Raw genomic sequence first — 288,358 nt, 5'->3', positions numbered from 1 at the left:
AAATTGAGACCAACCATTGGTGAAGTCAATGTCTTTAATATGAGGAAGAAAAAGTGCTTTCGTTGATTGAAGTATAAACTTCTTTCGCTGTTAGCATCTTTGCTGTTCTACTGTTGGAAGTCCTGTCTCACTCTTCTAGTAAAACCACTAAACTGATTTTAACATATCAACTTCCTTCATCTGATGCAAATATATTTATACACATATATATTAAAATTCAAGTATTTTTTCTTTTCCACTTTAGATTAAAATAATTCTCTATTTTTAACAGACTGAAGTAGTTCCTTTCTGTCCCTTTTGGTTAATCATGGACTATATTTTTTAGGTTAAGAATGAAGGCCGTAGATATGCATAGTGCATTGTATACAGTGTTAAATTTCTGAAACATTTTTAATAAGCTGTTCATATTAGGGAAGAAGTGCTGCACACTTCATAGTTCAAAGTGTTTTGTAGATTCTTACCAAAAGATAAACCAGAAAATAAGAAACAGATACTGAGCATTAGAGTGAGTTGATAAATATCTCTTCAATTAATATAAAAAGTATGTATCATATTCTTTTCATCCTAGCTGTGTGATGCTAAATTTGCTACATTTGAAGTTGTGGGTTCCTCCTTACAAAAGCAACCCTCTAGGCTTTGGTGCTCATTTTTGTTTACATTTGGCAAATAGTGTCTTCCTGCTTTTAGGAAAGGAAGGCTTAAGGAGGCTTATGACCACCTACACATCAAATAGTTGCTACAGACATCTTCCTTCTTAAATACAAGTTAGATATGTATGTAATAATTAGAAAGTTGAACTAAAATGGTCAGAACAAAATACAGGAGACCAGACCAATCGACTCTTACCTATTTGAAAGCTCTCTTGAAGTGTTTGTGAAATCAAAACTACAGCTGAATTACCACTTCCTTCCCATAAAACTATGTTGGCTATAAAAGCTTGGCTTACCTCCAACAGAGGATGTTTAGTGGACCAGTCCCAGAAAAACATAGTGAGCAAGCTCTGAACTTCATTCTCAAAGAATCCTGAAAGCCAGAGAGCAACCAAATGAGACCTCTTAAAGCTTAAAATGATTTTAAATGTGTATAGATTTATATAAACATTTAATTTGCAATCATACATATAAGCATTATATAGGAGTAATTTCTTATAAAGTTTGATAACTCTATGCTGAAAATATGTTAAAACTTTTAATTAATTCTTTGATCTTCTGCTCTTAAGTTCAATTCACCCTTTAAATATCTCACAGCTAGTAGGTACTTTCTAAGCCAAGACCTAAAATTTATCTATGTAGGTCTCTTGGGTCTCCATGGACAAATGTTCTAGAAGAAGGAAAACAAATGAAATCAGACATTGTTGCAGACCAGTGAGCCAACTAAGTCTAAGAAAGAAGGCTGCTACCAGACTTTTACTTTTCCTTTAAACAATAAGATTGCCATCATTCAAACTTTGCACATTTAATTTTAATTTAAAAATTAAACCAGGAAAGTATGCCTGTGGTAGTTGCAGGCATTTCTATTAGTCCTGACAGAAAAAAGAGGTCTAAGAAAATCTGAATAAATGAAAAAACTCAGTCAAACATGAATCTAAGAAGCTCTGAGCCTAGTGGCAGAAGAATTCCAGAAAGATCAGTAGCAACATCTAAAATCTTTTTATTCTCAATCAACAAGTTCATCCTACACCAATTTAATGAATTCTAAAACCTACAGTTATTTGGATTCAGTCCTAAGATGAAAAACTATCATGCAAACAAAGTGTTTTTCTCATTAATCTCATAGAAGAATATCAAACATAGCAGTCTAAAATGGACTACTTCCAATCCATCTGGAGTGATCAGACCATGGGAAGGATTTCAGTAATACAGTGAAGACCAGAAATTAAAGCTGTATCAAAAAACATAGTCATATCAGAGGAGGAAGGAAGCCTCCTTCCTCCATACCTTTCCTGTCCACCCACTTCCTTACCCCATGACCTCAAATAATCCCCAAATCTGGGAAACATTAGTAGAGCTTCTCCAGCTGACCTCATCCCCATCCCAACTGTCCCCAGTAGGTGAAGAAAGTGTCTGAGATAGCAAATGCCAAGGTTTGGTAAGAAGGGTAATATTCATTTTCATCACAGAGATATTCTATATGAAATAAAGAGACCATTGATGGAGTCCTGTATAAATGTCTTAAAAGCATAGAACAATATCCTGGGTGAGGAAGTGATAAATAATAAGGCATTCTGACCACACCTGTTACTCGTTAAGAGACAGAAGCCTCTTGGACACCATTAATACTTTCAGCATCTGCCAGAGGAAATAGAGGGCTTTGTAAAAGACAAGATGTTTTTGGAAGGTGGCAGTAGGACTGAGCAGATGTGTGTCTATTCATTGATTATACTACAGTGAAATTTAATGAATAGAGGTTTAATAATTAAAACTCAGGCATAAACAACATACATCAAATACAACTTATCTAAGAAACTGAAGAGATTCAATTCAACTCAGAGAGACTTGGTTCCAGTACCCACTCTGCAATTAACACTGTAATTAAAAGTTCTTTCCTAACCATTGGGACAGCCTTCAGAGTTTCTATAAAAATGAGAATTCTTATAGATAGTTTTCAGAATTTTGGATTAAGGGGAAAAATTAACACTATAAACAGAAGTCAGTCCTTCCTTCACGAGATGATAGAGAAGTAAGTTGCTTGAAGGATTTATAGTAGTGACATGGATGGCCTTGGGCACTTTTGCAAGGCTCACAGTCTAAGGGGCAAAAGCAGCAGCTCAAGGACAAGCCCCCACATTTCCTCAGACCTAACAAGCTGCTCCAGGAATGGTCTCACAGTGCTTAGAAATGGGTGGAAAGGAATCAGCAAAACTATAGACCACTGGAAACACAGAAAATTGTATTTTTTTCTATTCTTACCTCTCTCTATCAGCAATGACTGCTATTTCCAAAATAAAGCACTGCACTGGGTAAAAAACCCACAAAACTGGGGTTCTTCCATCATCATAAATCTGCACCTACAGAATCCAGCTCTAACCCTGGTTTGAGTGTGAAAAAAAGGAAAATCAGTATTGAAGTGAATTAATTTCTTCATTAGAAAATCATTTGGTTTGAGTCTTCAGAGTCCAAGTTTCTGGGAGAAAATTAGGAGGAGCTTTATTCTTTAGAACTACTAAGAAATAATTTAAACCAATACTACTCAGCTACTATCTTGCTCTGGATACATCTCTAGTGGCTTTGCAGTGTGACTGACTTATTTCCAGAATCTGGCTGGACACTGAGGGGAAATGATTTGATAACTACTGAACTTTTTTTATTAAGATCAAGTGTTCTCTCATGGTACTTACCCCTCTCTTGGTGATCTGATTTTTTTTTCCCTATCTCAAAAGCTAAGCTTGAAGTATAACTCTTGAATACAGCTTTGCTATTTCAAATAGCAACCACAAGATAGCAGAATAACTTAATTTGAGCTCCATCTGGTTAGGTAATAGATTCTAAAACTGATTAAAGCAAATCAGGAAACATGTGAGGAATATGATTATGATGCAGTCCTGGGCAATATAAATTATATAAAATAAACTATTTTAAAAATAATTCTAGGAATTGAATGTATAAATATATTATTTCTAATAATCAAAAAGGAATATTATATAAAACTTTATAAATTACACAAAGTGAATACTTATTAATATAATCATGGTCATTAATATTAGAACCTCACTTTCAAGTCATTACAGATGAAAATGATACATATGTACATATGTAAATCTGTGTGTTTCTAAATGATTCCCAGCCCTTATTATTTTGAATATGTCTTTAAAATTTGTAGTTTAATTATAGAATGAACATTTTTAAAAAGGAAGAGAATATTGTGTTAAGGTTTTTTTTTTATTAACTACTTCAGCAATAAAATATTCTCTAAGAATATTTAAATAGAATAAAATATCTCATCTTAATAGTCATGGATGATTCTTCACAAAACTGTACTATAAACATGTCTCAAGAATCCTAGCCAGTCCCTGGAGATTCACAGAGCTTCCTTCACATCTCTCCAAGAGCAGAGCCTGAGAAAACAGATGGGTCTTCCTCTGTGCCCCTGAGGCCAGCAGTCCCAGCCTCTGGGAATAGTCAAGGGAAGAGTTTCAGGGCCAAGGGCCCCTCTCAAAAAATCTCCTCTTCCTTTTACCCAGATTCAAAGTGAGACTATAATTCATGATCGCTGGATATGTTGCCTCTCAATAAGTTACTTAATATCCCACCAGGATCAGTATAAAAGAAGAAAATGAAAAGATATATGTGGGGAAGGAGGCAAACCACTTATGGGACACATTTGTTAGCAGAAATCAAATACTTTATAAGATATATTGGTGCTCTATGCTATAATTAGGGAATGAAGTAAAATAAGTATCAAATCAAACAGTTTAGCCTTGGTTGATGCTAATAAAGGAGAGACACTAAACTGTAAGTATGCCTGTAAAAATGAATGCTTAATAACCACAGTTGGAGATAAAAGTATAAAAAAGGCACATTCTGGTGGGAAATAATGCAAAATATTTCTTAGTCTAAAGATTTTTGAAAATGATTTTTGAGAATCAGTAAATCTCAACACATTTATTAGGAACAAAGTAATAATTCAATAAATAAACGTAGGAATGACTATACTCATCTTCATTTCTATTTCTGTCTCCAAAAAGAGCTGATTTCCCCAAAATTAAACAAGAAGAGTTACAGAATCACAGTTGGGAGTGAGGCACCAAAAGATCTCATTCTGTTTTTAGTATTACATTTTATGAATACGTTATTCCTCAGATATACACTGACACAAATTGTCTTCAATTTTCAACTCATAATTATGAAAATTGATAAATATCATGATTATTCAAATATTTATAACAACTGTCTTCCTTCATAACTCTCCTTTCCTTTCCTACACAAATCGAGCATGAGAGATGAAATTAGTTTCTCTTAAGCATATATCTTTTCTTCACAACATAGAAAAAGATGAAAAATCGCTGAAAAAAATGTTGGGCCTCTTTGTCCTTGATTCCTCTCCTAAAGCCATATTATATTTTCAGCTAAAATCTGATGAACCTCAAATTTTATCTCCATGTCAGACTGTTCTACTGACACCTATATTTCTATGTTTACCTGCCTCATGCACACCTCAGCCTAGATGGTCTAGATACTCCAGAACACTAAGGAGCAAATGAATTTATGTTCTTACCAAAGCATTTCCTTTTCTTCATTAATTCCTTTACCATTTACTGACATGCATTGGGTTCTTTATTCTCATACTCTCTGCCATTGCTTTAATTTAGGACTTAATCTCTCTTGCTTAGGATACTGCAACAACTTTTCAAATTACCTTGCTGCTTCCAATATTGAATCTTTTTAATTTTCTACCAAAGAACTTTCTGAAAAATAAATCCAAAGAAGTTCTCCATCTACTTAAAACTCTTAATGGTTCCCCTCTAGGAGAAAGCCAAAACTTCTTAGGATTGCATACAAAGCCTTGAAGTTAAGGCTTCACATCTAACCCCTTCCCTTTCCACTCCTTACCTTTTTAATGTATTAATCACCTTGTGTTTTAGGAATTCAGAAATACATGTAGTTTTCCAGTAAGTTCCAATAAGCCTCTAGGTCACTGCCCAAACTCTACATGCTCTTTAGGTATAAATACCATCTTAAGACTTCTGGGTAAACTCTTCCTTCAGGTACTTTAACATCTAGATCTCTAAAGATTTCTTGCTCTGTAATATTTTTCTAAAGTTACCCACTCAGATTTAATTGCTCTGTCCTTTGTGTAGATTGTATCTAGAAAAGAATTCTAATATGTATGTATAACATTTTATTTTAAAATAAAATAAAATGAGAATGTCTTAGAATGTCTTTAGAATGTCTTCTCTACTAGACTTTGAAATCTTTATAACAGAGAAACATGTTCTTTTTTACCCTTGTATTCACAAAGCTATAGAGAATGTCTGGTGTGAAAGAAGCATTACAAATTAAATTTAAAAGTAGTTAAGAATGGAATTAAAATTATATAAATGTTAAAGTTATTTAAGTATTATATTGAAGTTATATAAATGAATATAAATTATATAAATGCTTTATAAATTTCAATAAAAAACATGAACACCTGAGTGGATAAAGTAGTCCTTGGCAGGTTTTAGGCCAGAAAGTGAAAAAGGTCTTAGATTTTCAAGGGAACTCTAAGTACTCTTCCCTTAACTTTATAGGAGCAAGACCAAACTGCTTTTAAGTTTTGAAGGGCTAGATGTATTTCCTATGATGGGAACTGTGTCTTCATTTTCTTACTGGGTTGTTGATATTTTTAACAATTTGTAGGAGGTAATCTTTATGTTTGGGGACAATTACTTCTTTGTTCATAATATTAAATGTAAATATTTTTCCCAGTTTCTCTTGTAACTTTGCCTTCTGGTGGTTTTTTGGTTTTTTGTTTTTTGGGTTTTTTTTGTTTTGTTTTTGTTTTGTTTTTGTTTTTTGTTTTTTGTTTTTTTGAAATCTTCATTGTAAAATAAAACACACACATTACTCAATCAAATTGAATTTTTAAAATTATATAATTTTATATAAATTTATAAATGTTATAAAATTATATATATTTTTAAGTCATCATTCTAGATACAAATATCTAAGGGTTACAAATACAAATACATGATGTTCAATACTTAAGGATCTAAGGGAAGTCCCAAGATGTGTATGTAAATAAAAATATAGCAAGATAGGAAGCAATATTGCTGCAGGAAATTGGGAACAGAAGTTTTTTTTTTTTCTAAGAAAACAGGACTAGAAAAATCTCATAGGGAAGAGAAAATGAATATGAGAATTAAGAGAATCATGAAGCCAAAATCTAGACTGAAGTGCACAGGCTTTAATTAGAATAAATCAGGATCCTCAAAGCTTTGTAAGCATGAAAGTGAATGTTCAGACCAAGGCTTCAAAATGATTAATTTGATAGAAGTAAGAGAATTTGAATCAATGCAAGCTGGATACAGAGAGGCCATTTAGAGAATTATAGTAATATTCCAGACAAACTCTTCTGAAGGACTTGGTATTTGAATCTCAGAAATGGAGTTGCAGGTGGAAAAGCAAAGAAGTGGTAATATACTTAGGATGTTTGCAAGATAGAATCAATGAAACATAGCAAATGATTTCATTCAGGGCCTAAGAGATACCCAAGAATGATTACAAGTCTTAAGTCAAAAAAAATAAAAGCATAGTGGTACCATTAATAGAAGGGGAATACATGAAGAAGAACTTTGAAAGGGAAGATTACTTCTGTTTCTGTCACATACTTGGAGACAGTGGTTCACCAAGAAGGGGATGTTCAGTAAGCAACTGAAAAGCTATCTAAAAATTCAGAGAAAGATTGTTCCTGAAAGTAAATATTTGTTCCTTCATCTAAGGAAGATATTTAAAGACACAAGAATGAGTAATAAATAAATAAATAAATAAATAAATAAATAAATAAATAAAATTAAAATTAAAAAATTAAAAAAAAAAGAATGAGTACTAATAAGAAGGGATAAAATGTAGGAAAAGAAGAGGTTGAGAAGGAAGGTTGGGGACAACTTACATACAGAAAACTAGAGGAAGAAAAGAACCCAAAAAATCAGAAAACAAGAAAACAATCATGACATCAGGATCATTGAAATGGAGGAAAAGCAAAGTATAAATATAAAGAAACTATTGACAAGACTTAATGACATTGAGGTTGAGGTATTAAAGTTGTGCTATCCACTAGGATAGCCTTTAGCAAACTAGACCTATTTACATTTAGATTAAATTAAATTTAAATGTAGTTTCTCAGTTACATTAGTCACATTTCAAGTGTTTGACACCCTATGTGGCAAGTGGCTTCCATAAGAAAAAAAATTAGTGTAAATATAGAACAAACCTATCATGGCAGAAAGTTCTTTTAGACACTCCTAGGTTGAGGAATAGAAAGACTGGAAAAAAAGTCTAAATGGAAGTGGTCTTTGAAGGCATTTAAGGGCATTGGCTTTATAGTTAGATCAGTTAATTCCTCCCTGTTCCATTTACTATCTATGTATCCTTCCATAAATCACTTAATCTCTTTATACCCAGTTTCTAGCACATACCCCCAGAGTTTTTTTCTAAGGGACCATATAGTACTATGCATGTATTTTACCACAATTCCTGGACCACAGTAAGTCCTCAATAAGGCAGAAATAATAACAGCAGCATCAATAGTAGAATGAAGAAGGGATGGAAGCCTGACTGCTAAAGATTACAAAAAATATAGGTGGTCTAATATATGGCTGCAGCAGACCTAGACCAGACCTTAATAAGACAGAAGGTAGTAGGAAGAAAGATTATGCAAGTAACAGTTTAGGAGGAGTTCTTTAAAAATAAGTGCCCTAGAGGATGCATGAGCATAAGGAATGGTATAGAGAAAACATGAAGAGGAAACAGGAAGAAAGCTGAAAGGATGTGTTAGCATTGATCTATACTTTCTAATTGTCGAAGGAGTCATTGTCAGAGATAATCTCACATAGCAGTGTAGAGATTAACTAAAGGAACTTTTATTGGGGAAGGGGAAGAGGAAATCAAAATAGAAGCAGAAGGGGATCCCTGGGTGGCGCAGCGGTTTAGCGCCTGCCTTTGGCCCAGGGTGCGATCCTGGAGACCCGGGATCGAATCCCACGTCAGGCTCCCGGTGCATGGAGCCTGCTTCTCCCTCTGCCTGTGTCTCTGCGCCTCTCTCTCTCTCTCTGTGTGTGTAACTATCATAAATAAATAAAAATTTAAAAAAAATAGAAGCAGAAGGTGTTTCCCTTCCTGTTATTGGAGCAAGGGTTGGTTTTATTTCTAAAATCCAAGTTCATTGATAGTTGCTGCGTGAGGTCCTATTTTGAAAAAGATTATGAAGCTGTATCTAAAACTCATTGGGGAAGAGTGCATGAATAAAGAGCACTTTTGCATGGACACAGAAATGTCACCTGAAAGTTAACACTGCATGTGAACTGGGTATAATTGGTTTCAGGAGGCTAAATTGTCATAACCAGAAAGAACGGTCCTTGACTTTTCTACCCCTGAAGGTCTCCTGCTTCTGGGACACATGGAGTAGAAGAGCTTAGATTCTGCCCCTGGAGAACTGTACTCTAGAGTCTCATGTCCATGTAACCAACAGGCCATGCCCTATTCCTTCCTTCACCAAACACAAAGTTTCCCAAGTGCTCATTCCCCACCCTTTTAGATGAGACCTTCCCAATGGTCACAATGCAAAATTAATCCCCATTTGCTCTCCAAGTCTCCCTGAGACACCTCTAGCCTCCACCTTGGTGAATGTTAACATTCTTTCCACATACCATTCACAGCCACTTGAACCTTGAAAGACAGAGAGTTACAGGCCCTATATGCTAATTCATTTTTATATGAACTTTGAGTATCTACCAATCATCAGCCAATGTATTTGGCATTGGTGATAAAATGAATAAGATTTCAATCTTATTGACTTTAGTCAATTAAGGTCTTGCACATAGTAGGCACACAATGATTTCTTTAGTGTGTACATAGATTAAGAAAAATAATGAAGGTTTTAACTATATAAAAGGGATATTAATTTCAGTCAGTATGCACTCTTTCACATATGTTATACTTAAAAACTTCCTAGAATGACAGTGACTATGCTCATTATTAAATATGTCAGAATAACTTAGTTATAAGATAGATGTATTTGATTAGATAAAAATGTATGAATTTTGCAGATTCCCTTAATATTTTTAGTCATAGTCCAGTAGCCTCCATACTTGAAAAAAAAAAAAAAGAATATTGCTCATGCCTTATTTCCCAATCAATTAAAATCCCAGTATAGTTGTTCATGTCCTATCCCCTTCTTGACATCCCAAACAAAAATACTGAATTTTGGAAGAGATGCAAATTCCTGGATTAGGTCAAGTTTTGCCAAAAATATAGTGGCCAGACATTACCACATGTTTAGCTGTTCACCTTTAATATTTTTCTGCCTTAAATTGAATCATTTATGACAAGTTTACAGAGAATTCAGAGAAATATGGGAGAATCTGTTTAAATGATCCTGTTCAGTAGAAAAAAGAACTGGAATGAGACCTTTTCTCCTTTTACCCGAAGTATGGCTAATCCTTAAGGTTTTATTCTCCATGATCAAATGACTTTGAAAAATTAAAGAGTTTGGGAAGTGAAACAAGGAGTGTTTAAGCTAAAACAGAGACCTCTCAGAAGTTCACTGAGCCATTCCAAAAAAACAGGGCAATGTGAAGTTGAAAGAAGTCTTACTCTTTAAATCTCAGTGTGTTGTACAGGAGCTATGAGGCTATTGGAGCCCAATAGAGTCTTTCATTTCTTACTGAAGCAAAATGTTTCTATGTAGATATAAGAGGTCTATAAATCAACCCAGCCTTCCAAATCAGTGCCTCAACTCTCTCTCTCTCTCTCTGTTTATATACACTAAGCATATACTTCCTGTGACCACTTCAAAAGAAATATAACTTTCTTAAATATTATTTAAGTGCAGCTCCATGGCTGTGAAAGAGAGAAAGTATAACTGACTTTGAATCTTTTACTACACGGGTGGAGAAAGAAGGAAGGAGTGATTGAAATGTTACGCTGACCAGTCTAGGAAATGGGTAATAACTTGTGATTAAATGCAGATGTTAACCTGAAAAATTCAGTCAATCACAGATATTAAACATGCCTGGAAGCTATAAAAAAGCAGAGAGTAAGCCAATGAATAACCTTTCATTGAAGTACTGTAGTGACACACAATTCACACTGGAAAAAAAAAGGTCTAAATTTAAATTACTTCAACTTTTCCATCTTGTATGAATGTTTATGTACAAATGAACAGACCATTACATGGACTAGTAACTAGGGAACACTGGCAAATTGAATAAATCAAAATCAGAATAGAAAGAACCATGAATGGCAGGTGTATAAGTAACACTTGGAAAGGAACAAGCTAAAAAAAAAAAAAAAAAAAAAAAAGGAAAGGAACAAGCTGAAAAATATTCCATTTGAATAAACGTAAACCACACTAGAAACATTATAGATAGGTTTAAAATTCAGAATACCTATTATAGCTAAAGATAGTACAATAGTATAAAAAGCATATTATAATTTGCAATAAGTGACATTTCATACCTAATGAACTAGGCATTTCGTAGCTAATGCTCCCCAGCCTAGCACTGGACTTGGCACATAATTGACACTCAATAAATGTTAGTTCTGATTTATTGTTAGTAGTGTTCCTCAAAATAAAAATCCACATGTTATAATAATAAGAGAATTTCAAATAGAAGTCAAATAAGTAAGCATAATTGTAATTATTTTATACACACACACACACACATACATATTACCAGCAGCCACCACTGTTTGCCATGTCTAGTACCAACCTAATATTGTTGAAAAGCACCTATATTTCAATTGGAGCTCCAATGAGTCTCTCATTCATCATTTCCAGCTGCTGATTTATCACTTTTAGCAGCAAGTTCTTCAAAGCTTAATTTTAAATGCAGTCAGGAGTTTGGTGATAGAATAGAATAATCTCAGGTTATCAAGTGGCTTTTTTGAAAACATAACTAAACTTTCCTACCGTATTTGCTTTCCAAAGCAGCTTTAAAGATGCACTCTATAGCAAAATGTAGGAATGTCCTATATCCATACAACAACAACAAAAAATATGTCCTGAGAGTCACAATGATGGTCAAATTCCATTAGGAATATTGGGAGAGATTGCATAGTTTTGAATAGTAAACAAGCAAAATTAAAGATTTGGATGTTAAAGAAACCACAACCACGGAGACTGAAAACTAAATTTTGGTGCCACTCATCCAATTGTTCATGTTTTTCTCCACCAGATTAAAGGATTGACACAGTGTTGTTGGTCTATAGGGAGAGTTTTGTTGAAAGACAAAGGGAAAGGATTAGGGTTAAGGTCAGGGTTAGGATGGAATTCGTGAAAAAACAAACAACTGACTGACCACGTAACCCAATATAGAAAATAGCCAGGAGGAGGTTTGTAAATGGAATAAAATGGAGTGAAAGGGTAAGAGTCTTGAGGAACAAGAGCAGTGGCTGTGTATGAGTATGTAGAGTATGTCAGGTCAGATTCTCTTACCATGAACCATGTGAAGCATGAACCACTAATCTACAGAGTCTTTCTGTGGTAGAAAGGGAGAGATAGAGAATATGAAAGTTGAAAAATCACCTCAAGTTTCATAGATACAGTCCTTAATAGTAATCAAAGAGGAAAATTCCAATGAATGTTGCAAATACAGATTCCATCAAATGTCATTTCTTGCCCATATTAGTTTTCATAGAATCCCACATTTTAATAGAAGAGTATATCACAAGACAACTGCTCTACAAAGCAGAGGTGAAAAACAGCTGGAAAACTAATCCCACAGGAAATGCCCTGTGTTGAACTGGGAAAATATGAATACCAGAGAGCAAAGATAGCCATCATCACAACTGGAGCCATTGTACAAATGTTGAAGTTTTATTTTTTTTTAAAGACTTTATTTATTTATTCATGAGAGACACAGAGAGAGAGAGGCAGAGACACAGTCAGAGGAAGAAGCAGGGAGCCTGACATGGGACTCGATCCCAAGTCTCCAGGATCACGCCCTGGGCCAAAGGCAGGTGCTCAACTGCTGAGCCACCCAGGAGTCCCTCAAATGTTGAAGTTTTATTTTCTCACTTGGGGATATATATCCATAAACATGGAAATATAAGTAAATATGTTCAATTAGAGAGAGACTATTTTCATATTTTTCTTCCTTTTTATTCCCCTCACGAATGCTCCAAAATGAAAATAGAATTAAACTTATCTTCTGTAATCCAATTTAAGTTTAAAATATGATTGGATATATCCAAGAATGAAATAATGAGCATATTTTAGGCTAAAAACAGTCTGTAATCTCTTAAGAATTTAGTGAAATGCATCTCTCATCAATTGTGGTTTACCCAAGCATCTTTGCCTGAAGATCTTTCTGATGAGGTGAGTCATTTTGTTTATTACCAACAGGCATTTTCAAAAGAACCACTTTTCTTGATTCATTAGTATTCTGTCTTGGTCACAAGATATATCTCTATGTTCCTTCAATTTACAAAATTTTGTGGAGCTTATTTTTAATCTTGAGATTTCTTTACCTGAAAGCAATGATTTGAAGGAATGCACTTGGATGCACCATAGCATAATTAAGATAATACCAATGAAATAGTCTGTAAATATGTGCAAACTAGACTACAAACTCAGCAGATACTTGTACACCACAAATGCTTTTCATTCAGGAAAATAAACATCATTAAAGCCAGGAAAAATTAATCACTTATAATTCTAGTCTCTACAAGGGCGCCTGATTCATAAAGGAGGTCAATAAAGATTCATTGACCAACAGAGTGAATAGGTGAATGACTGAAAAATAACTTAGGATTTAAAAGTGGATTCAGTTGAAGGATTAAAATGCATACATCATTTAATTTGATTTACTCGAGAACAGGGGGTGGGGTACAGTGAAGGTGCTAGATGATGATTTGTGGTCTTGTCCAAGACTACTAACTCAGGAGAAGATACAAAGTAAAACTCAAAACATTCAATTATGTTTCTACATGTCTTTTTAAAAACTTTTTATTTTGAAATAATTGTAGACTCACAAGCAGGTATAAGATAATACACAGGGATTCTGTGGACCCTTTACCTAGTGTCCTCCAGTGGTTACATCTTGTATAACTATAATACAAAACTTATGACCAAGAAAGTAACACTAATACTACTCATCAACCTTATAAATCTATGCACTTATAAAATTACGTACTGATTTGTATGTGTATGTGTATCTAGTTCCATGCAGTTTTATCACATATGTAGATTTATGTGATCTACTTAGATGTCTTTTATTATTTTAAATTCAGTTTTGTTTTATTTCAAAGAAATTTCTGCCAGAGAGTAGGTGAAGTGGGCCTTAAATGGAAATCAGGGAATCTACTACAGGACCTAGAAATATGAGTAAACCTAAAAGAAAAAATTAGGCTAGACTGTATGCAGCAGTATAAATTGAGGGAAATTCACACAGGAAGAAAATTTTGTGCCTAGAATTACATACATACATAAGAAGCTAGTAAGGGTCACATGAAGGAATCAAGTAAACGGCAGAGTACAAAAGAGAATAGGCACAAAAATCTACTATGAAAAAGGTGAAAGAGATAGGAACATATTCAGATGTTAATCAACATGGGAAGATATTCACGGAAAGATTGTAGGACAATGAAAAATATATATACATATATATGTGTGTTTTATTTATGTTTTCCAAGCTCATCATCTTCCTTATCCTTTTTTTTTTTTATTATTTATGATAGTCACACACAGAGAGAGGCAGAGACACAGGCAGAGGGAGAAGCTGGCTCTACGCACCAGGAGCCCAACGCACCAGGAGCCCAACGCACCAGGAGCCCAACGCACCAGGAGCCCAACGCGGGACTTGATCCCAGGTCTCCAGGATCACGCGCTGGGTCAAAGGCAGGCGCCAAACCGCTGCGCCACCCAGAGATCACCTCATCTTCCTTATCCTAATAGTCCCTACTAATTTCACACCACGTTCATTATTATTAAAGACTTAGCAAAACCAGTGAGCATATTAAAATAATTAAGCATGGCATTTCATAACTATTCAAGGTATGAGTTCTATCTTTTTAAAGTTATTCGGGGATCCCTGGGTGGCGCAGCGGTTTAGTGCCTGCCTTTGGCCCAGGGTGCGATCCTGGAGATCCAGGATCAAGTCCCACGTCAGGCTCCCTGCATGGAGCCTGCTTCTCTCTCTGCCTGTGTCTCTGCCTCTCTCTCTCTCTCTCTATGTCTATCATGAATAAATAAATAAAATCTTGAAAAAATAAAGTTATTCTTTCACACACATGCCCACACATACATACACACAAATTTGGAACTGACATCTACTTCTATAGGTAGAACAATAAACATATCATGTGTCAATGTCCTAAAATTACTGATGTCTTTTTTTAAGTTTTTATTTTAATTCCAGCTAATTAACATAGTATTACATTGATTTCGGGTATACAATATAGTGATTCAGTACTTCCCTAGATCATCTTGTGCTCATCATGGCAAGTGTACTCCTTAATCCCCATCACCTGTTTAACCAAATCACCAACCCCCTCCCCTCTGGTAACTAAACATCAGTTTGTTCTCTATAATTAAAAATATCTCCTCTCTCTCTCTCTCTCTCTCATTATTTTCCTTTTGCTTGTTTTGTTTCTTAAACACCACCTTTGAGTAAAATCATATGGTATGTCTTTATCTAACTTTACTTAAAATTATAATCTCTAGCTCCATCCATATCATTGCAAATGGCAAGAGTTTATTCTTTTTATGACTGAATAATAATAATAATAAATAATTTATGACTAATAATACATATTATGTATAATAATATACATAATATATTGTGTATATATAGCACATCTTTATCCATTCATCAGTTGATGGACATTTGAGCTGCTTGCATAGCTTGACTACTGTAAATCATGCTGCCATAAACATAGGAGTACATGTATCCCTTTGAATTAGTGTTTTTGTAGTTTTGAGTAATACCCAGTAGAGCAATTGCTGGATAATAAGGTAGTTCTATTTTAACTTTTTGAGGAAATGTTTTACTGTTTTCCACAGTGGCTGCACCAGTTTGCATTCCCAAGAGTGCATGAATGTTTCTTTTTCTCCACATCCTTGCCAACCCTTGTTATTTCTTGTGTTGTTGATTTTAGCCGTTCTGAAAGATATCTTATTGTAGTTTTGATTTGCATTTCCTTGATGATAAGTGATGATGAGCATCTTTTCATGTGTCTGTTGACTATCTATAGATCTTCTTTGGAGAAATGTTTGTTCATGTCCTCCACCCATTTTTAATTGGATTATTTGTTTTTTGGGGTGTTGAGTTTTGTAACTTCTTTATATATTTTATAACATATTTCTTTATCAAATATGTTATTTGCAAATATTTTCCCCCATTCCTTAGTTTTCCTTTTAGTTTTGTTGTTTCCTTCTCTCTGAAGAAGCTTTTTTAAATTTTTTTTTTTTTTTTTTTTTTTTTTTTTTATTTATGATAGTCACAGAGAGAGAGAGAGGCACAGAGACACAGGCAGAGGGAGAAGCAGGCTCCATGCACCGGGAGCCCGATGTGGGATTCGATCCCGGGTCTCCAGGATCGCGCCCTGGGCCAAAGGCAGGCGCCAAACCGCTGCGCCACCCAGGGATCCCTGAAGAAGCTTTTTATTTTGATGTAGTCCTAATAGCTTATTTTTGCTTTTATTTCCCCGGCCTCAGAAGACACATCCAGAAAGATGTTAGTATGGACAATGTCAAGAAGTTACTGTCTTGAATTCTAAAATTTTTATGCTTTCAGGTCTTTGATCCATTTTGAATTTGTTCTTGTATATGGTATAATAAATTTGTCCAGTTTCATTCTTCTGCATGTTGCTGTCCAGTTTTTCCAGCACCATTTGCTGAAGAGACTGTCTTTTTCCCATTGGCTATTCTTTCCTGCTTTGTCAAAGATTAACTGACCATGTAATTGTGGGTTCATTTCTGGATTTTCTATTCTATTCTATTCTATTCTATTCTATTCTATTCTATTCATCTATACATCTGTTTTTGTGCCAGTACTATACTATTTTACTAAGTCTTATTAGTCTCTCTTTATTTTCACATGCTCCAGAGGTAATAACGACCCCCCCACACCCCACCAGAATAGGCTACAAGAATTGGAAAAAGGGTATGTGATAGAAAAACACTCCAAAATACACTTGTTCCTTATACTATCATTGAATGTAAATATTAGTGATATCTCCTTATATTTTGGGCGCTTGAAGCCATGCCATTCCCTAGAATTTTTGTAATGTTTAGATATTCTGACTTCCTCTTCAATCTTGCATACTTGCTGTATAAGAACTTTGATATTCCTTCCTGGAAATTCTGTTCACTTTCTGCCCTTACCCAATCTTTCATGGCAACCGATATAAAGCATTTATTAACATTTTATCAATTTCTGCATTTTTTCTTTAAATTTCTTTCCCCTTTTTAAAATAGCTCTATCAACTCATACTTCTGATCTCCAACCATATTTATAATTAACTATTCACATTCTTGAGGGATTAAGCATACAAATTCTTTGGAAGCTAGTACATAGTGCTCTCTTTATATTCCTAATTGAGCTATGAATAAAGAATTCTTATAAAAACAAGATTTGGCCCTGAGTTTAAAAGAAACCAAGATAGACAAAATGGTATTCAAAGAGTGAGTCACTAATTATAGTAATAATAATAATATATTGATATTCTGTTAATAATTTTGGCTCTCCTGATCCTACACACAAAGGAATTACACCTATGTATGTATAGCATTAAACTTTGAACAGATAAGAAAAAGGGAGGGAAATTGACACTAAAAGAAGATGCCATTCAGATAATATAGGAGAAATCAAAGCAAATCATAAAAATTGATTTAAAAAGTATACTGGAAAAAAAAAGTATACTGGACTCCTGATGTGTTTTTATGGTTTAAGACAGGTGAATCTAGAATAAAATGGTTTGTAGCAAAGTTTAATTAAACACTAAAACAGTCTGGTGGTTAAGTAAGCATGGAAGAAGGTGAAAAGATCTTACATGCTCTTGCCCAAATTTCATTAAACCTATGAAGCAAAGATTAGAAAAGGCTTTAAATGACATCCATTAGCCTGATAAAGTAGTCAGAATGTCTGCTGAAACCCAGAGCAATAAAGAGGGGAAAATTTTTAATTAAAAAATGTCAGAATAACAAAAAAAATGTCAGAACTCCAATCCTATTTTCTACATGGACTTAAAATTTAATTCACATCAGGCAGAAATTTTGTTAAATAAACTGGCCCATAATCAGAAAAAGTTCCCGGGGATCTAATATAGATAAATTTAAATCTACCTTTAAAAATGTTTGTACAGCCCTCGGTGCCAGCACTATGGAATCAGTTGGGGTTGAAGATGTAGCTGACTGCTAATGACTGCATTCCAGGCAAACATGGGGAGGGATAGGGGATCTGTTGGCTCAATAACAAAATTTTGCAGTCAAAGGACAAAAAGTAATTTAAAAAATCAGAAGCTTCAAATAAGTAATTTTAAAATGTTCTAAGAAATGAAAAGTAGAAGCAATTTTTTTTCATAGTAATAAGAGAATGCGAGAAAAAGACTAGTTAGAAAATAGACTATATAGAGTGGAATGGGTAGAAAAAAGGAAATATATTTTGTATCGGGAGTCCCCAACCCTGCTTTCAGGCTTAGTAACTCACCTGAAGGATCCACAGGACTTGGAAAAACTGTTATACTCACGGTTATAATTTGTTATAGCAAAAAGTTACAGATTAAAATGAGCAAAAGAAAAGGTACATGGGATGAAGTCCAGGAGAAACCAGATTCAAGTTTCCTGGTGTCCCCTCTCAGTGCACACAGATGCATTTAGTTATGCCAAGAGCAATGTGTAATAACACATGTGAAGTATCACTCAGGGAAGTTCACCTGAGCCTTCTTTCTAGGGGTTTTACTGAAGGTCAATCACATAGGCATGCAACACCTGTAGACTCATCTCAGCTCTTAGACCTCAGCCCATCAGAGCCAAAACAGAAGTTCACCATTCCTTATGACACTAATAAAGTTGCTTTTTTCAGACTAGAATGTTGTGATGCCCTGATCGTAACATGCTTCTTCCCTTTCCTCAGCTTCAAATGTAAATTCATCACTGGGCTCACTTCTAATAATCTCAGTGTTTCCTGCCTCGGGCTTCGCAACACCAGCCTTACAAAATAGTGTTTGCTTAGGCGGTAACTTAGACTTTACCTGATTTTTGATTACGACAGCGATGGCTATAGCTATAAGGTATAATTTTACTGTCTTATTTAAATTTTATGAATTTGAATGTTTTTTACACTAACTTTCCCCAATAAAGTCCACTATGAAACCAAAAAAAAAAAAAATCACATTTGTTAGTATAAACTCTCTGATCAAATTGGTACTGTATGGCCTAACACTCCAAGCATACAAAAAATGCTCTTATCAGGAAGAATAGGACTCAGAGCTCCACTTTTAGGAACTCTTCAAGGGCCATTTTTGAAAACTGGCCATTCGTGGAAATATGAAGGGTTTGAGCAACTCATACCTGAAGAGTTAACCCTTTCCTGCAAAGATAAAATTTAAAAATATCAGTGATTTAGAATGGACACAAAGCAAATATAAATGAATACATTGAAAAACCGATTCAAGGAAATCACCCCAATTTAGTACAAAGTGACAAAGATAAATGTAAAGGCATGAAAGATAGAATAGGAAGGTCCAGTGGCCCACTAGGAAGGGTTGCATTAGGAAGAAATAGAATGAAAGGCTTTTATTCAAAAATATGTGGAATCTCAGGGCACCTGGGTGGCTTAGTTGGTTAAGTCACTGCCTTCAGCTCAGGTCATGATCCCAGGGTCCTGGGATGGAGCCCTGTGTCATAGGGCTCCCTGCTCAGCAGGGAATCTGTTTCTCCCTCTCCCTCTAACCCTCTGCCCACCTGTACACACTCACACTTTTTCTCTCTCTCAAATAAATAATAAATAATTTTCTAAAAAATGTGGAATCTTGAAGGAACACACCAAATCATCAGCTGGATTAGAAAATCAAGTCCATATCCAGACCCACCTAAATGCACCTGCAGACTATCAAATAAAAACCTTTAAACTCATCCCAAAAAATGAGATTCATTATCCTAGAAAGCAAGATAAAAAAATAATTATAAGACATATTTTTCAGCAGTGAATATCAGCTAAGGATAGAATTTTAGAGAAGCAGTAATTTTATCTTAAAAGCTACCTGTTGGTAGCTTTCACTATTGGTAGCTTTTAAGAATTTCCCAGTCTGAGAATTTATTTATCCATTCAGTGACTCAGGTTACTCACTTATAAGATGAAAGTAAAAAACAATAATGCTTACTTTATAAAATAAAATCTGGACATTTTCAAATATACATAGGTAAAGAGCTTATGTTTGGTAGGCCTTTGTTAAAATAAACACTAAAATAGGTGATTTAACAAGAAGGAAATTGAAACCAGAAGGAAAAAAAATGCAAGGAATTAAGGCTTTTTTGTTTGTTGGTAAATATGAAACTATTGGCTATAAAATATGTTAATAATGAAATGTGAGGCAATGTTAAAACATCTTGGAATTAAAATATCAGATAACTATAGTATAAGATAAATCAGAATAAATAGTTCTGAGATACTTGTATTATACAGATAGTATATAAAAGGGAGGAGGGGTAAAGATTCAGTTAAATATACAAATTAAAATTTATGATAAGCCACTATTTCAAATATTAAATGAAATGGATAAGCTACAAACCAGTAGATGACAGGAAAAGAAAGAAATTCTATCAATCAAAATTAAAACAAAAAAGGAACAAACTAAGGGGAAAAGAGGAGGGGAAGAAGTGTTCTACAATTACACAGTTGAATTAATTGTATTGAAAATATCCAAATAAATAAGTATCCATACAAATATTCAAAAAGGCAGTAATTTCAGACTATGAATTATATCCTCTAAAAATAGAATATCAAATGATTACAAATAAAATCTAGTTATATGCTGCTACTGAGTAAGTTTACATGACCCAGTTTGCACAAGACCATTATGAATTTCACCTATCATGCTGCCATATTAGGCCATCTCCTTTAGTCTCAAAAGTCCTGGTTCAGATGATAAATTGCACACTAAAAACATTATACAGTGTAAGTTGAAAATAAGTAGACAAAATAATAAACTGGACAAATATTTACCAAAATAATGCTGATATAAAAATACTGATAACAAAATGAAATTGAAGATAAAAATCACTAATAACCATGGAGGAACAGCTCATAAAACTAAAAGGAACAATTCACCAAGTATATTAACAATCATATAGTTGTAAGCCTTCTACAACATTGTTCTAATATAATAGATATTATATTATATCTATAATTTATAGATAATTATAAATTATAAATTATAGATAATTATATAGATATATAGATATATAGGTAATTATATAGATATATATCTATATATAGATAATTATAAATTATAATATATATAATTTATAATTATAATTATATTATAATAGATAAAACAAAAACTGACAGAAGTACAACCAAAATGGACAGGGTCGTAATAATGGTGGGAGTTTGTAATACCCTTCTGAAAAACTAGTGGATAAATCAGAGGAAATACCAAGAGAATTTGGACAAGAAAATTAACAATCTTGATTTTTACATAAAATAAACATTATTTTTTTCTTTTTTTTTAAATAAACATTATTAAGTGTACTTGGAATGTTTACAGAAATCACCCTTGTATTACCATAAATGTCCTTCCCAATTTTGCTCTCTTGAGGCTGCTTGTGCCTCCAGTTCTGTCCATCCCAAACCCCACCTGGCTGTGCCAAAAGCTGAAGAAGGAAACACTTTGATATATCTGTAGTCTATTTGTGGTTGGAAAGCTCTATTTGATAAATCCCAAAGAATCAATTCTACATCATTTGTGTTCTCTGCCCAATATGCAACTAAGTCAGAAAGCACCAATGCAATGTATATGTATATAAAGTCACGTGAACAAAATGCATCAAAAAGAAAACTGCAGTGGAAATTGTGAAATGTTTAAACTGAATAATGATAGAAATCTGTTTTGAAATTCATATGATGGGATTAATATATCAAGAAATAACTATTGTCTTAATGTGTTTTTTAAAATATAAAATTTTAAATAAATGAATTACACATAAAAGAGCTAGAAAAAGAAGTAAATGAGGAAGACAGTGATAAAGATGAGAGCAGAAATTAATAATATAAAAAGCAGCTGAACAAAAGAATAGTAATGATTATAAAACAAAAGCAGATCTCTGAAAAGACTAATAAACTACAAAAACATGTAAAAGAGCAACCAGAAATGGGACACACACACACACATATACACACATTCTTATGTGTGTATGGATTAAGGTTCTTCTTTATCCTTTGAAAGGAGAAGGTTCGATAAATTGTGGTACATTAATAGGATGGAATAATATGCAGAAAACTAAATAAATGGATTAGACCTGTAAATATCATGAGTAGATCGTCATAACATAACATAATGAAAAGAAAAAATTGCAGTGTTATCTATGATATGGTATTAAGTAAATATAAAAAAACATAAAACTATTGTTTATCAATATATATATATGCAGTAAAAGTATAATCACACAGATTGATTAGATTGACTAGATTGACATCTAATTCATGATAATATTTTCCCTGGAGACAGGAGAGACAGAGAGAAGAAAGGGGATTTCAGAGTAGGAAAATGGAGCTTCCACTTATTTATAGTGTTCTGTTTCTTTTGTTTTAAAAACCTGAGGCAATTAGGACAAATCTCTTTTTTTGTTGTTGCTTTTCTTTTACATTATGTATGGGAGCTCAGTTTGTAAGGTATTAGGTTTCCTGTCTAGGATTCAAATACTTCTCCATTAACTATTCTGGTAAGGAAATATTACTAGAAACATGGGAACCAGATATATTTCTGAGATAAATATGGTGATCTTGAGTATCTCCAATATTCCCTACACTGAATTTGCAGGTTCTCATCAATCTCCTACAGCAGTGGTTCTCAATTCTATTAGACCCAATGTTCCACTGTCTTTTAAACAGACAATTGTGTAATGTGACTCTAAAATAAAATTGTTAAAAAACATAGCCTACCTTTGTGCAGTTTTTGTAAATCAATGTAAAACTTAACTGTAAACTGAGGAATAAATAAAAAATAATTTAAAATGAAACGATATATTTAAATACGTAAATGCTCAGGCACTATTATACCTAAAGAGATAAGGAAGTATTCAGTTACTTAAATCAATTAAGTTATAAAATAGATTGATGTACATGCACACAATATAATTGCAAATGTTATGCAATACCATCTAATAACATAAGCGGTGTTATTTTTTTAAGATTTATTTATTTATTTATTTATTTATTTATTTATTTATTTATTCATGAGAGACACAGAGAGAGACAGAGAGAGGCAGAGACACAGGCAGAGGAAGGAGCAGGCTCCATGCAGGGAGCCCGACATGGGACTCGATACCAGGTCTCCAGGATCACGTCTTGGGCTGAAGTGGGCGCTAAACCACTGAGCCACCGGGGCTGCCTAGTAGTGTTATTTTCTAAAATGAATAATATTTCTTGGTAAAGTCCTGAACAAAATATTAGACAATCTTCTCTCAATGTATACAGCATTGACATTCTTGGGAAATTGGGTGTATACTGTAAACTCCGAGTTCTAAGCATAGATCAGCAGTTCTCACATGTTAATATGCAACAGAAGTCTTGATAAAACACAGATTTCTTGTTTCCATCCCTGAAAGTTTTATTCGTTAGGTCTAGAGTGGGGCCCAAAAATATGCATTAAATCAAGTTATCAGATAATACTGGTGCTGTTGGTCTGGAGGCCAGACTTCCAGAACTGCAACTTAGAAAATTTTTAATGTGCTTTTTCACATACATGGAATGCTTTATAGAACATTTGAAAGACATGTGTAATCATTTTCTCTTTGGTATGACTGCCCCACTAGTATCACTGGCATCCAGTCACTAAATGCCAGGGTAGTTAGCCTTCTCACATAATAGTTCAGGGTTCCAAGCACAAGTCTTTAAAGAGAGAGCACACAGAAGCTATCAATCTCCTTTTTGAAACTCATTAATTCCACATTAGTGCCCTAGTCAGTATATTTTAAACTATCTCAAACCTTTGTAGCCTCTCTGTGATTCTGATTTAGAGAATTGAGACACATGGCATTAACCTAAAGTATGAATATTTTGTATCCCTTTGTATCAGAGCTGCTTCTTTCTTTTTCTTTTCTTTTCTTTTCTTTTTTTTTCATCTAGAAGAATTCAGCTGAATCACGCATGTGGTTCACAAAAACAAACATAGGAAAAACAATTGGCAATTTTAAATCAGTTAGATGTTCAGAGAATTGTCTGTTCTTTGAACAAAGAAAAATCTTTGGTTTTTTACTGTTTATCTTTAATCATGTTCTACGCAATCCCAAGTATGAGCTCATCACTCGTGAATACAAAACTATGATGTAAATCTTCTTAGTTTCGGGGGAATCTTGTGAACTAACCAATATATTAATAATTTTATGAAAAATGGAATGTTAAAACATATCTACTTTTTTTGGTGAAACAGCAGATAAATTTTTAAGCCAAACCCAAATGAGGCACTTTCCAGAAAGTCACAAACTGTAATTATAATTTTATAATGGAATTTTATCTGTGCCAATTGGAGCTTGGAAGGAAATGGTGTCAAGTTACTTGTCTCTTTGTGCAGATCATGTTACAATGCTTCTAAAAAACTAATCCAATATTCAGTGTGTGTTGTACAGTAACATCTATAGTGAGAAACAGGGAAGAAAGGCTGAGCTGGTAAAATGTAATGTCCTGTTTCATGAGGTCAGCCAACAGGAATTGTAACAGCTAATATACTAGACAGTGGGAATGCAGTAAAGGGTTTTTTCTCTTCTTTCCCAGGAGAAAAAATAAATACAAAGGCAGTCGTTTTGAAATCTAGAAAAATCACAGCTGGTAACCCAAAATAAACCATCCTTAATCCTCAGATTCTGTCATTTGATCTATGATCTCCTTGAAAGTACAGCTAAAGTAGTACATTAACTTTATAAGGGGTGGCATTCTGATCTGCACCAGGGGATCCCAATTAGAAGTAACTTGCTATTTGGATTAAGATTACTGTACATCTTTAAAGTTTAATATCACTTATAACTATTTAATATAAATGATTCCTATCCATATACATCCTCTTTCAACAACTTGAATTTTATCATTATCTTCACCTTATCAAATAAACCTTTGTAAAGCATAACCTGGATGCTTCCCTGAATTATAGATTTCACTCCTTTACATGCCCAGCACATATGTGGCAGTTCACTTTTTTCGCCCTACTTAAAAAGGTTCCACTTCAACTCATCGTCTTGCCTGATGAAGTGGGAATGAGATGTATGTAGACTTTTTCAAAATCATTGCACAATCAACCAACTTTTCTTCAAAGCTATGTCAACTGCTCTTGTTGCCTTATTCCTATTTGGAAGCAAAAGGATAACAAAGAAAATGAGGGACCAAAAGACACGTATGTCCAGGCTTTCGTATTACTAACAGCCTCGTAATAACTGATCAGGCATTTTATTCATAGGAATGTCGGCCATATAGTGAATAAGTGTGTCCAGTGATTGTGGCCTCAATCAAGTGAAATTGACAAGGTAAAGAGCAAATAGTAGAACTAAACCATCTTCACTGCCATCCTGTACCTGTTCTGAGCAACATCTGAAAATTCTTTTTAGCATTCCTATATATTTTACCAGTTAAATGAACATCATTAAAAGTCTGCCTCTTCTAAAGTATTGATGGAAGCTTACAGACAACATTATAAACTTGTTTTAATAAAATATTCTTTTTGTAATAGTAGTATAAAATTATTTGGCACTTTCTGCATACCAGGCACTGTTCTAAGTATTTCACATACCCAAATGCATTTGAGCCTTACCACATCCTGTGAGGTAAACACAGTTACACACTCATGTTCATGTTATGGTACAGATGAAAGAACTGAAGTACATAGAGGCCAAGTAACTTACCCACGCTTACAAAAGCAGTAAACAGCAGGGTTCGAACTCAGGAAGTATTGATTCCAGGTTTATGCTCCCAACTACTAAGGTATGCTGCCTATCTGGCCACCAGAGGTCAGCTTCCCTGAAGGAATCAATATCAACTAAGGTGTGGTACTTCCGCAAGGGAAAGCAGAGGAGGGTTTCTGGGGAGTACCATGTGTTTTTAGCATCATAGTTCTATACATAAGGAGAACACTGGTAACAAATGAAAGAACACAAATATCCCGTGATTGAGAGATTTCTTATGCGTAGCTTTTCTGGGGTTTGTTTGTACTAGAAAGAAGCATAAAAGATTCCCCAGCCTGGGTGGCTCAGCAGTTTAGCGCCGCCTTCGGCCCAGGGCGTGATCCTGAAGACTGAGGATCGAGTCCCATGTTGGGCTTCCTGCATGGAGCCTGCTTTGCTTCTCCCTCTGCCTGTGTCTCTGTCTCTCTCTCTGTCTCTCATGAATAAATAAATAAAATCTTAAAAAAAAAAAAAGATTCCCCCAGAGTATTAAAGACTTAAAGGCATTATGGGGTGCCCATGTATAAGAGGACTAGAGCTATACATATCATTATTCTGCTGCTCATGAAGTTAATTCTCCAAACTGCATTAAACATCTGTTATGTATAAGACTAGACTAACAGAGGGGTACAAAGATGAGTGCTGTTTGGAGGCTGGAATGAATGAGCCTTGTTATCAAACCCACCTTGTAGAGCAATGGTTCTTAAACTTTGCCACATATTATAACTCCCTAGGAAGTTCCAATGAAAAATTTCAATGACCCAAACCAGTAAATTAAGAATCTCTAAGGTAGGATCCAGACATGGAGATTTTTTAATACTCCCCGATGATTCCAGTGTGAAACCAAGGTTGAGAATACTGAGAACTACTGCTGTAGGGAATCTACTGTGTCAGGACCTAAATGCCTTTAGTAACAGAGTCTCTCTTGCCTTTACATTTTCTTTTTTCTTTTCCTTTCCTCAACAGATAGATAATAGGCTGTAGTTTCCTTCTTGTATTTTATTTAACCCATTTAGAGTGCCTTTATCTGGAGCACTTCTTTGCTTCTAACTCAAAATAGGCAGCAGGGGGAATGGTATGGGAGTGGGGGTGGTCATTGCTATGTGCTTTATAGTTCAGAAGCTGAGAAATTCAATGGGAAGCAGTGTAGTATTGTGAAAATCCCTAGGCTCTAAAGAGATACATCTCATCTTACATCTCAGTTCTTCTGCTACATATTATGACCTCAGAGAAGTCGCTTTTAACTCTTGTGGTCTTGCTTTCCCTTTTTGTAAAAAGGGATGATGCCTGTTTGTGAGAGCTGAGCTACATATTTATGTAAAGTGCCTGGTCTAGAGTAGGTACTCAATGAATATCATCTTCTACTCTAACATTATTATCTTGCTAATTAGAATAAATTCTGACCCTTGTTGAGGCCTTCTTTGCTAGGTTCTTCTTCCAACAGTCATGTTGTGTGATGAAGCCCAAGGGCTATTTTCCTCCATTTAGACAGAAATCTTTGAAGCTCTCTATTTCCTTTAACAGCAATTTCCCACACTTGCCGGCTGAAGTCACATCTTGGCTTCATACTAACAGTTTTCAATTCTTCAGATTCTTTTGTCTCTTTTTTTTCCTCTCATCCTCAGACTTCCACTTTAAAAGTGGTCTTTGCTCTGAAGATCTTTCCATATACTTCCTTCCTGTTAGTTTTCTCTTCCCTGTGCTGAATCTCACTTTATCCTCTTACCATGCTTTCAAATACATAAAATGGACACTAAACCTCTTTATTCCACCTTTTTACTTCAGCTTTTACTTTTAAGATTAAGGCTATAAACCCAATGAATATTTCATGTAGAACACTTCTCATCCTTTATTTGCCAAGGTAGATGTAATAACCAGCAAAAAAGCCGTAATAAAATAAACTCAATAAAGATAAATTATAACATATTAAGAGACCCAAATTTATGACTGCTTGGTGAGTCAGAATGTTCTAGAAGATTTGTAAGCTCCCTTTTAATCTGACATTTCTTAATCTCTTTTCTCAGTGCTGGTTAGTATCATTCTTTGCACCTAACCTTTGCTGGCTTCCTTTTTTAAAAAATAAATGAGCATTTCTTATTCTTTATTCTAAGGACTATCCTTTCACTTTTATAGATTGTAGAATAGACTGAGAGTGGTGATTCACTGTGTCTTTCTTAGAGTTTTCTAAATATCATAGCCTTGGCCCCAGAGCTGCTTCATTTCATTTCCTATTTTGCCCACAAGTCTAGACTAAGAATAGCTGAAAAAATCCCTATTACACATGGCTTCCTTTCAATTCATAGAGCAGAGTCCCATTTGGGAAGTTTGACTTAAACCTGTTGCCTTCCTCTTTTCACCAACCCAGTCATTCACTAAGGAGATGCCAAATGGGATTTGTGAGTGTTGTGGGTGCCAGACAGAAAGCAATGAGCTCATATTCTCTCTTTTAAAGAAAGCCACATCAAACTACCTAATGCTATCTGGGTCATCCTTCTTCTACTTTCTAATTTAACCATCTTTTCCTGTTTTCTCTATGTTTTAATGTAGTTTGCAACCTTTCTCTGACTATTTATATCTCTGCTTCTTATCCATTGGTGTTTCTGCTAAGTTAGCTTTTCATCATAGGCTGTGAGTTAACATCTTGTAGATGATTATTTTCAAGTAATCTTTCTGTGTTATCCATCCTATAACCTAAAAATTCAAAAATCTTCTGAATTTTACTCCATGCTTTTTGGTCTTTTTCTCTTCCACTGGAAGACTGAAACATGTACATCACATCTTACTTTCCATGTATCTCCCTATCTATCTCCATATAATACACAGACACATATATATGAGGGAGAAGGGACTGAGGGAGCCTAAAAGCAGACTATCTTTGATGGAATGCCTGTTGCCATTGATAGTTGTGAACCTTTCAATACGTGGTAGTTCTGTCAGTGTTCCTTAAACTCTTAAAAACTGTATTTCTTCACTAGTGGGTAATTTAAATTACTCTTAGTAAAGTCTGGGTAATATTGGTAAGGTATAATTTCTAAGACCCAGAGATTAATTTCCCAAGATTACCAGTCCTCCCCAGAGATTTTATAAGAAACACTACCCCTAAGACACACCTTTTGCTAAATGTATTTTTTATATCCTTGTACCACCACATTTTAAAGTAATAAAGATACATACAATTTAAATATTCTATAATTCAGGCTTTTCACTAAATGCACTATATTTGTAAGTATAAATTTGGATTAACTTCACATTAAAGAAATGAATGGGAAATGTTATATGACTATGATGATTACTATTGAAATATAATCATATAAATATTCCTCCATCCCATTGGAATTAGCCGAAGTACTATTTTTAATGTATGTACTTCCTGTTCTCATAGACTCTACATGTTTAAATAATTTAAATAAAAACAAATGTTTTTTGTATAGTCACAAAAATTTGACTCAGCATTCTCATGACAATAATGCCATTTTATACATTTTTAATCTTTCATTTCTACTAACCTGACTCATGATTTTACTAACAAGTTTTAAAGTTATTTTGATAGATTTTTATTACTATTGGTGAAACTAAGCCATAAATTTTATTTTGCATATACAATATTTATTTCTTAAGTAACATTCAAGTATATATTAAAATATGATAATGCCTGTGAACCCTATGGAGTTGGAGACCATTTATTCTCTTTCAAAGTTCAGTATGTACAATTCCAAGAGGACGCAAATTAAAGTAACTATTGGCCACTAATATTAATGAAGAGATTAGTTCTAGATACTATAACTAATAGTAGTGTCTCTGCCTCTCTCTCTCTGTGTGTCTCTATGAATAAATAAATAAAAATCTTAAAAAAAAAAAAAGAATTACACTAGTGTTTCACTGAGATGTTACTCTTGTTGAGATGTTACTCTTGTTACTCACTGAGATGTTACTTTGGCCTTATTTTTCACTCTGCAAACTCAAACCTGGTAGGTCAAAGTATCTACATTCCAGGAAGATGACAAAGTAAGCTGTTACATAAATTCGTGGACCATGATTTAATAATAAAATAGTTCTTTTAGATTCTTTCATTGTCACAATCACTGGCAGAACCAATGTGGTATAGAAATTTTTAAACTTAGAGTCAAATGTTTTATTTCAAAGAAATTTGGGAGTAAGTGTCAAGTAACTAAACTATTCATATCCTTTGACTTAGTGTTTTTCTCTTAAGGCCCTATTTTTAAGTATTAAAATATTAGGTAATATTAAAACTAAGCTCTTTGCACAAGGATAGCCATTGGCATACTATTTATATTATAAACATCTGCAAAAATTCAACTGGTATGGCAAAATATTATGTCGTCCTAAAATGTGATATAAGGCCTAAAATCAAGGTCCAATATTATGTACTTCCTTGACATCTGGTGAAACCAGGAGGACCTCAAATGGTCACACAGCAAGTTTCCCTTCCCACTCTGCTCCCACAGATAAGGTGTCCTCCCTGAGCAACCCTCTTCATTAAGGAAACCAAGGCCAGTTCTTGCTTAGCCCTGAGCAGTGAGTTTCAGTTCCTTGCCAGCCAATAGAATTATTCAAACAAGCCAGCCACTCCTGCAGAAACCAGAAGGCAACCTACCCTCTTAATACTACAATGCCTGTTTCGCATAGCTCCTGGTTGTTCATTCCGTTCTTGAGTGAAACCCTCATATGGCCTTGTGAGATGCAGTGTCCTCTTCCATCAGGCTGTGAGTTTAAATGACTAATAAACATTGTCAGTCTCATCTCTCCAGTGTTATCTTTGTTCAGCCATCCCCATAACCCTAGCTTGGAAATCTCTCCTTTACCAGGGGATGAATAGGAGGGGATCAAAACAAAATTTACATGCATGAAGAATTTTTAGTTACGGGGAAAAGAACAAGTTATAATAATATCTGGGAATGCAACACCAAAAATGTGCACAAAATACAAACCCAACTTCATTATTTAAAAAAATCTTTTTAAAGGACTAGAAGGAAACAACTAACATGTTAATAGTATTTTCCTTTCTATAGTGAAATTCTGTTTTTTTCTACTAGTTTTATTTATCAATTATCTAACATTCAACATATAAAACATTTTAAATTAAGTAGTCCTATTTTTCCTTAACTACAAAAACTTGAACAAATGGTTAAACTTTCTTTATTCCCATTTTGTCCTCCAAGAAGGGGTATAATAGCACCTTCCAGAGTCATTACTAGACTCACTTCAAAATATTTTGAGATATTTTGACTCAGCTTTCATTTTGTAAATTCTAATGTATAATAGATAAAGATTTCTACCTAGATTATGTTAGATAACAAAAGGTATTTTTGTTGTTAATTATCATAGTAATAAGCCAAGTTCTTTCCTTTAGAAACAAATTTGAGTTGTTAAGTACACAGAGACAATTTCTGGTCTTTAGGCTCTGCTAGCTCTACAAAATATCCCATAGTTAAGTGAGTTGAATTCAGCTTTCCTCTCCTCTCCCACCTATTAAATTTTATCCTCTAGATGTCCAAGGCCTCCAGATCTCTCTCAGACAAACCACAAAGAGCCTCTCTCAATGATGTGGTTATTTTTTCTCCCTCTTCGTTCCCATTCCTTAACAAAATGTAAATTTTTTTCAAGTCTCAGTATATTCTCCTTTCTGCTTTTTAGGTAACAGTCAGAAAACTGTCTAAACCATCTTCATAGTGGGTTAAAATCTGTCAGTGGTTTATCTATCTCTGCAGGATATATGTATTTCAATAATGCCTTCTTACAACCTTAACCCAAAGAACAGACTCAAATGGGAGTAACTTATTTTATTCTAAAATGTCAGTCTATTATGTTCCTGATTACCTAATGTGAGGGATATATGGCACCAAAGTGATCAATGCAGCAAATAATTAAAGGTATCACAAAACTCCTATCCTGTTCATGGCCAAGGAATTACAAAGCCTCTCCAGGAGAAAAATCAGGATAAAAGTCTGAAAGAAAGGGTGTGTCCAGGATTGGCCCACAACCTGCCTGAGGCTGACTGTAGTAAGAGGCCAAAGTGGTCAGACTTCTTAAATTATTACTATAAGTTATGTTTGCTGAGTAAATTTAGGAAAACAGACTGGGGAGGAGAGCCAAAAACAAAAACCTTCTGTGTGAATTTAGTCCTATACAAAACTATACCCTTATAAATAAATGTAATTTATATTCTCATTTTCATTTTTACTTGTTATGATGCCTTCATCTTGATGGTTGTTTGAAAGCCACATTTTTCAGGGAAGTTGCAATTGCTTCAGAACTCGAGCATCCACTGTGATTACACACTGCAGGGTCGAAAGCTGAAGCACTGAAAGCCCTTTTGAATGTTATGGGCAATGCTATTTCTCCCTTTTGTGACCAGAATTCAGGTGCTTGTATTCTGCCATAATTATTACTTGACATTTAGAATGGGCTGGGTTTATTTTTTTAAACTACTGATCATCAAAAGACTGCGTCAATGATAATTTTGAACATCTTAGGAGGCCTGTTTCCATCTAAACTGTTTGATCTTCTGTAATTATAGGTTAATACTCTATTTTGAAAGGCCTTGGCAACTATCATTCAAGGCATTCACAGATGTACGTGATGCATCATACAGGACAGCTCAGTTCTGGAAGAGCAAGGCTAATAATGATAGATAGTAAGTCAGAATATGGCTTGATTGATAATAAGATGTAGAGTAAAATTAAGTGAGTCAGGAGAAACAAACAACTTCTGGAAACTGTTCTGAAGTAAGCTACCACTAAACCACTAAGCTGTTTCTTTGACTTAAAAATAAAAATAAATGAATAAATAAACTTAAAAAATAAAAAGACGTCTCAGATCTGAGGGAAGTACCTGCTATCAGATATCAATTCTTTTCTGATTTTCTCTCCTGAATGGATGTTTGCTTTCATCCAGAGCTTAGAAATTATTTCCTTTCTATCTGGCATTATTGCTGTGGGCTGGGAACAGAGTCTCTTTCCCACCTAGACATCACCTACTATAACTTATGTAGGCAAAGAATCCAGTGGTATTTTTTTAAATTTTTTTTATTTATTTATGATAGTCACAGAGAGAGAGAGAGAAAGAGAGAGAGGCAGAGACATAGGCAGAGGGAGAAGCAGGCTCCATGCACCGGGAGCCCGACGTGGGATTCGATCCCGGGTCTCCAGGATCGCGCCCTGGGCCAAAGGCAGGCGCCAAACCGCTGCACCACCCAGGGATCCCTCCAGTGGTATTTTAAAGAATATTTTGTCTGTGGACACCTGGGTGGCTCAGCGGTTAGGCATCTGCCTTCAGCCCAGGACATGATCCTGGGGTCCCGGATTGGGTCCCGCATCAGGATCCCTGCAAGGAGTCTGCTCCCTCTGCCTGTATCTCTCTCTGTGCTTCTCATGAATAAATAAATAAAATCTTTAAAAAAAAGAATATTTTGTCTGATTTTCTTTTGTAAAATATTAAGGAAAATATCTAAAAATCCACAGAAACAATTTTGAAGGCATGCAAATATTTAATTCTATGACTTAAAAACAGCTCCAAGGAACAAGGCCAACCTCAAGATAACCTATATAATCTGATTAAGAGGGACCAGTCGTTCTCCTGACCCTTCATTTTCTTGTTCAAAACCCCAAACTCACCACTTTGCTCTCCACAAAAAGGCTTTCTACAGTTGTGTCCCAAATATTAGTGACATACGTTTTATCAGCAGGTGTTTTGAGGATAATTTCATAGTAGGTACCACTGAGTTGGACTTTCAACTTAAAATAGAAGCTTAGAAAGAAGGAGAGAGTCCTGGATAAGGAAAATTATTGGGTCCCTATGGGTAAAAGAGATTTACTTTATTATTAACTTTGAAAAAATATCAATATCTTTTGTACAAGTTCAGAAATACACATTAAACCACACACAGAGGCAAACATTCTTGACATTAATTCAAGAGATATTTCTTCTTCACCAAGATCATTTCTATTGGATCATATCAGCCTCTAATTATGAACTCACATTAGAATCTAGCTCTAAGCACAACACGTATTAAGGCACAAATACCTGTTACTTTTTCTCAGTCTCAGAAACTGGGACTAAATGTTAAAATTTTATCAGAGCCAGAAATAAGTCAACTTAGACTCATGCATTAACAAACCTTAACCAATTAATTTGAATATTTTTCCTTTTCTTTTCCCCCTTCATTTTCTTAGATCTGCAATGGCTTTAGAATTTGGTTTTGCTTCATCCGGTATATGCAGGTGCATCTATCTGAGTATTTCCTGAGGAAGCAACTGATAACGTCCTTTTGCTACAACATCAGTTGTTAAATATTCTTATAAAGATTATCAGTACTGCCATATATTTTTGAGGCATACAAGCCCTAGAGACACTTTAAGTCTCTATACACATGAATTTATTAGTTTCTCTTAAATTACTTAAATTCTAATTTATTCAGATGACAGAGCAACTAACTAAATCTAGAGGAAATGCCATCAATAGAACCACATGTAAAATTTGAGTATTAATTGCAAGTCTAAACTTTACACAAATCTCAAAAAATAACTCTAGCTCATGCTCATTATGGAAATCCTACATTTTTCTCACACCTCTGCACTTTGAGTTATCTTTAAGACTGAACATGGAAGTACTCAAATACCAGAGGCATGACTCTTTCATGTTATTTATGGCCTGACCGGGGCAGGAAGTATCAAAAACCTCATGAGGATTCCCTTTCTTGTGTTATTTTCAGCATCATGTTTCATGTTTTTAGAAGCCAACATAGTTTGAAGGTTGTTCTCAATGAACCTGAATCTTTTTTAAAAGCAAATCCTAACAGTCTTCATGGTTGTATTCTTTAAATTTTGTAAAAGCTAGGAGGAATATATCCCAGAAAGCTATTCCCTGACCTGCAATCTAGAGTCAATAAAAAGCAAGAGGTTCCCATATATTTAAAAGGTTTAATCTAAATCTTACTCAAAATAATCACAGTTATCTTATGTATGAATAATCCCAAGGACCCAAGTTGGATACCTAGCATACAACTCAATATCCTAATCACTGTTCCTGTCTGGCTAATAGCATGTTTCCTTGATTTCATTAAAAATAGCAAGTCATAAAGTTTCTAGTGAATAGAAGCTATGAAAGAGTAGAACCAAGTTTTACTATCCAAAATCATAAAGGCACAACAATAACTTAGCAAAAGAATAAGATAGAGTAATTCTAACCAAGACCACCACTAACATATATCTCCCCCTCCGGAGGGTTGTAATGAAAAAGGCATGTCTACCAGGAAAGACACATTGGTAAAAAGATGCCCTGCCTATAAGAAAGGCATTTTCATCCTAAGAAACATGATGTGGTGGGTATAATACAGTATTCTGTAGAATTCTACCCCAACCACCATCTTTAATACTACCTTCATACCCAACTACATAACCATAAAGCAGGATTTGCCTTTTATATGGAGCCCCGACTATTGTCATGGTTCACATACCCAGAATCTAAAACAAGTCAGCAAGTGCTGGATTTAAAAATTTGAGTCATTTTAAGTCTTCCATTTTATGTTTATTAGGAGGTAGAAACTCTAAAGTTGCTTTCTATTGGTCAGATCAGCATACTCTTATTCTTCTAAAGTAGGAAGCAATAGAAAGGCAAAAAGTAGGAAAGAAATAGAATAGCTCTTGTGTATGTAGGATTAGTGGAGGCTAAATGAATTTTAAGTGCCAAATACCACTTTTTAAAGCATATTAAATTTCATAAACTGTATACAAGTTTGATAAACAAAAAAAAATCTGCTGTGGGCTTTTCGTAGATGGCTTTTAAGATGTCGAGAAATGTTCCCTCTATCCCTACACTCTGAAGAGTTTTGATCAGGAATGGATGCTGTATTCTGTCAAATGCTTTCTCTGCATCTAATGAGAGGATCATATGGTTCTTGGTTTTTCTCTTGCTGATATGATGAATCACATTGATTGTTTTACGAGTGTTGAACCAGCCTTGTGTCCCGGGGATAAATCCTACTTGGTCATGGTGAATATTTTTCTTAATATACTGTTGGATCCTATTGGCTAGTATCTTGTTGAGAATTTTTGCATCCATGTTCATCAGGGATATTGGTCTGTAATTCTCCTTTTTGGTGGGGTCTTTGTCTGGTTTTGGAATAAGATGATGCTGGCCTCATAGAATGAATTTGGAAGTACTCCATCTCTTTCTATCTTTCCAAACAGCTTTAGGAGAATAGGTATGGTTTCTTCTTTAAACGTTTGATAGAATTCCCCAGGGAAGCCATCTGGCCCTGGACTTTTGTGTTGGGAGGTTTTTGATGACTGCTTCAATTTCCTCCCTGGTTATCGGCCTGTTCAGGTTTTCTATTTCTTCCTGTTCCAGTTTTGGTAGTTTGTGGCTTTCCAGGAATGCGTCCATTTCTTCTAGATTGCCTAATTTATTGGCATATAGCTGTTCATAATATGTTTTTAAAATGGTTTGTATTTCCTTGGTGTTGGTAGTGATCTCTCCTTTCTCATTCATGATTTTATTAATTTGAGTCTTCTCTCTCTTCTTTTTAATAAGGTTGGCTAATGGTTTATCTATCTTACTAATTCTTTCAAAGAACCAACTCCTGGTTCTGTTGATCTGTTCTACAGTTCTTCTGGTCTCGATTTCATTGAGTTCTGCTCGAATCTTTATTAACTCTCTTCTTCTGCTGGGTGTAGGATCTATCTGCTGTTTTTTCTCTAGCTCCTTTAGGTGTAAGGTTAGCTTTTGTATTTGAGTTCTTTCCAGTTTTTGAATGGATGCTTGTATTGCGATGTATTTCCCCCTTAGGACTGCTTTTGCTGCATCCCAAAGATTTTGAACGGTTGTATCTTCATTCTCATTAGTTTGCATGAATCTTTTTAATTCTTCCTTAATTTCCTGGTTGACCCTTTCATCTTTTAGCAGGATGGTCCTTAACCTCCACGTGTTTGAGGTCCTTCCAATATCGTTCTCAATGGGGAAGCACTGGGAGCCTTTCCCCTAAGATCAGGAACAAGACAGGGATGTCCACTCTCACCACTGCTATTTAACATAGTACTGGCCTCAGCAATCAGACAACAAAAAGACATTAAAGGCATTCAAATTGGCAAAGAAGAAGTCAAACTCTCCCTCTTTGCCAATGACATGATACCCTACATAGAAAACCCAAAAGCCTCCACCACAAGATTGCTAGAACTCATACAGCAATTTGGTAGCATGGCAGGATACAAAATCAATGCCCAGAAATCAATGGCATTTCTATACACTAACAATGAGACTGAAGAAAGAGAAATTAAGGAGTCAATCCCATTTACAAATGCACTCAAAAGCATAAGATACCTAGGAATAAACCTAACCAAACAGGTAAAGGATCTATACCCTAAAAACTATAGAACACTTCTGAAAGAAATTGAGGAAGACACAAAGAGATGGAAAAATATTCCATGCTCATGGATTGGCAGAATTAATATTGTGAAAATGTCAATGTTACCCAGGGCAATTTACACGTTTAATGCAATCCCTATCAAAATACCATGGACTTTCTTCAGAGAGTTAGAACAAATTATTTTAAGATTTGCGTGGAATCAGAAAAGACCCCGAATAGCCAGCGGAATTTTAAAAAGAAAACCATATCTGGGGGCATCACAATGCCAGATCTAAGGTTGTACTACAAAGCTGTGGTCATCAAGACAGTGTGGTACTGGCACAAAAACAGACACATAGATCAATGGAACAGAATAGAGAACCCAGAAGTGGACCCTGAACTTTATGGTCAACTAATATTCGATAAAGGAGGAAAGACTATCCATTGGAAGAAAGACAGTCTCTTCAATAAATGGTGCTGGGAAAATTGGACATCCACATGCAGAACAATGAAACTAGACCACTCTCTTTCACCATACACAAAGATAAACTCAAAATGGATGAAAGATCTAAATGTGAGACAAGATTCCATCAAAATCCTAGAGGAGAACACAGGCAACACCCTTTTTGAACTCAGCCACAGTAACTTCTTGCAAGATATATCCACAAAGGCAAAAGAAACAAAAGCAAAAATGAACTATTGGGACTTCATCAAGATAAGAAGCTTTTGCACAGCAAAGGATACAGTCAACAAAACTCAAAGACAGCCTACAGAATGGGAGAAGATAGTTGCAAATGACATATCAGACAAAGGGCTAGTTTCCAAGATCTATAAAGAACTTCTTAAACTCAACACCAAAGAAACAAACAATCCAATCATGAAATGGGCAAAAGACATGAAGAGAAATCTCACAGAGGAAGACATAGACATGGCCAACACGCACATGAGAAAATGCTCCGCATCACTTGCCATCAGGGAAATACAAATCAAAACCACAATGAGATACCACCTCACACCAGTGAGAATGGGGAAAATTAACAAGGCAGGAAACCACAAATGTTGGAGAGGATGCGGAGAAAAGGGAACCCTCTTACACTGTTGGTGGGAATGTGAACTGGTGCAGCCACTCTGGAAAACTGTGTGGAGGTTCCTCAAAGAGTTAAAAATAGACCTGCCCTACGACCCAGCAATTGCACTGTTGGGGATTTGCCCCAAAGATACAGATGCAGTGAAACCCCGGGACACCTGCACCCTAATGTTTATAGCAGCAATGGCCACAATAGCCAAACTGGAAGGAGCCTCGGTGTCCATCGAAAGATGAGTGGATAAAGAAGATGTGGTCTATGTATACAATGGAATATTACTCAGCCATTAGAAATGACAAATACCCACCATTTGCTTCAACGTGGATGGAACTGGAGGGTATTATGCTGAGTGAAATAAGTCGATCGGAGAAGGACAAACATTAAATGTTCTCATTCATTTGGGGAAAATAAATAATAGTGAAAGGGAATATAAGGGAAGGGAGAAGAAATGTGTGGGAAATATCAGAAAGGGAGACAGAACATAAAGACTCCTAACTCTGGGAAACAAACTAGGGGTGGTGGAAGGGAAGGAAGGCGGGGGTGGGGGTGAATGGGTGACGGGCACTGAGGGGGGCACTTGACAGGATGAGCACTGGGTGTTATTCTGTATGTTGGTAAATTGAACACCAATAAAAAATTAATTTATTAAAAAAATAAAAATAATAATAAAAAAACAAAGAAAATCTCTTACAAAGTGACCTGATGTTTGTCAAAATTTAGGATGTATGGCTTTCTTAAAAAATGGAGACAAATATCTTTGCCACATACATTACTGATTACAGAATCTCACTGAGTTATGTAAGAATTCCATACAGCTGTAATCCAGCAAGAGTTATCATTCTCTTTGCTCTGTTCTCTGTTCTAACTTAGGTCATTGACTGGGTAGTTAGACTACAATTAAATGTTGAAAGGCATGTAAGCAGTTGTGTCAGATCTCTCCAAAAATAGGTTGACAGATGCAATGGTTCACTGCATTAGAGAATACATTATTTTATGACCAGAATGCACGTGGAAAAGATTTAAAACAACTCCTAGCATGCTGTGCTCTTAGCTTGCTTGTGAGTTGGTCTATTGTTTATGATTAGAGGGAAAATAATGCCTAACACACACAAGCGACCAAGATCATTTTGTTTCAAGAGCATCTCTCCCATATATTATATGGGATATTATATCCTAGCAATACTGAAGTTGACAACAATGCTGCAGAAAAACTTGAAGACATTTTTTCATATATTTCATCTTTAATATCAGTATAGCATAAGAGGGAATAAACCTCAATTCTAGACCTAGGTTTAGCAAATGATAGCCCACAGGCCAAATTAAGCCCATAGCCTATTTATACTAATAAAGCTTTATTAGAACACATACATAATCTATATGCCATTTTCACACTGCAACAGTCAATCTGGATTCAGAGACAATATGGCCCACAAATGCCAAAATATTTACCATCTGGTTTTTTACCAAAAAATGTTGGTGGATCCCTGTTTTAGATGCAGTTTGTTATTTATTATATCTGTGTGATATTTAGCAAGCTACCTGACCTACCTAATTCCTCCAGAAAATTAAAGCTACTGTCTTCGTTCAGCTTTTGTATGGGTCACATGAGATAAAGCCAATGAAGCACTTACCCCAGGACTGGATGTGTAGTGAACTAGTATTACAAAGATGATGAAGAATCAATCTTGATTCTTTCAACATGTTGAACTCCATCAAAGAAGCTTTAGATAATATTTTGCATAGCAGCTACTGGCAATTAAATAAAGGTGAGGAGGAATCTTTAAAATCTTTGGTGTGTTTAGCCAGGAGGCAAAAGACAGGAGCAGATGGGACATGTGGGAACAGAGGTATGTGTAATAGTGCTAGACTGAGATTTTTGTTGTTGTTGTTCTTCCTGAGTCACAAAATCATCCCTGTGACTTTTGTTTGTTACAATGTATCCTGAACAACACAGTACCAAGAAAGAGTACCCCAAACTGCCCATTTAAGAGTGTTTGTAAAGCTTTAGTGGTACAGATAGTGTTCATTACTAATGCCACTATAAAGTAGGAGAGAGTGGACAAATACTAGAAAGACACAGTTGTTTTATGATGGAAAGGGCATACAGGTATTTTTTTATCTTAAAACAAAAACTAAAACTATCATCCTAAACCAAAAACCACCTTTAATACAAATAGGAATTGCTCAACACATCCTCCTACACAAACAAATATCTCTGTGGTTCTCAAATAGGTTTTTCCCCACCCCTACCCCTGGCCCCCAGGGGCCATTTGGCTAAATCTGTAGATAATTTTGGCTGTCACAGCTGGGAGGATGGGAGACGTTACTGACATGTAGGCTGCTAAACATCCTACAGCACCCCCATCCCTCCCTCATACATACACATATATATACACACACACAAAGAATTATCCAGTCATAAGTGTCTTTAGTGCCAAGGTTGAGAAAACTTGATCTAACTGAAGTCATATAAAAAGAAACAGAAGCAGAAAGCTCATAGCAAAATAACCAGTCTATAACACCTGGGAAGTCCTCTAAAATGGACTCAAAATGGCTTGATTAAATTTAAAGTAGCTATTCTTACTCCTTATCTTAATCTCTAATACAAGAATGGTCAGTTCACACATTAAATCTCTCTTTACTGACTCACTTCTATGTGTTAAGCAGTGTGATAAACACCAAGGATAAATTAGGCATAGGGTTTATACTATATAGCAGGGGGCATTATTTATAAAATCAGTGTCTAGAATTATATTTACACTTCTTGTTTTTATTCTTTATTCAGTGTGTCATTATTTTGGACTTACCATATCCTAGATAGTGGACTGAATGCTGCTAAGGAAAATATAGAAGGTACATTCTCTATGAAGCTTATTAATAACTTATATGATGTGAAAAGTGTTACAGGGTGCTTTGGTGGCACAGGAAATTAGTCTTTGGGAATCGAGGGAGGTTGCCCAGAAGATGTGACATCTAAGTAAGAACTAAAAAATGCATATAAATTGGACAGGCTAGAAAAGTGGAGAATTAGGCAAGGGTGGGAGTGTGTGAGATAAGACAGTGTACCTGAAACATTAAGAGGTGAGCCTGACAGGTGAGCAGGGTCATGTTATAATGAAATTTATATCAGGTTTATATTTGAACTTTAAGGACATTTAGAGATATTGACAGGTGTTAGAGTGACATGATTTGGTGTGAACTCTGGCAAAGTCATTCTAAAAAAGAATAAAAGAGGGGGGCACTTGATGGAATGAGCACTGGGTATTGTGCTGTACGTTGGCAAATCGAACTCCAATAAAAAATATACAAAAAAAGAAAAAATAAAAGACAATAAAAAGAAAAACATTGGACACTGTAGATGAAAGGAAACTGTGTAATCCTAAATACAAGCAGTTGCATTAATTCAGTTAAACGAAGATTGTGACCTCGAGTAAGGTGATGAGAGAGGAAGGTGGAGATCACTAGACTTCAGGGGTGCTTAGGAGGTAAAATGGATAAGAATTGATTATTGCTTTAGATATAGTGAGTGAGGGCAGAATTTAAAGATAATGTCAGGGATCCCTGGGTGGTGCAGCGGTTTGGCACCTGCCTTTGGCCCAGGGCGCGATCCTGGAGACCCGGGATCAAATCCCACGTCGGGCTCCCGGTGCATGGAGCCTGCTTCTCCCTCTGCCTGTGTCTCTGCCTCTCTCTCTCTCACTGTGTGCCTATCATAAATAAAAAAAAAATACAGATAATGTCATTTTTCTTGCATAGGCAAATGAGTAAATGGTTGCACAAGATCCCAAGTATAATGGGGGGACATATTCTGAAGTCACTGTAAGACAGATGTTTGAGAGGAGTTTGAATAAATATATGTGTCCTGTCCCCTTGTTTCTCTCCCCTCTCAGTCCAAGTTCAAATCTATACCTGTCCATTAGTATTTAACTATTTGACATAGATGAGAAGTGGAAAAAGAGAACAAGCTAACTTACACAACTACAAATGCATTGTATTCAATCTTTGCCTTAGGCCTAGCCCAGAAGTAGGATCAAGCTACATAGAACCAAGGGAAGTGAGAAGGAGCTATGAAACTGGCTCAAGAAAAACATCTGATCTGTTGTAACAGGAGTTCTTCTATTATTCAAGAAGAAAAAATTATGCAAAAAGGTGTTTTATTGTTTACATTTATATATGATATTTAATTATACATAGCATACCATATGGCATTCCAGTGGCTGGTTGCAGAATGGCATTTTAGCTCATAATTTTAGAAAGTTCCCAGGGTTATGTTTCAAGACGTTTCATCTAAGATAGAGGTAAATTCTGAGATTTACAGCTCACTACTTCAGAACTTCCTCTAGACAGATTCATATTGATCCACTAATGACTTTTTTAAAGAAAGGTGGAATGGGAAAACCTTAAAAAAAAAAAAAAAAAACAAAAAAAAACAGACGCCTGGGTTGCTCAGTGATTGAGTGTCTGCCTTTGGCTCGGGCGTGATCCTGGATTCCTGGGATCGAGTCCCGCATTGAGCTCCTTGCATGTAGCCTGCTTCTCCTCCCTCTGCCTGTGTCTCTGCCTCTCTTTCTGTGCCTCCCATGAATGAATAAATAAAATCTTTATTAAAGAAAAGGTGATGGCATGTCTGAGTGGCTCAATCAGTTAAATGCTGGTCTTTTGATTTGGGCTCAGGTTGTGATCTCAGGGTCGTGAGATGGAGCCCCACTGGTTCTGCACTCAGCGTGGAGTCTGCTTAAGATTCTCTCCCTCTCCCTCCACCTCTCCCTCCTATGCATGCCTTTTATCTCAAAGAAAGGAAGGAAGAAAGGAAGGGAGGAAACCCAATTATGTATTCCCTTAAAATAATAATAGCTCATAGTTGGGCACAGGGATAGCATGACATATTCTTAAAATCCTTCCTCCAAAACAAGAGATATAATGGCAATACCATCCTCTTAATATCCAGTTATAGAACCCTATCAAATAAAGGACATGAGGTTTAGTCCTCAGGTTTAGCATCGTTTAGTTTCTGGTGAAACTATGAGGCTTATGATAATTAACATTTTGATTTTGGAGTATGTCTAAAGCCTTTAGTTTATCTATCTAGGGTTTTGTCTTGGACTATCTTATTTTCTCACATCTAGCAAACTGTTTTTTTTTCCTAGTGGCAGATTATCTGCTAGTAACTCAGCATTTTCTCCCTTGTATAGTCTCAATTTTTTTGAAATTTAAATTCAATTAATTATAGTGTATTATTAGTGTCAGAGGTAGAGTTTAGTGATTCATCAATTGCACATAACACCCAGTGCCCATTACCTCAAGTGCTCTCCTTAATGTCCATTACCCAGTTACCTTATCCCCCTACCCACCATCCCTCCAGCAGCCCTCAGTTTGTTTCCTATAGTTAAGAGTTTCTTACGGTTTATCTCCCTCTGATTTCTTTTTTTTTTTTTAATTTTTATTTATTTATGATAGTCACACTCAGAGAGAGAGAGAGAGAGAGAGAGAGGCAGAGACACAGGCAGAGGGAGAAGCAGGCTCCATGCACCGGGAGCCCGATGTGGGATTCGATCACGGGTCTCCAGGATCGCGCCCTGGGCCAAAGGCAGGCTCTTAAACCGCAGCGCCACCCAGGGATCCCTCCCTCTGATTTCATCTTATTTTCCCTCCCTTCCCCTATGATTCTGTTTTGTTTCTTAAAATTCACATGAGTGCAATCATATAATCGTCTTTCTCTGAGTGACTTATTTTGCTTAGTATAATACCTTAATCAGAAGTCCCAGAAACCTGGGAACTATATTTCCAAGACTCCCTGCCAGCAGTTTCCATCTTAGACATTTAGGAGGAGAAAAAAAGTTAGGAGGGGGAAAAAAAGGAAGCAGAAACCATGTTTTTGGTCCTCTGGAGGCTGGAGTATAAGGCCCATGGACTTCAACAGACATGAGATTATAGCAAGCCTCTATTTCCCTGAAAACCACCCTTTTTGGTGCTAGAGACAGCTGTGATCATTGTCAGCAAGTTCTTGCAATTTCTTCAATTTCCTGACTTCCTAAAAGCAGCAAACCTGAGGTAACTTCTCCTCCTGCCTTTATAAGCACCTGATTTCTATTTTGAATGCCTTCATGCTTGAAATTCACAATGACTTCTGTTTTCCTGACTAATAAATTTCCTATTTAAAACAATGGGAGAGAGAGTATAACATGGTGATTAACAGCATGGGCAGGCTGTCTGGCTTGCTTGTTTCCTTCTTTCCTTCCCTCCCTCCCTCCCTCCCTCCCTTCCTTCCTTCCTTCCTTCCTTCCTTCCTTCCTTCCTTCCTTCCTTCCTTCCTTCCTTCCTTCCTTCTTCCTGAGTTTTTCCATCAGAAACTTTATTTTGCAGTGAATCAAAAGACATTTGGGATTGGTTAAGAGTAAGTAACTATTTATATAAGGGGAGAAATGTCACAAACAACTTTATTAGCAGTAATGGTGAAGATATTCAGTCTTTCACAGGCAAAAGGAAACATGACATTTTTTAAAAGTCACTTTTTCTTACAACATGGACATTTTGACAAAGATATAGGTGAATTACTGCCAGATTCTACTTAAAATGCCAACACCCGAGAATTGTTTGCTGCGTATTTCAGTGTGACTTCTATGCAAGTAACATTCTTCTTTGGAATGTCAGACTTAAGTCTTCATTCAGTGCTTGGAAAAACAAAAAAAATTACAGGAAGTTTCAAGGGAATCGGGGCAGAAAACATGATGATTCTCTGCCATTTAATTTTACTTTCCACTCTCAAATTCCCATTCTAAAAAGCAAAACATAAGTGAGATTTTGTGTTTTCCCATCAACATTTATCATCTTTGCACATCAAGAAAAACTGCAAAATGTGAAGGCAAATGGCTTACAAAGAGAGCTGAACAAAATCACTTATTTAAAAAGACCATGGTACATTTTGTGGTTTGGGTTTGCTAGTGTTCATTTCCTCCCTAAACATCATTTTCAACTAATCTTCTTGCATATTCTGTAAAGGGATTTTTTTTTCAAAGAAGAAAAAAGGTATTAAGAATCAAAACACCAAGAAGTAATCGTTTTTTTAAAAATCAAATTATAACTGACATACAATATCCTGTTAGTTTCAGGTGTATATCATAATGATTTGATATTTTTATGTGTTACAAAATAATCTCCACAATAAGTCTAGTTACCATCTGTTACTATACAAAGTTATTATAATATTATTGCCTATATTTCTTGTGCTGTACAGTATATCATCATGACTTATTATTCTTATAACTGAAAGTTTATGTCTTTTAATCTCCTTTACCTCTTTCACTCTCCCACCCCCCTCATCTCTCTGCACTCTGGTAACCAATAGTTTACTTCCTATACCTATGAGCCTTTTTCTGAAGAAGCAAACTGTATTTCTTGCTATTTGGTTATTTATTTTTATTCTTCTTTCAAAATAAATGAAAGATAATCTAACATATTAGATTTGCCTGCCTTTTTTTCTTTTTTTGCTCTGTTTTTTCTTTTTTTTTTTTTTTTTAACTGGACTCTATGCCCAGCATGAGGTTTGAACTCACATCCCTGAGATGATCAAGAATCACACACTCTAAAATATTTTTTTAATTTTTTATTTATTTATGATAGTCAGAGAGAGAGAGAGAGAGAGAGGGAGGCAGAGACACAGGCGGAGGGAGAAGCAGGCTCCATGCACCGGGAGCCCGACGTGGGATTCGATCCCGAGTCTCCAGGATCGCGCCCTGGGCCAAAGGCAGGCGCTAAACCGCTGCGCCACCCAGGGATCCCAGAATCACACACTCTAGTGGCTGAGCCAGCCAGATGCCCCTGCCCGCTTGTTTTTATTTATTTATTTATTTTTATTTATTTATTTTTTGCCTGCTTGTTTTTAAATAAAAGTTGTAGTTGTTGAATTTTATACTTGTTTGGACTAAGAGGCTTGATATATTTTTTGTGTCTATTGTTTCTAAAATAGCTTATTCAACTTGAAACAGATCATACTTATTAACTTGGAACAGATATTCATTACTCACAAGATTCAAGAAATGGTTATAATTACAGCTCTGGGTTAGATACAAATATGAATAAGTCATAATGCTTGAGCTACAAAAGCAGAGTTTGTCAATCTGAGCATGTCCCATGTTTCCTATGCCTTTTCTTCAGCAGTCTGGAGGAAAAGATACACCTAAGGATGAGAAATAAATTTCCTGGCCTAAAGTTGCATATATGTAAAGAAAGGGAACAAAAAAAGCATTGGACCCTTCAAAGCTTTAGAAGGTTCCCACAAAATTCATACTGTTTGATGCAGCAGCAAGAATGACTTATTAGAGGTAGTTAGCAAAACACTGGACATCCTGTCAGATCTTTCTTGTTGGCAGAGTTCACTACAAACCTCACAAGAATGCATACTATTTACTCAGGAGATGTCTGGTGTTTCCCTAGGAGTCACTGCCTGACTGGTCTGAAATGTTCATTTCCTCCTGCTACACAAGCCAGAAGCAGATGGCTTATTCTTCCATACAGTTCACCTGGGAGGATGCAGCAGCCAAGGACCTTGGCCTTCATTACTGATGAACAATTCCAGGACTGAACACTGCCCTTGTTATTTTTATCTTCACATTTTACTTAATCCATTACCTTCAGGACCATTGAAGTACATACTATGGGTTAAAATAGCAATGTGTGCTATTCTGGGAGTTTCTCCAAGGTTCCCCAGACATTTTCATGCAAAGCTGGTGGAGAATTTTAATTCACCTGGATCAGAGGAAGGCCTGCCACCTTCCAAATATTACCTTTCAATGGGGCTTTTCCTGCATCCCAACCTAAAACTGCTAACTCAGCATTTCCTATCCTTTCTTGCTCTATTTTATTTTCCTTTATAATACTTATTGCTTTCTAGCAGGTTATATGTCTTTTTTGTTATTGACTATTTTTGTCCACTAGAATGTAAGTGGTACATGGATGTTCTGTGTCTGTATCCTCAGCACCTAGACAAGTAAGTGCCTGCCTATAAGATTCTCCATAACATATCTGTTCAAGGACTCTTATAAATAATCTTATACTGAAAACCACTGTGGATGTATAATATATTGTTCATGAAAAAGAATAAATAACACCGTGAACCTTTTTCACGAACATATTTGGTTGAGGCAGTGGTATGGTGTAATTGTCAACTACATTGCCTATGAACTCAGATTGTTGAGTTCAAATTCCAGTTGTATGACTACGTGCTATTTACCTTATCTAAACTTGTGTTTTCTTTCTGTGAAATGATGGTGAGGATGCTATTAGGGCTTTCCCTGCAAGGTTGTTGTAAAGATTAAATGAAATACAGTTGACTTTTGAACAACATGGGTGTTGGGGGTGCAAACCCCCATGCAGCTGAAAATCCATATAAAATTTTGACTCCCTCAAAACTTAATCACTAATAGCCTACTATTGCCTGGAAGCCTTAGGATAATATACACAGTCAATTAACACCTATTTTGTATGATATATATATATTGTATACTGTATTATTACAATAAAGGAAATGAGAAAAGATGTTATTAAGAAAATCATAAGAAAAAGAAAATACATTTATGATACTGTACTTACTGAAAAAACATCCGCATATAGACAGGGAGTGTAGCCTAGGGATAGCCACTGGGCAGGCCCCCAGGTGATACCAGTGGCTTGGAGGCACAATGCAGCTGGAGGTGTACCACCAAACAGTGGCAGTCCACAGCTGCAGCTAAACATGAATGCAGCCTAGGGGCTAGGGCATAGCCACAGGGAGGGGCCTGACCTGGTGCAGGCTCCAGGCCTGCAGATGACTGGAGGTGGGGTACAATGTCAGAGTGCAGGGGCACAGGGCTCCTTGCACAGCACCATCCTTGCCCTTAGGGCACACTGTTCCACTTCAGCTCAGTCTCCTGCACACCAGTCCTAGATGCTGGATCCAAGGGGCACAAGGGATGGCTGCAGCTCTGACCTATTCCAGGGCCCCCAGGGGCTGCTGATAGCCTTGGTGGACCACCCCCAAGTACCCAGACAGCAGCAGCATGACCTCTGTGCCAGTCACCTTCAATTCGGTCCAGTGGAGACTGGGGTGAGCAGCTGTAAATAAATGCTTTGTGGCTTTTGCTGTCAACTCTTAAACAAAAATTGTATATAATTGGACCCGCACAGTTCAAACTGATATTGTTCAAGAGTCAACTGTACACATTGTGTGTATGATAGTATTTCTACCACATCTGCTTATTTCCACTTAATGCAATCTTAGTATGTGGCCAGGATGTATTTACAATAGCTTCTTCATTTCTGTAGGTCAAGTATTTTACTAGGTAATCTGTGAATCGTTACAGTGAGTGACGGCCTCCTATTCCTCATGTTTATCTCAATTGCCAGACTAACCTGTACATTCTGGGATCAATGATCAAACAGGCAGCCTCTCTCATGGTGTCCTTTATAGATTCAGAAAAGAGTATACTTTCTTTCTAGTAACCACCTCTCCCAAGCCACCCGAACCCTGAAAAAAAAAAAAAAAAAGAACTAGAGTTATAGAATCTCATAAACAAAAGAAATTGCTTTTAGGTTTCATTGAGGTGAGGCCTCTCTCTCACCAACTACTGTTCTTCCTCCTTCTACCCTCAAGCTGGATCCCTTCCAAAATCTCTCTGAAAAGGTGGTCATGCAACTTCTGCTTCATTTCTTGCAGCTCCCCTCTAGCCCTTTACAAAAGAGTGCATCTCATATATGCCCAGAAACTGTTCTTCTAAGTCCTTTGCCCACACTGAATTAAATCTAGCCACTGGCTTAGTTCTGACCTCCAGAATTACCCAGAGTAAGATGGCTCTACTTACCATATTGTGCTCATATTTGACGACAACCTGGATTTCTCTTCCCTGGTTAAACATCCCTCGTCCTTATGACTATTCTTCATATAGCCAGGTTTCCAGGTCCTTCTTCCTGTTGTCCACTTCCTTTAATTTTTTTTCACTCCAATTATGATCCCCATGACATGCCTCCCACAGGACTAAGTGTGGCATGACCTGTACTGTGCCCTGGAATTTGATCATCGAGGATATGAAAAATCAACTTCTTTAAAAGATATATGGGCTTATACACACAGTTTTAGAAATTACATCACACTCTTATCTCAGAGCAAGTTTGCGGTTGAGTAAAATCTCAAAGTCTATTTTATGAGCCACTATTAAGTCAGGTTTGTGGCTTCTTTATAAAGTCAGCCAAACTGACTTGGGTCAGTACTCTGTTTCCTTCTGGTGGTCCAGAGATGTGCTGGACTCACACATGATTATCTTCTGACAAGCTTTGTACTAAGCTCCAGCCACAAGATTGCTTATTAGGAGCCCAAGGTATAGGTTTGGTGTCAGGAAGAGACAAACCTGAAATACATCTGAAGGAACTAAAAGGAAAGGTCTAAGTTAGCACAAAGAACTTATTAAGAATTATTCATAATCCTATGGTAATTTAAAACATTTTATCATTTAGAAATATAAAGTTCAAAACCTATTATGTCTGGTTGTTCTTACCCTCAAGCCCGTGATGTGTATGTACTTCAGGAAGCCAATGACCTTTTTCAAAAGCATACAAAATTTAGTGCAAATATGTGTTATTGATGTTTTCTGGGGAGAGTATCCATAGATTTCATCACACTCATAAAGGGGCCCAAAGCCAAAAAGAGATTAAGAAGCACTATCAACCCCCTATTTTAGAAAGGGCATATTTGAGCCCTGGGATGTTAAGAAAATTGTCCAGGGTCACATAACTAATAGATAGTAGAGTCTGAACTATAATTAAGGTCCTTAAAATCCCATCTCAAGCTCTCTTCATTGCCACATGCAATTGCAGGAAAGCATTACTAAGAAGAAAAAAATATGTATGTGTATTTGTATGTATGTATGTATGTAAGTAAATGAATGTGTATTTAATATATGTGTTTTAAATGTCTTAAAACATGCTGCTATATTATATTATTTCATATTTATATTCAAATATCAGTGAAAGGATCTTAGGCATTGCTAATTGACCACAGACATAGCTAAAAACATGGCAACTGACACAGGGTAGGAAATAATGTCTTCTCATAGATGCCATGTAATAGCCTTCTTTGTGCTTTGCAACTGATGGCTTGGACATTGTAAACTTCAAAGTAAAATCTGTGCTTCAAAAGATCAAAGGAATTCATACCAAAAGAGTATAAAAATAATCAGCTTTGTTTCACTTATATATATGGCAGACAGGACTGGGAACTATGAAAATAGATGTCACATTGTTCTAAGTTAAGGGCGGGTGCCTTTTCTACTGTGGAGGAGTGAATAACAATCCTGTTGTATTTGCAATTTACTAATTTAACAAATGCTATTCAAACAAGAGGGTAAATTTTGTATTTCTTAGTTTTATTTTTATTCTAGTTTCAGTTGTTTTTTTTTTTTTAGTTTTTTTTTAGTTTCAGTTTTTAAATCATGTATCAAGTTCCATTGTAAACCTCATGTTTCTGTTACCTACTTTGAAAAGCTTAAGCACCAGTAATAGTCTCTAATGGCAACTTAAGACATGTTGGACTTCAAAATACTAAGTTGCAATATCATGTTAGGAAAAAAAAAAAAAAACTTCAGAAATGAATCAGAGAAATAAATAATCTTTTATTTGGGAAGGAGTGGGTAGATATTTGTAGCCTCATTTCATTAATGGAGAGACTGATACCTAAGAAAATAATATCACTTAATTTACAAAGATTTCAATGAAAATTAATATCAATAACAATATGGAAATTCAACCAGGTTGAAGCCCAGAAGTATGATAATTCTAACAATGCTAGCCCTTGGTCTTTCAGGATTTACCTGAAAAAAGGTATAAATAGAAATAATAATATCATTAGCACATATCTTATCTTAGTCTATTATTATTTTTGTGAGGTCAAAATTATCCAAGTCCTCAAAATGGGCTTCATTTTCAAAGGTATGTTCACCACAAATAGTTATTTTTTAAATCCTATTGATGTTGACTTGCACATATGTTCAAAGTTTCTGAAACATGAATGATCTTAGATCATATGGAGAATCACAGATTATCAGCATTGGAAAGAATGTAAGAGATTGATCATCCAAACCAAGGACTTCCATTTTTACAGATGTGGCAGTTGAAATGCCAAGCAATTTCCATCACAGGAGAAGTAACTTAAAGTCACTTTAGGAGTGACCTCTCTATCACTCCCAGTAATTTGTTTGGTGAATTTGTGCTTCTTGTCCCCTTAACCTAAGATCTATAGAAAAAGCTTCATCAGAATTTAAACTACAGCTGCCCCTGGTCACTCACCCTCCAGGTTTCAGGACACAGCAGGCAAGGAAATAAGTCATCATCCTGCAGGGGTATCTTATCCAAATCAACAAGAGCTGCTGTTACACAACGAGGGCGGGAAAGAATGTGTTTGTCACCCAGTCATCCTGGTCATCTCTTAGTATTCTCTTGTGCAATTGTGATGATAAATAGACAAGTGTATCAGCAATAGCCTGAAAGGAGCATGGTGATCTGGGTTCAGACCTTTCAGGAAGGAGAGTCTGGGTTACCAGTTAATCCACCAAGACCAGCAGAGATGAGAGCCAGGGATAAGGGGAATCTAGAATGAATAGTAGAAAGGGAAAAGGTTTCAGTTGGATCACTGCAATGGTGGAGATATCAATCAGAATCTCAAAGGAGGTATTCCCAAAATTCATATGAACCAGATGTATCTGAGGAGTTCAAGGGGTAGACTACAATGAAATATCTAGATCGTTCTTCAGGACTGAAACACTTGTTTCTCCAATTTCTGACACTGCAAGCCAAGTCTGCTCCAGATACTGCCCTGAAAGGAAGAGACCCAACTTGCTCAATGTAATTCCTCCTTCTCAAAAGCAGCACACATTCAATAAGTGGTTTGCAGAGGAGTATAAAGACCTCATTGCCTCTAACCCAAGTCAGAACTGTCCTGCAGAGTCATCCCAGTTCAGGTGCCACAGTGGATTGACTGAGGCCTTTGCTGAGACTTCATTGCAGTCCAATTTCTTCCTCTTCCCTCACCACTTCTTTATTTCTGCTGATTCTGACTCCACATGCCCTAAATTTCCTTTCTAGGGAAACTAACTTTCAAAAGTCACTGACCCACTACTAAGTCTAGTAGTTAGTATTAGAGAAGACGAAATACAAGTTTTATGATGCCCAGGCAAACCAATTTCTCTTTATATTGTCTCTATTGAATTTGAAATCTGGACTTTTGCACTCATGCATACAAAACTATACATAGTATAATTTTATCAGAAGTCTGTGTAACCTGAATATCTCAGACATATATGTATGCTTAACACATTGCTGACCACTTCTTTTTTTTATAAATTTATTTTTTATTGGTGTTCAATTTGCCAACATATAGAATAACACCTAGTGCTCATCCCATCAAGTGCCCCCTCAGTGCCCATCATCCAGTCACCCTCACCCCCCGCCCACCTCCCCTTCCACCACCCCTAGTTTGTTTCCCAGAGTTAGGAGTCTCTCATGTTCTGTCTCCCTTTCTGATATTTCCCACTCACTTTTTCTCCTTTCCCCTTTATTCCCTTTCACTATTTTTTATATTCCCCAAATGAATGAGACCATATAATGTTTGTCCTTCTCCAATTGACTTATTTCACTCAGCATAATACCCTCCAGTTCCATCCACGTCAAAGCAAATGGTGGGTATTTGTTGTTTCTAATGGCTGAGTAATATTCCATTGTATACATAGACCACATTTTCTTTATCCATTCATCTTTCGATGGACACCGAGGCTCCTTCCACAGTTTGGCTATGGTGGACATTGCTGCTATAAACATCGGGGTGCAGGTGTCCCGGCGTTTCACTGCATCTGTATCTTTGGGGTAAATCCCCAGCAGTGCAATTGCTGGGTCATATGGCAGATCTATTTTTAACTCTTTGAGGAGGGTATTATGCTGAGTGAAATAAGTCAATCGGAGAAGGACAAACATTATATGGTCTCATTCATTTGGGGAATATAAAAATAGTGAAAGGGATAAAGGGGAAAGGAGAAAAAATGAGTGGGAAATATCAGAAAGGGAGACAGAACATGAGAGACTTCTAACTCTGCTGACCACTTCTAATGGAATAGTGCAATAGAGGATCCTATGCATTGAGATGAGATGTTGTTGGGAGAGAAGCAGCAAGTAGTTAGGGACATCTGCATGGAAAAAATGACCATATGTAGATTTAAATAACACCCATTCGAATGATGGAAATTTGATTGAAATTAACATAGTCAAAGGATCTGCTTTTGAGTAAATTTATCTAGAAACATTCAGGTAGACTGCTTAATTTCCTAAGGAATGTGTTTATGCCTATGTTCAGTTAAAATATATATGTACATGCACACACAAATACACACTACACAGCAAAATATCTCAAGCATTTGTTTCACTTACTCTAAACAACAAAAATGTGTCTTAATCTAACATAGGAATCAAGGTATCTGAGATGTTAGAGGTTTACTTTTTTAAGCATTTCCTGTCATAAAGTTCCTCTACCTAATATTTTAAAACATTTACATTTGATACTTAGTTGAGCAGTGTTCTTCAAGAGTTTTGATAATATGGTAACCACTGAAAATAACAATTGATCTTGTTTTACTTGTTTTAATGAGATATAAGAACAAAGTGGGATATTTTTTAGTAAACAATAATAATTCCAACCCCTCTGGTTAAAAACTTTCCGCTTCTTCATCCTACATTTTTTTTATACTCAATGGTAAGACCTTGGTCACATTGGACAATTAATAAGTGTTTGAGAACTTATTTAGAAATGATTGATATTTTTCTTTTCCCACATCTTCTCTTGCAAAAAGATCTGTTAAATTTAGACAGATGAACTGGGTGAAATTTAGAGATGAATGCAAAGAAAAATTAAGCTATTAGTTCTTTTTAAGATAGGAAATTAAAACAATTGAAATATTTTCTCTTTCATTCACAGAATAAGTCAGGATTCTGAGGGTCCCAGACACGGCAGCACATGGATGGAGACAAGATATAGCAGACTGAGAAATCCAAACAGTTTAATCCTGTATATTAGTCCATACAGACACATGCTTCTTCTCCTGCATGGGTAAGCCTCTTGCCCCTGACCAAAATCACTATAAGATAACAAGTTAAACTAGAATAGAGCCTGGTAATATATAGAAATGAGAGGAAAAGGGATAGAATGATAGAATGCAGTCTCTTATAATCATAAACATGCAGCCTGTAATACTTTTAAATTTTAACGTAAGTCAATGGAGCTCACCATCAACTGCATAATATGAATACCTGAATAAGAATATTACAAAAAGATAGATATAAGTTTTCCACTTAGTGCTTCTTTAGGGTACAAGTGTGAGCAAAGTATCTGTCATATACATACATATATATATATATATATATATATATATATATATATATATATTTGGGGTAATTTATCAACAGGAAATGGAATGGGAAGGCTGAAGAAAAAAGTACAAGTATAGACAACAAAGCCCTTAAAGAATTGACTGAGTGCAATGGTTAATCTTCTTTTTTTTTTTTTAAGATTTGATTTATTTATTCATGAGAGACCCAGAGAGAGAGAAAGAGAGAGAGAGAGAGAGAGGCAGAGACACAGGCAGAGGCAGAAGCAGGCTCCATGCAGGGAGCCTGACATGGAACTCGATCCCGGGTCTCCAGAATCACACTCTGGGCCTAAGGCGGCGCTAAACCGCTGAGCCACCCGGGCTACCCTGCAATGGTTAATTTTATTTGTCAATTTGACTGGTCCATGCTGTACCACATATTTGATTAAACATTATTCTAAGTGTGGTATAATTATAAAGTGTATTAAATACTTAATTATATATATCCTATTGGTTCTGTCTCTATGGAGAACCCTGACTAATACACTAAAGGAACAGGAAGGACTACATTGTACCCCATTATTCCCTCTCTCTTCAGAAAAGTTTAGTTGTGCACCTGAATAGTATGAGCTGGAACACAATGTACCATGTCAGACAAGGGACACTTTCCCAGAAATGAAGTAGAAGAAAAACCCAAAGCCAGAAGTTTGCTCTGAATATATACATATCCAGTTTCTACAACACTGTGGTAGAAACAACATCGGTGCTTAGTATTATAACATTTCTAGACCACTCACTGCTTGCTGTTTAACCCCAGCCATCAACAGCTTCCAGCAAAACTTCCTGTTGTTTCATTTGTCAGATGCAGTCTGATAAGAGCAAGGTGAGGAGTCAGGGTGGGCCACACTCTGCTTCTCATTTCTCATAAATAGGAATCCATCTGCGTACAGCATGCAGTGGTATATAAAACAAACCACAATGAAGGAGTTGTAGCAATCTTTTAACCTTCTGTATTTTGCAGAGTTCTCTCACCATATTTTGGAGTCAAGACAATAAATATTCGTTTCTTCTTTGTCTGCTCCTCTGTTCCAACTAGCCTGTAGGTCCTGGACCTTTAAGATAACATGGGCCTGTATGTAAGAGGTAACACACCTGGGTTCTTGATCAGATTTAACAACATCTGTAATTGTAGAAATAGAACATTAAATAAAAGGAAGTTCATAAACAATGGGACCCTGGAAGGCAGCCAGGCCCTCAGTCTTGAAAAAAGTGCTTACCACAGCTTAATACTAATAGCTGGACACAGGTGGAGGACAAAGCTACCCAGCCATTCTGAAAGTTCAACTTGAGGGATGTATTCAGATTTTTCAGAAATTTCTGTGTCTTCCTGGGGAAAAAAAAACACGCATATTCTTTTCAAAAAGTGTAATAGACTACAGCTTAACAAATGAGTTCCAGCTGTTTAAAATTAGATTACTAAAATAATTCCATATAAGAATATTCCCCCCCCCCAAAAAAAAAAAAAAGAATATTCCCTAGGAATATATCATTTTCATTAAGTTGGGATCTGGATGACTCATTCATTTAAGGTGCTAGTCTCCAAATTGAAGCCTAAGATAGTTAATAAGTATTAATAAGCATGCTGTTTGTAACAATCCTGTCTCCATTACTTAAATTGCCCATACTAAAAAAAAAAAAAAAATGCCATTTTTAAAAACAAAGTGCTTGAATCACCACCCAGAAGACACTAATCACACTAAAACTGTTTGACCCAGGGGAAAGCAACAGAATATAAACTTGAAGAATTCTGCACTGGGATGCAGAAAACATGAGTGATGATCTCTGTTTTACCACTTGTCAGTCACATGAATTTGGGCAACTTTCTTTTTTTTTAATATTTTTTTCTTTATTTATTTATGATAGTCACAGAGAGAGAGAGAGAGGCAGAGACATAGGCAGAGGGAGAAGCAGGCTCCATGCACCGGGAGCCCGACGTGGGATTCGATCCGGAGTCTCCAGGATCGCGCCCTGGGCCAAAGGCAGGCGCCAAACCGCTGCGCCACCCAGGGATCACTGGGCAACTTTCTTTACCTTAGTTGTCCAACTATGATATGGAGATAGTGTTTATAATGATAAACTTGCTTGAAGTCCACTGTAGCTGAATAATTCCATGACTTTTCTGCTATAAATTGTGTTTTTAATACATGTCTAAAAATTGTATTTTTTAAGGTTTTTATTTATTTATTCATGGGAGACACAGAGAGAGAGAGAGAGAGAGGCAGAGACACACGCAGAGGGAGAAGCAGGCTCCATGCAGGGAGCCCGACGTGGGACTCGATTCCAGGTCTCTAGGATCACGCCCTGGGCTGAAGGCGGCACTAAACCGCTAAGCCACCAGGGCTGCCCTAAAAATTGTATTTTTAATATATGCCTAAAAATCAAACATAGGCACGTGTAACTTGGCCCCTTAAATTGGTGGAAGTTTCCTCCATGATGTGCCTTATATTTCTTCCTAGGCTTTCTTAATCCTCCTTAATGTGAAAAAGTGACAAGGTCTTTTTTGGATTTTCTTTTCCTGGTCTTATGGAGATGTTGCCCCTTTAATTACTAAACCCACCACTCTTGTTTCTTTCACCTATCAGTTCATATTATGATAATTCATATGAATTTAGAAGATTATTCAAACATTGAATATTCTGTAAGTTCTACTTATTTGTCAGAAAGTTTACAAAATGATGCAAATGTTACATATTAAATACTAGTAGTTAGACATTCTGTACATAAAAACATCATAATATATTTACAATGCATATAGCCCCTCCTGAGCAGAGTGACTAAAAAAGCAATTTCTTCTTTAAAAATAAAATGCCATTGTCAAATAACTTAGGACCCTACAACCTAAAGACTCTAGACTCTAGAACAATTCCATATATACTCCTCCATATAGTCCTTTGTGCGAGTTTTTTTGTCCCTGTTTATCCTAGAAAGCAAACAAACAAAAAACCCTCCATCATCTAAGACCATGCTTTTGAAACAGCAACAAGTAAATGCACATAGATACATGTTGACAAATAAAGGGTGATTCAAGCCAAATAATAAGCCTGATGCATTTTCCTGGAATATCTTTTGAAGATCAAAATGAAAGTTTGTCTGATTTTCTAAAATAATAGGATACAAAACAATTCTCAAATTTCCTATATGCTTCTTGAGAAGATACTCCCCAAACCAGCTTCCCTACACTCTGAAGATATTTATTCTTACTCCTCTCCCATTTAGGAACACTTCAATGGAAGCATTTGAGGTAATTAGACCTAAGGAAATCTAAAAGTATCTCTTCTTTGAAATACAAAATGAACAATGTAGTAGAAAATACACATACCATTTTCTACAACAATATAGATAACTTGCATTCTAAGTTGGTATCTAAGTATATATTCTGAAATCCTTGGAAGTCTTTTTAGCATCAACAGTGTCACTGCCTGCAAGTAGAAATAGTTTTCAGAGGGAAGGGAATAAGAAAAATATAACAAGGAATTTACTCCCTGCCCCATCCTCACTCTCTGTCTTCTCATACAAGAACTAGCTTTCTCTAAAAACTATTTTGTTCACAGAATGTCATAGAAGGTCTGGTTTCCCTTTCACTCATCTCTTTCATATCAGTAAAGCTTAGGTCACAGACTTAACATGTCCTGTTCTTTGTTTGGAAAACAGTTCTGGAACACTAGGTATAGAGAGCAGAGAGGATTCCAGAGACCAGAGCCAGCTTCACTCTGAGTCAGAGACTACGGAAAAGACTGTGGGAAAAAGAGCTGGCCTCCAGGGACTTCCTGATCTGACTGCTCTTCGAAGTCACTCCTTTATCCCTGCAAGAAGGAGGGGGCTGAACCCTGTTCCCACCAGAGAATATCAACCACAAACCTCTTGGACAAGGACATGCACATACTCCACCCTGCCAAAGACAAAGGACAGTTTTCAAAGGGACAGATATAGCAAGTCACCAACAAATCAATCTACATGTTGTTTTTTACAGGGACAATAGCTTATGTTTTGTTAAATTAAAAAACTATCACATGCTTATTATACAAAATTCAGACAGCATATAAAAGCACAAGGAACAAAGTATAAGAAAATCATGTGAAATAGATATATGATTCTCTGATAATCTACTATGTGCCTGGCATTTTATAAAATGTATTAGTACTAATAAAGACACAGAGGCTGCTCTCAAGGAATTTATAACCTTATGGAAACTTTGCACTTGAGGCAGTCTCAAATAGGATGGCAAAAGAGATCACTGGATGTACAGATTTAAGCACTCAAGGTGATTGTTGGGTCCACAGAGTGTTGGCTGAATGCCAATGAAGAGGGGGCACTCTGGGCAGTTTCTCTTATTCCTCTCCAGGAGGACAAAGACTTATAGAAGGCCATGCTGAGAACAGAGGGCACACCAGGGCCTGTCGTATCTTTTTTTTTTTTTTTTTTTAATGACATTGAAGAAGCACTGACTCTGAGTTCAAAAAATAGCCCTGCCACACATAGTAATGTGGCCAACCCCTCTTAAAATGTCTTAGCTCGTTTTTTAAAACAAGCTTAGTAATGTCCACCTCAACACTGTGGTAGTATGTTAAGCCATTTATCTTCATAACAGCTCTATGAAGTAGCTACTTGATTGACACCATTCTGTGTAGGAAACCGAGACACAGAAAATCTGTGTAACTGGCCCAAGATCACCTACATAGTAAGTGGTAGAGCCTGGATTTGAACGCAGGCAGCCAAGCTCCCGAGTACATGCTCTAGGCTCTGTAGTGGTTAGTCACTACTGCCTTTTTCATCTCCCCTGAATTAAGTGAAAGCCTAATAGCTGCCATTTAAATAATAATCTGGTGAAGAAGGAGGGAGTGATTTTTTAGAGCCTGGGGAACTGACACCAAAGACTATGCTTTATAAAGTCTTAGATATTATAAAAATAATAATAGTTGATTGTCTTATCAGCTGAAAAGCATTATAGCAAGTAGTAGAATGGAGGGTATTATGCTGAGTGAAGTAAGTCAGTCGGAGAAGGACAAACATTATATGTTCCCCTACAGTGTGAAATAGTGGCTAAGAGAGACACCAGGATGCCTGGGTGCTGATCCTAAATCAGTCACTACTGAATGAACTCCACTACAATAAGCAAATCACTCAGTGTCTGGGCTTTGGCTTCTCCATTGATCAGGTGAGCAGGGTGTAATAGGTTACTAGTTCGTAATCTCTTGGTGATCATAAACCACTTTCATGCGTTCAGTGAGCTCTCCCTCCCGAAAAATGCATATAGATACATAAGACAGAAAGCTTTGCATAAAATTCAGCTATGAAATTGTATTATGTTTAAGTGTCAAACTGAAATGTAATATCCATGAGGGCAAGGGACTGGTCCTTTTCATGTCTATATCCCCAGTTACTATAACAGTACTTGGCTCCCTCAAACTATCAATTGAATGTATAAATAGATGAGGACTCCTAGTCTCCTTGAAATCAACCCATATTAACCCCAGACTAAGAACCTTGGATTGAATTATTTTTAAGGCCTTTATTTTGGTTCTGAAAGATCTAAAGTTGAATCACATGAAATTCTCAATACTCTGTTGCTTCTGACCAATAAAAATGGCAATTTCATGTCCTTCAACCTAACATATTAATTTAAAATTTTATTCACTCACCTAGTGACTATCTGTATGTTTTTGATATCTAGTGCTGTTTTAGTTCTAATCCTGTTGATCTGTGACAGCTGTTAGTCACCTTGCATCTACCACACAATGAAACCCAGGCAAGCAGATAAATATGTTACATTTCCTGCTTCTTGTGAACTGACTGTGAATGCCCATCTCTCTTTTAGGTACAATTCTTTTATACCTTAACTTTCAGTTTCTCCTTATATTACATTATTTGAAATTTATCAATACTTCTATAAATGCTTCCTTTAAGAGGTAGCAGCTACCTCTTACTCTTATAAGTCAGACTTCTGGAATAATTGTTAAAACAGAAGAAGTGTGTTCAACCAGAAGCAAAGCTTTTAAAAATGCTTGCCAAGTATAAACCTTGGGTTAATTAGAGTGTAAAATAGCTATTTCATTGTGCAGCTTCTGTGTTTGATCATAAAACATCCCAGCTAGCATTTATTCAGCATTATAGGTATCCTTTAACATCTAGTGTCCATTATTCAAGCATTGTGCATTGTGAATTTGAAAAGCCTCTGGAAATACTCTACTTTTGAATACTCTTAGTATTAAATTTTTTAAATGCCTGAAACAAGTAGAATACACTTTTATGAGTTAACTTGATGCAGCTTAACTACTGTGGCAATATTTCTGAAATATGCTATGCATATGTTGCCTAACTCAGTCTTAACTATTACATACAATGGCAATGATAATTTATTTGCATTTGTGAGGAAAGCAAAATGACAGTATATGGAAGTTCTATTGTGTGGTAAGGCCACTCCTTCCTCTTCTTAACCATAAAGATTTAATGAGTGGTATTTCAATGAGATTTCTACCAGCCTTCAGCTAAGCTGCCTCTTTTTCTTCTCTAAAAGAATGTTTCCATTAAGATGGGTTGAGGTCAGTTCAGGTAGAATTAAGATTAAAAAATAAACTAGAAAAACTTCCTGTGGAAAGGGTAAAAACTAAGAGAAGCCCAGTGCATAGCAATGTCAGCCAAATAAAGGGAACAGAAATAATGATATAGATATAGTTATAGTTATTATAACATTCAGTGTGTATTTCCCTAAACCATTCCTGCTGTCTGCTATATTTGTTATGAAGTCCAAAGTGGGGAAAAATTAGTAGAAGGTTTTTTTTTTCTTACTTTACTAGTTGCATTTTTTAAATATTTGGCTTGCTCATTGCTAGTTGGAGTTGTCCAAAAAATGATAGAATTGGATGAAAGAAATGAACATCTGAATCCTAAAGCAACTCAAATTCTTGAATGGGGCGTGTGTGTGTGTGTGTGTGTGTGTGTGTGTGTGTAAGAGAGGGGGCATAAAACAAAATCAAAAAGGTAGGCAAAAAAAATTAAAATTAAATACATTGATTCCTCAGTTGAACTAATAATACTGAAATTATCACTTTTGAAAAGGTACTTAATAAAAAGGAAAAGGAAACCAAAGAGATTGACTCTTCCAACCCAGAATTACCAAACTTTGTAGTCCTTTAATTCTCTATAGACACTCCCCTCTCATTCAGTCATGGAAAAGCAAACCTGAATATATTTTCTAGAAAGTGGATTTTTATAAACAGCCCATATAACTCTTCACATGAACTCTTACTGAAAATAATATTATAACCATATAGACTCAAGCATCCATACTCAGGGAACTTTTAGAGAGAATGAGATGATTGGGGGTGCGGGGGGGAATGAGAATCAGATCTACTTGTGAAGTATACTTGTAAGAAAAACAATAGGGAGAAACTTGAAACTCCTGATGATGATAAAAGTTTGAGAATTCTTTATTAATTTTAGTTATTCTATCTTTATTCAGATGAAGTAAGTATCTATATCCAGCAAAAGTAAATCCAAATATTCTATTCAGAATTTAATGCTATATTTCCCCAATGAAATGTCTTTCATAGTAAATAAGAGGGTTCAGATTGTCAAATTATTTGCTACTTTTACAGGTTTTGTGTTATCAAGTATCTAGTAAACAAGTGGCCCAGAATTCCTTTCTAACCTGTACTACTTCTCTCTGATCTCCTTTGAAAATTCCGGAGAAACATAATGAAATCAATTATTTTCTCTTTGAGCATATTAACTTTGAAAAAATAAAGAGAAGAGGGAAGAGAAAAATGGTAGATAGATTTTTTTTCTCCTCTTGGAGAAAGCCACAAGTACCATGAAGTTCTGCTTTTCTGAAGTTTTGTGTGAGAAGGGAGAGAGGGAGAGAGTTTGCAAAAATCCAACAATTGCAGAATCAGAAGCCAGAGCCAGAACCCAATCTGGGACAGTAATGTCCCTCCTCATTATCTTATCTCCAATGTGAAAGGAAGCAGAAGCAAAGGCCAGGGTCCTTTCCTAATCAGTAGCCAGAAAACCAGTTATAAAGGAAAAAAAGACACAATTACCCTGAAGGAAGATTTTTTTTTTAAGGATACTGCATTGAGAGAAAGGTTACTGATCAGTATTCTTTACTTACAGTTTACATTTAAAAATAAAAGTAGCAAAAGTATCAAAGAAAGGAAAAGGAAAGGATACTAAAACCTAAGAAACAATCACATGGGCAAAAAATATATTTATTCCTCAATTGAACTAATAAAAAAGTGAAATTTCAAGGAGATACTAAATAAAAGGTAAAAGAAAACACAGAAATACAAAGATATAAAGAAAAAAGCACTATTGAATCTTTTTCTCACAGTCAGATGGGAAAAAAAAAACTATAAAGAGGAAAACTATAAAATCTCACAACAATGAAACAGCAATATAATCCTCAACTTGAAACTGCAAAACTCCATCAGAGAGAGCATGTCAGATAATACGAGAATGAGGTCTTCACTGGTTGACTGCAGTTGCTCCAGGTTCACCATTCCTTAGGGACTTACAGGAAAAACTTACTTCTTTCCCTCAGATCCATGATAATCAAGGTAAGCAAAGTATTCGCCAAAATAGTGAGCAAAAGAGCCACTAACAGAAGTTTTCTGATTTAGAGCGCCTTAGAATCACCTGGGACCTGGTTGAGAATTCTGATTCCCATAATCCTTCACTAGGAATGCGATTTCATTATCTGAGAATGAGGCCCAAGGATCCACATTTTTATTTAGCATCTAGAGTGACTCTAAAGCACCTTGCGAAGCACTGCATTGAAATTGCGGTATCAGTAAAGGGCTAGTTTCCAAGATCTATAAAGAACTTATTAAGCTCAACAGCAAAGAAGCAAACAATCCAATCGTGAAATGGGCAAAAGACATGAAGAGAAATCTCACAGAGGAAGACATAGACGTGGCCAACAAGCACATGAGAAAATGCTCCGCATCACTTGCCATCAGGGAAATATAAATCAAAACCACAATGAGATACCACCTCACACCAGTGAGAATGGGGAAAATTAACAAAGCAGGAAGCCACAAATGTTGGAGAGGATGTGGAGAAAAGGGAACCCTCCTGCCCTGCAGGTGGGAATGTGAACTGGTGCAGCCACTCTGGAAAACTGTGTGGAGGTTCCTCAAAGAGTTAAAAATAGATCTGCCCTAGACCCAGCAATTGCACTGCTGGGGATTTACCCCAAATATACAGATGCAGTGAAATGCCGGAACACCTGCACCCCGATGTATCTAGCAGCAATGTCCACAATAGCCAAACTGTGGAAGGAGCCTCGGTGTCCATCAAAAGATGAATGGATAAAGAAGATGTGGTCTATGTATACAATGGAATATTACTCAGCCATTAGAAACGACAAATACCCACCATTTGCTTCAACGTGGATGGAACTGAAGGGTATTATGCTGAGTGAAGTAAGTCAGTCGGAGAAGGACAAACATTATATGGTCTCATTCATTTGGGGAATATAAAAAATAGTGAAAGGGAATAAAGGGGAAAGGAGAAAAAGTGAGTGGGAAATATCAGAAAGGGAGACAGAACATGAGAGACTCCTAACTCTGGGAAACGAACTAGGAGTGGTGGAAGGGGAGGTGGGCAGGGGGTTGGGGGTGACTGGGTGAAGGGCACTGAGGGGGGCACTTGACGGGATGAACACTGCGTGTTATTCTATATGTTGGCAAATTGAACACCAATAAAGCTAGGCATGCCTATGTGTTCAGTCAAAAAAAAATAAAAAAGAATTCCTCTGCTCATTTGCTGTCTATGTAGGTTGCTTTGGTGAATGTGAAACATCTTGGTTACCCCCTCCTCTAAAAAAGGGACAGGCACAAGTTTTGTTTCTTGTGTTTGGGAAAAGGATAAAATTCAAGGTGTTTCCAGCAACCTTTGCAACTATCAGCAAGCCCTTTCCTTGTTAAAGCCAGAAATTTTGCTAAATTCATCAGACTCTTGTCTTCAAAGATCCAAAGAAATACTATATTTGAAAACCATTTTCAGATTATTTCTTAAGATCCTAAAAAAAAAGCAATCTATGTAAATATACATTTTTAGTAAGTACATGTTTTAGAAGGGAAGTATATGCTACTTGTCCAAATCACCAGATTGGATTTTAAATACATTTATTGACTTAATTTGAATGGAAATTGTTAGAAATAGGATTTTAAAAGTTATCTACAAAAAATAAGATCATACAGATACAAAAAAAAAATTGGAAATCCTATATGTCATTTCTGAGAGCTCTCATCTTTCTAAATTTTCTTACTGTTCTATAACCTCAGAGTTGGCTAGTAAAACTCCCCTGAAGTACAATGGGGTGCTTACAGGCACTTATATGTGTGAGAATCTTGGTACATTACTGACTGCAAATCAAACCTCCTAGAAAACTGTCTTGCTTTACTGCTTGGAATAGATTGTCCCTTTCAAAATGGGTTTCATGAGTTACTTTGCTCCTCCAACAGAGTTGAGATGTATTAATTCCTCAGGCAAATCTACATTTTTAATGATCAAAAGTGATTTTATTATAATCACTCTTCCCATGTATGTTCAATTGTGAATCAGTTTTTTTATTTTACTATTCTATGATCCATTGAGTACTCAGAGATAGATATTTTCTATAAAATAAAATGTAAAGTATTATTAGACTAATAAAGTCTATTTTTATGGCCACAATAGCCTACCCACGATTTCAATCTTGGTCTAATATAAGATGTGTTACATTTTTTTATGTTGTTGTTGGAGCCTGAGTCACATTAATCACTTTTGTGGGAAACTGAAGCTTATATTTATAGTTCTTTATGCTATGTAAAATTTCTCTTCTCTCTCTCTCTCTTTTTTTTTTTTTTTTCCAATTCATAGTAACTATAGCAACTGTTTGGCCTGGATATTCTGAGAGTCCTAAATTAAATTCTTCTGTTGTCAGACTCTATTTCATAATGCCAAGCCACCAATGACCAATTATTCTTTGGAAAATATAATTACAAAGTCAATATATGCTTTAAAAATGACTGATTTAATTTGAACATCTCAGAGGGACCATCTGCCCCACCTACCCCTCTCCCACTCTTGGGATCTGTTAGGATGCTGACTTGTTGAGGATGGCATTGATGTTAGCTCTCAAGGCCTTGGGATGCTTTTACTCTGTAAATTATATCATCTGTTTCCTGCTTCAGCAAGAAAGAGGAGATTTCCTGCTGAATAGACTATACCTTTGTTTTAAAGCTTTCTTATCTCTTGGGCATGTGTCTGCTGCTGTTCTCCCAGTAATTTTTCTAACTGTGACCTGGTCTTGACCTCTGGTTTTCACCTATTCTCTTGTTCTCTTAAAAAAATATATATTTATTTATTTATTCACGAGAGACACAGAGAGAGGCAGTGACATAGGCATAGAGAGAAGAAGGCTCCTTGCAGGGAGCCTGATGAGGGACTCAATCCCAAGGATCCTGGGACGATAACCTGAGCCAAGACAGACACTCAACCACTGAGCCATCCAGGCACCCCTCTCTTGTTCCTCTTATTCAGCTAGTCTCCTGTTTTTGATCATCAGTTGTGTTTGACCCCATTATTCTGGTTCTACTAATCCAAGCTTATAGCATCCCTACCTGTGACTCAGCCCCATCACTTGCTTTCAAATTTGCCTCCACCCTAGCCCCCACCCATTCCTTTCTTTATAGGCCCTACTCTAACTTGGGTTTCTCTCCCCTGCCACTTCCCCAATATTCTCCTGATAAGTTGGTTCCCTGACCATTAAAACTACTAGTAACAGAAGCAGAGATCCACTATAAGTCTTCTAAGAGAAATATATGTAAACCTGGCAGGAACGTTGACAGCAAACTTTGAGAAAAATCAGAGTTCAGCTTTAAAAACCAGGACACCTGGTTGGCTAAGCAGTTGAGCGTCTGTCTTTGGCCCAGGGAGTGATCCTGGAGTCCTGGGATCGAGTCCCACATTGGGCTTCCTGCATGGAGCCTGCTTCTCCCTCTGCCTTTGTCTCTCCCTCTCTCTCTCTGTGTCACTCATGAAAAAATAAATAAAATCTTTTAAAAATAAAATAAATAAAATAAAAACCAGGACTACACGCATGAACAAATTGAGGGGTTTTTTTGTTTGTTTGTTTTTTGTTTTGTTTGTTTTTTTACCAGTTTAATTGTTTGATTTATTCTTTAGGAAAAAGAAATATCAAGTTAGTAAAAGGATGGTAAAATTAATTAGTTAGCTGACTTATGGATTTGTTTTAAATCAATTTCGTGCAGGCATTTTGATTGAAATAGTCAAATTTGTTTGTACATATGTTTCTGTCTCAAAAATACATATAGCATAACTGAGAGTCTGATATAAAAGGTTTTTTTAAACTATTAAGTGTTAGATAAAATTATCAGCCAGCAGTAATCCAGGTATTTTCCAACTTTTCTAATTATAAATACATTCCTATGTTCAGTTATACTTATTTTATTGCTGTTTCATTTCCTAACAATATCTAGCGTAACCTGCATTTCTTGCAAAAAAAAAAAAAAAAAAAAAAGACTACTTCCACCCCCCATTACTTTGCATACTCCCATAGTTTTCTACCAGCTGTCTGCCAAAACAAAAAGTGACTATAGAGGAGAAGATGCCATTTCCAATGAAATAAACCACTCATAACAATGAGGAAGCAAATTACACTGAGAATAGATGAAGGAAAAAAATCAATCACCTTGCCTTGCTAATAGTCTGCTGAATACACTGGTTTCCTTTGAAATATGTGTTTTTGGATTGGGCTTTCTCTGGAGGGCTAGAAATATTGTTTGAGGAATTACTAATATATAGGTGGGGATTGAAGTCATGAGGTTTGAGGTATTTCTAAGAGACACTCTATAAGACATTTAAAAAATCCATATTGAATGAGTGAGAGAGAAATTTGGAATAAGCAGAGCCTTTCACGATCTCTCTAAAGTCAAGGCCAACACTTGAAGTCAAAAGGTCTGTCTCTAGCACACGCATGCACACACATACACACACACACACGTGAATTATCAACCATTTGAATTACTTACACACATAAAAAATGGCAGATTTATGCAAGACTATTAAGGAAAAAGGAAAAGTCAAGCCATCATAAACATGGGTGGAGTTAGGAGTAAGAATTTATTAAAATCCCTGTGGTAATTGTGATTGAAATTTTTGGACAACATAAAGAACCAAAAATAAATATTCTTGAATTTTATGGATTTTTTTATATGCTCTGTGGATACCACCCTCCCCCCTGCACACACAACACTGTACAACTATGTTCTTAGCTATACATAGATGTTTAATGGCCTTAGCCCTTAGTAAAATTATAATATGGTTAAAACATACCCTGGCACTTTAGAAATATAGAATTGAAACTACTTAGAAGTCATTTAGTCTAAAATATTAATTTTACAGATGAGCAAACAATATGAAACAATATCTCAAATCCCACACTGACCATTCCTTCCTCAAATCCTGTGACATTTTCTTGTTGATGACAATAAGCAACTTGTCTTTTGGGATTTTCCTCAGGGTAAAGGCTACATCTGCATGTGATTTGTATATGTTCCTCTAAGCTGAAGTGTTAGCTAATTTTAAAGTCCTGATTTGGTTTTCATAATGGCAAATGCCAAAGGTTCTCATTTTCCTCATGAATTTACTGGCATTAATTATACTAGGTATTGGACTAGGTACTTGATTTCTATCATCTCATTTCGTCCTTAGAACAATCTTATATATTGGGTATTCTTTTATAAGAAGAAAATGAAGTTGAGAAAATAATATTGGGTATTCTTTTATAAGAAGAAAATGAAGTTGAGAAAATAGATATTATGGCCCTGGTAATATACTCAGTACATAATAAAAATCAAGATTTAAACCCAGGTCCATCTAATTACAAGCTTTTTCTGTGGTTCTTCCATCACTGGATTCTATTACCAGGTTCCAGGAATAATAGAGGGGGAAGCAGAGAAACAAAGTAAGTCAGAGTCAATAAACAGAGTGCTCAAGGAGGAAACACCATAGGAGCCAACCTGGCACTGCTGCATGGTGAGTTTTCACCGTTAGGAGAATGATAGGTGATGTTGTGCCAGCACTAATGAACACATGCTTGATAGGAAGAATGGAAAAACACTACGATAAACTTTCATGATGTAATCACCAGGTTCAGTTTTACCAAAGAGTTCGGTGGCCTACTTCATCAACGTGATGGATAGAACAAAATATCCTGCCACATAGTTCCTCTAGTGATCCTGAAAAATAATAAATATTAATTTGGGATATTGCCTTATTGGAATAATATATCCTAATTTGAGTATTAAATCCAGCATGGATTTTTGTAACAAATTTCAAACCCCATAAGATTAGGAAATGTTGTCTACAAGTTGTTGGGGACAGCTGGAAAGAAATGACATTTTGGGCTTGAGCAACTTCTTTGATACTCCCTTACTTCCAGGAGTCTTGAGAATGGATTCCACCTTAACAAATACCAGTTGTCAACTTTACACAGAATCTGGAAAGTAATTAAGAATAGCCAGGATCAGATCCAATGAGTTATTTTAGTTTTGGTAGGAGTTATGAATTTCAGTTTGCCAACATTCAAAAATATACCTTGGAATATGACCAAGAAAAGGAATGATGTTTGCCCCTTAGCCTTTCCACTGAACTCAAGAATCCAAATCTCTGTGAGAACATCATGCCAGCTGACATGCTAAATTCTGTCACTCCCTGGCTTAGAACCCTTCAATAGTTGCCCATGGCATTTAGATAAATTCAGAACTCTTAAACACAAACGTTATGCCTCTTCCTTATTGCCTCCTCTCCTTTATTTTTAGTCACTCCATTCATTCTACTGTCCAGTCATAGTCAGTTTCTTTCTAAATTCTGTCTCTTCTCCAAGCCTTAGCTCCTGCTATTCCCTCTTGCTAGAACAGTCCCTGCTTAAATGTTCCCCTTCCCCCATGTTCTCTCTATTACACATATAGCCACCACTGGCTGGCTATGTACCACTTCATCTCAGTTCTCACTGTGACATCACTTTCTTAAGAGCTCCTCACTAAAAAAAAAAAAAAAAAAAAAAAAAAAGCTCCTCATTAATTCTCCAAATCTGGGTTAAATGCCACCCATAAAGCCCCCATTTACCTCTGTATTTATAATATTTTATTATAATTTCTTATGATATGCTTTCTTTTGTCAACTTGGCTGTAAATTCTATGATGGCAAAGATGCATTACCAAAAATCAGATATTTGTTGGGTGTCCATTCTATGCTAGACATTGGGATACTGTGGCAAACTAGATGTGTAAGCTTGTATGTCTGCCTTGCCCAACATTGCATCCTAACATAAGAACATGCTTTTTCTCTCAGGAAAGATGTATTTACAACACAAATTGCTCATGAAATACCATGAATATTTTCATTCCTTGCATATATAGGATGCAGGACAATTTCTAGGTAATGAAATCTTGCTCTTTCAAGGTGGAATCAAAGTGGTCCAGAAGGCAACTATTAGAGACTGTGCCCTGCCTCAGCTAGATTAGGTAGTGCCAATGGTGGAATACTTTTGGGGGGTCTTTGGAATACTATCTCTCAAGCCCTGTGCTAGAAATATGAAAGATATTGCCCTTTCCTCCTACAGCCAAGATGTATCAAAATACTCAGAGCATGAATTCTAGTGGTATTGATGACATTTCTTTTTTGATTAATAATGAAATTATTTACCAACACTATGTCATCATGAGGTTATTTTCCTGTATGTTAACAAGAACACTGGTATGGGATATACATGCCAAACAATCAGTAAAATTACAAACGAAGCAGTCTAGGAATATCAACTACAGAAGGCTGCCATTTCTACCAATAAGTTTAAATTGTGCTGAAGATTCCCAGTTTAGACTCCATCTCTAGCCTTATAGCACCTGGACTAACATAGGCATCTCACTAATTATTCAAATACAGTGATATGTAATTCAGGTCATTAGTGAGAATGAAGTGAGGTGATAAATTAGTCCCTCAATATTCTGAACTTTGAAAGCCCTTTCTCTCCCTGGTATAATTTCTGTTGCCTTATCAATTAAGAAAATATTTTATTTGTCATAGACATATTGAAGTAAGAAAAGTTATTACCATGTAGATGATTGACTCCCTAATTTTTTGTTAAAGTAACTGCAATTCATATATGTAAGAGTATTTACCCATTGAGCACATTATACTATTTGACATTTTCCCCTCAATCTAAGGACCACTGGTAAAGTGGAAGAGGTTGGGAAAGAGGGAGAGTTACAGAGAAGGTCAAGAAAGAAAATAGTGAATGTTTTATATCAGATGCTTGAGATGAGAATGAATGAGACTACCTTAGAGATAGCTTGGAGAAAGATGCCTGTTAGTCTCAAGTCCATAAGAAAGAAATATGTAATTTACTAAGAGAAGAATTTTGGACTTTTAAATATGCATGTTAAGTTTCTTTTCTTTCCTAAGTCTTTAAAAATTATTATGTAGGGGGTGCCTGGTTGGTTCAGTCCATTAAGCGTCAGACTCAGTTTCAACTCAGATCCTGATCTCATGGGTTGTGAGATTGAGCCAGTGCATCCGAGGTCTACTTGGATATCCTCTCCCTCTGCCCTTCCCCACACTCACTGTCTTCCTCTCTAAAATGGATAAATAAATCTTAAGAAAAACTAAAATATAGAAGAAGAAGTATTGATGCTACCAGGTAGGTATAAGCCTGGTTACTGACTGAATAGAACATAGGACATGACAGACTAAGTATCTGCAGGGATGAAGCCTTAACGAAAGTTAGTCAGGTCACTCTGCAGAACCTTTGAGGGTTCAGGGGTAGGGCCACTGGGCATCAGGTTAGGCAAGGCCATTGGAGAGACACCAGGCTGAAAGCAAGGGGATTATTCAAAGTCTGTACCCTAAACAGAGGGATCTGTCAAATAAGCAATTATTAATTATTAATTATTATAGAAAAGCCAAAAGTTGTCTGAGAAAGGAACTTAGAATAGCAATGTTTCTTATTTACATAATCACAACACTGCTAAAACATGGCTGTTTACTATAAAGCATGTGATAAAACTATTAGGAAGCTGAAGAGAATGAAGCTGATGTGCGGTGATGACAGGCAGTGCTAGGAAGGATGAAATTCTTAAGCACTACAACAGGAAGTCAATAAACCATACATAAAACTGATATGTCAGTTAGGAATATAAATATAGAAGAAGTAGCAGGGGCAAAAAGTTAAAAGTTGTTGCTTCTGGAGCATGGAATAGTGAGTGGCGTAAGAGAAAGGATCCAGCTTTTCATTTAGAAGCTTTTATTTTTTTATAATAAATTTATTTTTTATTGGTGTTCAATTTGCCAACTTACAGAATAACACCCAGTGCTCATCCTGTCAAGTACCCCCCTCAATGCCCATCACCCATTCACCCCCACCCCCCACCCTCCTCCCCTTCCATCACCCCTAGTTCGTTTCCCAGAGTTAGGAGTCTTTATGTTCTGTCTCCCTTTCTGATATTTCCCACACACTTCTTCTCTCTTCCCTTATATTCCCTTTCACTATTATTTATATTGAGAACATACACTGTTTGTCCTTCTCCGATTGACTTACTTCACTCAGCATAATACCCTCCAGTTCCATCCACGTTGAAGCAAATGATGGGTATTTGTCATTTCTAATAGCTGAGTAATATTCCATTGTATACATAAACCACATCTTCTTTATCCATTCATCTTTCGTTGGACACCGAGGCTCCTTCCACAGTTTGGCTATTGTGGACATTGCTGCTAGAAACATCGGGGTGCAGGTGTCCCGGCGTTTCACTGCATCTGTATCTTTGGGGTAAATCCCCAACAGTGCAATTGCTGGGTCGTAGGACAGGTCTACTTTTAACTCTTTGAGGAACCTCCACACAGTTTTCCAGAGTGGCTACACCAGTTCACATTCCCACCAACAGTGTAAGAAGGTTCCCCTTTCTCCACATCCTCTCCAACATTTGTGGTTTCCTGCCTTGTTAATTTTCCCCATTCTCACTGGTGTGAGGTGGTATCTCATTGTGGTTTTGATTTGTATTTCCCTGATGGCAGGTGATGCAGAGCATTTCCTCATGTGCATGTTGGCCATGTCTGTCTTCCTCTGTGAGATTTCTCTTCATGTCTTTTGCCCATTTCATGATTGGATTGTTTGTTTCTTTGTTGTTGAGTTTAAGAAGTTCTTTATAGATCTTGGAAACTAGCCCTTTATCTGATATGTCATTTGCAAATATCTTCTCCCATTCTGTAGGTTGTCTTTTGGTTTTGTTGACTTGTATCCTTCGCTGTGCAAAAGCTTCTTATCTTGATGAAGTCCCAATAGTTCATTAGCTTCACATGATTTCTTAAACTATGTGCATTTATTACTTGGAAAAAAACATAAAAATTTAACTAAAACAAAAAGAAATGAAATGAAAAAGAAAAAAGCAAGAAGTGCCTTGGATTGCCAAGATATTAGAGATATTCACCTGGAAGAAACATTGATTCCACATCTTTGTGTACCCAGGATGTCAGAATCCATTGGTGTGCATATAGAAGATATGTAATCATGTCTGTGTCAGGATATAATTAGAGTCACCATGATAGTTTTACAGCTCAAGAAGATAGTACAAAAATTTAGGATACAAAGTGTTATACTTTAACTCTTCTCAACCTCCACACAATGCTAAAGGGTTCTTTACAAGTCCTGTTCCTGTCTTGTTGACTGTTCTATTTCCAGTGCCCAGCATGGTGCCTGGTTAACATGGGTTCCTGAGGAGTAGTTGAAAGTATACAGGAAAATGTACTGAGACTGCAGAAATAGTAGTTAATAAGCTACAGCTGAATTAATTGGAAGGCATAGGGAGGAAGAGAGGAAGGAAGTTACAAGAAAGACTCAAGTTGTAAAAGGCCGAATATAACTGGTAGCCATGCCAAATTTTCTTCCTTTTAAGGAACCCAGACCAGGGTAAAGTTAAGGTCAAACCTAACTTCCCCTTCCCTAAAGGGGATTGAGAATAAGGTTAATTCAAGGTGATATTTCTGTTAATTTAACTTGCTTGGTAAATAAACACTTTGCATATGATGGGTTTGCAGCTTATGAACTATGAGGGCAATTCCATATCCCACATATGTCATTCTGGTTGCTCTTTTAAAATACAGAAAAGTAGTAAAGTATTTATCATTCAAATTGGATAGTTGAAAAAAATGTATAAAAATCTATGTTGCATAAGACACAGCCAATCAGGGGTGCCTGCGTGGCTCAGTGGTTGAGCATCTGCCTTTGGCACAGGTCGTGATCCCAGGGTCCTGGAACCCAGTTCCCTATCAGGCTCCATGCAGGAAGCCTGCTTCTCCCTCTGCCTATGTCTCTGTCTCTCTCTGTGTGTCTCTCATGAATAGATGATTAAAATCTTAAAAAAAGAGAAAGACACAGCCAATCAAATTCAAAATATAATTTTGAAAAAGAGCAGTGGTCTTTTAAGTAAGAATACAGATTTCATGTTTAAGAACATATACCAGTTTGCTGGGGCTGCCATTACAAACCTCCACAAAAAGGGGGGGGGACGCTTAAACAACAGAAATTTATCGTTCCATATCCCAGAAGATGTATGGGACCTTACGTACCAAGACTAGTAAACCAAGTATCTTTTATCTTGATGAAAGTATTAAAAGCCAGGAAAAGTGTAAAATTTTGAATCAAGTGAATTAAGAAAGGAAAAGAGTCCAACAGCAGAGAATTCAGTTCATACATACAAATAACACAAAAATCAAAGAGGAGGTCCAAAAACTAATACATTGGACAAAATTAAAAAGCTAAAGCACTGAAGATCCAGTGGGAAGAGAACAGAACAGGATGAGCAAGCAAGTCAGAGAGCCTAGGAAGAAATACTTTAGTGTCAAGCTATTGCCTGCTATTGTCCTATATGTGCTATGGCATGAGGTATGGGCAGATTACGTAGAATTATAAGGAATTATAAGCCTTATAATTCTAAGACTAAGGGGCATAACAGTAATAACTTTATAATTCAACTATAAGATTTTTTATTTTCATATCAGCGTAATGTTTGAAATGTTTACTATAAAGCTGTATCTGAAGTTAACTTATGCCTTGAGTGATAAAAACAAGGAAGCAAGAATCACAATTTGCATGTTCTGTGTCCCAGGAAAACTTTGTGTGGTTCCATATAGGAGGAAAGCCAGACCTAAGGCATCACGACCCTTATTCACCAACATCTCTCAAATTTCACTACACTCTGAACTACATATAATCCTGTCCCCACATGAACATCAGGTTATTACAGATTTATGATGCACCAATTAGAAGTCATATCCAAATGAAGATTGCACTTCAAAGCCATCTTCCGAAGGAGCTGTTTTATTTCACAATAGTTCAGTATAGTTGAGCAGATCCTACTTTGTTATTTATATCAAAAATAGTATTCCAGGGGTAAATCTTATTCTATGAAGTACTCAGGTATCCCAGAAATGTCTCATGACTTTATTTTCTTTAAATTTAATTAATTCAAACTTGAATACCTTCCTGTAAGGGTTGATATGAATATCAGTATTAGTTATTATTGGAGGTTTCTTCTCATACCATTCCTTACTGCCTTCCACAATCATATGTGAACTTAGAAATCCTACATACAATCCTATTTCTAGGCTTTCTCAAGTCTTTGGGACGTCCTGATCACCATATTATTCTTATCGAAACACTCATGGTCTCTTAATATCCAATATCTCTTTGTTTTCACTGGGCAGAAGAATTTTCTAGAATCACCAATACCCATCACCCAGTTTCCATATGCACACTGTGAAACTGCCCCTTCTTCTGATGTCAGGAAGAACCTGGTCAATAATTTGTGCCACTTTTAATGAAATAGATCATAGGTCCCAACTCCCAGAAAAATCTGAACTTTTCATCCATTCACCAGTCTGGGGTTACTTTTTACTTTGAGTCCTTCTAGTTCCTTCTCCTACCTCTTTATCACCAGTACCCTTTAATATCATTAAGTAGTACATGCTTTTAAAACACAAATATACCAAGGCTAGAAAGAGTTCGTGTACAGAATACCTTGTTCAGTGAAGAAACAAAAAGTACCCTTAGAACAAAAGAACAAAAAGAACCTGTCCACTTTCTGGGAACTGGGAAGGAAAAAATATCCCTAGAAGTAAGTACAAATTCATCTCTCAAGAAATCGTCACTACAATTTCCAATGTCCATTAAGAAAGTAACATTATTACATTATAGTTATATTTCATTTCTTTTAATAAAGTAGTGATAATATTACTACACAACCACCATGGAGTGTTCCTAGGACCATATTAGGGTCCCCAAATGCAATTCTGAAACAAGAAGTTGAATAAAGTATCTGAACAATGCTAGTGCTATCATTGAATTTAATTCTCAAGAGCTATTGTACAAAAGGGAAAATTGTTGATTCAAGAACAAGTTACTTTCAAGTAGTTGAAGTTGTCATGAATTACTTATTCGTAAACTACTTAAGTTGTTTCAGTCATAAATAGAATTCCTTTTCCTATCTCTTAGTTTTTACCTGAAATTTCATTTTCTCTGTTCAGCCTCTCAATGCCTGCACTTCTTCTAGCACTACTCTTAGCCCCCAAAACTGATTATACAATCGATGAATGATTTTTACATTCCCAGGACAGGTAGCAGCATGGCCTGAAGTTGGCCGTATGGGCTATGGTATAGAAGAATTAGAGAAAAGGAAACTACAAAACATTGTTGAAAGTAATTAAAGAAGATATTTTAAAAATGGAAACACATCCTGTGTTGATGAATTGTAAGGCTTTATATTAAGATGTTAAGACCAGTATTTCCCAGTTGATCTACAAATGCAATACCAATCCTATGAAAATTCTAACTGCTTTTTTTTTGAAGGAATGAACAAAATGATCCTAAAATTAATATGGAAAGGCAAGGGATCCAGAATAGCCAAACCAATCTGAAAAATAACACAAATGGAGGAGTTTTGAGAAATTTCCTGATTTCTAAACATAGTACAAAGCTACATTAATCAAGATAGTATGATAAAAACAAAAAAATAGACCAGTGGAACAGAATTAAATGTTCAGAAATAAACCTTGCCCGTATGGTCAATTAATTTTCAATAGGAATGCCAAGACCATTCACTGGGGGAGAAATAGTCTTTTCAACAAATAGTACTGAGAGAATTGGATATCCACATTTAAAAGAATGAAGTTGGACCTCACACCACATATAAAAATTAGCTCAAATGAATCATAGGCCTAAACAAAAGAGTTAAAACTATAAAACTCTTAGAATAAAACATGTAAATCTGCATGATCTTGGATTAGCAATTTCTTAGATGTAACACTAAAAACCCAACAACCAAAAGAAAAATAAATAAATTTGGGATGCTTGGGTGGCTCAGCGTCTTGGGTGGTTGAGCATCTGCCTTTGGCTCAGGGCATGATCCATGTTTCTGAAATGAAGTCCCAAATCAGGCTACTCAAAAGGAGCCTGCTTCTCCCTCTGATGATGTCTCTGCCTCTCTTCTGCTTCTCATGGATAAGTAAATAAAAACTTAAAAAAAGGAAAAGAAAAATAGATAAATTTGTCTTCATCAAAATCACAAACTTTTGTGCTTCAAAAGACTTATCAAGATAGTGAAAAGTCAACTCATCAAATGGGAGAAAATAATTGTAAATCATATACATGATATGAGACTAGTATCCAAAATATATGAAGAATTCTTACAACTCAACAGTAGAAAGACAACTCAATTTTAAAATGAGCCAAAGACTTAATAGATATTTCTCCAGAGAAAATAGACAAATGACCAATAAGCACATGATAAGGTGTTCACCATCATTAGTCATTAGGAAATTATAAATCAAAACCATAATGAGATACTATGTTATACACACTAGGATGGCTATAATCAAAAAGGTAATGATAATGATCTTTTGAGGAGTTTATTGAGACCTTTAGGTGCAGATAAAAACAGATTCAGAAGATAATAAAGAGGGATCCCTGGGTGGTGCAGCAGTTTAGCGCCTGCCTTTGGCCCAGGGCACGATCCTGGAGACCCGGGATTGAATCCCACGTCGGGCTCCAGGTGCATGGAGCCTGCTTCTCCCTCTGCCTGTGTCTCTGCCTCTCTCTCTGTGACTATTCTAAATAAATAAAAATTTAAAAAAAAAGAAGATAATAAAGAATCAAAGGATCTCTGGATCATCATTAGTCTTACAAAGAATCTTTAGGACATTCCAGGACCAGGACTTTGTACCCAGACATAAAAGTGTGAACTATGCATTCTATTAGCCTGTCTGTGGCTTTGATAGTTCCCAGCTCTGGGTTGTGCAGCCAGTGAAGCAGCTGCCTAGAGAAGCACTTGACAGACGGTCACTAGGAAAGGATTATGAGCCAAAATCCAAAGTACAACTTCTATCTTTAACTTCATTTTAGAAAAGGGAAGAGGGTGGAGTTGGAATGTATGGAAATAATCTTGCCTCTGTATGGACTGCACTCAGCATACTTAATTTCAATGTAAAGAAATGTACTAATATCTACTTAGAGTCCATTCTCTGATCATTTTTATGTTAAATATTTTAAAATATACAAGATCAGGAAATCATAGAAAACATTTAACATTGCTTTATCATTCTCTTATTTATTCAAAAATGTTTGTTATAGTTGTTTGGCTATTTTTGCTCTCCTCATTACAATATTTATTTCATCAAATAGATGTTCATCACTTTCCATTCCTGAAAGGCACTAGTGTAGTTTGTGCTCTTGTGCTCTGACCTTTGAAATAATTCATAATTGAACTAGTGAATGCTGTTCCCTCATTTTCCAACCTCAAAGCTAGCAAATAAGTGCTAGAATAGTCCATGACCTATAAGAAAGAATGCTAAAAAGCGTATAATTATTAGAGGATGGTACTGTTTTCTGCAAAGCAACTAGACACTGAATGTCTTGTTTTAGAGAAAATAAATAATAGGAATAAAAAATGATCCTTTATAAATTTTCCTATAATCCATTACTAAAATTATACTTTAACTGAATCAGAAAACAGCTCATAATTTTTCAATTTGAATACATTCCTACTATTTGCTTGATAATCTGCTCAATATAGAGATTCAGAAATTACTAAGCATCTCACAGCTTAGTGGTGAAAATAGATGTATAAATAAATACATTTAAATTCCTTTTAATCACTGTAACAATGGAACCATACACACAATATGGAGAAGAGAGTGTTTAATTCTGTAGAAATGTCAAGGAAATCTCCACAATGTCAGATTTCTTAGTGACAGGCTCAGATAGTACCATGACTCTACCTTTGATAGCAGTTATAGCACAGATGCAACTCTCCATTTATTCAGTGATCATTTGATTAATGCCTATTTCCTCCATTAATATGTAAGTTCCACTTGGGCAGAGTATATCTGTTCTTGTCCACTATTAAATTCTCAACATCCAGGATACTTTGTACAAAAGGCTATTTTTTAGTACCTCTTAAATATTGATGAGTATACGCAGGAAAAATATTCCTAAGGGAATACATTAGGATACCTGACTTGGCCATTGGAAACAGATTATGAGTTTTACAAGCATAAAGAGGACATTGGAGGCAAAAGTACAGCAGTATGGGCAAAGAGATGAAGGCATGTGTGCTTGATGCTGAGATGTAAAATCTGAGACGGGATTTGGAGGAACATGTGAGAGAGGGCAAAAAAAAAAAATGTGTACCCACATACTCACACATATATATGGTAAACTCACATAACCCAGTCACACGTAGTTACACTCATATATACCCTTACACCCACTTATAAACATACTTATATAATATACAGTTTTTATTTGAGATATGTTTTAGCTGGCAATGAGTGAATCTAGAAGAAGGGCAAGAAATAGCAAAAGCTGATCAAATATGTTAGATTAATTAGCTACTGGGTGACGAGCATTAAAAACTTTTTTTCAAAAAAGGCACAAAATTAAAATTCCAAATAACAATAATGAGGTGATGGAGGTGGAGGGATATTTAATGAATAATTAAGGACCCCTTATGATAGAAAGGATAGAAATATTGCAGAGTCACAAACTTTTAAAGATTGTCTTGTAATTGAATATGCATCCTCAAATTAGAAGTGCAAAGTAATTCAATATAAATTCAGTCATGAGCCAGAAGAGATTTGGCTAAGTTGGACCACTATCACAGAACAGCAAGTTTTCTCTAGATATGAAATTTCTCAAGGACAAAGTAGTGGTTGGATCATCCTTAATGAAACACTGGACTACCCATAGACTGACAATTTTTTTTTTTTGTCAGAAGATAAGAAGCTTCAAGGGAGTGAATTTCTGTCTTTACCAATGAATATGAAGTTGGCCCTGGATTGCTGTAATTGACATTGTATTCTTTGCAAGGACTGTCACTGTAGATGCTACTATGGAATCTGTCATAGAGATTTCTTCAGGAAATGGGAATTCCCCTCTAGACCCAAAGTTCACAGCTCTTGGATCCTCTTTCAAAGCCATCTATCAAGGCATAGTTCAGCCCTTGGAATCGTAGATCGGGAGTGAACCATCTGCCACTGCACTAAGGGTCCCTCCCATTATCCTGAAATTTCCTCAGTAAAGTCAGCCCAAAATAGGTCTATCAGAGCTGTCCTACCCCCTGACCCATATCAACTGACCTAATATTTCTCTTATTGAAGCCTAACCTCAATGGTGCCAGGATGGCATCTATCCCTGCCTATGCTGTGCCACAGAGGGAAGAAAAGCACAAACTGGTTTCTGTGCAGGCTCAGGGAGACTCTCCCTGATGGCACTGCTGGCCTCATCTCATCCGAGGCAATAAGGGGGAAACTTTGAACATTTTGAAGGAAGCATTCTAAAGCATGGACTCTCTGTGGCCCAGGGTTCCTTCTTTCCCAAGTCTTAGGACAGTAGTGTGCAATGGAGACAGTGCTACAAGAATAATATTTAGCAATGAATTAAATCCAAGTTCCAAATTCTGATTGGGCTGAATGCCCCCAAGGCCCAAGTCTCAGATTTACAAGGACACTAGTCAGTATGTTCCTCCTTGAGGCCCAGTGGATATGAGATGGCATACAAGGCCAAAGTTTGGCTATAAAAAGAAAAAGAAGAGACTTCATCAAATTCACTGTTCCTATTTTTCATTATCATAGAATGTTGATTATTTCATTATTCATGTCCAAGATTCTACTGAATATAAGATAATTATTACCACATCAATAGCTACTTTTTACTTACTTTGCCTTTAAGAAATTTACAGGAAGATTTAATTAAGAAGACTTGACAAGGCAATATATTTCTAAGAAGCTGTTGCATGCTACAAATGGCAACATGAGGTCAAATACCAATGATTTTATCCTCAAATGAACTATAATAACTTCCCTGAAATGTACTCCTTGGAATTTTCAATTGTTATAAAATGGAATTTATCATTAGGGAAAGAAACTAACACAGTGTTTTGGACTAGAATAAAAATCAGAAAACTCTAAATTATTTTTTTTCTAAATTATTTTTAAATGCAAATAAATACAAACAAGGTAAGAGAAGAGAGCTAACATCCTACACTCACAACCAGGCATTAAGATGACTAAAACTCGTCCAGCTACCTTGTCAGCTTGATGTGGCAGGTTCTGTTTGCTCTCCAATTATGATGACTCATACATACCTTGTTTCTGTTTCTATGTCTCCTTTGCTATTATCCAAATAACACTTTCTATAGGTTTTAAATTTAAACTCAAAGAAGGAGGGAATAGTATACTCTATTAAAAAGAGATCTGACATTGGAGTGAGAAAATTCTAAATGATCCTGCTTTTAGACATTATTTCCAGTAAACTGAACTTCAATTTACTCAACTAAAAATGGGTATATGGTATATTAATCTTTATCATGAAGAGTTGTTGTGCACCTTAAGCATAACTATGTTAAACTTTTGTCATAGTACTTCGCATAAGTCAAGATCACAGTGTATAGTATCACTTATTTTTATCACTATTTTTTGGGTCTGGTATTCTTGGCTAAATATCATCTATACAAGAGGTGAGTACCTTATGCCTGGATATCTCACAGATTATTAGCAACTTTTGGGCCAATTTAGGCCTGTCAACTGTGGCCAGAGTGATAGGGTAATAAGATGCACTGTGCTAGCAATGACTAACTGGGCTACTTAACAGAGTTCTGGAGAGTTTCAGATGTTATCCTAAAGTGGGTTGGCACTGCCTTGCAGTTTCGCTAGTTCAGTACAGCATCTCCCAAAAGACAACTGGTAGCAGGTTTGCCAAGTTCCACTTACTCCTTTGTAAAGGGTCTCAACAGAGTGTATGGTTTCCAGTTTACATTATTTCAAATTAAATGTTTTTAATGTAAATCATCCAACCTTGCCCTTTATCTTTTGAAAAAAAAATTCATTAATGGACTAAATCCCATGAATGACAGAGCATCTCTTGCCAAGTCTGGCTCTAAACTGATAAATCTGAGCTCTGGAGGAAAACTAAAACATTTGAGGTTTTGTGGTCATTTACCCATGACCAAACTTAACTTCCTATTTTGGAGAGAAAAAATTAATATTAATCCTCATTTGAAAATCCCCAAAGATTTTTCAGATACAAGTCTTCAAACCAGAAGCTGGGGAAAAAAAAAAAAGCATAAATAAGTGAAAACATGTGAGAATCGTTTCCTTTAAAATGTACATTAACTTTTTAAGTTCAAGTAAAGGTCATTTGACCAAGTCAAAAGCTTTGTACCTCATGTACAAATACCTCTAAGGGCTGTGATTAGAAGTTCTTGATTTCCAGCTTATGCATACAATATTGTAACGGTATTCATTGCCTGTAAAAGATGTATCAAACAACAAAGGTAATCTGAAAGCCCTTAGAATCCCAGGGCATAGTCATTAGTAAAAACAACCCCCAAATATTTCCAAGTAGGTTAGGAAGGACAGTTCACCTATGGTGAAACTCATCTGAATGGTATGTATAGTGATGTCCTCTCACTTCCTCTCCTCTGTAATAGTAGTAAGACAGGAACCATTCTCTCGAACTGTACTCACCAATAGAGCTGTCTACAATAATGTAAATTTCTGGATAGCCCAGGTGGCTTAGTGATTTAGCACCACCTTCCGCCCAGGGTGTGATCTTGGAGACTCGAGATCAAGTCCCACGTCAGGCTCCTGTCATGGAGCCTGCTTCTCCCTCTGCCTGTGTCTTTGCCTCTCTCTCTTTCTCTCTCTCTCTCTCTCTGTCTCTCTCTCTCTCTCTTTCTCTGTGTCTCTCATGAATAAATAAAAAAAAATCTTAAAAAAATATAATGTAAATTTCCCCATTCTGCAGTGTCCAATACCATAGCCACCAGCTACACAGGAGTAATTTAAATATGGCTGGGACTGAGGAACTGAATTTTTAATTTTATTTATTTTTAATTGACTTTAAATTTAGATAGCTACATGTAAATTAACAGTGGCTACCACAATTATCAGTGCAGGTCTACATAATAGGAATATACTACTCCTTGAACAAATATCTATAATAATAATAGCAAGTAGTAACAATAATAATAAATACCTAATATCGTTAAGCACTTAGGGCTTTACACGTTTATTCCTCACAGAGCCACCTCCTGTATCACCCATGCCGTGGGTGTTGATAGACTTGCTCTTGATAAGATGCTATCCTAATAACTAGAAGCAATGATTCTGTGTTAAATATAATGACAAGCATTAGACCCAGGAGAATAAAGCATACCATTTGGTAGAAGTACTGATGGATGAGCTCAGTGGAATATCATGATCCAATAGATTATAGATGATGTTGATGTGGGTCCCAGTCCTGGCTTTAATGATCTTGGCATCCTCTGAAAGGAGGAAAGAAAATGAGCAATTGACAATAAACTTTAAGGAATGCACTGTATTCTAATCATAAGCTGTTGGGGTTCAGATAGGAATATTTGCAAGTAGAGAAGAGTTTGTCTGTGGTGACTTTGGAGTCATACTTGACTCCTCTCTTTCTTTCACACCACACATCTGATCTCTTCAACAAATACTATTATCTCTATCTTTAAAACATATCCAGAATCTAACCACCTTTCATCACCTCCATATAGGTCTGAGCCACCATCCTTTCACACCTAGATTATTGCAGTTGCCTTGTCACCACTCATTTCCCTTCCATACATGCCCCATTTTACTCTCATCTCAGAAAAGCATAGATTTTTTAAAAAAATAATCAAAATCTTCCACTGGCTTTCATCTCTGAATAAAAGACAAATTTTCTAAATGGCCTGTAAATCCCTACATTACTTGATCTCTTCTTTTACTGCACTCAGCTTCAGTCAATCCACTCCAAACAGACGGGATTTTTGAACATCACAGGGATGCTCCTTGCTCAGGGTCCTTGTACTCTAACTTTCTTACCCTGGATTCCCACACAGACTTTCTTCCCATCTTTGCTCTTTAGTCATCTTCACAGTGAAGCCTTTTCTGATTACCTTATCTTAAATTTTTGCTCTCCACCACGGCCACTACTATGCACTTTTTTCTCTATTTATGCTTCACTTTTCTTCATAAATCTTATCACTATCTAATATACTATTTTTAGTATTTTATGTATTTCATATTTCTTTCTGTTAATGTAGCTTCTTTAAGGTGGAAATTTTCAGGGCCCCTAGGTGGCTCAGTGATTGAACATCTGCCTTTGGCTCAGGTTTTGATGCTGGAGTCCTGGGATCAGTCCCCCCATCAGACTCCCTGCAGGTAGCCTGCTTCTCTCTCTGCCTATGTCTCTGCCTCTCTTCTTGTGTCCCTTATGAATAAATAAATAAAATCTTTTTTTAAAAAAAGGTGGAAATTTTCTCCAGTTTTGTTCACTGCTATATTCTCAGCACATAGAAAATGTCCTAGTAGGCAGTAGCCACTGAAATAAATTAGTAAAATGAATTAATGGAGATTTCTGGATGAAGACTTGATTATAGATAAATTTGACAAATCCCTAAAAGTTTATTGTTGGAACACAGTTTGCATGCATTGAAACTATTTCACTTGTCTTCAAATGTCTGTTTTCTTAGTTTCAATTAACAGAAAGTAGCCCACAGCTATATTTTATTTAAAAAAAAAAATTCTCTCCAGCTAAGACCTTACTTGGCCACATTTGAAAAATGTAGATGCATGGAATGTTACAGCTCAGAGGGGCCCTAGAGAACTTACTCTAGTGTCCTAAAGTATGTTCCCACAATGGCTAGATCAACATTTCCCACTATAAAATTGAATAATGCAATTTTTTTCCCAATTTGTAGAAACAAAGTCAATAGAGAAAATATTCTCAATTAAATTTGTTTCTTACAATTTCTCTTAAGATATTGGTGCCAAAGTCACTTAACTAACAAGTACCAACAGATGTTAAAAGTCAATAAGCAAGAAGCAAACAGATAAAAATATAAAAACCCAGAAACAGTCATTGCAAAAGCTTGATTTATCATGGCTATGTGCAAATGGTTGTGATTATATTTTTCTCCTGTCATAATTTCTACTAGTACAATTTCTCCTCTTTTGATAAATTAAAAATCAACTAGAATTTTAATTGCAGTTTCTCTAATATCAAACAAATTTGAGAACTTGTGATCTAGTCTAGCAGATCCACAGATTCAGCGATTTACACACAAGAGAAATGACTTGCCTGAAGTCACACAGTGACAAAAATAGGTACTTGATAAACCTTTTCTGATTGCCTCTTTCTTCTTTATTCCAACTGTCAAGGATTCAAGCTACTTTTTTTTTGAGTTTTCAAAATACACTTTATTATGTAGGGAACATCTACTCAAAAATCTGTCTGTTGAGTAGGGCAGAGGTTCCCTGGCACGCAACTCCCTTTCTATCCCCAAACAAGCCCATTTTTCTCATCACTATTAAAAAAAAAAAAAAAGAAAGAAAAGAAAAGAAAAAAGAAAAAGAAAGTTATTAAACTACTTGAAAATTTAAAAAGAAAAGGAAATTTTTACCTCATCTTCTTCCAGACATGGTAACAAGCTAGAGACCTATGGACAGCCCCCAAATAGGTATTTCCTTGAATAATTTCCACTGAAGAATTGGAAGGGGGGGCAGCCAACATACAAAAAATGAGATTATTTTTAATCTTTAAATATTCTGAATTCCTGACTTCTTTTAAAACACTGGAGAATATTGCTACACTAAGCCCATATTCTTGAATAACAATTATGAAATCTACATAGCACTAGTCCCTTTATACAAACTGGAGTTTCCTGTTCACCCCAGTTCTCTCCACCCTCTCACCAACACAGGTCAGCTTTCATTTATCATCTAATTCAATCTGAGTTTTTCATTTATTACAGCAAAATATTTCTATCTCCATGTCACCACCAAAAATTAGGAAAAAACTGAGACATAATGAATTCAAGGAAAGAAATTAGAAGAATCACATTTATTTTGAGGAAGAATATTCCTATATGTTTTAATAGGCACATGATGTGTATCTGTGTGAAAACAACTTGATAAATTTCTTTCATACTCTAGTACATGGCCTTGTTTGAGTTTGTGATATCTGTTTTATAGTCATGATTACTAACTCACTTCATAGATAGTAACTGAAACCCACTAGCTTCCTGTTTGCTTTTTCTTCTGAAGAGTATTTATTACTAAGACTTCTAACCCATAGTAGACATATGTGTCATACCTAATGTCTCAGAAACTTCCTTGGTCACCACTACGCTCCTTGTAAACACACACAAACATCCATAAACTACATGTTCAATAAAATAGCTCTAAGCTGTCCTTTGCAGAGAACTAGTCATTCTTGGGGACATTCCTGGGCACTTAACCTGAGGGTACTAGAACTTGGATTAGCCTTCGAGCCATGAATTAGTCTTAGTTTTCACTAAGACAACCAGACATACTCTCTTTCAAATGTTTGGTTTTTAAAAGATTTTTATTTTTATATTTGTAAAATCTCAATATTTTAGTTTTATGAGATTGGCTGGATAATAATAGAATAGAAGAAACAGCCAGAGAGAAACAGAGAAGTAAGATGAGACCATGTAGGCCTTTAAGAAAAGGTATTAGTATTCCCTATAAAATTTTTCTCTGGCCAAGTGATTGTTTTCTTTCTGAGTATATATATTAGCCCAAATTAGATTATGTTTTGTAATCAAAAGAGCCTCATTTACTTGTTCTACATCTTAGGGAACTGTCTTATGCAAGCAACTACTCCTGACTTAATGGCCTCTTGTTCCACATAGTGTTCTATAGCAGGTCTTATGACCAGAAATCCACAACGGTAGGCTTCATGAGTCCTTGAATGATAAGAGTTAGAATATAGCCCAATAAATGAGCAAAAGAAGCCAAAGTAATAAAAAAATGGTTTAATTAGTTTCTCAAATACAAAAGGTTTTTTCTTAATTGACCCAGTGCTACTAACTGATCAATTTTGACCAAATAGTGAGAACTCAGTGTTGGCATTTAAAGAATGGTTAATGACATTTTTTTTCAGGGCTCATATCAAATTCTGAATTTTTAGGTTAACATCATCCATGGTGATTTTTCAGATACATTTTTGTAGTTTATGTTGTGTTTGCCCAGTTGGGTCACAGAGTTAAATATTTTATTCATTTTAAGATTTATATACACATCTCCAAAATTCTAGGGTTTGTGTGTCACCTTGTTGAGAGAAGGTCACTACAGTGTCTTTAGTTACTGTGGATATTGAGGCATGTAGGTACACCAGATTTGTGATTATCTAGAAAGATCCTGAAGTTTATCTTCCAAGGATTTCTGCCATAACTTAAAGTGTGTTTCATATTATTGTAACTTAAGAACTTCCTCTGGAATTGAACCTTCATTTACACTAACATATCTGCAAATCTGGGCAATAAATGACTCTAGAAAATTTAGAGCATATTAAAAAAAAAAAAAGACATTGATCTCCATTTACTCAACTCAAAACCCTGCTTTGAATCTTACTTTTTACTTTTTTACTTCCTTAGAGAAAAGTAGATTTGTCTTTATCTCATTTGGAATTTCCTTACAAATTAAGTTCAATTTGTCTTGTTATCTTCTACTATCACTTAAGAAACCACCGTACCATTATTGCTGAGAGTCTGACAAGTTGGTTCTCATAAATCTCCTTAACTGCAAAAATTCCGTGATATCGACATATAGTTTAAATTCTCTTCAAAAATGTTTTCACCTCTTATCCAGCTGACTGCACAAAAAATAAACACATTGAAAAAATAAACAAATTGTGCATATTTTGCTTGTAATTCCTGCAAACACTGGAAAGGTATTGTCATGAGTATAAAAACTATAACATGGGTCATTTCCTTTGTAATTGTATGAAATGAACCCAACTCGGAAAACTCACAGCAACACTTGCCTAATGAATGTGGACATTAGGCATACTAATATCCTTTTGGAACATGAATAAACCTATGAAAGCTTCTTTGATCTGTTTCACCACATCTCTTTATCACCTCTTTTAATCATCATCTCTTTGTTCAAACCTGTCAGCTTTTTGCTGGCAAATATTTATTTCATTATCCTATTCTTAAATTATTGCTAAAAATTTCAGACAGTCTGCACAGGGAGTCAGGTGGCCACAGTTGATCTGCCTTAGAATATTTCCTTCCAACCTCTAGCTCCTCTTATTTCCCACAAGCTTTTGTGGGCCAGTTTCTTGCATGCTGAAATTCTTACTCACCACAGTATAATGTCACCAACCTCACCTCACCCAAAATAGAAGTGACAGACAAAAGTGATACCTCATATGCCAGCATGGCTGGTATGTTGCTATGTGTGATCTAGGAATTCTGATTTCTCTATATTTTTTCTGGCTCATGACATGGCCCTCACCAAAACTATGTTATAATGTAGAAATTTATCTTATATGTTGGATCCTTACTTAATTTTTACTATTTTTCCTGTCTCTAGTGTAAATCATGTTTAATTTTCATCTTGTGAATTTCTTTACTATTTTATCTTTTGTTCTTTACTATTCCTTGAGTTCCCCTAACTACTGGCCCCAGCTCAAGAGCCATAGTTTGTAATTCCTATAATCCACTTTTGGAGGCTCTATGGAGAAGACCTGGAATGGACTTTAAGATTCTAAAGAGCAAAGATAAAGCAAATGTCAATTGACTTTTCTGTTTCCAAGATACCCCAAATCAGCAGTGTTTCTGGATTAACAGGAAATGATCTCATTTATCACCTTTAAGGCTTACTTTGTCAGCCAAAGAACAGAGATCTGACCAATTTCCTGGTATGGCTTTATAGGCATTGATTCCACAACTGAAATATAATCCTTATTCATTAATGATGAACTTGCTATGCCTTAGTAAACAAAATTATTCTCAAATATGGTACTCCAGAAAATGCAAGCAATTTGGTTCTATAATCAGTTTGTTCAAATATATCCTAAGAAAAGAAAGACAAATTTTATTGTACTTATACAAATACTGCATTATTATTAATATGGTAGAGAGAGGGAGAAAGAGAGAAAAAATGTAAAAAAAAAACCTTATTTCTGAATTCTGAAGGTCAGGGAGAAGAAAAAACTATTTGAAGAATGTTCTACTAAATTAATGGTTAAAAAGTATTAAGAATAAAGAGAAAGGACGTTCAACCTAGGTTATGTCTTTCTTCATCATATACAGATGGGTTTCTCAGGTCTCAGCTTGTATGCATCAGCCTAGAGGTTTAAGCTTCTAAGAAGTTTTAACTGACCTTCTGGACTGGGTTAAGTGTCCATCATGTGTGCTTTTATTGCACTGTTTTCTCCTGATTATATCCATTAGAACATTATTTTTAAAAACAAAAGTTGAAAATGTCTTAAGTCATTTCTAATGACTAATGGACTAATCGAAGAGGATGTGTACTTGATTTTGTGCAATAAAATGTAGTAATTCTTAAAAGATTTTATTTATTTATTTATTTATTTATTTATTTATTTATTTATTTAAAGAGAGAAAGCAGAGGGAGGGGCAGAGAGGGAGAGAGAGAATATCAAGCAGATTCCACGCTGAGCGCAGAGCCTGATGTTAGATTCAATCTCAGGACCTTGAGATCATTACCTGAGCAAAAACCAAGAATTGGATACTTATTACACTGAATCACCCAAGTGCCCCTAAAAGGTAGTAATTAAAAATGATGATGTCAGTATTTATTCAATGACATGAAAATATGTTCATAAAAAAGAAATCACATAGTGAAATTACATAAGGAAAAATAGATTATATGAACATGGTATTCATAGCATGATCCCAGTTTTATAAATATCCATGTACACACATAGGCATCAAAATCAGTCTTAAAGGCTCTAAACATTGCTAACCAGTTATCACTTAGTGGCAAGACTATGTACTATTTTATTTTTATTTACTGTCTAATTTATATACTTTATTGTCTAATTTTTTAATATTTATTTATTGTCTAATTTACACAGATTTCTTTTTTCATAAGGAGCACAATAAATGTGATTAAATTAAACATTTCCTGAAAAAAAATTGGTAATTTAAACAACAAAGCATGATGACATTCAATAAAAGCACATAAAGATGCTTTACTACCTATCACTCTAGGTGTAGCACAGCTTTAAAATGGAATACCACAAGATTTGTTTCTTCTGCTCATAATAATGCAATGTCTTTCCCTTCCCCCTTACTTCTTGAGAAAGCTAGATTAAAGGTAATCCTCATAAACAGACATTTTAAATTGAACCCACACATTCTCAAAATATGAATTTCATCCTCCATTTCTAAAGATCAGACATGGTTTTTATCGTGTGAACACTTCACATTAGTGTTTTGAATTCTGTCTGTCACGATGCTGAACTCTGAGCACCACTCAGTTTTACCTGGCTAATTGTTCCACAGTTTCAGTTTATGTATCACAAACAAGAAATTGGAAACAAATTGGTTCATGGATTTTCTTAATTAAATCTTAGGCATTCCATGTAACGATCAAATTCATTTATACAATTTTATTTTGTCAAGTTATAAAAAGCCATTTAGGTACAAATCTGAGCACTTATGGGGGCAGTTGAGGGAATGAGCACTGGGTGTTATGCTATATGTTGGCAAATCGAACTCCAATAAAAAAATAAACAAAAAAATAGATATAAATCTGAGATTTAAAAAAATGTATCCTAACGAAGCTTGGGGCTCCATATTTAGATAAATACAAAAGATAGAGAAGCCACAGTTTGAAAGAGAAACTAGTATTTTCATATAAGTACTAATACTGCCCCCCCAAAAATCTATTATGAAGGGAGAGAGATTATATAACTATATTCTTGCTATTCTTGTGGTTTAAAGATCGTTTAAGTCTTAGATACATGTAATTATGACTTTAAAGTTACTTTTTATAATGTAGAATATAGTGTCAGATTCTGAATAAAATGATGCTACTAATCATGGATGTAAATGACTTGAATCTCTTAGCAGTCCCCTCCTCTCCCTACACAAATAGCTCATGGTACTCAGGGCATCCTTTTGCTAATCCTTGGCATCTCTAGACCCATTTGGTAGAAATGAAGGAAATAAAAGGAAATTGCCCTTTAATTTTCTTATCCCAACATTCTCCTTTATACATCCTCCATGTATTCATGCCATGGTTCATTCTTACTTTATATCCACCTCTGCAAATAACTTACCTTTAATGCAACTTACTCCTGGATATATTTTTTCCGATACCACTTTTGTTCCATATCCACACACGTTCAGCAGTCTTCTTGACCAAAAGTGTGTATATTTGTGCAGGAGTGGGTAAGGAAAAATTTGTGGCACAAAAAGATTTTATTTGATTTAAGTTTTCTTTTAACTTTGCTTTTCATATTAACTTAGGTGATTACCTATGTGAACTTTGCAAGGCTGTCTTTATTCAAAAGCCACACTAAATCTCATTTTCTCAGACAGATCTTTTCTGACTATCCAAATAAAAGCAGCCACTCCATTATAATTATCTGTGTAATATTTATTACTATGTGATGTTTTCTTGTTTATTAATGTATTGTTTATTGTTTATCTCCTTCTAACAAATGCTAAGCTTCATGATGGCAGAGACTGTGTCTATCTTATTTACTATCTAAAAATGACTTGGTGTTCAATTTACTAACATACAGAATAACAACCAATAAAAAATAAATTTAAAAAATCTTTAAAATAATAATAAATAAATAAAGCTATTATGCAAATGGAATAAAAAAATAAAAATGACTTGGGATGTAGTAGGTGCTCAATAAATTCTGAAGATTAAATGAATGAATAGATGGATGGATGGATGGATTTGTATACAAACCTTCCTACCTGATAGCAGCAGTCACTTAGCTAATAGAATAATTTTCAGCGAATATAGCACATAAAGTTAAATAATCTTAAATCTGTACCCAAACTTGCCCTACAATTGTGGACTCAGTCAAAAACAAGAGGAGAATATATATGATTAATAATTTTTAGTAACTTCTGGTCCAAAAACCAAAACTACATCATAACATTAATATGTTACAGTAGATATTACATCTATAGAAGACAGTAGATATATTCACCAACAGCATGTAAAGTCTTGGTTCAAATATAAAATTTAATAAAATAACAACAAAATGTGACTTGAGTAAGCTGTTAGGTTAAAATGTGTTGTTGTTCTCTCACTAAGAAGGTCCACTGTTAAATGACAGCTCATTCTAGTAGAACTTATGTTAGAAGGCAATGATTAAATGAAATAGGATGATGGGTCTTAATTCTGATTCGTAGAAAGTGATTAACTCTGCATCTAGACTATGAATACAGAACTTTTAAAAAATAAAGCCATTCTTGGCATGTATGAAATACTAGTCTCTGTGCCTGAATAGTTAATTAAAAACTCTTAATTTATTTATTTGATATCAATATAGCATATATATTAAAAGATATTTGATTTCGTATAAATCTAGCTCTATAGAATGATCCAAATAATAAGCAACACATTCAGTAACTGCCAGTTATTTAGTGTCACACTGCATTTTAACAAAAGCTATTATATCCTGTGTGACAGGAAAATGGGCGGAGGACCTGATAAATCAAACTTCCAGAAATCCTTGTTTACAAGGCTGACTTTTTTGTGTTACTGTGTGGCTGTCCAAAAGTTTTTCAGCAGGTCATGGCTTTTTTCTAGAAAAATTATCTTTACAAAACACGTTGATAAGTCTTTCCATTTTTATATAACAAAACATCTGAAATATACACACACACGTACCACTCTTACAGGTTCTGGAGTAGAGAAAAAACTTATAGTAAGTGACAAATATTTTTATAATGTTTTATAATGCTTGGCATATAGTAGGTGCTTTATAAATATTTATTAAGCCACTGAATCAAGAAATTAAAGCACAGGCTTCTCATATATTCTCTGCTAAATTCTGAAGACCTCTTATAAGCTCCTGAATAATAAATATCTTTTTAAACATATGTGGTAGGTCCTACTGATAAACAGATTTAAAGGCTTTATTGAGATACATAATCAGTTTTAAATTTGCAAACTAAATTTAAATAAGGAAACCATTCTACCACCATCCTCTCTCTGTCACCAGCAGATTTTTGCCCTGATCCACTGACTTGCTCTGTGTTCTTCTATGTAATTTAGCTTCTTATCAGCCTTTTCAAGATAAAACAAAAGCATAGATTTTTATTCTCCTTGCCCATCCCCAGATTTTTCACAATTGAAACTGTAGCTCCAGATTCCTATTCCTGCATGTGAACATTTCATGACCCCACTTGTTCAGCTACTTAGAAAACACACTCATTGTTTTCTCCAGTATTTTGTGCTATGAGATAGCAGGTAGTGGGGCCATTAGGTAGCATGTGTTCTTTCTCACTTCCCTTGATTTGTCCAGACCTCCCTCCAACATGTCCCCACCCTTACTCTCTATGTCCCTAACCTTTTTCCTACTCCAGCACTTAAAAGAAGACCTCACAGTTTGTGTTGATACATGAGCTAATAAAAAATCTGAATTTAAAGACAAGAGGGTTGGGGCATCTGGGTGGCTCAGTAGTTGAGCCTCTGCCTTTGCCTCAGGTCGTGATTGAGTCCTGCTTTACACTCCCTGCTAGGAACCTGCTTTTCCCTCTGTTTGTGTCTCTGCCTCTCTCTGTGTGTCTCACATGAATAAATAAATAAAATCTTTTAAAAAATAAATAAAATAAAGACAAGAGGGTTTCAGCTGAGATTTTGTGATCCTTCCCTATGTAAATCTTGATAGACAAGATGATTTTTGATACATCAAGCCATCAAGCAGCAGAATCTCAAGGGTGGCTAATTCAATAGCAGTACAATCTAGTATCCTTATTTCCTTATTTGTATGTTTCAAAATTTCTTTTAAAGCATTTTCTTCTTGTAGTTCCCTCTTCAACTTCATCACTATATTTCTGACATAAGGGAAAGACTACAGAAGGACATTTTTTCAGTAATAACAATGATAGTATTGGTTATAATTGTCTTCATATTTGTGTGTGTTTTTTTATAAATTTATTTTTTATTGGTGTTCAATTTGCCAACATATAGAATAACACCCAGTGAATTGTCTTCATATTTTGAAAATATTTAATTCTTCAAGGGTCTCATTGGATTAATAGTGTCATTCAGTAGAATGTATCAGTTAATTCCATGTGTTGGTTATAATTTTCTCCCTGACTTGAAGTTAACTTGAAGTTAAACAACCTTTAAAACATGGGAAAATAAGATTCTTTAATAATATTTAATTATTTTCATATTAGTTCATGTTTACATGATACCTAACAGATGCATTTTTAAGGGTGATTCCAGTGTCTTTTGGCAAGAAGTTTTCTTTCCTAAAATGAGAATCAGAGCTGCACACAAATGTAACACAGGAAAGTTTATTTCAAATATATTTTTTACCACATTGAGGAGTGTATATGGTCTGAACCTCCAGTGTTAAACAAGACTGAATATTGAATTTGGTTTCAAAACATTTTTATTTTATAGAAACAATATTTCAGAGTTTTTGGACAAGGGCCCTTCTAGTCTATGTAGTTTCATCTAACTGGAATATGCCTGCTGGTGCTTTGAGCACAGCCAGAATCCCTGGGAGCCTCTGAGGAATGCTATCAGTCTCAAGATATGGGACAATATGACAATCAATGTCCTAATCTGATTAAAGTTAGCTGAGAGGGCTGTAGCCCATCAGAGCAAATCAACTCTGTATAAGGACCCCCAGGATCTCTGCTTCAAGATTATGGCCCTGACTTCAATTCTCATGAATTAACTCTGAGACATGGAAAGCCTAAAATTATAGGGACCTATTAGAAAATTCATCACCCCAAAACCCCACCACCAATAATTCGGATCCTAGGGCTTGAGAGCAGGGGCAGAAGGAGGCCTTGCATGCTCTAGTCAGGTGGCCCTACAGATAATCCATTGTCCCAGCCTTTGAGGAAGAAGTGCTCACTTAAGTAAGAGCACAACGCTGTAAGAGGTCAATTCACCTAGAAAGCTAGGCAGCCAGACTAAGAAAATGAAACATTGGAGATGGTGGTTGGTTATTCTCCATTTGCTACCCACCCCAGTTCTACTCTTTGTGCTTTTCCACTCTTCTATGTGTCCCAGGGGAGACTGACCCCTATGGATGGCACTATCCGTGTCCCTTGGCCCATTAGAGGGTTAGGCTTAAAGGAGCCTCTGGCAGGAGAGAGCATGAGAAGGGAGAAAGTAGGTGTTTCTTGGTGTCCTTTCTAGCTACCTCTCACCTAGGCTCTGTCTTCACCCCTACTCCACACCACTGGCTGCCTCCTTCTATAAGGGCAGCTTCTGTTGGATACTCTCTCCCTTCTAAGACTTTTGGTAATGTCATCTCCTTCCTTTGGACCTAGAGGCCTAAAAGCGGAAATAGTTCACGACCCCACATGCCTTGTTGGTTCCCCCAGCCCTAACTACATCTCTGTAAACAGTTATCTGTATTTGAACTCCCTGCTGGCTGTAAGTTCTATTATCTGCTGGGTCATGGCTGACAGAGTGGGAGATAAATACATGCATACATACACATATGTATATACATATATAGACATATATATACTTACATATGTGACAGAAAGGCCTTATTCCTAGTGAGGAACCCTTGATTTCTACAGAAAATAACCAGACTACAGAAACCTTCCTTTGAAGGAGGTAAGAAATGGAAGTAAGGGAAAGGAAAGGAGAGAGGCAATCTCTTCTTTGCCTTAGTACAATTTTTTTTTTTTTAGTTCTTGATGTCTGATGTGTGTTTAAAACTACAACTTAAGAGAATCTACAAAAAATATTATTGCAAATATTACACTGAAAGATAAAATGTTGCCTGCTTTCTCACTAATTATATATACTTTTAAAATTTAGAACAAAATTATATAAAAATTAGAAACACTGCAACACTACTATTGAAATTTTACAGAAAGTTTTAGCTTTTACAGAGAGGAAAAAAACAAAACAATAATAATGGTTGGAAAAAAGAAACTAATTTAGTTTTACTGATTTAGGAAGGTTCCCTAGCATAAGGTCAACATGTGAAAAATCCTAAGATAAACATACATACATATATATAAAAAAGACATATATATTCACACACACCTACATAAGAAGAAAAACTGAAATGAAAATATCAGTTACACTCATATACAAAAACATCAATATCAAATATCTGGAAATTATGTAATAAAAATAAGAAAGACCTTGAAATTGGAAAATCAGAAAATTACTGAGAGAAACTCAATAACTAATCAGTCTGCCTTTGGTTCAGGGCATGATCCTGGAGTTTCAGAATCGAGTCCCACATCAGGCTCCCTTCATGGAGCATGCTTCTCCCTCTGCCTATGTCCCTGCCTTTCCCTGTGTGTCTCTCATGAAAAATAAAAAAATAAAAATCTTAAAAAAAAAAAAAGAAATATTGGCATGTTTAAAAATCACTAAGTTCTTTGTTGAAACTCTTCTTTATCACTCTTGGTTTCAAGGTTTATCATCTCAAGTTTTATTTTATAGCTGAATATGTTCCAAAGTTTGCTTTATTTTATAAAAAGCTTTTGAGATAATCAGTTCCCACATTATCAGTAAGAGCCGAAAAACATCATCACTGCTACTATTGTCATTTCTTGAGGTTTTTAAATGCCACTTTTCATTCCAAAAACTTATAACTTGATGTGCACAATGAACAGGAAACAGATGTGTCCCAGAGATTTATTTGAATATTTTTTGTGTATTTACTACAAACAGACAAGAATTAAAATACCAGCTTAACATAAAGTAAATTCTCTAAAAATTCTTTTAAAAATGTTCCCAGATTGTGGGTACACAGAATTAAAAAAAAAAAAAAAAAAACCTCCAGAGTTAGGTATCAATTTTGGCAATTCCATCTATTGTATGGCTCTGGACTCCTGAAAACTAAAGTAAATTACAGATACCTACCCGACCTTCCTAATTGGGAAATTATGAAAACCAAATATAATAAATAAATGAAATAATTCTCAGTAATTATAAAATGTCATATAAATGACACTTAAGATCTTTTTTAATGAATATTTATAATAGGTAATAACTCCTTAGACTCATTTTTTATTTTTATTTTTTTAAAGATTTATTTATTTGGGGAGTAGCAGAGGGAGAGAGAGAAAATCTCAAGCAGACTTCCTGTTGGGCGTCCTGTGATCATGACCTGAGACTAAAGCTTTGCAAAGATAGAAGATAATATTGCTTAGATGCCTATGAATCTATATAATGTAAAGTCAATTTAAAAAGCAAAAGATTAAAATATTGCAAAGAGCCACATATAACTAGATAGATGAGCATTCTTAACCTCAATGTGTGCTTCTGCATAGACCTGTGTCATATTGTGAATGATTTGCATGTGTATATGTATGTTTGTGTGTATTTATGTGTGTCCGCTTACTTGTGCATTCACAGTTGTACATGTGTTTTAAACATTAGGATACAACTAGACTTGCTTAATTTACTGACTTGATTAGTCTTTGAGTGAAGAACAATCAAGACTTCCCTTTTTTTTAACCATTGTAAGAAAATCCCTTAAAACTCCTATAGAATACAGAGTTAGTTCAAGTCTCTATTTCATTCTGTCAACTTTGATTCCATCTAATGTTTTTTAAATAAGAGTCGGAATAATTCTTAAAATATGCAACAGGGGTTAATGAGAGATCACTAGAAGTTGCTTCTTCGTTGAGATTTTATTGCCAGTATTTCTTCCTATGTTCAATTTTAGGACATCAAACCTTATTAAAATAGTTAAAAGCACAGATTCAATGACAGGAGTGGGAGCAAATGGAAGAACATTTCTCTGTAATGCTCATCTTGCCCATGGTCATATGTTGATTTCTAGAGATCTTTCCCACTGAATATACTCTGTGCTATTTGTTTTTCTCATCTACTTTATACAAGTGCCTTAAAGTTTTGTGATCAACAGAGATAATCTGGGTCAATTTTATATTGTTTAATACATTGTCCTAATTAATAGATATTATTGAATCAGCACTTCAACAAATAGTAAACCAATTACTAACATTTAAACAAACTATTTTGAAGAAGGCTGGTAGTTTTTCTGTTTGTTATCACTGTCAACATAATACTCCATGTTGCTCTCTAGAACTTTTACACGCAACAAATTGAGAAGAAAGAATGTATTAATTTTCATTTGTCTTGCATCTCTATGCATTGCAGCCAAATTACTGCAAAATATTTAATTTTTTTCTGCAAAATATTTTAGACTACAATTTGTAATCAAGATATTTTGCTCTCAAATCTCTACACATTACCAGAAAGTATAGCAAGCAGTGATTGTGAATCACTGATTATTCCTCATACTCCAGTGTAGATACGTAGCCTAAATGGTTTTACCAAAAGTTAAAGACGATACTACTCTTCAGACAAATACCCACCATTTGCTTCAATTTGGATGGAACTGGAGGGTATTATGCTGAGTGAAGTAAGTCCATCGGAGAAGGACAAATATTATATGTTCTCATTCATTTGGGGAATATAAATAATAGTGAAAGGGAATATAAGGGAAGGGAGAAGAAGGTGTGGGAAATATCAGAAAGGGAGACAGAACATAAAGACTCCTAACTCTGGGAAATGAACTAGAGGTGGTGGAAGGGGAGGAGGGCGGGGGGTGAGGGTGAATGGGTGACGGGCACTGAGGGGGGCACTTGAAGGGATGAGCACTGGGTGTTATTCTGTATGTTGGCAAATTGAACACCAATAAAAAATAAATTTATTATAAAAAAAACAGTATCTTTCATGGAATAAAATTTTTTAATTTTAATGAAACTCAAAAAAAAGAAACTACTCTTCATTAATTCTACTACTGTACATGTAGACTAGACTTCTTAATCTCTTATTAGCACAGTATTATTTTTTAATATTATTTTCATTATTACATAAAATTCACTCTTTTAAAGTATACAGTTCCACTGGTTTCTGATATAGTCACAGAGTTGAGAAACTACCACTACCATCTAATTTTAGAACATATTCATCATCCTAAAAAAAAAATCTCGTTCATATTAGCCGTCATTTTTGGTTCTCCTCTTCCTCCAGGCCCTGGAAACTACTAATCTACTTTTCTTTCTTTACGTGTTTGCCTCTTCGAGACATCTCAATATAAATGAAATCACACAATATGTGCAGTATGCAGCCTTTTGTGTCTATATTCTCTTAATTTGAGTGTTCTTGAAATTCACTTAGGCTGAATCATGTGTTAGTAGTTTATTCCTTTTTATGGCTGAGTAATATTCCCATGTATGGATATAGCACATTTTATTTATCCATTTAGCAATCAGTGAACATTTGAGTTGTTTCCATTGTTTTATTATTCTGAATACTGCTACTATGAGCATTTGTGTACAAGTTTTTGTGTAGAAATATGTTTTCAGATCTCTTGGGTACACACACACACACACACACACACACACACACACCAAGGAGTGGCATTGCTGAGTCATAAGGTAACTTTGTGTTTAATGTTTTTTGAAGAACTACATATTTTCTAACCTGGCTTCACCATTTTACAACCTATGAGAGTGTTACTTTTTCCACATCCTTGCTAACACTTGTTACTGTCATAGTCATCCTAATGAGAGTGAAGTAATTACGGGTTTGGTTTACATTTTTCAGTAACTGAGACTTAGCATCTTTTCATGTGTTTATTGGCTATGTTTCTCTCTTCTTAATATAAATGTGTATATAGGGGATCCCTGGTGGCTCAGCGGTTTGGCGCCTGCCTTTGGCCCAGGGCCCGATCCTGGAGTCCCAGATCGAGTCCTCCGTCCAGCTTCCGGCATGGAGCCTGCTTCTCCCTCTGCCTGTGTCTCTGCCTCTCTCTCTCTATTTCTATCATTAAAATATATATATATATATATATATAAAACTTTGTTTTTAGGTGAATTGATTCTTGCCTTTTTTTTATTGTTGAGTTCTTTATGTATTCTGGGTACTAGATCTCTATCAGATTTATGATTGGCAAATATTTTCTCCCATCATGTAGGTTGTCTTTTTACATTCTTGATAATGTCATTTGAAGTTTTAAAAAAAGTTTTAAAATGCAATAAGATCTAATCTATTTATCTTTTTTTTGTCTTTTATTACTTGTGCTATTGATGTCCATTTTTTTCTGTGGATATACGTTTTCAGTTCTCTTGGGTACATACACATACACACATACACATACCAAGGAGTGGCACAGCTGAGTCATATGGTAACTTTATGTTTAAGTTTTTTGAAGAAATACCTATTTCTAAGAAACCATTGCCTAAATCAAGGTCATAAAAATTTACTACTATATTTCTACTGTGTGATTTATATTTTTAGCTCTTACATTTAAGTTTCTGATCTCTTTTCAGTTAATTTCAGAAAACTTCCTTAATTCCTCCATTACTGCCTTTGTTGTTGTTAAAGATATTTTATAGCATACCATGATAATTCCTTTGTGTTTTCTTTTACTTTTTTTAAGTTAATATCTTCATGGTTTCCTGGTGATTACAATTAGCATCTTAACTTAACAATCTAGTTAAAGTTAATTTCAACAGTATACAAAAACTTTGCTCCAGTATAGTCCCCCTCCCCTTCTTTTGTTATACAAATTCCACCTTACTAACTATAAGCCCATCAACATAATAATTATTGCTCTCACATAGTTATCTTTAAAATATGATAAAAGAAAAGAAACAGAATGTATATGTATTTTCTTCCACAGTTACATATTTAATTATCTTTACTGGTGTTCTTTGTTTTTTCAAGTAAATTTGAGTTACAGTCTAGTATCTTTTCACTTCAGAATGAAGGACTCCTTTAGTGTATCTTGTAGGGTAGTTCTGCTAGCAATGACTTATCTCAGTATTTCTAAATTTGAGTATATCTAAATTTCTTTTTTGAAGGATAGTCTTGCTGGATATGGTTAATATCCTTTTCTTTCAACAATTAGAATATATCCTCCTACTCTATTCTGATCTTCGTGATTTCTGAAGAAAAGTCATCAGTAAATATTATTGAGAGTCCCTTGTATATGATGAGTCCTTTTCTCTTACTTTCATTATTCTTTTTTTCTCTTTGGCTTCTGAAAGTTTACTATGATGAGTCAAGGTGTGAAACTCTTTGGATTTATCTTAGAGTTACTAAGCTTTTTGGATATGAATATTAATAGTTTTCACCAAATTTGGAAAGGTCTCAGACATTATTTCTGCAAATATGCTTTTTGGTCCTTTTGTTGTCTCTTCTCTGGAACTTCCATCATGCATATATTGGTGCACTTGATGGTGTCCCACAGGTCTCTGAACTTCTGTTTATTTTTCTCAAAGAATTAGGTAGTTTTTTTTTAATTCAGCTGTCTTTCTTGATTTAAAAAAAAATTGCAACTCTTTGTTTAATTTCAGAGTTTTAAAAAGTTCATTTTGACAGTTTTTACCAATGTTGCCATGACTTTTATGGAGGAATGGATATTTGGAGGTGCAGTACTTAATTCATAATTCCAGAAATGTTTTTCCTATTGACAGGTATGTTGTACTCATGGGTAGTCATATGTGGGTTGACTCAAACCACCCCTAAGCCAACGCAATAACTGGCTATGGTTAATGATCCTGATACGGATGATATATTCTGCTTACTCAACAACTTGTAGGTCGATGAACGATAGGGAGGCACCGACTAGGCTCCTGTGCAACTACTATGTGCTAGCAAATGAAGTACTGCTCTAAGTGATTGGGCTTGTCAGAATGCTTTCCATCCTTGTCTTTGTAGTAGCTCTGGGTCCAGTTTGTCCACCTCAAGCTGCTTCTCTCTATTCTTACATCCTTTATGACTCTTTTTCACCTAAGGAATTCAACAACTTTCTATAGCTTCTGTGAAAATGAAAACTCATTCTTCTGGTCATATATTCTTACATTTTTCTTTTCTTCTCAGCAGGAATTAAATTAAAAAACAAACAACAACAACAACAACAACAACAACAACAACAAAAAGTCGTTTCCAGGGGGAAAAAAAGAGGAGAGGGAAACACTGAATCATCTCTTTGTATATTGAGACTCAAAAGAAATGTAATACCATAAAAAGTTTCCTTTTTTATGTTTCTTATTTTTTGTGACTGGAATTCCCCCTGAGATATATAGTTGCTTAATTAATATTATCATTTTTATTAGCCTTGCTAATACACTAATATTAGAATTACTTGTCCTATTTACTTTTTATGGATCAGATTAATAGCTCCATAGTAGATATTTTAAACATTTCTCTTGTTCCCTGGTAGCACATTTGAGCCCACATGAAATAAAAATTCAGGCAGATCCTGGTATCTATGGCCTTAGTTTTCAATTTTCCCAGCCTCTGGTTCAAATCTTGCTGTAGAGTGCTTCCATCTGCATTGCCAAATCACACCTCACTTTTCATTCTCACTTTACCTGGCAGTTTTAGTGGGCTTTTGACTCCCAATCACTGGCTCTATCTTCTTAGTTGCCCAGTACTTTCCTTTTCTGGAGACAGATCACTTAATTACGGGTCTTTCATGAAAAGCCCCAGGATCTCCTCCTTGAGTGCAGGGCCTTTCAAATCAGTCCTTACCCTATAGAACAAAAACTTGAATAATTGACTGTCTTGGTATAGATTATGTTCTAGTAGAGCAGATGAAAAATAGCCACATAATTTGTACAACAAGCTATTTAAGTGTTATTTCAGAGCCAAATAATACACTTCCTTTCTCTTGACTTATTTATTTTTTATTAACTACAAAAGAGTATTTCCCCACATATATATTTAGTGACCCAGTACTACTACTATAAGCAATCTTCTTGGTTTAGTTACTAATAATTATTTATATAATATTTTTTTAAGTCTTGAGATTTTATAGCCCACCTACTTGCTTTAACTCTTTACAAGCAGGTTAAAGGAAAATAATTAAATCAACCTGCTAAAATAATCCTAGAATTGCCTAATAGCTTAAAAAATAATTAACTCACATTGCAAATTAAGGCATCAAGCAATGCATCTGAAATGTTACTGCTCATCTGTGATGGTTATTGTGAGTCAGAGTGCCATGACTTAAATATTCTTGCCAGGGCACCACCCTGGTACTCCATCCCACCCTGCAGCCCTAGTGTGTCACTCATGTTGAAGTCTGCCAGTAAGTTCTAGGAGTTTCCTACAGTATTAAGAACTGTCCTTCACCAGGATTCTAAATTCATTTTTTTTCCCTAAGTACCAATTGCCCAAATGTCTTTGGACCAGGTTTCTGGCATAGACCTAGTTCAGGAAATAGGGTGGGAGGAACACCTATTTTATATTTTAAGTGAAAAAACATTCACACAAGAACATTATGTAATAACAACAACAAAAAAAAGTTTGTTTGGTGGTGAAGTTTAAGCTCTACATTATTGACTTTGTTTTGGTCATAGAAAAAGCAATCACGGGTTCTCAAGTTGAAGTAACAACACTAATATGGTAATTCCACTAGACTGCTTAATTTAAGAGGCTTGAAATGAAACGTGTCAATGTTATAATTGGGAACAAACCTGCTTATTTTCTCTTCCTAGTACCAAATGAAAGAAATTAATGTGCAGCAGATTTTCAGTAGAAAAACAAATGTTTTGCCCATTTTTGCCTCTGCAGAACATAGCCCTGGAGTCCAGTACACAGCAGGAACTTAAGAATTATTCAACTGTGTTGCCTGGATGGCTCAGTTGCTTAAGCTTCTGACTCTTGATTTTTGTTCAGATCATGATCTCAGGGTCCTGAGATTGAGGCCATGTAGGGGCTCCAGGCTCAGCAGGAAGTTGGCTTGATACTCTCCCTCTCCCTCTGCCCATCCCCCCACTCATGCTCTCTCATACTCTCTCTCTCAAACAAATAAATAAGTTCTTTAAAACAAATAAAAATAATAAATAAATAAAAATTATTCAGCTAAGTTTATAACTGCCCATTTGAGTTACCTCTGTGAATTAGCCTCACTGTCTTGGAGAGCAACTGTCTAACTATATACAAAGTAAAATTCAAAAATCTGAATCTTAATGAAATCTTAACAAAAGCAGCTCTAGACATTACTACCTAGCCTTAACACCTCAGAGTGCAGGAGAGGGGAAGAAAGCACAATTTAATGCTATACTAAAATGTATTTTAAACCTCATATTTAACTTTTTTAAAACACTGTTTTACATTTTTCTTATAAGACTCTCTTATTTTAACATGAAACAATTTTAAACATACTTATTATTGAATAAAACCGACACTGCCCTTCTACTCAGGTGAAAGTGCCTTATTTATCCTGTGTCTTTGAGAACCCATGATCTAACTACCAAAGAACCCTGGCCTTCACCAGAAGCAGAACTCTAGACATTTTCCTATTCCCAACTTCTTCTTGAAATGTTCTTTTCTTGTTAAAAAAAAAATCCCGTTGACATCTAGCTAATTTGAAAAGTGAATCCTTGTTGATGTCATAATGGGTTCTGATGTCTTAATGTACCCATTTTGTTGGAATATCTTCAAGATAATTCCCAAATACAAAGTTAGGATTCCAGGAGAGGATTCCAGAAATAATAACAAGAGTTGATAGAGATGATTTTGGCCAAACACCAGAATTTTCTTTTGATGCCCATCAAATGATATCACTTCCTTTTTCTTTTCTTTTTTTTTTTTTTTTACCACAACAAATGGAAATTTATTTCTTGAATGCAAGGAGAGTTCAACATGAGAAAAAAAAAATAATCAGTGAACAGAATGAAAGACAAAAACTGTATGTTCACTGATGGATTTTGTGTGTGTGTGTGTGTGTGTGTGTGTGTGTGTTTTATTTTTTTTTTTATTATTTATTGGAGTTCAATTTGCCAACATATAGCATATCACCCAGTGCTCATCCCGTCAAGTGCCCCACACTTCCTATGGCCCACCACACACCTGCCTTATATTCTCACTGTCTAATTCTAATTCTTCTACAACTGGGAAGAAGAATGATTCATTTCTATTTAATCTAGTCACTTTGCTAAATGCTTCATAGGCTTGTCTCATTTATTTTTTTTAAAGATTTTATTTATTTATTCATGAGAGACACAAAGAGAGAGAGAGAGAGAGAGAGAGAGAGAGAGAGGCAGAGACACAAGAGAAGCAGGCTCCAAGCGGGGAGCCCGATGTGGGACTGGATCCCGGGACTACAGGATCACACCCCCGGCTGAAGGCAGGCGCTAAACCATTGAGCCACCCAGGGATCCCGGCTTATCTCATTTAATTCTCACAATAGTCTTCAAAGAGAGGCAGTATTTTTATGCCTATTTTATGTTTGAAAAAAGGAAGGCTCACTGAAACTGTATAGCTTTTCCTAGATCACACAGCTGCCACAGGGTGGTTCCTGGGCATGAATCCAAGGAATTTAACCCAAGAACCTATTTACTCCATTAATTATACTCTTAATATATTAGATTACCTTTCAGGAAAACACTTTGTACGAAATGTATGTTTTTATTTTTGAGATATTAACCAGTAATCTGAATTACTTTTGCCTCATTTTATAGACTCTATATTCTAAATTCTTCATCAGTTTAGTCTCTAACCTCTCAAGGTACTTCTGCTTTTCATTGAATGTTCCCAAACTGTTGAAGAGATCTGATCAGATTAGATCTCCTGTAAAATAGAAGAGGACAGCATACAATGTCTAGAGCTTAGCATTTTCTGTCCAGTGGACCCCATGTAATGACTAGTTTGTGACCCTAGTTTTTATCTTCTCTAAGCCTCAGTTTACTCAATAATATGACTTCCTTTCAGGATAATATTGATTAAGAGAATAGTTTGCATGACATTAATTTATGTTTAGATTTGTTGAATGAAGTTCAGAAAATGAGCACTGATTTTAAATTTAATTCTCCAACAATAGCTATTTTCTATCTCTATATTTGCATTTATGTGAAATGAGGAAGATTAATAAATATTGCCATAATATTCATAAAACATATAGAAGTTAACTTTAACCACAACACCGGTAGTGCTGGTTATCACTATTAGTTTGCAAATCCTAAAGAAGATTTTCAAAACTTTAAATTCAAAATATTTATTTATTAATCCTCAAAAAGAAAGCTAAAGTTTTCAGTATTTATAACCTTGGTCATATTATAAGTATGTTTTAACCCTACTTTATTTCAATAAGATATAATTTTACAATTCCTTATTTCATTTATAATTAAGTAATATTATAATTTTCTAGAGCCACATATAGGATATGTATATAGGTATATACACATACATATATACACATATGTTTGCATATATATTTCATAATATATATGTATACATATATATGTACACATACATATAATACAGTATTGTATTACACTGAGCAATTTGAAGAGATACTTTAAGAAAAGTATCATGATTTTTAAATGAGTAAGCATTAATCAGTTAATCAGTATTTGACTATTGTGCAAAGGCCCATGGGCCATACCAAGACGCATAAGACATAACTGAGACTGTAGACAGGGAGATGAGATGTACAGATTACCTGTCAGATCTTTCCCAGGAAAAGGAATAGCAGGAGGCAGGACGATGATACAGGTTAATGAAGATGGGATGCAAAGCCAAATTGGGATATGAAATCACTGAATGCAGGCAAAGGAGCCTAAATCATGTCTGATGGGTTTGAACTGTGATCCAATATGAGATTTTTCTAGAGATTTATTTGTGCAATTTTTAAAGTATGATTAAGGGGGATCCCTGGGTGGCGCAGCGGTTTGGCGCCTGCCTTTGGCCCAGGGCGCGATCCTGGAGACCCGGGATCGAATCCCACATCGGGCTCCCGGTACATGGAGCCTGCTTCTCCCTCTGTCTAGGTCTCTGCCTCTCTCTCTCTCTCTCTCTGTGACTATCATAAATAAATAAAAATTAAAAAAATTAAAGTACGACTAAGAAATGAAAATATGAAAGCTAGAAATAGGGAATAACAGTGTTTTCAATATATTTATTAGGTAATCATTTCATACACATAAATTAGAAGAGGAATTCCTTAGCCAACGGGTCATTGTTACTGAGATTTGATGGTCTTTCTTCAACCTCCCAGAGCTGCCCATCCTATTTTTGATCTTCATTACATTTCTTTAGCTTTTGTCTTTTCCAGCTTTTAGGCCTTGCAATAATCATCTGTTTAGTAGCAATCTATTCAATCATCCCCATCGGCTTCTTCCTTCCCTTCTCCTGGGTTACCTATACTATGTCACCTGTATTGTGTTCCAGGCAGAGTCCTCCTTTGGGTGGCAGTCTTGTCCTGCCTAGCCCTAGTCCTGCTAGATAGAGATAATTAGTTGTTGCTTTGAATTGAACTGAATTGAATAGATTGGATTCCCCCCACCACCCATAAACACAAATCCACTCATCCACTTCTTCCCTTTCTTTGAAATTCTCAAAATCATTAAGACGCAGCTGCTTTAAACAAACAAACAATGAAGCTAACATGTGAATGTGGTTCTTGACTCAGAGAGGTTGTTACATCTCACCCAAAAAGAAACAGAAGCAGTGCAAATTCTTAAACGCCTTTTCTGGCCTGGGTCTCCCAGGATGGGGTAACTAACCATCTCCAGAATCTTGACCCATCCACTTAACTTCTCAAGTTTTAGTTCCTTAGAGAGTGGGAGTGGGGGAGGAAGGAGTAACATGAACATGATTTAATGGATTCTTATAAAAGTCTGTAACAAGAAGAAATAAAACAATGTCCCGAGTTCTTTATTAGCTTCAATTCCCAGCGTACAAACATCCTAATTCAACTTAAACAAAATAGCCCACACACATACCATTTCTAAGGAGACTGGCTTCCAACCTTCCTTAACCTCTCTTCCCTCTTGCATTTATCTTTCTCCTTCTTTTTCTTTCTTCCCATTCTTGTTTCTTTCTCCTTTTCTCTCACAGTCTTCCCAAAGAAAAGTTTAGCTGCAACCACCGTTTAACCCCAATCACCTTACAGGAAGCAAAGGCTCCATAAGTGAAAGCAAAATCTGTAGGGGCCTGTCAGAGTGGATGCCCCTCTCCACACACACACACACACACACACACACACACACACACACACACACACGGTGCCAGACAACAGCGGCACAGCGAAGTTCAAGTGTCTGCAGGAGAGGGAGGTGGGAATACCAGATGTGTTCGCTTTCAGACACAATCTTAATTTCTCCTGCGCAATCGGACCCAGCCTGCCCTTAAGGGCAAGGGCCCGGCACTTTCCAAGTGCCCTCCCTGCCCAGACCCACGGATAAGTAAGTAGGGTGAAGGCGGGGCCGCTGGGCCGGCGACACCCTCCAGAAGGTCCAGCCCTGGCCCGCGTCCCTCCCACCTTAGGACGCCGACACGGAGAGCGGGATCACCCTCTCAATGAAAGGCAGATGTCCCTTTAAGGTCTGCTTTGCAGCCCAGCCCGTGGACTTTAGCCTAAACACGAACCCGCGAAGCTGGCTTTATTTGTCCATGTCTCGGACAGAGCCTGGGAGGCTGCCAGTGGGATTTCAGAGACCGAGCGCGGGAAGGGGCGGGCGATGGGGCAGTGAGTCGGGGATATGAAAAGCGTGGAGAGAACCTAGAGGCATTTGTCGAAAACACAGGAAATTCGCTCTCGGGCTGCTGGACGCCGTGACCGCCCGGGCCGAGACGGAGACCTCCCGCGGCAGAGGGGCCCGGAGCGCGCGGCCCCCGAGCGCCGTCCCGCCGCGTCCCGCCCCCGAGCCCGCGCCCCCCGCTGCCCGGCTCCGCGGCTCCCCGGCCATGGCCCCCCGACGCCGCGCCGGCCCAGGGGTCGCTGTCGCCTGCTGCTGGCTCCTCACCGGTGAGCGACCCTGCGTTTCTCCGAGCATCTGGGGGCGGGGGCGGGGGCGGGGGCGGGGGCTGCTCGTGGGGAGGGAGACGCGGGAGCTGCGGCCCCGGAGGTGGACCGAGCGCGGGTCCGCTCGGGACGCTCCGGGTAGTCCGGGCAGCTCTGAGCGCGGACCCGCGTTTCTGCGTTTTTTTTTGGTTACGAGTTTTGGTGTGTTACAAAACCTTCCCCCGCAATGGTAGGAGGGACACAGCGCTGGAAACTTTACAGAGTAGAAATGCTTTTACAATTAAAGTTGTTTTTGCAGTGTACATCGTATTTTAGGACTTTGCTGAAAGACATTTCCCCACTTTTCTTTTTTTTTTTTTTTTTTAGAGGGAGGTAACTAGAGGGCCCGGATTTATATGCCAAGTTCCTACCTTCAGATTACTCAACAGTGGACATTATTGCATTTTCTTGCTGTCAAGTATTCAAAGATCTTTTCTGCTGTAGAACGAGGAAAGAAAGGAATGCAAGGCAAAATTGCTTTTCTTGTCTTGAAATGATGTTTCTATATAAGGAGGAGGGACATTTTGAAATTGAGAAAGGGGTAGTCACAGAGCATACTATTTTTTTAGATGCAAAATACAGTATTGTTACTTGTGGATGAAAATTACTTAAAAATACACACTGGAAATGCAAAGTTATATCCAGTTTAGGAAAAGGTTGAATCATAGCATTTTCAAGATTTTCCAGATAATTAACCCATGGTCATATTTTGAAATGGTGAAAGAAAAAGGCAGATTGGCGAAGCTTTGTGCAAAAGAAAGTGACCTGACTAATGGTTAGGCTAATGGCTGGGTGTAGCATATCATCAATATTCCAGTGTTCAGTGTCCTTACTCCTGGCATGCTTATTGGTACTAGTTAATTTAGCATTTTGGCGTTTAAAACGGGTGATCCAGGCAGTTTACTCTGATTTAGATGCCCAAGCATAGTTACCTCTTATGAAGATTACTGAGAAATGAATTATTAGCAAGCAAAACATTTTTTCACAGTATGAAGAGAGTTAATTATGAGCTATTGACTTTTCATCCAGACATTTTCCACTACTTAGGAAGTGTCCAGTAATCCAAACAGTAGTAACTTCTGAACAGCTTTACAGCCAGCGGATGGTTTAACTTACCAGCAACCGTCACCGCCCTTTACACTTATTTGACCTATAATGGATGCCTCTTCAGTTCAGACGTTTTGAAGGTTGTTTGTGTTTTGTTGTTGTTGTACAAAATCTGAAGTTTTACAACTATTCAAGTTGTACCTTTTTCATTTTAGCAAATAAGCAGTCAGTAGTACAGAAAGGATCAAATGCAGTTTGCATATCCTCTAAATAGACAAGAATGAAACTCAAAAAAATAGAGGTTAAGAGTTACAATTATATATATTTTTAGGTTTAACTACTTTATATACCCATAACAGTCACACTTGCATACTGTGAGTTTTCTGCAATTGTTGGCATAATATGTCTTGCTAAATGCAAAAGGGGGCTTAAAAATAATGCATAGATATTTCAAAATTATAACATTTAATTCCCTTTTGTGTGATGTGTGTGTGTGTTATTCAGTCATACTGAAATTTAGAATTTACTGTGTCACAACCGATATGTTCCTCATATGCGCTACATTTCTGCCCCTTTCACGACATAAGGATTTGAAATTTGACTTCTTCCTCTCCTTTGTTGGTTTTCAATTCAGTCATCATATTGTCAGATTTCCTGGAAACTTCTCAATTCATAGAATCCACACCTAACTTGGGGTCTTATCACCATACTCACTCTTTACCGTAGAGAGCTCTTCTTCCTGCCAGTCTTAACCCAACCCCTAATCTATCTTCTTAATAACTAATTTTCATTATATCCTAGTCTTTTTAGTAAAACAAACAAAAACAGTGTCTTCAGATGAAACACAAAATTCTCTATTGAGGGCTTTGGGTTTGCCCTAGTCCAGCACTCTCTTTCTCCTCCTGCACCTATGTCAGTTTCCTATTTCTGTTGTATCAAATTGCAGATTTATTGGCTTAAACAAGACAAGTATATTATGTTACAATTTTGTAAGTTAGAAGTATCACTGGGCTAAAATCAAGGTGTGGACAGAGCTGTGTGTCTTCTGAAGGCTATGGGGAGGATCCATTTCCTTGCCTTTTCCAGCCTCTAGAGGCCACCTGCTTTCCTTAGCTTGTGGCTCCATCCATTTTCAAAGCCAGCAGAATAGCATCTTCAAATCCTCCCATCTGACTCTGCATCATCCATTTCCTTCTCTGACTCTGACCCTATTGCCTCTTTCTAATAAGGATCCTTCTAATTACATTGGACCTACTTGGATAATACAGGATAATCTCCTCATCTTGAGATCCTTAATTTAACCACATGTGCCAAGTCCCTTTTGCCATATAAGGTAACATATTCACAGGTTCTAGGGATCAGGACATGACATCTTTGGAAGACCATTATTCTGCCTACCAAAACCCTGAAATGAAAACTCCCCCATGATATCCAGTCACATTTCTTTACTTTCTACATAATCCTCATGCTCATTTTGCTTCTGTGAATATACTCTTGTTTTATATATCTAGAAAAGAACTCCACCCTTCCTTTCCACCACCCCCTACCATCTCTCTGGCCTTCAAAGCTGGGTTTGTATCACAACAAATCACACCCTCTCAATAAGCTTCCCACTGGATTAAGAATTGTGTTGTATTCACTTTTAACAATATTTTTAAATGATTGGTCAACAAAGATTATTTTATGTATGTCAAAGTCCCAGAAAAAAAAAAAAAAAACTAGTGACACAAAGGATTTAACTGAAGAAAGTTTAGTAAAGAGACTGTTTACAGAGGTGTTTGAAGAACTGACAAAAGATGGTGGCGCACCTAAGGACAAACAATAGTGAGAAGAAACATCTGAATCAACAGTAGGAAGAGAAGCCATTACCACTCTTAGGCCTGAGGAGGTAGCAATGTCAGGTTGACTGGGAACTCTAGCTATGGGAGAGGGGCTGTTGGGTAGGAGCTGGGACATAGGAAGAGGAATGCAGCTAGAACCAAAATTGAAACCCAGACAGGAAGCAGGAAAAATAAATACCCCTTCTTTTCCTCCCACCCTCTAATGTCTTAACCCAGCCCACTCATTGGCCAAGTCCAAATGGCAGAATTAAATCTCCTGGGAAATAGGGTTAAGACATACAATAACAGGAAAAAAAAAAAAAAACACAACGTAATCCTGAAAGGCACATATTTATTGGGAACATATTAGGTGTGAGATCTTGTGCCAAAACTTTGCATGCATTATTTCACTTTAATCTAAAAAAAAAAGGACAATTTTAGAATGGTTATCCATATATTAGAGGTGAAGAAACCAAAATGATAAGAGATTAATTTGTCTAAAGTGTGATGACTAGTAAATGGCAAAGCCTGTGCTCAGCTTAGATCTCTGATCTCAAATATCATTCTGTGAAATAATATGCCATATAGTCTATCAAAATGCTAGACCATTTCTTTCTTGCTCAACTCTCTGAATGTTAGAGCCACATATAAGTGTCTAAAAGACTTTGATAAGGACCTAATTAATGATGTGTCTGATATTTTCATGACTTTTTGGTATATAATGAAATTAGTTGATGTCCCACCCTACATTAATCATAACTCAAAATAAGACTGTTTCTCTGGATATTAAGAATATACAGAATTGAATTATATGTCTCTCTTCCCTAGAAACATTTTAGTTAGCCTAAAAGCAAGGTGTCTTCCTTTGTGACTTTTTTCAGTTAGGATTTCCTATTCAAAATGAAGTCTAGGAGCACCTGTGTGGCTCAGTAGGTTAAGCATCTGCCTTTGGCTCAGGTCATGATCCCAGCACCCAAAAACACCACAAAACAAAATGAAGTCCAGTGAGGTGATGGCTGAATATGGAAATCAGACACTTACCGATGACAAAAAAATGACTTCCAGGGGCATACAATGGACTGTCAGAATTACTGAAGATGGTGAAACTCTTTAGTCATTATGATATTTGTAAAGGTAGCAGTAAATTTATAGGATGTTTGTTTAATAAATAGGCACTGAGAGTAGCAATGAAATATGTATGTTTAACTAGTGCCTGTTTTTCTTCCCTGCTGTTGTGATGCTGTTTTGATGTGTAAACTCTTGTGCCACAGCTTATAACTGTTGAGTTTACTTCCTTAAAAGGATGCTCCTCTGCCCATGCTCTTCCACCTCCAACCCAACAAACTTCCTATTAGATTTAGAACTTGCTTAATTTTCATATGCCCCTTAAAATATCTTATAAAGTAGCTCATGTTTAAAACATATCCAGAAAATTGGGGATCAAAATGCTTTTATTTACCTACACAATCCTTCTGTTGTATGAAACACAAAATAGTGTATTTGAATTCATTTTTAAAAATTGAGATGAAAGATATTTGGAATTGTTGCCACAATACTAAAATCAGAATACATTGCCTATACAGAGTGGTCTGTGACTGGAGAATTGTATTCATTCTCAAAGCAAGTACAGAAGAGTATCAAGAGATGTAAATGAGCTGAATATATTCCTGTCAAGATTACTGAGTTTCTTTTAGCTCTTCTGTTGTACCAGCTCTGCTGAAGTCTCCAGGCCTTTGCATAAGCAGTTACTCACACTTCTTGCTTACCCTCAAGTCCCCACAAGAGCATCATTTCCAAGAAACCCACTGGGATAAATTGGTCCTCCTCCCCCAGAAATATGTAAGTCCCTACCATGTTTGCTTTTATACCACATGATATGGTAATTAAATATCTAACTTCTGTCTTTCCAGCTTGCTATATGCTCTGTGAGGGTAGAGTTTATTATCCTTAGTATCTAAGCATAATAGGCACTTGAAAATTTGTTATTGAATGAATCCCAAAAGATATAGACAAACTCATAAAATACTTAAGAAATCAGATTGTCTCTTCTAACTGTATCCTCACCTAGAAAATATAAATATATATATATTAGATATGCATATGCATATCTAATTGAATGAAAGACACCATCAATTGAATAATGCATCATTATTTTATTCACCCCTAAGGAAAAAAAGTGCTGCCAATCCAATTATAACTGTTAGATTGTTAGATACCTCCTAGTTTCAGAGATATTAAAAAGTGGGAAAATGTGTATCTGAAAGTTACAAACATAGCATACTACTATAAATCTACCTGCTAATTTTCTATCATATTTCTTTGTATTTTAAAAACCTGCATCATAAAATTTCAAACATACTTCTAGATACAAATGACACTCTTTTGGATACAACGATATGAATGAACATTGTCCCTCTCCTTGGTTTTTTTTCTGTCTCATGCAGGGGATAATTGCTCCTCTGTCATCAGCAGCCTCACTAGATCCCAAGAATGAGATACTCTGAATACTCTGCCTCAGAAGAAATGTGACAATAAAGTAATCAAAATGTTCCAGTTGCACAGGATCAATGACTAGTTTTGGCAAACCCTAAATTTATGTCGTAAATGGTGATTAGTGCTAGAGTTATACAGATATAAACGGACCTAGTTTTTACCCAAAGTCTTCAATTTAAAAGGAAACAATTTAAAAGGAAAATGAAAAAGTCAACTAAGTTTCTTTTTTTTAAGATTTTATTTATTCATGAGAAACACAGAGAGAGGCAGAGACATAGGCAGAGGGAGAAGCAGGCTCCCCGTGGGGAGCATGATGCAGGACTTGATCCCATGACCCTAGAATCATGACCTGAGCCAAAGGCAGATGCTCAACCACTGAGCCATCCAGGCACCCCAAAAGTCAATTAAGTCTTAAAAGGAAATTAAATATAGCACTGGTTGGTACTAAGAATTCACTTGATGTGCAAAAACATTAATATTGTTTTATCTGAATAGATTTCTATAAAAAACAAATGAGAAAGCTAATTTTTAAAATCACTATAATTAAAATAAATAAATAAATAATAAAATAAAATCACTATAATTCAAATAACTCAGATAAAAATAATAACTCATATTAAAAGTGACATATAAACTCATATAAAAGTGATTTTTATATAAATTATATGAGATCTGCTGAAATAAATACAAATTCTTAAATTTGAGTAGGATACCTAGATCACATTAGAATGTCCAATGATTACAATAAATGGATTGCATATTTTATTATAAATCCTATAGTCTTAATATGAATTAAAAATTACAATATACTTTCAAAATTATTTTGCTGGCTATAACCTTACTTTGCCTTATACTAAAATTCGAAAACACATGGGTATTAATCAGTCCTTCAAATTACACATTTTATTGTAATATTATTGGTAAAATGATCCTGTATAGGGATACACACAAACAGAAACACACCCAATGCATGCACACTTTTTTTTTTCATTTCCTTAAACATCGTTTACGTTAGCAGTAACTTACTTAACTTCTAAAATATCCGTTCTTTTCCATTTTTATTCATTATGATGATAGGCTACTCTTGGCTAATTGCACATTTCTATCCTTCATTGCCAGATCATGCTGCCTGAATCTTGACATGATTCAAAGGGGTAAAAGAAATCTACAAAAGCCCTTCCAGCTCCATGATTTTGGGTTTGTGAATTCCATATTGAAAGATTCTAAAAACAGGAAGCTTTTAGTTTTCCCTCATTTACTATCAAAACAGCTAACCTGCATAGCTTAATCATTGTATTTATATCCTTAGTTATTGCAGGGAATGAAAAGGTCTTCTCCTAATCAAGAAGCACCTTTCATTGTTTTTTTTTTAATTTATTTTATTTAATTAATTTATTTATTTATTCTTTTCATACACTTATTTTTTATTGGTGTTAATTTGCCAACATATAGAATAACACCCAGTGCTCATCCCATCAAGTGCCCCCCTCAGTGCCCGTCACCCAGTCACCCCCACCCCCGCCCACCTCCCCTTCCACCACCCCTAATTCATTTCCCAGATTTAGGAGTCTCTCATGTTCTGTCTCCCTTCCTGACACTTTTGTTGATAAGATTTTGTTTATTTGATAGGAGGTTTTTTATTGTTTTGCGACAATTGCAAGTAAGTATTTTTAATCACAGGAACCTTAGATAGTAACAGTACAAGTTCCTTCAAAACAAAAACAACTTTCCCTTTTCCCTTCTCCCCTTTTCCCTGAATTAGCTGCATAGTTCTTCCAGTTGTCCACTTAGCTTTACTTATGGAGGTCACATGGGCATCTTTGTACAATGTGAGGTTAGCACATTCTCTTTACATAAATGATTGCATCTGTATTAGATATTCATAATCACAGCTCTGGCTTATTTTGCAAAGTTCATTTTATAAACAGGCATAATAAAACTGTCATTATACATTATTTACAACATTTTAAGATCTTTTCCTTAGTAAGATGTGTTTAAAATAATTATTTTTCTCATCCAAGCATGGGTATCTCAAAAATTGAAATAGGTTTTTAGAAACTCACTGTAAAAGTAATCTGCTCTTTAAAATTTCAGTAATTTTATAAAACAGTGTTTTCCTAATTCTAAGATGCCTGTGATAGACAAGTTAAAAACTTTGCATTAAAGGAGAACTAACAATTATGCATTCTTTCATATAATAACTATGCTTATATATCCAACAGTTGCTGTACTGGGTTTCAGGAATACAGACAAATAAAATGTAGTCTCTGGCCTTAAGAGGCTCACGGTCTGAAAAAGACAACAGACAAGCAAAGAAAAAATGATGGGAGGAGCTTCCAACATGCTCTAAGCAGAGGAAAAAAAATATTAGTATGTGTTGCAAGAAATTTAACTCTTGCAAAAAAAAAATACTAGAGAAAGAATATTTATACATCCCCTACTGTGTGCTAAGCCAGGGTATTCAAACAAGATTTCCATTTTTCTGGAGCCCGTACCCCTACTGCTGTCATACAAACCATTTCTATATAATAGGAAGAATTGTATTCCAGTTCACCAATGAGGTACATGAATTCATGCACTAGGGCTGACCTAAGGTTTCCCTGGAGAAGAGATGCCAGTATAAATAATGGTACCAAACAGATTATCCATCAGTCAACTTTATTGAATCAGTTATTTTTCTAAGGCTGAATAATTATGTTCATGTTAAAGTGAGTCCTTTCCCCTTGCTTTGTCTGATCCAGATTTCTAGCTTCAGGTCAGGCATTCTTAGAGATACACCACAGTATCTCACATGTTTATAGAACTCTACAGTTTACAAAGTATCATAATCTCATTAGAACCTTATAAGGGTTCTACAGTTTACAAAGTATCATAATCTCATTAGAACCTTATAAGGGTTATCAAATGAGAGTGGAAGGGCAAATAATCTAATTTACAACGTAGAATGAAAAGTTCAGGTTTGTAGATGTTAGGGGGCTTATCTAAAGTTGCTATAATCTAGCTAGAAAGATCAAGACTCATGACTGCTGACTCTTGGTGTGCAATTATTAAACTTGGTATTGATCTTTTACCACTGCAGTGGGCCTAAGGAACAATCAAATTCAAAAGGTACTATGAAAAATTGAAAGTAAATGTGATAGGCTCATATTATGAGTAGTGTTTTACTTTTTTAAAAATATTTTTACATCATAATGAGACAATTTTAATTATTGAATTCAATATTCTTAAGTAAAAGGAACAGCATTTCTAAGAGACTAAGGGCTGCCAAAAGTTAGAGTAAAAACAATTGACAGGGTAAGAATTACAATCCAGGATGTTTGACTTCTAGCCCAGTTCTCTTTTTGAGACACTGAAATTATATCAAATAAATATTCTTAATTCTAGAGAGATTAATATAAATAAAATAGAAAAATATAAAGCTACTGATATAAATTCTATTTTCAGAGAGCCAGTAAGTAAATATAAAATTATAATTTAAAGTAACAGCTAAATCATGTTTTTTTTTCCTCATGATTTTGTGTATTTTGGTAAAGAATGAAAATGCTGCATACTGCTATTACATAACTGCTATAACTACAGCAGTTTTAAAATAGGATTACTTCTTACATACCATTATTAAGTGAACCATAGCTGATTACAAAATCATGACTTAAGAACTCTGTGATGATGTTCATATAGCTGCCACACTTTACACCTGATTCACTAAGCTTATCGTTGATACGTAAGTGCCTACTATGTGCAAAGGACTTTTCAAGATTCAGTGGAAGAATGAGGGTGAATCCACCAAGAGCTGAATACGAAAGAAAAAACTAATATTCCAATTAATATAATGCATGATTTCAAATGTGAGATAATATTTAAGCTAGTGCTTAAAAAGAAGTAGGATTTATGTCCTACTCTCACAAGAGTGAGAGGCAGTGACATTTTAAGCAGAGAGAATGGCAGAGTTAAGGGCAACAAGTAGACAGTTCCCAGGATATACGGGGAACAAAGATTACTCCTGTGGAATATAGGATGCTGGAGGGCCCAAGTGGAAAATAATGTTTGTAAGGCAAAATCATGGAGGCCTTGAATGCTAGAGAATTGAATTTTAATTAGTAGGGAATGAGAACTCCAAATAACTCCAAATAAAAATGTAATTAGTCTGGAAACAGTAAGTTACCACACAAAATCTGGGAGAAAACATCTGATTGTTCAACAGTAAGTTACAATTACTAAAAAATAGTTCCATTTCAGATCAAATAGTAATTCTATGAAAAATTTTGTAGTATGTTCAATCACTGAAGCCCATTTATGTTTAAAAAGACAGCTTAGGGGGATCCCTGGGTGGCTCAGCAGTTTAGCGCCTGCCGTAGGCCCAGGGCGTGATCCTGGAGACCCAGGATCAAGTGCCACATCAGGCTCCCTGCATGAAGCCTGCTTCTCTCTCTGCCTCTCTCTCTCTGTCATGAATAAATAAATAAAGTCTTAAAAAAAAAAAAAAAAAGACAGCTCAAAGTAGTTTACCCTATGATTTAAATAAACTTTTTAAAAGAACCACAGAATTAACAGTTAATGGGGGTTTCCCACAGGTTTTAAAGTGTAGAAATATGTGCATAGTTTTCTAAAGTAGAATACTGGATTCTTCTCAAGGATTGTAATGGTGACCTAGACTGGACGGAAGGAAAACTATGTTGAATGGAGGAATATAAAGATTTTTTTAAAAGTAATGAAAGCAAGAAAGGGACTGTGCTTTTCAGATCCTGTTAGTTCCTAAGCTGTGTGTCTTTAACTAGTAAAAGTGACAAGAAGTGGCAGTGAATGACAGCACATAATTTGTGATTGCAGAGATGATTTTGAGCATCCGTAATATAGTTTGCAGCACTGGATAGAGGAGAGGGTGTGGAGTTAAGCAGGTCTGAATTTAAAAGCTGGTTATGTGCTCTTGAATTCATTTATTTCCCCATTTCATTTTCTAATCCACAAAATGAGGATAACAAATATTTACAGAAGAGGATTAGAAGAGTATAGGAAAGTACCTGGTGAATATTCAATAAATGATAGCTCTTCAATAAAAACTTAACCCTTGTTAAGATCCTACTGTATGCCTGCCATTCTGAATCTGTGGTTTTTAATCTTTGTCAGGCTTTGCAGAGAGGTAAATTCTACTTTAAAAAAAAGTGATAAAAAAAACATATAAAAAAAAAAGTGATCAAGGAGCAACTCAAAGTATTTCTCTTCCCTAGTTATTAGTAAATGTCCTTTGGAGAAGCAACCCATCTTTACGCTTTAGTGCAATCAGTTCCTTACTCAAAAGTTACTGGGTTTTCTTGGAAGTGGAAGAAGGGGGCTTTTTCTATTCAGTGATCTTGTTAAGAGGCAATCCTCACTTTTCAACCTCTCGCCACCATAAAACGCCAAGAGATTTACAGATTTTCTTTAAATCCTGTTGGTCCTAGTAAATCAGACGTTCCCCACTTCCAGTACCCTCAGCTCTCAGCTAGACGTTAGCAGTGAGGGTCAGGCCCTAAGCTTTTGCGACCCAACCCCCAACCTAAGTATTTCACAGGCTACTGAGCTGCGTGAAGCGGAGACTGCCAATTTTGGATTCTGGGATTCCCAGGACACCAGGGCAAGCAACTGAGCGGTCCACCCAGGGGTAAATTCCCCAGACGGTTTCTTGTGTCTCTGGGGCCAGCGCTTTAACGTCTGGGGAAGTCGGTCGGTGCAGACACGGTGACTAAGCGCGGCAAACAGCTGGGCAGATTGCTCGGAGCCCAGACCCATCGAGACCCGTCGTTCTTAGAAACCGGTTCTGGAAATAGCAACTCCAGCAGGTGGGCAGCGTTGGGGTGCGGATAAGGCGAAAGCACGTTTTAGAACTTTGGGAGCAAGTGTGCACTTCTGAGAATTCCTTTTACTTCCAGTTAAGGTTTGAAACCGGATTTAGCCCAAGGGGAGAGAAGGTAAACAGCGGCAACTTCACGCATCTGGAAAAAAAAACAACAACAACAAAAAACCAGTTTGCATTCACATAGTCCCCAGAGTCTGCACAAACAGGTTCGGTATTAACATAAAAGACCCGCCGCCGCCGCCGCCGCCTCCGCCTCCGAGCGCTTCCCCCCGCGGGTTTCCTCCGAACGCGCCTCGCGACGGCGACGACTACGCCTGCGCCCCGGGGGCCTGCGACCCCGCGACCCCGCCTACCCCGTGGGGACGTAAGACGTGCGCCGAGGGGCGGGCTGCGCGCTGCGCATGCGCTCTGCTGGCGGCCGCCCTGGGTCCGCGCTGGCGGCTGGAGCCTCGGAGAAGCCGGCTGCTCTGTCTCTCGCGGGGTCCGGCGCGGCGCGCGCGGAGACCAGGAAAAGAAGGGCCGGCGTAAGTGTTCCCGTCGGCCGCTTGAGTCAGAACTAGAGCATTTCCTTCCCGCCGGGCTAGTGCCTGCGGGGACGCGGGCCCCGCCCCCTCCCCGGCCCAGACCCGCTTTCCCCTCCCTGCCCCCCTCCCACTGGGGACCTCCTCGTGGCCTCGCGTTCCGCCTGTGAACACCGCCCCCCCACCCCCACCCCCACCCCCACCCGCCGCCGGCGTCATGAAGCTCGTGAGGAAGGACATTGAGAAAGACAATGCGGGCCAGGTGACCCTCGTCCCCGAGGAACCTGAGGATATGTGGCACACCTACAATCTAGTGCAGGTGGGCGACAGCTTGCGTGCCTCCACCATCCGCAAGGTGCAGACCGAGTCCTCCACGGGCAGCGTAGGGAGCAACCGGGTGCGCACTACGCTCACTCTCTGCGTGGAGGCCATCGATTTTGACTCTCAAGCCTGCCAGCTGCGGGTTAAGGGGACCAACATCCAAGAAAATGAGTATGTCAAGATGGGGGCTTACCACACCATCGAGCTGGAGCCCAACCGCCAGTTCACCCTGGCCAAGAAACAGTGGGACAGTGTGGTTCTGGAGCGCATTGAGCAGGCCTGTGACCCGGCCTGGAGTGCAGATGTGGCGGCTGTGGTCATGCAGGAAGGCCTCGCCCATATCTGCTTAGTCACTCCCAGCATGACCCTCACTCGGGCCAAGGTGGAGGTGAACATCCCTAGAAAACGGAAAGGCAACTGTTCGCAGCATGACCGGGCCCTGGAGCGATTCTATGAACAGGTGGTCCAGGCTATCCAGCGCCACATAAACTTCGATGTAGTGAAGTGCATCCTGGTGGCCAGCCCAGGATTTGTGAGGGAGCAGTTCTGCGACTACATGTTTCAACAAGCAGTGAAGACCGACAACAAACTGCTCCTGGAAAACCGGTCCAAGTTCCTTCAGGTAAAAAGTCTTCTCCAAGGATAATTAAGAGTGGGCAGAGGGATTTGTATAAAACTCCTCTTTAAGTTTTAGAACCGGGAAAAGTACAAGAGGACAAGGGGTTCACCGGACTGTGATTGTAAATGAGACAATGAAATGAAAAGAGAGTTGTTAAAAGGCCTTGTGTATCTAGTAAACTTTGCTTAAGTCCTCAAACCTATAAAGCCTCAGTTGTGCTTTTGGCTCTAGGTCATCGCAGGCTGATTAATGGGTACTCTCAGAGATTCTTTTGTCTAACTTTCATAATTATGATTCTAGGTACATGCCTCCTCTGGACACAAGTACTCCCTGAAAGAGGCCCTTTGTGACCCTTCTGTAGCTAGCCGCCTTTCAGACACTAAAGCTGCTGGGGAAGTAAAAGCCTTGGATGACTTCTATAAAATGTTACAACATGAACCTGACCGAGCTTTTTATGGACTCAAGCAGGTGGAGAAAGCCAATGAGGCTATGGCAATTGATACATTGCTCATCAGCGATGAGCTTTTCAGGCACCAGGATGTTGCTACCCGGAGCCGGTATGTGAAGTTGGTGGACAGTGTGAAAGAGAATGCAGGCACGGTTAGGATATTCTCTAGTCTTCATGTATCGGGAGAACAGCTCAGTCAGTTGACTGGAGTAGCTGCCATTCTCCGCTTCCCCGTCCCTGAACTCTCTGATCAAGAGGATGATTCTAGTTCTGAAGAAGATTAATGATTGGACCTTATAATTGAGACAAGCTGTGTCTCTGTTGTTACATTTTCTTAGCATCCTGACAAAAAGCTGCAAGGCACTTTGTGGTTCTTACAGTGATTTCTCATGTATTTGGGCACACTAGGTATCTTGTGATTGGCAGGATATGTGTTAAAACTAAACAATAAATTAAAATGAAATAATCTCCATCTACTACCATCTGTATTAATTAGAATAATTTTTGAAGAAATTATGAGTTATTTGCAGAGCTTGAAAACATATCTTGTATTTAATAAAAAAAATGGCTGTATATTCTTTGGGATAGATCATAAAATCCCAAATGTCATACTTTGAATAAGTTTTCCTTAGAAAAAGCTGTTTAATACTTCATTATCCTAATAAGTTTACATTATTTTAATTCTACATAGTGTTCTTGCACTGTTTAAGATCCCTTTACTCCATTTCTTCACTTTTTTTTTTAATTTGCTATTTTAAAGGATGGCCAAATGATAGACTTTTCTAGAAGACAAATTTAAAATGTCCAAAGAGACTTGTTAAATCAGTCATGTTACAAGTAAACTCTTGGTAGGTTTTTTTTTTTTTTTTCCTACTATTAATCTTACTTGCTTTAGAGGACCCCTTAATCAGTTATTTTTAGATATAGACTTTTGATCTAGAGATTCTCAAGATAAGCTATTTGAGGTATCTTTATTTTTAAAATGCAGTTAAGATACATGATTTGCTTGTTGTGTGACTAGTGCTAAAGCTGAAAATATTCATTTCTGGGCTCCATTTATTTGCACTGCCACACTATTATTTGGCTTATCCTAGATATATGTAGTGCTATCTTATATTTCTATGTGGCATTAGTTTGTGCTTGCACATTCTTATTGGACTCTCTACACCTTATTTTAAGATGTGAGAAGGTCTACTGAGAAAGTTTGATTAAGTTACATCATTAGTAGCATGTGGTAGTTGACTTGTACTCCAGTACTCTTTACTGTAATGAGGGAGTTTCTGCTAATACCTGAGTTTAAAATATTTTCATTCGGTATTTTGGATGTGCATTTTAAGGGGTAGGGAGGGATCCTTAGAATGGAATTGCATCCTTACTTTTTACAGACCTCAGTTTAGCAAAAGAATTAGGAAAGGCGTTATGAAGAAAGAGTGATAATCAGTTTGTAACACATTGGTACCTACTTCGAGTATAAATACTAAGTAAACTTTTGCTAATCCTTTCTGTTTCTGGGCATTTCTCCTGGGATAAGTGCCAGGTCTGGGGATTATTTTTTATAAATTTAACTAATCTGAGTTTATTTTAATCTGTAATTAGAAATAGACACTTCCATATACTTTAAAATCACATTTTTACATATCTACCTCTTAATCTAAAAATAGATTGTCATTTTATTATAAGTCCATGAATATTTAACTTTAAAATACTATGAAAAACATGTTATTAAATTATTTGGTAGGAGTATAGAAATGAAACTGAGATTCTTGACATTAGAACCTGATTGATAATGATTTGTATTCTCAGTAAGAATTTGGAGAGTTGGGGCATATATTACTCTCATAACTTATGCAGTACTGGTTATTCCTAGATCTGTTATCTACTGTGATAGAAACAAGGAGAAATAAAACCTATGCATAAATCTGACCAATACATTTTAGGTCATAGGTTCTCAAATTTAGCTGCTTGTTAGCCTGACCTTGCGAGCTTTGGAAATTCATTACCCAGACTAGATCCCAGACTCAGTAACCTTTCACCCTAGAGATGGTTTTTTATAGCTCCTCAGGTGATTCCATTAGGTATCAAGACAGAACTACTGATTCAGGTCTCACTATTCAAAAGTATGGTCCATGGACCACCAGCAAGACTATGGATTGAGACCTTGAGAGTTTGACAGAAACTAGAATCCAGGACCTATCATGGACCTTCTTGAATGTCAGTCTGTATCCTAACATCTCCAGTTGATTACTGTGCATAATAAAATCTGATAAACATAGATGATAGTTATTCTCCCTGTACTAGTAAAGTCTCTGGCTGGGGTTGCCAGTCATAGAGAAAAACATTTGAGTTTCAAGGTCTTTCAAGAGAGTTCATTGACCAAAATTCAGCTTAACTATAAAACTTCTTGAAATAAAAGTGTATTTTTTTGGCTATAAGGTAGTCAAAATATCTTCAAGAATTCCTGGTTTTAAAAAGTTGCATTATGGGGGTGTCAGGGTAGCTCAGTTGGTTAAGCATTGTGATTTTGGCTCAGTCACAATCTCAGGGTCATGAGATTGAGACCCAAGTCCAACTCCCTGGACCCTGCTTAAATTCTTTCTCGCCCTCTGCGCTTCCCTGCCCTACCACCACTCTCAAAAAAAAAAAAAAAAAAGAGGATGCCTGCAGGACATCCGAAATAGTCTTCTACCTGTTTCTGTATGCTCGCTTCCTTACTCTCAAGGTTTTTGCTAAAAATTCATCTCAGTGAGATCTTCCAAGCCAGTCTTTTTTTTTTTTAAATAACTTCTGCAAGATTTCCTTCTGAGCCCTTCGTTGTCTCAATTTTTTTTATATGTATTTCATTTCAGTGTTTTACTTATCTGTCTAGAATGTAAAGTCAATAAGGGCAGAGACTATTGTCTGTTAGGTTCATTACTATATCCTTAATGTTAAAAAAAAAAAAAAACACTGGCAAACAGTAGATGCTCAAAATATTGGGGGGCGGGGGAGTTAAATGAATGACTGAATGAATTCTTTCAGTCCTTAATAAGGTTCCCTAGTTAATTGTTCACACAGGCCTGAAGTTCAGGAAAAAGCAGTTGGCTGAGGTTAATGATAAAGAGTTGTCAACATATAAGTAAACCTGAAATCAGAGAAAAAATGGCCTAGCAAGAATTAGTAAAGCTATGAAAAAAGGCCAGGCACAGAAGCACGGGGAAACCTATTTAATCTCTTTAAATGTTCCTTGACTCTATTATCTACTAAAATCATTTAAAGTAGAGATGCTCCTATATTAAAGTAATTAATATGGTCAGATAACTTTTTCCCCTACAGAGCTCTACAGTGTTCTAGAGATATACAAGTAGAAGAGCCAAAGTGTTGATTGCATAGAAGTTGAGTTTTAAAAGTTCCTAAGATGGGGACACCTGGGTGGCTCAGAGGTTGAGTGTCTGTCTGCCTTTGGCTCCAGGCATAATCCCAGGTCTGGGGATCAAGTTCCACATTCCGCTCCCTGCAAGGAGCCTGCTTTTTCTTCTTCCTACATCTGTGTCTGCCTCTCACCTTGTGGCTTTCATGAATGAATAAATAATATGTTTTTTTTTTTTTTAAAAAAAAGTTCCTAAGATAAAAAATTTCTAACTTTAAGGACAAAAACCAAATTACTTTTGAATATGGTTTAAGTGAGTCTCAGTATACATAAATATTTACAAATTTAGTATATCAAAGTTTCAGTTAAAAAAAGGATATATTCGGGGGGTGATGATTCAGTTTGCTAGGACACTTTTTCAGGATTTCCATAGCACAGAAATTATTAGCAAGTTCTGTCTCATTCAAGTCAGGTTTATAGCCATGTTACTGCTATTGGACCCTTAGTTCTTGGGCTCCCTGTCCTAATGTGACATCTTTGATTTCCCTAAGCACATTTCCTCTTTTACTCCCTAAAGAACCACAAGTACCACAATTATGCATGAATTTTGCAATGTTTTATTTATATTTATTTTAAAAATTGATTTTGGTCAGCCCATAATTTTATTGATACTGAAAGTGAATGAGTTTCCAAGTAGTAACCTTAGTGAGGACTTGAAGAGCAACTAGAAAAAGAATCACAGGTTCAGATAAAGTTTTTAACACCCTAAATAAAATAGTTGTCTTCATACTGATGTCAGCATCTTTAAGGTTTGTGTGGAGGTTCAATTTATGTATTCTAGAAGATGTAGTATTTTAGACAAGTGCTATTCAAGATAATCTTGTGTTATATGCACTGCTAATCAACTTAAAAGTTTAATGCAAAAGTGTCACTGAAAAGTCCTAATGATTTCTAAAGGAGTTTGAGACCTGAGTATAATACTTGTGTGTATTATGGATGCCTTATTTAGAAAAGATTCAAAAGTCAACAATGCAGATGGTTAAGATGTTGTGCTGTTAGATTCATAGTAATGGTCTTGGAACTTAGCAAGCACAGTCTGAGTCACTTAATATAGTCATCAAGTAGCAGGTAAACTTCACTAAAAAGAAAAATAAATTGGCCAAATTCTTTTTTTTTTTTTTTTTTTAAGATTTTATTTATTTACTCATGAGAGACAGAGAGAGGCAGAGACATAGGCAGAGGGAGAAGCAGGCTCCCTGCGGGGAGCCCAGTGCAGGACTTGATCCTAGGACCCCGGGATCACTACCTGAGCCAAAGGCAGACACTCAACCACTGAGCCATCCAGGTGCCCCAAAGTGGCCGAATTCAATAAGGAACTAGTTAGATTAGGAAAATTATAAAACACATTAACAAAAGATACTTGTTAAGCTGAAGTAGAGATGATAACATTTTTAGAGAGTATTTGATAGTAACACCATCTGTATTCTCATCCATATTTTAGAGTGTTATTTATAGATTTCTGAGTGTAATAATTTATAAGATAACCCATTTATTTTGCAGTATTTCTCTATTTTAAGAAACATTTCAGTATATTCTGTTGTGATAAATAACACTGAGAAAGAGATTGGGATGTTGTGAACTTATTCATTTAAATTGAGGTAAAAGTAATGCATTTACTCAAGGAAAATCCACTCTTGCGTGCAATACTTTAGTTGCAAACAAATTTGAGCCTGTCGTTTTTGCTCCTAACAGTGAATATTTTAATTATATAAGAAGCAGCATCAATATAGGCAAGGTATTATATTTCTAGTGCCAGTCACTAAAGATTGTGACATTTATGATAAATTGTGGGAACTTGAAGTACTGCCTTCTTTTAAGTTGCCTTTCTTTAGTGGTTAACATTACCCGCCTTAAAATCCCATCATTTAGAATACTAGTATGATGGAAATGTGCCTATTTTCTATACTGAAGGACAGTTAAGGGTGCCACATTTGGTTCAGAACAGCCAAGACTGAGGCGGCGCAGTATCTGGCAGGCTGCAAACATGAGAGAAAAATGCCTTTGCAGACACATTGCCAGGCCACGCACAGGGCTGCCTCTACTGTCCCAAATCCAGGAACAGACAACATATGACAATAAAAGTAACTACATACTTACTGAGGGCCAGATCTATGGTAAAGTATGTTAGAATGAATTATTTAATTCTTTGAAGATTCCTGCAAGAAAGGTTTTTGTCATTACTATTTTCAAATTAGAAAACAAATTTAGAAGAGGTTAAATCATTTGTCCCAAATTATGTAGCTAGTGGGTGTGATGAGGTGCCTACTCAAGCTATACCCTAAAAAATGTAGGAATGCCAGTTCATTCCTCAGTTTTCTGTTTGGAGTAGGTCACATGTGCCTAGAAATAGAAGAATTATTTGATAACACTGAATTTATATAATCAAGCCAAAGTTTAAGCAATTCATTTTATATGTTTTTATTTACCTACCTACCACTATTATTTTTCATCTGTTTGTGAGTCTCAGGAGCTCATACCTCTGGCACTCTATCTAGAATATGAGAAGTCAAAAGTGTATGGAAAATGTCCCAAGGCTATGTAATTTAACCAAGCCCCTCAAGCCTTAGTTAACCTCTATTATTATTTCACACCCAGTTTTAGCAAGCTTGTTTAAAAAAAATTTTTTTAACCTACTATGTTAATTCATCCATTATTTCAACAAACATTTATGTATTTACTAAGCATCTTCAGTAGCAGAAACTAGGCTACTCTTGTGTATACAAAAATGAATTGAGAATTTTTTCCCTGCCTTGATCAGCAAATTAAATATCAGGGAGAGATGATCACAAGTGTCCAAGCTGATGGCAGTCACAGTAGTCAGAAATGAGAGCCGACAGCTCAGGTGAATTCTGAAGCACCATCAAAAGAAGAAAGTCTAGGATGTAGAGTGCTTCACTGGGGTCTGAGGACATTACTGTGTTATAGTAACTGATGTTAACACTGAGGAAAAGATTGAATTACACTCAGTGTATTCTGTTTTTAAAAAATCAAGGAAATACAATGTCTTTCAAGACTATTTTCCTCCAAAACTATTAAAAGATAGTGGTACTTAAAGAAATCTATGGCTGTGTCATACCTAGAATGACAGTTCCAGATAGCAAGTGTTTTACTAAACCGTAATAGTCTCAACAATAAAACTCAACTGTTGAAAGATGAATTCTTGTTAAGGAAAAAACCCCAGTAGATTTTAGTTGTTAAATTTATCAGACAAAGATGGGAGGTCCTGTGAGTTCAAGTCTAAGTTCCAGAAGTTTTATGTCTGGAATTTTTCATCAAGTTCTAGTGTAAACATTGACTAGAACTTTTTGTTTGACACTCTTGTGAAAAATTGCTCTATGAATATAAAGCATGTTTTAATCTTGTGTTTCACCTCATTGATCCTGTGACCATAATTTATAGTTTTTTCCTCTTCTCCAAATGTACTGTTGACAATGATAGGAGTCCCTTTTTTTAGAGGGATAGGTTCGAGATGGAGGAGAGGAAGATTGAAAATACATTGCAGTACAAACCTCTGAATCATTTAGAATCATGAAAGTTTGGTATTGTAAGGAACCTTTTGTGTCATCTGACCTACTCACTTCATAATATAGATGTAAGCTTGAGGCCTAGAGAGGGTTGGTGACTTGTTCAAAGTCAATGAACAGGAGCTTTTCATAGGGTCCACATTCCTGTTTGATCTATCCTGTTCCAATTTCTTCCCCATTTTCTCGTCACCAATGCATATTGGGAGGTGGTTATGGTTGAGAAGCAAAGAGCAAAGTAGGATCTTAGAATGCTTTAAACTCTCATTATTAAATAATTCATCTTGGGGCAAAGCAACTTCTTTCTCAGCAGCATCACTGAGACCCAAATTTAGCTTTGAAGTTCAGTTGTTCATTCCTTTGAGGAGTATTCACCTTCTGCTAGAAAAAGACTCTGCCTCCTACCTTTTTTCTTCTGAGAAGCATTTCATTCTTCTGACAACCATTTACCAAGTGCCTACTATATGCCAGGCACTCTGCCAGCCCCTAGCAATATAAGGTGAGTAGAAAAGATTGCAGTCCCTTCCTCATAGAGAAAGCCAGTCTAGGATGGGGAACAGACAGTAAACAAAGTAAACAAGCTATGATGGCACTGCAATTGGTGCAGGAATAAGAAATGTAATAGAATAAGGACTCAGAGGGTGCTCTTCACTCAGCCTGAGGAGGTGCTATCGGAACTTAAACTGATAAATTCCAGAAGCCCACACTGATCTGCCATTATTTTCCAGAGAGATGAAGCAAAGGGAACTGAGCCCCTTGAATTTATTTGGCGCCTTTTTCTTCTCTGTAGTGGTCCCTGCAATCCCTAAGCTTTCTAGATGTTAAATATTTACAGGAAAAAGTCAACAAACCTAAGAAGAAACATCATGGAGAAAGGAGATCGCCTTCTACCCTCAAAACTGAGTAGAAAAGGCACAAGTGGAATGGGAAATACGGAGCTGGGACCGTGACTGAAATGACTTTGTGATCCTGGAGCCTTTATAGTTTCCACATTTTTGTTATCTCCTGCATCTCTGTCATGACTAACAGCAAAACAGTCCAGAAAAGACAGTGTTGCTTTTTTCAGGACAGCAAAGAAGGGGATGGTGAGAGGGGGAGCATGGGACATTATGTCCTACTCTATAGCCATTCTTGGAAGAGAGAATGTCTAAGAGAAGATTATGGCAGCTACCCCAGGGAAAGGAAAGCCAACTGCTGGGTCAGCTGTCAAAAAAGAAGTGACAGGGAGCTCTCTTGGGCCTGGGGGAGGTAGGGGGAAGGCCCAGTGGGTGGACAGTAGGAAGACCTGCTAGAGTCTTTCCTCTCTATTCATCATTTTATCCTCTGTAAAATTCAAGGAAACACCCTTGATAAATAATAACTTCTCTCTTAAGTAGCCTGCTTCACTAAATGGCAACATGGCTGGGATGTGGTGGAAGGAAAGGAAATTTTCTGCAGAAGAGAGAAAACAATATAAGAGGAGGAATGTCTCTGGGAACAGTGCTCTGACCCTTTGTGTCTCAGTGGTATTCTTAACTGAGTGAAAGGAAATGGAATAACATGTGGAATGTGGAGAAGTAGGAAGAGCTGAGGCAAAATTAGCTGCCTCATTAAGTGTCATATTTTTTTTTTTTTAAATTTGTATCATTGAAATTCAGATACTAAATTTCTCACTCTGGGCCTATCTCCTTGCCTAGAAGTTCAGAAAGCATAATAAATCTTAGATTTTTTTCTTGTCCTTCCCGAAATCATCTTCACCTTTATCTGGGACTCTTATATTTGCCCTACGTCACAGTAAAATATAGTGGGAAATGGGGTGAGTAGATAAGAAATACAGAAAAAGACAAGACCTCTTTGCTTTAAAAAAATTTTTTTTTAATTTATTTATCCATGAGAGACACACAGAGAGAGGCAGAGACAGAAGGAGAGGGAGAAGCAGGCTCCCTGCGGGGAGCCCAATATAGGACTGGATCCCAGGACTCCCGGGATCTCGCCCTGCAGCTGAAGGCAGAGGCTCAACCACTGGGCCACCCAGGCGTCCCAAGACAAGACCTTTTGATGATGATTTGTTATGGATTTAAAGCTCCTAGATTTGCATTTGATGCATGTGTTGACATATATCCTTCTGGATGAATTAGAAACTTTAATTGTCAGAATCACAAGTGCAGTACAACCAGATTTTATACTTGAGACTGTGGAAAGGATGTTACATACCAAAAATTACAATGTGATTTGCATGCTATTTGCTACAGTTACTGAAGATCATGTATAAGCATTTGCAAAAACATTGCATTTGTGAATAACCAAAATGAATCACAGCAGAAGAAATCATTTGGCCATTTTCAGATGACTCTGTGGCAATGGCAGGGCAAACATGAGAATTGGCCTGTGAGTCAGGAGATCAGGATGTACCCAGGCCCTACCACTAGGATATGTGACTTGAGGAAATCATTTTATTCTTTTGAGTCTCTGCTTTTTCATCAATAGAATGAGAAAAGACAGGCGGCCCTTGATTTCTTAGTTGCTCAGATCTCTGATTCTAAGTGGTACAGTAGCAACAACTACTTGTTATTTTTAAAAGATGTATCTTTCCAGCAAAATAAATCTTCAGTGATTTTCAGGTTTAAAAAGAATCTATTTTGCACCATATCCCAAAAGCTGCCAAATTTTGGGTTTGGCTGACTGCTAAAGAGAGCAGCCCGCTAGGAGCAAATTCCAGAGCTCAGGGTCATTTATTTGGAATGCTTTGCCAAATACTCCCATATTTTCAAAGTTGTTGGGGCCTTTAAACTTGAGCATCAGGGGAGAAACAGTTTCAATAGGTGCACAAAAATTTTGAAGTTAAATATTTTTGAATCGTCTGCAATGTTCTAATGGCATACCAAGTTTCATAGTCCTGCCACTTTTCTCCTTGTTATTTTCCTTCCCTATCAACTGTTTGCTGTCCCAAAGAATTGGACAATGAGAAAACACAGGTCTTATTTCTTCTGGAATGTTCTTTCAGTTTGGCCAGTGAGTCTCAAACCAGACTGCACATTAAAATCAATGAGGGAGTTTTAAAATTACACTGCTAACTGGGTTCCCACCACAAGACAATTAAGTCAGAACACTTGGGAGAGGAGCCCAGGCATGTTTATGTTTAGAAAGCTCCCCAGGGGTTTCTTATCTGCACCCAGGTTAAACTATGACATGTCATCACCAAGCCAGTTGGCTTTAATATATGTTCTCTGGCCACAATGCCAGTCAGCTGTCTGGACGAGAAAAAGAGATGGAGCATAGAAAAAAAAAAATGTGAAATTGCAGATTAACTATCTCTGCTACTGAAAAAGCCACTTCAAGGATGCCTGTGTGGCTCAGTGGTTGAGCACCTGCCTTTGGCCCAGGGCATGATCCTAGAGTCCCAGGATCAAGTCTCACACAGGGCTCCCTGCAAGGAGCCTGTTTCTCCCTTTGCCTATATCTCGGCCTCTCTCTCTCTCTCTCTCTCTGTATCTCTCATGAATAAATAAATAAAATATTTTTAAAAAGTAAAAAAGCCACTTCAAAAAGTTGATGAGGGGAATTTATGTCTTTAGCTTTAGTGGCTTGGTATGGGATTTTTCTGTATCTTTATGTATTGACTTGCTATATTAAATCCACAGGACTAATACTGACCAATTTGTGAATATTTATTGATGCCTTTTACATGTGTATATGTTGCTAGAACAGTAGGAGAGGGTACAAAAAAGTTGAGAACTTGATTCCCAGTTCTTGAAGGATGGAGTGTCTAAATCTTGGGATGCAAGAATTGTGTCAGACAGAACCAAGAAGGAAAAATCATATATTGTACAGAGAGTAAAGCTAAAACTGTTGATAACAGGAAGATAGCACAATTGGCTAGACTCACTTGGGAAGATCGCTTTTAAGTATGGGCCACCTTTTTTTGTTTCTGATTGATTGATTTTTTTTTTTTTTTTTTTTTTTGAGAGAGAGGGAGAGCGCAGTGGGAGAGGCAGAGAGAGAGAGATTGGTGATCAGATGCACTATTGAGTGAGGAGCCCAATGAGGGACTCAATCCCAGGATCTTGAGATCATGACTTGAGCTGAAATCAAGAGTCAGCTGCCTAACTGAACCAGGGTATGGGCCACCTTCTGAATATCTTCTTTCACTCAGATGGCAGGCAGCAGTGGTAAGAACATTGACCCTGAACTTGAAAATTTTTACTACCATAAATGAGCTCCCACATGAGGCTCAGACAGGAAGAGAAAGAGGAAGCCACTGTCAAATCCCTGCTACAGAAATGATCTGTGTAGGACAACACAGCTGAGGAAATTGCCATCCCCAGATGGCTACCACCAATTCACTGGACTTAAAACTCAACCAGAGCTTCTGAGAACAATCTCTAGTGGACAGGAATCACATATGGGTGGTCCCAAGGTCACATTCCACAATCTGTGAATCAGAAGGCAGGAAAAAGGACCATTGTATATTTCTATCCCTATCTCCTATGTACTCTGGAATTGTACCCCTTCCCTCAACTAGGAAGAGTGTGGAGAGTCAAAACAACAATAACAAAATAACCACTAATCATTGCAGAACAGTGAAAGTAGGAGAACAAACATTTACTAAAACCCTTACCAAGGTAGCTACAATACTGGTGGTACGGATACAGGCCCTCAGCCAGACTGGCATCGTTCACATCCTAACTTACCCACTTGCTGGTGCTGAGCCCATGCTGCATCCCATGTCAGTCTGACATCAGGGCCTGAGGCCCCATCACTAGTTCACTTAGTCCATTTGGGAAATGTTTAACTCCTGTTCTTCCGCAGAACAAAGATGCCAATTTGATTGGAAAATCTTAGCATCTTTTTAGGCTTCCTATCTGCTTGGGAAAAAAATCACCTAATCATATAACTTAGTAGTATAATTGACACATTTTTTTCCCTTTTTCTTACCTTCTCTTCTTAAAAAATAACCCTGAATCTTGACTTCAGTTTTCTCCTGGGCTCCTGATATTGGAATGGAAGTCTGATTTACCAGCAAACATTTAAGAACCAGACTTACTGGTAGATTTAAAAATGTGAATCATTTAAATACTCAAAATCAATCTCTCTAAATTTTCAGCCTGAGGAATTCTCAACAAGAGATTCAGTATCAGTCCTGAAGTATGATGGAAATGCAAGAGACTTAGAGGATGCTTGGCTTCTCTAGTCTCCCGTCTTCTTGAGGTTGCCTCAGGACACTTACACCTCTTTGTTTTTCCCTGGTTAATATTTCAGTTCTGGAAGGAAATGAAATCCAGGAAAGAAAAAAGTGATACTTCACCTCCCCACTCCCAGCACACATGTGTCCTTAGCCTAAACATTGTTTTTCAACGCATCTGTCAAAATTCCAGCATGAAAGAGGAGGAGTTAGCAAGTACATCCAGATTTCACATTGGGCACCAAATGCTAAGGAGAGTAGGCCACAGAAATTTAAAAGAACAAGGTCCATCAGGTTTTTTACTCTCCTACAGTTAAATCTAAATGTGGAGCTGAGCTAAAAATTAAAAATATAAAGCATGCAACAGGTGTTCCTCTTACACCTGTCTAAGGTTTGTAGATTTAGAAAATAGAATAGTGAATAGGTACATACTTTTTCTAAAAAGTTATTCTTTGTTTATCTGAAATTGAAACTTAACTGGGTATCCAACAACCTTGCGCTCTGTTTAGCACTTCTGGTCATAAGTGGCTTGAGTAGGAGAGATCTGTGTTTGGGTGGATGTTGGGAGAAGCACCGGTGAGCGTATTCCTGTCCTGGACTGGTTTTTGCCCTAGTTTTAGAGCTTTGTTGGAAGGATGGGGAAGGCCTGGTCTCTTCTCCTGTGTTTGGTAAACACCTATCTAAGACTTTCAACAACAGCTTTGAATGTAAATACCTGTCTACTTAGTAGTCATCTTTTCCAGATGATTCTTATTTCCTAAAATAACAAGATCATCACTTTTCTCAATTAAGGCACCTGAGACTGTTACTCCAAGGAGGTACATCAGTGTAAGACATCTTTACAGCAGTAATATTAATGATGCAATCTGATAATATGAGATTCTCCTACAAAGTAAATTGCTGATTACAAGTGGGCTTATACTCTTAACAAATTAAGGAGGATTCATTGAAAATTTATCGCTAGACAGAAACTGAGTCACAAAATCTTTGTAAAAGCAGGAACAGCATATTATAGGGAGACAATGGCAATGGGTAAAAGATCCAAGGTTTATTATCTCTAATACTGACTACTTCAGTGACCAAGTCCAGTTTCCTCACTGGCAAACTAAGTGACAACCTAATAGGGTTTTTTGAAAATTAAGTGAGATTACTGACACTTTTTTTATAATGCTTGGTCCATAGCAAATGCTCAAGACATTTTACCTGCTTTATATGGGGCATCTAAAATTTATCTCCTTGGGATTCAATAAATATCAATGAACACTATACACGATTTCAGTTCCAGAAAGAAATCAATCTGCCAGCAGAATCAAAAACAGATACCCTTTTTTTCAATAAAGACAATTTATATGAAAAATGAAAATTAATGATGTCTTACAGACAGTTGAACATATCAGCCATGCATAGATGGGAACTTACATCATGAAGTTAGTGTTTATTTCTATTAATCTTAAAGAATTCTTCCTGAACCATGGCATAAAGTTTTGATGTTGCCTTCCACCCGACTTAAACAGACTAGAAACTGTCATTCATAGGGAAGGATAGAGAATGGGGGAGGGGTAGCTATAGAATGAACTGTTCTATGAATTAGGTAAGCAATTAAGAACTGAAAGAGAGTTGAGTAGTTCCATCCTCAGCCACCCTGCCATTCTTCTCTTAGGGACCAGGGTCCTGGCTGTGAGCAAGAAAGGACCATGTGGCCATGTTCCATGTGGAGGGACAAGTCTCAGGACCTATTGCCTTTAATACCATTAGCTAGAGTCTTAAAGGTGTAACACTCCTAGAGAGATAGCAAAGCTCTTTTCTAATGCTCCATATTTCTGAAAAGTGTTTACTCACTTGCAGGTGTTTTCACTTTTATTCTGAATCACAGGAAAAAATAATAAATATCTGTATTATCACTGGCTATAGCAGATGGGGGTTTTCTTCAAAGTAACATTTTCAAGTAGTATCACCTAGCATTCAGATTCTCTGGATGGAATTGGCACCCTTAAGCAAAAAGATTAGAAGTACTTGAGGTGAGGGGCACCCAGGTAGGTCCGTTGGTTAAGCGTCCAGCTCTTAATTTTGGCGCAAGTTGTAATCTCAAACATATCCCTGCATGAGGCTTCATGCTCAATGCAGAGTCGGGTTGATTCCCTTTCTCCTTCTGCTCCTCCACTCAGCTCTCACACATACATACATACATACATACATACATACATACATAAATAAATAAATAAAATATTTTAAAGAAATAAGTACTTGGCCTGATAATCTTGTGTCAGTTTGGAATCAGTTTAGAACAGTTTAAAATCTCTCAAACCTAACACATTCTAGAGCTTTAAATACTACTCACTAACAATCCACATCTGTGGAATTTTTTCCATTAAACCCTTAGTCTGATTCAAACCTAATAAGATGCTAATCTTTGCGAAACTTGTTTTCCCTTACTTGGCTCTCTTATTTTTATAAAAGTCAGTCATAGTTTAACACACCAGAATTGCTTCATGTGGAAGAAGGTTAGAATTGCTGTGGGCTTGGTTTCAGGAGAACTAGGTCCAAACCTGGATTCCGCAACTAAGTGATTTTGTGACCTTGGACATCACTAAGCTATCAGGAGCCTCATCTATAAAGTGAGGATAATACCATTTGGAAATGTGGGGACAAATAAATTATGGAAACTTCATGTAAGCACTCAGCTCACATAGGAGGTGTTTGATAAATGTTGAATATGTGGCCTATTATAAGGGATTGAATAGCAAGCTTTGTTAGAGCTGTTTCTTTAATTAAATACAAAATGAATGTTAAAGTTTTTATGTCCTGACCAAATAGAGATTATCGTCCTCTCAAAGAAACTAAAAGTTTCTTAAGTTTCTGGTTTGAGAAAGCAGATATCATTCTAGGTTAATAATAGAAATCTGCAGAAATATGAAATTGTGCAATTGTGCAAAGATTAAAAGCAGTGCAAAGTCAGAATAACATTTTACCTTATTTCTTGCTTTTGATTTGTTTAACTATAGGAGATTAAACTGGTACAAACATGAATATCTAAAATATTTATAAATATGTATTTTCACATGCAGATTATAATATACATATTATAAAAAGCTGTTTCAGCTTTATTTGTAGCAGAGATCAGCAACCTTTTTTTCTGTAAGGGGTCAAGATTGTAAATTTTTTCAGCATTGCAGGAAACAAAGTCTCTTTAGTGATTAGTTAATTCTGCCACTGTAGTGCAAAAGCAGCCATAGATAACAGTAAGCTAAAGGACATGGCTGTGTTCCAGTAAAACTTTATTTTCAAAAATCGGTGATGTGTGGCATTTGGCTCAGAGGACAGTTTGCTGACCCCTGGCCTAGAGCATAATATAGAGTGTATTTTCTAATTAAACATAATTAAGGTAACTTATTGATGGGAAAAATTTTATGAATTTACATTCATAAGTTAATAATCAGCAATTGTATAAAAATAAGCTAAGTAAATGCAAGTGCATTCCTTTAACATCATAACTTGCTAAGTTTAAAAAATAATGTAGTTTTCCAAGTATTAGGTAAATTACATGGTAAATCAGCTTACATTTCACTAGTACTTCTTGAAGTTCTAACATAGAACCATGTGTATATGCACAATAGGCTTTATTATTTTTCTGTGTTAGACAAGTTTCAAAATTGGACTCAAACCCATTATTACGTGAATGTCCAGGACAGGATTTCCTTCTGCTGCACAAGAATATTTTGTGAATTTCCTGGGAAGTGCATTCAACAGTGGCTTACCTGACAGCATCACAGCCATTGTGTTCTAAGGAATTTCCTGCAGGGATTAAATCTGTTTGGCTTTGGCCTTGGTGTTTTCTAACTATCTCCAAAAATCACCTTAAACAATGTCTTTCGGGAATGTTTTTGTGTGATTCCTTCCTCCAGGAAGAAATTGAAAGTAATGAAATGCCTAGATTGTTGGAGAATTTTGAGAATTAGAGAAGGCCACTGCATCTCTTTTTGCAATAATATAAGAAACCAGCTCAATCCTCAGTGTCTTAACAAAGCGTCCAGCATTTACATGTACATTAGAAGGGCATCTAATCACTCACCATTTAGAGATTCCAATTCTAATTTTATAAATTCGAATTCTCTTGTATATTGAGAATTTCTAGGAATCAGAACTTCTATTACACCAGAGTAATAACAGGATAAATACAATTAGCTGTCAAAAAAACCCAAAATATAAATGGCTCACCACTGACTTTATTTCTTCCTTCTATCTCAATCCAGTGTGGGTTTGAATGGTCCCACTCCACGTTGTACAATGCCATCAGGAACACATACCTCTAAGAACACAGTGGAAGGGAAGAGAGAGGTTTAGGTAGGGAACAGCACCATTTTGGCTGGTGGAGACACACTATTCCTGTTGCTCAGCACTCATTGACCAGAAATGGCCCACATGGCTCCCACCTAAGTGCAGGGAAGGCTAGCAGAGATGGAGGATAATAGGGACGTTTGGTGGTAATTGGTGAGCCCTGCCACAGAAAAAAACAATTAGAGCATTGGGTTTTGAGCTGAGTCCAAAAATCAAAAAGATAAGAAATTTATAATATTATTTCAGCTTCATTCACTTGGTTGTGACAAGAACATACGCTGATAAGATATTTGCTACAGTCTTATGGTTTCCCTTGTTTAAAGTAGTTGTGTTTCAAATTCTCTGTCGTTTAACTTAATGAACAGAGGAAACTCTTGTCTAACTATACAATCCTTAACATCTATATCATGAAATATATCCCTTTGCATTGATAGCCTACTTACTAAGTGTATGTGTGTATGTGTGTGTGTGTGGCTTGTTCCAATTACACTCACTGCAGAAAAAAAATTCTATATCAGTATGTACTGAATAAATAAGTGTTGGTTGATAAATAGATAAACTCTATTTGTCTACACTGGTATACACTGGTGAATTTGAAGACTTGTGTTCAGTAAACTTTGGTAGCATTCAGTAACATGAAGACGACAAGTGACTGACTTTATTGTGCATTTCTAGACTGCCTAGGATTTTAGTTTGGATCAGTGTTCTTCAAAGTATGTTCAATGGACTAAACTGGAAAGTCTGTTGTGGTGTCCAGGAGCCTACATTCACAAACTTATGTGTTTATGCTGCTTTTCTCCCTCCCCCATTCTAAGTGAAAATGGCCCTATTGAAACTTTCAAAAGAAAAATTAAGTTATTCTGTTTAGGTATGTGTAGCTGTAATCAAATTAGCTCATACATAGTTGATAAATAGGACAATGGTATCACTACAACACATGTCACTATAGTGCAGTTTCCCCACCACCTCAAATGTTTATGCCACCAAGTACTGGCACCTGAATGCCAAGAACACTAGAAGTCGGACATAGCAAGCATGGACTAATACAATCTGTGCATAGTCTGTTCTCCTTCCATTCTTCTTCTTGGCTTACTTTTGCCATATGTGTGATTTCTTGGAAGGACCTATTAATGGTCGGCCCCACACTCAGTTCATTTTCCCCTTGTTCCCATAACTTTACAAACTTAACATTTTCTTACTCCCCTCCATTGAAGCCCTTATATTTATCATAGCATTTATTTGTTAGAAATATAACACGCCTTTAAAATCATGCTAGGGGATCCCTGGGTGGCGCAGCGGTTTAGCGCCTGCCTTTGGCCCAGGGCGCGATCCTGGAGACCCGGGATCGAATCCCACGTCGGGCTCCCGGTGCATGGAGCCTGCTTCTCCCTCTGCCTGTGTCTCTGCCTCTCTCTCTCTCTGTATGTGACTATCATAAATAAATAAAAATTTAAAAAAAATAAAATAAAAAAAAAATAAAATAAAATCATGCTAGTATTTTTATCTGGGTTGTTACTGGTTTTGTTTGTACTTTGGTTAAAAAGTCGTGAGGATTTTGAGTAGGCTGCTCCAGATACATTTTTACCACAATCTCTATTATTTTATCATGAGACTTTGTAGAAAACATGGGGTTGTTTTTAGGAATGGCTATGTCACATTATAATAGACATGCCTGTATTCTTTTTTTTTTTTTTTTTTTTTTTTTTTTGCCATGCCTGTATTCTTACAACTTCGATTGCATACATCTTGTGGAATAGAAGAATGTTAACAAAATTTGCTCTGGGCCTATTTGAGAAGTTTCCATATGGAGGCAGTTTTCCAGTCTTTTATCCTTTATATTTTAGAGTGATTTAGAGTTTCCAAATGGTGTTCACATAGAAAATTTCATTTCAATCCCAGAACAATAACACAGGGATCATTATTAGCATTCTACTTGACAGACTTGGAAATTGAGGCTCAGAAGAGAGAAATGTTTTGCCTAAAGTAGAATGGTCACAAAATTTTGGCTCTAATTAGTTGTTATATTCAAAGAAACATATTTTGAGCACCTGTTTTATGCAAGGCACTGGAGATACAGGTATAAATAAGATGAAACCTAGCCCTCCTCTAGTGGCTTTCTCCCCTCTTCCTCCCTTTGACGTACGGACTGTTTTTAGCTTGGGCTAAGTGGGACCAAGCAATTTACTCCATCCCAGAGAGGCAACAACCTTGTTCGTTTCTCGTTGGCAGCTCTAGATGTACAACATAGTATTTATATATTTGTATTTAACCATTTTAAACAATCATACATTTTTAAAAAACATTTTAAAAACTATTGTAGAAAGTACAGAGTTGTTTAAAATACAGAGATATTAATAAAGAGGATAAATATTTTTAAGACCAGTTCAGGGACGCCTGGGTGGCTCAGAGGTAAGCACCTGCCTTTGACTCAGGGCATGATCCTGGAATCCCGGGATCGAGTCCCACGTTGGGGTCCTTGCATGGAGCCTGCTTTTCTCTCTGTGTGTGTCTCTCATGAATAAATAAATAAATTTTTTTTTAAAAAAAGAAAGACCAGTTCAAACTATTTTTGATAAATAAAGTATTAGAGAAGACAATTATTTTCAAAATTAATAAAAGGCCTATATGTAATAATACAATACTACCAGTTTCATTACTTGATTAATGATATTTAGTCACAAATAAGCATTTAACTGTATGCATTTATAGTGAGTGACACATGGCTATTTAATTCTCTCTGACACCCCAGTCTTTTCTTGTTGTAAGAAAACAGAGCTCACATATCTCCAGAGATCTCTTCTACTTGTAGTTTTGATCCCATGACCCTGCTTAGGCATAACCCACAACCGGTTAAATGTTTATTTACTTGGTCAATGTTTAGCCTGTGGTTGGGCATTTATATCCCAATGGGAACTGAGAAAGCGATACAGAATGGTGAAATAAGGCAAAGGAAGAAAAATAATTGGAAACCAGGAGAAAACATGGGAAAAGGAAGGGGAAATGATGAATAGTGCCTTTCTTATTTCTTTTTCATTTCTCTTGCATGCTTAGAAAATAGAATACACTTTTGTATGTCTGTAGTAGCTTTACAAAGAAATTAAACAGATCGTCAGGACTTGCCAGTTTATTTCAGAAATATACAAAATATCATTAACATGTTCTACACTTCCCAGATAGATGGTTTGTCAGATGTTTGAAGAAAATGTACCTGACCTTGAGTGCTGTATTTGCTTTATATTTTCATGCTTAATGGTCTGTGACCTAATTTCTTTTAGCCTTGACCATGCTTTGTTCTATGGGTTAAAAAAAAATATATACATATATACACATACACACAACTATAAATCATGTATCAAAATACATTTGAATATGTACCTGAATCATCCAAATTTTAACACCTTAGCCTTATTTTTGTTCCTTTTGTCTCCCATTAAAGGTAAAATAGCTGAGAAAATTGTTCTCTCTTAATGGGCTGATAAGTAACCAAGTAAAACATACTGTACTTTTACCTAATGCAATGGCAGGAATCCCAATTTACAGAATGTCCAATTACACGATCCTATATCGGTCACCAAGAAAAAAGTATGAATATTTTATTACCTTACATAGGAAAAATAAGGATGGAAGATTACTTAGGAAACTGAATAAAAGGTACATAGGAACTTTATGTATTGTTACAATGGCATGTGAATCTACAAGTACTTCAAAATAAAAGGTTTAATTTAAAGTATATTGTATGTTTAGGGTGAGTAATTGAGATGCTTTGTATTTCGTTTCTTATGGTAAAGTGTATATAAAATTAAATTTACAATTTAATTATTTTATTTTTTTAAGATTTTATTTTTTTTATTAGAGAGAACAAGCAAGGGGTAGGGCAAAAGGAGAGGGAGAGAGTAGACTCCCCTCTGACTGCAGAGCCCCACACAGGCTGGATTCCAGGACCGTGAGATCATGACCTGAACCAAAGTCAGACATTTAACTGACTGAGCCATACAGGTACCTCTACCATTTAACCATTTTGAAGTTAGAATTCACTGGCATTAAGTACATCCACAATGTTGTGCAACTGTTACCACTATCTATCCAGTTTGAGAACTTTCTCACCACCCCAAATAGAAATCCCATATACATGAAGCAATAACTCCCTATTCTTCCCTCCCCTCAGGCCTTGGAAACCACAAATCTTGTTGATTCATGTAGTAATGTATGTTGGTAGTTCATTCCTTTTTATGGCTGAATAATATTTTATTTTATGGATATATCATATTTTGTGTATCCATTCATCAGTTGGTAGACATTTGGATTATTTCCACTTTTTGGCTGTCATGAATAGTACTGCTATGAACAATCGTGTACAAGTTTTTGTGTAAACCTACCCTTGGAGTATTATACTTGGAGGTGGAATTGTTGGGCCATATGGTAGATCTATGGTTAATTTTTCAAGGAACTGCCAAACTCTTTTCCATATCAGCTATTCCATGTTATGTTTCCATCAGCAATATATGAGGGTTCTGATTACTATAAATCCCTGCCAAAACTTATTTTCTATTTTGTATTTTCGTATTATAACCATTCTGCTGGGTGTAAGTGGTATCCCATTGTGTTTTTGGTTTGCTTTTCCCTAATAATTAATGATGTTGAGCATATTTTTATGTGTATATTGGCCACTTGCATAAATTATTTAGAGAAATGTCTATTAAAGTCTTTTGCCCATTTTTAATTGGGTTGTTTGTCTCTTTGTTGTTGAATTGCTCCTTATTTTTAAAGGAAATGGACCCAAAGGGGCATCAGTTGTGCTGAAAATGTTCCTTTTCCGAATTTGGATGACAGTTACACGAGTGTGTTGCTTTGTGCCCTTTACATTTGTAAAAAATGAGGATGTGTGCCCTTTTCTGAATGTATTTGTTTCCTAGGACTACTGTAACAAATTACCATAAACATACTGGCTTAAATAAAAACAGACATTTTGGCTAGTATCAAAAGGACAAGAGATAATAAAGTTTGGTGAGAAAAAAAAATAAAGTTTGGTGAGAAGTGGAAGAAGTGGAGAAAAGAGAACTTGTGCAGTGTTGGTGGGAATGTAAATTGGTACAGTCAGTATAAAAAACAGTATGGAGTTTCCTCCAGAAATTAAAAATAGAACTACCATATGATCCAGCAATTCTACCTCTGGGAATATAGCCAGAGAAAATGAAAACACGATGTCAGATATCTGTACCCCCATGTTCAGATTACTGTAGCAGCATTATCTATAATAGCCAAGAAATGGAAGCAACCTGTGTCCATTGACAAAGGAATGGGTAAAGATGTCACACACACACACTCTGAAGTATTTTTCAGCTATAGAAAAAGAAAGAAATTCTGCCATTTGTGACAACATGTATGAACCCAAAGGGCATACTAAGTCAGTGAAATAAGTCAGATTAAGGAAGACAAATACTGTAGGCTCTCACATGTGGAATATTAAATAAAACAAAATCTAACTCATAGAAAAGAGTTGAGATTTGTGGTTACTAGGGGTAGGGTGTGGGGGAGAAAGGATTAGATGAAGATGGTCAAAAGGTGCAAACTTCCACTTATAAGTACTGGAGATGTAATGTACAACATAATGATTATACCTAACACTGCTGTAGGGTGTATATGAAAATTGTTAAGAGAGTAAATCAAATCCTATGAATTCTCATCACAATAAAAACATTTTTTTCTTTTCTCTCTCCCTCTGTTTCATTCTCTCTGTGTCCATATATTTATATAACGAATGTTAACTAAATCTGTACCCGTTTCAAAGTCAAATCATTATGCTATGCAGCTTAAATGTATACAGTGCTATATGTCAATCCTATGTCAATAAAACTGGAAAGGAAAAAAAAATAAGAACAAAAACCCAGAAATTTATTCTCTCACAGTTCTGGAAGCCAGAAGTCCAAAATAAGTTATTCTCCCTCTGAAGGATTTAGGGAAGAATCTTTCCTTGCCTTTTCTAGTTTCTGGTAGCTCCTAGAATTTCTTGGCATTTTATAACTTGTAAACACATTTCTTTAGTCTCTACTTGTCTTCACATAGTCTTCTACTCTGTGTTTCTGGTTCTAGGTGTCCCAAATTTCTCTCTCCTTTCTTTTATGAGGATACCAATCAGTGAATTTTATGCCCACTGTAAATACAAGATGATCTCATCTCAAGATCTTAACCTAATTACATCTGCCCAGAATCCTCCTTCCAAATAAGGTCACATTCACAGACACCAGGGATTGGGACTACAGACATGTTTTTGAGGGGACACAATTCATCCCTCTATACTGAATGTATGTCATACTTAAAAAAAAAATTTAAGTCTTTATTTGACAGAGCACAAGCAGGGGGAGCAGCAGGCAGAGGATGACTGACTGACTGAATGAATGAATGAATGAATGAATGAATAAATAAGTGCCTAGGGGGCTCAGTTGGTTAAGCATCTGCCTTTGGGTCAGATCATGATCCCAGGGTCCTGGGATGAAGCCCCATATCAGACTCCATGCTCAGGAGGGAACATGCTTCTCCCTCTGTTTGCTGCTCCCCCTGCTTGTGCTCTCTCTCTATTAAATAAATAAATAAATACAGAAATACAGAATTTTTAAAATGTCTTTAAGAAAAGAAGTGATAAAAAAAGAAAAGAAGTGGTAAATAAATTTTTTTAATGTGGTAATCTGAGTTTTGTGACAAAAGATCTATAGGTTAGGGAGAGAAAGATTCATACAAACTTGCCACCCTATAAAGGAGAATTTTTTTTAAGATTATTTATTTATTTATTCATGAGAGACACAGAAAGAGAGGCAGAGACACAGGCAGAGGGAGGAGAAGTAGGCTTCATGCAAGGAGCCCGATGCGGGACTCAATCCCAGGACTCTGGGATCAGGCCCTGAGCCAAAGACAGACACTCAATCCCTAAGCCACTCAGGCGTCCCTAAAGGAGAAATTCTTAATCAGTTTTTGAAAACTGTCTTTACAAATTATGATTCTGAAAAGAACTTTTCAAATAAGGTTTTCAAACATTTATGTGTTTTTTTTTTCTTTTTTTGAGAGAAAGCTAATGAGAACAGTACCATATTCATATATGGAGAGAATACCTTTTAAGATACTAAAGAATTTTGTTTTTTTCAGTATTGCCAAATACAGGACTCTATTAAAATGTCCAGAAGACATACTGTTACACAAGATGATACACTCTTGGGGGTTTTGTTATTTTTTGTTTGTTTTTGCTTTTGTCAATTATGAATAATTAAATGATTGCCTTTGTTAAAATTTCGGCCTTGGATCATTGTGATCCTCAACTTTGGTCTGGTTTGCAATTGGCTGAGGATTCTGGTCATAAAAGGCATATTATCCTAACACAGCCCCAGCACCTTTGTATTTTAGTATGACATGTAGCTTATGACCAACTTTGTTGAGGTCTCACTTCATGCATCAGTTAAATAAGTATGTAAATGAAGTAATACTTTCTTCTTAAGAATGACATTTGACCCAATATAGTAAAAGTTATTTGAGTTTCAAAAAAAAAAAAAAACTGATATAAGTGGTAGTAGTTCTGTGAAAAGGCTGTTTTAGTATAGAACATAAAAATTTAAGAATTCAGACAATAGGGATCCCTGGGTGGTGCAGCGGTTTGGCGCCTGCCTTTGGCCCAGGGCGCGATCCTGGAGACCTGGGATCGAATCCCACGTCGGGCTCCCGGTGCATGGAGCCTGCTTCTCCCTCTGCCTGTGTCTCTGCCTCTCTCTCTCTCTGTGTGACTATCATAAATAAATAAAAATTTAAAAAAAAAAAAAAAGAATTCAGACAATAGCTTATTCAGAAGACTAAAAGCTTCTTAGAAGCCTATTTTCTGGACCCTCATGCTATTCTGCAATTTTTCTTTTTTCCCCTCTTTTTGGATAGTACTATCTGTTAAGAAATAGATGACAAAGCTTTGATTCATCACCTTCTCAAATTATCTCCACTATATAAAACATGTCTTCAAAGGTAAATATTGGTAGCTTTTATGTGCCTAGTTGTATGAACTTTTTGAATAAGTCCTAATTATTCACCAGGAGTCTATCTTTTAAAAAAAACAAAATCCATTTTTTTTTCTGCGCTTTCTTTGATGTGTATTAAAAAAATAATAACAGTCATTTTTAGGTTGATTGGAGTTCATCAAGAAAATCATTACTTGGTACAAAGTTAAAAATTAAGGAAATCCAATTTTTAAATTTTTTCACAAAGTTCTTTTTATATATTTAAAGTAGTAAAAGGCCACGTATTTTATAAAGTGTCCACATAAATTATATTACTGGTCTTTCATCATAGTATAGAATAGTAGTTGCACTCAAGATTTGAAGGAAAAATATGCTTCAGGGTTTGGCTGGGAAATAACTGACATACAACAGAATCACTCACCCTCATAGTTTTTCCCTGTAGGCGCCAGTCAGAGTGTCAGTCTGTGGAGGGGCAAGCTGGTGCCTCATTCAGCTCTGCCTTCCTAGTAAGATCAGCCTGACACAAAGCTGCAATTATTCTGTAGTGACATCACCACCATCCTGCCCTTTTGCCTGTATTTAAATGAATTATTCTTACGTTGCATAATGGAAGATTTCAACTTTGACTCTGAACGGGCAACAAAATTCAGTGTGAGTTCTGTGTCATGTTTTCATCTGTCTTTATTTTTAACTTCTGGTGGAGCCTCAAGCACAGACCTAAAGTACTGAAAGCATTTTTCTAATGTGAAATGTAGAGTCTTCCCAGGGATTACCCAAATTAAGTCCCAAGATATCTATTCCCTATTCTCTTTTTTTTTAGATAGCACAGACCTGGGACTCCTGGGTGGCTCATTTGGTTAAACGTCCCTTGACTTTGGCTCAGGTCATGATCTCAGGGTTGTGAGATTGAGTCTGGCATCAGGCACTGCGCTCAGCACTAGGGTCTCCTTGTCCCTTCTCCCTCTGTTCTTCTCCCTCCCCACTGTTCTTGCTCTCTCTCTCTCTCACTCTCTCAAATAAATAAATAAATAAATAAATAAATAAATAAATAAAATCTTGGCACAGACTTTCTCAATGATTAAATAAGAAAGAAAGAAAAAACAAAACTAGGATTGTAGGATTTATAAAATTGGCATACAAAGGAGTCATATTATAATAAATAATTATGGTCCCTGAGATTTTTTTTTCTTTTTTAACCTCATAAGGTTAATTATTTTATTATGCTTTACATCTCACAAGTAACTAAAGCTCTTTGAAGGCATGGCTAATGTTTATTTTGCATTTTAATCACTCATAGCTCTTCCACACTACCTTGCACATGATAGGTGTGTGCTGAGTGAATGTCACACATGCAGAATGTTGTCACATATAGACATTTATATACATATTTGTAACCTACATACAAAACGGACCAGTCACTTTGTCTCTCTTACTCTTTTTGAAGTTTTTAATGGCTTTTGGGGGGAAAATAAGAAGGAAGCATTGAGTCAGGTCATGGAAGCCATCTGTTTCTCTTAGCTACTCTGCTTCATGCTTCTTTCCCAGCCTTCCCCCAGCCACATTGGAGCAATGAAGCTTAAGGGGGACCACTAACTGGACTAGACAGTATCTCATTTCCCTTCTGTATGTTAGAATTCTCTCTTTCCTCCTTCTGGATTTCATTCTCACACTATAAACTACCTTCTTGGCAAGAATGAAGGCTGTGTCTGTTACGGAGTGTCCTGTTCCATGAACTTCACCACCTGGATAGGGGCCTGTGAAAGGTATGAACCTGATATCAGAGAGTTGATTACTTGGATTGGTCCCCTTCGAGTTAATCAGCTGTGGCCAGGAGAGTGAGACACTAGGTAGTTCATTTTAAATCTGATGCTCATTCTCAAACCAGTCAGCTGTAGTCTGGATGTCAGTGTCACTTAAAAACATGGCAGCACCTTGAAACCCTTAGTTAGAGTAAGATAGTTGCCAAAAGAAGGTAGTTACTGGCTCCTGATCAAATGGAAGGGCCAATTTAGATAATAGATAAGGTGTCTCATACTTAGTATAATATTTTATGATTTATCACTATAGCAGTCGAATATTAGGAAGTCATAATTCATTTTGTGTAGTTTGACCAAGGATCAAATAGATTTTTCTTGCAGGAAATACAATAAATAAACACTACCTACAGTATGTTAGAATAGAGAATGAACACTATCACTAGAAACCTGGAAGCACAATTAAATACAAATATTATAGATATTGAAAAGACCTTTTTTGTTCTAACAGAAATACCTAAAACTAGACAGAGATAGAGATATAGAGATATAGATAGATAGATAGATAGATGAGATAGAGATAGAGATAGAGATAGAGATAGAGATAGAGATAGATAGAGATAGGGAGATCCCTGGGTGGCTCAGGGGTTTAGCTCCTACCTTTGGCCCAGGGCGTGGTCCTGGAGTCCCAGGATCCAGTCCCACATCAGGCTCTCTGAATGGGGCCTGCTTCTCCCTCTGCCTGTGTCTCTGCCACTCTCTCTCTCTCTATGGGTCTCTCATGAATAAATAAATAAAATCTTTTTTTTAAAAAGAGATAGAGATATCTCCCCCCTCTCACAAATCCCATTGCTCAAAGAGTTTAGTTTTGATTGGTTTGGGTTGTTCTTCCTAAACTTTTTGTTTTGGTAAACCATCAAAACTTTAAAATTGCAGTGTTAACTATGTTCAGTATCACTAGATGGAAAAGACTATCTTTGAAAAGACAGTAAAATGGCCTTTCATTAGGATGAGCTACTACATAGAACCCTCTAGATCCTATTTCCTTATAAAAAAAAGTGTATCCAGTCTAATGCCAATTATCTTTACATTTTTATAAGGCATAAATTTTCTTTAACTCTAAGGTCTTAAAAATCTCCAAGTAACATTCTGTAATGTATCATGGGCTCCCTTCTGAGGAAATGTGGTATTAGATTCCATTGATCTCAATGGGTGTGGCCTTTATTGTTGCTATTGATTTGGTTGTGTTAATTTCTGCCTCTTTAATGCTCCAAATAATAATTTAAGATTAGAGAGTTGCAAGAATACACAGAATGATGAGAAATGATGAAGTCAGCAAGCTTTCCAAAGTTGCAGTACTTGAGAAAAATAGTCAAATACGCATTCTCATTCACCTGCCATAGTCCTGCTCTATCCTGTTTAACCCTGCTGATAGGTGAACAACTCCTTGGAATTTTTCCTTCTATCTTTATATGTTTACATTTTCAGAAGTAATGTTCAATACACCTCTGGCATGCTGGACAGTTCTAAATTGAATGATGACCTTTTTCTTTTACATCTTCCTTGAGTGCCTAGTGTTTGTGAAATAAAGATGGCCAGTGGAAAGTCAGTGTTACTTGACTTACTTCCATATTTCTTAGTTAAACCTATCCCAGAGTAAGGAATTATGAGTTCCTGGAGCAGCACCTGTGTCTCTTTCTTAATATAACTCTCAATTCCATTATTTGGTTTGTCTGCAGTTGTCTCAAGAGGCAGACAAAGCCATATACATAGCATAGTCCTAGAAACTAGACTGTGGACAAGTACTGGAAAGGAAATAATGACAATTCTAGCAGTCAGTTCCTTTTCAGACAAATGTATTTGTTAAGCAAATTGTGAACTGTGGCAAATCATAGTATTAATCTCATTTCTAAAATCTTTTATTTCTTTTGCCCTTCAAGTTGACCCCCAGTGATGTCCACCAGAGTATGAGTGTAAGATGCAGCTGCCATAGCAAACCGTCCTGGTCAGATCTCCACCATGCCCTTTTTTACCTTGCCTGCCTCTGAAATTATTGTATCTCCCCTTATCCTGATCATGCATCTTTATATCTTCTTTTACTGACCCGCACCTCTTACTCTCATGTCATTGATAGTGAAGGGATTGTAGAAAATAGGAAATGGGTAAAGATAATTAAGATGATATATTCAAATTATTTTATTTTGTGTCTCCTTGCAGCTCCTAGAAACAAGAATAGCATTGTGTTTGTTCTAATTTTGTGTTTAGATATGAAATTTTAAAAATTAAAATGTAAAAGAATTAGAAAAGATATATCATGTCAACACATCTTCAACCATAATGATAATTATACAAAAAATGTATATGTTCTTTTTCCTCATGAAATACTTTAAACTTATAAGAAAATTAAAGGAATAACAACAAACATAGATGTGCCTAGTACCCAGATTTGCAAAATCTAAACATTGTCCCATAATTGTTTATTTTTCATAAGAAATAAAACATTATTAAGATTTTCTAGGAAGCCAAATAATGAACAAATCTCTTCCTCATTGAGCTAGAACTAATTGATGACCAAGAATCAGAATGGAGCAGGGCAGATGAATGAAATTCCCACTATTCTCCCTTAGATAATGCTGACTTATCTTCCACCTCCAACTCAGAGTCTGACACTAGAGAAATAGAGCAAAGCATTGTGTTTTTTTTTTTTTTTTTTTTCTGTAAGCAGGCTCACTTCTGAGAGAAAATGAATAAGGGAAGACTGGGCTACCCATATAAGCTTCTCTTTCCAAACTCACCAATCACTTAAGTGTGAATGGAGACAGGCATAGATACAGACAAGGAGGATTATAGCTTACAGAGCTCTCTCCCATCAGGAATGGGAAGTAAGCATTTTCCTCTAGAAACATATAAAGTTAAAACCACGTTTTTATTTCCTTTTGGATCCTATTCTCTTCCTTCTTATCCACTCCCCCGCCCCCACTCCGTCCACAGGTAATCTCTACCTGAATTTCAAGATCCTTGTAAATAACGAATACTTGGTCACCAGAATTGTGATTCTAAGTACCAGCATGCTTCCATTTAAGGAAAATATTGGCTGCCAATTCTTGGGGATCTTGATTATAACATCTGTATTTACTTCAATTACCAGAGACTCTAGAAGACTAATGGAAAGAATGTAAAAGATGATACTGCTAGATAGGAATAGAGTTTGAATCCAAGGATGTTACTGCTCAACTAATGTTCTAAGTGCTGAAAGATCATCATGGTCTCAGCAACAACAATTATAGCTAAGAAAACAAAATTTAGAGCTATCTTAAAACAGAAAAGAAAGCATCATTAAGTTATCTCTTTTCCCTGAAAAGAAAACAAGCATTCTACTGACCCTTGCCTTCTGAAATATTTCAACATTCCAGGCTACTGAGATTTTTCTTCATCTCTTATAAACAAACCCCAGTGTCCTTTAAAATACTTTCTGGTTTACTTTACGATTTTTTCAGATGAATAAGTTATTTGCACTTGACTTCCATTATTTTTCTCTTGATAAACTGAACAAGTTTTAAATTGAGGTGAGGTACAAGAAGTCTTTTGAATAAAGAGAATGTGTGCTAGTGAATGATAAAATGAAAACTCACTATAATAATTAGCTAAGAAGGGAAATAAATATTATGAAAAATCATTTTAGTCTAAGTGATAGTATATTATTAGGGACTTCTAGAAAAATTAGCCTATTACATGGTATACTAGAATCACTAAGACATCTCTTAGTCTATGCAATTTGAAATTGCCAATTAAAACTACTGGATAACTCTAGGATAAGCAATTGTTTTCTTTTTTTAATATTTTTATTTATTTATTCATGAGAGACACACAAAGAGAGAGGCAGAGACATAGCAGAGAGAGAAGCAGGTTCCATGCAGGGAGCCTGATGTAAGACTTAATCCCGGGACTCCAGGATGTCGCCATGGGCCGAAGGCAGGCGCTTAACCACTGAGCCACCCAGGGGTCCCAAGCAATTGTTTTCTTATAGACTTTTTTTTTTGATTGGGATATACTGTTGGGGTTTTGCATTGTATTTTATTTTGTTACTTAGCTTTATGAAGCCCTTAATTTATTAATGTTAATGATTGACCACTTGTCTATTAAATCAGAAAATATTTAGATAGCCTTATTCCATCAAAAGAGAAATGTTATAAATCTGTATACTTTGCCTCCTGCTTCAGAGCAATATGGCAAATAAAAAATATGAAACCTTAAGGCAAGTTAAAGCTAATACCCCTTTGTAGTCCATGGCAAAACAAAATATAGGTAGACTTCATTTTATATGTTGATTGTGTTCTGAAAACCATGCATAAAAATCAAGACGTAAAAAAAAAAAAAAAAATCAAGACGTTTTTAAAAGTCCAGGCTTACTTAGTCCTTGAAAAAATATAGTTGATTCAAAATGCCAGTAATTACTTTCCAATCAAAATAATCACAATTTAACTGATTTTTTTTCACATGTTGGAATTTTTCCACTCATTTCTATTTTATTTTTCATTACAGGTAAGTGTGTTTTCACTTAAACAATTTTAGCTTCAAACTACGAATTGTACAATTAAGAGAGAATGACTTTTGGCTCTATTTTTTATATTTATGTATTTATTTTAGGGAAAGGGGGGGCATAGGGGTAGGGAGGGAGAGACTTAAGCAGACTTCTCAAGGAATCTGATGCGGGGCTCCATTTCAGGACCCTGAGATCATGATCTGAGCCAAAACCCGGAGTTGATGTTTAACTGACGACACCACCCAGGTGCCCCACTTTTGGCTCTTTTTATACCATTTGTACATTAGGTAACTGGATAATCTTTTGCATGTATTCGAGACTCTATTGTTTTAATCTCAGAGTCATATCTTACCCAGGTACCAAATGCATTGTATTCATAGATGCCTGAGAAGAAAAACCTGAATAAGAAGTTCTACCTTTATTTATAAATTTTTTCCAATGAATTGTATTACTTTACGTATAACTTCTTCTCTGTGATATACCTGAGCCAGTAACACATTGCCTGTCCTAAGGTTATTTTTGCTAATGTGCACAAGAGGTAGTTTCATGAGTCAGGAAAACAAAGAGGTAGTATACACAGTGATATGAATTATTTTAAATTTCCTAATTTCCTTTGGAGTTATTAAATATACAAACAAAAAATAAATATAATTCACAGTCCCCAGTGAAGCAATAGAAGAAGTATCTGAAGTAGTAATCATATCTCACACCCTCCTCTGACATGTTTATGGATTTCAAAATCCAATACCCAAGCTATCCAGAAAAATTGTCCTATTGAATCTGTAGGAGAATCAGTAACAGAACCTGTTAGTGCCTGGAATTGGAAATTGCCAGTTAAAGCCATTAGGTAAATTGAAAACCATTTATTTTACAGTGCGTACTACCTCTTTGCTTTCCTGGCCCTCAAAAGTTCCTGTTATGCATACTAACAAAAATAACCTAAAACTGACAATGTCTTACTATCTCAACAAGAAGAAATTATATGTAAATTAATAAAATCTACTGAAAAGTTTTTGTTGACAAAAGTACAACTTTTATTTACTCTTTTACACATCCAAAGACTTTGTATCTCACATTTCTGTGTAAATACTTGAATAGGATGCAACCCTGATCTGTTCTGAAGTGTAATATGCCTTTCCCCATGCAGTACTCCATGCTGTGTAGTCACAGAAATTAATGAGTTCAGCTCCCAGGATGCCAGGGCAGCTGGAGAACAGAGTTCTGTGCTCACGTTGCTTGCACAAACACATGAGTTGTGTTTCCCACAATGGGGTCCAGGGCCCCCTGAGGTTCTACAGCTTTTTTATCCTGTAAAACACAGAGCCAGAAGATGATGCTGATAGGGTGGAGGCGTTGGGAGACCGAGACTGTTTAAGAATTTCAAGAGAAGGGACAGTCTGAGAGGAGCTTGGCAGAGCAGGCAATTATTTGTGGTGGGAGGATATGGGAAAAGAGCAGATGTCTGTAGATACTACAAAGGAAAATAAACACTGTGGAAGAACAAACTTATGTAGAAAAATTTTAAAGGGGGATTTTTAACAAAGGATGTTTGGGAAACACTCCATTGGAGTTTAATATTCTGGGCAGCACTTACAAAAGGGTATAAGTTCTTACAGCCAGAATGACCTTTATATGAGAAATCTCAATTTCTCAGTTTATTCCATCCTGTTTCATTTAACAAACTTGTATTAAACACCTACTATGTGCCAAGAAATAGACCTCCTTGCCCCCTTCCCACTAGTCATATACAGATATACACATAAACACACACTCACTTTGAAGTTCAAATACCGTGTGTATTAACTGGAGGCCCACAGGGCGTTAGCACTAAAGTCAAAACAATTCACTTACTACAGCATGCTGCAGTTAAAAAGCAACCTCCCAGGATGAAACTTGGAAAATGCTTGAACATGGAGGTGTTTATTTGGATTGGCTGTTCTGGACTTGCTGATAGAGGTAGATATCATGCTGACATATTACATCATTTCTGATGAAAGAACTCTGAATGGTGGGATTGATGGAGCAGACTTTCCTCTTACATAACTGTATAGGGAAGTTTCAATTGCTTGGAGACAATGAGTTGGATATGGTATTTTTTCCCAGAAAATATAGATTCCTATATTTGAGATTATGATACCATTTCCAAACACTATTGTTTATTCTACATCAAGGCTCAAAGCTCTAATGTTTGTTTTATTGTTTTTTTTTTCTGTTGTCTTCACCATGGGAATTCTTTGTCTCATCCTTTTCAAGATTGCAGTGCTATAAAAATAATCATTTCAGACTTCAAATCAACTAGAATTATATAGTGTGATATTTTTGGATAGATCTAGTTACACTATTAATCAAATTTTATCTTTTTTAAAAAATATTTTTATTTATTTATTAGAGAGAGAGCACAAAAAAATGGGGAGAGGGCAGGGGAAAAGGAAGAGGGAGAGAAACAGACTCCCTGCTGATGTGCTTAAGCCCAAGACCCTGAGATCATGACCTGAGCTGAAACCAACAGTCAGATGTTCAACCGACTGAGCCACCAGGGTACCCCTCAATTTTTATCTTTTAAGGTAATTATGTCCACCAAAATTGATATCCAACTCACTTAGCCATCAAGAGTAATTGAACTAATTAAAATTTCACTTTTATAGCATTGATATTATAAAGATACTTCATTATACATTAAAAGTGAGCAAAAGGGCTTTCACTTCCACCAAATCTTATCATTAAAATGTTTTTCTTCTAACTCCCTGAAGTCTCTCAAAGTTGAATATATTTTATTTGAATTTAAGGAGAAGGTAAAGAAAATTTGAAGTGACATAAAATACCTAATGTATCACATCATTAGTTATAGTGAGCATTTACAACTTGAGGAGTTTATATTCATTTGAACAGGAGTGGATGAACTCTTTCCATCAAGAGGCTTCTGCACAACAAGAAATATGAGGCACCAGGATGTACCAGCATTCAGGTTGGGGGAGCATGGGGGCTCTGCAGCTTTGTATTACAGAGGCTGCACTGCCTAGATATTTTCTCTGATTCTCAGGTGGGCTTAAGACTGTGACTCAGTTAGTATGACCTGAGTATAGAAGAAGAGTCACTTCAGGCTTAACCTGTCCTTGCAATAGACTTGTAATCTTTGAAGTAGGTTAGAGGAGAGTAGATTGTCATTGAAGTAAGAGAAGCCCTGACTTGCTATTGACTGAGAACCTGGATGGTACCATAAATATTCACCACCTGTTGAGGGACTGAAATGAGAATCCAAGATATTTAAGTGGAAGGACATGAGTCACCTGCACTTCTTTTCCTTGGCCAGTTCTTTCACCTGGAAGGCCTGGTTCCCTCATCTTAGATTTTCTTTACACATGTCATTGCAGCCAGGTTTAGAAACGGGAAATTTTCTATGGAAATGAGTCCATTAACCCACTGTCCTGTCCCACTGATATAACATCTGTATCATTTTTTGAGATACAAATGGTCATTAGGATGGGGGTGGGGGATCCTCTTCCAAAAGAAATCTCTACTGCCAGATGGTAAACTGATTCTTTGGATTCTACTTATGAGCACAGCTAACTCATTTATTGATTATTCTTTATTGCTACCTGCATAAGTTGTATTTCTCACAGCAATTAATACCTATGAAGCATTTGTAAGCTCATTTTAAATATGATAATCTGAGGCCCATAGAAGTTAAATCACTACTATATTTTTTCCCAGCTAGGCTATTAGATCTTGAAAACAGACTTTTTAAATGATTTTTTATGCCTATAGCTCTAAGACCTAGCATATATTCAACCCAAAGTAAAGCTTCAATTAATATTTGTGGAGTAGTTGAATAAATGTGAATGATTACATATATGATATAAGTAAAAGGGCTCTACTTAAGCCTAAGTTCATATATCTCTAAAGATTACCATCTTTCCATACAATCAAAGAATTTGCTTTAAAAACCATTAACTATAGGGGTGCCTGGGTGGTCAGTTGGTGGGGCATCTGACTCTTGGTTTCGGCTCAGGTCATGATTTCAGGATCCTGGGTTTGAGTCTCCCATTGAGCTCTGAGTCGGGCTTCACACTCTATGCAGAGTCTGCCTCAGATTCTTTTTCCCTCCCCGCTCACATTCACACTCTCTCTCTCTCTCAAATAAATAAATCTTTAAAAATAAATAAAAATAAAAATCATTAACTATAATAACAGTTACTATTTCCTATCTTAATATTATGCCATTTCACTCTTTATAAATAATGAATATATTAATTCTGTGATTTCTCCTATGTCCAGATTGGATAAATGTGTAGGAAGTTGTTGAAAGAAAACAATAGCATTTTAATATCTATCCCAAGTTACCATTTATTTGATATCCTTTTTACTTGGGCTTAGACTTTTAAATATTCAAAATTCCACTGGCTATTAAGTGCTTCAATCTGGATATTACTAAATCAGAATTTCTGGGCCACCCTGTGAAAGACAGACTTTCTTCATTAAAAAGCAAAAAAATCAAACAGGCTGCAGTGACTTTTCTTGGAACTCAGAGGATGTGTGGAGGAAGGAAGGTTTTCTTTGACAGGAGAATCAGTGCTCACAGGAGATGCCGAGACTTTGCCCCCTTCATTCAGCTTTTCCTGCCATCCTACCCTCAGCTACTCCGAAGCTACAAGATGATTAAGAGCTCTCATAGGCCATTTGAGGGTTCCATTGACCTGGATTATTATTTTTATTTTTATTAGACCACCTCAATGGCACTGTTGTCACGGAAGTCTATGATTTGACCTCGGAAGCCCAGTGCTGAATTCCCTCTCTGCCACTCACATAGCCTAACATTAGGCCAATCACTTAACCCCTCTAAGCTCCAGTTTCCTAACATACAAGAAGAGAATAGTGGCTGCCCAACCACCACAGTTTGTTGCCTAGTTCAACACCCTTTTTATATGAATATGTTTATAAGTGGCAAATGATTTTTAAAGATTTATTTATTTATTTATTTGAGAGAAAGAGAGCGAGGGGAGGGACAGAAGGAGAGGGAGAGAGAGAAAATCTTGAAGCCAACTCTCTGCTGTACCTTGGAGTTGACAGCCACAGTGGGGCTCAATCCTAGAAATCCAAGATCATCACCTGAGCTGAAATCAAGAGTCAGCTGCTTAACTGATGGAGCCAGTCAGGTGCCCCATGGCAAAATGTTTATGAGCAGAAAATACTATACAATTTTAGGTTATTTCTCCCTCTCTTTATCTCTCTCTCTCATTTAGTTGTCTTACAAGTCAAATTCCATACTGAGGCAAATAAATCATCAAAATTATCTCTTTCTATAAGAAATACCCTTCAGTACCAACAATCCCATCTTCCTCCTCAGTTTTTAGCCCTTAAATATATAACACATATAGTCATATTTGAAAGAGAGCAAGCCTTTCCATTTCTTTTCTACCTGAACATGAATGTTTTGGCTGAAACCTCTCATGATGCATGATGCTTTATCTAGAGCTCTGGAGCCATGACTTCTCTCCTTACTCCACTCATCTCCCCCTTTCGCATTTCCCTAGCCCTGGCCACCCTAGAAGGGCCTCCTCCCCAATTTTGCTTCTCAGATTTAATTACATAGACTAATAGTAGTGTCACGTTCTACTAGCACTTTTCAGATTTAGGGTAAGATGTAGAAATCAAATGTTTGGGAATCCTGGGGAAATGTGGGAAAATTTCTCTGCTTTCCTGAGCTTCTTTCTCTTCATTTGCACAGTGATGATAATGACACTATTTGATTGTAGTGTTGGGCAAATTATATGGGAAAGAGCATGTGAAGAGTAACACATAGTTAAGTGTGCTGTTATTTCTTTTTTTTTATTTTTTTAAGATCTTTATTTATGATAGTCAGAGAGAGAGAGAGAGAGGGATAGAGAGAGAGAGAGAGAGAGAGAGAGAGAGATTGAGAGACAGACATAGGCAGGGGGAGAAGCAGGCTCCATGCACCGGGAGCCCGACGTGGGATTCGATCCCAGGTCTCCAGGATCGCGCCCTGGGCCAAAGGCAGGCGCCAAACCGCTGCGCCACCCAGGGATCCCTGTGCTGTTATTTCTAAGGAAAAAATCCCTCTTTTGCTGGTACATGTGAAATCACAACTTTACTTTGACATCTGACTATTGTCTATGGTTTATTTCCCTTCATTTTCATCCTGTATGTCCCTTTAAGCCACCTTAGCTTTGTTTTTATTTTTGTTTTTTTACTTTGATGGAGAATAAGTATTATTTTTGCTTTACCTCTGGTACATAAAGTTCCAAGATAACTTAGTATAACAAAATGAACATCAAACTCAAAGTTACAAGAAGCTGCTTTCACTGTTTGTGCACTCCTTTAAATCAAAAGAACAAGATGTAAACTATTTTTTTTTATGTCATCTCCTGTGCTCCAGGCTCCTTGGTGCTTTAGCAAACATGAAAGAGACTGATTTACAATCACTTTGGGCAAATTGCCTGTAGAATTCTGAGGACAGGAAATGAAAAAAAAAAGTGCAGCACACCCCCCGGACATTCCACATAACATGTGGAATAAACAAGCCTAAAAAGGAAACCAAAAGCTCTTGGTCTTATATTGAGGAGTATCATGAATGGTCTTTGAGAGAACATATACTAAAGACAATAAAGGGCTGGAAAAATAATTCAAGAGCAGTGAACTTGAATCTGATTAGTGGTAATCCCTTTCCCCTTTAGTCTAAAAGATGGTGAGTACTTTTAATTTAGGTAAATTATGTTATCTGCATCAACATTGTGAAAGAGGGCTACCATATTACAGACTTACACCTCTCAAATCTTAACAGTAATTGGACTTCCTGGGGATTTTCGTGGGATGGAGATACTGATTCAGGAAATCTGAGTGGAACCTGAGATTCTGGATTCCTCATAGGCTCTGGGTGATGCAGATGCTAGTGGTCTGCAGACCAATTGTTTTCATGTATCTTCTTCAACAAAATCATTGGTGATGGTATTCTGGTCCTTATCTATCGAATAGTCATTTTCAACTTGGACAATTTTGGTCCCAAGGGAAATTGTCAGTATCTGGAGACATTTTTGATCTTTATAATTCAGGGAGTACTACTGGCATCATGTGGACAGACCAGAGATGCTGTATAATACACAGTACAGACTTTCATAACAAATAATTTTCTGGCTCAAAGTGTCAATAACACTAGAGTTGAGAAATCCTGTTGTAGACATAATACTTTGTGTATATCTCATATTAAAAATAATCTGTTGAAAGTTTTCAAAAAAATAAATAAAGAAGCTGTGAGAGAAGGGTAGGAGCATGTAGTATTTAGTTTAGAGGAGAGAGAACAGTGTTTAAAACTGTCTTCAAATATATGAAAGGCAATTATGCAAAAGATGGTAACCAGCTGTTCTCCATCCCACTTGAAGTAGGAGCAGGAAATATACATAAATGGACCTATGCTAACCATTCTTTTTCTGCATCTTCCACACCAGCCAGGAAAATCTCTCTATGATTTTGCAACCATATTTGTCCCATCCTGTGTCTTATTACTTGTAGAGACTCTCCCAAATCCTTGGGACATGCTATCTTCTTACTGCCAAGTTGAATCTCTCCCTCCCTTTAAAAACCTAACTTGAAAATTTCCATCTTCATTGTCTTTCTTAACTAAAATGAAATAATTGGCAGTTCATCTGTAACTTCAATTGGTACACTTTCTCCTTCATTATATTTGTTCTACAAATATGTTATTGCCCATCTGTGTACAAGGAGCTTTGCTAGCTTTTGAGAAGGGATAAGAAAGATGAGTAAGAGAGTCCCTGCTTTTAAGAATTTTCCAAACTGGGGGAAAAAGTCACACACAGATAATTATAATGTAAATAAAAGTCTTAAAAATTATTTCTATGAGAGATATTCAAAAAACAAAAGAGGAGAGTTTAGTAGTTTAAAAATTATTTTCAGTTGGAAAGATCAAGGAAGACTTTATAAATAGGTATACATAGTATCTTTTTTCATAAATAAATATACATAAATATCTTTTTTTAAGAACAAAATTTTTCTCTGAATTAGGTACAATCCTGTGCAACAAAGAAACAAAAATGTTAAAATTGAAGATAATGAATTAGAGCATAGAATGAATTTCAGTCTGGATTTAGACTATATTTATGGAAGAGTTTATAATGAGTAAGGAAAGAGATTTTTTTCAAGATATGTATAGCTGTATCATGGTTTTAACAAAGGACAGTGAATTTACTCACCTCTGAAGGTACCTTATGATGCTTGTAATTTTACAGGGGGAATGCTCTTTGGGAAGAATTCTTAGTTACATCTAGGAGAGGAATGCTTTGTAACTTCACAAGTATACTTTAAAAACTAGTACCAAACGTGGAATTTAGCGCCATCCATTTGACAGAATTTGGCACCCTTCTGAACCCTTTTAGGAGAGAGTCTCACTTGTACAAGGTTTTCATTACCTAAAGAAAGGTAATTGAAGAAAATTGAAGAGAATTAATCCTCATTGAATATCTAGTATATGTCAAGCGCTGAGTAAACTCTTTAGATGTGTCATCTGATTGTCAACAGCAACCGTGAGGTTATCACCACCAACAGTATAAGGAAGTTCTAGTGTATTAGTATAAGTTTCTGTCCACTGCATGATTGAGAGGGAAGCCGACCAAATCTCAGGCCTGATTAGGAAGCCATTTCTGGGTAGAGGCAATCAGCTTGCATTCCCTTTGGAAGTAGCAAGGAGAAAGCTTCCTCTCCTGAAGATTTAAATGGTGATTCTTGCATGCTTCATAGTCAAAACAGGAAACTGAAGTTGTTTACATTTCATTAGTGCCATGATTTGCTGTAGGGCTCACTATTGGAAAGCTATCTGTAACCATAGTAGGCATATACAGCGTGTTTCTGCTACCTTGCTCTCTCTCACCTTCTGAAGTCATAAGCTCTAGGAATGATACAGCTACTAAATCATTATAGGATTTTGTTTGAATATTAATATTTGTATTCTTCAGTCATTATATTGATTTTCAGTCAGTAATACAATTAATATCATAGACCTTTCTTGCAGTTCTCGTTTTTTGAGCATCATTACTCTTTTTAACAAGAGCAGTTTTAAATCATGCCTTCCATAATTCTAAACATGATGGAATCTTAGTTAACTCTGTGTAACTGGACCTTGTTTTCCTTCTTAAAGTTGTTCTAGGCTTCTGCGTATCATTCAATGTTGATGTGAAAAATTCAATGACTTTCAGTGGCCCCGTGGAAGACATGTTTGGATACACTGTTCAACAATATGAAAATGAAGAAGGAAAATGGTAAGCCAGTCGATTGTGTTGCGTCGTTGTTTAGTTTTCTTACAAGATGATGCAAAATATTATTTGGTTACAGTTTGTTTTATGAATGAGACTTCAATGGAATGAATCATGTGTGGTAGAAAATGCAGTCTAATCATTTGGAAATGGAAAATGACAGAGTAAAAAAAGGAAAATTCTTTGGCAGTACTAAAGGAAGTGGTTAGTGATTTCTGTTGAAGCCTGTGTTGACCTCAGGGAAGGTCCATGTCCAAAATAGTCATTGTTCTGTGATTATGTTATTCTGGCAAAAGTTCTTTAATTGTTCTTATTTTAGAATAGCTGAAATTCAGCTGAAAGACTGGAGACAGATGAGATACTGTGTTGCTAATATCACTTCCATAAGATATTATTAGGCTTACGTTATTGGTAATTTACTGATCTAAGTTTGCTTTACTGTTTATAATGAACCTTACTGAATTCCCTTTATACACTTTTAAACCCTTTAATAATGATTCTGTTTACTGCAGGTATTATTTTTAAAGCATATTTAATGTGTTGAAACTTACACAAAATTAATATTAAAGCTCTTTATATTTAACATAATTTTTAGTACTTCTTTTTTATTGAAAAAAAAGAACAAGAATTTGTTAAACTTTGCTTCAGTTTAATAACTTAAATAAAACTAAACTATTCTAGTAATTAAAATAAACAAAAAAGGGATTTATGCCTCCTAGGAAAACCGTAATTTATCACTCTACTATGTTTCACAAATGAGAAGAATTGGACTTTCTGATGTTTCACTTTGCCCTTTTTTTAAAACTTTTTTTAAAGATTTTATTTATTTATTCATGAGAGACACATTGAGAGAGAGAAAGAGAAGCAGAGACACAGGCAGAGGGAGAAGCACGCTCCATGCAGGAAGCCTGACATGGGACTCAATCCTGGGTCTCCAGGATCAGGCCTTGGGCTGAAGGCGGCGCTAAACCGCTGAGCCACCTAGGCTGCCCTCACTTTACCTTTTAGACTTAATTTGATCATAATCCAAAATAATTAAATTTAAGAATTTCAGTTCTTGGGGTACCTGGGTGGCTCAGTGGTTGAGTGTCTGCCTTAGGCTCGGGACCCTGGGTTCGAGTCCCACATCAGGCTCCCTACAGGGAGCCTGCTTCTCCCTCTGCCTATGTCTCTGCCTCTGTGTGTGTGTGTGTCTCTCATGAATAAAAAAAAATAAAAATCTTTAAAAAATAAAAAATAATTTTTTGCGTACAAATTTTATCCAAGGTACAAACTAGAATTTGTGGAGGTATTTCACTCTCTACTCTCCTTACAAATATCTTAGATGAGAATTCTAATAATAGAGTATGAGTGTTATATATTTTGTCCTTCAAACCTATGTTCTCACTTACCACCCCACCCCCACCCCATTTAAGGCTAAACAGGTGAAGTTATCCCTCTAGATACCAGTTTTATTCTTTTAGGCATTATGCCTGTAATTCAAGAAACTCTGCCTCTCAGAGAATAATGTGTGCCCCAAGCATAAACTATAATAAACTGAAACTCAATGGAGTTTCTAGAAGTCTCAGTCGACTAAGCATCCAACTCTTGATTTAGGCTTAGGTCATGATCTCAGGGTTGTGGGATTGAGCCCTGCGTGGAAACCTGAGTTGGGCTCTGCAATGGATACGGAGCCAGCTAGGAATTCACTCTCCCTCTACTCCTCCCCGCTCCCTCTCTTTAAAAAAGAAAAATTGCTTAAACTGAAACTCACTATGTATTTTTCCTGAAAAGCTAAATTTCTAAGTAAAAAATATATATATATGAAAGTTTTCAGTAATTACTATTAGTCACATAGTTTTAAAGAAAAATATAATAAATAACAACCCTTAAAGACTTAACCTATTTAGAATGAACTTAAGAGAATCAGATGTTTTTAACCTATTTTATGAAAGTCTGATTTTCATTTTCTAATGTGGACAAACCCTTCAAGCTTCCTCTCTCATCCAGTCCAGTCTCTCTGATTTTAGACAAATCTGGTATCAGCAGTCCTTAATTATCTAAATGAATCTTAGTTGAGTAATAAAGAGTTTTTCTTTCCCCTCAGGAGCCATAGTACACATATGTGATCTCTTCAGTTTCTTTCTGTCCCTTATTATAAGCCCATCCTATTGTGAGTTTCCTGCCCTCTAAATTCTCTAATTAATATCTTTCAAGATACATTAAGGTGAAGAAATGAGAAAATGAGAAATCAAGTCTTTTTCTTTTAAAGATTTTATGTATTCATGAGAGGCACACACACACACACACACACAGAGAGAGAGAGAGAGAGAGAGAGAGAGAGAGAGGCAGAGACACAGGCAGAGGGAGAAGCAGGCTCCATGCAGGGATCACAACGTGGGCTGAAGGCTGCGCTAAACTGCTGAGCCACCCGGGCTGCCCAAGAGAAATCAAGTCTTAATGAAGTGCTAATGTCATGATGAATTTCCTTCCCAAAGTCACTTTATCTTTGAAGAAGGTGAATGTGTAGGTGAGAAAATAAAGATAGCCAGACCAACATTTGGAAAGAAACAAAAGTACACAGAGTAGATAGGAAGAATATGGTTGAAAAAAAAAAAAGTTGCTAATGGTCTGTCTGAATGACCCTACACTGAATTGAACTTTAAGCAGACCATTCAGGATTCTTTTTTTTTTTTTTTTTTAATTTTTATTTTTTTTATTGGTGTTCAATTTACTAACATACAGAATAACACCCAGTGCCCGTCACCCATTCACTCCCACCGCCCGCCCTCCTCCCCTTCTACCACCCCTAGTTCGTTTCCCAGAGTTAGCAGTCTTTACGTTCTGTCTCCCTTTCTGATATTTCCCACACATTTCCATTCAGGATTCTGTACACTTGTGTGAGATAACGTTAATAATAAGATATTAAACTTTTTATGTTAGAGATTGTGCCTTATACATTTTGCTTCACTTACAAAATATAGCCTAGTTGTCCGTGTACAAATGTTTATTGGTGAGTTATTTAGAATTTTTCCTTAACCGTAACATAAATGTGGGCCAATTGAGTAGATATTTGTTGTGTCTAGCATTATTATGCTAAACTCTATGGGAGATATAAGACAAATACAAAACCTTATAATCTAGTAGAAGGTATTTATGAAATAATTGAAGATAATGCAAACTGGTGCAGCCACTCTGGGAAAAAGTATGGAGGTCCCTCAAAAAGCTAAAAATAGAACTACCCTCCAACCTGGGAATTTCTCTACTAGGTATTCGCCCAAAGGATACAAAAATACTGATTCAAAGGGGCACATGCTCTCCATCTGATGTTTGTAATAGCAACAGTCAATGAGAGCCAAATTATGGAAAGAGCCCGAATGTCCATCTATATATAGAGAGAGAGCCCAAATGTCCATATATATAATGGAATATTACTCAGCCATCAAAAGGAATGAAATCTTGCCATTTGCAACAACATGGATGGATCTAGAATATATTATGCTAAATGAAATTAGAGAAAGACAAATACCATATGATTTCACTAATATGTGGAATTTAAGAAATGAAACAGATGAACATAAGTGAAATTAAAAAAAAAAGAGAGAGAGAGAGAGGCAAACCATAAGAGCCTCTTAGAAACTATACCAAACAATCTGAAGGTTGCTGGAGGGGAGGTGGACAGGGAATGGGTTAAATGGGTGATGGTATTGAAGAAGGCACTTGTGATGAGTGCAACATTATATGTCAGTGATGAATCATTGAATTCTACTCCTGAAAATAGTGTTACACTATACATCAACTAAGATTTAAATAAAAACTTGAAATATTAAAAAAAAGAATAGTGCTAATCAGTATAATATAGACTATAGATTCAGTGAGAGTTAACAGAAAAAGGAATTTATTTTTGGCTCTTGAGCTGAATCTTGAAAGATATTCAATTGGGCAGCCCAGGTGGCTCAGCAGTTTAGTGCCGCCTTCAGCCCAGGGTGTGATCCTGAAGACCCGGGATTGTGTCCCACATCGGGCTCCCTGCATGGAGCCTGCTTCTCCCTCTGCCTGTGTCTCTGCCTCTCTCTCTCTCTCTCTCTCTCTCTCCCTCTCATGAATAAATAAATAAAATCTTTAAAAAAATAAAAAAATAAAAAGAATGAAAGGTATTTATTAAGAAGAAAAGAAGAATGCCATTCCAGCCTGGAAAGCCACATAAGCAAGGGCATAGATTTGAGAAGTGAGTGTGCTAGTAAGCAAATAGGACTGACACAGGAATGGTATAGGAGAAAACATAATGTCAGACCTTAGAACCAGACAAAGGAGCTCGGACCTAAGTCGAGGGCATTTAGAACCATTATAGGTCGTTTTTATGAACCTTAGTTTAGGGAATTACATAAAGATTGGATTAGAGAGAAAAAAGTACCTGAAAACTGGGGAATCGATAGGTAAACAAGAACAGCCATCTGATACTTAAGAAATGAGGTCCCAGGCTCGATTAGAGAGAACTTGAATGAAAGAAAAGTGTATCCATGATAAATTTATTTTTTTGAGGTTCTTTTTAAAATTTTATATATTTTTTTATTGGAGATCAATTTGCCAACATATAGCATAACACCCAGTGCTCATCCTGCCAAGTGCCCCCCTCAGTGCCCATCACCCAGTCACCCCAATCCCCCACCCACCTCCCCTTCCACTACCCTTGTTCATTTCCCAGAGTTAGGTGTCTCTCATGTTTTGTCATCCTCACTGATATTTTTACTCATTTTCTTTCCTTTCTCTTTATTCCCTTTCACTAATTTTTATATTCCCTAAATGAATGAGACCATATAATGTTTGTCTTTCTCTGATTGAGTTATTTCACTAAGCATAATACCCTCCAATTCCACCCACGTCTAAGCATATGGTGGGTATTTGTCGTTTCTAATGGCTGAGTAATATTCCATTGTATACATAGACCACATCTTCTTTATCCATTCATCTTTCGATGGACACCGAGGCTCCTTCCACAGTTTGGCTATTGTGGACATTGCTGCTAGATACATCGGGGTGCAGGTGTTCCGGCATTTCACTGCATCTGTATATTTGGGGTAAATCCCCAGCAGTGCAATTGCTGGGTCGTAGGGCAGATTTTTTTTTTTTAATTTATGATAGTCACACAGAGAGAGAGAGAGAGAGAGAGAGAGAGAGAGGCAGAGACACAGGCAGAGGGAGAAGCAGGCTCCATGCACCGGGAGCCCGTCGTGGGATTCGATCCCGGGTCTCCAGGATCACGCCCTGGGCCAAAGGCAGGCGCTAAACCACTGCGCCACCCAGGGATCCTGGCAGATCTATTTTTAACTCCAGGATAAATTTAGGTGAATCATTAAGGTTTAGTGGAAGTTTGGAAAGGCCAAATGGAGGTGTAGGAGGAGTCAAATACATTTTAAATTTTCTTTTTTTTTTTTTTTCCATTTCAAAATTTCTACATTGGATTTTTGGAAAATGGGTAGCCATTCAGAGACAAATTTACAGGAAAGGAAAATAAGTTTTACCAGGAAGTTTTTAAGTATGGTTTTAGACAGCTTGAGTAATGTCTGGATAGTTGGAAACCTGAAATGGAATACAGATAAAAGGGAGAAGTTAATACATTAGTGGAAATGTTTAGAGAGTGAGAACTGGTTTTGGTTTCCACTTGTAACCCTGTGCATTGCCCAGAAATTCGCACTAGGCCTTAAACATAAATAATATACATTCAAAGATTATTTGTTGGCTGAACAAATAATCTAGTTTAACTCCCTGTTATCATTAATGAAAAACATTTGTTCACTGTTGGTGGGAATGAAAATTGATGCAGCCACTTTGGAAAGGGGCAAGTATAGAGGTTCCTCAGAAAATTAAAACTAGAACCACCATATGATCTAGCATCCCATGTCTGGGTAAATATCCAAAGTAGTGGGAATCAGAATCTTGAAGAGATAGCTGCACTCCCATGTTCACTGCAACATTATTCACAATAAGCAAGACTTGAAAGCAATCTAAATGTCCACTGATGGATGAACAGATTTTAAAAATGGGTCACACACATACAATCAAATATTATCCAGCCTTAAAAAAAGAAGATCTTGCCATTTGAGACAACATGGATGAACCTGGAGGCCATTTTGCTGCATGAGATAAGCCAGATACAGAACCAATTCTACATGATCTCACTCATATAAGAAATCTAAAATAATCAAAGTCATAGAATGTAGAAAGTAGAGTGATGACTACCATGGGCTGGGGGAAGGGAAAACAAGGAAGTATTAATCAAAGGCTATAAAGCTTTAGTTATGCAAGTTGAATGAGTACTGGAGATTTACCATACAGCATAGTGCCTGTAGTTAACAATACTGTATTGTATATTTAAAAATTTACTAAGAAAGTAGATCTTATGTTAAGTGTTCTTATCATGAAGTAATAATAATGATAATAACTAAAGAGGTTTGGAGGAAACTTTTAGAGGCAACAGATAGGTTTATGGCATAGACTGTGGTGATGGTTTTACAGGTGCATGCTTGTCTCCAAACTCATCAAGTTGTATACATTGTGTACAACTTTTAATATCAATCATAATTCAATAAAGTATTTTTTGCTTTTTGTAAGTGACTTCCAAAGAGAAATGTTAACTACGCAGGACCAGAGCTGAAAATAGAAGTCATGTCTCTCCACTCTGTTACTTTTTTTCTTAATTAGAACTATGTTAAAAAATAAATGCTGATAACTGTCTTTGCAGCTTTCAACTTTACATATTAGTGTACATGTGAAAATTTGTGAGCATTTGAATGCATAAGGATATCAGATAATTTAATTCCATTTTGACATTCCATATTTATAATGATTTTATATAAAAGGTGTGAAAAGTCAGAACAGCAGAAGCAATGTGGCCAACTGAATTTAAAAGTAAGCAAACTGGGAAGCCTGGGTGGCTCAGCAGTTTAGCGCTGCCTTCAGCGCCTGGAGACCTGGGATCAAGTCCCACGTCAGGTTCCCTGTGTGGAACCTGCTTCTTCCTCTGCTATGTCTCTGCCTTTCTCTCTCTCTCTCTTTCTCTCTCTCTCTGTCTCTCATGAATAAATAAATAAAATCTTTAAAATAAATAAATAAATAAATAAATAAATAAATAAATAAATAAATGTAAGCAAACTACAAAAATCTAAACGTCCAAACCTTTAAAGATGGCATCATAGCAGCATATTGTTCTAAAGAGGTCCAGGCACTTGTAATGTAAAATAAATTTTATAAACATGTTTGGATATTCTGTGTTTATAAAATCAAATAGGATACAGACTTACTTTAAGAAATGGACTACGGAGTAATTGACATATCCGGGAGAACATGGATTTTGTTACTCAGTTTTTCTCCAGAGTTGGGCACCTTTATAAATCATATTTGCTACTCAGCTTTTGGAAACCCATCAACCTCAGATTTTTAAAAAATCACCCTGACCATACTACATCTTGGCTAAAGACTGCCTAAAGAAGTACTTGTTGGTCCACTACAAGTGCAATCTGTGCATTTGAAAAGGATTACTTTCATTCTTTGGGAAGAATTAGAAGTTAACAGAAAAGGTGGCCTTATGCCCCCCTTTACTTTTCAGAAGTTTACGGTGAAGTGCAACTTACTTTATATCTCTGGCTCAGAAACCACATGTTTTCTCAGGAGTACAACACATTATACCTCTGATTAAGATCAGCCGTTGTTCATTATGGCTAGCATGAGCTGAAATATCCAAGTAATTGCACTGTGGTTTGGAAAAATTCACAAAGAACACAATTAGTTTAGTAATTTTTCTTTGAAGAGAAGAAACTTAAATGTGCTCAGCATTACACAAGCTTTCCAGATTTAGTGGTAATCACCAGTATGGCAAAGTTTCTGCCAAATGGGAAAATATGAGATTCTCAAGGCTTTCCATTCTGCGGCTCCTTTGCCTCATTCTTTTTAATATGTGCATCAACCCTTTTAAAAAAAATATTTTTATTTACTTGTTCATGGGAGACACAGAGAGAGAGGCAGAGACACAGGCAGAGGGAGAAGCAGGCTTCCCGCAGGGAGCCTGATGTGAGACTCAATCCCAGGACCCTGGGATCACGATCTGAGCCAAAGGCAGACACTCAGCCACTGAGCCACCCAGGCGTCCCAGTGCATCAACCCTTTTAACTGCTGTTTCCCAAGCCAATCTTGGGGGCTTCAGTGACTTCAGTGGGCCTGCCTTTTGTAGGTTTCATGATGCAGATGCCTCCCTAGTCAATCCTCCACCTAATATATATATCAAAATATGTTGGCTTCACACCTTTTCCCTAGAGGATCCTGCTTTATGCCAAGTAAGGTTTACTAGCAAACTCATGTGATTGATGCTCTGTTTCCAATGATGTATGTTTTAAGTAAAGGCTATTCAAGCTTGGGGTAAAAAGACTTTTCAAAGGTTCTATCATATATTCTCTTACAATCTTAATATAATATTTATTTTCCATTGTGTATAATATCTTTTGAAGTTGAAATTTCCTCCTTACTAAACTTGTCATTTCTTTGGCTCACCTCATTTCCACCCCTATACCTTGCATGACTGAAAGCACTGAAGCTAATGGAGCCACTATAAAACTTCATTCTCCAAGACGACCAAACACTCCATTCATTAAAAAAAAAAAAAAAAAAAAAAAAAAAGGCTGGCGGGTGTACTTGGCATCTGATAATGACTTTGGCTTGGACATCAAAAAGAGTTAGGTGAAAAGAGTGTTCATGAAGTGATATAAATATGAGAAAACAATCTCTAGAAAAATATCTTTTATAGAGGAAAAAACATAAATACGAAGCAGAGAAGTAACAGACCAGCTACTCTTCAAATAAGTAAAATAATGGTCATAGTGACAAGAATGACTATTATGAATAGCAAACATTTCTCAGGTTACTAAATTTTATTATGACTGGAGCTTTTTTCCATGGAAAAGAACAGTATAGAATTAACTTTTAGAATGAGTGAATGAGAATCAGAATTAGTCATTTTAGAATGAATGTAGAGAGAATCATAATTAGCCATTATAGAATGAATGTAGAAAAAAATATTTCTTTCACCGTGATGATCTTGGAGTTCATCGGGTATTTCTCTAGAGATCAGTAATGAGATCTAGAAGATTCTTTAATCCTCTTAATCTGCACACAAATCATTGCAATAATGCCATCGAAAAAGCCAAAATCTAATAGAAATAAAATGTAATGAGGTAAAGGAAACTTGCATTACAATTTGAAACAACAATAACCCATAGTTCGTGACATAATGTGCCTTGGCTCTTCATAGTGACCCTGTGGGTTTAGGTAGATATGATTGTTACCATCCTCATTTTCTAGACAGGAAACTGGGACTCAGAGAATGAACTGCCAAAGGTTTAATACAGCAAGTATGCGTCAGGGCCAGGACGTGGAACACCAGCCTTCTGACTTTCAGCCAATTCTGTCCTGTAACAACAAGGATTCTCTGGAACCTTGACCTGTGGAAATGCCTCCTGTGTCACTCAAAGGCATATATAGCATTTGGTTTATGCAAAATATTCAGCCTCTAAGATGGGAAAAAAGACTTCACGATTAGGACCTTTTTAGCTGGTCACATGAGTCATGAATTCCCAGGACTGTCTTATTCAGATTCTTAGAGTATTAGATGCAATCATTAATTCATTCACTTAGTAAATACAGAATACCTATTTTGTTTCTGCCTATTTTGTTATAGGCATTAAGGGTATATGAGTGAAACAAAATAGATGAAAACTCCTGCTAATGTGAAGGTTGTATTTTACTGGGAAAGGAGAGAACAAAAAATAAATAAACGTAATAAACAGGTAGGTTATATCAAATGTCAGGATGTGATAAGTTTCTGAGAAAAAATAGAGCAAGATAATGGGGATTGAGAATGCTGGAGATTCCTGAAATTCCATAAACACTATGCTGATACTTTTCTAGGATCTTGTTATTTTTATGCAACTTGGGAAAAGTGAGACCTACTCAGATTAAGTGGTAAATATATGTACTTTCAGAGCTGCAAGCTTGATGTCAAAACAAATAGCTCCTAGGAAAATACACAAAATCATCTTAGATCATATTCCTGCTAACTGATTCTTTACCACTCATCACAACTCTCATGCTCCCTGTCTTGACCCTGGCCTGCTAAACTACCACTTTCTGAGCTCTCACACCTCAGGGCTTACTTATCCAGAATACACATTAGGCCATGGTTCCAGTTGCTATTTCAGGTTATTTCCAGTGATCACCATACAGTAGGGGTTTCTATTGCCCTAGAAATCAAATATAAACTACAGAGCCTTTCCTTTAAAGTCTGCTGTGTGCCACTCAACCTTCCTGCTCCAATTTACAGAAGCTCTACACTGTGTTCCCAACACCTGTACCGCCTCATCATCCTCATTTTCAGCACTTGCTCTTCTGTTTCCACTTTTTTCCTAGGATATCCACTATCTCTCTTCTCTCCTGTTTTAGAATTCACAATAACTTTACTATTAACATGCCATTCAGAACTTACTTTTCATCAATTATCCTAAATTCTCCCCAGTTAGTGGTACATGTTTTCTAAACTAATGAGTATTCTTCTACACACTTACAATTGGTCTATTTGGATGATGGAATCTTAAAATTGGAAGGATCTTTGGAGGCCTAGCTCACATCTACAGCAGTAACAACCTCCAAAACATCCCTGACCTCATTTTGGACTGAGGGCTGCCTCACTGGCCTATGTATGCCCTGTCGGATTATATCTTCATTAAATCTCCACAAGCCCACCACTCAACTGCCTCTCTACCTAAATCTCATGAGATGACTATTGATACTATTTTCAAAGAAGGAAGGAAGGAAGTTGAGAAAGGAAAGAGGGGAGGAACAGGGGCAGGCAGAGGGAGGGGCCCTAGATGAAAACTTTATCCTCCCTTCTTGTTTCAGTTAGCTCTTGATATATAGCAAATCATCTCAAAATCTAGTGAGTCAAAACAGTATTTTTTATTATTTCTCAAGATTTTGAGGGTTGGATTGGTGTTCCCCTGCTACATGGGGAACTGCACGAATACTCATCTGGTACCTCACTTGAGGCTGGAGGGTCTAAGATAGTTTAACTCACATGCCTGGCAGTTCATGCAGTTGGCTCAGCATTGCTTCTCCTCCACGTGGCCTGTCGTCTTCCATCAGGCTAGATTGGGCTACATCACAGCATGTGATCTCAGATTTCCAAAAAGGATGAAATGGAATCTGTAATGCTTTTTTTTTTTAATTTTTGAAGCATAGTTGACATACAATGTTACATTAGCTCCAGGTGTACAGTGTATTGATTTGACAATTCTACACATTACTCAAGCCTCAGGAGTCACAGTGCCATTTCTGCTGCCTTCTATTTATCAATTAAGTCCCAGTTTCAACAGGAGGAAAAACAGATTTTGCCTTGGTGAAGGACATTGAAGGACAAGTTCACATTACAAAGAATGCAAAAAATTCCAAAGCATCTACTACAGTTTCTAACCTCTGTAAACTGGGTCATCCAGATTAAGGAATCAGCCTAGGGAATCAGTGGCCTTTCCTCATGTCTAAGGCAAATTTGTCCTTCTCGATCCATCCCGTCGATCAGCTCATGGGTTCTACTCTCTCTTCTGTATAATATTTACCTTTCTCTTGTTACTAGTTCTTTCTTAACATCATTTATCCAATACAGATGCTTTCCATAATAAATTTAAACTTACCTCAAACCGTTAATGGTTTGCCTGAAAAAAACAAAAGGCCCACACGCAATGCCATGGCCCATCTCCTTCATTCTTAGCCAAACTTATATATATACACATATATATATATATATATATTTTACTACCTTTCTGTAAACTATCTTAACTATAATATCTATAAGTATTTACTTATTTATTTATTTATTGAAGTTCGATTTGCAAACATACAGTATGCAGTGCTCATCCTGTCAAGTGCCCTCCTCAGTGCCTGTCACCCAATTACCCCATCCCCCTGCCTGCCTCCCAAACTTCTTGAAGTCTGCTCATGGCTCCCATTTTTTTATATTCTTCCCTCTTTGGCTTTTGAGATACTACTGTTTCCTGATTCTCTCTCCTTCTTTGGACACTCCTACCAGTTTTCTTCCTTTGCTCATTAAAATCTTAAGTGTTACTTTTTCCTTCAGCTCTCTTCTTACTTTGTACCTTCTTCAGGCAGTAGTATTTACTCTTAGGGCCTTAGCCATGCTTGAAGCATGCTCATATATGTTCCACATGGTTTCTGAGATGATCAGCAGCAAGGCTGAGCCCAGAGGCCTACCGAAGTAACCCATTATCAGTGCACTCTATTGGCCTTTCTTCCATCCCTCTATCACTTTTCCCACCTCCACATTTGTGCGTGCTTGAAATTGCCTCCCCTAAATCTACCTGCAACCAAAGTTCTTGTCTAGGGTCTGCTTTTGGGGAAACCCAAACTAAGACAGCTTATATTCTATTTGTAGAATTGGTTCTCCCTTCCTCTCCACTTCTTAAATTCAGATCCTCCTCTCTCATCTAGGTCTAGAAACTGTTACCTTCACTCTCTGAGTCTAATTTGCCCCTTTCCCCAATTTATTCGTGACACTGCAAGAAAATAAGTTTCATAAAGCATTTGATCATATCATATCCCTCTTTAAAAGCATTGGTGGTTCTCGACTCTCCCCTCCCTAAAAATCTGAAATTCTTATATTGGACTATAGGAAAATTCATAATCTGGACCCTGTTTAGCTTGACAGGCTCGATTTCTACTCCAGCTACCCTGAGCTACTTGAACTTATTAAAAGAGTTGTTTCTTCTTGCTTCTTAGACCTTGGTGAAGTTGCACCAAGTTCTGACCTGTTTGGTATTATAATAGTCCTTTTATAGTTCTGCTTCCCCCCTAAGTTTTAAGCCACCTAAAAAAATTGTGGTTTATTCATTTCATATTCCCAGGGCCTGCTGTACATGCTGGGCTTGTAGAATGTTCTTACTAAACATTAATCAATCTATCCAGCCTCCACTTAAATACTTTCCATAATAGTAGGCTCACTACCTTTCTGTAAACTATCTTAACTATAGAACCAATTTAATCAATCACAGTACAAAATTCTTCGAAAACGTTGAGGAAAGAATAATAACCATAAATTCCTTAATATAATTTGTTTTTTGATGAACTCTCATTTAATCTAAGTTTTGCATAGATATACTGGTTCTGTTTTACAAATGAAGAAACTAAGGCAGAGGGTAAGTAACTTGTCCTAAATCATACAACTAAGTAAGTGACAAAACCGTGATTTGAATGCATGAAGTCTGGCTCCAAAGTTCATGTTATATTTGATGGAAAGAATTAAATTACTTAGTATAAAAAGCACTTAGGACAGTATATGGCATAAGGTATAGATTTAATAAGTGCCAGCTATTATTGTCATTGCCATTATGATGAGTACATTCAATATAATTTGGTATCGTTCACTTTGAATTGTCATAGGTTTTCACTAAATGAGGGAGATTTTTGTTTGAATTAGATCATAAATAATTTTTAATACCACCATCCAATCGTATTAACTATTGTTTTTTATGACTGCAATATTCTTTTTTTTTTACTGCAATATTCTATAGAATGGCCCTGCAATAATTAGTTCTTGCTGTTGACTATATTTCTTTTAATTTTTCATATTATATATAACACTATGGGCATTATTTTTATGCATTAAGCTTTTTCTCTTAAATTAGGCCTTTTTTTTTAGGATGGATTTCCAGAAATAAGAGTTATGTATTAAAAAGTCTAAACATTTTTATGGTTATTTATGCATATCAAAAATGGCTTTACAAGGGCATTATGTCATAGCTATGTTTTAGGGAGTCTGTTCAACAATTCAATACTTGTAATTGTTATAAAACCTTCACATTAATACTAGCTTTACCCAAAGAATTTACACAAAATAAATCCCATCCCTTTTCAATAAGACAGATTTTCAGACAGATTTTTGACAGATTTTCAAATATTTAGATTTTTAAAATTTTCTTTCTTTTTTAAATATTTTACTTAAATACAATTTTATATATATATTTTTTAATATATGCCTTCAACACCTTCATTCCAATGGAACCTCTCAGCGTCATTCAGATTTTTTTCTTTTTCTAAACATCCCCAACTTTCCCTCAAGCATCTCTGGTCTGACAAAAGTATCAGGTGCTTAACCATCTGAGTCATAATTCCTAAATACATTCCGTTGTGCCTATGTCCCTCTTAATTTGGAGATTACAGACATGGCCTGTAGTGCAGAGCACACAGGGTCACTTTCCTTGACCAGGGCATCTCTTTCCAGCAGTGCAGCCTAAGGACACATTAGCATTTTATGTACTAAAAAACACTGTTGGCTCATGTTTACTTGCTATCAGCAAATCCCCCATGTCTTTTTTTACATGAACTCCTATTAAGTCAGGTTGCCCACATCCTGATGTCAGTAATAGTATTCAAATAGAAGTTTTTTTTTTTACATAGGTCCATATTAAATTTTAACTGGTTTATTAAGTTTCTTGTTCCAGAATGTTGAGATACTTCTGATTTCCCAAATATATTGATTAATTTGATACATTCCTTTATGCTTTCTGCGTCTTCACAAAAGTCATAAACAAAGATATAGGCTAAGACAATCCCAATAAGTACAGTCTTATGGTACAAAATTCAAGTCCTTTGGTTGACAGTAATCAGCATCTTTGTATATAAGTTTTCAGCCAGCAGTAAATCAGTAGCTGTGAATCCACCCAAATGCCTTAACACTCAACCACATTCATCCACCTTATTCCCAAAGATATCACAGGGGACCTTGTTAAATGGCTTCCTAGGACTAAAATAAGTCATGACTATATTTTTCATTAATTATTATTAAACTCATTCTATAATTCTGTCTAAAAAGACATTAAGTGATTTTAACCTGGGTCTCATGAATATCCCTATTTTCTAAGTGCTTACAAACTAGTCTATACTAAGATTAAATCTTATGATAATAAAATGTTTATGTTTGCTAACTTTTCTATGCAATTATCAGTTCCTCATAGGAAAAAATCATTTATACTTCCATGTGTTTTGTAAACTAACACAGCAGGCTTAACCAATAATTATTATTTCAGCCCCCAAGTAAAAAATATAATAAAGAAATGTTTAATACAATAAATAAAATATTCTGAAATCCTCTATATATTTTATGGCTCTTTAATGCAAATCAATCTGCAATTTGAAGATACTCAGCTTATTTTGAATAACATTCCATTACTAACAGAGAGGGACTGTCTGATGATGTCTACTGTTATTGCCTTAGAACTAGTCATAAAATAACTAAAATAAAATGTTTCCTTTTCTTCAAAAGTGTTAATTGAGTTATTTAACTTCCAGGGTGCTAATTGGTTCCCCTTTAGTTGGTCAACCCAAGAACAAAACTGGAGATGTCTATAAGTGTCCAGTTGGGAGAGGCAAACCATTACCTTGCATAAAGTTGGATCTACCAGGTATGTAAAATCAAAATGTTAAAGTCTAATCCTAAATTATACCCAGTATTCTCATTAAAAATAAATCTTAACTCAAAAAAATATTACAAGAATCTATAAACATTCTTCAGTTCTTACCATCCATGTTCACATAAAATAACATTTTGATTCTGTCTGCCCTTTATTTGCTTCAGAATTCAGGATAAAATATCCATAGATTTAGAAATAAAAAACCTTTCCAAATAACCCCACCCATTACATTGCCTCCACAAAATTTAACTGTTTATTTTTTTTTAAAGAATTTACCACAGGAGGGATCCCTGGGTGGCGCAGCGGTTTGGTGCCTGCCTTTGGCCCAGGGCGCGATCCTGGAGACCCGGGATCGAATCCCATATCAGGCTCCCGGTGCATGGAGCCTGCTTCTCCCTCGGCCTATGTCTCTGCCTCTCTCTCTCTCTCTCTCTCTCTCTCTCTCTCTGCGACTATCATAAATAAATAAAAATTAAAAAAAAAAGAATTTACCACAGGAATTGTAATACAAGAATTCTTTTAAAGAGAATAGCACAAGGTAAACTTTGATAGAAATGAATCTGTTTGATAGAAATATCACTAATATTAGAATATGACTAGAAAATTCCTACTAGAACTATCCAATAATTAGAATCCTATTGGTCTTCTATACAGTATTAAATACCATTAAATTAACATATACTTTATAGGTTTATTTCAAATGTATTTTTCAGTTCTCTGTTTTTCAATTTCCTATTTGTTTATTATGAACATTTTTCCTTTATGTTTATGGGCATAGTTACAATAGCTGCTTTAATATCCTTGCCTGATAATTACAACATCTGGAGTATCTCAGCATCACTTTCCATTTATTACCTTTCTCTTGAGGTTGAGTCACATTTTCCTGTTTTATCTTGTGTTTAGTAATTTTGGATTGTATCCTGGATTATACTTTTGAGTTACAAGCATGAAGATTCTAGATCTTTTATGTGTCTTTGAATAGTCTTAACTTTTTGTTTTAGGAGACAGTTTACTTGGCTGAACTCAATTTCCAAACTTCAGTAGGAAGCAGTTAAAATCTCTATTCACTTCTTCTGGTTGTAGCTGAGCTGTTTGAAGTTTACTCTGCACATATACAGTTCAAGTCCTTCAGATATTTGGACAGAATATACATGTATATGTTAGAACTCTCTTTTTGTGGCTCTACTTTCCAAGATATACCCCCTCACTTTGTAGATGCTATCATTACCCCAATTTCTATCCTTTGTTTCTTTAGAACAGTTAAGACTTTGAGTTTTATTTCAAATTTAGCCACTGATGAAGGCCCTCCCTTGGGAGAAAACAAACATGTAGACAGGAAATTCACCCAATACTAATCTCCTCTTACAAGTACAGACTTTCCCCGTGCCCCCAGTTTCTGTTTTTGGTTGCTTTCTAGGGTCTTCAGATGGTTGTTTCATTTTTTTCTCCTTTCCCTAGAGTTATGGTTGTTATTTGCAAAAGACTTGCTCTGATAGGAGCTACTCTTTCATTATTGGAAACTTTAATAGCATTTTAACATTAGCAAGGAGATTTTTAACTATACCAACAACAGTGAAGTTTCTTCTGCTATAGTCCCTAGTGTCCCAAGAATGCTCATTCTGGATCAACCCTAGTACAAAAAATCTAATCCAGATTATTCAAGACCAGTGTAGATAATAGCCCAGTTCCAGGTGCTTTCAAGGAAAACCAGACTAAATCTGGGACCAAGACCATTGCTCAAACTAGGAAGGCAGCATGACCATTCAGGAATCTCTGCTTCCATTCCCCACTTTAAGCTATAGATGGTCTTAAGGTAGGAAAAACTTCTGGGCATGAACAGTGAGATAAATCTTTGAACCTGAGATTTGCCACTTTCAAATATTTTATCACTCTGCTAAGCAGAGTTTAGAAGATTTGGATTTTTCCTGTCCAATCTTTTTTTGCTCTTTCCAATATAAATAACTAGAACTTCTTGCCAATTTTGCCAGGTTGGCATGCTTCAAGACCCAGTGTTCCTACCTGGAATATCAAGTGGCGTCCCTTCATTGTATTTCTTATATCCAAACTTCCTGACCACTGCTCAGTCTTCCTCCAGTTTTCTTTGTTAGCCTCATGATGTCCCCATGATGGTGAAAATAATGGTCAAAAACGTATATTTGAGAAGGTTTTTTTTTTTTTCCTGCTCTACTGCTCATTTTCCCTCCTATCAGAAATCATCTTTTATTATTGGCCACTTATAACATATAGATATAACATGCAAGGTATGTGTGTAAGTTTACATTATACCTATAATATTATGAGAGTAAATGTTTTGTTTTAGTTAGAAAAAATGTGTGAAAGGCTATCCCACATTCTCTCATTGCCCCAATAGTTCTGCATTCTTTTACAGTTCAGCAAAACTATTTGAGACAGTTATCCAGACAAAGTTTCTGGGACATAAGCCAAGTTTTCAGCCTTAGCTTATTCATTATATCCTTTAATAATACTTTGAAGACTATTTAGTTGAATCATAGGAAGAATGTGCTATGATATGAGCAAAGCAAATAGAATGTCTTAATGAGAAGACACTTAATTTTACTTCATTTTCCACCCTTATAAAGTTTTGTTCTATTTTTAGTTAATACATCAATTCCCAATGTCACGGAAGTAAAGGAGAACATGACATTTGGATCAACTTTAGTCACCAACCCAAATGGAGGGTTTCTGGTAAGAAAGCAAAGAGTTGATTAATGAACCAGGAATGCTATCATTATGTCTTTATAAAATCTGTTCTATAATTTTTAATCTTATGGTTTTTAATTTTTTAAAAGGCATGTGGCCCCTTATATGCATATAGATGTGGACATTTGCATTACACAACTGGAATCTGTTCTGATGTCAGCCCCACATTTCAAGTCGTGAACTCCATTGCTCCTGTACGAGGTACACATTTTATGCAATGTTCTTACATGTTTGAAAAGTGTAAGCAATGAATGAGACATATGTATACACAGGAGCATACCAAAAAGCTTGAAGTATTGTGTCAGCTACCAGCATTACCAATTTAGGTAAATGTTTGCTTTGCCAATATATAACCAAACCGTACTGCTATTTTTGGAGTTGATATTAGTGTAAATAACCTTTAACAGAGTCTTGTTTAAACATCATCACTAAAGCTGTCACATTGTTTTTATTTAAAGAGTGAGTCTCTTTGAAGAGAGTAATCTCATTTGAAGTACACATAGAATGAGAATAGTTACATAAAATTCATATTGAGAAAATTTCCAAAGATAACTCATACAATGTCGATTAAAATTAAGTAGAGATGAGTTTTACTTGATAAGAATTTCAAACCAATTGCTATGGAATGCAACAGTATTTATCACCTTTATTTTTCTAAAACTGTTTTCTGATTATAAAAGCAATGTGTCCACTATGTGGACTATCAGCTTATCTTTTAAAACGAGCTTATTTCAGCCATGAAGACACTTCATACACCTTCGTACTGTCTAAAAAGATAAATTCAAATGTGCGCAATTGACTCCTTTTATTATAGAATGCAGTACCCAGCTGGACATAGTCATAGTGCTGGATGGCTCCAACAGTATTTACCCTTGGGAAAGTGTTACAGCTTTTTTAAATGACCTTCTTGAAAGAATGGATATTGGTCCCAAACAGACACAGGTATGTCACTAAGCATTTTGATTTCTGTTGTTCTAAAGATAAAAATGCATAGATTTTTAATAATAAAAATATTCTGAAAATAAACTAACCAATAAAGCTAATATTCAGGATGAATGTTATATTCTATATCCCTGCTTTTCTCCTGATGAAAAAGACATTACTGGAAGATCCTGTTATTTTCTAAATAGAAAATATTATGAAAGCTGCCATTTCTAATGCTCTTGGAAAATATCCCCTACAAATCTCTGTAAAATCATAATTGATTCTTACTTATAAGGTAACTGTAGCCACCTCTGATAATATCAGAGAAGGGTTTCAGAATCTGTGGAAACTAATCTCACAACCCAAAGAACACCTAACATTACAATCTCCTTTCTCATATTATACAGAGTAAATTTGTGAGTGACCACAAAATAGCACTTAAAATCCATTTTTTTCTCATATTTAAGAATTTCTTTTTCTTAATGAGGTTTCACTTCATTTAATGGCAATAAAGGCGATGTGTTTAGAAATAGGTACTCATGGGGAGAAATTTCTAAAAAAACAACTATTCGACTTAACTGTAGCTAAAACATGGGGCATGTGCTCAACTTGTTCTGCTGCAATTTTGATGTTTCTATCCACTAGAACTGTAATTAATTTTCTATTTCTATAGTGAAAGTCCTAATAGAGGAGCTATTCTCCCAGCCACCAGCAGAACTCTAGCCTGCGGGGTGAGATATATGGAGTCCTAGGTCTTTCTTAAAAGGAACAATTACTCTATTCAGAGGAATGGGCTCAACCCTTAGGGTGCAGATGCTACTAGCAAATGCGAGGGAAATGAACATGCTCTGAGGCAGAAGAGTCAGGTCACATTTACTCAGTTCCAGGACCCCATTCCACAGAGGAGAAAATTTCAGAATGCAACCCTGCACACAGTCATTTGTGATATCTGCTGATTTCACCGGAGACAATCTTCTTCGTAGGGAGAAGCTCCCTAAATGGGTGAATTTTTCTGTCACATTTTGCCTGTATAATTCATTGTGGAATCTAGTCATACTTCTTAATTCATTTACTCAAATATTTTTCCTGAGGGTTTACAGTGTACCAGGCTCTGTGCTAGGGCTGGGATAATTGTAGACAATATGACAGACACCGCCACTGCCCTCATAGGGCTTCTGATAATGAGATGTTTCTCCAAAAGTAGCTCACAGAATTTCTTTTTCCAAATCCCTGAGGTGCTTGTGCGATGCCCCAGATTTTCAGAATCAGAGTTTCTCAAGGTAGAGCTATAGAGCCTACATTTTAAGTAAGCAAGCTACACGATTCTTAAACATGGTAAAGTTTCAGAAACACAGGACTAATGCATTATTATATAATGATGTGTATGTGTGTCTGCTGCATCTCTAGATACAGACTTTGTATCACCTTTTTAATCCTTTTTAGTAGCCAGCCAGTGCTTTGACATGACATAGTGGGCCCTTAATAAGACTCTGTGGAATAAATGTGTATGTCATAATTGATGCTTTTTAAAATCTTTCTCTGATAGGTGGACACTTAATGAGACACTATTTCTACAACTGGCATTTTAATATTCTTTTAAGTATATTACTTTATACTCTGGGCTTTAGTGTTTAGTATTTTCTAATCTTTTTCTATTTTGGCTTAAGTTGTATTCATGACTATTTTGTAAGTAATTCTCTAAATGAAATGGATCAGAAAGGACATATTTACTAAACCATCAATTTTGCTAAACTGTATTTAACAGGGTTTTAAATGTTTACATGCGTAACATGTAACATTTAAACAAGTTAAATGTAACGCATTTAAACTCCCTTTAAAATTTGACCTTCTTTGGATTCAGAAAGGAAATTTATTCATAGAAATTTTGGAAAAATACTTCCTCTTCAAAGAAAATGTGTATGGTTGTCTTTCATGTGGTATTACAGTAATTCTCTCCAAAAACATAAACAATTTATTTTAACAACCATTTTTTTCCCTGACTGGTTGTAACATAATTTAAATAAGTTTGGTTTTTTTGTCTTTTTCTTTTTGCTTGTTTTCAATTAGAGCACCCAGTTCTGCCCTAAGATTGGCAGAATTTCCTTCTGGAATTTTTCCTCCCAAGTATTTATCCTTGCTGCCTTCATTCCTGAAAGGGGGATATATAAACATAAATTGTGAGAGAGACTACAGATAGGAAGCTAAGAGCTGGATGGGGAACTCTTAGAGTCCTCAACCACATCAAGGGCATAAAGGTATTAAGAATGGAGTTAAGAGGATTTATGAAGATTTCTCTGTAAAAAGAGCCTAGTGAGAAAGGCTTCAGTGGGATCATACAGTGAGCTTGGTGTGTCCACTGAAGTTGGGACACACAGTTGACTAGAGTCTGACTCCTGCCCGAAATACCTAACCGGCCAGATAACAGCTAACCAGCTCCTGACAGGCAATCAGATGAGAGGAAGCCACAGTCGAATTGGCCTGCAGGCCCAGGGTCAGTCGTCAGTACAAAGAATGTGTATGTTTATGAATTATCACAGAATCATGCTAGGTCCTGTCCATGGACTTCCCTTAAGGTGAGCAGAGGCTTCTGCACAGAAAGTCAGAAGACATCCCTGATATCCAGGGACAGCAATAGTGAAATGTATTCACCCAGACAAGGTTGCAGGTAAAGGGACATCTGCAGAGAATCCACAAGAAGGCTGTTAGCACTGGATCCATCTCAAGATAGCACCAGTCAAGTAAGAATTCCTGTATCCTTTATTCATCTTCCCTCCCCCTGTCCCTGTGGAGGTCAGAAACTACAGTTAACAAGCAAGGGAAGATAAGAAGATAAGTAAAGAAACAAAGAAAGAAACAACTAGTTGTTCCCCTTTCTCAACTGCATGCTTCTCACCCACTGTAAGCCTTACTTAGTAAGGGAAGGAGAGAAGATTTAACTGTAAATCAACTTTGATATTTTGTCTTCTTGATTTTGTTTTAATTTAAGTTGAACCCCATGAAATTGTTGCTGTATGATAATTTTGTTGACCTACAAATACAGCAGTTTCTGTGGTACAACCTAAATTCAAATACATTTGACCCTAGGACAATGTGAAGGTTAGAGACAATGACTTTCTGAAGAGTTAAAAATCTGCATATAACTTTTGATTCCCTGAGAACTTAACTACTCATAGCCTGCTGTTGACTGGAAGCCCTTCCAATAACATAAGCAGTGGATTATCATATATTGTATATGTTATACATGTTATATACCGTATTCTTACAATAAAGTAATCTAGAAAAAAGAAAAGGTTATTAGTAAAATCATAAGCAAGAGAAAACACATCTGTATACTACATTGTATTTACCAAGAAAAAAAAAAAAAAGTCATGTTATCAGTGGACTGACCCACACAGTTCAAATTTGTGTTGCCTAAAGGTCAATTTTATTGGTCTCTCTTTTTTTTAACAGATCTTTCAAAACAAAGAATAAGACCTTTATCTTTCTATCCAAGGGGAATGGAAAAACTTCACCCTAAATAAGTTTTGAAGAGATCATTGGGCCCCCAAAAATTTACATTATGACTATACCTCATGAGTTCTTGTTTACTATATTAATTACAGTTATACACCTAGTAACAACAAGTAAAAATCGAATATGATGGCCTATTCTCTGCAGTCGTAGATTTGTCATTCAGTAACTGCACGTATTGGAAGATAGTTGCAAAGATGTGAGAGTAACTATCAACACAACAAAGAAAAAACCTTCGAAAGGAAGGAAGCGGGGAAGGAAGGAAAACAAAAAAGCTTGCATTAAGAATGAACTTGTGATGAGCACAGAATGATGTATAGAAATGTTGAATCACACCATATTATACATCTGAAACTACTATAACACTGTATGTTAATTAAGTGGAACTAAAATTTAAAAAACTTTAAAAAAATAAGTTTTCTGTATGACAATTAGTATACATTAAGAGAATGCAACACAATTACAAAAAGATCAACTCCAAATAGTTATTCAAAATTTCTTCCATGTTCCTGTGTGGTCCCATTAAGACTTTTGAAAACATAGTGAAAAAATTTTTGTAAACCATTTTTTTTACCCAAGACAGAGTAAAGGCTGTAAAATTGCCTTTTAAAAAAACCACCTATAAAAAAAAACCTGAAACACTCTGAGCTTGCCATAAAAGATATGATGGTATAAACATTATGGAGGTCTTATTGATCCTCAATACCTAAACATAACATTGCTTTTAATAATAAATGAGAATGATATAAATATGCCAAATACAAGTGCATTACCCTAAATAAAACCAGTAAATTGTGAGGCTTGATATAAAAGTGAAATATACTAATGGAACAATGTCTAGATTGTTGCTATCAAGAGTGTAGAATAACATTAAACCAGCCAAAATGAAAGAGAGAAATTAATTAAATTTTAGGAATATTATTTATCTTTCTTTTTACTGCACATTTTATGGTTATTTCCCTAGAAGCCTTAAATATTAGGCCCGATTCATTGTTTTGAAGTCTGAAAAGAAGCCTGACTGCACCTTGCAGCCATATCCTTGTCAATCAGGCTATAGTTTCTGACAGTGGTGTTGTGAATGAGGTGAATCTTCTCTATCAATAGCTACCCGTTCTCCATTTTCCCCCCTTCCTCCATCCATAACTCACCTGAGTTATCCTTCCAAGGTAAAGTTCAGACCATAGCATTTCCCTGGATAAGAGAAATCTCCTATCTTTGTCTGCTGAATAAGATCCAAGCTCTCCAGGGGACTATGTGGCATTTGTCACCTGGCACCAGTCATTCCCACTGCCCCCTGCCTCCCTGGTGCCCTAGCCTCCCCTGGCCTTCCCTGAACACATCATCTGTGTCTGCATGAGCCCCCCTGCCCAGAGTGCCCTTCTCTACCCCAGGCCCTAGGTGCTAGGTATACTTCATAGACTTAACCTCCAATGTCAGTTGTTCTGGCACTTTCCATGATCTTTCCACCCCTGCTTCCCATGAACAGTTCTTTCCCTTCCCATGTTTCCATACCTTTTGCTCACCCTTCACTTATTGCTCTCATCATTGGTAGCACTACTTTTTGTATCACATATCTGCCTCTCCTAGCAGACTATGAACTCTACTTTGACAGCATTGTACCTTAATCCTTTTATTTATGGGATACAATTTAGAGTTTTATGTCTTTCCAACCACAGAGGAGATGAATTATTTGGTTTGGAAAAATGTCATTACTGGGATTTTTCTCCTTGTGTTAAAAATCATTGTTGTGGGGCACCTGGGTGGCTCAGTGGTTGAGTGTCTGCTTTTGGCTCAGGTTGTGATCCCGGAGTCCTGGGATCGAATCCTGCATTGGGTTCTCTGCAGCAGGCCTGCTTCTCCTTCTGCCTATTGTCTCTGTCTCTCTCTGTGTGTCTCTCATGAATAAATTTAAAAAAATAAAATCTTTAAAAAAATCATTGTTGTAATAACCTCCTTCTTTCACTCTACTTCATGAAATCATTGAGTTAGAAGTATGTGTTTGTGGGACTCCCCCGAGACATCCCCTTCACATTAGGTTTCAGGCTTTGCAGGTGTTCCCTCCCTGGCTCCATTCACCTCTCTTCCTGATTTTTCCCATAGTCTTCTCTTTCCTCAGAACTTTACTTTCACTCTCCTATCCTTGCATTTTTGAATTTGGATCAGCTTCATTGCAGCAGTATCTAAGAGGGCAGTTAAATATATCCCTTTCCCGGGACCTATATTTATCATCATTTAACTTTATATTTCTGAGGACTCATTTCATCTGAAAGCCAGGCTCATCTATGTCCCTCTCCATAGTGACAAAAGGTTAAGCCTGGTTTCAGCTAACATTGCATCAGAATGACCCATGCTGACAGTTCAATTGGACTGCAATCTATATTATTACCACATTCATACTCTGACTTCTAATTACATTAGAAGCACATTATAGGGTAGGGCTTTTGTACCACAGTTTGGTAAAAGGAAATATAAAACTGGCCAGACACAAAGCCTGAGCTCTTTTCACGTTAAGCAATTGTGCATCTTACACAGAAAACTTCATTATTTTATAATAGCTATTTTGCATATTTCTCTTTCTTAAACTTCTTTGTCATGCTGTTGCGACTTGAAGTTTCATGAGAGAAAAATCAGAATGCCTTCCTTTCGGTGATTTCTTTTCTATTTCTCACATTCACTTTCCTTCTCTTTCTTCTCTATTCCCCAGAAGAAATGAAACCGCTTAGATAACTAATTCATTGTAATTTGGCAGATACATATGAAATATCTTACTGATCAAGTATTATGCTAGATGTCATGGGCAATTTAAAAATTACAAAAACTAAAACTTTGTCCCTGAACCTAAAAGACTTCCAACTTAGAAATGAAGTAAAATCTTATATTTGGATAACTGCAGTACATGATATTGTATCATGAATATATCAAAGGTGAATGAGGCAAAAACAATTAATTGATATTTACAAGTAGGTAAGTCAGTATTATAAGGCAATTTTGTCCAAACTGTGTTGCTTGAGATGTTGAATATGTTTCTCCCAAAAAATATTCCCTTAAATAAGAATAAAATATACCAGGTCTTCCAATTCATGATTCACAATGCATGCTGTCATATTAGAGATTCTGAGAGCACTTTCATTTTTTAAAAAAGATGTATTTATTATTTTAGAGAGGAGGGGATGGGCCTGAGGGAAAGAGAGAATCTCAAGCAGACTCCCAGCTGAGTGTAGAGCGCAAAGCAGGGCTCAATCTCACAGCCCCCAAATCAGGACCCAGCTGAAATCAAGAGTCCATCACCCAACTGACTGAGCCACCCAGGTGCCCCTCTGAGAGCACTTTCAAGAGAATTTGCTTATGAGAAGAAGTAGAGCAAATAAGGACAAGAGTAACAAAAAAACCTTGGTCTTTTGCATTTGAAATTTGTAGCTTTTTTCTTTTATCTTTTTCTTTTTTAGTTAATATAAATAGCAGTGGGAGAAAAAAAGGCAGACAGAAGAGATAAAGGCAGAAAGACAGAGAGGATGTGGAAGGGGGTCCCGCTGTAAAGATAAATGTTAACTTTGTGTTATTCATCATTTTCCAAGATTACTTGACCATGGAACTCTTTAAAAATCATACCTAGTAACACACAAAAGGATGATAGTACTCCCTAGGAAAGGAGTAAGGGAATATTAGTTTGTGGCTTAGCTGAAGAAGGATTATAAATCTCATGTTTAAATGGCGGGTTTGAATAAGTGTTACAAACCTCTGGCTCATGTAAAAGAATCCTCAGGCATTTGTGTTCCTGATTTATGCCATAGCCTGAATCTTAGTTCTCTTTGGCCTTAGAATATAATTACATACCTATATCTTTTGTTCTACTTACTCAGGAAGTACAAACTGTATCTTTCTAGAAAGTAAAGGCTTCCTTTCCAGTTGCCTCTGAAAAGTGACTGAAGTTCTACTTGTGATTCATCTATCCCTTGTGAGTGTTGTTACTATCTTCCTGTACTGTGTTACGGATGCCATAAGCTACTCTTTTTTCATTTTCTTTTAAAGAGAACCTACATCTAACCTGTTGCTTCTTTTAGCTGTCATCCCTGTCTGTTTATTTCCATTCAGCAAACATGCCGAGAACTTATCCATCTCTATTACTCCTCAACAGTGTTCTACTTAATTTCTACCCTCTGGATCTTGTATCATTCCAACAATGGAAGCAACTGGCTGCTTCAAGTCACATATGATGATTATTGGCTGTTTTTATTTTTCTCAGTTCCTAGAATGATTTCAATTCCTCCTCATTTTTGACATATTTTCCAAGTTCCAGACAGCATTGCTTTTTCCCATTCTACATTTGTAACTGATTGTTCTTTACCTGAGTATCTCACTCAGAAGGCTGCATCTTCCTCCCTCCATGAGGCCTTTCAACATAAGACAATAAATATATTTGTGCTTCTTTTCTCCAGCCTCCTTACAATTTGTATTTATCACTTGGCTCACTTTTTATCTTGTTATTTAATCATCACCCTTACTTGGTTCTGTTGCATTTGCATATATACACAGTGTGCTAGAATGAATCTGTTTTACTTGCCTTAAATTATACACTAAGCTAGGACTGACTCTGTTTTTATTCACTAGGTCTTATCAATAGTCAGCAAAGCATTACTTATGTTTGTTTTGGGATTTGACCATTTTCCTGTGATGAAAATCAATAAATGGCACCCCTTTCTGGAGAAGACACAGCAAGCCTTATTCTGTCTGGTTCCTAAGGAAATATGCAGCCCAGTATCAGCCAGGGGCCTACACTGAGTGTCACTTCCCTGAGATCTAAGTTTCTACTGCCCAGTCTTCTCATTTCCCACACTACTTTATGTCTTTTTCTGCTTATCATTATTTCTCTGCTATCTCCATATTCTACTTGCTTATGTGAAATGTTACAGTCATTTAGTAAGAATGTATGAGGGTCAACTCTAAGCAAAGCAAAACAGTGGCATGGGATAAGAGAATACCAAAAGCTATGACATAGTCCATGCTCTTTACCCCTCCTTGGCCCTCTAGAACATATAATTTAGTTGGAGAGATAAAGCATGCATACAAAGCAGTTGAGAAGAGTGCAGTACTCACAGGAGCAAAATAGACAAGTTTGCCTCAAAACTTAGAGAAGGGGAAGATCAGTATGCGCTACATTGGCTAGGTGGGGAAATTTTTGCAGAGAAAGTGAAACTTATCTCCTGGAATGGGTAGAATGTATCTTTGTTGGAGGGATGAGAAAGGGTAGGGGCAACATTTGAACTGGGGAATCCTAAAGATGAAGGAGAACAAATAAGATACAGTCAGGCTTTGAGTAACTGCAAGTCAGGGGAAGAAAACTGAATTTTATCCTATAGGTCTAGTATTTCCAGGAGCACCTTGAAGATCTATCTGTTTTCTATCTTAATTAGAATAAAAATTATCTTCTAAAGTGTACTGTGTATTTCAAAGTCATTGATATACTAAGCAGTGGAGAGCCATTAGAGATTTTTGAACAAGTTATATGATGAAAGAATTTCAAGATAGTAAATCTTTCATTAATATGTAGAAGAAGCTGAGGAGAATGGAAATAGGAGGGAGAGCAAGAGCAGAGAGACCAACTATTGCCACAGTCCAGGTTCAAGGCAGTGAAATCTGGCCTGAGCCAATGAAGAAATGCAGAAAGAGGGATAATAGCTCACATGAAAAGAAGTAGAATATATGCCAGTTAAACAAGGCTGCTTTGTGCCATCATATTTGACATTTGTGATGTACTTTACATACCTTATAAAACCTTCTATGAAAATATTGGGTTACTTGGACACTAGGAATAGCAGAAAAATTGTATCCTCTTGCAAAGTCCAAAATCAGTGCTTTGAAGCTTCTCTTTCTCTCCCTTAGGTCTGGTTTCCCAGATACAAACCCTGAGAAAATGAGCCAAGTGATAGTGATTTACTAAGGGAGTGCTTTTAGAGAAAATAGTAAGATATTTGGAGAAGCAAAACAGTAGCAACTGAGGACAAGCAAGGGTGTGATTTCAGGGTAAATCAAGACTCAGGCTGATCTGGAAGGGGAGCTCCCAGTTGAGTCAATGTGCTGGTCTTTCACTGCCTGCACTGAAGCGTCGCCTATGGAACATGGTAATAGGCAAGGAGGGAGAAAACTCCTGGGCACTCCTGGCTTTTTGAGCCCCTGGGGCAAAACACTTCTAGCAGTCCAAGGACAGTCAGTCATCTGAAGAGATGCTCAGGTGGAGTTAGAAGCAAAGTATAAAGAAAGCAACTGGCATTTGTAAATTCTCTAGAGAATAAACTTAAGAAAGCGATATATATGTTAAGTCGATAGAGAAAGAGAGAAAGATATAAAGCACTGATTTTTTTACTTACCAAGGGCTAAAATTTTTCTATCCCTAGTGTTCAGATAATCCATAGTTTATAGAAGGTTTTATAAGATATGTAAAGCATGTTGCAAATATCAAATGTTATGGCACAAAGCAGCCTTGTTTAATTGGGATAAATTCTACCTCTTTTCCTGTGAACTCCTCCCCATGTATCAGTGTGATACTCTCTTTTTCCTGAGCAGTTAATGGCTTATGACAGTTAATGGCTTATGACCATTTGCTCTCAAGTGGGAGCAAAGTGCACTTGTTGGTAAAAAGGAGTAGGACTGTTGGGCTGTGTTATGTGCAACCACATTAGAGATTCATGGCCATAACTTTAAAGTGAGACCAGTCTACAAGTTGTGTGATTTCTGTCTAGAAACATTTAGTGTCACAGAAGCACACAAAGAAAAGGGAGATATTTGGATTTAACCAGATTTGGAAGTTAGCCAAGCGAGTTAATGGAGGGGAAAAATGGTTAAAGGAGTTAAAGTTTGCAAGTAAATGATTATGGTGATGGACCATGGGATCTAGGCTAGGTTAAAAAAAAAAAAAAAAGTAGGATCTCTGAATTAATAGGAAGTCTTGATATGGTGAAGGAATTGATGAATTAAATATACTAGGTAAATGAGCTGAAGTTAATGGGCATACAGAAGAACACTTGAATGGAGTTGGAGGTGCTGCAGTTTTTCCAGTTGACAAGGTCAAGGATAAGACCTTGAGAGTGAATAACAGGTGAGCTATAGGAAAAGATTATGAAGGGCAGCCCCGGTGGCCCAGCAGTTTATCACCGCCTTCGGCCCAGGGTGTGATCTTGGAGATCTGGGATCAAGTCCCACATCGGGCTCCCTGCATGGAGCCTGCTTCTCCCTCTGCCTGTGTCTCTGCCTCTCTCTCTCTCTCTGTCTCTCGTGAATAGATAAAATCTTAAAAAAAAAAAAGAGGAAAAGATTATGAAGATGAGGAAGTCAAAGAAACAAGAGACTAGACCGTTCAATAGATTATCCAAATAAGAGACTAGGGTGTTCAGTAGATTCACCCAAGTAGTAAAATGTAAATGTCCAAGAATAATGACAGGAATGACAGTTCTCAGAATTCTTTGGTCTCCTGCTTAGTCAAATAAAAACAAAGGGAAATAAAAACAAACAACTCCATAAGATGTCCTAAATGGATGAGCAATTAACTTTCACAACAATATTTATTCATCTTGATACCTAAAAATAGGCATAATGTTTAAGTGCCAACATCATTTTACCTTTATTTACAGTGAATATTTATATAAACAAAGACAGTATCAAACCTTCATGGTTTCCCTTAATAATTATTTAGTGTCTCCCTGGATTATTAATTAAAAGCTATAAAGGTCATTGGGAAAATAATTTTAAATCTATGTAGAGAGTAATAGATAACTATCCATTTCATTATAATTCAAGGAAATAACTTGAACTGGAGTTATTGGTATGTCCCCATTCATTTATTATTTTTTGCATAATTAGTTCATTGTAGTCTACTTTATTTCCAAAGGGACTTCTGGTCATCTTTATTCCAATTATAACAGTGCATAGTCTTGGTACTTATGGTGACAAATATTCAGTGAAAGATATATTCTTAGAAGAACAGGGCACAAATTGAGCAGATTGCATGTTCACTCAGCTTATTATGTACTTTATCTTACACTTGTATATGATCTCTAGTTGTTTCTTATTTATCCTATACCTAACTAAGCAACTCTAAGGAAGAATTAATATGTTCTATTTCTATTTTTAAAATATAATTTTTTTGCTTTGCTTTATTATATTCTCCAGTCCCTGAAGATTAGGTAGCTAACTCATTAAATTCATCAAGTAGCAATGAAATGGTAGCAGCATTTAGCAGAAACTAGCAGGATGAGGTGACAGAGAATGCAGGGACTTTAGGAAGTTGTATTTTTGTAGAGAAGAAATAGAGTGATGGAAAGAGCTGTGGGATAAGGGATTCACATTTTAGACTAGACCCTCATCTGCCCCTTCACTATGAGGAGTAAACTTAAATTACTCATTTATAAAATGTGATACTATAATCTGAATAAATTAGGAAAAAAAGTTTTTATAAAGCATTAAAAATATAGGATACAGGATGCTTGGTGGCTCAGTGGTTGAGTACCTACCTGTCTTTAGCTCAGGTCGTGATCCTGGGGTCCTGTGATCGAGTTCCACATCAGGTTCACTGCAGAGAGCCTGCTTCTTCCTCTGCCTATGTCTTTGCCTCTCTCTGTGCATCTCTCATGAATAAATACAATCTTTTAAAAATACATATTTATATAGGGCACTATTCTTATTTAAGTATGGTGGCATAATTGCTCCAAGATGTCTAATGTCCTCTATTTTTAAAAAAGATTTTAATTATTTAACATTATCCTGTCTGTGCTAAAGACAGAGTGAAAGGAGGGAGGCAAAAAAGGGAAGACGGAGAACATGAAAAGGGGGGGTGGGGAGAAGGGCTGGCATAAGAGAAATGAAGCTATGCCTGAGCTAGATACAGCCTGAAGCAAAAGTGTGCTCCCCCAGAAACATGCCCCACTTATTACTCATCCAGCCTCATCTTGTTTCACTTCCCCTCACAGCCTGGTCCAGGCTCACTGACTTCTTTTTGGTTCTCAGGACATCCCTGCTTTTTGCTCATCTCAGCTTCTTTACACACAGATTCCCCTTGTGTGGATTATGTCCTCCCACTCAATCTTTATCCAGGACAGATCTCCACCCTCCTTGTACCTTTCAGCCTCAACTTGAATATCACTCTTAAGAGGCTTTCTCTGAGCCCCCATTTTGAAGTAGAGCCTTAGGTCCTACTTGCTAAACAGCTTTTCCATTACAGCCCTCTCCACAGTTGAACATGCATTGGAAGGATCATGTGTTCAATCTCTCTCTCTCTCTCTCTCTCTCTCTCTCTCTCTCTCTCTCTACTAGTTAGAAGCTCCATGAAGGCAGAGAGCATGTCAGTGTGTTGCACTTTCTACCCTCCAAGGCCTGCCAGAGTCATTAAGTAGAAACTGGTGAAGAGATAAACCAATCACTTGAGAAATTTAATAAGAGTATTGTCATTCTTATTCTTTGGGCTACAAATATCCACAAGTGGAAATGGTTATTGCTGTCAGAATAGAAAGATTTGTGTGCTGATGAATTTTTTAACTCATCTGAAAGACAAAAACGTATATCTGATCCACACGTTTAAGAAAACTGAAAACCAAACATTGCTAGATGGTTAACTCACAGTGGCTTGGTATTTCAGGTTGGAATTGTACAGTATGGAGAAAATGTAACCCATGAGTTCAACCTTAATAAGTACTCATCAACAGAAGAAGTACTTGTTGCAGCAAATCAAATAATTCAGAGAGGTGGCCGCCAGACTATGACAGCCCTTGGAATAGACACAGCCAGGTATGTGGATTAAAAAAATAAACCAAAGTAAAAGACTATGAAAAAATAACTGCTCACAATCAAGCCTTCTGGAGTGTTGATTGAACATTTACCTTGACAATATTTAACTGTCTTTTTAAAAAATCTTTTTTAAAACTAGGTCCCACTGGCTAACTAATAGTTATAGGATCAAGTTTTTCTACAATATGGTCTCCCCTCACTTCTTATCTTTCCTCTTATTCCAAAGGTTGAAATGATGGAAATGATGGAAAGTCAGTCACAAAAATTACTGTAGTCTTCTCTATCATATTCCTTATTACTAAGACATAATATTAGTGAATATTTTTCCCTTTGTTCTTTGTTTACAGCTTCTAGGAATCTCATTTTTTAAAAAAGGATTAATATTCATTTATTTCTACTCAATATATATTTATATCTTAGTATGTTCATAACTTTACAGTACCTGATATAGGGTTATTGAAGCTCTCAAGATTTTTTAAGAGGCTAAATTCAATACTGCTGTATTTGAAATCATTTGAAAGCCTAATCAATTGCAAAGATTAAAAGAAGTTGTAAGAACATCATCATTTTTTTGCTTTTTCTTCCTTTTTCCAAATTCCCTCTTAATTACATCCCTTCCTTATTCTTACACTTCCATGGAGAACACATAATCCACTCTGGTTGAATTTGATTCTACGAGAAACTAAGAACTATTCTTTGATTACAGTGTGGAACAATTTTTTTTTCTGTTTTTTTTCCCCAACTGCACTCAACCCTTATCTCCTGCTATTTTCTTCCTGAGTTGCCTTTAAAGCTAGTAAGGTTCTGAACAAAAACTAAACAATACCAAAATCTTGAGAAATCTAGTAAGTAGTTGGATTAAGGATCCTTCTGTTAAGTGTCTTCAACTTCTCAACTGACTTTATTTTACTTTATTTTTATTTATTTATTTATGAATGATAGTCACACACACAGAGAGAGAGAGAGACAGAGACACAGGCAGAGGGAGAAGCAGGCTCCATGCACCGGGAGCCCGACGTGGGATTCGATTCGATCCCGGGTCTCCAGGATCGCGCCCTGGGCCAAAGGCAGGCGCCAAACCGCTGCGCCACCCAGGGATCCCTCAACTGACTTTAAAGAGCTAACTATCCATGCTCTCATCTTACCTGCCTGCTAAGATCAGTATTTTATGGGGGTTAAAATAATTAATATGGATATTAAAGAATGAGTTGGATATTTAAAAATTTAAAATTTCATGTGCAGCATTAGATTCATAAGTGTTAGAGAAGCATGTGGTTCTAGTTATATGGGGCTCAAGAGAAAATAACCACAAACAGATGGGGTAATTTTACATTTACCTGCCTGTAGGATCACCAATTTGCATGCACAAAGAGTGCACATATTGAGGTGTAGTGAATGTACCCTCTTAAATAATTGCTGAGTGTGATTGCACAAAGTAAATCAAAGTGTTCTTTGAAAGCTCTGAGGCTGTAGGGAGCTGTGTATTTTCCACAGGCAACCACTTAAGAATGAATATTCGTCTTTGAAAACCAACTGAAGAAATATTCTGGCTGCTTTGCTCTTGCATAAATACACTCTAAATACCATGACCCTATATGGTTTTTGCCTACATGTTTCACAAAGGGCCTAGCTGTAGAACGCACAGTTTATTGAGTTTTGTATATAAATACAACTCCGTAATGGTATTACTAAGTATCCTCCTTGTACATTAGTTTTTCACATTAAAGCATATTTTTAATTGCTCTTTATTCCTTTTAGGCAGGGACAGTTACAAACAATATTTTTAATTTGTTAGAATCCTTGACTTCTATTTTCATTGGATGATAGTATTTGGGGTAAAGGGCAATTTGCTGAAGATATTTGAAACAGAAAAAGTGTGCTCGGAAGTTCTGCCAGTGGCTACTCTTACATTATATAAAACCAACCCTTGTTTAGATCTACCAGATTTTCTTTAAGAAATGTCTTTCAGGATGCCTGGGTGGCTCAGTGGTTAAGCGTCTGCCTTCGGCTCAGTGTATGATCCCAGAGTCCCAGAGTCCCGGCATTGAGCCCCACATCAGTTCCCTGCATGGAGCCTGCCTCTCCCTCTGCCTGTGTCTTTGCCTCTCTGTGTGTGTGTGTCTCTCATGAATAAATAAATAAATAAAATCTTAAAAAAAATAAATGTCTTTTAATCATCTCCATCAGTTGAGGTTCATTCAATAAGGGATTTAGGAAGTTTTGGTGATCCTGTAAGGATCAAGTCTTATATAATATCCATGTCTAAACTTCATTTAAAGACTAGCCTTTAACATCTGTTTTCACCTTTGTTTGTGCATATAAAGAAGTCAGAAAATCTATCTGTATAGTGTAGAAGGCAGAGATACACAGCTCCCTAGTGATCATTTTTTAATAGCTTCTTTATTTTGAAAATTTTACGAAAAATCAAAAAAATAGTACAACAAAATCCTGTGTACTCAACCAAACAAATCAACAATTGTTAACATCTTGTCATACTGGATTCAGTCCTTTTAAAGGAAAATAATCACAGATGAAATCTCTTTGTCCATATCACTAGGATCTTCTCTCCCATTCACAAGATGCCTACTATTGTGCACTTACTGTGTATCTACAGTAAAACTAGTATGTATTGTGAAAATCCTTTGAAAGTTTAGCTTAAGAAAAAAAATTTTTAACATATCCCAAACTAGGGCTATCTGTCCTCTTAACCAAATAAAACTATTGAAATGGACCATTCACTATAATGAATGCTACATTTTATGCCAAAATCTAAAAAATATTATATGAAATCCTTTCAATGTTTCATTCCTAAGTAAAATTTACTTGACTCCAGAGGGGAAAGTGAATTGAGTGAAAGAAAATAATAGAGGAGAAATGTGCCTCTGTGTGTGTGTGTGTGTGTGTGTGTGTGTAGAAGCACAAAACAAATAAAAATTGTTAATTTCCCCTCTCTTCCATCTCTTTCCATAAATGCTTTTTGAATTAAATAAAAAATTCCTTTCTTTGCAGTTAGGTTATAGAATTTTCCCTTTCTCTCCATGCCACTTTCTTCCACTCCAGCCCCAGGAGCCTATGTCCTAAAACCTCATTCAGACCAAATGTTTCATACCTACTCCATCTGCTCTTAATCCCCAAAGCCCTGCTCTGTCACTGACTCAGATCACAGTGATCTGCAGTCTTTTATTACTACGTCTGATTTTCCCCCATACCCAAGAACACTCTCAAATACTATCAGCCATACAAAATTCTCCTCAGCTTAGAAGATTTCCATACTCTTCTATAAATGTCAGACTAGATGTGGTGGAAGTGATTATAAAGTAAAAGCTTCTGCCAAAAGCAGATAAAAGGAGTGTTTATAGAGAAAGGAGTGGCAGAGAGAGTATTTAAGATATGACCTTTTCTAGGTCTGATGTGTGTGCTCCAGTCACACCTTCCCTGAGAAGTTTTTAAAGAATGAAATACTGCTGCCCTTTGTAGATGGGAGATGTGATGATTAGCAAAATGGTGACCTCTTCATCATCTGGGAGAAATCTAAAACTATTACAAATAGCGATCATTATGCCTCCCAGCTTGAATGATGGTTGTCAATGTTGATCTTGGAAGGACAACACTGGTCTAACTAAGTTGACAGTGTTTTTCTTTTGTTTATTGCTTTGCCTAACCTTGGGGTGGTGTTTTATTTGCTTTTTTTTCCTTGTGATCACTTCAGGAAGGAAGCTTTCACTGAAGCCCGGGGTGCCCGAAGGGGAGTTAAAAAAGTCATGGTAATTGTGACTGATGGGGAGTCCCATGACAACCATCTACTGAATAAAGTCATCCAAGACTGTGAGGATGAAAACATTCAGCGGTTTTCCATAGCTGTAAGTACATGGTTAACATGGTTTTCAAACTCTGGTGCAGAGACAAGAGATGTGTACATATCATGGTTATTTTATTAAATTTACACAAACAATGTTGAAAAGGAAAAACTTCTCCATTTGAAGGTAAACTCTGTGGGGGTAGGATTGGGTCGTGCTCCCTTTGTATCCTAGGGAAGAAAGGACAATAAAAGAGACAGAAGTAGGAGAGGAAAAGGAAGAAAAGAAAAGGAGGAGAAGAGGATGCCCCAGCAAGGGGAAGAATGCTGGAGGGATATAGGGAGGAATGGAGGAAGGGAAGAAAAGAGTGAGAGAAGGAAGGAGAAAGTAGAAGGTAGGAATAAAAAGGAAGGGAGGGAAGAAAGGGGAAAACTGAAGATATGCTAGAAATAAATTCATTGCCTGGAGAATAGTCCAAGCTGATAGAGGGGTAGAAGACCTTAATTTTGTCTCGTCCCAGGAATTCAGCTAGATAGCTATCAAAGCATTCTGAATACCTGCAAACTCAACCAAAGATGTAAGAAAAGTATAGCTGCAACTCTCAAATAGAAGAGCGATCACTTTCTGCAAGAATAACAAGATGGAAAAACTCACCTCAAAAAAGAGAACAAGAGGCAGTACTGACTGCCAGGGACTTATTCAGTATGGGTATAAGTAAGACATTGGACCTAGAGTTCAGAATAATAATTATAAAGATACTAGCTGGGCTTGAAAAAAGCATAGAAGACACTAGAGAATCCCTTTCTGGAGAAATAAAGGACTAAAATCTAATCAAGTTGAAATTAAAAAAGGCTATTAGTGAGATGCAATAAAAATGGAGGCTCTTACTGCTAGGATAAATGAGGCAGAAGAGAGAATTAGTGATATAGAGGACAAAATGACAGAGAATAAAGAAGCTGAGAAAAAGAGAAATAAACAACTACTGAATCACAAATGGAGAATTTGAGAGGTAAATGATACCATAAAAAGAAACAATATTAGAGTTGGGATCCCAGAAGAAGAGGAAAGTGGGTGAGGGAGGGGCAGAGGGTATATTGGACCAAATTATAGCAGAGAATTCCCTAATCTGAGGAAAGAAACATATAATTCTAGAAAGCACATAGAAACCCCTCTCAAAATCAATAAAAAAAATAGATCAACACCTCAACATATAATAGTGAAGCTTACAAATCTCAGAGACAAAGAGAAAATCCTGAAAGCAGCTCAGGACAAGAGGTCCATAACCTGCAAGGGTAGAAACATTAGACTGGCAGCAGTCCTATCTGCAAAGACCTGGCAGGCAGAAAGGACTGGCATGACATATTCAGGTGCTAAATGAGAAAAATACGCAGCCAAGAATACTGTATCCAGCCAGGCTGTCATTCAAAATTGAAGGAGAGAGAAAAAGCTTCCAGGACAAACAGAAACTAAAAGCATTTGTGGTCACTAAGCCAGCCCTAGGGGATCCTTTAAGTGAAGAGAGAGCCCAAAAGTAACATAGATCAGAAAGAACAGAAACAATATACAGAAACAGTGACTTTTAAGATTTAATACAGAAGGTAATAATGGAACAAAATTCATCTTTAAATAGTTTCTCTGAATGTAAAAGGGCTAAATGACCCCAAAAAGACACAGGATATCAGATTGGATAAAAAGGCAAGACCCATTGATATGCTGTGTGGAAGAGACCCATTTTAGACCCAAAGACACCTCCAGATTAAAAGTGAGGGGATGGAAAACCATTTATCATGCTAATGAACATCAAAAGAAAGCTGGAGTGACAATCCTTATATCAGACAAATTAGATTTTAAAGTGAAGACTAATAAAAGATGAGAAAGGACACTATATAATAATAAAAGGATCTATCAATAAGAAGAGTAACAATTGTAAATATTTATGTCCCTAACATGGGAGCAGCCAATTATATAAACCAATTGGCAACAAAATTACAGAAACACACTGATAATAATATAATAATAGTAGGGAACTTTAACACACCAATCACTGAAATGTATGGATCAGATCATCTAAGCAGAAGATCAATAAGGAAACAAGAGCTTTGAATAACACACTGGACCAGATGGACTTCACAAATCTATTCAGAGCATTCCATACTAAAGCAACAGAATACACACTCTCCTTGAGTGCACATAGCACATTCTCCAGAATAGATCACATACTGGGTCACAAATCAGGTCTCAACAACTGCCAAAAGATTGGGATCATTCCCTGCATATTCTCAGATCAGAATGCTTGGATACTTGAACTCAATCACAAGAAGAAATTTGAAAAAACTCAAATACATGGAAGCTAAAGAGCATCCTACTAAAGAAGGAATAGGTCAACCAGGAAATTAAAGAGGAATTTTTAAAAATTCATGGAAACAAATGAAAATGAAAACACATCTGTTCAAGATTTGGGGAATGCAGCAAAAGTGGTCCTAAGAGGGAAGTATACAGCAATATAAGCCTTTTTCAAGAAACAGGAAAGATCTCAAATATATAACCTAATCTTACACCTGAAGAAGCTGGAGAAAGAACAGCAAATAAAGCCTAAACCCAGCAGAAGAGATTTAATACAGATTAGAGCAGAAATCAATGAAATATAAACCAAAAGAGCAGTAGAACAGATCACAAAACTAGGAGCTGGTTCTTTGAAAGAATTAATAACATTGATAAACTCCTGGCCAGATGTATCAAAAAGAGAAAGGACCCAAACAAATAATATCATGAATGAAAGAGGAGAGATCACAACCAACACTGAAGAAATACAAACAATTATAAGAGCAACTATATGCCAACAAATTAGGCAATCTGGAAGAAATGGATGCATTCCTGGAGATGTATAAACTAACAAAATTGAAACAGGAAGAAAAAGAAAACCTAAATAGAGCCATAACCAGCAAAGAAATTGAAGTAGTAATCAAAAATCTCCCAACAAACAAGAGTCCAGGGCCAGATGGCTTCCCAGGGGAATTCTACCAAACATTTAAAGAAGAATTAATATCTATTCTTCTGAAGTTGTTTCAAAAAATAAAACTGAAAGGAAAACTTCCAAACTCTTTCTTTGAGGTCAACATTACCTTAATCCCAAAACCAGACAGAGACCCCACCAAAAAGGAGAATTACAGACCAATATCCCTGATGAACATGGATGCAAAAATTCTCACCAAGATACTAGCCAATAGGATCCAAGAGTATATTTAAAGGGTTATTCACCATGACCAAATGCGATTTATTCCTGTGCTGCAAGGATGGTTTAACACCTGCAAATCAGTCAATGTGATACACTACATTAATAAAAGAAAGGACAAGCACCACATGATTCTCTCAATAGATGCAGAAAAAGCATTTGACAAAGTACATCATTATTTCTTGATTAAAACTCTTCACTGTGTAGGGATAAAAGGAACATGCCTCAATATCCTAAAAAAAAACATATACAAAAAGCCCACAGCAAATATCATTGTCAATGGGAAAAATTGAGAGCTTTTCCCCTGAGGTCAGGAACACAGCAGTGATGTCCACTATCACCAGGGTTGTTCACCATAGTACTAGAATTCCTAGCCTCAGCAATCAGACAACACAAAGAAATAAAAGGCATCCAAATTGGCAAAGAAGAAGGCAAACTCTCACTCTTCACAGATGACATGATATTCTATGTTGAAAACCCAAAAGACTCCACCCTAAAATTGCTAGAACTCATACAAGAATTCAGCAAAGTGTCAGGATATAAAATCAATGCACAGTAATCAGTTGCATTTCTATTCGTTAACAATGAGACAGGAGAAAGAGAAATTAAGGAGTCAATCCCATTTACAATGGATGAAAAAAATAAGATACCTAGGAATAAACCTAACCAAGGAGGCAAAATATCTATACTCAGAAAGCTATAGAACACTCATGAAACAAATTGAGTAAGACACAAAGAAATGGAAAAATGTTATATTCTCATGGATTGGAAGAACAAATATTGTTAAAATTTCTGTTCTACCTAGAACAATCTATACATTCAATGCCATCCCTATCAAAATATCATCAACCTTTTTCACAGAGCTATAACAAATAGTCCTAAAATTTGTAGGGAACCATAAAAGACCCTGAATAGCCAAAGGAATGTTGAAAAAGAAAACCAAAGCTGGTGGTATCACAATCCTGGACTTCAAGTTCTATTACAAAGCTGTAAACATCAAGACAGTATAATACTGGCACATAGATCAATGGAACAGAATAGAGAACCCAGAAATGGACCCTCAACTCTACGGCCACTAATCTTCAACAAAGCAGGAAAGAATATCCAATGGAAAAAGACTCTTCAACAAATGGTGTTGGGAAAACTGGACAGCCACATGCAGAAGAATGAAACTGGACCATTTCCTTACACCATACACAAAAATAGACTCAAAATGGATGAAAGGCCTAAATGTGAGACACAAATCCATCAAAATCCTAGAGGAGAACACAGGCAGCAATCTCTGTGACTTTGGCCACAGCAACTTCTTGCTAGGCACTTCTCCAAAGGCAAAGGAAACAAAGGCAAAAATGAACTATTAGGACTTCATCAAAATAAAAAGCGTTTGCACAACAAAGGAAACAGTCAACGAAACCAAAAGACAGAATGGGAGGAGATATTTGCAAATGTCTTATCATATAAAGGGCCAGTATCCAAAATCTATAAAGAACTTATCAAACTCAACACCCAAAGAACAAATAATCCAATCAAGAAATGGGCAGAAGATATGAATGGACATTTCTCCGAAGAAGACATACAAATGGCCAACAGACACGTGAAAAGATGCTCAACATCACTCAGCATCAGGGAAATACAAATCAAAACCACAATGAGATACCACCTCACACCAATCAGAATGGCTAAAATTAACCACTCAGGAAACAACAAATTGTGAGGATACAGAGAAAGGTGAACCCTTTTATGCTATTGGTGGGAATGCAAGCTGGTGCAGCCACTCTGGAAAACAGTAGGGAGGTTCCTCTAAAAGTTGAAAATAGAGCTACCCTATGACTCAGCAATTGCAGTGCTAGGGATTTACCCCAAAGATACAAATGTAGTGATCTGAAGGGGCACCTGCATCCCAATTTATAACAGCAATGTCCACAATAACCAAACTATGGAAAGAGCCCAGATGTCCATTGACAGACGAATAGATAAAGAAGATGTGATATATATTACATATGTATATATATGTAACGAATAGATAAAGATGTTATATATAATATATATTATATATATATGTAACACAATGGAATACTACTCAGCTAACAACAAAAAAAGAAATCTTGCACTTGCAAAGACATGGATGGCACTAGAGTATATTATGCTAAGTGAAATATATCAATAAGAGAAAGATAATCATATGATTCTACTTATATGTAGAATTTAAGAAACAAAACAGAAAATCATAGGGGAAGAGAGGAAAACAAGACAAAAACCAAAGAAGGAGAAAAACCATAGGAGACTCTTAATCATAGGAAACACACTGAGGGTTGCTAGAGAGGAGGAGGGTTGGGGGACGGGGTAACTGGGTGATGGACATTAAGGAGAGCACGTGGCGTAATGAGCACTGTGTTATATAAGACTGATGAATCAATCACTGCCCTCTACCTCTGAAACTAATGATTTTTGTTAATTAATTGAATTTAAATGAAAACAAATAAAATAAATACTTTTCATACTAATTAATAATTCTTCCCACAATTTGGGAAGGTAGAAAATCAGGACATGACTTATAATAATCTACTAAAAGTGAATAGTGGTATTACCATACCTATAACTCTTTGAGCTGCAGAAAAGAAACAAAAGGTCACCTCATTTTTTGTCTATTCTGGACAGTCTATACTGAGACTTAGGAGTAAAGTCCCTCCAATGGCAAGACTTCTTATGTGATTCTATAGAATATGGGTGCTCCTCTGTGCAAGTCACTTCTTGGCATTACCAGTAGAATGGGGAGAACTCAGAAGACATATCCTTGCTTATGTGGTCCATGCAGAGCCATTTCCTCCCTACTTCATAGCTGCTAACACTGCAGCCAAAGTGAAGCAACCAGAAGCTATAAAATGTTTTCTGTAATTGCATTTAAACTGGACAAGAAGGGAGAAATTATCAGAAAAGAAGAAATTTCCTTTAGTTCCAAGGAAAAACCTAGCCTGCTATTGATGATGGAGAAGATATTACAAAGTACTTTAACTTTTTGTGAACAAATCTGTATCAATATAAAAGCAATCTGTTATTAATAACATTTGTCTCTCACAATCCAAAAAGAGAGAGAAAGAGAGAGAGACTGTCAGAGTGCTTTTTACCCCTTATTAGTGATTTTTTTTTTCTAAATCCATCTTACTACCTCCATGAGCTGAGATGACTCAATTTCGTGGTGCCACCCCATGGAGCATTCAGAAAAAGAGAAATAAAAATTCCATCTTTCAAATGCAAATATGGAAAATAATTTAAATTATCATGCATAAAGCACTCTGTAATGTACAATAGTTTTTTCTGTGTTCTAGATTTTTTTTTTTTTTGTCCTTTGTGGCGTCCCAAAGAGAGCAGGGCAACTTTCATTTTCCCATTTATGAATGAGGAAACCAAGGGACAGCAGGCTCCACGGCTATAGGCCACATGACCAAGGCTGCAGACCCCCTTGACTGACCATATGTACCACTGCTCTGGGCTGTTCTTCCTCACACCCTAATCTCTCTTTCTTGCTGCTCCAGATCTCTGGAAGGTGCTGCAAGACTATCCTAACATGTTTTCCCTCAATTCCCCAGACTCCCAAATTCTCTCCAGCCCCTGTACCAGAGCAAAAAGACCCAGTAGAGACACTAAGCATGTCCCATCATGCCGTAACCTTAAACAACAACAGACACATGGGCACTTTCCAAAAGTGAGAAGAAGGCAGTGGGGGGAGGGTAGAGAAGAGTATATTTTTGGAACTAGAAAGACCTTCGTTCAAATTCTGCCTTTGTGACAGTAGATAAGTGCTTAATACTCCAAGCTTCAGCATCTTTATTTATAAGTAAGGGTAAATATTGTTTCTCTCTTTCTCTTTCTGTTTCTCTTTCTTTTCTCTCAGATAAAAAATCAGTGAGAAGGTAACTATAAACATCTAGCACAATAGCAGGCTAGGCAACCAATAAATATTTTTCTTAAGGGTCTTTAACTAGAGTAGTTTACAACCGTGAAATAATAAAATTCATGGTACCTCAGAGCTAGAAGGAATCTTAGAGATTCTTAGGAATCTTAGAGCAATTGTGTTGCCGCCTTGCACAAAAACCTTCAGAGATTCCCCCTGGACTATCAAACCTTATCTCAGATACAACTGTGTCCAGCCTTCCTTTCTAGTTGTTTGCTCTCATTTCCATAGCATGTGCCCTTCGCCCAGGGGGAGGGAGTCTTCTTAATACAAACTGACTTTTTAAATAAGTCAGGAAGCAAAAATTTCAGAACTATAAGAGTTTAGCCTAAATTGTTTTTCAATAGAATCTCTCTTTTTCATTGTAAGTATCAGATATTACCCATAGTGGTTTTTCAGCATCTCATCAGTGAGATTTCCTCCTTTCCATTCAAAAGTATGAACAGTGAAGGACACCCCACACCCTTGTAACAATGAAAGAAGAAGATTCATCCCTGATAAGCTCCCAGAACACAATTTTTTTTTAAAAATTTTATTTATTTATTCATGAGAGACACACAGAAAAAGAGAGGCAGAAATACAGACAGAGGGAGAAACAGACTTCATCCAGGGAGCCGGATGTGGGACTCAATCCTGGGACCCCAGGATCATGCCCTGAGCCAAAGGCAGACTGAACCACCAACCCACCCAGGTGTCCCCCCAGAACACAAAATTGATTCACTGCTTCCCAGGGGCAAGGTGACTCTACCTATTTTATAACCAAGATGACTTTCTTATAAGACAGGACAAAATGTTCTTTTGTTTTCTTTTCCAATTTTAATTTAAATTCTAGTTAGTTAACAAACAGTGCAATATTGGTTTCAAGAGTAGAATTCTGTGATTCATCATTTACATATAACACCCAGTGCTCATCACAAGTGCCCTACCTAATCACCATCACCCATCTAGCCCATCCCACCTACATCCCTCTATCACCCCTTAGTGTGTTCTCTATCTTTAAAAGCCTCTTATGGTTTGTTTCCCTCTTTCTTTCCCCCCCCTCATATGTTCATATGTTTTTTTTCTTTAATTCCACACATGAGTGAAATCATGTAGTATTTTTCTCTGATTTATTTCATTTACCATAATACACTTTAGCTCTATCTACATTGTTGTGAATTGCAAGTTTCATTCTTTTTGATGGCTGAGTAATACTCTATTATGTATATATAATCTAATATATATTATTATACATATAATATAATCTTGTATATATATATATTTATACATCATCATTTTCCCCATTGAATTTTACCTAATATATTTATACATCATATATATATATATATATATATATATATATATATGTCATCTTCTTTATCCAAAGAGGTTAGTATCCAAAATCTATAAAGAACTTATCAACTAAACACCCAAAACACAAATAATCCAGTTAATAAATGAGCAAAAGACATGAATACTTCCCCAAAGAAGACTTCCAGATGGCTAACAGACACATGAAAAGATGCTAAATTTCACTCATCATCAGGGAAATACAAATCCAAACCATGATGAGATACCATCTCGCAGCTGTCAGAATGGATAAAATTAACAACGCAAGAAACAACAGGTGTTGGCAAGGTTGCAGGGAAAGGGGAACCCTCTTGCACCATTGATGGGAGTGCAAATTCTGGAGAACAGTATGGAGGTTCCTCAAAAGTTAAAAATAGAACTACCTATGATCCAGCAATTGCACTACTAGGTATTTACCCAAAAGATACAGAAATACAGGTTCAAAGGGATACATGCAGCATTATCAACAATAGTCAAATTATGCAGACAGCCCAAATATCCAGCAATGTCCTTTTTTATTTGGGATACAGATATGAAAAATAAAAACACCTCATTATTTCTGTCTTTTCCCTTGTTGTTAGTTCTATAAATTATCTCTTGCCTATTACTATTAATCCATTATTACTTCTCCTTACAATAATAGTTACTATAACTATTTTGATCTCTTCTGTGGTTGAGAATAATTCCATAGATCCTGGCTTCGCTCAGCAATACTGGCCACAGTTATCTCTATGGCTGGTCTTTTCAATTGCATAAGCCAATGTATGCCCAGTTTGTCCCAGACAATTGGATATCAGAAGTGCTATCATTTGTTCAGCTTCCCCCCAGAGAATATAGTCTGGCTTTCCAGGTGCCACTGAGCAGGCAATGATCTGAATAAACCATCAGCAGCATTAACAACATTAAAAATAAACTTCAGTGGAAAGCAGATACTGTATCTATCAATGAATGACTTCTTAATTTTAAGTAAAGCTTATAACACTTTTACATGATATCTAGCTACATATTCAGTATTTCTTGTCCTTAAGTCACTATGTTTCCCTTGGTTGGATCCCTAGTTGATAATTCATACTTTGCCTCCCATCTGGTCAAAAAGGGTTCTCATAATTACATTAGTTTTCCTGGAGAATCATAAAATCATGAGCTCCTTTCCTATTTTAATCAATGAATTGTCAAATTGCTCTTCAAAAATGTTATAAATAATGTATAGAAAAATTTCACTTCAGCAAGAATTTCTATTTTCCTAGTTCATATTTCTTTTCCCCAGTGAAACTTTCATTTTTTAGTTTGTGCCAAACTGGGAAATAAGGCAGTTATTTTATTTTATTTCTTCTCCTTGTACATTCACACAGAAAGGCTTTAGACATTTCTGAAGCTCCATTCATGCTTCACATGGATCAAATATACCTGAGGCTCTACCTGTATTACCACTTGGGCTCTTCCTCCTAATCCTTTTTTTTTTTTAACCTACCAATTGATCTTGAAAACCACAAAGATGTGTTTTGGGGAAGACAATGCCCCCGCCAAAAAAAATTGACCATTGAAAAGTTAAGCACTCTGTGGTAAAACTGCAAACATGACCCATTAAACTCTCAGATTTGGTGAGGATCCTAAGCTGGTATGATTCTGTATGGTCTATACTCTGTCACTTGAGGATGCTACACACTGCCAGCAGGAGCCTGTTCTACATTCATATTCTAATCTAAAATGATAATGGCTGGGATTATAATGACTGTGAAATATGTATCATCTACAGCATTCAAATGAAAATAAGAGAAGTTAGAAAGTATCTTAACATTTCATTCATTTGCACACAAAAAGCACCGTAGTACATGTAAATGAATTGTACACTTAACATTTGATACATCTGCCTCAAGGGAGCTTCAATTCTGAATGTCTACTTCAGGTAAATATTACCAATATCAAATGCCTGGTCTTGACATATTTGTATAAAGTAAAACAGAAGTAATTTATAAGTGTTATTTTGTATTTTTTCTCATTCATAGAAAATAATGTTTCCATAAGCACCAGATCCTTGGGTGAAGAATCAAAATACTTTCCTACATTTTTTTTATTCCGTAATACAAAATAGTTCAAGATGGATGCAAGTCACAGTACTTCCTGGGAATTTTTTCCTCTTATATTTTCTTCCAAATATATACTCTCATGTTCCATTTATATGTTTTATTTTTATTATTTAAGTACATCACTTGGGCATTTTCCCCCATTGAATTTTACCTAATTGTCTCTTGTCTGTCACACAGAGTACTAAATGTCTAATAACATTACATCACAACTAAGAACCTCAACCATGCATGGTCTAAGCATCTTTACAATTTTAATGTGAATTTTCAAATGCATCACTTTATAAGTGAAATGGAAGTTAACATGACAACACGATAGTGAATCTAGAATGTGTTCAATAGGGACTAAGGAGGAAGGATGGTGACTTTCCAGATGAGGGTGTCATATAACTTCTAGGATAAATTAGGTAAAACAATGGGGACTCAGAGGGCTTCACATGACGTAGAATTTGTGTGAATCTAAAAGAAATCCATGTGTAGCAAAATTGCTGACCGAAGAGTCTAGCAGTGTGTGAGAAGAATACCAGGTATAGAGGGAGGTGTTGAGCAAGACCCCAGTGATCCTGAAACCAACACACAGGTGTGATGGAGGCTCTAGGGGCTGGAGACTTTCTTCTACCCTTCTCCATGCTTTCTCTGGAGCATGTCCATTGAGATGTGGGAAGACCATCTTAATTGTTTTTAAGTACAAGAGACAATTGTTCCATGTAATAAGAACAAGTGACCCTTGGGTTTCCCTCCCTGTCTGAACAGTTCTCTACATTCATTTCCGTTAGTTCTCTTCCCCATCAAATAGCTAAAGTGAAAAAAGCACCAGTGGCCTCTGTTCAAATATAAACCATTTCTAATGGTTGGAATTTATTTTTCAGACAAATAGACAGGATCTGAGTTTTTGTGTTCTGGTGTAATTTTGCAAACTCCTGGTCTTGACCTTCCCACCCAAATCTGGGCAAGTAGTAGAGAGTTAGGTTCAAAAATAAAAAAGCTACCGAAATAGTATACCGATTTCCTTAGAGCCAGCTCTTGTTTTCCTAAATTTCGCACTTTTTCAAAGCAGCACAAAGTTCTTCACAAACTTTAGGGCAGTTGTGTCTCATGAACACATTTTGTAGGTAGACACAGAGGTAAAGAGCAGACAAGGACCTCAATGAAGACCTGTATGTGCAGATATGTAATATTGCTCAGGACCTCTCCTAGGTATTCTGTGGGAAAGGGATGAGGGCGTGAGTCAAGCAAGGAGAAGAAACCACGAATAAATCCCCCAGCGCCTTCTCACTAGGAAGGAAAACTCCAGAACTGCCTTACTAGCTGGGACACAACTCTTCTGCTCACATTAATATTTAGTGTACATTTTAATGATTCAGTTACTAATCTAAGCCCTTGTATTTTATGATACAAATAAACAAGTGTATGGTAGATCATAAACAGCAACACCTAAAACAGTAATTTTAGATTTTTTCCTAACTGTAAGTGGAAAGTTGTACCCTTCTTAATAAAACTCTCTGACATAAAAAAAAAAAAAATACATGTAGCTGCCTAGAACTGAAGGAGAGTGGGGTTGGATATGGGTGCTCAGAAGAGAGAGGCAGGGGATCCATGGCCAGAAGACCCAGTGAGGACAGGACTGACTAGCGCCTCCCCCTTTGCCCGCCCACCCATGTGTCTGGGACCCACACAGTGCACAATGCTGAACTGTGGTTGGGAACTCTTGCAGATCTATGTTGCAACAGGACTTTGAAGGCACCATAGAGTCCCAGTTTAATGATGCCAGACAAATCTATGCATATGATTTAAAAATGGAAAATGAAGCTAGAAATTTCTGGTATCTTTGTGGTCACCAAATGTTCTGATTTTTCTTGTCCCTAGGGAGTAGGATATTATAAAATTCAAGCAATAGCACAGAGCTTGGGATCTTACCTTTATTTTTTGGATTCCAGGAGCACAGAATTGAATTAATGATCCTTAGTTCAGGAGACCTCATCATTTGTGAAAGCGTGACCCACTTTATAAGTTTCTATGTTTATTATTGTATTTGTACATGTACATGTATTTTAAGTATGCACTATAAGCATCTATGGGCCTGACCACATTCACCACCTGGTGTCCTTTACCTGATACACATCAGCCCAAATCCTATACTCATCTCTTGCTCTCCTTTTCTAATCTCTTGGTATCTATACGTATCTAAAACAAAAAAAATTCTAGGGATGCCTGGGTGGCTCAGTGGTTAACTGTCTGCCTTTGGCTCAGGGCCTGATCCTGGGGTCCTGAGATCGAGTCCCACATTAGTCTCCTTGCAGGGAGTCTGCTTCCTCCTCTGCCTATGTCTCTGCCTCTCTCTCTGTGTGTCTCTCAGGAATAAATAAATAAAATCTTTAAAAAATAAAAATTAAAAATATAGTAACACATACAGTGAAATGCAAGATTTCAATGTGAAAATTATGTACAAGGTTTAGATAATTGCATACACGCATGTAACTGACACCTCCATCAGAATATAGAACATTTCCATCACCCCCAGGAAGTTCCTGAACTTTCATTTTTCTAATACTCACTTCTGTAGTAACTAATGTTATGACTTATACCACCATAGCTTAAGTTGCCTATTCTGTTTTATGTAAATTAAATTATACAGTATTACTCTTTTGTGTTTAACTTTTCACTCAACATAACGATTACCCATGATATTTTGTGCCTTAGTAATTCATTTTTTTATTATACATTGCATGAATCTACCACAATTTGTTCCATACTTTACTGTTTGTAGACATTTGGACTCTTTCCAGTTTGGGTGCATCCATCCAGTGGGATCCTACTAGCAATAAAAACACTGAACTTCTGATACATGAGGCAACATGAATGACTCTCAGAAGTATTAGGCAAAGTGAAAGGTGTCAGACACAACAGGCTACGTGCTATATGGTTTCATAAATATAACATTCTTGAAAAAGCAAAGCCTTAAGAACAGAAAATATATCAGTGGTTGTAAGGGTTAGGAGAAGGAAGGGTTGACTACAAAGGGGGCAAGAAAGAACACTGATAGAAGGTTCTACATCTTGGAAGTGGTAGTACATCTGTTGGTTTGTCCAAAACTCAGAATTGTAAGATCTAAAAGTGATATCTAAAAGGGTTTCACTGAAATATAAATTAGATTCAATAAACCTTACTTTAAAAAAAAATAGGTTGAGAAAATCTGCTAGAATCTAACTAAAAAAAGTCTTGAGCATTTGGTTTCAAACAGGAATATCCTGATTATCTGTTTTCTAGATTGCCAAATTAGATTACTATTTAGTTTAATATCTGTTTAAAAAAATGTGTAATGGGACTGGGCTCTTGGTAAGATTATCAAGAAGAACTTCCTATTCAAGATCAAGTAACTCATGCTAATTGCTTTTGCCAGCAAATGGTGGTGGCATGGGCTGGAATAATGCCAAAGACATTCAGAAACTATAACATTACTTTTGAACTGTCAGGCTTTAGAGATAGAGCTGTTCATAAAGAGGGACACAGAATGCAGGAGAAGAAACTTTCACAAACATACAAGATTGCCCTTTATATTTTCCTACACTAATTACAGTATGTAACAGTTAATATTAGGGAATCTACATAATCTGAAGATTGTTCTTCCAAGAATGTGGAAATACATAAAAATTGCATTGTATTAAGGTATTATACACTCTCCTGTTTATTGACAAAAATTCTTGAGATCCTTATTTAACACATAGAATTTAAGTATATTCTTGCCATTTTGTCATGTCTTAGATTCTTGGGAGCTATAACAGAGGAAATCTAAGCACTGAAAAATTTGTGGAAGAAATAAAATCAATTGCAAGTGAACCCACTGAGAAGCATTTCTTCAATGTCTCTGATGAATTGGCTCTAGTCACTATTGTTGAAGCTCTGGGAGAAAGAATATTTGCCTTGGAAGGTAGGACGAGTTCTTATAAGTCTGCATGTTTTCTCTACAACTTAAAGTCAATGTAATGGGTTTTTGGTATTTATTACTACTACACGGCTCATGCACTTTTAGTGTGTACAATAGCCCTTTAATGGAACAATGCCCTTTAATGTAAATCTGTCCCTGAGATGGCTATCTTACACAACACTGACTCTGTTGGCAGCTCTCTCTGTAAGGATGTAAGGACTGGGGGAAGGCAATGGTCAGTGTAGACTCACCAGAACAAAAATGTGCCCACACGATTTAGCCTTTTTCTGTGACACAGGTTTAGAAAATGGAGACATAGCTCAAGTTTTCTTTTTTAATTTGTTATTATTATTATTATTATTATTATTATTATTATTATTATTATTTTGGGCTTCTATGGAACTGTTCTTGTTTGCAGTCACTTCGTTGTTCATTTATTTTCTTCTATTTTGCTTCTTGCCCACTTTAAAGGTCTTCATGGAACTCTGCCTCAACTCTCATGGCAGCTTCACTATATTTGTCTAAGTCATAATTCTTTTTTGTAGATTTTTTCTTCAATTTTGTAATGGTGATCGGCTACTGAGGATAGTGAGTCATGGCATTCCTTCCTCTGCCTTTGGTAGATGTCAAGTAACAAATTACTTTGAAACTAGCCCTTGCCTTGCAAAAAAATGTCTTTAGAATTGTTATGCCAGAAAAACTGAAAAGGCCTCTTTCTTCATGTTCTCTGATAACTGGAGCCTAAGAGAACATGTCTCTTTCCCTCTTTCCAGAAAGTTCTGCACTTATGCCTCATTTGAATCCAGTGGACCCTATCCTTGTGAGGACACACAGAAGGACAGTTGTTTTCACATTTAAACGTAGGAGTTTAAAAGCATCTTCTCAGTCACCGTGATATGACCTGATAATGGAAAACAGAAAGATAAAATGAGAAACAGACATAAGTAAAACAAGTACACCATTTTGACTGAGTATCAAATGATGAGGAAAATGCAGAAAAGTGACTGACAACAGAATGTTAAAATATATAGAAAGGAAAGAAATTATTTTAGAGTAGTGGCTTTTAAGCTTTATTTGACAGCGACCCATGATAATAAATATATTATGCCTTACAACTAAAGGGGAGTAAAATAGGCCATCCCAAAATATGTCACTTTGGCATATAGATTATTTTGAGCTAAAGGCAATCAAGACCCAGCAGACTCAGGAAATACTTTTACCTCTTCCTTAAATACCTAAAAGAATTTACAGAGCAGCTGGCCCAGAAAATGAGCTATAACCAACGATAACTTTTTAATCTTAAAGACCTATCTGCATGGCATAGCAAACTTCTAATTGCCAAACATCTGTTCTTATATCCTATAAACTTCCCTCCTCCCTTTGAAGCCCCCGGTCCTTATGTCGGGATGGCGTATAAGTTTCAATTGCCCCCACTTGTCCTTCAATCTCATATTTGGGGGAGGAGAGCTCTCATATGAAGTTAAATTTGTTTTAATTTCCTCCTGCTAATCTGTTTTAGGTCAGTTTACTTATTAAACCAGCCAAGGAACCTGGAAGGGAAGAAGAGAAAATTTTTTCACTTCTGTATGACCCCATAACCCTTATTATGTACAAAGCACTCTGATAATTTCTCATTTTCATTCTGTCTTCTCTTTCAATTAAAAAAATGCTGGTGGTGACTTACCTTGCTGTAAGTGACAGATTTAGTTTAGATTTGATGAGCATTTTAAGTCCATGCACACTTCCATTTCTCTCCTTCCCTTTTGCCTGGCTGCTTTTCCCCTGCACCTTTAGAACCTGAACACTTGAATTACTTATCCCTCTGGAGTCACAGCTGCTTCTGAAGAACTTAACTATCCTACATTTTGTGCACAAGTCACTTTTAAGTGGCTTTGCTCTCACAGCAGCTATCCCAGTGTCATTTACTAATAGGCCAGACTGTACGCTTTGCTGGCCTCAAGGAAATATACAAAGATTTCCAAGTCATTGTGCACTCTTAATGTTTAATAATGTGATATGTTATGTCAATAGTGTGATATGATAGAAACAATCTCTAAAGACCATTTAAATGAAATGACTTAGTTACATTAGATAGTTAAGCATGATACAATACAGTTTCCATTTTAAACCTCCCCTAAGTAAACAAATAAATATAACCTTGTAGAACTTGTAGAAATGAAGCCTTTATCAGCTGTTGGGGAAAGAGGAGCCCAATTTGCCTTAAATGAAATTTTTGTGTTACTTCTAAACTAACCACACCATGAGTTACACGTTACACGTTGTTACACGTTGGAATGCCCAGACACTAAAAAGACGTCTGTGTATTTAAAAGCAAAATTATTTTTTAAATATCCTCAGATTAAAATGTCTCCTGCATCTTTACTGGTAAACTTTCAGGCCTAACCAAACTCAGTGCTTTGACTAGCCTTTTTCGGTTTTTTTTGTTTTTTTGTTTTTCTCATAATGAAAGCAGAAAGGGCTTCACTTTCTTGTTCCTTGGGAAGTGGCCACTTCTTATCAACATTTATATTTAGATGGTAAATAGGAACAATTATGAAATTCCTGCTTGCCACGGTCAGCGCCACCTAGTGACGAGAACAGGCCGTGAACTTACCCAATCAAAAGAAAAGAGTCTGTCTTCCTTTCCCAGCAAATGGGAGCAATCAAAAGAAAAGAGTCTGTCTTCCTTTCCCAGCAAATGGGAGAAATGCTGAGATTTCTAACCAGACGCTGAGCAGTGGGGAGAGTGATTATCTCAGTACTCATGAACGGTCTGGGGAGGAGTTAACAGCAAGAAGTTTAGAGATGTACAAGGAGCTATTACCATGAGGACAATTTAGGCAGACTATCACGTAGCTCCCTAAGCAGAACCCCAGAAGATTCTAGAAATAGGCAGCAGGTCTTTGCTGCTGCGCTCTTAAAATTGGCCTTGCAAAGATAATTTTAAAAAGACACCATATAGCATTGTGGATTTAAAACCTCAAAGTTAAAGTACACCTCAGTCATTTAAATTAGATGATAATTCATATGTGAGGTTAAAATGATATATTTGAATTCTTGATTGATATCCTCATTTAACCTAGTCCTAAAAGAAGGCAACCACAGATATATTTGTTAATAAATTTATAACAGTAAATAACTAGTAAATGAGTTTGATTTCACAAATTTAATTATTATCATGCCTCAATAGGCATGACTGACTCCTAAAATTATGCACTATTTTTAACTTATTTGCAAAGCCAAATAAATCAGTAACTCCCAACTGAAAGCAAATGAATCAACATTCTCTCAATCCCCTTAGGAGGTTGTGGCTTTGGGTTGGTGAATATTTTGAGAATAGCACATTTTCCATGGAATGCTCTGGATTGTCTCTGTATTTCAGTAAAGGGCCTAAAAGTGAGTATAGAATCTTGCCCATAGAAATCCTCATTAAAACTGTTCATATTCATGGAGCTCTTGGAAAGATAAAAAGACTTAATGGTTGCTATTGAACCTCATACAAACCATTGACTTTAAAAATGGGTACAGATTCTATTAAAAAAATACGATTAAAAAATTTTTTCTTAAATATGACCTAGAGACCATCCAAAAGTCTCTTCCCAATCTGTTACTGATACCTACCACCAGAAATTAGAGCAAATACAAACCCAGAATCCCTGCACCCTTTATCAAATAATGGTATTCTGAGGGGATCTATAGCTGGAAATATAGGTGAGGCTGGTAGAAACAAGAGACCTCTTTAAATGTGTGAATAAAATTTGTTTAGCCCTGGAATATAACAGGTAAGTTTAGCCCAGTGTCTGAGCAGGATTCCCATGGTGTGAAGGGAAGACAGGTGTCCAACTTCAGTACTTTCAACTTTAATTCTGTGGATCCAAAGTGCCATATCATCCATGGGCATGATGGAATATAAGATCAGAAGCATGAATGGAGATTTCTCAACTTCTCCAGCAAGGATGGGGAAGCCATCAGTCAAGAATTTAGTCATGGCCTTCTGCTAATCTTCTCTTTCCTCCACCCAGCCCTACCTAGGAATTTTGGGTTGAGAAATGTGTAGCTGAACACAACTCAAAAGAAGTTGGAAGTTCTGGTTGGTTAAAAGCCCAGACTCTAATTAGCCTGTCTTCTCCAAGTCAACCGTGTGCTAATAGGCATTTATCTTTCTGTTATAGCTACAGCTGACCAGTCAGCAGCTTCGTTTGAAATGGAAATGTCTCAGACGGGCTTCAGTGCTCATTATTCACAGGTACATTGACCAATTGGTAGAAAATGAAGTTTCTTTTTTTTTTAAGGTTTTCACTCCCAAAAGCAATGCCCAAGCATCAACATTATAAATGCAACTAGCAGTTTATGGCTTGAGCCGTTATTCTGACCGTGATGACTTTCTAATCCAAATAGGAAAATGGCATCTCACAAATTTACTAGGAAAACAACTTATTTCACACAGTTCACTATATTGTACTAATAATTGTGAATCAAACATTTTGAGGTCTGCCCAATGTAATTATACATCTGGCTAAATGAAATACTTAAAATAGTTGCTAATGGTATGGAACGTATCTTTTTCCCAATTTCAGTGTTTTCAAATATCTTGCTAGAATTCCATGTTTAAGACCTAGGATTCTTGGCACCCAGAATTAAGCAGAAAGACAAGATTAGGAAATATATCATTTGTGGTTGGTGAAAGAAAATGCATCAGAATTCATGCAAAGGAATATTGACATTTCAATGGGCTATTGTACTGTATAACTTAGGGCAAGTTACTTACTCTGCCAAGTTACTGTCGTGTTATTTTGAAAATTATATGAGTTAATATATGTAAAGCACTTTAAATAGAATTTATCATATTGTTAATGCTACATTCTTACTATTTTGTTAAACATCATTTGTTTTCTTTATTTGGTTATAAGGACTGGGTCATGCTTGGAGCAGTAGGAGCCTATGATTGGAATGGAACTGTCGTCATGCAAAAGGCTAATCAAATCATAATCCCCCACAACACAACCTTTAATGTTGAGTCTACCAAAAAGAATGAACCTCTTGCTTCTTATTTAGGTAAAGTTTGGATGTAATCGATAGAAAATTATTATGTTTTTATTTTTGGTTTTGTTTTTATTTTTAGCATTGTTTGCTTTTGTTTTTTATTTTTAGCATTATTTGCTTATATTTATATAGACTTACTTATAACCATGTAACTCACTTCCAAGAGTTAGACATTTTATGGACCCATGCAAGTTCCTAAGCAGACTTAGTTTCTGAGCAGTAATCAGAATAATAGAACATGGAGGTCACACTCTCTCAAAAGGGCTCTCTAGTGCAAGAATGATTTAGGCTGATATGTGCACATTTTGAGGTCTCTTTGTGTCTGATATTCTCATTAACTTCAAGAAGAGCTTTGTACCTGGTGGACAGGAAACGATGATAAAAAAGAGAAACCTTGATTCAGCTAATATTGTCAAGATTAGACTCCCATTTTCTCTAAAATATCCTATATCATAAGTTTCTTTCTATGGGTCCTAATTTTGGAAGAGAAAATTTTAATTTGTCTTGTCATATAGCTTCTTTAATAGTTCCATTAAATCAGACAAATATTGAGGTGTAATGTCATCTTATTTTTCAAAGACTTGTCTGGAATGACAAAGTATATGTCAGGTATCACCTTATTCTCAATCTGTACCCAGCTGCCTAGGAGATAGCAGGGAACTATTCTATCACTAAATGATCCTTTAAACAATTAGGAGGGCCTAGGATGAAAAAAAAAAAAAAAAACTCAGGCTATAGTTTCCCAACTCTTTAGTCACTCAACAAATATTTGACCGATACCTATTTTACCCCAGGCATTGTTCTTGGTGCTGGGGGTGCAGTGGTAAAGAAAACAAATACCTTTCATTGTTCATATTTTACTATGTTAGCATTCCTTTACGGGATCTTTCTGTCCTGGAGGCAAGTCTTTTTTCTCTCTATTCAAGTTACTTTCTATTTTACAAGAAAGGTAAGAGGTCTTTACTAGTAGATCCACACATCTCCTGTCTTAAAACTGAAGAGGCGGCAGGACTTAAGAAAAATGAAAGGCCTGAAGGTTTTAGATAATTAAAAATATGTCTGTAATAAATAAATAAATAAATAAAAATAAAAAATAAAAATAAAAATATGTCTGTAAGCAGCAAATATAATGTGAGTGCTCAAACCCCTTAATACAAGTTGAACTGCATTTATGGAAGCTAGTTTATTTCTTATAAAAGTCCTATTACATTCTGCTGTGGTCAAAGAGCAACTAGAGTATTCCATTATTCTAAACATCACACATTACAAAAGAAAATGCCAAACTAGGATTATCTAAAGGATACCGATCTGGAAACAATTTCTTTCTCCCCTTCCCCACCCCCTGCAAAATTTGAAGAAATTGATGGTTAGGAAACAAAATGTACACTGAATATCTTTTAAATATTTGGAGGATTATGCTATAACATAAAGAGGTTGGGCTTAAGATTCATATACATTTAAAAGAGATCTTAGCATATAGTAAACATCCAACTTTCCAAGTTAAGATATTAAGGAATAGAAGAATGATGTCATAGCTACCTATGACAGATCTGGACTAGAATCTAGATCTCTTGATTCTTACTCCAGTGTTCATTTCAAAATTAAAGACATTTACAAATTAAAGATATAGCATGAAGTCCACAAAGATGTGTGTGACATTTTAAGAAGTTCACAAATTTGGGGGCACCTGGGTTGATTAAGCATCCAACTCTTGGTTTCAGCTCAAGGTCCTGGAATTGAGTCCTAAATCAGGTTTCATGCTCAGTTCCGAGTCTGCTTCAGATTCTCCCTCCCTCTTGCTCTCCCTCTCCCTCTCAAACGACCCCATCCCTACCTTACATTCTGGTGTACACTCTAAAATAAATAAAATCTTTTTAAAAAACCTCACACATTTTGAGAACACTATAGTTCTTTTAGTATTCTGAGTTATTATGTGATAAAATTCCTTAAAACCGAATAGTTTTAAGAATCCTAAATCTATTCCCTGAAAGCTTGGATTCATGGTTGCTTAAAGCAGGCTTAGTGAATTTAAAACTTAAAGATACTACTGTGAGCAAGAAAAAACTAAGAACCTTCATTCTTAACCACAGTATTTATAACATATGATTTCTTTCCGCCCAGAAAAGGAAATTTGAGGTATATTGTCCACAATGTGCTTAAATGATTTTATATCTTAGAAATAATTTCATTAGCTTAATCACACATTAGCACATAGGATATTTTGCCAACATAAAGTTTACAGTCGAATTCTTTTAAAACAAAAAAGCACACAGAAAGAGGCCAGAGAAGAAAAATAGCTTTATACCCCAAATATTATTCCAAATCTGAAATGGGGTTTTCAAAATATCTGCTTGTGTGATTTAAAAATTAAGAAGAGTTTGAATGCGTTAGTCTGAAATCTGTGTGGACTGCAAGTTGTTAGGCTGTGGAAAGTCTTATGGAGGGAACAAAGTGAGAGGTAGATGCTGTATTAAAAAAAAAATCTCATACTAATCAGTAATTATGAGAAAGAAGTAGAAATAGAAGCTGTTGAAGCTCTCAGGGGACAGCCGCTCACCCATCTTTCCACTAGGATAATATGCATTTAGCAAGTGGTTTTGATGGTGAGAACATGTTTGAAGTCTCGTTCTCTGCCTCCTCCACCCACGGCCTGCCCCTTTCTAATCATGCCAGACATATTCAAGAGAAAAAGTAAAGATATGAGACAAATGCATGAAATCAAAGCAGAACATACCTATTTCCCATTACCTCACCAGATCGTAGCACTTTCCCCAAGGAGTAAATTATGAAAGCTGACAGGATCTATTTCTAAATCCATGCAGCAAACTATGCTATGAATTTTCCTTTCTCTTCAATTTTGTACTTTTTTTCTCTTCAGAAAGCAAGATTAAAATTGGATGTTTATAATTATTTTCCTTTCAAGAAAATTAGATGTTACATGGCCTTCTTTCTCTCTCCCTCTTCATTGTCTTTAGACACCTGAGCTTTAACCAGCAACTACCTCACGGGTAGGTACTGTCTTTCTGAAGACTTCAGTTAATAGCTGTAGTTACCAAGTTCAAATTATTGAAATTAATTAACCAAATAATGATACAACCCCAAGCCTCAAACATAATTTGAAACTTTTTTTAAAAGTTCTTTTATCAGTTGGCATTCATAGCTTTGTAAGTTAAAAAAAAATTAAAGTATACTAACACTCTTAGGCCTATCCCGTCTTAATATTTTTTAGTAGAGTGACATAAAATAAAACAGCTTTGTTTTTCAGATTCTCCTTTTTTATTTTATTTATGTATAAACATGACCTTAAAGCTTTTATTTTTTAAGCAATATTGTGGTTCGTAACATCAGCACTTGTTTAGTAAAATTTCTTGTTTGAAAAAGAATAGTTTACAATTTATTATGTGCAATTTTTTTAGAAGCTCAGAGAAAGATGAAGAAATGACAATGTGAGAAAAATATTCATGAAGGAAAAATGCCTGAGGAATTGTGTGCCTTTAGCACTTGTGAGAATCAAACATGTTTTAGTACAAAAACCTCTGCTCCTTTACAAAAATGTAAGAAAGTGAAAACTATAAACTTGTAGTAAAACACTTGGAAAAAAAATTTCAAAATAATCTTTTTCTTAGTAAGAAATACTAGTCTGTGCTATTTGGAAAAATAATCTGCCTCTGCTCCGCTGATGGGCAGATCTGGTTACTAGAACATTTCTTCCTTCTGTAGAGTTGAAATGTGCACATGGCAATTTTTATTCATTGATTGAGCTTTGTTCTCTATGGACACAAAGAATAAATTTAATTCTTCACGTAAAAATTAAGAATTATCTGACACAAAAAATGAAAGCCCAATTAAAAAGAGGAATGTCAAAGCTCACTTTTTAAATTTAAATTCCAATTAGTTAACATATAGTATATATTAGTTTCAGATGTACAGTATAGTGATTCAGCACTTCCTTACATCACCTGGTTCTCATCACAAGTGCCCTCCTTAATGCCTATCACCTGTTTCACCCATCACCCCATCTACTTCCTTTTAACCAAACAAATGCAAATTAAATTCACAGCAAAATATTATTGTTAGATTATGTTTAACATCTATTAGAACATTCACAAAGTTAAATAACAGTAATGATACCCAATGTTTGGGGGGAATTTGATGAAATTAGTCTGTCCTTTGGCTGTTCGTAGAATAAATTAGTACAAATGTTCTGGAAACAATTTGCTAGACACTGAAGGAATTGAAAATTTGATCCAGTAATTTTTCCTTGAATTTTATCACCATAAAAATCCAAAAGAAGGAAAAAAATTAAATGTTCAAGGATGTCTTTGCAGGCTTAGGTATAATAACAAAAAATTTAAAACCACCTAAAAAATCCTTCCATATTATTGGGGAATGGTCCTTTGGTAGAAACGTAATGCCCTTATGCCTTAACTTAGAGAAATAAACGTCAGCTACTTAAAATTACTACTTAAAAATCTACAGCAGCAAGGGTATCTGGGTGGCTTAGTCGATTAAGTATCTGATTCTTGATTTCAGCTCAGGTCATGATCTTAGGGTTGAGAGATCAAGCCCTGTGTGGGGCTCAATGCTAGGCATGGAGCCTGCTTAAGATTCTCTCTCTCCCTTTCCCTCTGCTCTTCCCCCTGCCTCAGGAGCAGGCTCGCACCTTAGCTTTCAAATAAATAAATAAATATATATATAGATAAATAGATAATAAATAAATAATCTAGAGCAGCAACACAGAAAAGGCTTACATTTCCTGTGATTCGAACTATATAAAATTATTTTTATCATATAAAATAATAAAATAAATTAATAATTATCAAAATTATCAGTCTTTATAATATGTCCAGATAAAGTACAATTGATTTATTACAAAGTGGTGAATTGGGATTATGAGGGATTTTTTTGTGGAGTTTTTTTTTTCCTTCTTCTGTCATCACTGTTACATCATTTTTGCCTTTAAACAATGAAAAACAGGGGTGGGGAAGTGGACAAAGCAGTCGCAATAGATAATCAGAAAGCATGCTAAAAGCTTCTACCAAGACAAACTTAAATTAATATTTTCAAAAACAAGATAAATCTATATAAAGACATAAAAAATAATTCTCACTGTCACTTAAAATGGTTCTTAATTTATTCTGTACAGATTTTAAGGGGTCAGGTAGTACATCTGACATCTGGCATCTCTCTTTTGTTAGGCTACACAGTGAACTCTGCCACTGTTTCTGGAGCTGTGCTGTACATTGCTGGACAGCCACGGTATAATCATACAGGCCAGGTTGTCATCTACAGGATGGACGATGGAGACATCAAGATTCTCCAGACGCTCAGTGGAGAACAGGTAAGCTTGAAAATTATTGTTTTAAATTAACCCATTTATACTCTCTGCAGATTTAAATGAATCATCTATTGTCCTAAACTTTGAAAGAAAAAATTCTCTCATAGTCAATATCAACTTTATTAAACAGGGCTCCATGTTAGCTTCCTTGTGGGGATGTAAAATGCCTGCATCTTTGGCCTCAGGAATATTTCAGTTACATGGAAGTGGAGATAAGATGTATAGATGATTATATAGATACAGATATACAAATATATACATAAAAAAATATCTAAAACATCAAGAGGCTTGAAAATGCCAGTGGCATATACAGTAAACTCAGAAGATGGGAAGATTTTTTAAGCTAGAATTGGTGCCAAAAGTCTCAATACAAGATAAGATTTGTGCTAGTCTAGAAGGAAAAATAGACTGGATAGGTAGAAAAAGCAGAAGAGCCAGTTAAAAAGATAATGTGAACCCCAATTGTGTAAGGCTTCAAACGGCAAACTAAAGAAATTGGATTTTCTCCTGGTGGTCATGGGAAGTTATAACATGTAAAATCCAAACATTCTCATTAGGTGATACTGAGAAATATTGAGAAATACTAAAAAGAGTTTAAGAAATTATACATGCAATATGCAAACATAAATATATGTAAATACTTTTAAACTGAAACATCTATGCTGTTGGTTAGTATTGTGTTGCAATCATTAGGGCTTCACTACATATCCCAGCTCATCAGACTGCCCCTCTACACTCCTCCCATCACTGACTACTCCATAAGGCGGGGAAGCATCAGCCTTCATCCCCTGCAGGTGTACTCACAGCGGCCCAACAGAACAGCTTGGGTGAGAGGAGACAGATACATTGGGCAAGTACAGAGCTGTCCTCTCTTTAACGCCCCACAGGAGCCAATACCTTTCATAACAACACCATAGATATTAGCTTCCAGGGCTCCATTAGCTTAAGGACATGCAGTAGTCAGAGTCATCCTGATAAGCTTACACTGTGTTATCTCAATCACGTATTTATAGTTCCCCACAGCCTAAATGCAGTGTCCCAATGAGACATTATTTTTACCACTCTCAATATTGCTTAGTAATATAATTGAAATCCTTTCCCCATAGATGTCCAGAGGAACAGAGTTAGAGTGAACCAAAAGTAGGAGTCTCATATATAAAAATTATCATATATATAAAATAATAAAACCTGGTGAAAGAGTTTTATTAGCCCTTTGCCCACATTTGTAATCAGAAAATGCATCAACAATTTTTAAAAGGCTATTGCTGTAGCAAGGATAAGGTGAGGAGAGCCTAAAATAATGTATCACCAATAAAAATGGAAAAGGAAGGAGTATAGTAGACATAAATACCGAGGAACTGACAAGATTGTAAAATGAAGCATTTTGTATGACATCTTAGGTCTGATATCACTCTATTAATTGTCTACAAGACAGGAAGTGAAAATTTTGTGAAAATTGCTCATGAAAGTTACAAATGATTTAAATTATGAATAATTTAAGTTTCAAGCCTGGTAATCTGGGAGAAAGGTGGCACCATTATTAGAATGTCATCAACTCCAGCAGTGTAGATATTTTTTTTAATGGTATTTGGTTTTGCATGTTTCCTGTAACAGTAAGCACAAATTCAAATGGTTATGGGTGCCAGGAAGGTAAAGTAAATAAATAAAGCTACTGCACAGAAAACAACAGGAAATGGTGGGAACCATGGCCTGGACAGCTCATGAGCCACCTAAACATTTAGTGCCCACTCAGCTCCAGATAGCTATTGTCATGGGAGCATGAAGTCCCAGGATTGCTAGATCTTACAGCATTTTATTTATGTTTGTAATTAATTCAACTTAAAAAAAAAACTTTTAAACCCTTCATAACCTATGAGGAAAGAACATTCGAAAGTCAGTGTCTAGCAGTTGTCTAAGTGTCTAGCAATGTCTAGGAATGTAGAACTGGAGCCTTGAGAGGAGGATAGAATGAAATTTGCAACTTTCAGTAATAGAAATGTTTGGAAGGATTACCCATCTAGGAGAGGAGAAGGGGGGGAAAGTTCAGGTCTTAGTTTAGGGGATGCCAAAATCTAGGGCATGGGAGGAGGAAAAGGAGCTAGCAGAGATGAAAGCAAAGAATGGCCTATGATATTATGGCAGAATCAGGAGAGCAAAATTAAAATCATGGAAGCCAAGACAGGAAGTTTCAATAAGAGAATTATCAAAAGCATCAAATATTAAACATAGGTCAATATTTGGTAAGGTTATTGCATTTAGATAATGAAGTGTTAGTCTCCTGCATTTCTCTAAAATGCATCCATATCTTTAAAAGAAAAAAAACATTGCTGCAAGGGGATGGTCTCCCTGCAATCCTTTTATATTTTTCTATCTTCCACAGATGCTAAGACAAGACTTAGCCTTTTTTTTTTTTTTTTGTCTCTTAGCACTGATAGGTTTTTTTAATTTAAATTCAATAAGCCAACATATAGTACATCATTAGTTTCAGAGGTAGAGGTCAGTGATTTATCAGTTTGCATATAACACCCAGTGCTCATCATATCACATCCCCTCCTTAATGCTTATCACCCAGTTGCCCCAAACTCCTACCCCGCTCCTCTCCAGCAACCTTCAGTTTGTGTCCTATGACTAAGAGTCTCTTACGGTTTGTCTCCCTCTCTGATCTCTTTCCATTCTGTTTTCCCTCCCTTCCCCTATGATCCTCTGCGCTGTTTCTTACATTCCACATATGAGTAAAGGCATATGATAATTGTCTTTCTGACTGATTTATTTCACTCACATAAGACTTAGCCATTTTGTTGAGTAAACTTCGAAGTCTACAAGGTGAAATACACTGTACCAGTATTCCAAGACAAATCAATTCTTCATATTGTATTTTATTTCATATTTTCATACTATGGTATATAAACATATATTGAAGCCAACCTAGAATGCCTATTATTGTTCAATCTCATTTTATTTCCCTAAAAAAAATCATGGTGGCATTCATTATCCTTTCTGCTTTTTGAAGAAGTAAGAGATGCTAGGATGAAATCTAAAGGAAGCCATTTCTCTTACTTTCAAGCTGCAGAATCTGGGACAGCTGCTCATCCTGAAGGATGGGTCTGATTATTAGCCTCCCACAAAAGCCAATAAAGAGCTCTCAGGTAGAATCCATTTCTATATTTTATTTCTATTTCTATATCTATCTGAATCTCAATTACTCTTCTAGATTAGTATAAGTAAAAGAAATGCAGGCTTTTAGCTATCTTGAGAATTTCTGATGTTCATCAGATTATTTTGTTTTGTTTTGTACCCTAGATCGGTTCCTATTTTGGCAGTGTTTTAACAACAATTGACATTGATAAAGATTCTAACACTGACATTCTTCTGGTCGGGGCTCCCATGTACATGGGAACGGAGAAAGAGGAACAAGGAAAAGTGTATGTGTATGCTCTGAATCAGGTAATGGTACCTCTGGGCCTAGTAGAATGTTGAGAGTATCTCTTCCTTTCTTTCAATTTCAAATAAATAATGCAGTTCCAATTTGGTACTCACTTTAGAAAAAGGAGCAAAGAATCTTTCAGGACCTCTTTACCCCCACCAACTCCTCAGTTTCTAAATGAACATTTTAGAATTCTAATAAGGTAGTTCAAGCCGTTAGGCATTCTCTGCTTGGAAATGTGAAATATTCTTTTTTAGCATAAAATATAAAGATAAATATAAATCTGTTTAAAATGCTAAATAAACTCACAGGGCAGCCATTCATACCTCTGGCCTAGGGGTGTTGGGAATATTAGCAGTTAAAATGCATTAACTGTCAAAAACAGGTAAAGCTGGGAAAGCAGAGACTGAAATAGTAAACTATATGTCGGTGACACCAGACAGTTTCAGCAAACTACTACAGTCTTTGGAATACTTCATTGGGCTGGAGTGAGATTTTGTTTTCAACTCCTGACCTTAGACATCATTTATTAGGTGAAATAATTTTTGATCTTCATTAGAAGAGTTTTGGGTTTGGGGGTTGGTGTTTTGGGCAGTTTGAGGGGTTTGTTTTGTTTTGTTGTTGTTTACAGAAAAGTCAATATTCATCTGGTTAGCTTTTTAAATTCTTAGAGTCTGTCCAATTAATTGTTTTAATCCATAAGTTGCATATCTTTCTTCCTATCATTTTGTTCCCTTTTTCCCATCAATATTTTTTGGTCCTGTGCTTTTTTTCCCTTTTTTTCTAGAAAATGTGTTCCTGACCATCATTACTAATACTTTCTGTTCCTTATTGAGTTTTTTGTTTTGCTTTGTTTTGTTTTCACTCTATATAGCTTTGGGGAAAGTTTGCTTTTTGAAAAAAAGTCAATTTCCTCTTTGCCCTATAGGGGAGACTATATAGAGACTTTCCAAAGAAGCAAATTTTGGATGAAGGAAAGAGAGAGACCTGAATTGAGGATTTAAAAATTCAGTTATTCGGCTTTAAAAACATACTGTGAGTTATATACTCACTTGGTTGCATTAAAAAGAGAATCCATTAAAATCCTCAATATGTCTTCCTCCCCATACTTCTGCAATCTGTTCTTTAAAATCTTTATCTTTGCTCTCAGAAAGCACCCTTTTTAAGAAATTTTACAAACTTTACCATTGATATACAAATGGTTTTTAATAGCACTGATTTAGCATGTACTTAAAAATTTCACTGTGCTGCAGTAATGATAGAAATCCATAAGTATCCTGTTTATCTTTCTTCCAGACAAGGTTTGAATATCAAATGAGCCTGGAACCCATTAAGCAGACTTGCTGCTCATCTCTAAAGCATAATTCATGCACAAAAGAAAACAAAAATGAGCCATGTGGGGCTCGTTTCGGAACAGCTATTGCTGCTGTGAGAGACCTCAATCTTGATGGATTTGATGACATTGTGATTGGAGCTCCCCTGGAAGATGATCATGGGGGAGCTGTGTACATTTATCACGGGAGTGGCAAGACTATAAGGAAAGAGTATGCACAAGTAAGAAGTTAAACCTACACATTCCTACCCTTAAATGATAAGTGGGTTCAATGCTAGGCTCGCTTCTTGTCTTCATGAATTAATTGATTTTTTTCCTCTATCTCTCTTGGGAAACTAGATTTAATTCTCTTTTAAGTTTTCTTTACAGAAGCATTATTTTGTATTTTATCCTTTTATCTAGTTTCTTTTTTCTGTTATTTGCCATGTCATCATGATCTGAGCTCTCAGAATAGTAAAAAAAACAAAAACAAAAAAAACAAAAAAACACTTTTTAACAATGTTATCTGACCTTGCATTGTGGCTGGTGCTAAACAGAGGATACCTGTTTCTGAATAAGAGAACAATAACAGTATTTAGTCAATAAAGAATATGAGATTATTGTTTTTATATTCAATATCCACGTTGTTATAATGAAGTTGCATTACATTTATATTTATGAATTAAATTGGTATATTTTTGTCAAATGAATTTGGGTTCCTGAGGTTTATAATTCTTTCACAACTAACCCCTCTTGGAAAAAAAATCTGAATAACTAAGCTTAACCTGCAGGGGATTTCTGTTGTTGTTTAACATTTATTGTCAGTTAATGTTTCTAAACCATAAATGTAATTTTTTCCTACATGAGAAAAATATCTATCCGTTCACAAAAGTGTTTAATGTACCATAAAAGTAGGAGAGTTTAAAGGAATTCTTCTAATGTAATTGTCTGTTTTTAAGTAACCATAAGTAGTTAGGCATTGAACTACTTATATAACATGAAAAGAAAGAGTACCAATTATTTCTTTTTATATTTGACTTCTTTTTGTACTGTGGTCAACAGAATTCTCAAAATCCATTCATGTATTGTGAAATCATGCTTAATTTTTCATAAAGTCATAATGACATTAGTGAAACAATAAAGTAAAGGACATATTTCAGTAACAGCACTTCCATCCATTTAGTAAATTATTTGTTTTCAAATAATTCAAAAATCTTCATGGCATTGCTTAACTGAAAACAGGCAATATTTACCATGGGAGTGTGATGGAATCAAGAATTGAAGGGAAGAGTTTCTTTTCTTTTTTTTTAAGATTTTATTTATTTATTCATGAGCGACACAGAGAGAGAGAGAGAGAGAGAGGCAGAGACACACAGGCAGAGGGAGAAACAGGCTCCATGCAGGGAGCCCGACGTGGGACTCGATCCTGGTCTCCAGGATCACGCCCTGGGACAAAGGCGGCACTAAACCACTGAGCCACCTAGGCTGCCCAAGGGAAGAGTTTCTTTCTTATGTTCTATCACTTTATTCCTTCACTATTAATCCTGATGATTTAGTGAAACGGCATTTTCACTGTAGAAAAAAGAGAATATTTAAATCATTAATAATAAAATAGATTGTCTTAAGAAATGTTTATGCATGGAAAATGTTTCCATTTGATTGCCTTGTTTGGCTTCTTAATTTATAGTTTTTAAGTGAAGAACAGGAGGATTAGAAGACCCCAAGTTTAGGGAAGGTCTGTCAGTCCCATCTCCTTGCCATCAGGTCCTATTAAAATATTACCAGCTGGAACCAAAGCCAAATCAGGAAGTATGAATATTAAACACATTATGTTTGGGTATATGCGCAAATCAGTCTTGGAGAACTCCACATTCATTCTTGCCTTTTGAGTTTAGAGTGCCCTTGACTTTTAGCAAAGATCATATACTGGAAAATGTATTTGGTGGAATGTTCTATTTATAACCAGCCATCAAATTCAGTGAGCCCCCAACTGACCCCTAGGACAAACTTCCACTCCCTCTCTTGCTTGTCTGATGTGTTTTCAAGGTTCCAGCATCTTTAAATATCTTGGTATTATGGGATTGAGTGGGAACCAGAAAGGAGAGCCAATTACTCACAATGTTTTCCTTGAGCATTAGACAAGATGACGTTATAAAATTTTTTTCCCTCTCTCTGGTGTCAGTAACCCTGAAATTATTTTGTCTGTACTATAAAAAGAATAAGCTTTGGTAACATCTGAGTAATTCATCTTGTCACCACATGAGGGGCTTCTTAGGCAGATTTCCAAAATATCTTTAATTCTAATTTTGTGTTAACCAATCCAAGTTCTCAGATTTATTTAAAACTGTTTTTGAAGAGACACTTCTGGCATAAAAACTCTCTGTTGGGACTTTCACAGCGTATTCCATCAGGTGGAGATGGCAAGACACTAAAATTTTTTGGCCAGTCTATCCATGGAGAAATGGATTTAAATGGTGATGGTCTGACTGATGTGACTATTGGGGGCCTTGGTGGTGCTGCCCTCTTCTGGTATGTATTTTAATAACATCCAATTAATCTGAATATTTCACAAATAGTTCCAGAGCTCAGAGGATGATTGGAGCCCGTATTATACCAAATATCTGTTTTCTTTTGTACCCCATTATTTTTTCATGCCCCATTATTTAGATAGAAGCTACATAGTTTAAGAATCTGGAGGAGTAAATAAGTCTTAAAATTGAGAAACCATATTAAATAACAAGTAGAGCCAACTCTTAATTTGGGGTATTTATTATGTGCTTGGCACTAAGATAGGTATTCTGTTTTAGATGACAGCATAAGGTAGAAGAGGGCCCCATAGAGAACAAGAAAACATCCCTAACTTTGAGTTGTTCACAAGCTTTTAGGGGTAATTGACTCTTTCCTCATTTACTTAATATGGATAATTAGACAATTGTGCATTATTGTCTGTATTTATATTGTTGGCCAAGCATAGAAGCATCTTCAGTAATATCTATGGTCAGCCTTTAAAATGTCTGCATCTCAAATTAATTTCATTTAATTGTAAAATTCTAATCAATGATCAGATATATAAATACCATTCTACTTTTAACTTGTTAATAAAATAATGTATTAATAATATTAATAATTCCAGTTTTAACTAGTTAGGAAGCCCAACTTCAAAAAAGCATTCTATTTGGGAAAAAAAGAGTGACTAAAATATCAAGGATATGAATTTTGTGTGATAATTTTTTTAAATGTTACAAACTTAATTAAGAAATATAATGAAAGAGGGGGACACCTGAGTGACTCAGTCAGTTAAGCATCTGACTCTTGATTTCAGCTCAGGTAATGATCTCATGGTTGTGAGATGAAGCCCCATGTCTGGCTCCTTACTCAGCATGGAGTCCGCTTGAGATTTTCTTTTGCTCTCCCTCTGCCCCTCCCCCTGCTCACTCACTTTCTCTCCAAAGGAAAAAAAAAGAAAGATGAAAAAGAAATATAATGAAAGGATTTAATATATTAAAAATATATTTATGCCATGTGCTTTGGTGAAAAGTCCACGTATTGATTCTTCCAAATCAAGCATTGACTTAAAGTAATTTAGATGGAAACAAACCTCAAAGGTCTTTTTCTAGAAGGAATTTATCTAGAAAAGTAGTAAAGATAGAGACCTGAAAGTAGATGACTTTGTCATAATTTAAGACAATTAATTGCAATTATAATTACAATTGATAACATTGTAAATAGCATTGTGTGGTGGCAGATGGTAACTGCACTTATTGTGGTGAACATAGCATAATGAATACCATTATTGAATCACTGTTACACACCTGAAACTAATATGTCAACTATACTGAAACTTAAAAATTTGAAAAAAAATTTAAAAATTAAAAATAGAGATAATGTTTAAAATGTTTAAGACATAATGTTTAAAAACTTATTGTCAAATAAAAATTGTACACTAAACTGTGCACAGAAAATAGCCATTATATTAAAAAAATGTTTTAGCCATATAATAGGGAGAAAAAAACTGTAAGGTGGTGCCTAGGAAAGGAGAATTCTGGGCAGCAGGTAGCTGTGACTTTGGGGAGGGCACGCCCAGAAGCAGGCCTCCAAACAGAAGTCACCAGTGTCAGCCAGAAAGGATACATTTAGTCTTTGTTTAAACTGTTAATCCTGGATTAATTTATTATGATAACCTTAATTTAAAAATATTTAGCATATTGACTCTCATAATAAAAATATATACAGGGCAGCCCGGGTGGCTTGGCAGTTTGGCACCCCCTTCAGCCTAGGGTGTAATCCTGGAGACCCAGGATCGAGTCCTGTGTGGGGCTCCCTGCATGGAGCCTACTTCTCCCTCTGCCTGTGTCTCTGCCTCTCTCTCTCTCTGTCTCTCTCTCTCTGTCTCTCATGAATGAATGAATAAAATCTTTAAATATATATATATATATACATATATATATATATATATATATATACACATACATACGTACATACATAAGGGCAATTTATACTCTCCGGTTTTGTTTCAAAGTTTTCTTACAAAGCTCGGAAGACTTATTTATGGCTGACATGGGGCTCAATCCCAGGACCCTGCTCAATGGGGAATCTACTTCTCTCTCTTCTTCTGCCCCTCCCCTCCAGCTCATGCACACACACATGCACTTTCTCGCAAATAAATAAAATCTTTAAAAATAATTTTAAAAATAAATGTTTTTTAAAAGTCACCAAAGAAATGGAATCCTGAGAGCCCAACTATACACAAAGGAGAATCCCCATCAGTGCATTCCCATTGCATTCCCATATTGATGGCATTCATTAAATGTGAAAAGGTGTGAATAATCATCATTGTGTATGTTTGTAGGTCCCGAGATGTGGCTGTAGTTAAAGTGACTATGAATTTTGAACCCAATAAAGTGAATATCCAAAAGAAAAACTGCCGTGTGGAAGGAAAGGAAACAGTATGCATAAATGCTACAGTGTGTTTTGATGTGAAATTAAAGTCCAAAGAAGACACAATTTACATAGCTGGTAAGTGTCATATGTATACCAAGTACTTCGGGGCAGGAGGACAATACACATGAGGAAACTCAGGAAGATACTGTATTTTCCCCCTTGATAGGGATCTGCATCTCACATTTGCCCCTGTGTACATGTTGAACCTTGAAAAAAAATCTACTAAAGAAAGAATATGTTATGGAACCCAATAAATTCTGGAGCAGAAACTGTAATGCTTATATGCAATGGCTCTCCCATTTACCACAAACAACCAGGTGCTAAAAACAACAACAATAATAATAATAATACAATTAAGAAGTAGAATTTGAAAATTGGGCTCCAAAAGAGCCCAGTTTTCCTTCCCATAGGTTTTCACAAACCCTCTCTTGCTTCTCCTACCCTATTTGGTAAGACTGGTATCGCAAAGGACCTGAATGTTTTGCCACCCCTACTTCCTGAGATCTCTTTGCTCAACTCAGAAGATAACCCTGGTTTTTGAGATTCGGACATGTTCCATGTGTACGCTCTCAGGCACAGTCTGAGTATCTCCTCCTACCTACATGTACACTATCTAAGGTGGTTTTTTAATGATATTGAAATATGTTGGAGTCAAGACTGTGGAGGCCATTGGCTGCAAAAGAGTAGTTTACTCTATAAAACAAACGTAAGTAGAATATGAAAAATCATTAATCCTTAAAATCTATTTTTCTTAGTTTTCTCTACACATGCATACTTATGCTCTGCAATAGCCCTCTGACTAGAAGATGAATTAGGTATAGAAATGTAAAATGAGCTACATTTTCATATACAGCATTATTTCAGTCTCATTTAATTTTTATAAAGTAACTAAGTGATAAAACTAAGTAGGATTGGGGATCCCTAGGTGGCTCAGCGGTTTGGCGCGCGCCTTTGGCCCAGGGCGCGATCCTGCCGTCCCGGGATCGAGTCCCGTGTCAGGCTCCCGGCGTGGAGCCTGCTTCTCCCTCTGCCTGTGTCTCTGCCTCTGCCTCTCTCTCTCTCTCTCTCTCTCTCTCTATGTCTATCGTGAATAAATAAAAAAAAACTAAGGATTGTTGCCTTTTTAGAGAGTGTAAGGTTTAACTTGTTTTTTTTTTTAATTTTGGTATGCCTATTTTATTAAATTCATTTATTAAGCTTATTTTATTATGTGTTTGAACAGTCTGAAGTGACTTTTTCATAAAATAGGCAAAAATACATTCATGTATATTTTTGTGTCTATTGAAATATAATCAATATTCTAAATAGGACTTCAACATTACTAAACTAAAAAATATAATTTAAGTGAAAACCCAATAAATACATGCATGGTCAGAAAATTCATTTACATGTAGGTGTACATGCGTATGAGTGTGTGGGTGTGCATATGTACATATACATTATAAGTGTGATTAAACATTAAAGGCATAGTGAACTCAGAAAGTGATTCTGAGATTGTCTTTATGGTTATCCTACAGGTTATCATAAAGGTTATCTTTATGACTAGGACTACCATTGTACTACAGTAGTGTGGATAGCTGAGTAATAGAAACTGTTATTGATTTACTGCTCAAGAGCTTTTTCTATAATGCTAATTTGATGAACTAGACCATATGAAAATTAGTGCAAGTAAATATTTCTGTCATTTTATTTCCAGATATGCAGTACCGTGTCACACTAGATTCACTAAGACAGATATCACGAAGCTTTTTCTCTGGAACTCAAGAAAGAAAGATTCAAAGAAACATCACAGTTGAAGAATCAGAATGCACTAAGCTTTCCTTCTACATGTTGGCAAGTAAATCATATATGTTATAACTGCTTTATTCCAAATCAAGAATAAAGCATAGATGTCTTATTTCAAGTCATTCATGATATTATTTCAAAATGCACATCACAAAGCAAACTTCATCTTAGTCACTTTTATCAGAAAATCACAGGCCTGATCTTCTAATTTCCAAATGCATTTCATAAAACTATCTTTCATCTTCCCTGTGTGTTATCAGTCATCCGTATATTATGGAATAGTAGAAAGCACAGTATACTAGTTTATAAGATACCTTCTGCCTTCATTCATTCATTCATTCATTCATTCAGTTTTTACAGTCATTCATTTATTCTTTTAAACTGAAAACATCATTTAACTTTTGTGGGCCTTATCTGTCAAATGTGGATAAGTGGTTACATGCCCTGAGAGCAAACTGTTGGCCCATGTGATTTCTGGGGTCCCTTCTTGTCCACTGTGCTATATATATTTCACTCTTTAAATTGAAGGGGAAGAAATCAAGTATTTTCTATCATCCATAAGCTTTGTGCTTATATAACTTGTATAAAATTTGAAAGGGCATGTAACCAGATGTGCCAGATGTGCCACTGCCTCCAACCTGCTAGAAATCACTGTAGTGTATATTTGTCCAAAATGTAGACTCTAGCTATGTGTAGGCACTTGGTATTAAAAGGAATTAACTAGTTTCAAAATTTCCAAATTCTTTTTGGATTTTAATAGATACATTAACATTTGTTCTGGAGTCAGCCAGGATGGAATTTGTCTCAAAACTTCCCCACATTCCAAGTGATTTTAACCAAGTTGTTTAGTCTCTTAGAGGCTGAATTTTTCATCTGTAAAATAATGACTATAATAGTTACTCATCTTGGAGGACTGTTGAAATACTTCTCAATAATGTGTGTAAAGCTCATAATTCTGGACATGCCATAAGGGATGGCTGTTACTGGTGATAGTATGAAACAACATTGATTACATTCATATCACATATCATTTTGCATTATAAAATTCTTGCAACTCAAGGCATATATTATACTAATGAAATCTAACTCAATTTAAAGAAAGTTTGCTTTTTTGAAATTGGGAGACTTTCCTAGAAGTATTACATGGCAGTGGTTGGCTCAACGTCTCAAGAGAAAAGATACTGTTATACAAGCAGCCCAGAGTAGAATATCCTGACATGGCAAAGTATGGCACATCCTATTACTCCAGCAGGGCCCCGGAGAAACTGGAAGTGAATCAACTGATCATACTCTGAAGCCTCTGCATTCCAGCAGTGTCCCCTATCAAGGCAGAAGGCAGTCTCTCTCCAGTGAAGCAAAAGCCTGATGATCATATGTCAGATCAGGTGCACAAGAATGTTCCAGTAAGCCTGAACCACAGAGGCAGATGGAAGCCATAACAAGGTCAGAACATCCAGGAAATATAATACCAATGATAAAATATGTTATGTTTCAACCTGTAGGACAAGCATGACTTTCGGGATTCTGTAAGGATAACTTTGGATTTTAATCTTACCGATCCAGAAAATGGGCCTGTTCTTGATGATTCTCTACCAAATTCAGTACATGAATATGTAAGTCAGATTTTTTTTTAATTCAGATAACCTATATGTGAACATATTGGGAGAAAATAAAGCCCTGAAACACATACACACACACACACACACACACACACACACAACCTTAAATCAATTTTTTTAAAAAAACAATGAAATTCTAGAGTTTTCTCAACTCTTCTGTTTCCTATTATTGGAGGGAACTCTTCAATTTCCTATTGTTGGAGGGAACTTATAAATAACAACTGTTTTTATGTCTCCTAAATTTAGGACCAGTTGAAAGAAAGACATGGGTTGGCCTACTGGAACTCCCTTTTATTACTAATGAACACTGGGTTCCAGGGCACAGCTTAGACATATTGAGTGTATCCTACTGAACAAGACTTAGACCACAGATAACCAAGTATGTCATCAGCAGTGCTCATCAGGTCATTTTCAGGGGGGCCTACATCATAAAACTTGCAGAATAGAGATATAGAGCTTCCCATGGGCACACTGCTGCCCTAAGAGCAGAAGAGGTGGGAAGGGACTGATCCTCCTTCCAAATTCACAAAGTTCAATGTCCCACCCCTGAGAAAGAGTGAGCAAGTAGAATGATGGAGTGGAGGAATTGTTAGAGATGGGCAATTAGTTTTCCCCATACACATATCCTTCATTCTGTCTTTCTTCCTTTCAAGTATATTTATTGGGCGTCTTAAACATATAGGCTTTGTGGTTTATGGTCTAACCTAGGAAGCAGATATTAGGTAGGAATTAAAGCGTGTACCCTGGAGGAGAACTTAATTGTTTTATGGGAACTTCTGCCTAGGTAGAGAGTCAGGGGGGCATTCCCCTGAAATTGTGACATTTAAGTATTCTCAGGAGTGGAGGGAGCAATGTTTCATGCACAGGGAATATGTGTAAAGGTTCTGAGGCATTAAGGGACTAAATTAAACTCTCTAATGTGGCTGACACTGAAGAGCAAGGTGGGAAGGTGATATGGGATGAGGCGGAGGCACAGGCAGGAACCAGATCATTCCAGCCTTTGTGCTAGTGTGCAGGTATTTTGAAGAGCAATGGAATGCTATTGATGGCCTTAATTGGTTCAGTGATACTGGTTTATATTTTCTAAGGATTACTCTGGCTGCAATGTGGAGAATAATTAGAGGAACAATGATTGGAACAAGAGTGGGTGCAGGAGATCACTTAGGAAGCTATTGCATTAGTTCAGGGAGGAAATGAGGATAGCTAGACTAGAAGTGATGGTGAAAATGGAGAGGCAAGAAGATAGTTGAGAGATTCTTAGAAAAGAAGTGGAATAGACAGCTCTTAATGAAGGTTTAGATAAGGGAGTAGGACTTCATGAGAAGAGAAATCAAGGAAAACTCCTAGTTATGTGGCTTCACCACTTTCTACCCTCTGAGCTCTAATACATTCCTAAGTATTTGATTCTTTTCAAAAGAAAATCTCATAATTGGAGTTGAGTGTTAAAGTGTTCTCTCATAGATTTTGATCTTAGAGTACTTGACTTGATTTTTTTGAAACTGTTCTACTCTGGCACACTAAAGCCAGTGAAAAACATCTGTGAAAATTGTGCATTCTTTAAAAGGCTGGAAGAATTTATACCCAGAAGTTTATTATTTTCCCTATAAATTACGGGAATAAATCTAAAATTCCTTAAGATTTCTGCAGTGGAATCTGTTCTCTTTATGAGTTGCTTAACTTAGTTTGGCAATATGTCATTTCACAAAGCGGGTTAATAAGTAATTTTCAATCATGTTTAACTAAATTTTGAAAAAATGTTTTCCTATGGCCATTTCAGATTCCCTTTGCCAAAGATTGTGGAAACAAGGAAAAATGTATCTCGGACCTCACGCTGAAAGTATCCACCACAGAAAAAGGCCTGCTTATTGTCAGGTCCCATAACGATAAGTTCAATGTTAGTCTCACGGTCAAAAACAAAAAGGACAGCGCCTATAACACCAGAACCATAGTGCACTATTCTCCAAATCTAATTTTTTCAGGAATTGAGGTAAATTTTTAGCTTTAATATTTATTAATTCTAGTAGTAATCATTTCTTGAGTCTCCTTTTCCTGCTACTCAACTAATTGTTTTTATTGGGTTTAGAACAATAGAGAACATTTTGTACAAATTATTAGTATTCACTAATGGTGAAAGTACCAAACTTTTTAAAAAGGTTCTGTTTTGATGAATGTCTTTAGAGATTTGTGACTTTTCTTAGATTTAGTATGAGGAAAGAATCACCGATGTATCAAAATCATATGTTTCATAGAAGCATTACACAGCTGAAATTGAGACAAAATCAAAGAAATATTAAAACATAAAGTCAAGACAGTGGAACAGAGGTGCAGAGAGAGTATTGCATGTATGGAACAAAAAATATGTTTACATAAAGAAACATTAAGATATCATTTCTCATTTTCTATGTAAAACCCTTACATTGGCCAGAGAGGTATTAAATTACAAAGTCTCATTGTCAAAACAGAATTCATTTTTATTTTGGCAATAACATATAGTTGCATAAGATGCTGTATCAGGAATAATTAGTACTTCCAAATTTGAACGTTGCTTTCTAATTCAGGTCTCTGAATGAATCTGCTTTATTTACAATTCTATCTATAAATATCCGAATTAATAATATGTATGATTCATATTTAAAACAATACCCTTATTAATATAATATTAAAACTCTATTGTCTAGTTTTCTAATTTCTGTAAATTCAGACTTTCAGTGACATTTCTCTCTATTTATTAGGATATTGCTTAAGGACATGATGACTAACAGAGGCTTAAAAGAAATGTCCTCCATTACTACCACGTATTTTAGATCCAGTAAAGAATGTTCATTATAAATCTAAATGTTCAAAGTGATTCTGGAAAAATATTATCACTGAATTTTTCTCTGGAAAGGGAACTATATTAAAAATCATTGCTGGGATGCCTGGGTGGCTCAGTTGAGCATCTGCCTTTGGCTCAGGGCGTGATCCTAGAGTCCCAGGATCGAGTCTCACATTGAGCTCCCCACATGGAGCCTGCTTCTCCCTCTGCCTATGTCTCTGCCTCTGTGTGTGTATGTGTCTCATGAATAAATAAATAAAATCTTAAAAAAAAATATTGCCAGTATCCTCTTCAACTAAGTTCATGGCCTTGGTAGAGAGGCAGAACTATAAAAATCAACAGTGCATCTCCTCTATTTCTATTAACAATTGAAACAGTAATAATAATGACGTCTTTTCCTGAGTCATATGATGTTCCAGGCTCTGTTCTAAGCATTCCACTTACTCAATTCTCATTAAGGAAATAGGTGTTATTGTACTATAGAGATTCTAAGCTAAACCCTTTCTGTCACATTTTAACCTTTCTGTAACTGCATTTTACAACTGATATGTTTACTTAACTGGCAGCATTTTCCCCCTCTTATTGGTACACAAAATAATGGAGAGTCTCAGATTCAGTGGCATTTTCAATTTGATGAAATAAAGTATGACTAGCCTCACTGGGCAGAAAATCAGGCTCAGAGAAGTGAGGAGTCTTGACAAGAAGATTGCTAAGAGTGACAGAGTCAGAATTTAACTCCTGGTGGTCTCATCAGAACTCATGCTCTTACCACCGGGCTAAACTCTTCTCATGGCAACCACTCACTGTGGGCTTCCACGTGGCAGTCTAGTATGTGTGAATTATTTCATCCAGCCACCTAATCAGTTTATGATTAATGACACATTGCTGTTAGAACATCCATTGTACAGTGTTCCACTAGACAAGATATGTGATGTGCTCTGCCCTTCAGTCTCCCTTAAGGAATGTTTTTGTATTTTCCATGGAGGATCAGACAGGTGATCCCAGAATGCTATGACTCCCCCAACTAAGTTGACAGACAAATCTTAGCAAGGCAGAGTCCAAGACATGGCTGGGAAAACTCTGGAAAACCAAGCTCAAGCATTTCACCTGTGTGTCTGCTCTAATTCTGTTTACTTTTTCTTCAAAGGCTATCCAAAAAGACAGTTGTGAATCCAATCATAATCTCACATGTAAAGTTGGATATCCTTTCCTGAGAAGAGGAGAAGAGGTAAGATTATAAAACATCCATGTGGCAATTGGGTATGAAAAATGCTATGCTCAAAGTTAAATATATAAATCCTTCTAATGGAAAAAAAAAAATAAATAAATAAATAAAATAAATCCTTCTAATGGTATTTTAGGGTGATGTAGATGAAGAAGGTTGATTTCAAAATTTTGAAATACTGGAATCAAAAGCCGATTATTGCAGGAGTCAAACTAAAATGCTGAGACAAAATTAAAAATCTATACTTGATAATTTATCAATTTATCTGATTGTAGTAGGCTTTTCTGGCCTGTAGAGAAAACAAATCTTCCAAGCAGATTGGTTTAGAACTTTGTATAGAAACTCTTTTTTCACTTCTCCTTCTAAAATAATATCCTTATTGAGATATAATTCACATACCATAAGATTCACTTATTTAAACTGTACAATTCAGTGGGTTTTTGTATATTCACCAAATGTGGATTGTACAGTCATCACCACAATCAATCTCAGAACATTTTAACATCCCCAAAAGAAACTCAGCCCACATTACCAGTTACTTCTCTTTTTTCCCCTTTAGTCCCTCCCCAGCCTCAGGCAACCAATAATCTACTTTCTTTCTTTAAGAATCTACTTATTCTGGACATTTCATATAAATAGAGTCATATAATCTGTGGTCTTTTTGTAACAAGCTTTTTTCATTTAGCATAATGTTTTTTTAAAGGTCATCAGTAGTTCTCTTTTATCTCCAAACAAAATTCCATTTTGTGGATGTATCATATTTTATTTATTCACCTATCAGGTGACGGGCATTTGTGTTGTTTCCGTTTTTGGCTACTATGAATAATACTATGAATATCTGTGTACAGGTTTTGGTGTGGGCATATTTTCCATTCTCTTATGGTGGAATTCCTGGGCTATATAACTACGTATAACATTTTGGGAAGCTGCAAAACTTCCTTCCAAAGTGACTGCACCATTTTTCATTCTTACCAGTCTTTCTTCACATTGTTACTGTCTTTTTTATTATAGCCATCCTCGTGGGTGTGAAATAATATCTCATTGTGATATTGATTTGCATTTCCTTAATGGCTAATGATTTGCATAATCTTTTCATGTGCCTACTGACCATGTGTATATCTTCTTTTCGGATCCTTTACCTATTTTTTAATTGGGATGTCTTTTTTTATTATTATTGAATTGTGAGAGCTCTTCATATATTCTGCTTTCAAGTCACTTATTATATATGATTTGCAAATATTCCCATTCCACCTTTTCACTTTCTTGATGATGTCCTTTGAAACATAAAAGTGCTTACTTTGATGAAGTTCAGTTAATCTATTTATTCTTTTTCATTCATGCTTTGCCAACCGAAGGTCACAAGATTCACTTCTATATTTCCTTCCAAGAGCTGGATAGTTTTAGCTGTTACATTTGGGTTTATAATCCATTTTGATGAACTTTTGTGTATTGTGTAAGAAGAAAGGGTCCAATTTCGTTCTTTCTGTGTGGATATCCAGCAGCCCTACACCATCTCTCAAAAAGGTTATTCATTCCCCCATTGAATTGTCTTGGCACTTTTTTTTTGAAAGTCAGTTGAGCATAAACATATGGGTTTTTTCTTGACTCTTAATTGTAATCCATTGATGTATATGTCTATCTTTATGTCAGCACACACTTTTGATTATTGTAGCTTTTTTGAAAGTTTTGCAATCTGAAAATGTAAGTCTTTCAACTGTGTTTTCTTTTTCAAAATCGTTTAGCTCCTCGGGTCCCCTGTATCTTTATTTGTATTTTAGGGTCAGTTTGTCATTTTCTAAAAAAAAAAAAAAAAACACTGGGAGTTTGATAGGGATCACATTGAATCTGCAGATCAATTTGGGGAGTATTACCACCTTAAAGATATTAAGTCTTTGATCTGTGACCATAGGGTGTCTTTTTATTTATTTAGATTTTCTTTAATTATTTTCAAAAATGTTTTGTGTTTTTTAGAATACAAATTTTACACTTTCTTTGTTAAATGTATTCCTATGTATTCATTCTTTTTTAATGCTATTTTATTTTTATTTAATTTTTTGAAAGAGAGAGAGCACGCTCATGTGCACAAACTCATGGGGGAAGGGGCAGATGGAGAGGGAGAGAGAGAGAGAGAATCTTGGGCAGGTTCCACATTCAGTGCAGAGCCAAACTTGGGACTCAATCCCATAACCCTGAGATCATGACCTAAGCTGAAATCAAGAGTCTGATGCTTAACTGACTGTGCTACTCAGGAGCCCCTTTTAATGCTATTTAGATGAAACTCTTAAATTTATCTTCAGATTGTTTATTGCTAGTGTATAGAAATACAAATGATGTTTTAATATTGATCTCTTTCCTGAAATCTTGCTGAAATTATTTATTAGTTCTAATAGTTCTTTAGAGGATTCCTTAGGATATTCTATATACAAGATCATGTCAGCTGCAAATAGATGCATCCTTCCCAAGGCAATGCCTTTTATTTCTTTTTCTTGCCCAAATGCCCTCGCTAGAACCTACAATAGTAGCTGAACAGAAGTGAGGGAGTGCTTTCATGTATTCTTAAAAACAGTATTTGTTTCCATGAAAAACAAAGAATAGTTATCTCATTTAATGATAAACAACATATTAGCCTATATTTTCATTGAAGGTTGCTTTTCAGTATGAATATTTGCTCCTCTATTCATATTGAGTTAATGAGAGAAATATTTAGTCAAAGTGAGATAAGAAGATACTTTATTTACTTACTTGAAAAGATAGAAATACTATCCCAAATATTTATTTCAACTTCTTTACATTATGATATTTTATAATATAAGACTTCAAAATAGATCTTTGTCATCTTAATCCCACATCCTAAAAAGTTGATAAACACTGGGTTGGAGATCTGGAAATGGCAGAGTCACATATCTACAATGAAGTCTTCTGGCTCCTCATTTTGCAAATGAGAATTCAGAAAGGCCTTTTCCCTTAATACATGTGGCATGACTACTAGTGACTGAAGAAACTATGAATGACAATAATTATCACTCAATTGAATAAACCATTTTAGCTATGAAACTAACTAGGTATACCAATCTACTTTTGGAACCTCATTATTAAGCCCATTTCTTGACTATCTCAAATGAAATTTATTGTAAGATTGCATTTCTTCCTTAATTATCTATAAAACACACATAATATTTGAAAAAACCCATAATTCCTCTATTTTGACATGGAAATAGTGAATGTCAACTCAAGTCCACACCTTCCTCTGACCACTTTAATTAACCATGTAATTATCTTCACTTCATAAAGAATAATGATACAGTCCGTGTTACATTTCAACCATGTAGAGATATTAAGTCCAATCTTAATTATTTTTAACCACTTTTTTTTCTTTCTTTTGCAATTCCTTGCTGCTTAGGGTAAAAGCTTAAATCATAGCATCTCACACCATCAATAGAGAGATGGGAAGATAATTTACTAAGGATTTTTGCATGTGCTTTACACTTAGAATATATTTTGACTTCAAGATCTAGATTCATAGCATTTCAGGATCAGGTCAATATGGAATAGGCACCTTCTTCAGTCCCACTCCCTGCTAGATACTCTCTGCTAGTATCTTCCCAAGGTCTGAAAGCTCATCAGAAAAGCCAAGACTTATATATCCAGGCCAGTCAGGAAACTAAGGAAAGACAGGAAACAAGGCACCTACTGAGACTGGCAACTTGACCTTTGTAAACTATTGTAGTTCAAACCCACCCAGTAAATATCCTATTAGAATTATGATTACTATTTCAAACCAAGAAAGACGCTACAGATCAGCAGATTCTTAAGAAAAATGTGGTTTTTTTAATGTAACTCAAAATATATGTGGAAAAAAAAAATACAAAAGAAAATTCCACACATAATATGGTATAACCTTGCAAATGTCATGACACCTGAATTCTAGTCATCCCTTCTGTGAATGGGCCTAAATTCATTAAAAGAACTTTAAATATCAAATTCTGTCTTATCTGGCACTTAATCCCAAAGGTAAAATTTTAGGTAGTTTCTATTAATTGTGCATTTTGAGCCATCTGTGTAGCTGGCCAAATTCTAAAACATCCTAGTTAGCACAAACTAGGTTTAGTTCCCAGAATAGGAAATACAACTTTCCAAAGATTATCATGAGTCTTGGGCTAGGACTATGCTGAGGACCTATTTCTTCAAATAAGTAGTCCAGTTTCTGGCCTGCCTATTGGTGTTTATGAAGATTTCTGGATTATATAGTTTATCTGCTCAGGCATAGTTTTTAAAAATAAGTTATGTGTATCAGAGTGTTAATATAACAAAAACATTTTCCAGGTTTTCTTAGGTATTGTAAACAAAACTTACTGCATTATTATTAATATTATTATAATTACTCTTTATTATAAATAAGCTTTTTATTTTTTTATTTTGTTTTTATTCCTGAAAGGCCAAAAACTTTCTTATATTATCAAATTAATGGAACCAAGTAGGTTTTCCCATATTTTATAATGAACATGTATAGATGATTACTGATACTTGAAGTTTACATATAAAAGAGGCTTTAAGTATGATCATTTCATAATTACATTGTTTATTATTGTGATATGTAGATTATGGTAATATAATACATAGGATGTACCTTCATGGTAATAGTTTATATAATACAAATTATTATTAATATAATTTGAATAAAGTTTTGAAACTCAATATTAATATGCAAAAAATATTACATAGTCATATTTAAAAGTACACGTATATTATATCTTATTCTGTTTTTGAGATGTGATTAGGTTTTATTTTGTAAGCTAATATTTCTTAAATAACTTTGCAGTTTCAGTCTAGGCAATATCATTAAAATAATTAAGCATTTTGATCAAAGTAAACATTCTACTTCTTTATCTGTTACTAAACTAAAAATATTTTTATTTCATAGGTTACTTTCAAAATATTATTTCAGTTTAATACATCTTATCTCATGGAAAATGTGGTCATTCATTTAAGTGCAACAAGGTCGGTTGATATGTATGCATGAGTGTATGTGTATGTAAGCAATTAAGTATATAATTTCATGTATTTAGAATATTTTGCTTTATGGACTTACTGGAATTTCTTACAGCTTTTATGAATCAGTAAAAGTAAAAGGCAATGAACCCCTTTACACCACAAAAACATCCTTATGAATAACTAAAACTAAAGAAATTTTTATTTAATAGAATTAAGGCACCTCCCAAACAAGATTAAACCATTGGTTCTATGAGCTGTAAAGCATGTTGTAATCACACATCACTTATATCTGCCAAATTGCATTTACATTTATTTAAAATTTTACAGGATTGCTAATTTAACTTTTACTGGCTGCCCATCAAAGTCAACTGAATCATCAGATGAATTTAAAGTTTTATGATGCCCTTTTGTAGTTTAATACATTTTATCCAAGTCAGTCAGAGCTTCTGAAAGATATAGAATACCCAGACTAAAAATAACAAAAGACTAATAAGGAAATTGAAATAGTGTCTTAACTTTCTTCTAAGTGTAATAATCCACTGGACAATAAACTCCTTGAGATATCTTTGTTGCCTTATTCCCCAGTAAATAACGTGGTGCCTTGCATCTAATAATCACTGAACAAATGTAGGATGAATGGATAAATGAGAAAATAAATTAATGGGTAAATGAGTTCCGTATGCTCAATTTAATCCAGCTCAATAAATATTTATTTGACATCTACTACAGACGAGATATTACATTAGTCATTATAGGGAATATAAAAATTAATAAGGACATGAACTTCCTGGAGTAAACATTACAGTAGGGGGCTTAAGACTAATGTATAAATTATTATAACATAAGGTACAACAAGGAAAATTCATTAGAGGAATATAAACTATGTATGAGACTTAATAGAGGTTGAAATTATATCTACATGGCAATGAGCCCCCAAGAAAACTTTATCAAGGAGATTATAATTGACAAGGACCTTAAAGGTGTTAGAAATTCATAGAGAGGTTGAAAAATAGAATTAGATGGTGCATCCATAGCAAAATCTCAGTCATACAAATATCTATAACCCAAAGCAGGGTGCTGCTTTCACTATCCTCCAGCTCACAGCGAACCACTTAGTACACTTGGGAACAGCAGAATCATTAAAAGGTCCTTATATCCCATTCTGTGAGACCAAATTGCTAAATGCTTGGTCACTTGGTGGAGAGGGTGTGTGATAAAAATAACGAAAGCTAGCACTCATTATTTCCTACATCTAGGCATAATGTTAAAGGCACTTTACATGTGTTAGAATCATCATTTATTTAACACTTAATGATAAACCCCCATTTTATAGATGAAGAAACCAAGGCACAGAAAAATTAAATAACTTTCCCAAAGTATGTTAATGTTCTAGACCAATCCCATGCATGCTGGCCCCAGAGCCAGTGTTGGTAAGTGTTATATCCTTCACATGTGCTTTTTTTTTAAACACATGGAAGTATGATATGCCAATGCATATATAAACATATATGCACTTACATATCATTAAAATGACAATTTCAATCAAGGGAATAAATAAATGTTTAACAAATAACATTAGCACTAAACAATAGCATGGAAAAACAAGAAGACCAGAAACTTAATATTGACTTTCTGCCACATAACCCCAGTCACATCTTTTTGTGAGGTCCTCATCCATGAGGAATAAATAAGAATCACTACCTGATTTGTGTTAAAAACACAAATTCCTAGGTGCTAACTCAAATCTACTAAATCTGTATTTCAAGGATAGAAAGCCAGTAATCTCTGTATTTAACAATTGGCCCAAGGTTACTTATCCATAATCCTCATAGAAGTTTGAGAAACCTTGGACTAAATTACTGTGATTTTCAACCCTAACTGCAATTCAGAATCAATTTGGGAAATTTAATAATATCTATCTCTGACCTCCCTCCTCATCCTGATTTAAAAACAAAAACAACAAAACAAACCAAAAAAACCACAAAAATAAGAATTCTACTCTTTTATGCTTTCATTTAATTGCTCAGATAAGCTTCTCTTTCAAATGCTCAGAAATGTCTCTAAATAATCAATGGTTTCATGATTTGTCTGAACATGCTGTGTATTTTCTAGTGACAGTGAAGAACCTCCTGAAGCCCTTTCTGATAATGAAGTAAACATTTCTATCCCAGTAAAATATGAAGTTGGACTTCAGTTTTACAGGTAGGAGGAAACTGCATTTTTATGTTGACGCCTTTTTACAAACCCAGTGCTTCTCAAAGTGTGGTCACTGGCCAAGGGCGCCAGAAGCACCTAGGAACTTAGGCAAATTCTTGGCCCCACTCCAATCTACTGAATCAGGAACTCTGAGGCCCGGAAATTGGCCTACAAGTTAAATAAGCGCTGTGAGTAATTTTCATGCACTCTAAAGTCTGAGACCCAGCATGCTAAATAATCTTAAATGTGAGGTGCTGATTATCCTGGATTGCATTAGCAGTCCAGCCTAAACTCATAAATGCAAGCTGCAGACCTAGAAGGAATATTTTACAAATGGCAGTGTTCTTAGAGGTCACCAGCATATTTCTCAGCCATCATTTCTCATTGATGAGGGTTGTTTATTTCTTGCATTATTCATAAACTGTCCTTTCCCTTATGATCTATCCAAACACAAATCATATTGGCAATGTTATCCACTATAAATTTCCTTGCTTAAGCAAGACTCCAAGCTTTTGCTAAAAAAAAAAAAAAAAGTGCAATGTATACAAAAAGCATAAGAATCAGAGGCAAGTTTAGTCTAAAAATCTTATCATTTTATTAATTTATTTCCTATAGCACTTTGTTTTTTCTGATAACAAACAACAAAAATGAGAGGATTATAGGGTATATACAGATACAGAGTATATCTGTACAGATATCTATACAGATTCTGTGTATATTACTTAGCCTCCAAATTCTATTCACTGTTTTCTATCTTGCCATTATCCACTTCTCTTGGTACAATGGCTTTTTCCAAGAACTTTTCATTTTATTAAAATCAAATTTTGGCAAACACCTATATATTTTTATTATTCATTTCACCAAGTTCATCCAATGAACATGGAGAAGTTGTATGTGAAAGCTTGAATTTTTAAGTTTAGCAGTAAATATAGGCCTTTAATATGAAAAGGTTAGCAATTTTTTAAAAATCTATTTGAAATTCAGCACTTCTAAAAATACCGAGTTTAAGCTTCATTATTCACAAAATGTAAATGACATTAGTGAATTAATGGGAAATTTTCACTTGGTTATAATGAAACTTTTATTTTAAAATATATGTATTTTGGCATTTTAAGGCTAAATAAGCATCAGGGACTTATTGAGCTAAATTATATAATCTTTCTCACCCTCCTCAAAGATTTAATTGTAAATCTCAGGGTAAAAGAATTTTCCTCTGATTTGAAATCTCTACATGTACTTTTTGTGGAATTACCTGGTATAAAGAAAGAAAAGGAGTAAAGTCAAATAAAAGTTAAACTTTGTTATGGTTTGTTTTTCTTGTTCCAATTAATTCTAAGCTCTGCAAGTGAATACCATATTTCAATTGCGGCCAATGAGACTGTCCCTGAAGTTATTAATTCTACTGAGGACATTGGAGATGAAATTAATATCTTCTACTTGGTAAGAAACTAACTGTAAATTAGTATTGTCAAGGAGTAATTTATAAGTTTATAAATTAAAGTATTAAGAGATACTTAGGAACATGTTGATTCAATAGTTAATCCTATGTTCCAGAATTTTTTTATAATTTCATTATTTTGAAGTAATTTTATTTAAAGAAGTATTTACAATTATACTTGAAACAATATTGAAAACCTAAGTCTCTAATTCCTTCCTAAGACATGCTTAGAATGAATCCCTAGAAAAAATAAACCTGTAAAACCAAAGAAGCACTACCTATAAGCCTATAGACTTTATTTACATTATTTTTTCAGTATGAATGAGAAAAGCACTTTTAAAAAATAATTATGACTCTTTCAGGAACTAATAACTTCAAATGCCTTGCTAATATTTTCCTTTACTCAGCAATATGTATCTCAGATATTTACTCAGATATTTACTCAGGTATTTACTCATATTTACTCAGAAATATGTATCTCATTCTACTCATTGCTACCTTCCATATATATCATACTATAACTTATGTTCCTCCTACCTCATCCTTAAGTGATGTTTCCTGTTACAACATCTAGTTTTCTCTTTGAATTCCTCATAATGAACTTTTCCTAACCATATAGCAAACAATTATGGAATTGAACCAGACTTTCATTTTAGGTAATGCCTATTTACAGACACAGACTTGGGTTAATATTACTCAAGTAAATGAGGGTCCGATTCAAATGATGGGCTTAAATGTATATTCAGAAGTATGAAATAATGCAACATTATTATGGGTGAAAATAGTCTCAATCTCTTTGGGAATTGCCAACAGTGGAAAAAGAAGTTCTCTTACAAAGTGAAATAAATGTATGCTCTCAAGATTCATTCCATTGTTTTTATCTGTACTCCTTGCTAAAATTTCTATGACAAGCATGAATGCCAATCACTTCATTACTGAGATAAATTTTTGAAATTTAGGCTGTCAAGTTCTTCTGGCTCCATTTGCTTTTCCCAGATTAAAGAATTCAGCAAAACATAAGGAGGGAGAGAGGGGAGGGGAGGGAGGGAGGAGGGAGGAGGAAGGAAAGGAAGGAAGGAAGGAAGGAAGGAAGGGAGGGAGGGAGGGAGGGAGGAAGGAAGGAAGGAAGGAAGGAAGGAAGGAAGGAAGGGAGGAAGAAATTAATTTTGAATATTATAAATCTTCATATGTTGTTACTAAGGTCCAAACTTGAAACAGGTACTCTCAAACTATTATAAATAATGTTAATATAAATAATACTGTTAAAAATATCTCTGACCATAACCTTTTGTATCTTATTATTTTGCTGGTATAAAATCTGAAATTGGAGTAATGAAATTGAAAAACCATGTGAACATTTTCTTAGGTGAGACTCATTGAATGAATTTACTGCTAGAAATGTACCATAGAAAATTATAGGTAATACAAAGATTTATTCTCAGAGATATTCTATTTTTTTAGTTAGTTAGTTTATTTATTTATTTATTTATTTATTTATTTATTTATTTATTTATTTTTCATCTTTACAGCCATCATGGGGCTCCAACTCACTACCCAAAAATCAAGAGTCATATGCTCTTCTGAATGAGCCAACCAGGCACCCCTAGCTTATACTGTTCAGTGTCATTTATAGTAGTTTTAAAATTGAAACCTAGGCACAATTGAAAAGTTAACCATATAAAATTGCTTAATAAATGATCAGATATTAATCAATGGAGAGACTGCTAAAGAGGGCGCATTTTAGATTTAAAAAAAGACCTTAATTCTGCTATTTACTAGCTCTGTGATCTTGGAAATTCTTTATTCTCATTCTAACCTTGTTTCCTTATAGGTTATATAGGTATATTAAGAGAATCTACCTTATTGGGCTGTTAACAGGATTAAAGGCAATAATACAAATAAGAAAATTAGCACAGTGTATAGAATATAGTAAGTGTTGAACATAAATAAATATTGATATTGTGGTTACTAGTAAGCCACTAATGAAAGTCATATTCTCAAAGAATTTCTCAGTTTATGGGGAAACACCATAGCAATACATTTTACAGGTGAGGTGCCAAATTTTGTATTTTATATGATGCAGATTTTATAATATATGCAAACAGGTAAGTTGTATGCTAAAGTGTTACCAGTGTGGTAGAATTATAGAACACTTACTTCTTGTTTATTTTCAGTATTTTTCCAATGTTTCAGTAAAGAACCTTGTTTTTAATCAGAAAAAAATAAATGTTAATTAGAGATTACATGATTTTTTACTATTTAGTAAGAAACATGGAATTAGACTGGGAGGCCATGGCAGGCAAGTTTAAGGCATATTACAATAAGAAGTGGCAAGAGTCTAGGAGCATGATTAAGAGGCCAGGCACAGCTGGTCAGGAATTCCTAGAATTCCAAGATTAAAGGATGCATTTAGTGTTTGGCAACCACAGGGAATGCTTCAAATCTGTGTAACTCTCATTCCAGAAGACTCAGTTAGATCAGTTGAATTTTCTGGCATCTGTAGATTAAGGAGGTCCCTACTCACCTAAGAATTCAGCCCAGGGAGGGTGTGAAGGCCATGGCACCTGGCTGCTCCAATTCGATTGCACCTCTAATACCTGTGGAGACTTTTGAATAGTAAATTCAGCTTCCTGCTGAATTTCATCCTGCCTAGGTTTCCTTCCCTATGAGATACACTCACCTCTGGTGGCATGATGTGATAGTAAGTGGGAATTGTAGTTTAGTGGATAAAAGCAGATGGGCATCAAGAGGAGAGTCAATGTGACTCTCATCCAATTAGATTATCAATCATTATTGACACAGTAGCCCTAGCTGGAGTTAGGATAGTGAAGGGAAGAAGATAGATATCTGGTTTGCCTGTGCAGAGTGATAGAAGATCTCAGGTAACTGGGCTGAGAAATGATTTGTGGGCCTAAGGGGTTATGGCAAACTGGTTGAGGCAAACAAAATATGATCACCTGTTCTGAGTGGATCAAGTAAATGTCCTCCCTCCTTCCCAAGACTAGTATGTCCAAAAAGATATAAGCATAGTAAATTGACACAAAATTTTAATTCTGATATTCCTTAATCCCAGTCCTATTTTGGGAGTGGGAGGATGAAGGAACAATATACATTGTAGCTGATACATATGGCCACTATTAAACACCCCTATTTTTTGCTTTTGTAATTGTGCCAGGTCTCTGTCCAGCCCCATAAACTGTCTGCATTCACTTTCAGATTCAAAATATTACACAACTTAATTTATCAATTAAGAACAGATGTCCTACCTAATACAGAAAGGATGCTGTTGGAAGAGGAAGAGGGAATTACCTTTTAAATTTTTTTCCTGTAGATTAGAAAGAGTGGACATTTTCCAATGCCAGAACTTAAGCTGTCAATTTCATTTCCCAACTTGACCTCAGATGGTTATCCTGTGCTATACCCAAGTGGATGGTCATCTTCTAATGTAAGTCATGTGTGCCTTGGAATTACATCATTATTGCTATTTTTTCCAATTTGTATTTAAAGCCTTTTGTTCCGCATGCCGCTTGTGATAAAAGAGCTTTACCAAAGTGACCTGGAGAAGCATTTAGAAAATTTTAAATAATAACTTCCACTGGCTACTTGGTAGATGTGTTAGCTTCCTACAACTGCTATGGTAATAAATTATCCCAAGTGGGTGGCTAGAAACAACAGAATTTATTCTTTAACAGTCCTGGAGGCCAGAGTCTACAATCCGTGTCAACAATGTTCATTCCCCCTGTGAGGAGGCTCACAGGGACATCTGTTCCATGCCTCTCTCTTAGCTTCTGGTGGCTACTATCAGCCCTTGGCATGCCGTAGCTTCTGGCAACATAACTGCAGTCTCTGCCTCTGTCTTCACATGCCTGTCTTCCTTGTGTTTCTGTGTCTTTGCCTCTTTTTTTATAGCACATTCATCAGTGAATTTGAGAGCCCATCCTAAGTCCAGGACAACCTCATCTGGAGATCCTTAATTACATATGAATGACCCTGTTTCCTTTTACTTTATCTATATGTCTGAGAGGGAGAGAAAGAGAGAGCACAGGAGCAGGGCAGAGGGAGAAGCAGACTCCCCGCCGATCAGGGAGCCTGACTCAGGGCTTGATCCTAGAACCTGGACATCATGACCTGAGCTGAAGGCAGACACTTAACTAACTGAGCAACCCAGGTGTCCTGAAATGACCCTGTTTCCAAACAAGGTCATATTCGCAGGTTCCAGGTCCTTGGACTTGGGCATGTCTTTTTGGAATACTGTTCAATCCACTAGAGTAGACTTTAGACAACTACTTGTTGACTGATGCCTTAAAATGTTTGTTACAGCTTTAATTTGAGGTGATCAAACAGCTCTATAAGGAGACTTCTTAGTTGCTCCTAAGCACACACACACAGCTGCACATAAAACAGTCCAGTACTATTTTTTCACGTATCCCAAATAATAGCAGTATCACACCCACTTTGTACCTATAATTTTGAATGAGTCAGTGTGGTAAATTGTTATGGTTCAGTATCTCAGACATAGAAAATCACAACAAATATCGAAGTAATATATGCATATCATCAGCATTTGACAATCTGTCTTCTCTTTAGAGATTTTTTAAGTTAATATATTCTCAGAAGTCAAGAATATTTGCTGTTAGAAGAGGAACAGTGACAGTTGGATTATAATATTTAAATGTCTCCCTAAAAGCAAAGAAAAATTAAACCTCTACCATTGCTCTCTAATCCAAAAAAGCAGGTTTGTGAGGATGTAGAAAGACTGTACTTTTCCTATTGTGCTTTTCCTATTACTTGTGAACTTTATCCTTATTACCTTCTATCAAGGATGTAGAGTGTCTTGATACATTATCTTATTAGAGTAAGTCTAGTAAAACCATCCAAGAATGAGCTGTCTTATTAACATGGCATTTTAACATTTATAGAACTGCCTACTTACATCTTCCTCCCACAAAGACCATGTATCTTACCCTTGATGTTTAGAGACTCCTAAAATATTATTGGATGGGTACATAAATACAGATGAAAGCCCCTCTTTTTTTTTTTTGCTTGTTTCACAAACCATCATATAAGCCATCATATTGAGTAATAAATGCTAACCCTTTTTTTCAGTATAGTTTTAATTTCTTTTCTCTCTCTGTGTTATGGGAAATTACAACTAATGTTTGATGAAAACAATAAAATAATGAGTGTATTACTTACTCAATATTAAGTTCCACTAGCATCCTTACTTTTTTATAACAACCTCACTGATATCTATGACAATTTAAAAGTAGCATGCTAACAGTAATGATTATCTGGGAGTGAGTGTATATGACTGCCACAGAATGGCTTCTTCCATATCGCACACTCCCAAAGATGGATCTATCATCTGTGACAATAGCTGTCACTCACAGATTCTTCACGTTGTTACACAAGTCATTTTTCCCTCTGACATCTGGCATTGTCTGATAAAAAAATATTTTCATTTCTTAGAATGCAAACTGCAGACCCAGTAGTCTTCAGGACCCTCTTGGTGTCAACTCTGGGAAGAAAACAATTATATCCAAATCTGAAGATCTCAAACGAGGCACAATTCCGGTAAATTCAGATAACCAAGACAAGTGCTAGTTTTATCTCATGTTTTTTAACTGAATATATTCACTATAAACCTAAAAATAGCTATCTTATAGAATATTTTAATATGGTATCTTTTTATCAAATGGCAAAGATATTAATATATACTTCTGAACATTTAAACAGGACTGCAGTACATGTAAATTTGCTACCATTACATGTAATTTGATTCCTTCTGACATGAGCCAAATCAATGTTTCACTTATCGTATGGAAACCAACTTTTATAAAAGTAAGTGATTGCATTTTTCTCTGCAATTATTGAATTATTGAATTCAAATTATTGAATTTGTTCATTACTTAGTATATGCAAAACAGAATGCCTTTGTAGAAAGAACTGGAAGTATAAGAAAATATGGTCTAAGTCCTAGCTCTACTTAACCAACTATTTGGGTCTCATCTTGTTTGTTAGTAACTAAGTTATCTCCAAGGTCCCCTTTCAGATGTATACTTTTTTTTGTCTCTCTTATTCTTTTTTTTTTTTTTGCACCTCTAGAAATAAACACTGATACAGTATAAAAGTTTGTATTTATCTTAATACTGTAGAAATCAGTTAAGAGACAAAGAACTGTAGAGAGACAATGCTTGACTCCTTGACACCATTATTAGCAAATAGAGCTAACCTGTATTATGGACTCATTGTATTAGATCAGACTTTATATACATATATATACATCCTATATATAGGATGTATATATACACACATCCTATATATAGGATGTATATATACACACACATTTATATATACTATATATACACATGCATTTATATATACTATATTTATATATATACACACATATATAATTAAAATAGGAAGATTATTTTTTTAGCCCCTAATAGTCAAATCTGTCTGACAACAAGTTACTTTAAAACTTAATCCTTTGTATTTTATATGACTTCTTTCTCTCTTAGAAGTGTTTGGTTAATTATATGAGATTTCCATTTTTTAGGTTTGATCATATGAAAGTTGCTATTTTTATAAGTCACAGACTGTTGGATATTGGCAATTTCATGTATAATGTGTAATCCTACACAAGCTCCTATATAAAGTTCATTACTAGAGTGTACCTAGCTATATGAAAGGGAGGCAGGGTTTGAGGTTTATTTTTGCTAATGATAAATCTGAAGGAAATGATTTAGAAAATTGTTCCGTTCTATAACAAGGACCTAAGTGACAATTTGAGTGGAGAAAAGAGGGATGGGTCATCATTTGAAACCACCAGTTTCATTAGAATGTTAACAAAACCAGTGTTTTTAAATCTCTCAGGTAAATCCCAATTTTAAAAATTGTACTACTCACACATGACTAGCTCTCACTGTGATTAGCATAATATATTGAAAATATATCCTGTTTTCTTTTCAGGCACGTTTTTCCAGCTTAAATCTTACTGTAAGAGCAGACCTTCAAAGTGAAAATACATCCCTGATTTTAAGTACTGGCAATCAAAAAAGAGAGGTAAGTGCAGCTCTAAGTTTTGAAAAACATTATACATTTCACTCTGAATTTTGTGACATAATGTATTATAATTGCTTATAGAACCTAAAGCAATGACTAGCTAGTCACTAAGTAACAGACACTTTTTGCTTCAAATTATACTTAATTAGCTTCGAGTGTGATTTCAGTTTTCTTTGTAAGAAACTGGGAAAAATCATGATATTTACAATTAACATGTGATGTTTGACTTTACTGCTTGTAACTATCACAATAAATTGATGTTTTTACTTTTACCTTGATAACAAATGATGCATTAGTGATTTTCCTCCTTAAAAAACTGACATTATAAAATGCAGTTGACATCTGAAGAGCAGACTTGAAAAACACTTTACAGAAAATGACTGTACCCTGTACAGAAATAAATGTAAATTTTGAAAGGTTTCCTTCATTTAGTCATTGGGAAATCTGAAGCAAAAATGAAATATTACTCCCTCATACAAATGCTTGCTTCAGTCCTTGGTAAAAATAAAATGATTTGAGATCTTTTCTCCTGTTTTATTACAAAATAAAGCCAGACACTTATTATAGATGTGGATTATATAAGCATTTCTCCTCTTATCATGCGGAGGCTTAAATATCCCATGTTGATAGATGACTTATATAATTTTTTTTGGAAGCTACCTAACATTCAGATGTTGTTTAAAAATTTCTTATTTCAAATTAATACTTATTTCAAATAATTCCAATGTTTTTGACCCCTGGTAAGTATTAACCTTTAAATAATATATGCATATAATGTTTACTTACATTTTAAAGAGCACTGATAGATGCAAAGTTGTTCCACATGCAGAGAAGCCAAAATTTTACCAGTAAGCACCCCTCCTCCCCCCAAATGAGAATATATTATATTGGAAAAGAGTACCTTTGATTCCTAGATATGTTTTGTTGAAATGTTATAATTAGCTTTATTTTCCCTAAATGTTAGTGTAAAATTCCCCATGGAATTATTATTCAGCATCTTACCATAAAGGAAAATTATATCTACATTGTTAAAATTACTAAAAGTGATCATTTTGTAATTGCGTGATCTTAGAGAAGTCACTGATCTCATCCAGATTTCAGTTTCTGTATCTGTAAGTTCAGGGAATTGTTTCAGTTGTATTTAAAATCTGTCTTGAAAGATCTTACTCTGTATGATGTACACTCATGCCAGCTTTGTGTTCCCAGAGCATCAGCAGTGACCCACACAGAGCGATCTGAGTTTGTATCATTATCCAACATTTGTAAATATCTCCCCTGTTCATTTTCTTTCTTACCTCCAATCTTCCCCCTAGCTTTAGGAATTGAGATGTTCCCTGTTACAAGCAAATACAAAAACTTGAGCTATCATCAGTCATTGATATCTAAACTGAATTAGTTTTTTTTCTCAGAAACCTAGGGATGAGGGATCCCTGGGTGGCGCAGCGGTTTGGCGCCTGCCCTTGGCCCAGGGCGCGATCCTGGAGACCCGGGATCGAATCCCACATCGGGCTCCCGGTGCATGGAGCCTGCTTCTCCCTCTGCCTGTGTCTCTGCCTCTCTCTCTCTCTCTCTGTATGACTATCATAAATAAATAAAAAAAAAAAAAAAAAAAAGAAACCTAGGGATGAGACACAAGGCAGACAAGTTTCACTGTGATTTGGATGCCATGCTGAGTAGCTAGAACACCAAAAGCTGTTTACTTCAAAGTTTCGCTTCAGTTAAGACATAATTTATAGACTAAAGTCGATTGGCAGAGACAGTGTGTTATGATAAAAAGTATATGGGAGTGAATATATGCACAAAAATTCATGTTATCTGTACACTTGAGATTTGTGCATTTTACTATATGAAAATCATATGTAAATTTGTAGACAAAAAATAAAGCACATTAAAATTAGAATTAGAAAAAGACCTACTCAGGTTTTTATGTCAACAACCTGTGGTAATGTTCCAGCCTAAACTTTAACCATCATGATAATGCAGTAAAGTCCATCAATAAATCTTTAAAATATATAATACTCTTGGTTCTTACTGAGTTAAATTCACCTCTGCTCCTGAGCATTCTGATTCATAGATGGTTTATTCTTTATGTATACATTTCTAGAGCACACAATTATAAATATTTGGGGTAATAATAAATTTGACATGCTTAGAGATTTTGAATAGATGAAGGGCATTTTTAAATATAAACTCATTTTTTTCTCTGTATGTAGTAATCAGATTAAGTACATTGTTTGCTAGAAAATTATAGCCTGCAAGAACTCAACATACCAGGAGTTATAACAGGTGTTTATCAATATTAACAGTCTTGTTTAATAAATTTCAGTTTGCCATTCAAATATCCAAAGATGGGCTGCCAGGCAGAGTGCCATTATGGGTCATCCTGTTGAGTGCCTTTGCTGGATTATTGCTATTAATGCTGCTTATATTAGCACTGTGGAAGGTAAGAACCAAAGTTCCTTTGACTTCCTATTTCAACTATCAACAGCAAATTGGTGACATAAATTATTATTTATCCATGCTGTGTAATATAGTAGTATACACCCATTAAAAATATTGAAGTGGTGACCAAGACAAAAGAAAAAATGTGTATCTCAAACGTTGTGCACAACTTAATCTCAGTTTTATAAAAGAAAAAATATATCAACAAATCCAAAAATCATGATGAGTCTCTCTGGATGTTAGGATTGTAAAAGACCTTTATATGTCTATTACCTTGAGAATTATAAAGAGAACTAAGACAATAGCATTTATACTAAATTTAATAAAGAATAAAATCCCATTGAAAAGTTGAATTTAATGTTTTTCTAATGAAACATCAAATTGGTGTTTATACTAACATAATACCACTCTGTGTTTTACCAAGTTGTTTTATTGAATAGCTAAACTTTGTTAAACCAGGTTGTGGTTACATATTTATTTTTCCAATACCAGAGCAGCAGAATTCTCTTTTAATCAAATAGTTTCAATAAAAAATTTCTGTCCCACAAAATTGCCAACTATTCCTATCCTTTTTGACTCTCTTACAGTAACTAACTTTCTTTGGGGAGGGGTGGATTACACTCATAGAGGATGATAAACAAAGCCAAGTTAAAGATGTAGGTCAGTAGCACTTAGTTCAGTAAATAGCTTTCTCCAGCAAAGTCTCTAAGACAGAATTCCTTGCTTTCTCAAACCTCCAGCTCCTCCTCTCACTTTACAGGATTATCAATGCTGTGTGTGTAATACCTGGTTTTGCCACAACGTGGTACCCAAGACCTGGCTTAGTGGGGTTGAGGCTGTGCTTGAAGTAAAGAATGGTTTCTTCACTTATCTGCACCTCTATTACAGAGAGCATTTTATTGTTGATTTCTTCCAGTGTGCTCTTCTATTCTGAGCACTGCACTTGCCCATATAGTTTTAGGAGGGAAAAGGAAAGCCAGAGCTGGTACTCAGATAGGTTTTCTCTGGTGGCATATCTCTGCTTAAAACAAATATGGTTGGGATCCCTGGGTGGCGCAGCGGTTTGGCGCCTGCCTTTGGCCCAGGGCGCGATCCTGGAGACCCGGGATCGAATCCCACATCGGGCTCCCGGTGCATGGAGCCTGCTTCTCCCTCTGCCTATGTCTCTGCCTCTCTCTCTCTCTCTCTCTGTGACTATCATAAATAAATAAAAATTGAAAAAAAAAACAAAAACAAATATGGTTTATTCCACTGGTTTTTTGGTCACCAGCCTGAAGGAGCATAAAGGTAAAAACAAACACATTCTTCCATCCAGTAAATGTTTTGTTGATACATTCTGCTGGCTTCTTGGATCTCTTCTGGCCCAGGAAGGAAGGTCATTTAGCAACGTTTGGACTGCTCTGACCATCTGACCAGGAGAGGTGGTTAGTTCAACCACTTCAGTGAGAGACCCAGCAATCAGAACTGTGACTTTACAGTAGACAGGAAGAGAATTAGAACAGACTGCGGGCCTTCCGCATATAAGAACTATTAAAACTTTTCCACTTTAATGTTAACATCAACCTTCTGAGAAAGACATGGCCCTGAGCCTCATTTTGTTAATGAGGACACTGACATGTACAAGAGTTAAATATGTTCCCTGAAGCCACATGATTTATCAGGTTCAGAGCAAGGACCTAAATCCAGACCATTTTACTTCGGTGCCAACACCGTTAATGAAACCCTTACTTTGTGTTCTCTCTTCCTTTTATTTGCTCTTGCTTTCCTTACAACCTTTCCAACTATGTATTTTAACTGTATCTCATATTTGATGACATTAAAACAAAGAGTAGTTAAGTAACTCCCAAGATTACCAGCTAGTAAAGGACTGGATGCAAGAGACGATCTGTCAGCGAAGCCCATCCGTTTTCAGTATCTCCCACTGCTAGAGGCTATGGGCAGTGCTCTTTATTCTGGAACTCCAGGAATTGGGTTTTGTTCAAGAGGTTCATGAACTTTCTGAAATGTATAAGAATATTTTGTTTTGGAATGAGAGTCCCTGATTGGATTCAGACTTTCAGCAGCTCCATTATACTAAAAAAGAATTAATTGCCCCTCCTCCTGCTTCAAATCCATGTTGAACTTCCCTGAAGCATGCATGTATTTGGTCTGCAATAGACTCAAAAGAGCTACTCTCATCCCCAGGGATCTTTTTAAACTAATTTGACCTGGAGCAGAAACCTCAGGACTATCCTTTCTTCTTGCTTCTTCCAAATCTGACCACTTTGGAAATTCATTGGAACTTTCAGGCTCCATACAGGGGACAGGCCAGATTCTTCCTGGAGCTATGAGTCTATTTCAAAAAACACAGTCTTTATATAATTTATCCTTGCAGTACACATGGTAGAAATTAAAGTTTTTCAAAATCTTAGTAGTAGCTTAATATACTTACTATTGAAGAGAGAAGGCTTGGGATGCCTGGGTGGCTCAGTGGTTGAGTGGCTGTTGTTTGGCTCAGGTCGTGCCCCCGGTATCCTGGGATTGAATCCCACACTGGGCTCCCCACAGGGAGCCTGCTTCTCCTTCTGCCTATGTTCCTGCCTCTCTCTCTCACTCTCTCTCTCTCTCTCTCTGTCTCTCTGTGTGTCTCATGAATAAATAAATAAAATCTTTAAAAAGAAGAAGGAAGAAGGGAGAAAAGAAGAAGAAGAAGAAGAAGAAGAAGAAAAGAAGAAGAAGAAGGAGGAGGAGGAGGAGAGAAGAAGAAGAAGGGAGAAGGCTTTTAGGGGGCACAGGTTTAAATAGATTGAGAAACATGTTCTGGAATATAGTACCACACATTGAGGGAGAAGTCCAGTCAGGCCAATATAACCAAGAGAATGGGGATCCCTGGGTGGCGCAGCGGTTTGGCGCCTGCCTTTGGCCCAGGGCGCGATCCTGGAGACCCAGGATCGAATCCCACGTCGGGCTCCCGGTGCATGGAGCCTGCTTCTCCCTCTGCCTGTGTCTCTGCCTCTCTCTCTCTCTGTGTGCCTATCATAAATAAAAAAAAAAAAAAAATAACCAAGAGAATGGAATGAGACTCAGCCCACAGAGGAACTCTAAGAAAGCAGAACATTTTTCTCTCTTAACTTGATTTCATACTGATGCCTAAAGTTCCATCTCTGATGATTTATTTACTAATCCTAAAGCTTTATTCTTCATCCAATATGTATATCCTTGGTTGACGTGGATGGGGAATAACACCATCATTTTTTAGTCTTTTATATATTAGTTAAATTTATTCATTCAACATTTATTCCATATTATAGTCAGTAAGCACATAATTTCTACCAGGTACTGTTAAATCTGACCCTTTGCCATAGGGTTTTGAACTAAGGAAGCATAAATAAGATCTATTACTTACCAATAAGTAAATATGGAAAAGCAAAGAAGGAAAGTGAAAGTTGTAAGTCTGGACACTGAAAACAAACTTAACTTGTTTTTAATTCTGGATGGTATCAGCCCCAGCCAGTTTTAAGCTATGTACTGTTTTACCTAGTCTCCACTCTTATGACCCGATTTCCACTAACAACCTTGTTAATAGAATTAGTTTAGTGGAAAAGTTCAGATAACACAATTAAGTTTTAAAATAGAGCACTAAGTGGATCAGTCAGTTGAGCATCCAACTATTGATTTCAGCCCAGATCTGAGTTATGAGATTGAGCCCTACATCTCCATGCTCATCAGGGAGTCTGCTTGGGATTCATCTCTCTCCTTCTCCCTCTGCACCTCCCCCCTGCTAGCTCTCTCTTTCTCTCTCTCTCTTTCTCTCAAATAAATAAATAAATCTGAAATAAGAAGGACAAGAGAGAAAGAAAAGTCTTACAATTTACCACCTGTTTCTGTAAAAAGCCTTGTCTGATTTATTTTCAATTCAGAACATTGTAGGCCTGATAGTTTATGAATCCAGAACTTTTATTGTTGGCTTAAAGAGAAAAACTCTGAGACATAGAACTGCAGGACAAATTTATTGTTTTTTCATATTTTTTCATGTTTGTCTATTGTCACCTTTTCCTCATCTGCCACCAACTAGGTTCTGATATGATGGAAGACATAAAGCCCTGCCATGGTGGAAGACATAAGGAAGTTACCGTCTTTAACTTAAAACTGCATTTTTGACCATTTATCCCATCTAAGCAGTTACTCAGTAATGATTTTTTTAAAATATATCATTCCCTTGCATAATTTACCATAATTTCATGATTAAAATTATATGGAGGTACCATACTTTCAAAGAATTAACTCATTGTCTGAACTATTATAATCTGCTCTCTAATTAAAAAAAAATACACAGACTTTAAAAAAAACTCTTGAGGACCCTTATTTTCTTTTATTTAAAATACCCACATTTTATTTTTTAAAGATTTTATTTATTTATTTGAGAGAGAAATAGATATAGCAACAGAGAATGAGTGGGGAGGAGAGCCAGATGCTGAGCTTGATGGATTCCCAGGACCCTGGGATCATGACCTCAGCCAAAGGCAGATGCTTAACCAACTGAGCCATCCAGGTTTTAGATGAGATTATTACAAAGGTCACTTCCAGCCCCTATACTTATTTTTATTATAATGTACAATAGGAAATAAATAAAGCACATAATTTTTATAATGCCCCAAATTACAAAGTATAATGAAAAGTTACCCACATTCACCTCTAGGTGAAATTTCTTCTATGTTCAGTGAGATCCTTTTCATATTCAAATGATACAGCATGTTTTTCAAGAGGTACTTCCTGTCAAACCTATAAAGGCAGATGTTCTAACACATTTAAAGTTAATCCAGACAATATCTCCCCCACCTCTCAAGCCATAGTACATGTGCCAAATTCCCCACCAGCTCTAATGACCTCAATTTATGACCATCAGTGATTTGATGGAATTTCTCTGCCATATCTGTGAGAAAAAAGATGGTGGGAAAGTGCCATTTAATGCCAGCTAACTGTAGTTTGTATGTCTTCCCAAATGTCTTCCCAGAACCTTTTAAAGTTAGTTCACTCGGGCAGCCTGGGTGGCTCAGCGGTTTAGCGCTGCCTTCGGCCCAGGGCCTGATCTTGGAGACCCGGGGTCAAGTCCCACATCGGGCTCCCTGCGTGGAGGCTGCTTCTCCCTCTGCCTGTGTCTCTACCTCTCTGTCTCTCTGTTTCTCATGAATAAATAAATAAAATCTTTAAAAAATAATAATAAAGTTAGTTCACTCCATGTACTAGTTTTTACTAGGAGACATGATTATATTTAACCAACAAAAAAGTTTAAGATGAAATAGCAATTTGATAAATGTCATTTCTTGACATTCAGTATTACTTAATAGGTCAATGAAAAAAAATCCTCTCAATTATATTAATTATTTGTATGCCCAGAATCACTAACATAGTATTAAATTAAATTTTATCCAAGTAAATTAGTATTTATTACATAAATTCAAATAATTAATTGTGTTACTATTTGGTATTTTCTCAACAGATTGGATTCTTCAAAAGACCACTAAAGAAGAAAATGGAGAAATGACATAATTAATAGGAGAAAAAAATAATAATTATTCAATGATCTATCCTCAGGTTTGCCTCAAATATGTGACAAGAAATTTATTAATACAATTAAAGACATAGTCACGTAACTTTACATAATCCATCAGGGATTAATCACTTGGAAAATAACAGATCAAAGAAGATCCAAAAACAATACCATAAAGATATATTTTATAAAATGATGAAAAATATTTTAAATAGTCATTTGTGTTATTTAAGTAAAATTACAAAGTGTTTTGAAGATGAAGAATAACATGTACACCTATATTTATATATTAAATCAGCATTCAGAGTATTTAAGGAATGCATAAAAAGATTTTTATGATCATTGATAAATTAAGCTTTTTCCATTGATTCCTGATGGATAGCCACATTCAGCATGATAGTTAACATATGTAAATGACAAGAAAGGAATTAACCGAAAACAATCACTTCTCCCTGTTCAAATGAGAAAATTGTTCTGATTAACGTATATATAAAATATGGACTGAAAATAGAATTAAGTCACAAAGAATACATTCAACATCTTTGTGTTGGGTTCTGTACTTGGGAAGTGTGGGTTTGTTTTTTTCCTAAAGTGTTTGGAAACTGTTGAGCTGATGGAAAAATCAAGCTAGACTTGCTTAAAAGCAGCTCACTGAATGGATTAATTTAAGCTTTCATAGAACATGCTTAATTTTGACATGAGCCCTAAAACTCAAAACTTTATGCTGAAAACACTTCACAGCAGTTTTGTGGGGCGTACCAGCGATTTGACATGACAAGCCATGGTATGTGTGGAATATGCTACGACGGCTTCTGAACAGAACGGGACAGTGCAGGCTGATGCCCCGGAAACGCTGAAGTCACCTTTGCTGAGAGGCTTTTGAACGTTAGGGGTCCCAGGATGTAACCAAAAGTAGGACTTTTCTCAACTCCTTGGCACATGGTTCATTTAAACCCTCAAGCTGTGAGAGTATGTTTATTTTTAATTTTTTTAAAAGGTATTTAATTTTCCAAACACATTTCTTTTTTTTTATGAAAGGCACATTCCATTTCAGTATTGCATTTTACCAAGAAGCCACTGCTTTTTAGTGTGGCATAATCATATTTAAATAGAACGCCAGAAATGTATTTTAAACAATCTTAGGCTTGAAACTTTGCCCCGACAGAGAGATATCACACCTCTGTATGAGCTTCTTTGCTCCTGAAGTAATCACTATGGTGCATCAGACTCTACTGTAGCATAATAAGCTCCTAGGTGGCTCTGTTTCTTAGGAAAGTAACAATGAATGAATGTATCATAGCTGCATGTGTGAACTACTGCTGTAAAATTTGCTGATACTTCTGCAACAACTCCATCTCACCACCTGGCTGACCATCGCAAGACCAGCACCTGTCCAGCACCTTATCCAGAAAGTCCTGTATTCTACTTATCTCAAAAGCATCAAATCAAGGGAGAAATTAAATGCTATGGATTTCACTTTTAAAACTAATTTCCAAGGAATTCTCCGAGGACTCAGAGTTGGCCTACCTCATGGTTCTCCACATCTATGTCTAAGATCCAACAACCAAAGCCATGCACCTAGGGAATGCCAAGGTCATCAATACTAGAAGGCTCAATCTTCCAGAGATTTGATATCCTCCTGCTGGCCTGTCAGTGTTCAGAAATGTCCATTTTGGGAATTTCCTTCATTCCCATTACCTGTCTCCAGGTTCAGAAATCATTCTTCCCATATGTTCTTTCTTTTCCCAACAGAATTCAGGTCTCTCTTACTCAGAGTCACCATGTCGCACAACTCCGGTGCACAGCCTGTATGGCAGCATTGCTCCAATCTCAGCACATTCTTAGAAGTTAATCTAACAGGTGAATTTAAATTCACACTTGGCCTCTATGACTGCTTGGCAAAGAATTCACATGCATTTAAACCAAATATATTAACCAGAGGGGAAAGATGGAAACAACGGCATTTTAAACTTGTTAGAAAAGACAGCCATGGGGACAGATGAAATAACTACTGATAAGCCTGGCATAATTTTTAACATAAGCCGTTCCCAGTTTTCAAGTAGAATGTTTAATGAACCAGATATCACTTTTCCCTAATACTATTATTTGTTGAGCTTTATGTGTGTATATATGTGAGCATCTGTATGTCTATGTAAACACACATGTACACACACACATGAATGCACAAACACAAATCAAATACAAAATACCTCAAAAATACCAAATGACAGCATTTGACAAAAGTGACCAAAATAAACACAAAAGCTACACCAATAAGAAAAATTTGATTCATCCATTTTCATTCATTCATTCATTCATTCACTCATTCATTTTCAATAATATTTAGTTTTAGTGCATAGCTCTGCAACTATCTAAAAGATGTATATGTGGATGTTTTGATTAAAATAAAAGTCAACAGTGCAAATGTTCAGTACTAATACATAGTCAATGATTAAGAAATATACTAAACTATTATTTTATACTAAAGTACATATTAATAAGAAAAGTGAGTGCTATTTAAGACTGAGCTTATGCCAAAAACTTTTAACTTTGGTAATTTACAAAATTGATTATTTCTTCTACTGTGAACTAAAATATGTATGAAGTCCCTTTCCAGACCAAACTTAGAATGGTATATTGGTAAATTATTCAACAGCTGGGTCTCCAGGAGGAAAAATAACCCCCAATTTGTATCATTTGCCAATTTCCATGATTTAAATAGTCTTGCCATAGCCATATTCAAGCTACCAAAATAATGCTAACCAGCTTGCAAAACTCCTGAAAATTGATCTGTCAGCTCTCATGGACCAGTATAAACTGGCTTCAGCACACTATTGAAATAGATTAGGTGATAATAATAGACAATAGATAGATGATAGATATACAGAGATACATGTTAGATATATATATACATACATAAATACACACAATATAATCATATTTCAAATTATGCTTTAAAGTCTCATCTCAAGCCCAGAAGATATAATGCTACATAGTCCCTCATTCTTCAATTTCAATTTCTAGAATTATAGCCTTTCTTTAATATTAAGAAAATGATATAAACGTTCAGGAGAAGCAAGGAGTTGAAAGTAAGAAAATATAAAGGGTGACACAATGAAAGTCTGACTTTTACAGCCACAGAGAATCTATTTTACTTTCTCTAGGAATCCAGAGCTCTAGAGCAAGATTATGAAAGTTCATCCTTTGCAAATATTTGTCATTTGTGTGATCCAACTTGAAATTCAGTTGTCCAGTTTATTCGATTATTTTATCTAAGCCTTAGAGTCATGGGCAATTTAATCTCTGAATATTTCCATGTCATGAGTATGCTTAAAATGAGGCTTGTAAGGGGAGATTTTTTTTTTTGCAAAATTTGATGCTTAGTCAATCATAATAAATGTACCTACACATGCAAATACCTATAAATATATCTATTCTCTTTTCCTTTTACAAAACCAATATCTAGACTCAATTGGAAAACAAATATCTACACCAAAAGCCAAAGATGGTTGCACAGTGTTTGCCTAAGCTGGGTTGTAGTGGCTGTGAAAAGCTGTGCGCACATTCTCTCCCAGCATCCCCTGAAAAGGCCACAGTTTATGGAGTGAACAGCCACCCCTCCAGCTTCCATGCAGTGTGGTAGAGGGTAATGTCTTTGTCAGACCTGTGGTAATCTGCACCGTGTGAAAAAACTATCTAGCTTCGCACAACACTGAGAAAACTAGGGAAGACCCAGGCTCAGAACATGACTCATGCTCTAGGTGCGGTCACATTATTGTTCAAATGAAGAGGCTTCTGGCAAATCTTTTTTTTTACAAAATAATATCCTATGCATCCTTCATTTACTTTCAGTGCTTCTCACGTCCTCTGCATTAGTCATCCCCCCACTGCCACCAAGGGAGATTTTTCAAGACTATTGGAGAAAAATCTGTTCACATGTGCTCTCTGTTTGCTGTGAATATCAGCTTCAGTGAACTGATCATTTATATGTGATTTCAGGCCTTGGTTCTCCGACACTCTAAAGGCATAACATGATATAGGCATAACGTAATGGGGACAAAATGCCTTGTACTTCAAAGAAGGAATATCTTTACCTGATTTACAACCCTTTGTGGGAGACTGTCAACAACTACACCAAAGGTTACAGGAAGGACTGGTTGGATGTGGCCATCAACACCCCACAATCCCCATCCTCAGCCATGGATTTAATAATCCAAAAAATTAAAAGAGGGCTATAAAGTCTTCAGAGTGATGCTATCTTTTAATTTAATTTAACAGCAGATTTTTTAATTCAAACACAGTTTCAAGGAGAGTCCACTGGGCAACCCCTTTCATATCAAACTACTCTCCCTAAACCTTTCCTACACAGAACTTCTGAAACCACCCCTAGATGTTAATTCTGCAGTACATTGCAAAACACTCAATTCTGCTGTTTCCCAAATGGAAGCACTATTGTGCAACATCTTATGTAAAACAATAAAAATAGAGCAAATGTCTAACATTATAATCTGGTGAACAAATCAGCATCTTTGATCCTCATATTAAAATTTAATCTTGAATTTAGAAATTCCAACTACAGCCTTTTACCATCGACCTTAAGGAAACCTGAAGGAGCATATGTTGGCTCTTAAGCCCCAGCCCCATTGTCTTCTTGACATCTGACACCAGGAGGTCCAGTTCTTAACTCATGGGAATGTATAATTCTTCCTCTATAAATGTCCTGAGCTTAACCCCTGAATTCACTACACCCCAGATCAGCTTGGCCCCACCCCATATCACATAAGCACTTCTTGCCAAAAATTTACCATACTGAAAAATATGGAAGGGTGAGTTATCACTTCAAATGTACTCTGCTTTCAGATCAGTTTTTCCTTTTTAAATATATTAAAACATTTTCCCCAAAACTAATGAGTTCAGAACTTTATGTAAGACTTCCTTGCATTTCCCTCCTGCCACTGGTTGGAGGATTTCAGTGCTGTGAGGACTAGGCAGGAGAAGTCAGAGCCCATTTGCAGAATCTCTCTGCCTTCTGCCTTCCAGTTGGTATCTTCTCTTCTCAAGTGCACAGTGGGGATGTTTTGTTTTGATTTGGAACTTCCTTGGCAAGGCCATTATAAGCCCTGTGCGTCTTGCAGGACTTTGGGTGGTTGCGTGTTTTTCTGCTGAATTGAGGTTTGGAAATCCTTTAATTCTCTGACACACCATGGAACTCATGACAGTAAACTAGGGACTAGTGACACTCCTAACTATGATATTTGATTTTACCATATTTCAAGTCACATCTTCATGGAAAAAAAAAAGACTAAGTGGAATTTTAGAAGCTCTTCTGCAAAAGACTGAGACTCAATGCTTAATCTTTTATTCAATCTGTGCATATAGACTGAGGACAACATTTTAAAGAGAGATCTTCCAGATAACACAGAATGAAAGCCAGGTATCCTCTTGAACAATTCCCAGTAGACATTACTTTTTCCCACCCCCCATTTTTTAAGAGAGAGATGGAATGAAGAAAACTGACATATTGTTCCTCCACAGCAGAACCCAGCAGAAGGTAAGCCCCACACAGAAACTGATCGTGGCTTTCTGAGAGATAGAGAGTAGCATGGTAGGTCCAGTGCCAGGTGGCAGTCTTCCTGTCATGCCCTCCCCCCCCCCCCCCCCCCGCCGGCCCCTGGCCAACCCCGGCAGCTTGCATCTTGAGAGAAAAGAAAATGGAGCAGGAGAGAGGAAATGAAGCTACTTATCTTTTATATATACACCCTTCCTCCTCAAAATACCACAAGCTCCCTTAGACCACATCATACCCACACACAATACTAACACATGTAAATTGTTGATTAAATAAAAGTATATTCTTACTTGCTTATTAGCTGGGGCTAATTTCCTGGAGTTTAATATACTTTGTCTCAAGTAAAAACAGTCATTTGAAGCAGCAACACATCAGGTCTTCTTCATACTGGAATAATTTCACACAGGATATCCTGATCCTTCGCATTTAATTCTGACACCTCCTGGCCTTCTTTCAGGATGCAACAGCTGTCTCTCTGCTTTCTTCATAGGAAACATTGGCCTGTGGAGAGAATGGTGTACTGTGTATTACTACTGTGAGGCTGTAAAATTGTTAGCAGACAGTATGAAGAATCGTTTCTATTTGATTAAAAAGAAAACTATTGTGTATAATAACTACTGCCCTGAAACATGTATCATATCACTCCAATAAAGTTTTCAGCATAGTCTGACATAAGATATATTGCATTGTGTATTTTTTTATTTACCTCAGAATAAACTTACTAAAATGAATAACTTAAAGGTATGTGCATTTCTATAAGACTTTTATTGGACAAATATATTAGAATAAAATGCTTTAATCTCCTTCAAAGACAAATGAAGTGCAACCTTGTAGACTCTAGTAATTTATGAGATGCCTAACTTAAACCCATTTTTAAAGATCATTTATCAGGTCATAGTCATCAAACTGATATAATTAGAAATAGATGAGATAATAAAAGAGTATTTTGAATATCCAAGATATGTTGTGTCCTGCACACTGATTTGAGGTCAGAGGTTTGGTATTTTTGGTATAATTCTTTCTTATCTTGTGCATCAGCTGCATATCATACGTCAAAGATAAAGGAGCATCCTGTCTTATCTATTAGTTTTTTTAAATGACTCAAAGAAGAATGGGATTGCTGTGATTTTAAGTACATAAATTGTATCCAAGATCAGTATTTCTTCCAAAGCTCCAACTTTTTTTAGCTCCTTAGTAGGTTTTCACTTTGATAGACTAAAAGGAAAAAACAAGCAAACTAAGTATGTCTGTGGTGTTTCCTGTACACAATACAGCAATGTGATTAGTCTTTTGCAAACTTGACACAAAAACCACAGAATCCATATTACTACATATCTCTTTCTAATGAGATGTTTTAATAATAAATAGTCTGTTGTATAACAATAGATTGGACCACATGGTGAGAAACAAAAAATACTAAGAAGTGAGGGGAAAAGGGTTATTTTTTTATTTAACTTATAATTCAAAAAAATAAAATTATTTAACATATAAGGGCTAGAAGAAAATATAGGAAGGAGTTTTAGTAGTAATCACACATGTTCATCTTATACATGTTTTCATCTTCAAACCATGCTGTAGGGTGACTGAGGTATTTTTGCAGAAGAAACAAGCTGAGTTATGAAGAGGTTATTTAGAAGGTCTTGTACTAATTTGTGTCAGCACATGTCCCCAGTGCCCTGTCTTTTCTCTCCCAAGATGACAATACACAGGGAATGTACTAGAAAAGAATCTGGATATATTTGCTATAAAATAAATGACATACATCAGAATTTGCTATTCGTAAGATCCAGAGCATAGGCGCAACATTATGCTTTGTGGTGCCTCTTTTTACTTTTATAAAATTAATGTAATAATTCATAGGCAGATGTCAAGAAAAATGTTCACCAAATAGCAGTGATCAATGAGGACTACAGGTGACTTCTATCTTCTTCTCCAGAATAGTTATATTATTTGACATGTTTTTAAATAAGTGAGTATCCATTTTTAAATCAGGAAAGAAATAGGGTAAAAGGAAACATATACACATTGTAGACACTCTGAAAAACAGAAAAATAATTTAAAAACAGTCATTACACTAGAAAATACTAACATCAAATTGTCCTTTTTCTGAGCATACATGCTTATTTTTTACTTATTTCTATTTTGATATACTTGATATCATAGAGAACATGGTACCCTGTACCTTTTAAAAATGTAACATCCTATTTTTAATTTTTTTAGTATTAAAATGGTGATAGCCATCAAAATCTTTCCCTTACTCTGGAGCTGACAATAAGAAGAAAAACTATTCCCTCTCACATTCTAATTTAATAATCTTTATACATGCCATACTAGAATCTTCCATAGTCTAGATGTCAAATAATCACTTTTTTACCTAATTCTTCAAGCAGGGGTGAGATGGGCTGGACAGCAAGGAGTCCATAGGGGAAGATGGAAAAGACAGTCTTATCCAATAGCAAGTATGGCTTCAATGATTATGCAAAATCAACTGGGATATTTTATTAACAATCCTTGAAAAAGATTTTTTTCCAGAAACAAGACCTGTCATCATTATATCAAAAGTATTACAAGCAAATGAAGTCAGTGAAGGGGAAACAGGACCAAACAAAACGTGAGACATAGAAAACACACAACAACTTGGCAAATGTTATTCCATCCATATCACTAGTTATGTTGAAGGTGAATTGTCTAAACACTCAAATAAAAAAAAAAAACAGAGATTGTCAGTCTGATAAAAGAATAAAGTCCATTTATGCGCCCTCTAGAAGAGAAAGACTTTAGATTCAAAGGTACAAATCAGTTGAAAGGGAAATGATGGAAACAAAGATACACTGTGCAAACAGGTACCATAAGACTGGAGATGGCTGTATGAATATCAAACAAAATGAACTTTAAGATGTATGCAATTCCAGACTTGGAAAGAATCTAATTCTGTGAAAAAGAAGGAGATCCCTAGAATTCTTCTAAGTGTACAGAAATCCAAGTGTATACTTGAATTGAATTTGATGTATTGCAGATTTTTAAGAACACATTGGTGGCTGAAATGAAACTTTCTGTGTGGATTAGAGCAGAATCATGGAGCCATTCCACTCTGAGAATTGAGTCTTAAATCAATGGGTAGGGTCCCTGACCTGCACAAATTCCAGCTACAATGGTCCAATTCCTCCCTTATGGCAGAAATAATAGGGCAAGCACCATTGTCTGTAGGCACCCAGGCTGCCAGCCACTTCACAGATGAATGCAGTTTGGTCATGTGCCAGTGCTCCAGTTAGTACTTGACTGGCAAGAACTGGCTTGAATTAATAAAAGCAGCATTGAAACATCTGCAGGTTTGGTCTTTAGCTTCCACTTTGCTCAGCTATTTTTTTGTTTTGTTTTGTTTTTGTAGTATCTTTCAACCAAGCATGTGTGGCATGAATTCATTTAGATACCACAATCCTGAATGGCATTCCAAAAACAAGAGTGGAAATGCCTCAACCTGGTAAATAAAGAATCATATCCAGAATTGGTCATCAGACTGTAATTAGTGGAGCTGGAAGTTAGCCATACCCCAGACTCTAACCATCCTCGATGAAATGCCCTTGGCTCTTTAGTTTCACATGCTGAGTCTCTCATTTTCTATTTTCTTCCTTCCTTTGCTCTCAGACTTTTATATTCTATTAGCACCCAAGTACCATCTGCTATTCCTTTTCATTCACTTTTCAAACACTTCTTTCATTCCTACCCATTCTGCATACTTCATCATTATAGGATGGGTAAATCTGCAAAGATTCCAATTAGTGTATTATTTGACAGCACAGCAGTTTTCCACCTTCTAAGATGGACCATATCTTCATGAGTGAAGATTGTATGTTTAAATGAAGAGTCATTTGTATTCTATAAGAGCTATAAGAATTGGCACAAGTGAAGCAGGTAATTTTGAGTGGAACTGATGGGGCTGGGTGAAGTATCCCATTTTTTCTAAGAGGAGAGAAAAAAAGGGAAGATCAACATTTATTGCCTACATGCCACATAACAGACAATTCTCTAACATGTCATTTCATCTTATCACTAACACTGTGGTGATACTATTATTATTTTTGTTTTACAGGTGATATAACTGAAACTCACAGGAGTTAAGGGGCTACTTCAAAGTTATAAAGCTAGTAAGTGGTGATGCTGAAATAAAAACCAAGTTCTATCTGGTTCCAAAATCATTTCCCCCAACTTCAAAGGCTTCAGAAGTCATGGGAATAGAAATGAAAACACAGAGGTGCAAAAGAACACATATCAATATTTGTAGTAACTGGTGCATAGTAGATACTCAGAAAATATTTGTTTATTATTAAATGAATGCAAGAATTGATAATCTGAGTAAAGTTTTATTTATCTAGCTATTTTATCTCTTTGGGAGGAAAACTGTGAACATATAATATGGTCACTAATCGTAGACTCTTAGATTTGAAGGCAATTTAAAAGTCATCTAGTACTGGAAATTTCTGTACAACCTCGCTGATAGTGCGATACATATTATATAGTATGATAGCAAAATACAACATAGCTATGATGCATTTTGCAATCTAACAATCATTATTCATAGTGACAATACAAATGGGTTCTTGATAGAATTATGAGAGTTTATAAAGTGAAAGAATGCATTTTAGATAGACTATATTAGCTCACGTATGGCACTGCAAGGGGTCAAGAAATCAGTACCACTTATTTAAGATTTTAGATACAATAGCCAGTTCTTGGAAATTCTAATTCTCTTGGCTTTTTTGCTGGCCTTAGTCACAAGCCAGTTTATTGCCCTTTACAGAAGGACATCTGTGTCCCATGCTTGAAGAAGTTGGGTAGAAAGTCAATCTGTCCTTCTTTTTAAAAAATCAGAATTATAAAAATGTCCCAGAATTCCTTCCTCCCAGCAGACTTCCACTTACATCTTATCTGTCATAACAGTGTTACATGACCATTCCAAATTGCAAGGGAAATCGAATATTTAACTTCTAGCCTCTATAACAGAAGTAAGAGATGAGTTGGGAGGAATTGGGTATTAAATGATTAAACTCATAATGTCCATTCAAATGGTATTTCAAATATAATCAACATGATTACTATCAAATTTATTCTTATATGAATGGAACTGAGGCCAGGAAGGATCTCTGAGAGCCTTTCAACTCCCAAGTGCTATGAAAGTACAAAGGAAAAATTTTAAATATTTTTCAAGATGATTTAACACATGTTCCTCATAATATATCATGAATCTATATAGTGTCTTTGTAAGATTTATCTAACATTTAAAATTCTAAAGCCATACATTGTTTTAAAATTAAGACTTTATTCATTTATAAAATATTAATTTAACAAACATGTATTAAGTATCTACTGTATGCAAGTAATTCACTTGAAAACTGAGGAGCAGTCCCCATTCTCTCAAAGAGACACCAAAAGACGGTTTTTATCTGAAAGCCATTCTTTGCTGACAATTCTTTGGAAAACGCTTTTGGCAGAGTTGTGAGTTAAAGGTGTTGACTTTCAAGCTCCAGTCTCTCTTTCTCAAGGAAGTCCTACTGAATGGCTCACTATGATTTCTCCCTTCTCTAAATTCCCTCAGTAATTATAGTCTGTCCCTGTCTTTTTGGCACTAAATGACATTTTAATTTTATGCATACACATTTACCCATATATACCTGTTCCAAGCTCTTCTGTAGATAAAACTGGCCTTCCATTAACAGTTACAAATATCCTTGGATGTATCCAACCCTTTGTTCTTTGACCTTCAGTCTACCTATTCCTGGCCCTTAAAAATACACTCCCTCCAATTCTTTCTGGAATACCCAAAGACTGTCTCATGTTCATGAGTACAAGTTCTTGGTTATCAAGTGGTGTCTGTCATTTTCTTCCCCTAGTTCTTGCCAGTGTCATCTTTTGCTGATGGCATCCTCAATACAAAAAGTGCCTTGCTATCATCTCTTCTGAAATGGGGATGAGAATACCTTCCTTTTGTCTATATTTCTCTCAGATACCCTTGTGGTCCCAATCCTAAAGACAAAAACCCATGCTTTCTATTTTAATCCACCAACAGGAGCCAGGACAGACACTTTTCTGTAATGGAAGTTGCCCTCCTTTCAGATGCCAGGTCTTGCTTTATATATCTCTTCCATTAAGGTGACTCCATTTATAAAACTCCTCAACCCTGAATGCAAACAGACTTCCAATGAATTCTCCCATAGGTCCTTCAGACTTGCACAGGCAAAGTCCAAGCAGAGGCCCTTATTACCTGAGTATGTCTTACCCTACAAGTCTTCCATCAACTTCCAGAGGTCAGGAAGCATTGTACTTCTGTTTTGCCCTGCCTCTGCTTTCTGTGCAGTAATTAGCCACAGTAGGTACTCCATAAACATGTGCTGGGTTGAATGTGACCAGATCTACTTAGCATAAAGAGAGTAACTTTTCTGACTGCGCAGAATTCAGAAGTTAGCTAAAGGCAAAAATGAAAATGAATGCAAGATTTTCCCAGAAATGTTGATTGAATTGCATTTGATGGCATTGGCAGGAAGGCATCCTTGAACTGATACAAATAATAGAGGAAGAGGCATCCTAGGGCTACCTACCTCTCCAATGAAGCATTTGCTTTATGTTTAAGTATTATTTACACTGACTATGAAAAGAAACATCCATTCTCTTTAATCAATTTTTAGTCAAGTCAGGCAAATGTGCTTACATTGAAAGTGCCTTTTTAAAGATGTAATTAAATATGAAGAATTAGTCTCTCTTCTTTCCTTTCCTAGACATTGTAGCATAAACATTGGCATTTTGTTTCCTTAACTCACATTCTAATTTCACTTCCCCCAGAGCTCTTTCCCCAGATGGCGTTTCTATAGCCCAGACTTTACCCCACCTATCTCTTTCTATAAACCTCTCTTTTTACTTTGGGTTTTAAAAGTTTTAAGTCATGATAGTTCAGATACTTACATATAGCAGTTTATCCTTTTCAAACCAGCAGTTCTACAGGTTGTGAAAAATGTACAAAATCATGTAACCACCCCACAATCAAGATATAAAATATTTCTATCCTCTAAAAGTTTCATTATGCACCTTTCAGTCCTTTCCTCTCCTTGTCCCCAGCCCCCTTAATGGATCTGAGTTCTCTGTCGATTTACTTTTGCTTTTTTCAAGGTCATATCAAAGAATTCATAAAGTATCTGCCTTTTCTCATTCAGCAAAATGTGTTTGTGATTTATCCCTGTTGTTTATATATCATTGCATTCCTTTTTACTGCTGAAGAGTATTCCATTGTATGGATGTATTTTGTTTTTATTAGTTTTTATTGTCTTTGAAAGTTACAGTCATGCTGGGCTGGAGGGCACTGTGATTGTATTAGAGTTGGCTGTTTTTGTTTTGTATTTCCTATGAGACAATCTGGCCTTGAAAGAGAAAAATGCCTAGTACTCAAAATAGTTTTATGCCTTGTAGTGCCTGAGCTGAAATGTATTCAGATTTTATATGCTGCATAAAAAACCTGATACATGTATATGATTCCTATCCTTATAAAGCAGTTTTGAAGAGTGCCATCTGAAATTTTGTATCTCAAAGTATAATTTGCCACCTAATATAGTGGAAAGACAATGAACTACGGAGTCAGAGTCTTGGGTCAGCATGCCCACTCTGGCACTGCTAGCAGCATTTGCTTGGACAACTGTCCTGACCTTGGCTTTCTAAGAATGAGCCTCTTCACTCACACAGTGGAGAACATAATACCAGCTCATAAGTTGTGATGAGTAGCTAAAATAAGATAAATTTGAAATAACAATGCATGTGCATTCTTAGCACTTGGTACACAGTAGTTATCTTACTCCCCTCTTCTCAGCTCCTCATCCTGAGTAGTCTCTTTAATATATATAGATTTTTAATTTCTATGATAATTTAGGCTAACAGTTTAGGCCTTTTCCTTTAAATTCCGAATAACTTATTTAAACTATCTTAAATGATTTTTTTGTAATTCTTACTGTGGATGGCAATAATAAATGATTACTTTTTACAAATAAAAACATGCTCATTTTATTTTTGCCAGTTTATAGAACTTACATCTATATTCTAAACATGTAAAATAGCAACAGCCAGGTTTTGTTTTGGTTCAAATTAAGTCATATATTAATGTACAGAAAATGACTCCGGAATTGGTTGATCTAATCTTTTCTGATCAGCCTTTATGTTTGTCACTTATCTTCTTCTTCATCCACCTATTCATTTCTGCAACCTACAACCCAAAGATGATAAATACAGGAAGTTCTGCTGCTTTGCTACAAATATGGAGAGCCAGTAAGAGGAGCATTTAAGGTAACACAAATTTGGGGGTGGGGATAGAAATAGACTATAATAAAAAATAAAAGGCAATCTTTATGCAGTAATGTATAATGTGTCTCAGCCAGAAGATTCTCTGCCTGAGGCATGCAGTAGTTAGCTTATAGCATTACAATAATGTTTCTCTGGCTCAAGTCCTACTTAGAGATGTATAGGAACTCCAGGCCTAACGCTTTGCTTCTGATCTCCTACAGGTTACTAGAATGTGTATCTCGCAGATATCAATTAGCAGCAACACTGTTTTCCTATCATCCTTTTCCTCGGCTCCTCTAACTACCATGATGGTCCCAACTTTCAACCCAGATGGCATGGCATGGTGCCCTAGTCATTGTGGTTTTCTCCTGCTCTTGGTTTTGATCACTTGTATATGCTTGGTGGTTTGGGGAAGGAAAAAACTTTTCTCTCTGCTCTCCTAGGTGTTAGGGCTAGGGCCCTATGAGTTGGATGCACAAAGAACAGATTAACAAAAAACAAAACAGAAGCTTAATAACATATTCATCAAGCATACACATGGGAAACTCAGTGATGGTAACTCAAAAGGGTGGTTGGAAGTTGGAGATTATAGAGCATCTTAACAAAGAACAATTTTATAAACAAATAACAAGACAAAGAAAAAGTGGTTTAGGCTTTTAGGGGTAGCACATATGGAAAGATAAATATATGGAGAAACTCATGAAGGTTAAGGGCCAGCGCATAAGGTTTGTTTTGCAGATTTCTCTGGTGTGCTCTCCAATCTAGAGTTGTCGCTGGTGACTAAGAATTGACCTGCCTTTCTTTTGGAAAGGAAAAGGGAGAGAGATTTTCTTGCATCTGCTTAGTCTCTATCTCTTTTAGCTAAAAAAATATAAAAAAATATGCCACATATTTTGGGCATATTTTGGGATAACGTACTCTGAACACTTTCGGTGGCTTCTAACTTCTAGTCATTCCCGCCTCTGGTTTATGATCCAGTAATGCTTGTATTGAAATGAGAAGAGTATTTACCACTCCACTTGTGTTATAATTTAGCCAAAACTGTATCACTATCTTTTACTCTATCCCTAGAATGTTAGTACCATTTTTACCATTTTGCTTTGTAAGCCTTTTAATATCCACCCACACACAGTCTAGGATTTAGAACTGACACCTTACTTTACTCAAATTAATCTTGCCCCTTGAAAACCTGTTTCTTGGATTAATGTTTTATACCTTACACTCCCTCCCTGGAAGTCTAATACCTCAAATAGATGTATGAGTCTACCAGGCTAACCCTCCAGTCTTTGTTTAGGGGAAGGACACACAAATATGCATGCGTACATGAATACACACACACACACACACACAAACCCCTACACAACTATCTGTATTTTTAAAAATCTTTTAATAGTATTTAAAAGTATCTTAAAATATAAATATGTAATACCAAGACATATCAAATTGAACAACTTAAATATGTACAGTTTATTGTGTGTCAGTAATACCTCAATGCAGCTGTTAAAGAAAATACAAACATAATCACCATTAAAATCTATACTAAAAATATATATATATAAACATATGGAAGAAGTTTGTACTAGGGCTGGAGATGAGTTTTAGTCATATATGTCATGTGGAAATAGGTAGTTAGGGAAGGAGAAAGTGGAAAATGGGAAAGAACAGAAGCCAAATTGCATGGAAATATGGTGGAAAATTTTCTGAGCCAGACTCAAAAGCAGAGCCGAAGATCAAGAGGAAATAGTGTTTCCGGATACAATGTCGTAACTTGTTTGAACACTTCGTGACCTTTCTACCCTGGACGCAGTTATGCTTCCTGGGAGGGATTGGAGAGGGAAGAATGGGCTACAGGTAGATCTGACTGGATCTTGTAATGCACTGGGGCATAAGCAAGCCTTCTGGGGATTCCCTCTAAGAGAATGTCAGTCTACAGGGAGGTAGCAGCCTCCTTATTTTAAGGCAGAGTCTTAAACCTGCCTTAAAGTAAACCTGGCAACATGAAGTCTGAAGTCATCATTAGTTGACAAAATGGAAAGGAATCTATGCTTATTTAGTGATTATGGAGGGCACGGCCTGCCAGGGGCCAATAGCAACACGCACTGACCTCCCAGTGCATATGTGTAAGTCATAATCCATGGACACAAAAAATAGCTCATGGGTGAAGGGCCCTACTTACATAAGTGGAAACAGTGAAAGGAGGACACTTGGGCATTTGAATGAGATCTCTTCAGAGACTGGCGGGGCTGTTGAGTTTGTTTATCTGTGTGAAAGCCACTACCTCTATGTGTATGTCATGGGGCACAACTCTAAGTAGTAAGTGAACTACATTGCCATACTATACCATATGGAAGTGTACGGTTTTATAGGCTTTAAAAATATTGGGCCTCCACAAATTTAAGCCTTGAAACATCTTCATTTACCTTTGAATCTAGAAGTTTTTGATGGAAAATGCCATTTTCCATATAACTGTACTTTTATAAAGGTTCATAACAAATCTAAAGAAAAATGTGCCTAAAGTTTCTTTCATTCCACTATATGGCATAAACTAGACCAAACTCCCATATTCTCTACTTATATATTTCATATGATTTCATCTATAGCAAGACTCTGGAGATAATATTTGGTAATGAGATTTCAAGCTCACAAAGACAGCCAAATAGCATATTGTTCCCACCATAGTGCCTAGTCTATTACTTTGCATGTGGTAGATATGTGTTAGGTAAATGAATAAATGGCAAAAGTGATGTTTTTACAAGATTCCCAACTTAATCCAAGTGAAGGATCATGTTAGAAATTTTAAAAATGTAAGAGAGAGAGAGAGCTAAGAAGTCTAGAGGAGAATTAATGCAGGAAACTTCAAGACAAATACTAGAAGACCATAAGGTGAACCAAACTTATGAGCCAGGAATAGATGTTTCACTTTCTCCTATAGCATAATAAAGGATGTAGAAGCAGAAAAGATTTAATGATTAAGACAGAGGTTCCTGGCAATTCTAATTTCCTAATCCATTGAGTCTCTCCCATCTTCACTGATTTCATTCTTTTGATGTGTAAACAAAGCTCATTCTCATTGACCTGCTAGTCAAAGAAATCCTAATGGCAAAATTGGCTCCGTTTGACTTTTTTATGTTAAACGTTCAAAATGTTTCCGTCTAAAAAGACAGATTCCAACCTAACTGGCTAATCAAAATTACTTCAAATAAAACAAGAGTTACTGTGATTCATAGGATGTACTATAAGTTAAATTGCAAAATGATTGAGAAAGGAAGGGTCTTGGCTTCAGAAAAGAATAAAAGCTACCTGCAGGGGACGCCTGGGTGGCTTAGCGGTTCAGCATCTACCTTCAGCTCAGGGTGTTATCCAGGGGTCTTAGGATCGAGTCCCACCACAGGCTCCCTGCAAGGGGTCTACTTCTCCCTCTGCCTATGTCTCTGCCTCTCTCTCTGTGTGTGTCTCTCATGAATAAATAAATAAAATCTTAAAAAAAAAAAAAGCTACCTGCAGGATCAAAGATTGTGTATTCTTGGCAGAGGACCTAAGAAAAAAGATTGTCATGGTGAGTGGTCTTATGAGTGTGTCAAATTGAAGAAGATCATGTACTGAGTTAAAATTAGGTCTCCTAGAATCAGGACTAGAGACATGCCATGGAAACTACAGGCACTTACAGTTTGAAGATTTAGGGCCATGGAAGTGATGAGGAATTAAAGGGGAAATAAGTCCACAATGAGGAGGATGGAGCATGAGGAGGTACATGAGGGAGGCAAAGAGGAGGTACATACAGGGAGGCAAAGCCAACAACTCACACCATTGCTCAAAGTTATATAAAATGAACTGTGTTCTTGCTTTTTCTAGGCTCCACTTTAGGTCCCTTAGACCAGGCTGTAATTAATTCACATCTTTGGGTTCTCTGAAATTTCCTCATATCCTTTCATTTCTTTGACTTAGGCTAGTTTAAGTAAGTTTGCTCTTTCCTCCTTGAAAAATACATTCATTACTATCTATATCTCTAACTGAAACACCCAAGTTTTCCAGAGACAGCAGAGTGACAAATAGCCATAGAGCTGGCTTGATTCATCATAAGATACATTTCTTGAAGGGCACCTGGGTGGCTCATTGGTTAAATGTCTGCCTTGAGCTCAGGTCATGATCCCAGGGTCCTGGGATTGAGCCTGTATTGGGCTCTCCACTCAGCTGGGAGCCTGCTTCTCCCTCTCTCTCTGCCTGCTGCTCCCCCTGCTCATTCTCTCTCTCTTTCTCTCCATCTCTCCACCAAATAAATAAGTAAAATCTTTTTAAAAAATCCCTGAAGTACAACTGAATAAAGTTTTCCCTTTATTGAGCTTTTCCATGTTCTAAGAGACAAACTTCCTAACTTCTTCTTTTCTCTGGTTCATTTTAATAGTTAGATGTTAGTTGAATAAATGTGTTTATTCATTACTGGAAGAAACACTTACTGAGCAACAACTCTGTGTCAGGCCCTATTTTGGAGACTGTGAGTAAAGTTAATGAGACATGGTCACTGTCCTAAAGGATGTCCAATAAGAAAAAAGAAAATATTAGGAGGATACAGGGAATTAATTTCATGTAATGGTCAGCCAGGTCTCTCAAATGACTGGAAACAGAAAACAGAAAGATAAAAAGAACTAAAGCAATCCCTCTCTCTCTCTCTAATGTATTCATGCTTCAGTGACTTGGTCTCTCCTTTCTGTTTTCTTTTTTCTTTTTCTTTTTTTTTTTTTTTTTGAAGTGGACATAACATCAAGACTTTATTGTCTTCATAATAAAATATGAAGTTTAGAACTGGATCACTTGGCCCTTTCTCTTCTTATCTCCTCCCAGTTCAAAATGCTTGCATCTCTTAATAGCCAGCATTCTCTTAGATCTGCAGTTGGGCTCAACACATTCAAGCCTCAGCACAATCTTCTTTGTAGTTTTAGCCTTTTTCCGGAAAATCGGCTTAGTCTGTCCACCATAGCCACTCTGCTTCCGGTCATGACGCCGCTTTCCCTGGGCATAAAGAGAATCTTTGCCTTTCTTGTACTGTGTCACTTTGTGGGGTTGGTGCTTACCACACTTCTTGCAGTAAGTCTGGCTGGTTTTAGGAACATTCACCATCATTACAAGACGATGTGGTCAGCAAAGATCCTCTAGAATCTCTGTACTATGAATACAACTTTCTAGGAGAAAATCTAATCAATGCAGTTTGGGCCAGGTGTCTCTCCATGTCACTAGGAGGCAGGATGACTTCCAGAAGGAAATCAGTGGACAGAGCTGGCAGGTTGCTTTGCGTGTCTGCCACACACATGAAAACAAAGACAGCTAATGCTTGTAATGCTAGAACAGAAGTATGAATAAAATGCATAGATGGATTGATGGTTCCAGGGACTAAGGAACATAGAATTATTTTAGTTTTGTTTGTTTTCTTTTTAAGTTGGAACTATCTGTTTTATTTTTGGATGTCACGCAACTCAAGAGATGCCGGGAGACCTGTTGGTGAATCAAATGCAATGGATTCTGAATTTTACTCAGTCTTGTCATGGATTTACTGGGTAACATTTGAGGAGTCACTGGTTACTTCTTTGCAAATTTTCTAAGAGTTACATAGAATTTCACATTCCCTACCCTTTTCAGGTATAGGGAGAAGAATGTAGAACTCTTCAGAAATTCAATTTAGTGATAATTTTTAGGAACTACTTGCCAGGTACAGGACTAGACGCTGGTGATGGAAACGGAAGTTTCAGAGATCCAGCATTTAAGTGAGAAGGTAGAGTATACACCCATAACTAAATTCAAGTCATACCATAATACATGCAAAAGAAAGAGTTTTGGTATGAGCGATAGCAGGGGCAGGTCGAGGTTCAACTGGGAGCTTAAACACTAAGGTGCTTGGACTTCATCCTGTAGACTTCCCAAGATTTTCAGCAAATTAATCCTGCATTTTGGAAAAAATAACTGTGATGATGGTATAGAGTATATCGCAGATAGGAGGGGAGGAAGCAGAGAGAGATTGCATAGGAGACTGACACTGTGAGGAAAGAGCAAAAGGGCTTGAACTAAACAGAGCAGCATTGGCAGAGGAAGTAGGAAATGGATAGACCACCACGTTAAGGTTAAGGACAGAGCTGAGATGGTGTGGTGGCAGGAAGGCCTGATGGTAGTCCTAAGGATGGAAAGCAGAGGCTTCTAGTTTAGGTGATTGTACATGTCGGAATGAGATAAGCAAACACCTGGATTTGAAGATAAAAAAAGGTCATAGAAAATGCTGGGGAAAATTCTTTCAAGCCTCCTCTCCAAAAGACTCCAGCCTAGAGTTGGAAAGAAAAGAGTGGGGAGGCCTTACTCTATCCCTTAGCAGTTCTCAGAATGTGGCCCCTCGATGTCGCAAGACCCTTTTGGTGGTCAGTAGGTCCAAAATATGTTTATACTAATACTGAGATATTATCTGCATTTTTCACTGTGTTCACATTTACCCTATGGTACAAGAACAATGATTAGTAAGAGTAATTATTGCATTCTTCACCACTGGATACTCAGAGAAAAAATGAGAGGGAGAGGGTAAGGGGAAGGGGAAGAAAGGAAGGAGGAATTATGGGGGAAGAGGATAGAGTAGGGGAGGAGGAAAGGTGGGAGGAAGGAGAGAGCTAGTTTCACTTAGAATGTCTGTAACAGGGCACGTGGGTGGCTCAGTCAGTTAAGCATCTGACTCTTGATTTCAGCTCAGGTCATGTTCTCAGGGTTATGAGATCGAGCTCTGCATTGGGCACTATGCTAAGCATGTAGCCTGCTTGGGATTCTATCTCTCCCTCTCCCTCTGTCCTGACCCCCCATTGTGTTCCTGTGTGTGAGCTATCTCTCTCTAACAACAAAAAGGATGTCCTTGACAAAGCAGTAAAAATTAACTACCTTTATTAAATCTCAACCCTTGAGTACATGTCCTTTAAATATTTTGCATGAGTAAACCTGGGAATACACATTAAGCACTTGTGTTGCACCCGGAGTCAAGATGGTTGTCTCAATGATTCATAAACCAAACTAGCCATGTTTTTTTCATGGAACACCCATTTTACCTGAAAGAACAATTGATAGACAGACTATGATTATTCAGGCTGGGGTATTGGGTAGACATTTCTCAAAAATGAATGAAATGGTCTTTTATTCACATAGAACCACTGATAGTATGTGTTGCCAATGATCAAATCCAAGCTTTCAAATGAAAATTGAAATTTTGGAAAATGTGTATGTGCTAGCATGAGTCTGACAGCTTCCCAAAATGTAAAGACTTTTGTGATGAGCTAGGTGATATGATTCTTTTTTTATATTGTGTGCTGAAATGCATCAACAATTGGAAAATCTGCACAACTCAGTGAACCAATATTTTTTAAATGACCAGTGTATGAGGGGACAAAACTTTTGCAGGGGTAAAAGATCTACTCAAAGTGCTCAGTAGGCCGATGAATTTTAATGCACAACATGTTGGAGGAGGTTATGACTGATTGATCTGCAAATTGGACTCAGGACATTGGAGGCTCCTTATCCCCTCCCCTATCCTTGAAATGTAGAAGCAACATTAGGGACATGGCTTTGAGAAAATAATGTGTTATTGAGACTATATGAACTGTATATATGACTAAATCCTGCCTGTTAGGGGCTCTACATAAACTTAGGATGCTGGCAGCAATGTGGAGAGTCACTCATCTTGCGGCCACAGACAAACCTAGCGTGTAAGTTCCCTTGCTTGTTAAAACTGCAACCCCTCAATCTGAAGATGTCTGCCTCATTCCTCTCTCTCCTTGCCCTCCATGTATGGGGGCCAGCTTCAAATTTCAACCCCAGGGACTCCTGAGGTTGCAAATCGACACACTAGGGTAGGCAAAGGTTATTGATGTGGTTTCAGATTCCACATTGGAACTAGTCTTTAAGAAGCTACCACTTGTTGCATTTGGGGACAGTATCAGGTGTATCCACAATTATGTTCTGTTTTTTCATCTGCATCTGTGTGATACCAGATTAATTCCAAATTATTACCAAATTAATATAATTTCACTGAAACTACACATCAGAACATATTGGATGCAGGAGCAGATATGAGAAATCAAGTGTTTATTTTTTAAGCCAGACATTAAAAAGATTGGCAAAAATGTAAGACAAAGCCATTCTTCTCATGATTTATTTACTTGGGGGAAATATGGGTTTTTTTGTAGAATATGTTATTTATGTTAATACATAAGACCATTATTGTTGAATTAATACATAAATACATAATATATAAATATTAGAGAACGTATCTGTTCCAATTTCTTGCATGGTAAATACAGGTAGCAATAATCCACATAAACAAAACTTCTTTGGGATCCTCCATATTTTTTCCAGCCTTAATAAGGTATAATTGACAATTACAGTTTGTATATATGTGTATAAATATGTGTATATACACCATTAGGGAAAAAATAGATAAAATGATCTGATTATCACAATCAAGATAATTAGCATATCCATCACTTCACATGGTCACCATTTTTTTGTTTTCGTTGTGAGAACACTTAAGATCTACTCTCTCAGCAAATGTCAAATATACAATACAATATTATTGACTGTAGTCACCAGGCACCCAGGACTTATTCATCTTATAACTGAAAGTTTGTACCCTTTCACCAACATCTCCTCATTTTCTTCACCTCCAGGCCCTGGTAACCACCATTCTAGTCTCTGTACTATGAGATGGCTTTTTTAGATTCCACATGTAAGTGAGATCATGCAGTATTCGTCTTTCTCTGTCTGGCTTATTTCACTTAGCATAATGTCCTCCAGTTTCATCCATCATTGCAAATGGCAAAATGTCCTTTTTTGCAGCTGAATAATATTCCAACATCTTGGTCCTTGTGCACAGAGGTGAACTACCATGGTGCCACAAGCATGGTTGCTGAGGAGGCATTGTGGCTGGGGCCACCATCCACTTGGTGTATGACTAGAAGTTGCTGGGGCCTAGCGAAAGAGCCAGACTGTCCTTCAGAAGTCTAAGGAGGTAGCCCCACCCCAGTCATGAGCCAATTCACCCAGTACAGGCGTGAGCAGACCAGTCTCAAGACACCCCAAACCCCAGTCCCTCCGAAGTTTAACTCTCACATCTAATAAGTCTTAGAATTCAGGCATCATTCTGCTGATGTTGGCTTTCTCGGTAGCCCCCTCCAAGGCCCCTAAGTACTCCAAGGAGGGCTGAGAATACCTGAAGGAGCAAATCAAGTAGGCTGTCAGAGGAGGCCACCTGCCCCAGAGGCACCATAGACCTGGAGACTCCAGAGTGGGACTGGGACTCCACCCCAAGGGCAGTAAAGGACTTTGGAAGTGTTAGAAAATATCTATTTCACCATCTTTTTATCCATTCATCTGAGATTCTCAAAAATTTTAAGTATAAAGGGCTCCTTGAGACCAAAGAGTTCAAAAAGCCCTGCCTTGATCTTATTTCCTCCGAATGTGTGTCCAGCACAGTTATACCTAGGCAGAATAGTTCCTAGGAAGATTAAGGCATGAGTTCTCCCAACTATTTTGTCCCAGGAACATTTTATACTTTTAAGATTAATGTGGGGCAGGAGTCAACTCTTTGTTTCTTGAACTTTGAAATTTTTGCCTACTCTGGAAAAATTTTGCTCCTGATCTATTCTCTACCTCATGCCGGCATAATGCTAATTTGTCCCGTTGTGAGCACAACAGCAAAGAAGGGAGCATTTGCCTCCCCAGCACCCAGAGACAAAGCACAGATCCTCCTCTCACATGAAGGGAACTACATCGCCTCCCAAACAAGGGTCTGTTCCAAACACTTACTCACATTTCAGTGAGTCAGAAGGAAACAGACAGATATTCATCTCCCTCAAACTGGCTGACTTCCTGTAAGAAGCCTGTGAGGAGAGTCAAGGTTGGGTGTCAGGGTTAGTAAACGGCCACCTGAGAGCTCTCAGGTGTTAGCGGGAGTCTTAGTAAGCAGGTGAGTACCACAGACAGGTCAGGAAAAAAATGCCTTCAAGTGTTTCTCAGGATTAGTAAGCAGGATTAGTAAGTGATAAGTAAGAAAACAGGAAAGAACCAGCGGCTATACAGTTTGAATTCAAAGCTCTAAAGTTTATAGTCATGAGGATAAGCAGTAGCACCTGATGAATACCAATTTAGTGTTTTAAAAATTCAAGACTCTGGACTCCGCTATGGTAAAGGAAAGCATTTGATTTAGACCAATCAATTAAGTCCTCCCATGGTAAACTACTTTACTTCCGAGTGGCAGTATCCTAGACATCCCATAGTGCTCTATTACCTGCCCCATAAAGATTTGGAATGGTGATAATAATAATGATTAGTCTAATAGCTCCTTAAGTTTGATTTATTAAAACATCTGATTATTTCATAAAAATAGTCACTGGAAGAATTCTGGTTTCAGCAACATGCTGG

General features: G+C 36.2%; 3 protein-coding genes and 2 long non-coding RNA genes across 6 annotated transcripts; 2 read left to right on the top strand and 3 right to left on the bottom strand.

Annotated features, from left to right (window-relative positions):
- Window positions 1-82,464: 82,464 nt before the first annotated feature.
- On the bottom strand, window positions 82,465-108,113 carry LOC140632536 (uncharacterized). Its single transcript, XR_012030136.1, has 3 exons — window positions 107,975-108,113; window positions 83,446-83,554; window positions 82,465-82,534 (listed from the first exon to the last, which is right to left on the bottom strand). It is a non-coding gene; the product is annotated as an uncharacterized lncRNA (long non-coding RNA).
- Window positions 108,114-108,747: 634 nt separating this feature from the next.
- ITGA1 (integrin subunit alpha 1) lies at window positions 108,748-267,465 on the top strand. Its single transcript, XM_072824649.1, has 29 exons — window positions 108,748-108,999; window positions 162,009-162,129; window positions 177,505-177,617; window positions 180,244-180,332; window positions 180,437-180,548; window positions 181,162-181,289; window positions 194,407-194,555; window positions 198,265-198,415; window positions 212,712-212,877; window positions 217,047-217,120; window positions 217,785-217,929; window positions 223,116-223,258; window positions 226,556-226,699; window positions 227,976-228,233; window positions 230,390-230,520; window positions 232,841-233,007; window positions 234,629-234,765; window positions 236,220-236,330; window positions 238,114-238,323; window positions 240,299-240,379; window positions 245,298-245,374; window positions 247,481-247,570; window positions 248,902-249,004; window positions 252,334-252,447; window positions 254,472-254,576; window positions 254,739-254,843; window positions 255,975-256,067; window positions 258,394-258,510; window positions 263,989-267,465. The coding sequence occupies exons 1-29, from the start codon at window positions 108,939-108,941 to the stop codon at window positions 264,031-264,033; spliced, it is 3,540 nt and encodes a 1,179-aa protein (XP_072680750.1). The 5' UTR covers window positions 108,748-108,938; the 3' UTR covers window positions 264,034-267,465.
- Window positions 117,037-147,052, bottom strand: LOC140632533 (uncharacterized). Of its 2 annotated transcripts, none has more exons than XR_012030133.1 (2): window positions 120,582-120,786; window positions 117,037-120,364 (listed from the first exon to the last, which is right to left on the bottom strand). It is a non-coding gene; the product is annotated as an uncharacterized lncRNA (long non-coding RNA). The 2 variants fall into 2 exon arrangements; XR_012030134.1 differs by lacking the exon at window positions 120,582-120,786 and adding an exon at window positions 146,970-147,052 and having other exon boundaries at window positions 120,267-120,364.
- On the top strand, window positions 120,634-122,603 carry PELO (pelota mRNA surveillance and ribosome rescue factor). Its single transcript, XM_072824650.1, has 2 exons — window positions 120,634-121,692; window positions 121,990-122,603. Exons 1-2 carry the CDS (start codon window positions 120,967-120,969, stop codon window positions 122,419-122,421), a joined length of 1,158 nt encoding a protein of 385 aa, XP_072680751.1. The 5' UTR covers window positions 120,634-120,966; the 3' UTR covers window positions 122,422-122,603.
- A 15,167-nt stretch (window positions 267,466-282,632) lies between the features above and the next one.
- Window positions 282,633-283,040, bottom strand: LOC140631602 (large ribosomal subunit protein eL42-like). Its single transcript, XM_072822881.1, has one exon. The coding sequence runs from the start codon at window positions 283,037-283,039 to the stop codon at window positions 282,719-282,721; it is 321 nt and encodes a 106-aa protein (XP_072678982.1). The 5' UTR covers window position 283,040; the 3' UTR covers window positions 282,633-282,718.
- Between the last annotated feature and the right edge of the window lie 5,318 nt (window positions 283,041-288,358).

Source organism: Canis lupus, chromosome 4, assembly GCF_048164855.1.
Source record: "Canis lupus baileyi chromosome 4, mCanLup2.hap1, whole genome shotgun sequence".
In the NCBI taxonomy this organism is placed as follows: Eukaryota; Metazoa; Chordata; class Mammalia; order Carnivora; family Canidae; genus Canis; species Canis lupus.
The sequence above is the reverse complement of the archived record's forward strand: the minus strand, read 5'-3'. Positions and strand labels throughout refer to the sequence as shown.

Bases quoted from the DNA above. Each gene is read 5' to 3' on its own strand.
- ITGA1 (XM_072824649.1), top strand. From the start codon at position 108,939: ATGGCCCCCCGACGCCGCGCCGGCCCAGGGGTCGCTGTCGCCTGCTGC. The intron at 236,331-238,113 runs GTAAGTCAGATT...TGGCCATTTCAG, and splicing joins CAAATTCAGTACATGAATAT to ATTCCCTTTGCCAAAGATTG. The intron at 254,844-255,974 runs GTAAGTGATTGC...TTTTCTTTTCAG, and splicing joins GGAAACCAACTTTTATAAAA to GCACGTTTTTCCAGCTTAAA.
- PELO (XM_072824650.1), top strand. From the start codon at position 120,967: ATGAAGCTCGTGAGGAAGGACATTGAGAAAGACAATGCGGGCCAGGTG. The intron at 121,693-121,989 runs GTAAAAAGTCTT...TTATGATTCTAG, and splicing joins ACCGGTCCAAGTTCCTTCAG to GTACATGCCTCCTCTGGACA.
- LOC140631602 (XM_072822881.1), bottom strand. From the start codon at position 283,039: ATGGTGAATGTTCCTAAAACCAGCCAGACTTACTGCAAGAAGTGTGGT.